Genomic DNA, 229873 nt, shown 5'->3' with positions numbered 1-229873 from the left:
TGGAGCGTGTAGGCAGACGAATTCCCAAGCACTTGTAGATTTTGTGTGTGCGCGAATGCGTGCCTTGGCGCAGTCTTTGCTGTGGCAGGTGGTGCACATTTTCCCATTTATAATAAAACGCCAAGCAGAAGCATCTTTTTTAGAGCGTCCAAAATTATATCGGTGAAATGAAAATGTCCACATTGCCACGGTTATTTATTATCTCTGCAAGCCGCTTGACAAAGAGAAGTGCAAGTGCATCTCAATAAAGTGTCGTGTTTCTGCAGTTCCAATTCAAAAAGTGAAATTCATGATGTATAGATTTGGGACAAAGTGAAACTATGTACTGCATAATTTTGATATTTATTGCTATACTTTTAATTACAGCTCTCGGCTCACAAAAACCTCAAATTCACCAGCTCAAGAAAACGATTGTTTATGTATCATTGGCGTCAGGGCGAAACTTCTCAAAAGATAGAAATGTCTTTTTCTACCATATTTTCAACAAAACAAGGCACGGCTAAAATTTTCTCAAAAGCTGACAGTGCGCCAGTTTTCATTTTGGGGGACGAAAAAATAAAATAACTTAATTGCCATGTAAATTATTCAATTTTTACCTCTGCATTTCAGTTATTGTATAAATACAGTTTTTACATTTTTTTATTAACGCCCTGTTTTAAATTTTGATATGCTATATACAGTATGCTTTAATTTTGAAGCACTTTATATGGGAGTAAGGCGCAAAAAACGTGTGTTTTTGTCTAAGAAAGCGCAATTTTATGCAATTGATTTTCATACAATAAATCCAGAAACTGTTTTTAAATCAACAAAACAATACATTTTACCATTTTTGGTTGCAACTAGATGAAAACATTTAAGTTTAATATTTAATTCAATCATCATTTTAGTCTTTTAAAATCTTGATTCATCTTGGCATTGATCTAAACAATCTATTAAACTAGATATTTTTTCCCATTCTTAAGACAGTACTTTGCACAAATCATCTTTATTTTTTAATATCTGATTGTCTATTAATAAAATTTGACAGACTTATCTGATTATTTTGTTGCAATTCCCTTTAGCACAACTCCATCTAGTGGATGAACGATGCAAGCGCGGCCACTACAGTAGCTTCTATTCTATGCGCCTTATAATGTGGTGTGCCATATATGTGAAAACAGATTTAAAATAGGCCATAATCTGCACAGTAGTTTCCACACATTTTATACTTGCAACTTTAAAACGTTACGTGTATTGCAATAAGTTTACAGCAACTGCAACGTGCGGGGTGAGCTGGATCATATGGCCAAAAATAACAGGGCCTTCATCACTATATACGCAAGGAACATGCGATGGTTGTCATGGTTACAATGTATACTTGGAAAAGAGTGCGTCACAAAATGGCGGCAACTTATGATTACTTCATTCCAAGTCTGTGGAGACTTTTGGTGGATGCTTTCACTCGCTAAGGTCCAACATTGGTGCAAGACCCAACATGCTACCGCACTCAATAATGGCCGGCAATGTTGGTCACGCTTTCGCAATCATTAGCGTTGGGACATTTTGATGTAATTATAGCATTGGTTGCCGTGGTAACAGTTCTCAATTGAGGGAGTGGAGTGTGTCTGTGCTCTTCCAATTGCTTTAATACATGAAGGGACTTTGGGTTTCTGAAGTCATCAGTCAAACTTATTTAATACAGGAAAAGGAACAATTTCAAATTAGGAGTACATTAATTGGAACATGAAGTAATGTAATGCAACATTGTGTTGTATGGCTTTAGTTTTTTTAAGGATGTACATTGTAATTAGTGAACCATGTTACCCAAAAAAATACAACAGCTTACCTTTCGTAGGATCTTATTTTATCTTATTTTATCTTTTATGATTGAACAAGACTGTTTTGACTTACCCATTTGTGTCCACTGTAATGGACAAACTACCGTAGGAAGTCCTAGCATGCTAAGTTGAGGGCCTCGTAACCTTTCCATTCACGTCTCATCCATTTTCTGTCCGTCTATTGATTTTGGACATTTGTTTTTGGCCCTTATCATTTGACTCTTTATACCTACCACAGTAAGTCCTAGTGTGCTCAGTTGAGGACATCCCAGCCTTTCCGATGATGCCTTGTGTAAGATGTCTTACTGGGACAACATGGACACAAAAATGGGTTCTCAGAACGATATAACTGCTCCCCTCCCCTTAGTAGACTGACGGCTACTCTTTTAAATGCTTTCTAGTCACCTGAGCATCCAGTGAAATCCTCCACGCCGCGCACATTCTCCCAGATAAGAACGCCGGGCTCGCTGTTATCGTCATGACCCAGAAAAGTCAAGGAGAATTCAGGGGGGCCTTGCCCTGATTCAGGAATTTTCCGCATGGAAGGACTGATTGAAAGGTTCTAAAAAAAGACACCAGTAAAAAGTCAATGACTGATCCCCACCTTTTTTTTTGGAGATATTATGCAAATGATGGCGATTATTCACACAAGCCTTGGTTTGGGCAATTATGATGATAGTGGAGCAACTCGGGAGGTATTCCCGGTCTTTGGGCTGCAATCAGCTCCTTGATTGAACCGTATGGAAATAGCTCAGCCTTCAATGTTGTCCTAAATTAGCGCACATGATTTGAAACATGGCAAAGCCCATCAAACCTAACGTTTAATTGGGTCCCCGTCACATGGGATTAAGCCTATAGGTTAAGTCGAGCCGTATGTTCTCTTTCCTTGCGTGCGTACGCTCAATCGTCGGCGCGGAACAATGTGCCGTGCCGAGTTATCGTGCAACTCGATATTTAAAAATCCACGCCATTTCCATTGCACCCAATCCTGTGCGCGTGACACCATCGAAGTTTTCCAACCTTATTTTTGTCAAATGCAAATGAGTCGTCCCCGGGAGAGCGGCAAAGGCTGCGCGGTCTGCCCTCACAGCTGATATTTACACTAAACTCAGCGCTGGTGTGGAGATGTTTAATGATGTGCCAAGCTTGTCCAAATCCGGAGTGTTCCGCAGCGGCTGGGGACGCGGTTTCCCTTAAAAAGAAAAAAACTGAATTATTTAAGGAAACCAATCGAAGTGTTGCATGCTAATCATCTTGAACTTACTCATTTGCATCGGTGGGATACTCAAAAAAGTGAATGGTAGATTTTGCCCCAAAATCTACTTTTTCAGCAGCCAATGTTCCGTGGTCCACCCAAGAGGGGGTGAGATTTGGGACCAGTGACCTAATGACCTATTATAACTTAATAACCAATGATGGGGGGCTAATACCGCTTAGCACTAATAATAAAATTAAAGATTCCTCCTCTTTGCAGTTATATTACTAGTGATTTACTCGCTCAGCTTACTTAGACTTACAGTACCGTATTTTCCGCACTATAAGCCGCACCTAAAAGCCGTAATTTTTTTAAAAACCTGATGGTGCGCCTTATAATCAGGTGCGCCTTATATATGGATCGATATTGAGAGTGGGATTCGTAGATGGGGAATGAAGTGATAAAGTAAGCTTTACCTGTTTCTTTTGTGTGTTTACAGTTGAACAAGGTTGCTCATATTGACATTGAGTTATGGTTTAAAGTGCTGTACCAAGCAGTGTTATTATTTTTGGGGGGAAACACGGTCTTTTTTTTTTTTTTTTTTAAGACCTGTAACCCCACAATTAACAAAACAATAAACCTGAATATTTTAACAAACCTAAAAAAACCCAAATTTACAATTAACAAAACAATAAACCTGAATATTTTAACAAACCTAAAAAAAATCCAAATTAATATACAGTAAATAACAATAAACTGAAAAAAACATAAGGAATCACTTAAAAAAAAAACAACAATTATAATGAAATACAGAAAAACCATGAACAAAAAAACTAGGGATGTCCATATCCTGAACACATGACTGAAAATCAGGCCAGATCACAAAATTTTCAGCTGATCGGGGTTAGGAAAATTGTATATTATTCTATAGAATAGAATAGAACAGAAAAATTTTAAAATTGGTAGTGCTGCTCTCACTGGTGCATATAAAATAATTATGAACAATAAATTGAATAAGTATTATTGAATATGATGGCTTATAGATATAGAATACTTGGTTTAAACCAGTGTTTCTCATCTATATTTTGCCAGCCCCCCCCCCAAGAAAAGAGAAAACTTTTCGTGTCCCCCCCCAGTCGATGCACTGAATATAAATAAGATTATCATTGATGAACATTGTTTAAGTATACACATGTATCCTTTTTAACATTAACAACAGAAAAACGCACTATAAATCAAATTTCAACAAGTGTTAATTATTTTTATCGTGTTTATACGGGTTATAGCTTAGTCTAAAACGGAAAAAAAAGTGCACCAAAGTGCATGAAACTAAAAGAAAATGATGAAAATTGATAATTTATTGCAATTACATTCCACATGACAAAAACAAAGCCTTTTTCCTGGGATCATTCACGCCCACCCTAGCATCACCTCACGCCCCCCCCACTATTTGAGAAGCACTAGTTTAAACCATGGCTTTACTGGCCATATTGTTGTTGTTTTTAATAAAATAAAACAATTTGGATACGTTTTTTGTTCCTTATTGCAGAGGTATCAAATCATAACTCGACATCGGCAGATTCTCAATATCAGGTGACTTAAGTGCAAAAAAAAAAAAAAAATTGGGCAGGACATTCCTAGAAATAATAAATATAATTGAGAAAAAACAAATGAAAAGAATGGATGATAAGCCTAAAAACAACAATAAAAGAAAAGATGTAATAAGCAGAGGAAAACTTTGAAATAACTGGACTAATAAAACTGAAATATTTCTACAACCGTGTTTGCATATCCTGATTAGCATATTTGCACGAGACAGCGTTAGTGCCGCTGCAATGCTTCCTTGTGAGGTGCGATGATCCGTGTCATTATTTTCGCACTGATTTCCAGCGTCTGAAGCCGAGCCGCATCCTTTCTGTTTCCGCAAATAAAATGACCTCCTCACGCGACCCCGAAAGGCCGTTTGATGAAAATGTTCTCGTTATTTCTGGAGCCTCTCCTCCTTCGTGTTGATCTTTGGAGTGTCAGCGTGCTGAAGGCAGATAGACAGGCGGGCGAGAAGGACAGACGGGCATAGCGAGAAGCTGGCGGGCGTTTGACGCACACACGCTCTTCAAAGCGACAGCTTTCCCTTGTTTTGCATGGCTTTGTGCGCGCCTAACTTGATTGTCAGCCGTTCTCGTCCGCCTCCATCGCGGGCATAAAGATAGCTCCTGCGACGGGAGTGAGAAGCGAGGAACTTGTTGAACTGTGACACATCTCCGTGTGAGTTCTCCCATTATTCATATCGTTCTCAAATAATTGGCCCAGGCGTCATTAGTGTTTATCAGCGGCGCGAAGCAATGAAGTACAACAGCGGTTCTCAAATAAGGCGCGTGAGAAGGTATGTGAAATTTTTGCAACCCTCATAATGTATTTTGACCATTTTTGGTCATTTTCTTCCACGTCATTTTCGCAGTATTTTAGCCAAGGGATGGCAGGCCCCTGGTCGTGTGATAACTAAGTGGTTGTGCCATGTTGAACTTTGATATCTGGGTGAAATTTCAGCTCCTTTGTGTCTTTTTTTTCAATGATTTCCTTTTAATGTGAAAGCCTTGAAAAAATACCCTCAGTGGTACTCACACCACCATCCGAGAACTGCATTCCTCAAGAGAGGCTGTAAAAAAAAACACACCAAGAGATACTTCTAGGAGAAACTATACAAAAGCTGACAAATTACGAGTTAGTTCCTTGTTTTTCCTTTTCGGTGTACAGATGGGGTTCCAATTTTACATAAATCAAGATGTGATTTAAATCAGGGGTGTCAGACTCGTTCTTATCGAGGGCCATGTTGCAGTTACAGTTTCTGTCAGAGGGCCGGGATGACTGCGATAAAATATATTTTGGGTGTATTTTTCACACTTTCAACTAGTTTGGAAATCAGAAAGAGGGTGAGGACAAAAAGCGTTTGCTTTTCCCCCCAAACAATTTTAAATTGACTTACAAATGTGATATTTTGACAGGAAACTTGAATTGGAATGGGCGTTTCGCGGGCCACGTGAAATGATGTGGCGGGCCTTGAGTTTGACACCTGTGATTTAAATGGAGTGCCATTTAAATCATGTCTTGATTTATTTAAAATTATTTAAAAGTATCTTTTTTTTTTTAAATAACAAAATGCTTTATGCTGATTAATGGGTTCTTGGCTGGAAAAAAAATACACCTAGTGATATCACCACAAATGAAGTTCCAATGTTTGTTAAATCAGACACAGAACTCTAGATTAAGTCTTTTTTAATTTTTTGCCATCCAAAAATTCTGAGTAGTTAGTGGGTAACTGGCTGAAAAAATATTTATTAGGGCATAGATCATTAACCCTTGTGCAAGATTCTGACCATTTTTGGGTCATTTTGTTCCACATCATTCTGGCAGTATTTTAACCAAGCAGTGGTTATACATGTTGAATTTTCAGTTATTGTCACCATTTGGGTGAAATTTCAGCTCCCTTGTGCCGTCTTGTCAATGCTTTCCTCTACGACACAGGTGTCGAACTCCAGTCCTCGAGGGTCGGTATCCTTTTTGAATCAGGTGTGCTGAGGAGAGATCACCGGAAAATCTGCAGGATACCGGCCCTCGAGGACTGGAATTTGACACCTATGCTCTACAATGTGAAATGCCTTTGATGAAAACATTTCTTCCAAATTAATTCTGGAAATATTTTAGCCAAGGGATGGCACACCGTGATAACCAAGTGGTCGTGCCATGTTGAATTTCGACTTATTGTAACCATCAAGGTGAAATTTCAGCTCCCTGGTGTCTCGTTCCATGTTTTCTCTCAGATATGAAAAGCATTTATTGTAAATGTAATTGAATAAGTGACAAAATAAGTTGGATGCACTTGCAATACTATTGTTGCGTAGAGCGAGTGTGGCTGATACGGATAACGGATAACACAATGTTACTGTACCTAAAAAATAAAACAAAAAACAAATAAACTCGGATTTGTTGTTAAATATATTGTGAACGCGTGAAGATAATTTCTGCAGACACGCTAAGACTGAGAAAAAAAACTACCTATTTTCCACCATTTTACGCTTCCTGATTTTGGGGGCGTGGCTAAAATCGGGCCTAGCTACAGTATGCCTTGTTTACAGAGACTGTAAGTTCCCGACTTGAATCGGAACCTCTAGTTGAGCGCGGCCCGTGAGTACACTCGCCTTCTGCTATTTATAGAGCTCATCGTTGCCATGCCAAATGGAAAAAGGCTCACCTAAACGACGGTTATCATTAAAACGGAGCTCCTTAAAAAGCACTTGACCTCTACGGCAAACGCGGTTCAGCTTGCCGGCGAAGTGAATCGAGATAAATGGGAACATTATCGATTCCAACTCTGTCTTCTCACCTTCTCCGTCTTAAATCTCTCTCTACGTTTGCGGCTGACATAAATATGCTTACGTCTCTGGCTCGGCCCGTGGCGGGCGATATTAAGTCCATCTCTCTCCTTTTGGATCTAGTTGAAAATCGATACGGAGCAGTGAGGCCGCTCACTCGCGCTGGATTAGACGGCTGCGTGTGACAAATAGTCTGCAAAAAAAAAAAAAAAATGCGCCGAAGCACCTTGTCGTCCATTTGTTCGTTGAGAAGGTTTCAAGTGCTTTGGAGCTCTGGATGGTGCTGGTTTTTGAGGAGTGTGCCATTTAAGCGTGTACCGAGCATAGGCGGAGAAACAAAAAGATTAATCATACACGGAACAAAAGAGAGGATTATTTAGCTCTCATACTTCATTAGGATCAACAGTGAGCCCTGTGGTGAATATTACATGAGCGAAAGATGAAAGCCAGACTCTGCCAAGTTGCGCAACGCACTACGGAGACCACTTTTTGGAAGGCTGCTCACAATTTTGACATCGGGCCGTTGATTTTCTAAAGCGCTTGTCTTCATTTGGGTGATAGGTGAGATCGAGCCGATTACATCTGATTTTTGAGGCGCAGAAACCCCGAATACCTAAACATCCAATCGCAGCCTGTTTTTTTTTTTTTTTAAACATGATTAGACCCACACCTGATGAGGTAAACATTGGCAAGCTGAAATGAGAGCAAACAATCGGCATCATTTCATTGAGAAGCATAAACACACTTAACCTAAAGATATTCTTTTTACGATATTACCGTAACTCCCCTAATATAGGCCGCGTCTGTGTATAGGACGCACCCTTAATTTTAGCGTCAAATTCTGGTATTTTCTATGTTACCATGTATAGCACGCACAGTGTTTGGAGACTGTAACAAAACTGAATAGAGCTCATCTTTTGTAAATTCTTAATATGTTATCCCTCGAGTAAAAGGGAGTAGCATATTTTCCGCACAATAAGGCACACTGGATTATAAGGCGCACCCTCAACTAATGACATATTTTAAAACTTTTCCCACATATAAGGCGCTCCAGATTATAAGGCGCACCATCAATTAATGATATATTTTAAAACTCTTTCCATATATAAGGCGCACCGGATTATAAGGCGCAACCTCAGTTAATGACATATTTTAAAACTTTTTCCATATAAAAGGCGCACCCTCAATTAATGACATATTTTAAAACTTTTTCAATCACAATATAGTAATACTCAAAGTAAATAACAATAATATCTCAATAACTCTAAACTCTCAATAGCATAATAAATCAACATCAATATGAACAACCCTGTTCAACTGTAAACAGGTAAAGCTTATTTTATCAGTTCGTTCCCCATCTCATTATTGATCCATATACAAGGTGCGCCTGATTATAAGCTCATCAGCTTTTTAAAAAAAATAAGGATTTTAGGTGCGCCTTATAGTGCGGAAAATACGGTATGTGTAATTTTTCGCATGAGCCTGTGGGAGCTCTACGGGGCATTACGTTAAATGCAGCACCTCCTTGCTGTCCGTAGCTATGACAGACATGGCAGCCTCCAGAGGAGTGCCACCCCTCATGTAATATAATTTAATGGTAACTAGACCTACAAATATATTTAAAACATACGGTTGTTCGGTAAGAAAACATTTATTTTCAAGTTCTTGAAATTTATAATCATTTAATTTATTCAGTTTTAATGAAAAATGGTCTTAATCTTACACAGTGTCACTTTAAGGTAAGTGTGTTTCTGATTTCCCACATTGTGAGTGGTCAATGAACGCCGCACCAGTGTAACGTTTAATGCGCTCGAAGCGGTTATTTTTCCTTTCGACGCAGCTAAACCTTGAGCAACTGTGATGTCATTTTCAGTTGACGGCAAGTTACAAATTTCTCTCATAATGTTTGCTAGTGAGAACTCAGAATATTAAAAACGTATTTATCCATTTTCAGCAGTAAAAAGATACTGTTTTGTCTGTAAATAATACAGCAACTACATTTTTTGTCATGTACAATTAATACATTTAAAAAACACATTTATCCACTTGCTGTTGAATGAAAATGAACTATGTTCAAGGCTCATGAAACAGGTCACCTGGTTTTTGGGGTTTGGTCATGTGACGTTCACAAGCTGAGCCGTGATTGATCATTTGAGGTCATTTTCATTTGACAGCAAATTGAAAAACAGTTTGGAGAGGCATTCATTGTACTCAAAATAAGTATGTACAAAATATTAACATTTTACTGCTGAAAAATAGCTAAACTAGTTCAGTATGCCTTAACATACATGTCGCACTGCATTGGTCTCAAAAGAAACCGGTCCATGGGCATCAGCCCTGTAAATCAGCCCGGTCAATTCAGCTTTGCAACAACATACATTTAGACAAAATTAGAACATATTTTTAGGAGAAGTAGATCTTTCCCATACGTAGAAAAAATCTTAACTCTATTAACTCCTGAAAAAAACGTTGCCTCGATGTTTTGGTTGGGCATTTATAACAGTTGAGTAGCGCACTGATTTGGAGTTTTGGTTCGAGACAAATATTTACTGCTCTGCATAAAAACAACATTAGGACTTTTGCAGGCGCTCCGCTGCACCGCCTGACGCCGAGGTTCATCTCTTTTGCGGTGTGACAGCATGAGAACATAACCGGAATGCAGAGTGACAAGACTGTGAGGAGGGGGGGAAAAAAAAAAGTCAGGAGCCATTAGTATGCAGCACCGAGCCATCATGCCGGGCTGGACCTTTTGCAGAAACTCTTTCCAGCCCAGCTTGAAAGAGCAGCTGAGGTAAAGCGGGTTTTTGGGACAAGGCGGAAACCGTGAGTCCCCGTCCGGAAACAGAAGCGGAGCGATGTGAGCTTGAGCGGCTTAAGCGCTCAACTCCTGCGTGACTTTTATCAGCGACGACCCCCTCAAGCATGACGGCAGTAATGAAGCCATTAGCCACAAAATTGACTTTGGGATAAATAGGGAACATATGAGGGCTTTAAAAGGCCCCAATTTTGCAGCCGGCGTCCTTTTGTTTGAAATTCATAATTACATCTGCGCAAAGCCCCCTCCTCATCTCCAGTCATCGAGTTTTTCTATCAAGTTGCGTCTTTGGAATGCGGCAGAATATTAAGCGGGCCAATTTTCTGGGTGAAAACTTTAGCGCTGCGTAATAGCTTTCAGAGGGTGTTCAATAAATAATGGCAAGTTTATATTTAATGCAGTGCAGTCGTGTGTTAATCAGCGCGCGTGAGGGGAACGTTCAGACCTCGTGGAGCAGATATCTCTTTGACTTTTTATTACTAAGGTCTCCGGCAAGAGCCTTCATCATTTATGATCCTGTTTACATATGCATTAGATTTAGTAGCAGACAATTTCACCCCTGTGTATTATTAGCCTGGCATTCCGCCAGGCTCTTCCTGCCCTTGCGCCTGGCGAAAAAAGAAATAAAAGGTAAAAATGTTGACGTTTTTCAAAATAAAAGCTCTTTTTCGACGTCATAATGATGATAATCGGTCCGTGTTCAAACAGGACTAAATAGATGTGAAAATATGTTTTGTCAAGAGGCTGAAATTTTAGCATTTGGACAATTTTAGGTCTTTAAAAATTAGGAATATCACTTTCACAAACCGATATCAGTATGAGCACTCAATCCTTGAAAAGTCACCAATAGCAGTTACCGATACCATCGCTACTTTTTGATACATACCCCCCCCCCCCCAAAAAAAAAAGATAATTTTAGACATATTGAAATATCAAACTAAAGCAATCTGCCTTAAAACTACAAGAAACTGATGTCAGTTTTCTATTTTTCTAATTTCTAGTTTGTGATCGTAAAATGGCCAAAAGCAGGCAACTGATACAGATATCAGCTTCTGTAGCAAGTAATGAAATCTTGAAATAAGGCTGGTATTGGTTTGTACACCTTGTGTTGTTGATACTTGCCCATCCCTATCAAAAATAATTATCCATTAACTCTTTTAGCGCCAAGCGTTATCGGAAAAGGAAACCACGAGAGGGACAGTTTATTTAGCATCTTCACTCACATTTCAAGGCCACCAGAATATTGTGTGCTATGGCTATGTAAATATGGGAGCTGCCATATGAAAGATTGACTTCCATTCTTCAGTTAGAATTAATGTAGGTAATATCTGTGTTGTAAGTGTGGAAACACTGCGTCCAATGGTCGCATTCAATTCACTTATATTAGCTCAGCAAGGGTGTCAGCAGCCCTCCATAAAAAATGTATTTGATGAGATTTTAATGATTTACTATTGTTATTACTATGTGAAAAAATGAGAATTCTCATCCGTGGCAGCGAAAGAGTTAAATTGGTAAATGATTAGTTGTCAAATAATCTTTGTAAGATTTATTTTTACACTATTGCGTTTAGTGAAACCACACCCTGCCCTGCCTTACACCTTGGCATCTGCATTTTGGCCTGTTTTACTGCCACTTCCCCTCTCCTACAATTGGAGTGTTTCCTTAACCGGGGATGTCCTTGAGCTTTGCAAACTATGGTCCTGTGAAGCACTTTGAAAGTCTTTCATGAGGCTACATAAATAAACTTTTGTTGACTTTGGGCCAGCATGGTGGCTGAGAGCTTAGCGCAGTTCTGAGAGTTGGGGTTGAAATCTCAGGAAGGGCCTTTCTTTGCTGTTTGTTTTCTCTCAAGATAGGCTGCTTCATCTCAAAGTCCAAAGACGTGCTTTTTAACTTCATCAAAGACTCAAAATGTGTCCATAGATGTGAACTGAAATGGTTATATGTCTCTAATGACCTTCTCAAGGGTGTAGGAAACGATGGACGGATACTGTATTTTTGTACTTGCGGTGCATCTTACTCAGAGCGCGTTCTAGCATTTTGTCTGTCTCTCTCACCTCAGGGGGTAAACACTCGCTGGCAGGATCAGAGTGGATGCGAAGGGCCTTTGACACCTCCAGATGTGCGACATCACCTGTGGAATTAGCATGTCTCCTCAATCTGTGGCCACCATGAGATCGCAACCTGCCTTTCGTCCTGTCGAAAAAGCATAACGACAAGTATGCATCTATCAGACATCATTGTTTCATGGTCTTGTGGATATACAGTAAGCTTTTAAAATGGGAATCAGGCCCAGACACGGTCTGCATTTCACACAATGGCATTGAACCAGAAATTGACAGTAAGATGCATTCTCAGTAGCATTTTTTTTTTTTTTTTTGGGGGGGGGGGTAGAGCTTATTTCCCTTTGTTGACTAAATAGGCACTTTATAAATAGGGACTAATCTGCCTCATCACCACTCACTTTACCGCACGCACACATGCACCTTACAAATCCTGCACAGTGCAGGAACGCTGCTAAATACTTAATATTTTGCACTATCATCATCATTATTTCCCTTTGTTGACTAAATAGGCACTTTATAAACAGGCACTAATCTGCCTCATCACCACTGACTTTACCGCACACACACATGCACCTTGCAAATCCTGCACAGTGCAGGAACGCTGCTAAATACTTAATATTTTGCACTATCATCATCATTATTTCCCTTTGTTGACTAAATAGGCACTTTATAAATAGGGACTAATCTGCCTCATCACCACTCACTTTACCGCACGCACACATGCACCTTACAAATCCTGCACAGTGCAGGAACGCTGCTAAATACTTAATATTTTGCACTAGCATCCTCATATGTACAGTTTCTTCGACTCAATCTACTCCATAATATGCTCAGAATGTAAGTCTATTCATTTATTAGTCATTCAATATTACTGCCCTTATTGCTCTTACTGTTTTTTTAATTTTTGTTTTACTGTCTACTTTATTATTTGCTCTATTGTAGAATATAGTCTGCTTGGGGAAGTAATACTATGCATATCGCAAGAAAACTCTTGAATCTTGAAATGCTAAAATCATATTTTCTCAAATTTTAGAACCTTAAAAACGTTTACCTACCCCTGGTTCAGAAAAACCATTTTTAAGTAAACATTTTGTAAGGCGGTTGTTTTTCATGACACGTCTTGGCTCATACAACTCTACTGTCCTACTTTTTCAAGCGATTTCTATTTTGTCGTTAGGATGTCTGGCCATGAATGTTTCCTGGAAACAAATCCACATGAACTTAAAGCCCAGGCACCACGGCGCATTTTTCATTTGCATCCGCTGTCGTTCAATTAACATATCCCATTGTGCTGCACGTCTGACCCCGATTGATTGATTGTAGTCGGGCTTCGCGCCCCTCTGCGCCCGACGCATGCATCCACAATGACAGAAAGGACACGTGGATGAATAATGCATGTCTCTATCAAGCCATCTCGCGCGCACAATGCGAGCAAACAAGAAGCGGGAGATGATGAAAAAGAAGTGTTGGGTGGACGCCGTGTGAGCACATCAACACAAAGCCGGACAGTCTGCACTTGCTCGCACATCAGATGTCCGGCATCGCGGCGCGCGCTCAAAGCGTTTGAGATTTTCACAAGGAAAATGTTCCTTCATCCTTTTCACCTTATTCTTCACCCCAAAATATATTTTGTTATCCTTCCGCATTTCTCAGCTGATACAAACTTGCGTGTTATATACTGCTATAATATCTGCGTTGGATGTAGTTCTCCTCCGTCCCATAGGTGGCGATAGTTAGTGTTCCTACCTTGTGGTGTACATTTTGCACAATGTACAAATAAAAATTTTCACTCATGATATGAGTGACCTAATATGGCACAATGTGTTATTTTTGGCACTTGGCACTTGTGCAACCTATTGAGCCAAGAAAGGAGCTCCTCCCTGAAGGTTTCTTATTTTCCCCAGATGGGTTTTTTTTTAGTTTTTCCTTCCTCTTCTGGGAGCTTTGTTCAGGGGATGTCTTTGTGTATTTGTGATGTTACAATATGTGAGCTGCTCTTAGAAATTGTGATGATTTATGGCTATTTAAATCAACTTGACGATGGATCTCCTCGTGCAGCTCAACCGATGGCCAGGCGCCACATTTGGCAGAGGTGGACTATGACATGTAATTTGAGTAGGAGGAGATACATCTAAGGGTGCATTTTGAGAAGATTACAATGTGGGCTGTCCCCATCTTGACCTCATGAGAGTCTGCGTTTAACGGCAGCAGTATGAAACTATAGAATAAAATCTATTTCCAACCATGATGCCCGAGTCCAAGAGGTTTTCATTTTCATCACCAACCAGGATTGCCCGGCGGCTGATTCCGGAAACGCGGCCGGGCCAGAACCACTACAAGCGTTAAAGAAATTCACCACACTAGCTAAACAGGCACTCAAGAATTGAGATTGATCCGCTCGCACCGACCCAATTCAACATGCTGAAATCGCCCAAAACACTTTTCTGATTCCCCGTGACAAACTCGTTACACCACACCGAGCTGACGTTGCACGACGAGTTCCGACCCCAAATGTCGGCTTGGTCTGTAGAGGCCCTAATGTGGCTAAGTGGCTTAAAAACCTGTGATAATAACTTGTGTTAAAAAGTAACTTACTTTACTGAAAAGTAACTTACTTTACTTTACTTACTTGCTTGAAAAAAAACCTAAACTAAATATGATTGCAAGTTATTTAAAAAAGTTCCATTTAATAGATAGACCACAAACCTTAACGTAAAAATGGCTGCTGATTGTTAAGTTTTTATTAAAAGTAAAGGCAGCACCTTGAGAATAGAAAAGAATAGAAGTCATTTATTGTCCTTTTAAAAAAAACTCTTTTAAAAAAAATAAATAGGTATAACATATGGTATATGTTACATATAGTATAACATGGTTCATAACTTGAAAAAAATGTATATCGATTTAAAAAAAAAAAACAACGAAAATGTGTTGTTTGAATCAAGAGCCGCTTCGCGCGGAAATCCCATTTCCAAATGGTAACAAAAAGGACAAATATACATTTTCATTCTTTGAATCCACACAAATTTGAAGTCACAGCTACTACAGAATGTGAGAATTTTGATCCTCTCCATATTTGCATACTTTACATTAAAATCATTATGTGAATCAATTTTTATCTAATTACTTCTAAAATCAATTCTTAAAATATTAGAAACCTGAACCCCAAATTCAAACAGTCACAAAATGTAAACGATGCAAGAAACTATTTACCATATTCCCCCAAATCACTCGATTGTTAAAACAATTCAATAACAAATTTCCAGGACATCTTGGAAATATTCATCCACATTTTGGCAATTCCCACTTTACCGAAATTCTGCATTTATTGTGATAAAAATCCAGAATTGAGAGGTACATAATTCCTCCTTCCATATTTCTTAACCGATTCAAAAAATCCCAATATCAAAATTTCAGCTCATTTAGCTCATATCAGCAACTACATATCACATGTGCATTAACCCAATGATCCCCACACAAACGAGATAGTTGCCCTCCTTGTAACACATTTGACCACTAATTCAAATCACTCCAGCCTCACGTATCACACTTAAAATGCTCAACCATTCAATGAATTCCACGGCATTTCATTTTAGTGTCAGCTCAATGTCTGCATAAACTGCATTCTAGAATTCTGAACAAAATGTCTACTTTGCTCTTTCAAAATACTTCAACAAGGCTCATTTGTGAAATAATTATTTCTTGGAAAATAAGCTTTGGAAAGACTGAGCAGGGAAGAAAAAAATATTTGCAAGGAGTGGCAAAAAGCCAGAAATTGATCAAAGGTCCTAAGGCCTTGATATTGAATTTATATCAGTAGCTCCTCTTTTTTGGGAAGCAGCTTCATGTCCCAAACAGCACGCCAATGGTCAGATTACACCAGTCATACTGTTATTGTTTTCTCTGCAACACGAGGCAGCACTCGTGTCATGTGAGCCGGAGGGGTGAAGAGAGAAGCTGACAATCTTGTCATCTGTCTTGTCATCCTTTAGTCTTTCTATGAGATGCGAGTGAGGGAAATTGCAAGGCACGATGGCATGACAATTTCCTTTAAAGTGGAAAGCATAAAACCAAGTAATTTCATCAAGCTAAAACACAAAAGATAGTAGAAGAAAATGAGGCTACTCAATGACGCATATCACAATTGTACCACTTGAAATCACATTAGTCGGATTCATGACCGCATTAAATTGACCCTTGCAGAACAAAAGTTGGAGTAACAATCAATAATTTTGCTCTTGATTGACTTTGATTATATAGAGAAATGGAAAACAAAGTTATTACGTGCAATCCAAAAGTTATTCAGACTTTTGAACATAAGCTAAGTGGACGGACCTTTATAAATTTTCTTGGGGACTCAAATCGGCAAAAAACTTTTAGCAGCTAGCTGGCAGAATTCAAACTGGGAGAATACAAATCTAGCGGTTGATTGGCCTGCATGAAAGCTAATTGGCCAAGCAAGAGGTTAGCAGTTAGCTAGCACAATTCAAAAGAGAATCCAAACCTATCAAGTGATTGGCCTGTATGAAAGCTAATTACCCAAGCAAGAAGTTAGCAGTTAGCTAGCAGAATTCAAACAGGAAGAATACAAATTTAGCAAGTGGTTTGCCCGTATGAAAGCTAATTATACAATCAAGGAGTTAGCAGTTAGCTAGCACAATTGAAATAAGAATCCAAACCTAACAAGTGATTGGCCTGTATAAAAGCTAATTACCCAAGCAAGAAGTTAGCAGTTAGCTAGCAGAATTCAAACAGGAAGAATACAAATTTAGCAAGTGGTTTGCCCGTATGAAAGCTAATTATACAATCAAGGAGTTAGCAGTTAGCTAGAACAATTCAAATAATACAAACCTAGCAAGTGAATGGCCTGTATGAAAGCTAATTAGCCAAGCGAGAAGTTAGCAGTTAGCGAGCGCAATTCAAACATGAAGAATACAAATTTAGCAAGTGATTGGCCTGTATGACAACTAATTAGACAATCAAGGAGTTAGCAGTTAGCTAGCACAATAAAAATGAGAATACAAACCTAGCATGTGATTGGCCTGTATGAAAGCTAATTAGCCAATCAAGGGGTAGATGTGTCTGGCCGGACACATTTTTTTTTCCATGAAAGAAGCTTGGGGGTTAAAGTATTTAAAAATTGTCAAGGTGAACTATAAATATTTTTGTAATTTTTGTTGGAGGTTATATTTGACAGGATACAAGGATGAATTAATCAGCCTCTTCATGCATGCCTAAATGAGTCAACTATATTTATAGCACACCCATGACACTTTATACAGGTTACCTTATTTCTTGTCTACTTTCACGTCTCTGTTTCAATATGACAGTGTATGGTGTAGTTAACAAAAAACTATAACCAACAATTAACCAATTGTAATGTTCTGGCATGGCAAGTAGATATTTTTAAAGAAGGGCAGAACACACTCTATTATCTAGGTTAGGGCTGTAGAGAATTCCACAGTTATCGAATCAAAGTCAAGTGTGAGTCACAGTGATTCGAGTCCAAGTCAATTCATAGTCACATACTGTAGGTTCGAGGAAAACTTCAACTCCAGACGTTTCACAACCACAAAATTTAAAACTGCAATTTATAACCTTGCTGTTCGCTGGTATGACCTAGAAAAAGACCGCACGCAGATTAACCAATGAAACGGGTATTTGCATAATCTGAAAACTATATTTGGAAGGAGGACATTCATTTTTAGAAATAAAAAACAATTAGACTTGGCCGTGTTGACAAAAATATTTTTTGAGTTCAATGGCGGAGTCAAAGACAAGTCCAAGGAAAATATTTAAGAGTCTAGGTCAAGTCAAAAATGACAAAAACAACATTTCAAGGACTACAGCAGATATCGGGTATCAAAAAATGTAATTGAATGCTTTTTAATGCCATGGAAAGAACCATTCTTTTCAAATTAAGAGCAAATCAATCGCAACATTAAGCAATGTATTGCTAAATTATGTTATTGAGATTTTTTTGCAAAATGCCTTTATTTTCTCATGTTCAATACGGATGCAGACTATCATTAGTGATTTCATTTTCCGGCAGATGAACCAAAAATAAAAAAGGTGATTTTACATGCGCTATCTTCTAGTGTGGCTAAATAAAATATGCTTGGAAATATAACTGCGCTGTAGTTCCAAAGTTTACTAAATCACAGATGGTAAAGCACTCGAGTCCCTTTTTTTTTTTTTTTTTTTGTCTAAAAAAGGCTGTGTTGGTAAGAGGGTACTTGCCTTAAAAATTCTTTCACAGTGGGTACGTCATTGAAAAAAGGTTGAGAACCACTTATCTATGATACGTGAAATCCTAATATTAGTTATCACACTCCAGCTGCAATGCTTTTCTGCTATGCAGCGCAACGTTTGACCCACTTTGAGCAGATTACTTTCATTTTACTGACGTCATTGAACGTCTCAAAGGCTGCAGGCCTGACAGCTTGCGTCTAGACCAGACGCTGCCAGAAAGTGTGCACAATTGAGGGGCGTCCACGTTTGATGTTTTAAAGCCTTCTCGTCCTCGCTACAGTTTGGAATGCCACGCTATGCAGACGCCGTTTATGTGTCCAACGTCCTGAAATCGGTGGTGGGAATTTGCAGATTATAATTGGCAGATTGATATATCAAAGGCGGGAAAAAAACAGGGTCAATCAACATGTGAACATACTGGTTTTGATAATAGGGTGTGTACACTTATGCAACCTTATTTGTAAGAGGGTGTATACACTTGTGCAATCACATTATCTGTGTAGTTTAATTTCCACAAATCTCCACAATCTCCACAAATGTAATATAATGACGGAAAAAGTTTTAAAATGGCTTTTTAGTCTCATGGTTTTCTCAAAAATGTGGCATTTAAATGGGGGTGTCTACATTTTTAATATCTAATCTCTGTCTTTCTACGGATACAAATGATTTCTTAATATGGATCAATTTAAAACCCTCCATGATTTGTTTGTTTTGCGGACAACAGTTTCCAGGTGTAAAGACGATATCATCTGTTTCTCCCGCTGGATGTTACTTGAGAGTGGCTCTGAATCTTCACCCACCCAGTCAAAAAGATCTGTCTGGGGGCAAAAACCTTTAAGGAAATGCGTAGATCAATACGGAACTGGTTGTTTCTGCATTATAGTGTTACAAACTCTTCTGGCAGTAGCTTGAAAGTTGCTTTGGATCTTCACCCCCACAGCTTCCAAGTCACTTGAAGACAATTTTGCTAAGGGGTGGTTTCATATTCGAATATTTCAAATTTGAATATTATGACTCTTTAAGGAAAAATGTAAACATGCGTCTTTGGGATTGAATGAATTAATTTGAAAAGAAAAAAAAAACATACTTTTTCTGTCACGGCATTAAAGGGGGATTTAAAAAAAAAACCTCACCTCTGACGTCAATAGTCGTCAATGGCAGTGAAGGAGTTGCCTTCATGTACCCAAACCAACTTTTTTTTCTCTAAACAAACATAAAATGGAGTTGATGCTAACATGGGCAGCGCTGTGGAGAAATGTGAGCATGATGGATGTCGTGGGGCGTTCACGTCCTTGTGATTCCCCCAAGGCGGCAATTAGGCCTCTTGTCTGCCAGTGACTAATGGCTTTCTAATTGAGTCTCCACAGGTAGTGTACCTGTTTTGGGGACGTTCATGGAAACAAGGGCTTCATTGTGTTGTTCTTTTGAGCAGCAGGTGACAAGAGTCCTCAATCAGTGACATGTCTTCGAATTTCTGCCCCATTGTGAAATAATGGTCCATGCTTCGCCTGTCCTGCTGTTTGCTCATATCTATTGTTTACTTTCATAGTTGGTGTGCGACAGCACTGCATTATCATACTGAGTGACATGGAATATAATGGCGCCTTAAGAATCGAGAGAGCTAACGTACACGCTTTTCAAGACGCAAGCTGTTGCTGCGCTGGTATTTGCTTTAATGAGCGCAAAAATTTGCATTCACCCCAACTCACTTCGGAATGAGCAACAGTTTGCTGATTGTTGCAAAAAACAAATGCTGACAAAAAGAAAAACATAAAACGCATGCGAAAACTGACTAATAGCGTTAGCTCCGCACGCAATGGATATTTAAACAAATAGTTCCTATTCACATAAAAAACACATATGTGACATACCATTTTGGGCTCTCGCGTCTGACATTAGCGGTTAGTATGTCGTTCGCACTTTAGCAATGATATCACGCAGGAAGAACTTGGCATGACCCCAAACTAAACTTAAGTAAACTTACATGCTCAAAATAATTCACAAAAAAATATTATTGCTCCTATGAACTCATGGGAGTCCAAGCTTAGCCAATCATCGAAGTCATTGAAAGGCTTGCAAATGTCAAGTTGGCCGCTAGCACCCCCAGAAATTTCAATTGCGCCCTGTTCGTGAGTTGCTGTTGATAGGACATAAGCAAAAATTGGGAGAAATGCAGGATAAAATGTCAAGTTTTTGATATGTCCATAATTGACAATACTTCCAATTTTGAATGGCAGTAAATGAGCCCGACACGGGCTAAATTTGACACCTATACTGTGTATCTCCCAAGCTCCCGTTTGTAAGCATTTAGAAGGGACGTCAGCGTGGCATATTGCAAGTAGTCTTGTTTTGACAATCTATGCGATATATTAGCATTCTAGTGTTTTTTTTTTGGTATGCTTTTCCTTTGTTATCACACATCAAAAACATCAAAAAGCCCGAGTTGGGACAACATTTTCCCTAGGGGTTAAAGGGTTTAGGGGCAATTTACATGTAAGAAAGTGGCTTTACTTATGAGTCACGTTACAAAATTACTAACGGAACGAATTAATTTTGTTAGTAGAAGTACCACTGTACAAAAAGTAGTTAGAGTATTTGATGTGCTATGTCATGTAGCATGCAAACTGGGTCAAAAGACAACATATTGATTGATGAATCGCTCAAGAGGTGTTTCCCTGGACTATTTCCGTCCGTCGCTATCGAGCCACTAATGCTTGCTGGGGGTGTCGTAAAAGGCCCGATGTCAAATCACACCAGACCAGCAGAAAGCAGGCAGGTGTCAGGTGAGCGGGGTAATCAATAAGCTTTTATTGTTTGCTTAGGCTCAGAGCGCCAGTTCGCGTTGCGGAACTAATGTACGCCGATCGATACGCACAACAGCTGCTCTGGATAAAAGGCAGTGGTGGGCGCTACGGAAAGCCGAGCCGTTTGGGCAATTTGTCGACATCCATGCATTAGGTACGGTGCTCTCTTTGAGCCTAATTTAGTCATGCGTGCTATATTGGTTGCTCACGCCGATGTGGAAGCTGATCTACAAACTGGTCGTTCTACTAGTGTGCTTATTGTAGTTTGGGATATTTCAATGTAGCTACCGTCGATTTCGGACTATTAGCCGCATCGGTATGTAAGCCGCAGCAGCAAAAAGTGAGCAGAAAAAACAATTGTTGTGACGGATAAGATGCACACATGCGTTGTGATGAGGTTTTTTTTTTTACTGTTTTTTAACCGTCTGTTTATAGCAACATCCTATCTGAACATACCTACATTTTTAGCACTAACATATTTTTTAACGTAACACCGACAGAATACTGCAGGGTAAAATAGCGGTTCAAATACAAAATCAATATTTCGATAGCGTATTCTTTTATCTCCTTTCTTTCAGTTGATTATTTTATTGAACATATAAAAGCTGTTATGTTCTGTGGTGTTTTGTTTGTGTTTTGATGAGTGTTGGGGTTTTCGGTTCTTTTATGTTTCTGTTCCCCTTGTGTCAGTGTCCTGTCAATATGATTCCTGTGTTAAATTTCCCTCTTGTGTTGACCAATCAGCTTCCTCTGCCTATTGTTTCCTCTCCAGGTGTTTCATTTTGTCTTGTTAGTTTTGAGTGTATTTAGTTCCCTGTTTTCTTTCAGCTCTTGTCGAGTCATTGTCTATGTGTCCAAGTGTCAATAAGTCTAGTACCAATTCCAGTTGCTTGTTGTCCTTGTGCGCCCTTCTCGTGTTTTCATTAGTTTATAGTCTTTTAGTATGAACTTTATTTGGGGATTTTTGGTTTGGTAATTTTAAAGACTTCGATCTTTTTTTTGTTGTTGTTTTTCATCATTTCATTAAATTTGTATTTTTTCACCTGGCAATGCCAAAACATGACACATGCATTGCACATAATTCATATATATATATATATATATATATATATATATATATATATATATATATATATATATATATATATATATATATATATGTACACACACATATCTTTTCAATTCTATTTCATTGCTGTTCAATAAATTGATACCTTGAACAGATACCCGTATTTGCGCCTGGTAGAAAGTACAAAAAAAAATACAAATAAAACATAAATATATAAAAAACCTGCAGTTACATCACACTTGACTATAGAGGGCTCAAATCAAGAGAAAAAATTGCGGCTTGATTGTTAGTATAGTCAAGTCAAGCACAATTTTCAAATGATTGTTTGCCCTTCCTTTTTTTCTGTATGCCAAAATAATTATATTAAAAATGAAAATCAAAGTCTCTTTTGAGAAACTGGTAAAAACAAAAACTAAGGTCATTTTTTGCAGTAATTACAGTCTGTTACTTTTAGTTTTTTTTTAACATTATACGTACTTTTAGATTTTTTGTGAGCATTTTTATTTTAGTTATTTATTTAAGAAAAGATTTTAAATTTTGGCTCTAATTATTGTGTTACTTTTAGTCGAAAATAATAACTTTGACGTTGCGTTATCTTGCTATTGAGTGTGCTCTTCTCTCACGCTGGATTTTAAGACTAAGCACGAAATGATCCGAGGGCTTCCCATTGGCTGCCGCCTCGCGTCATTTGCAGCGTTTCATAACGGGCAAATGTAAACGCTAAGAGAAGACGAGTACGCGATAATTGCCAAGGTGAGGCTTTTCAAAGGCCGCCGTCGATAAGCGCCGGAGGTGGCGAGCGGGCTCCCAAAGAAAAGAGAGAGTACGGCGAGGGAATGATAATGGAAAGTAGGAAATGGACCTCAGAGGAGGGATATTGGAAAGAAGATTGAAGCTGGCGGAGACCGAGAGAATTGTGGGCTGAACGCTGCGGAGGATTGAGAGGCTCGCAACCAAAAAAATTACAAAGGGGATGTATTGTGCAAGAAAAGTGAAGTCTGTTTTTCGATGCCATTTTTCTGGGTGTCCAGAAAACAACAGAACTGTATTTCATCCAGGATCCTTTTATTCCTGTTATTATGTGCATTAGGTTTTGTAATCAAAATGGCTCCATGTCTTTCCAACTGATGCTCACAAAGAGTTGCGCAATCATCCATGGAAATTGGAACAGGCTTATTTTGTTGCAAAAGTAGAAGAGTACAGATATTGCTTTTCAAATGTTGGGAAAAATATTAGAAAGTTGTCAGGAAAGTCAGTGCTCAACTAGAATACACATTCCTGACGTTCTTTGAAGAAAAACCTTTTTCTCCATTGAAATGAATGGAAATGCAGTTAATCAGTTCCAGACTGTGAAAAATAATTTAGTTATCAAGTTTATTATTTAATCCCAAAGACGTAATTTTACATCTGTAAATCCAGACATTCCATCCCAGCTTCTTATTTTTTAAAAATATTTTCAAGTGTTAGCCTAAAGAACTGTAGCTAAATGGCGGGTACCAAAAAAGTTATAGTACGTAATAATTACGTAGTTAGGGCCATGACGGAAAATCTCAATTTCATGATTTAGCTCATTTTCAAATCTTCCATTTTTAAAATGACAAATTAATTTGATTTATTGCCCAGCCGTAGTTGTCATATCCCCATAATTTTGTGGGTAAATCTGTCGTAGTCTCACGCCCTGACAAAGACGAGTTTAGAGCCATGAAAGGCCAGTTTTGCTTCTGCAATGAATAGAAATATCAGTAAAGAATATTTGGAAGCACAGATTATAACTGCGGCCTCGTTTGGTAGGCATCACGTCAACTCACAACGTCACGTCTCGGTAAACCGCTAACATTCGGACCATCCTGATCCCGAAAACTCGTTTTCAAACATGCTTCTTCTTGCTTGTCGGTCGGGAGTGATTTTTGAAAATGCGGCGGGATGCAGCTTTGTGCTTTTGAATCTCATTTTCACTTATTTCACTGAAGGGATGGTGTATGAAATTGCTTGGGCGAGTGTCTTTGCCTTCACTCAGCAAAGAAAGTAGGAGTCAAAATGATACTTTTTACACGAATAGGCGATATATATTATCAACCGTAGTTATTTTCATTATTGAAGTAGTTTTATTACAGTAGTTCTGAATGGTTTTTAACACGATATAGACAGGGAAGCTCCAATTTCAAAGCAGCACATTTTAAGTGTAGTACCGTGTTGTTCCACAACATGTGAGGCAGCACTGAGCTCTATTGGAAGACATGCAATGTACTTGAGATCAAGAAGAAGAGACAGAGTTCTTCATTTACTGTGTCTGTTAATGACATTTAGAGCCTTTTTTTAGCATGAAAATTCCCATAATATTAATGCTCATTTCTGTTGGCCTGTGTGTTTGCGCGTGCAGTTTGCATGATGTTAGCATTAAGCTAGCTGACTTTTGTTAAGTTAAATTAACTTGTTTAGTTGACCCTTCTGGTGTTAAAAATGATCTATACAAAGTAGGGCTGGGAAATGAATCGGTTTAATTTGATGAATTTGTCATTTTAAATAAAGCACAAGAGACAAAATGCTGGATGGGTGCTTTACAAGACATGTTTACAGTAGTTCATAACTACTTAACTCTTTAAGTGCCAAGTGTTATCGAAAAAGGAAACCTCTAGAGGGCCAGTATATTTAGCATTTTCACTGATGCGTTCTGATAGAATATTGTGTGTACGTCGATGTAAATATGGCTGGTATCATATAAAAGATTGATTTCCATTCCTTACTTTGAATTGCATGTAGGTAACATCTGTGTAATAAGCGTGGAAACACTGCCATCCAATGGTCACAGTCAGCACTACAGTTCTCAATTGGCTTATATTAGGTAAGCATTAGTCAAGGGTGTCAGCTAACCTCCATAAAAAAACGTATTTAACGAGAATTTTATGATTTATTATTGTTATTGCTATTGTAAATGACGGGAATTCCCGTCCATGGCACTAAAGTTGCGGCACTTAAAGCATTTAGTTAAAATTAATATTTTTTAAATTTTACGGACGCCAGCTATACCCAGATTTTCTCGGGGCTGATCGTATACGCCATAAATCATATCTTCTAAGCTTTTATGTTAACATCAGACAAATGAGTGACGATAATTCAATCATTGTTGCATTGTGCATGATGAGAGTGTGTGTGTTGAGTCTTGCGCCATCGTCCAGATCCAATTAAAGCGCTCCTAAAAGCGTGTGCTTTTCAGATTGAGTGTCACTCGAATATTGTCGCCCGAGCTAAACAGGCCTTTTTAATTACGTTGCGCGTGATGGAAGGGAAGGTTTGGCGGCCATGGCGACGGACACGCGCAGGAGGTAGGAAGGCGCTGGTGTATGTGTGTGTGTTTGTGTGCGTCGAGGGGTGGGATTAAAGCAGTGTTGCCCTTGTATCTTTGAGAGAGGAGAAAGGACGGAGGTGAGGCTAGCAACATTAACATTCCGTCTGAGCTCCTGGAAAAGTCGGTAAAACCTTGCTGCAGATGCTTCGCTGTCTTCGCCTTTGTTTTTTAATGGGATTTTACAGTATAGTTTTTTTAATGTCCTAGCACATGGGAAAAAGCACCTTTGCCACTTTTTGCTACTTTTTAGACAATTATCGAAGCACAACAAAGCACTTGAAAAATTGGACATTATCATACCACCAAGTTAGACAAAAAAATGCTAATTTATGTGTTTCTTTGCGCCATTTTGGGTGATATGGCCAAAAAAAATCTTACATTTCTTCAATCTTTCTCAATGAAAATGAGTTTGATTGATTTTAAAGAAAGAAATAAACCCGACAAACATTATTTAATGGTTTGATTTCTTAAAAAAAAAAATCCTGGGGGAAAATATTCAGACAAAAATAAAAAAAAAATATTCTAAATCAGTTTTGAATGAAACTTCACATTCACAGTCCATTTATTTTGCAATTTTTGACAGTAAAACATTTATAGTTTAATTACAATTAATTTGCTAACAAATTTTTTTTTGTTGTACATTTACTCTGCAGCAATTTTATTATGAGTAATAATTTAATTTTTCCTTAAAATATTCCAAATATTTTGATCTCGACCCCTCGAGAGCAATCAGATTTCTGTAGTTCTACATGAAAACATACTGAATTTTTGTTGTATTTATTCAAATTGAGACAACCATAACCTCTGATTTTACTTTTTCAAAATCTTTGGTGAATATTATAAATATTCTAATTCCTTTTGTGTGATTTACTTGATTTCTAATCACTGAACAATCAAAAAATAAACAACAATAATTGATAAACACCAATCGCAGATGAAATGTTTTAATAGAAAATCAAACTATCATATGAATCAGTAATCAAGACAATAATCGATTCAAAAAATATTTAAAAGTGGCAGCACTAGGTAAGAATGAAGTCAAAGGTTTTAAGGGACCTAAACATGATATTTTGATATCATATTCCCACAATTAAATATATGCATAATAATTCAAACATTTGGCACAGTGGTGATTTATTTTTTTATTGAGTATGAGTTTTATGCCACTATCATTTCTAACCAGTAAGTGAAACGTCTCGTTTACTGAAGCCACACCTCCCACCGCGTGGCTGCCACACCTCCTTTATGATGTCATTCAACCCCATCCGTCAATCAATCTATCTATCTATCTACTAATAAATGAAAAATTTCTGTTTCTCCCACTCTGCGCAAAGTCTCTCCTCTTCAACTCCAGAACTAAACTGAAACTGAAATCACAATTTCAGCATGGTTAAAAGCGCCAAAAAGTTACTTTTCATGACAGGTCCCCTTTAAAACAAGAATAAAGCCTCATTTTTCTAGATAAGAATTCAAAGTACACAGGCGCGCTTTTGCCTGAAGCCACCTGATCCGATCTAAAACATTCCCGTTAGATACTCGCTGACCAGCAAAGGGATTAAGTCGACAAGCTGATTGAAGTGCTTTCCCCACCATTTTTTGTTATAAAATGAATAGTGACACTAATCAAATCATCATCATTAAAAAAAAAAAAAATCTAAATGAAGACAGCCAGCAATTATATTATTGTGGATCTTTTTGCACCAATGGTGTAATTACGTCAGGCGAAAAGTGTGGACGTGTATTTTTTTTTTTTCATTTCTTGCTAATCTGCTTCATTTCCAGACGCAAATGAATTATATTTAAAGCGAGGGCTTCAAGAGGACGTGATAATGACTTTGTTCATTACCATTATCTCTTGATTGTAATTGAAGCGACTGGAAATAGGAATAAAGACGGCGAGCGAAAAGGTGAAAGCACATTGGAGTTTACTTAGACTGTAAAACTTGAATTGTGTTTATTTGTCTAATGTACCTGAAAGCTCCTTTATTTTGTGGAATACAATCAGACACTTCATTAAGTACACTTCAAACATTATCAGAAGTACAGAGCAACATTTACAGCCAAACTTCATAGAATGGATACATTAAATTGTTCATTTATTGCACAATTTCCACTGTTCACTTGTGCTTCGTCACAAATAATGGCGGGTTATATATCTGTTTTAAATAAACACAAACATAATTTATTTGAAGTTTTTCATTGTCCTAGGTCATTCACAGCCAATTATATTGGATTATTGAATTATATACAGTAGCTGTCCAGTTCGAATGAACCTCTGACGTCTATAGACTTCTATGAAGGAATGCTAAAAGTAGGCAAATATGTTTACCTAATACAAATATCTTTCAGTTCAGACAGCAGGAGGTATTTAAGGTTTTAACGTTTCAGTGTTCTTTATTGCCCTGACAAACACAAGATTTTACTTTCATATTGAGAGCAAATTAATTGGAATATACAGCAACTTACTGCTTAATTGTGTTCTAGCTAATTTAATTTTGTGATATGGGGTATTATATAGCTATATGAAATTTAAAAGCTTTGCTATACCCTTGAATGAAACATGAACTCTTACAATGTTGAGGTTTCATGTTTCCATTTTTCAATTTTTATTAGGCTGAGAGTTAATGAAATACAGTAATGGCATTACAGGTACAGGACCGTGTTCTTTTTAAATTAAGTGCAAATTGATTGAGACATGATTTAAAATATTGCTAAAATGTGTTGTGGTGACTCCTATGCAAAACATGTCAAGCCTTTATTTTGTGACGTTTTCTACGGATGCGAATAGCAGTGACACAATTTTCTGGCAGACAAGTCAGAAATACAAAAAATTTTACTTATCTGTCATTTTACGGAAAAACGTTGAATTCATTCTTTTTTTACTGGGACGGTAGTGGATGAGTTAATGCCTTGACAGGAAAAGTACTTTTTAAAAAAAATTAAGAGCAAATTGATTGGAACATGAAGGAACTTATTGATAAATTGTGTTATAATGACCTGTGCAAAAGTTTTCCATGGATGCGCATTGTTTTAGTGAAGCAAGTTACAGGCGGACGAGTCACAAATAAAAATGCATCATTTGCAGTCATCTGACTTTTTATAGAAGAACATTAGATTCTTTCCCGCCACTGATAGCTACAGACATCAAACATCCGTCTTTACTGCGCTGGCAGTGACCGAATTAATGCCGTGACTGAACGGAAGGTTTTCTTTTCAAATTAAGAGCAAATTAAATGGAACATGAAGCGACATGTGAACTCCAGCCCGTTTTGTGTATCGTAAATTACAACTAATCACCAGTCTTGCACAAATCCATATATAATTGCTAAATTGCGCCCACTTCTGCTTAAACCTCCCCAATTTCCCGACACGTATTCCGATTTGCGTTTTTGACACGTCGTTTCCAGGATGCAACATTCCAACAATCATGTGTTCTGACTGCGCATCAGCTATAGCCCAAATAATCTGTATTAGGATAAATATACAACATTTTTGTCTGCTATTGATGATTCCTGTGATAATGTTGGATTAAGCCCCCCAGTGAAGGCCAATGTAGCAAATCCTGGGCCCATTGTTTGCGATTGGCACTGCCAAGGAGCTACTGCATGATCAATATGTTTATTATTGCGGTCGCAGCGGCGCACCACCGCACTGCGTCGGCCTGATTATAAAATCAACTTTATTACGTAACGTTGTAGCCCACTGGCGCATAAATGTCACTCCATGCGCTTGTTAATGGCAATCTTTTAGCAAAGCAGGCGAGCGACCGCACAGCAGCTCGGCGGCGTCGTGTAGCCGCACGCTGGGGAAATTAGCATTTCATTGTTCATAACAAACGCCATTGTCATCAGTGATGGATTTTTTTTTTTTTTAGGAGGGGGGGGGGGGGCAGTGTGATGGCATGTTTATGAGCTTCAATCAGGGATGAACAACATTGCACAGAAATGATGTTCAAACTTTAATAATCAATCTGTTTCATCTATTTTAGATTTTATGTTCAATTTCTTTGTTAATACATGGACCTACAACAAACATCCTGACTTGAAATATAAATGTGGTTATTGTAAAACCTGCCGTAACTATTTTAAGTTTATTTTTCGGATGAGATGACTTGCTGGGGGCGTTTTTTCAATGCAAGCTGCGTAGCGATGCATCAGGCAGAGACGCTTGTAGCAACAAGGCATGCTGAGGCCAAAATTAATGATGGCAAGCGCCCCGCACCTGGGGCGCACCGGCACAATACGCAATGTAACCCAAGAAAAATGAGGCCTGGGGAACCTTGCTCGCAGTTGACGGGTCCGGCTGCACCGGCGCATACGGTGTCCACCATCTTGGAGATTTTTATTTATTAATTTTTTTCATATAATATTTACAACTGCAATGTACAAATGTGTATAAGAAGCTTTAGCAGTGCATTGATGAATCAATGATGAAATAAGTAATTATTTTGATTAAAAATGGATTAATCGCTTCACAAATGGGGGTACGATGAAGGAACTCCAGGGGGTAACGTGAGATTAACAGAGTTTTAGCAGGTATATGCAAATCTTATGTAATGCTGGGCAATATTGTGCCAGGAACAGTACGGTTTTCTTTTCAAATTAAGAGGAAATGAATTAGAACATGAAGTAACTTATTGCTAAATTGTTGCATGGTTAAGCCTTTTCAAAATGTATGCCTTTAAATCGTTAAGTTTCATATAATTTTGTTATTTAGTGACACAATTTTCTGGCAGATAAGCCAAAAATAAAAACAGATGACGTAAAAAAAAAATCTTCTGGAGTTGCTAATTAAATATGATTAGTGTCACCACTACAAATGTAGTTTCAAGTTTTATAATTTATTATTATCATTATGTTTCTGCAGGTGTCCACAAATCTAATTTAATACTTTTTAAGGCCCAGACAATACCTGCATTTTTTTTTCAAATTAACTGCAAATTAATTGGAACATGGAGCAACTTATTGACTTTGAAATTATGATTTCGTAGTACAGTAATACATAGCTATTTGAAATTTACAATACTATTACCCATACTGTACCGATATTTGCATTTTTCCATTTTTACTGGACGTTTTTCACAGCTTATTACAAAATTGTGGTATGGTGACACCTTTCCAAAACCTATCCCATTTGTTTTGTTATTTAAGAAATCATATATTTAGCAGATGATGTCACCTAATATATATATATATATATATATATATATATATATATATATATATATATATATATATATATATATATATATATATATATATATATATATATATATATTTCATATATATATTTCATATATATTTCAGCCGGTTGACCGTAAGCATGCTCAGCTTTTTTTTTTCTTTTGTCCTTTTAAATATTGTCGCAAGAACAGTAAGCGTTTATCCCAAAAAATAAAACCGGGCATCAATGCCATCTACTGGCGATTGTGTGAAAGCAAAGTTGTTTCCTTGTTTAAAATTTCCAATGTAGTCATCTCCATTGAAAAACGTAATTAACGGCTATACTCGTCAATGGCAGTGAAGATATGAACACTTTTTTTCTGACTGATAATCACAATACGGTTTGACAATGGAAATATGTTGTATCTGGAATATGAAAAGCGAGGACTGAGTTGAAAGTTTGTTGCTTGTTCAAAGGAACTTTTCTTTTGAGAAATCCCAGATTGAGCCACTGCCACTGTTTAAATTTGCACTGAATAAATCATTACAAGCATGCCAGGACAATAGCCAATCCGCTGTTGTCCAAACGCTGCTGACAAAGTACGAAGAAAATGTTTGTGATGAAGAGCGAGTGCCGAGGTCTGTTATCGCTCATGTGCGCAAAATGTTCTGGACCGCCCAGGACAAAAAAAAAAAAAAAGGTAGCGCACGGTCCGCTAATCTCTTCCCCTGCCTTCCATTTGTCTTTTGCAATGATCTTCATTTCCGTCCGGATTACTCGCTCGGCCCCGCTCTTGTTTCCTCGCTTATCTTCGACCCTTTCATTCATTCCCGCGCTGGACTGGCCCCTCCGCTGAATGAGCATTTGCTTTATGCTAATCAGGACGAGGTGACTGCCTGGGCGCCACTATATCATGCAAATATTTGGAATGCACCATTACACAAACGGTTACCGTATTTTTCACACTATAAGGCGCACCTAAAAGCCTTATTTTTTTTTTTAAACCTGATGGTGCGCCTTATAATCAGGTGCATCTTATATATGCATCAATATTGAGATTGGGATTCATAGATGGGGAATGAACTGATAAAGTAAGCTTTACCTGTTTCTTATTATTTGAGTTATTATTGTTAGTACTTTGAGTATTACTATATTGTGATTGAAAAAGTTTTAAAATATATCATTAATTGTGGGTGCGCCTTATAATCCGGTGTGCCTTATGTATGAAAAAAGTTTTAAAATATGTCATTAATTGAAGGTGCGCCTTATAATCCGGTGCGCCTTATAATGCGGAAAATACGGTAATTGTTTTCAAGCTGTTCATCGCCGCTCCTGTTTCAAGTTTAATTTCAAACTTAACATACAGCAAAGACAATAATATATTGTATAGTTAACTGTACAAATCTCTTTCGCGCGTTTTAGATTGTTTCGATTATTTGATCGATTAATCGAATAAGATCAAATTTCATGTTGCATTAGTGTATTGCAAAACCATTTTTTCTTTCAATGATTCAATTATTAAATTAGTTGTCAGTTTATTTCATGATCAATTACTCACTTTAATATGTACTGTATGTATATATTGTATGTCCTGTGGTTATTATGTAGCTAGAATTACTCACTAATATATATCCATCCATCTATTTGTTTTTAGCTGCTAGTCCTCACAAGGTATATTTGAAGAAAGAAAAAAAAAGCTTCTCATCACAAAAGATGGCGGTTTAATTTTGCCCCTGATCGGTTGACGGGCAGTCCACAGACACAAATATTTGTATAGAAGCAATAAAAAGGTCCATTTTATATTATGGCCCAAAAGTTTTCTTCCGAGGAGCACATACAGAAAAATCCATTCTTGACTACATCAAAACCAGTCAATGAAGAAGTTGCATTATGTTTAAACATTTATTAGTGCTTTGTTTTTATCCCAGAATAGCTTTTAAGAACAATGGTTTAAGATTTTATAAGATTTTGCTGTGGTCAAAGACAAATAGCAGCGTTCTGTTAAGAGATGACCGTTTTAGAAACAATTATTTGGAACTGATTATGTAATGTGTTTACAATTTGGACATTGGCACAGAGCAGAAAGTGGAGAAAAGCATATTTGCTTGTGAACAAAATATGTACCGTATTTTCCGCACTATAAGGCGCACCGGATTGTAAGGCGCACCCTCAATTAATGACATTTTTTAAAACTCTTTCCACATATAAGGCGCTCCGTATTATAAGGCGTACCTTCAATTAATGACATATTTTAAAACTTTTTCAATCACAATATAGTAATACTCAGAGTAATAACAATAACGCTAAACTCTCAATAGCATAATAACTCAATGTCAATATGACCAAATTTGTTCAACTGTAAACAAACAAAAGAAACAGGTAAATCTTACTTTATCAGTTCATTCCCGATCTACCAATTCCAATCTCAATATTGATTCATGTATAATACACACCTGATTATAAGGTGCACCATCAGCTTTTTTAAAAAAAAATCAGGCTTTTAGGTGCGCCTTATAGTGCAGAAAATACGGTATCTTCATTCAAGTGAAATGTTGCTACTAATTATGTTTTTTTTTCCATATTTAGAATATCTTTAGAGAATCTGAAATGAATTTATTATAAAAAGTGTCATTTTTGTATATGCTGCAGGTCGCTTAAAACTTGGTATGGTATCTAGGACAGCACTGCCTTAACCCCTGGGAGAAATTTGGACCTAACTCGGGCTTTTTTATTATTTTGATGTGTGATATCAAAGGAAGAGCATGCAAAAAAAAAAACACTGGGAGGCCAAAATATTGCATGGATTGTCAACCTCTTGAAATTCTGAAAGGCGAAAAACCTCATTGTGCCATAAAAATAAGCACCAATCCGTATGTGAATGTTTGTCAAAAATGGCAGCGAAGCTCGAATCAGATAACAATCGGGCAGCCGTTGTTGGTGTGGCGGACCACTCGAACGTTTCCCCCCATCCCCAGAGGAAGCCAGCCCATTATATTTGCTCGTCTGCAGAGAGGATCTCCTTTCATGAGCACGTCCTTAGACTGACAAGTCAATGTCCCCAACAATTTGAGTTTTGCAATGTGACACAAACCCTGAACTTGTCAAAACAATGACAATGCAAAAGAGCAAAATAGGCAGTGAGAAGCAGCCCAGTGGACAATGTGTACAAAGATAAGTATTTTTCGGACTATAATCCGCACTAGTATATGAACCGTCGCAGCAATAATTGAACAACAAAAGTAATGTGTTATTTTGAGGAAGCACAGATTTTAGGCTCGCCTACAAGACACGTGATTGGCTCCCGGCACGACTATGGGGGTTAGGGCGGGAGTAGATTACAACCTCTGCTCTGTCTTCCTGCCATCGACCAATGAGGGCCCAAGAAATCAGAAAAGTAGACCATAAGGCAAAAAAGTTGGCCACCACCACCCAATATATTTGATAATGTGCTGTGGTCTGACGAGTCCAAACATTCAATCAGATCAATCAAATTTTATTTATATAGACCTAAATCACCGAAGTCTCAAAGAGCTTCACAGATGAAAAGAGGTCATGTGGAGACTTCTTTCAAAAAAAAGAAGTCATGCAGAGACATCTATTCGGGGTAAGGTACACAACAGCATCCCCTGTCAAAGCTCCCAGAAGGGGAAGGAAAAACTCAAAAACCCCAATTAGGGGAAAATTAGAAACCTCCACAAGAGGCCACAGGTGGGAGGAGCCCCCTTCCAGGCCCACAGGTTGAAGTGGATGCTGCATGTACCAAATACAGACATTAACTTTTATTTATTTTTTGGAGCATGCCAAGAATTAAAAAATTGCACTCTGTAAATTGCACTGTTGTATTATAAGTTGACGACAGTCCAAACACGCTAAGATGTAATCACGCTACAGCAATCCTTCATTTATTGCCTGTCTCACGCAGTATATGCTGTCTATGGGTTAGTAATAATTCAAGCTTGAACCCCGCCAAATACATTTGAGAATGCGTTGTGGTCTGATGAGACCAAAACTGAACTGTTTTGTTTTTATGTTTTTTTTGGGGGGAGCATTCCAAGAATTCAAAAACTGCACCATGGTATTAAAAAGCCAGGCAAGCTTTAAGGTGACAACAGTCCAAACAGCCGCCAATCTTGGTTCTATATTTCCCTCACACACGCCGCGCGGCAAAAGCGAGTTGCGGTGGCAGCATGGGGCGTTCTGCGCTCCACAAATATCCGCAGGTGAGAAAGAGGCGAGCTGCCGCGGCAGCCCGGCGTCCTCTCACCTCGGTCGCCATGCGTGCATCATACCTGTGGGTGGGAGGTGCTAATGAACGGCTGTTTTGCCATATTTAGAGCACGATCGTGATTGCTATCTCTCGGCGCGGCGCTCTTCGCACTTTTGATTTGCCGCCTGCGCCCATTTTCGCCTGTTTTTGTGTCATTTGGTTCCCCTTGGATTTGTGTCATCTTCTTGCTGATATTTTTAGGCCAAATCCACTCAAACTTGAGTATATTAATCCTGTATAAATCTCCACTTTTGGAAATGAAAATCGGCGCGTTTGAAAAATCCATTTTCATTATAGTGGGTTGACATTTATTTTTTCCTAACCATAACTCTTTAACTACCTGCAAATCTCTATAAACACAACAAGAATGCAAATAATCCGGTTTAAGGACCACAAATACCATTTCAGGCATTTGGTAGGTCATATTTTGAAACGGATGTATTCCAAACATGTTATATTGTCAAAAGCTGTTGTTGTACACAACAGAGGTGAGATGCAGATAGAGAGCTTTATTTTCATGACGGAGGCACATGACTAATCCGGCGCGATGTGTGGCGTATCTCTTCGAGGATTACACTCAGTGTTGGTAATTTCACAGATGAGTGCGGCGGGTCTGTGAGAAGGAGAGCTGCGCCACAGTGGGAGTTGCTCACTTCAATCCGAGCCAATCAGAGTGGCTCCTTCCATTCGCTTTTAACGCCATATTCTACCTATTTATCCATTTTCAGCAGTAAAAAGTTATAAATTAGTTTTCATGTATAATTAAAAAGACATTGTGTCACTTTCTGTAGACTGAAAATGACATGTTCGGAAGTCTCAGGGATTGACCAATCACAGCTCAGCTTGTCAATGTCACATGACCAAATGGTGCGCTCTGATTGGTTGTTGCCCAAATTTTTTTGCAATTAAAAGAGTAAATATATAAACATAAAATTAAATTTACTAAAGAAATATATTTATTTTCCTTGATTTCCAATCAAATCCCACCAATTATCCACAGAATCCACATTTTGAGGAAGGCGCAAAACAAACTTTCACACTTCCATTTCATAAAAAATAGCGTGAAAAATGAACACTGTTTCGCAGTCTTTTATTGGCCTGCACTAATTTAGGCAAGTTATGCATAAGAAATGACTGTTAAGTTTACATTAAAACTAGTTTAAAAATCAGTGCTATGACTTGTGACACTCCATTATATTTTAGAAATAAAAGTATTGAGAAGTGCAAAGATTGATCAATCAACAACTAATTAATTATAAAATCGAATAATACTTTAGAAATTGTCAAAATACTCAAAATTTAAGTCTCTAAAAAGTAAATATTCTCAGATTTCTTTTGTCTTCTATGGAAAATGATTAATTATCATTGTGTTGAATCAAAACAATGGAAAACAATGATCAATATTTTTGCCAATTTTATGAAGTGTTGCTTGTTACTGAGCAAACCAGCAACAAAATCATAATAAAAAATGTCAATTTGAAAAAAAAATGTCCTATTGTATATAAAGGGATGAAAATAAAAGGTATTTTTTAAATATAATCGAGTCATCGATCGACGAAATAATCGCCAGAACGATCGACAAAATCATCGATTATTGAATAGATTATACATGACTGCTGTCACAACAAGTTTCTCAGGATTTTGTTTTAGATTTTGAGTTGATTTTGTTCCTTCGATTAAAAATCGTATTCGACCAGAAAGACCGAAAGAAAAATCCAGATTGAAATTGTTGAATTTTCCTCAATTTCCTCCACAAAAGAATGTTAATTCTCTGTTGATTGTTTTGGACAGCAGCCTGTCCTACCGGATTTAAAAAGGAATCATTTGTCTCAATCAACGATCATTTCTCTTTTTAGTCCAAGCTGCGGCATTTCCTTGACAAATGGAGCCGTAAAATTAAATCACGCCAGCGGGAAGATATTTAATAACCATGACAGAAAATATTCCGGCTTGACAGGAGGAGAAGCGCGATAGCATCAAAATGTTGAGCAATAATTTAAGATGGGGCGCACGCTTGAGCGATGATATCTGCGAGAGTTCTTGGAGAGAGCGGACGCACTCCGATGTATCAATCATACTTTTGCCATGGATATCATCAATTTTTATTCATGCAAAAGTATTGGAACAATAAACTAAAAGATGCAGGAGTTTTTCCATGTGCACAACAATTTTTGAATTTTTTTCCCCCGAGATTTTCTACCATATTGAAAATGCGTATTGAATTTCTATCAAAATTTTGCTGATTTTTGAGGGTTTTGGCTAGCCCCCAAGTACCCAGCCAAGTACCCCCTGACCAGCACAAAGCATTTTGGGATGGGAAAAAAAAATAAATAAAAGACTTAAAATAGATTGCTGTGCCATCTGTTGATCAAATTTCGTAACTGCGTTTGTACTAGTTGAGCAATATTGCTAAGATCTCGATTTTCACCAGTCATGCTGGACGTTTACAATTTTAATTGATTTTGATTGAAGTAATAGAAACAAAAAAAACATGTATTTAAAGGTCTGAAATAATTAAAAGTTCATTTCAGGTCAAATATTTAATCCGTGACAATTATACTGATTTCAAATCAGTTTTTTGAATCTCAATTTTTTTTAAATGATAATTTAATCGGATTAATTCGAATTACGACTCTCAGTGAGTGCGGCCCATTGACAATGTTTTGCATTTTAATGTCATCATAACGGCTGTTTTTTGGCTCCATTCACTCCGCTGGGGTTGTCTCCAGCACTCTCATAAGGATAAGTGGTCAAGGTGATGGATGGATATTTCGTGGCTAGCTGGCATTGAACAATGTCATAACGAGGGCAAGGCAGCCATATTGATGAGACCTGCGGCTTCAGTAAACGAGACGCTTCACTTTCTGGTTAGAAACGCTGGTACCATAAAACTCATATTTGACAAGAAATTAAATATGATGGATATAATTCATATGCACATAATTGACTGTGGAAAGAAATATTATCATATGAACCTTGTTTCTTGATTATTTTAATTTTGTTTTACTTTTTTGCACCTTCTTTTAGGTAAAAATAAAAGAAATCTACGCCAGCATATTAATATGAACATAGACAAATGATAGATGTTGACTGAGTTGTCCACACACAGCCGAGTCTACTCCTGCAAATGACCTGATTATGGCAAACACGATTGTCCCTGACAGGTTACAGGTGGAGACGGAGAGCGATTGTTGATGCGGACAAGCCCGGTGTGATTGGCGGCCGGCGTGTCCGTCGCGCACAGGCCTGCCTGGAGCAGCAGGCCGGAAGCTTTTCAGCGACGTTTCCTTGATTTATTAAAAGATAAGCAGCTCAGATGCCAATCTGCGCTTGCTTCCTCTTTTGCTACGTCCTTGGGATCAAACTGATAGCATACAAGGCTAAAAGTAGGTTCGGAGTCGGGAAGGAGCCAATGCGCAGTGTGCGTGTAAGCACAAGACTAGCAGTAGGCTAGTAGGGTTGTGTTTATGTGTGTGTATATATATATATATATATATATATATATATATATATATATATATTAGTATACACATACACACACACACACACACACACACACAGCCAGACACAACAAAGAGATGACATGTTTCAAAGTTGGGGGTAAGTTTAAATAGAGTAAGAGACTAGCAAATTTCAACCACTAATTACCTTGTGTATGAAATACATTATATAAATAAACTTGGAGCAATTTTCTATGTTGATTGAGAAAGCAATTTAAAGAAATGAATTAAAATGAATCAAGCAATTTAAATGAGGTTAATATTTGGTGTTTATGTTTTTCCGAAGGAAAACAAAAATCCATTCCTTCATCCCTTGAAATGAATATCAGCTTTACATATTGGTTATCGGCCTCCTTGACTACCGATAATCGGTACCGGCCTTGAAAAAAATCATATCGTTTGACCTCTACTGAGATGGTCACAGCGGGCGAGCTCCGGATCTGGCGCCGTGATATAACAAGAACTATTAGGACATGACAGCCGCGTTACGTCTTTGTTGCTTTGCTTGGAGGCGGCTTGCTGTACTAAACAAACCCGGAGGCTCCCGGGGCCAAACGAGGCAATCACCCCGTAGGAGAAAGTGACAAGGACCTCATTATCTGTTAATTCGCGCTGCGATGGCTCCCCGTTTCATGTTGAGATCACACAAAGCGCTGTAGCGTTTTACAAGGCCGCATGGAGGGTAAAATATGAAAATGACTGGAGTGGCGTGTCCGTCTCCATCTGTCTTCATGTCTCATTAAGCGCCTGCTTTGGGCTCATTGATTGCTAATTGCGTGATCAAAGCGCGCGATAGTGTAAACACAGGAAATTAAGTCTGTTTGCTGTGCTGATTTTGCCGTAATTTCCCTTAATATTTGCCATTCATTACAGTATATGGGCTGTGGCAGCATAGTGGCCTAGTGGTTTGTGAATCTGCTTCATAGGTTTTAGATTTGGGTTTCGAGTTCTGTGTGAAGGGAACAAGGAGCAAAAAATTTTATAATTCCTTTTAAAAATCAATAATTTGAAAATGAACTGAATTGAGGAATCAAGGATTTTAACAAGTGGCAAAATAAACCAATATTATTAAAAAAGAACTAAACATTTAGCAATTTGGCAATTCAACTAGCTCAAAGCTAACATACATAATATAAAACACCAAAGTGGGGCTGCCAGAAATTAGCATTGGTAAAGTAAATCTATCAAGAATTTGAGGTCGGGTTTTGGAGATTGCGAATAACAATTAATGAAACTTGTAAATGAGACTGCGGAGTGAATCACCTTACCAAAATTAATTCATCATTTAAAAAAATACCGATTTGAAAATGAGCTAAATCGTAAAATTGATGTTTCAAACAATTGTCAGAATGCTGAGTGCATGGCAGAACTGACTTAAAATGAAAATGAATCAAACATTTAGCTAGCAAAATGTTAAATCTTTCATTTAGCAAGACTACTAGCTTAAAGCTAACATATATTGTGAAATACTGAAATTAGCATCGAGGTTACAGTAAATCTAAACCAAGATTCTTTTGTTAGTGTTTTAAGAACGGTGTATCACAATGAATGACATCCGTAAACAGGACTAGAAAAATACATCAAATTTCCAACATTAATTCATCATTTTAACAGAACAGTAATTTGAAAATGAGCTAAATCATAAAACCAACGTTTCGAACGATTGTCGGAATGCCCAGTGCATTGTAGAACTGACACAAAACAAAAAAGAACTAAGCATTTAGCCACCAAAATGTCCCATTTTTTTAATCTACCAACTCAACTAGCTTAAAACCGACATAATAATGTGAAATGCCCTAGAGAGGCTAACAGAAATTAGCATGGCTATTTTTTAGGATGTTGATTGACAGTATTAATTCAACTTTTAAATCAAGGTAAGCCTCTAGAATGACTCCAGACCACAATCCAACGTTATGGGGCACGATTTTTGATGAAGCTCTTAAACCGTATGTTTTTAACGATCCTGGCGAGCGTATTCAGTGTTGCTGTACAGTACATGTTTTGTTGGCTTGAATGGAGGAGGTCCCGGCTGATAACCGATCCCCTTAATGAGATCAGCGCATCTCCGACAGCCTCCTCCCCAGGTTATTTCTGTCCTTCCAGCATTTCAAACCCCAATAGGCTCATTTTCCGTCGCTATACAAATTCTCTGTGATTTACCGAGCCGCTATACGTTGCCAAATGACTCTGAATGATGAATTAAAAAAAAAAAAAAAAAAAAGGTTTTCATTCGGTGTTCGACTTCTTAATCAAGCTCCTCAGTAAGCAGTTGATTAAAAAGGTCTCGCGCTTTGATATCAAATCAGCCACCTGGGAAGTGAGTCAGCCCCGGACCCAGCTGGGCCCGCTTGGCTTCTGCCGGCATCCAATCGGCACGTACGTAACGACACGTGAAGAAACGCCGCGAAGCCGAGCGAAGCGGGCCAGACGCTGGCTTTCATTCGGCTCTCGTTTGTGTGTTATAGAGCTGTCACGGCAAAGTGCAAATCGTATCAGCGGGGGTTTATTCCGTGGCTTTTGCCGTCTGCTCAGACCTGAGACAAAAGGGGATGAAAAAAAAAAAAGGGGACGTTTGAATGATTCTGCCCTTTTCTGGCCATGTTCACACGCCATCCAATTAAGGCCGACCACGAGCCGTCCACACTTGGGCATTATCGGACGAGTCCGTGCAGCGTTGGAAAGCATCGGTTGAAAACGTTTGAAATCGGGCAGCCGATAACGATTCTTTTTAAATGACACAAATGAGATTATAAACTTTCAAAAGTTAAATCGCTGTAAAATGATGGAATCTTACCTACGTTCAATTTCTTGTGAAATACGGTGGTTCTTCTTCTTACAAAAATATTTCGTTCCCGAAGTAATTTCGCAACAAGAATTTTTCTTAAGTAGAAGTGCTTTTTACATGTAAACAGGCTAATTCGTTCCAAGCCTAAAAAAAACGTTAAATTCATAATATGAATTGTCGCAATTGATAATATGAATGCAGTTCATTGGTTTGCCTTGAGATGGCGCTGGTGTATTGGTGGTGTGTGGATAGTAGTAGTTTAGGTTGTTATATTTTAAGTTTCCAGCTGTCTGTGTATTATTTACAAGTCCACATGAGCAATAATATTTATCTTGTGATCATTTTGAGAATGTAGGTTTACTTTAGCGAAAGGTAGTGCGAAGTACCGTAGTTCCCCAAATATAAGACTCACCCGAATATAGGACGCAATTTTGGGTTCAAATTTTGGTATTTTCTATTTTACCGTGTAAAAGATGCCCCAACACTTTGTAAAAAAAACGAAAACTAGAGCAAAACAGCATAGAGATCATCTTTTGTAAATTCTTAATGTTTTCTTCTGTTTAATCCGTAAGTTATATATTTCCTGCGCTTAAGTTAAGCGTCTTTCAGATTTTCCACATTGTGAGTGGTCAGTTAACGCCTCGCTAGTGTCATATTGATGCGCTCGAAGCAGTTGTTTTTCCTTTTCTTCACGATGCGGCTAGAGTTCATTTTACCATTAATAGCCGAAGCTGCGCAGCATCCGTGTTTCGCCAAGTTTATGATTGATGCCAAAAGACAGCAATTACAGTAATAAACGAGACAAATAGAATTTGTTTCCATGTGCTCAAACCAGTGCATACAGCTCTATAACTTGTCACTCCGTTTGAGTAATAGTCCTGTGTGTGAACAACAATGGACTTGGACATTGGTTCAGTCTGCTCGCTTCTTTTTTTTTTTTTTAAATAATGCCGTAACAACGTCAGCAAACACGAGCCGCTGTTAGCTGCACCAGTTGCCAGCACCCAACTGACGTCAGCCCTCTTGTTTGTCCTGTTGCGGTAATTATTGTAAGAAGATGGCCGGTATAAAAATACACAGCTGTGCGTCAAAACTCGGCTTATGTGGCTGATGGGTTTACGTGACTGACATCTGGGGAATTATATACAACTTGTTAAAAAGACTTTTTTAAATATCAGAAAGCTTCCATGATGGAATATTTGTATATCATCCTTGAAAAACACATTGCTTGCATACACATATAAACGATTCCTTATATGGTATTACTGTAAAACTTAACCACCTTCTTTGTAGTTGTAATAAACTGGACCTTGGTGCTCTATTGCAAAAGATTGTTTTGACACAAGTTCTCCGCCATTTCTCCCTTCTCTTTTATTGATAACTCAGCTCATTATACATGCGATATTTATCGCATGCATGATTAGGACATTCACCCCTAAAAGATATTTCCAAACCACTGATTCGAGACCAAAAAAAATGCTTTTAAATATGGTCTTGTAATTTTGCAGCCGTCTTCGCGCAAGACTTTTTTTTTTTTTTAATGAATACCTCCATAACACAATGCCGCTCGGCCCCCATCCTGCCGTGAACATTGCGCTCAGACCAAAACACACAGGGGCGGATAGAAAGAGAGAGAGAGTGTGTGAGAGGGCGAGCGAGGCCGGCTGCCGTCTCACTGGCTCAATTACTGCTTAATTGCCCCTAATTAGGAAGTCTTGATTGAGGTGCAGCTTGTGATTTTGGTGGCAGCCAACAGCTATCATCGCTCTGGCTCACTTTCCCTCTTTCCGCTCTTATTGTTCCTTTCACGCATCCCTCTTTCTATCCGTCCATTTTCTTCCCAGGGAGAGAAGTTGATTGGGGATTATTCTGTGCCAGCGGTACAAAAAGTTAGCCGTGTGAACAGCACACCCCAAAAAGCTGCTATTAAATCTGACTCATTTAAATAGTATTCTTTAAAGGGGAAGTCGAGACATGAATCGTTTTTAGAAGAATATCGATTCTGATTAATATTGTGTTTGTAGAATATGAATTAAGTATATTTATCCGTCTCAGGGGGCGGCCATTTTAGCGCTTGCAGTCAACTGAAGATGACATCACTGATGGCTCGGGTAACAACCAATCAAGGCTCAGCTTGCAATTTCACGAGATGGATAAAACTAGCCCGATTTTGATGTTTGTTTCATATTCTACAAATGCGACATTAGTGAAGGCAATTTTACGATTAACTTACCCCTCGTACAGCGAAAAAATTCACACGTCAAATCAGGGCTTGATATGGTCTCAGGATAAAATCTCAAATTTCGCCAGACACCATTAACTATTGCAATTTTCCTCGATTTTAATGAACAAAAATGTATTTATAGGTTTAATTTCAAAAAAATAAATCCAGTGGAAAATATTCCGACTGCGCTATGTATACTAAGTTTAACGTAAACTTAGCATTCGTAGCTTGAGCATAACTTGCTTGAATGTCAACTCGCTCAATCCCAAACGCATATTTTTACGTAATTTTCATAAGTCTCAGCATTCAGTTTACATTTATTTAAAGGTATTCGCTAGTAAGAAAGAAACCCTGTGGAAAATATTCAGAAGATAATATATACTATTTTAAATAAGCTTGAGAAGAAATTTAACATTCAGAGCTTGTGAATAACTTTAAAATAATATTTTTAAGTAGTTTTCATGAGTCTCGACTTTCAATCTTCACTAGTTAGTTAGTTAGTTAGTTAGTTAGTTAGTTAGTTAGTTAGTTAGTTAGTTAGTTAGTTAGTTAGTTAGTTAGTTAATAGCTGGCAGTGAATGAGTTAAGTAGCTAGTAACTGGACTCCACTATCAAAATATCGATTTCACAGTTCAGCTAATTTTCAAATATTTGATGCTTAAAATGATGAATTAATCCAATTCTTGTCATCGTCCATCCACAACAAAACAGTATTAATTAATTACATAACGAAATGTAATAGCATTTTTTAACTGCTCTATTTTCAGGCCAAGAACCTCAGAAATGAAGGGCAAAGAGCTAACTGCTAGCTCTACTATGCAGCCTAAATTTAATTTCTTTTTCTTTAAATATTAAGTTTATCTTCTTCCAGGTGAAAAAGGCACAAACTATTTTTTCTGTGTCAAAGCTTGACTAACCAATCATTTCATGCACTTTTTTCCCCTACAGTGATCACGTCTAAGCAATACTTTAATGAACGCAAAGGTCAATTCAGACGTCGCCGTCAGTTTCCACGCGAGGTTGGCGCACGGTTCAATACATGAATTTGCAAATTGCCAACGTCATTTATTGCCGTCGGGCGGGCCCAAACAGTCCCATTACTGCATGGCTAATGAGAAGGGCAGCGCAGATGCTAAATATAGTTTGTAGCATATTTACACACAAGCCAATGGGGAAACGCGGCCTAGTTAACCTTACGCTGCTTTCGCAATTATAGTCAAGCTTACCGCGGGCTTCACCATCCAATTGCTGAAAACGTGTGCCTTCCAGCAGAAATCTAGCAAAAATCGGTTTAATTCATCCAGTAACTGTTACACTGCGACAAATTTAAACCTTCAAAATAAAAGCACAAACATTTTGAGGGGGCACATTGAGTAGCCACTTGGTGGGCGGAGTCAAACAAGCAGCTCCACCCAACACATTAAGACACGCCTATTCAGAGTGAACCGGAAAGACAATTATTGCCTATTTTAGTTGGGAACAAAAGAACACGAGTTTAATTTTTTTTCATCACAATATGACAGAAAGTTTTGAGTGGCAGCCATTTAAAAAAAAAATCGGGGGAGGACGGAACTCATACACAAAGTTTTTTGCTACTGGTTTTTAAACGTTCGTTTTGGACTTTCTTTTGACGGAATTGACAGTAAAATTTACATGTAAAAAGGCGCCAAAAAATTAAGCCTGCTTACTCACATGCTTTGCCGATACAGCTACCTCACAGTTGAGATGTTCTGGGTTCGAGTCCCTCTCAAGACGTAAACGCTTGTTAGTCGACCTGCGTCCTGAATGCGTTTGAATTGTTTCCGTTTCCGGTCTGTGAATAAATTGCCATTTGCCGTGAGGACACCGGAAATGGTTGCTACTTGTTGTTGGCCTTTTTCTAAAGAGATTCAGGCGTTGCGACGCCCCGCCTGAAATAGTCCATAAAGTATTTAAGCGGGATCATTTGGGAGCGCTGTGTTTCCGATATGAGCTATAATTAGATTCGTGCGCTTGAAAGGCTTGCGGGGTGTTGATCATTGTTATTTCATGAGGCGTGCAGACGAGAGTCATGACTCTCACCCCCGCACACTGATTGGCTTTTTAGCGTGTTGCTATTTTTGCTAATAACTTTGCAACTTTTGATTAGTTAGTGATTGATGGCATTGATCTCATGATTTCCCGAACCAGGCCACTCTAGCATGTACAGTCATTTACGTCAAATATGCACGGTATTGGGTAGCCACTGAGCAAGGGAATTTAAGCGTTTGCGCCATCTGCCGTTAGTAATACGAACGACAGTTGGACTAAGAATCTCAATTCAAATATATTTGCCATTATACCACCTATACACGGTCTGTTTTTTGCATATTCTATTGGTGTATTTCTATGTATCATATATTATTAAGTAATATTCATCAGTGGTTCTTAAATGGAAGTGCCTGAAGTCACTTCGAGGGCCACGTGAGATTTTACCAAGGGTTCTGCATGTCAGTCAGCAAGTTTCTGCTTTTTTAGGGCTGTGTCAGGATCAGTACATGTTGTCCTTTCAAATTAAGAGCACATGAATTGGAACACGAAGTAAATGATTGCTGTATTGTTAGAATGACTGCTGCAAAACGTTTAATGTCTTTACAATGTTTTATTTTAGGTATATAGCTCTATAAAAATAGCTCTGGTATCGGTACTTGCGATACGTATCGCATACTCGTACTATATTGGTCTGAAAAAAAAGTGGCATCGAACATGCCTAGTTTCTACAATGGAATGATATAAAATGTAAGGAAAAACAAGTCATAAAATGAGGCATTTCGATTGAAAATAATTGCTCACGTGTACAATTTGGGGAATACGGTTCAGAATGATAACGCAATTGCGTCCCCTTTTCATCTACATGTGAAGTGGTGGACTTAAATGAAAGCCGAGGTGCACTTTGCTTTTAATGTTGCCGCAGACAGCAAATAATTAACGAAAAAGACTCTTTCCAAGTGTAATTGCCTTAGAAGCCTTTTTTCGCATTTGCCCGCCGGGGCGTGTCTAACGGGCCGAACGACCGCGAACAAACGCAAGAAAAAAAAAATCCACCGAGAGGAACTCTGGAGGGAGGGAGCACAAAACACACAAGGGAGACGATGCAAGTTTTACAAAAATTATTTATAATATGATACAAGGATATTCTGTGCAATTCCGGGCTGTGAAACCTGTACATTATGAACATTATTGCGACCTGAAAGCGAGAACGTGGCTGTTGGGCGTCAAAGCACTCGCCAGCTGCGCTACAAAAATTCCGCTAGAATACAAAGGCTTGTATAGTTCAAGATTACATATTTATTTATATCAGGATATAAAGTGCAATAGGAATGAACACCGCCGGCGAAAAGGCCTGAAGTGCTCGGTGACTTGAGTGTAAACTGATCACTGATCAATGTATGGCAGAAGTCTATGAAGACCAAGTTGGCTACAGATCCCAGGGAGATTTGAAGATTACCAAAAGGTATGAAAAGGCGTAGCGTTTCTGTGCAATATACTGAAAAAAAATAGCGCAGAGTGAGAAATATCTCCTTAAAACCCCTTTTATAATTATAAATAGACTTGTTGTCTTTTTGCTATATTGAAGCATACGTAGCACCACAGGCTAATTTCCGTATGAAATAAAACCAGGAGGTTCATTCCTACCAAAAGAGGAATACAAGGTCCTTTTTTTACATTTTTTTTCTTTTTTTCTTCTTGCATTAGCGATAGAGTAAGAAAATATATGCACTTGGTTAGTGACTACACGGCATGCCGGCTTTTTAACGTTCATCCTTGTTTCGCTCGGGTGGAAAGGTTACGGGGAGGGGGCGGGGTCGGCATCCTCCCGCTCGGCGGTCGAGCCGAAGAGCCGGGGCGTCAAGCGGCGCCTCTCCATGGGTGGCTTCTTCTTAAGTTTGCTGGGAACCCTGGTGGGGTCACATGACAGGACGCCGAGGTCACACGCGAGTACGGTGCACAAATTCCACTTGTCCCGTGCGTACTCCATTTACTCATATCCCATAAAATCCTGTGAATAATGTGCACCTGTGTATAATACGCCCCCTTGTGGATCATATAAAGCAAACAAATTCCAACATATTTCCAGCAGATGATTAAAACGTAAAATTTTGACATTTCTATGCTAATTTGGTGACTCCTTTGCAAAAAAATTGCATTGCACTTTATGTGAGATTTTATTTGGGTTTCTCAATGTATTAGCGAATCGAATTCAATGCTTTTTAATACATTGACAGGAAAAGGACAGTTTCCTGTTCAAATTAAGAGCAAATTGATTGGAACATGAAGCAACATATTGCAAAATTGTCTTGAAGTGACACCTTTGCAAAATATTGCAAGCTTTTATCTTGTTGAGTTTTATACAGATGGACATTGTCATTTGTGACACCATTTTGCATGTTCTATCTTCTGGAGTTGCTGAATGAAATATAGCGAGAGATGTCACTAAAACGTAGCTCCAAAGTTCAATAAATCACGTGTGGACGGAAAGAACTTGCAAATTGGGGAACTCGTTAGAAGTAGGGTAGAAATTGTTCCGCCGCGCTTACCGAGTTGGTCCTTTTCCGCTTCCAGCAGTCGGGATTGAGGCGCTTCTGCTCCTCGGCCAGAGCCTTGGCCTCCATGGTGTACAGCCGCCGCTCCTCGCTCTTCATCTTCTTCCACTTGTCACCCAGGATGACGCTAATAGCTCTGGAAAGGAAATTGCAGAGTTGGAGAAAAATGTCCGGGATTGAAGGGCTGTACTCTTCAAAACGTAAAATGACGTCTTTGGGATTGAATGAGTTTATTTACGCACTAGTAATTTATCCTGTACGATTAACAACTTCAAAGGCATTTTTTCACTTGCTGCCGACTGAAAATTGCATCACATGTGAGCAAGGCTCAGGTGGTGGCCAAGCAATCATAGATTGGCTTATGAATATCACATGACCAAGAGGTGAGCCGTGATTGGTCGTTAGTCGAGCCTTGGGCACAGGTTGTATGTTGTTACATGTTGTACAGGAAAAATATTTTAGTAATAAAATTAACTCATCCAATTCCAAATACGTAATTTTACAGTTTTAATAGTCCAGGCATTCAGTCCCAGGTACTTAGGTATATCTATTTTTTTCAAATATGTTTAAGAAGAAAAATGTGTTTTAAAAGGTATTAATTGTGCATGAAAAATGATTTAATAATAAAATTAAGTCATTCAATCCCAAACGTGTAATTTTACGTTTTTAGGATTCAGACATTCATACAACTAGTAAAATATAACAAGGGACTTAGTTATATTTTTTTCATATTCAAAAAGAAAACATTATTAAAGGTATGAGTTGTACACAAAAATGAATTTAGTCATAAAATTTACTCATTCAATCCCATACACGTAATTTTACGTTTTGAAAAATCCAGACATTCAATTCCGGGTATTTAGGGGGATTTTTTTTTTCTATACAGAAGAAGAAAAATGTGTTTTTTAATGTATTGATTGTACATGAAAATTAATTTAGTTAACAAATTAATCATAGACAAAATATCAACTTTTCACTCATAAGATCCGCCAAATAAACGGACTATCTCTTTGAGCAAGTTATGCAGAAGCTATAAATGTTAAGTTTCTATTCAACCATATTTTAGATCAATATTAATGATGGTTTTCTGGATCTTTTCCGTAGGGTGTTTTGTTTTTTTTAGTTAGTTGGGTTTTGTTCTTCCATTAAAATCAATTAAAATTGTAATAATCCAAAATGATGGGGGGGAATTGAAATCTTACTTTTGGCCCATATTGCCAAGCCCTAGTACAAAGTTTTAAACAAACAAACAAAAAAAAGCAGTAAAATATATTTGTGTGTAAAATCAGGTGTGATGTCTGGGGGACGTGCCCGCGCACCTGTTGTCTTTCCCCGGATACATCTGCGTGTACTCCACTCGGTACTTCTTGGCGAACAGCATGAAGGCATTCATGGGCCGCTTGCATTTGGTGGGCGTGGCGCCGCCGCCGCCGCCGCCCGAGGCATGGCCCCTGCCCGACTTTCCGCCGGCCGACTGCGGGGAGGCCGAGCGCTCCAGCTTGTCGCAATCCGGGCTGGCGGCGCCGCAGCCGGACAGGGAGGTCCGGCGCTGGCGGGCCATGCTGCTCAGGACGTACACGGCGGACGAGTCCAGTGGGGTGAAGTCATAGCTGCCACACAGAAACAAACGCAAAAATTCAGTGGGACAGAAGAAAAAGCATGAATGGAAGCTTTGATTTTTTTATGACTATTAACACTACACATTCGTCGGCATGCGCGTCACTCACCAGATTAAGCCCCGCCCCATCTTTTAAGGAATATCCCATAAACCCGGTATCCATCCATTTTCTAGAGCCGCTTATCTCCACTAGGGTCACGGGCCTGCTGGTGCCTACACCAGCTGACTATGTCCAGTAGGTGGGACACACCCTGAACTATTTGCCAACCAATCGCAGGGCGCACGGAGACCAACAAACATTCACGCAACCAATCACGCCTAAGGACAATTTAGTTTGTTCAATACACCTACCACACATGTTTTTGGATCGCGGGAGTGTCCAGAGGGAACCCACGCGGGCTCGGGGAGAACATGCAAACTCCACACAGGAAGGCCGAAGCGAGGTGGATTTGGAACTCGGGTACCTGAACTGTGAGGCGGACGTGCTAACCACTGCGCCACACAACGGCGCCGTTTCATAATCGCTGCCCAATATTTTTTTTTTAACAAAATACTATGTTCCATCAATGTATTGAATGTTATTATACATTTCTAGCCTGTTTAATTTGAATTTTTTTTCTAATTATGAACTCTTCAATTTTAGGGGTGTTTAGATTCAATTTCGGGGTGCTAGAGCACCTCACAAAATGGGCTAGATACGCCAATGATACCTACTGTTCTTGAACACTATTCTTTGACTATCGTTTGTTTAGTATTATTTGATCAAGAGTCTTCGATGATTTTTGACTAAAAATGACTGAAAACACGTATCATTCCAGCTGCTATCGTTTTGGATCGATGTCAAGTGTCGAAAAATACTCTAGACTGCAATACTGGATTCATATTCCAAAATTTACCAGCGTCAGTTTTTGCCCTCGGCCATGGCAATGACTATCTACTCTGGCGTCATCTAGTGAAACATTGCTCACGTGTGTTTCAATGAAATGAAACCTCAGCGGTGCTTTGCTGCTACCTTGTGGCAGCACAAGGAAATTACAGCCATTTTCAGTGTGAAATTTGGGCCTTCTTAATAACCATGACGTCATTATCTGTAATGAGTTCGCTGTAAATAAGTGTAGCATCTGCCACCACCCTAGAGACACTCACTTGCAAAATTTGATTTGTTGCGCAAACGCCATCGATATACATACCTTCTAAATGTATCAAAAACCACAGAATCATCGCATTTAATGGCATCGGGATGGTTCGGCGGCAGGCACGTATCGCCCAACTGCATCTCGTAGCAAGGTATCCCATGATGCACCACGGTAAGGCTCGGATAAAAGGAGGCCCACCCTGATGATGCACATCAAATAAATCTCACCTTCGATATTTTGGCACACACAGCAAACTAGTTATCGATTCACGAACCTTTACTCCTGACAAAAAAGGGATGGTCCAGGCGGCATTCGGCAGTTAAAAGGCCATCGTTGGGAGAGCCGGGGTCAAAGGTGAGTTTGAGAACCGCTTGACCGTAGGACAGCGTCTCTTCGTGGCTGATCAGCTTCAAACCCTCCGAGCCAAATCGCTGGAATTGGGGACAAATTTAGCTTTTAAAACATGCTGATATACTCAAAATAGAAAAAAAAACAAATGACATGTAAAAAGCTAACAAAAATTGAAAAAATTTAATCTGTGCTATAAATCTCCCACAATGAGCAAAAAAAGTTAGAATTAATATAGGGTATTAAAAAACCCTAGCAAAAATCATTAAAAAAAAAGATAAAAAATAAAACAGAAAATAATAACCTATGACAAAAATCGTAAAAGAAAAAAAAAACGCAAACATGATAAAAATGAACGTGGATGAAAATCTGACAAAATCTTAAAAACAAAATCTTAAAAAGAAAAAAAAAACAAGCCATACTACTGGGACTTGCACTTTTTTACAGTTGTGGAAGATAATGAACAAATAATTACAATTTAAAACATAACAAAAATAAACATAACAAACATCGAAAAAATTTGGCATCGAAAAAATTTGGCAAAACAATGACAAAAAACAAACAAAGCTTGACAAAAAAGAAAAGCAAAACACCTGACAAATACAGGTATTAACTAAAAACATGAGGCATGAAAATATAGGCCACTGATATTTCTATGAGCATATATTTCGAGTAAAAAAAAAAAAAGTTTCCATTCAATAACACAAACGTCCAGTCAAAAAAAGATCTATTTTTGAGATTAAAATACGTGTTTTTAAAAGAGGCAATTATAACTTCTCATCGATTTCAACTGCTGCCATCTTGTGGTCAATTTGAGAATACGCCAAAAAAGACGCTTCGATTACTGGTGAAAGAGTCCTTGAGTAATTAGAGTATCTCGGTAAAAAATAAATTAATTAATTAAAATGCTCAGAGCATTTTTTTTTTCCTGTAGGAAATGTTTTTATTTAATGTATGATTCTTACTACTAAAGCCTACTAAAATGAGCTGTTTTATCCATTTCTGCTGTGGTAGTCTTAAGTTTCACTAATGTTTCTGGAGGAAAATAATCTGCTGCTCCTCACAGTTTAAAAAACAACCTAAATATTTCATTAACCCTCTCTGGCTGAAATAAAATTTTAGTACTTTCTTTTTAAACGGAAATTTGGTGGTTTCTGTTCAAAACGTACCCAAAAATATTTCATTTTTTATACAAATATGTGACAATTTGATACAATTGTCAGCAGACTATCCGAATACCGAAATATTTAATAGTTTTAGCCATTGCTTCAATACAGCGGGTGAGGGTTGGGGGAGGCGAACCTTAAGTGAAGAGGAGGAAGACCGCATCACGCTTTCATCATCTGAATCATCATCGGAATCCCTGAGTTCATCAGCCTCCTGCCACTCCACGTTTGGGCCGCGATGGAAGCGGAGGCGGGTTCCTGGAAAAGAGACAAAATCTTCAATATTTATCTGTTATACACAAAGGATCGCTGGTTTATAATGTTCGGTTTTGCGGTTTCAAATGGTACGCAATGAACTAGTTTATGCAAAGGGAAAAAAAATGCAGCAGTACCTCTACTTATGTAAGTCTCTTGTTGCGGATAATTCAGGTTACGAAACAGGTTCGTTACGAAACAAATTTAGGTTCTTCGGGGGAAAAAAAAAACATTTGCTACAATTAAAATTGTCCCTTTTCACATAAAAACACGTACATACCACTTTGGGCTGCCGCTTCTGACGTTTGCGTCATTAGCACGTTGTTAGCATGTTAGCGAGATGGCTGAACAACATCACACAGAAGCACTTTGCGTGACAGCAAACTAAACTTAAAATGACAATGTGTAAGATTTACACCGTTTTACATTAAAAGTGAATACATTCAATTATTACACATTTCAAAAACCTGCAAATAAATGTGTTCTTAATGACCAACAGTATGTTTTAAATATATTTGTGAGTCTAGTCACCATTATATTAGATTACACTGTGGGTAGCACTATTTTATAGCTACAGACAGCCGGAAGGAGGAGTGTGGCATTTACCGTAATGCCCCTGAAACACACACGGGCACATACGAAAAATTGCATATACTCCCTTTGAGTAAACTTACATGCTCAAAATTATCCAAAAATATATATTATTGCTCCTGGGAACTTGTAAATGATGCCTAAATGACTGGAAATGTAAAATAAAAACGTACAAATAAAACGACCTTAAAAGGTCTCTGCACTCACCAGTGCCATCCCAAGGCAAACAAACGAACGGCATTCATAATGTTTACTGCTACAATTAGAATGAGTAATTTAAAGGGTTTCAGAGCATTCACTATTCTTTACATAATGTACTTTTAATTTCATGATCATTACGCACTAATGTAATTGTAATATATATTTGTTACAGCTTTTGATGCGTTTTTATAATTGAATATTATTATTTATTTCAATTGTTTAAGAGCATTTTTGGCCTCTACCTACAAAAAACTCACATTACGAAATGACTTCCGGAACGAATACATTTCATAAGTAGAAGTACCACGGTAAATAAATTTAAACAATGACAGACATAGATGAAAATCAGGCAAAAAATATAACCCCAACCGTAATGTTTTTCCCACCAACCTTTGAGGAAGCAATGCCATGCGGTGGAGGGCCACGAATGAGACCAGGCCATGTCTTCATCATCAGAAAAGGACGAGGACATGGAAAAAACTCCCGACTCGGACTCGCTGCAGGCCTGAGCGCCAGAGAGACATTTTGGCGTTTCGAACAAGACGAGCATGTGACGTACTGATGACCACAAGAATTACCCTGACACGCCTGCGCTCCCTGAGGTGACCTCTGGAAGGGTTGGGCGCGCTGCAGGCCAGAGGAGGACGGGCGTAGGAATGTAAACTGTTGCTGCTGCCAAAGATGTGGACTGGAGATGATCTGCCATTTGAGGAAAGAGCACAACAAAGACAAGAAGTTCAAACAATTTCCTCTGTCACGCTTCAAACGCTCCCGCGGGCTGTTTGAGTGTTGTCACCACTGGACACTTAGTTAGCTCCACACGCTAGCTAACGAGCTAACTAACATAAAAAATATATTTTAAAAAATTGATTGTTAGAGCGGTTCTTTGACGTAGACGTTTTTATTATTTGTCTTGAGATATGAGCAAAATGTTGACATTTTGACATCATGTGGGTCTGTAGGTGGCGCTAATGCACCAGTAGGCTGCTTTCCTAATGACTAAGAAGAAGAAAATGAGGAAAAGCATAACATTGCCAGAAAGAATGTGATGGCCAGATATGACAAATATCAAGAAAAAAATAAATAAATTACAAAAAAAGTTGACAAAAATATGCCAAAAATCTCACAAAACTCACAAAAAAAATCTAGCAAAAATACACTAAAATATTCGAGACAAAATCTGACAAATAAATTAAAAATATGACATGAAAATTGGGGGAAAACACAAAAATAAATCTGAAGAAAAACAGTATGACATGAAAGTTAAATCATCAGTCAAGATACCAAGTAAAATCTCGAATCCGTTGTATCGCAAAACAATCACATCTCAAATATTTTTTTTTGTTTGACTGTTACAAATGGAAATATCATTCATTTTTTTCCTGCCTGTTAAAAATCTCACAATTCTATCAAATAATTGGATAAAAATAAAAAAAATATATATTTTTTTGCCTGGTTAAAGAGTCATTGTCAATACATAAGACAAAAAAAATCATTTTCACTTAATATTACACCTATATTTTCCAATTTTACGTTTTTCTTTCTTTTTTTTTTTTTACTACTAGTTCAATTTTTACATAACAACAGACTTCTAGATCCTCTCTAGAAACGTCAACGATATTTCAGACAAATATCTCAAAGCCAAGTGAAGTCAAAACCACAGAAGCGATTTTTGCTGGCTAAATTATCACATTTGAGTAAGCTTGTTTTTTGTTTGTTTTTTTAAAGGATCTGTGAGTGATATGTTAATTGCTAGCAAAAAGGTGCAGTGTATGATACAATATAATCATAATTAAGTATTTTTAAGCATCCTCAATTAGCATACAATCAACTGAACTTGATTTCAGGACAACATATGATTGTTGACCTCGGTGACCAGTCAAGTTAGCCATAACGCCGCCAACAAAATAAAAGTGTACCCAAGCATTGATATTGCTATGTTATTAAAGGGACAGTGTGTAAGATTTAGACAGTTTTTCATTACGTCCAGCAGGAGGTGCTGCAGGTGCTGCATTTACCATTGTCCATATCTATAACAAACATGGCCGCCTCCAGAGAAGTGCCACCCCCCCATGTAATATAATTGAATGATAACTAGTCCTATGATTATATTCAAAACACACAGCTGGTCATTAAGAACACATTCAATTGCAAGTTTTTGAAATGTACAATCATTTAAATGATTCCTTTTTAATGAAAAACAGTGAAAATCTTACACACTGTGCCTTTAAAGAAGGTAAGATTTATTTTGAAGTCGGCCGTCTCACCTAGCATAAACACTCGGTGCCGCTGTTAGCTTCAAGACAGCGTAGGCTACGCTATAAGTTGTGTTGTGTTTCCGGAGACATATTAAAAAATGCATTGATATATCTATTTTTTAAACAAATGTACTCAAATGAATCAAATTGGATGACCGTTACTCTCCATTGAAAGCTAAAACAAAACAATTGCCAACCTCTTGTAAGGGGCGTCTTTGAGCAGCGGGCTCTGAGGACTGGTGGCGATGTTGGCCAACTCGGCCAGCCAATTGGTACTGGCCGAGCCGCTCGTCTCCTGGTGTGACACTCCGGCTCCCACTTGGAACAAGCCGGGCGACCTCTGGTCCTCCTCCACCGCCTGCAGCTCCGGCATGTCGTCTGCATGTTTGGTAGCAAGTATCTCAGAATAAATGGCACTTTAGCGCACATTCGCAAGCAATTTTTTTTTTGTCTTTTTATCGTTCGCAGGAAAGCTGCAATTTAGAATAACGCACTTGTATACTTGTATCGTCGAATGCTTTGTTTGTACATTTTCTATTTTCATTTTCTATTTACATTTCTATTGACAGGGTTTCCTGTTTTACTTTAGCATTACGCTAGCTAACTTTCATTGCGCAAAATGTTATTCCTTGTTGTAAACTATTTGTAAATGATGCTGTTCGTTGTTTGTCAAAGTAGCACTTGTCTGAAAGTTTACATTTGCTGTGACATCGACGCTAATTTCTGTTGGCTAGTCGATGGTATTTTGTGTTATGTTAGCATCAAGATAAGATATTTGTTAGGCAAAATTACTTGCCTAGCTTGAAAATGACTTATTGTCTTTTGTTATATGTTGATATGATATTTTGTTGATGGGTTTTTATTACTGTAATTTCTATTAGCATGTCTACAGAGTTTGCTAATTTTACATTAGGCTGGCAAGCATTCATTGGACAAAATTATATTCTTTGGTCGAAAACGTCTTTTTGTAAGTCATTGTTTGTCAAAGTAGTACTTGTCTGAAAGACTATATTTACTTTGACATCTATGCAAATTTTTTTTAGCTGGTCAATCGGATTTTGTATTGTCAACACTAAGCTAGCAAACATTTACAGACAAAAAAAAAATTGCTTGAAAATGCTTAATTCTTTTTGTTGTATGCTGTAAGTGTGTATTGCTGCTACGTGTGTTTAAAAATAGTACTTGTTTGACGGTTTAGAATCAAGGCAACATCCATGCTAATTCACGTTAGCTAGGCATATTTTGAAGTAATTCTTTTTTTAGACATTATACGGGTGTGGTTGAACATTTGTGTTCAAATACTCAAGGTTTAATTCTCATTTGTTTGTGGTGCTAAAAATAGTTGAAAAAGAATGTTTGACTAAATTCAATTGTGCTTAATGTGTGTGCAAAGAACAAAAATAATGCTTAAAAAAAAGATTATGTAATATGTATGTAATTACGTTACCGTAGTCCATGTGGCAGCCGGGCGAGGACGGCAGGTCCTCGTTACACTTGAGCGGATCGTACATTTCATCCATTCTCGCAACGATGTGTTGATTCCTCTTGAAAAAAAAATACGAGGGAACTCACTCAGATTATGTCATCAAAATCATCATCACATGATTTCCATGTAAAATTGAAATGCAGAACATGCATCACACTTCATGTTCTGTGTTAGGTTGGTTTTGTTTCTAATATGCGTATCATAATTATGTTTTTTTAAGAAAAAACTTTGTCAAAATGTTTGCTAGGAATACTGTGTACAATGTCCTAGTAATATAGATGGAAACTATGTTTTTTGAATAAAATGTTATACTTTTTTAAATGGATACACTCATATCGGCGCAATCTTCAAGTTTGACATGTTTTAGATCGAAATAGTTGAACTGATAGATTAGATTTTGAGGGTAAAGGTTGTTTCAATAACATAACAAATATATAGATGAATCTTTTAGATAAAGTCATGTATATATCCGTGACTACATTAAAAAAAAGAAATAAAGAAAGTCGTAGTTTTACGAGGTGGAGGAAAATAAGAATATATAAAAACATTTTCAAAAACCAACTTCAAACTCATGACGATTTTGATCTGGCGTGCATTTTTTTGTTCCTTAACGGGGTTGAGTCAAGTCTGCAGAGCTACCTAATATTGTTGTCTATAAATGGACATTTACAGAACAAAACATGCACGTAAGAAATGATTGCATCGAATGGGTATCATATGATGCGTGGGCGGGTTGGGAGGGAGGGGTGTTCCTTTGTCTCTCCTTCCCCATAGTGAAGGTATGGGGGCGGTCACGTGACCTCTGCGTGCAGGCCTTGTTTATAAACTTGTGAGCTTTCTTGCGCATGCGCACCAGAGCTCATTCATTCCCAACTGCGCAGCCTTCTCGACAAACAGCTGCCAAAGTGTCATTTAAACACTCGTCAAACGCCCCTTAACACAATTTCTCCGCCGGTGTTGCGAAAAATAAATTTGCGAACGAGTATTTTGATATCGCTGGATAAACGAAAAGTCGTGTTTTTTTCTCTTTTTTGCCGTCTTTTCACTGTAAACAAAAGAATGTCAACAAGTTGAGGCATGACGCAACCTCGCTCGCTGGCCCACTTGCTAATGAATGACATCGGGACACACGATGTCAAACGGATCGAATCGATTTCATGATTTAAGTCGCCGCGTTCGGATCGCTGTCAGCCACAAAAACAAGCCAAGCGAGGCACTGGCAGAGGGAGAAAAAAAAATCGACGGTCAAACTGCCGTTCGACGTTCAATAACCGTTTGACAACCTCGCTAACGTCTCTCGGCGATGACATAAACACGCGATGGAAGCATTTCTTTCGTTAGAAAACACTTTTGAGCTTTAGTTCTTCGATGGGAATAAAAAAAAAGTAGGCAAACACACACTTACCAGACCTGTCGCCATCAAGAAACTCTCTGTGGTATTCACTCGAGGGCTCGGGGAGGTTCTCAAACTGAGGATTTCTATTGGATAAGAGGAGTGTCGATAACTTAAACACCGCGATTCGATTGGATGCCACGGTTGGGAAAAAACAGTAAGGGCGGGGTGGAGTTTGTTGATCGTCGCCTGATTGGACCAAAGTCCACGCCTGTTACCGCCCACAAACAGCTGATTGGCAACAACATGAACAATACCGAGTTGTTGTTTTTTTTCCTTTTTATCTGCAATGGGAACAAGTACTCGCGTACGCTTCATAAAGTTGTGCAAGTACTGCACATTCGTTCATTTTTGAACGGGTATTAATACAAACTTGTGAAGAGCGGTGTAATGAAATAGCGTCTCGTGAATGAATGAAGAAATTCACGGTAAAGTTTGGAATTTCGTAAATTAAATTAATTTGATTCTAAAAAGATTTGTACTCTGTTTAGGTTTAGAACAAATACAGTCTTTTTAGAGTAGCACCCCAAAATTATTATTTCTTGATTTTTGCACCAATTTGTATTTTTTTTTCACTTTTTAAATTTTTTTTAGAAAGGCTTTTTTTTAACAGATTTTGTCAATTTTGGTCGATTTTTTCCCCCAAAGTTTTTGGTCAGGTTTTTTTTTTTTTTTTTTTTTTAATTTTGTCATATCTTGAGGACTCAACAGTCAACAATTGTGTTTTTGGTTTATGTTGATGACCAAAAGGGTCTCGATACGGCATTAAAATTGTGATATTGTCATCTGTGAGGACTAACAAATAACTTGCAGGTGTCATTTTCTCCAAAATAATGTAAAAAAATGGTTTTACGTCGAAGAGTGTGATAACTTTTAATGTTGGGCACCTACAACAGGTAGGCAGTAAAAAAGTTATACTGTACAATACTCACTCTGTATTATTTAGTCCCTGTTTTATGAAGTATTTTTTTAAAAGCCTGACCGCATTCAAATGAGCATGTAGTTTTTTAGTATTGACAAAAAAACAACAACAAAGAGACTAATATTGGTATGGGGTCGCCAGGAGGGTATCAGAATCTGTATCGGTATCATTCATTTTCATTTTAAATAACTAACGAGCCGGGATCACATACTAAACGTATTCATACAAAAGTGTTTTTATTGACATGAAAAGTGAAACATACAGTAATCGTTATGGGTCAGTACAATGGGTTTGTGTCGATGAAAACAAAAGTATCTGCACAGGGACGAAAAAAAGATTAATCTCAAATTTGATTGGTTTGATTCGGTACTGGTAACATCCAGAAAGGTTCACTGGTTTACTTTAAATTCTGTCTTGTTGAAAATGATCTCTAAAGTCGTTTGATTTTTCGGTCGAGGTAGACAAAAGCATAATTTTAAAATATGCTTCACTGGCACCAAAAAAAAGAATATTACTTATAACTGACACAAAAACGACAAATGAATTCAATATCTCTACACATGATAATAACTGTAGTGGGGCAACTTAACCAATTAAATGTACTTTCAATTAAATGTTACAACACTATGTTGGTCTTAAAAAACTATCCGCTATGTGAAGTTTCTTCTTTTTTTTTTTTTTTTGCAAAACAATAGTTAATAGGCCACCGGGTACGTACATTAAACACAGAAATACTCTGTAAAAATGTTGAGGTACCAGCATGTCGACATTCTGCCCGAGCCAAAAACCACCTTTTAGTTATTACTCAAAAAAAAAAAAAAAAAAGGAACACCGACAAAGGTCAAATGGCGCTAAGATGGAAAAGGAGCTTGAAGCGACTCTGCTTTGGCGTACGTTACTTTACTGCAAAACACGTCTCATCGTGATCGTCTCGTAAGAAAAAAATGCTCTTTTTTTCTTTTTTTTAAAGCGGATACAGGTGAGAACCCGTCCGTCCGTTCTCAGGCGCACTGCTGCTCGATCTCGGCGCGACTACCGAAGAGCGTCAGGAGCTGCTCCTCGTAGTTGGCAATGTTCCTTTTCATGATGTCCATGCACGGGCCCAGAAGACGCTCAAAGGCTTTGACGTCCATTACTGGCAAACGATAAAAGAAATCACAAGGTTGAAAATCACACGTTCGCTTGAGAGGACGAGTGTCATCTGGGGACGGACGCAGATTCAAAACTGTGTCTGGAAATGTGCGCGTGCCTTTAAAAGGCGGGACTTGAGACATGCGGTGAGCCAATGAGGACAGAAATAGGGCGGCTCTGTACTGGAATTAGCTTTAGCTTTAGTGATAGCACTGCTGCTGCTGTGATTAGCGGTGTGTTTAATAAACTGAGCACCAGTGGATGTAATCATGCTAACACCATCGACATGCTAACAAACAGGCTAACATTGACAGCAGTTTTTATAAACCTTCCGATAAACGTGTGCGTGGACACAAAATGAGATATAACAATACAATAACAATAATCGCAGGCAAAATACTGAGGTCAAACTCTTTTGTTTTGTTTTTTAATACAAATTTTTTAACTCCTTAGCTCCAGGAACCCCCATTTTGAGGACAAATGCAAAATAAACTTTTACGCTGTAATATTCTGTTTTATTCTCTATTTCACGCTTCAAAATAGTAAATTTTGTCAAAAATAGCATGGAAAATGTTTTCAACATCGCTTCTTGGTTTTTCATCCTTTTCTCGCCATCCATCCATTTTCTATAGACACTTATCCTCAATAGGGTCACTGGCTTACTGCTGCCTATCCCAGCTGTCTACAGGGACAGCCAGTCCTGGTTACCAGCCAATCACAGAGCACACAGGGATGAACAACAAATCACGCACCCAATCACACGTAAGAACAATTTAGAGTGTCGAATAATCTTCGCATGCATCCACTGTACATGTAATAGGGCTCTGCCCTCTAGTGGCCAAGACAGGTACACCACATGATACCCTTTGACTGCATGTAATTATGCACAAACTAATTGTTTTAAAGTCTATTTGTTGTTTTTTTTTTTACTAAGGTAAACATAGGGGTTCTAAATTGGGGGTATGTGAAGGCACTTCACGAGACACGTGAGATTTTAACAAGACTTCTGCAGATCTAATTTTATGCTTTTCAACTCATGGCATTGAATAGTACAGTTTTCAAATTAAGAGCAAATTATTTGGAATATACCCAAGCATTTGACGCTCCCCACGGCGTAGGCGGAAGCAGCTCTGGGCTTGTTCGTGACCAGCGCCAACTCCCCGAAGTACTGGCCTCGGGTGCATGTGGCGATTTCCACTTCCTCTTCGCCCTGCTCAATTTTCGTCTGGGAAACGGCGAGCGCAAAACGCGCGCAACTTTTTGGGTACAGCCGAAGCTTGCGATCAAACGGAATTTTCCACAGTTGTGAAACTCACCCTGCTTCTCTTCATGGTGATTCGAACTTGGCCGGATTCCACGATATAGAAACAATCAGCCAACTCCCCCTGTCAACAATAAAAGTGATTGGATCATATATTTTTAAATATAATATTAAATATATTAAATCTTTTCATCGGAAAGCATGAAACGATGGTTTGCGAACATAACTTAACACTTGTCCTGCATTTTGTCCAATCCTTTCAATTTTACATCAAAGGCACTTCACATTAAAGGGAAAGCATTGAAAGAAGACACTGGGGAGCTGAAATTTTACCCAAATGGTGACGACATGCCCACGTCACAACCACTTAGTTATCACACTACGATGAGTGTGTCGTCAACTGTTTAAAATACTGCGAGAATGATGTGGAAGGAAATGACGCAAAGTGATAAAAATACCGCAAAGTGTAAAATAGGAAAGTAGTAATTGATATCAAGGAACTATGTTGAAGTGCTACAACTCATCTTAGAGAAAATCTTTGATTGATTATAAGGAGCCGAGTTTAGCACGAGTTGTTACTTGAAGTAATGGAGAGTCTTCTAGTGCATTTTTTAAATCATATAATCTATAAAACAATAATGTGAGATGGTAAATTTGAAATATTATTCAACTGTTTTGGGATCGTTTGAGGTTTTTATACTGTAATAAAGGCACTTTTAAAATGTTGAGGGCTGGTTATTTGTGTCAGTCTTCTGTTATTGATTCTCATTTTGTATTCTGTTGTATAAAATAAATTCTAATTAATTCTATAATTAATTCATTATTATATAATTAATTAAGCTATTTTAAAGTCCGAAGATTTGCGAAAAAGTTGACCAAAAAAAAAAAATCCACAAAATTTACCGGAAACAAATACAAAAAACAACCAGATTGTAAATTATGAGGTTTTGGCTAGATGCGAAGTGAAAATAGTTTGTTTTGGGTTAGGTGATGATAATTTTTCAAATGAAATTAAGGAAAAAAAAATACATGCACAAATAATGCAGGAAATATTTTGATATAATACTGGCGGGCCAGATTAAATATACATTACCTGTGCAATAATCTGTTGTGAGTCACAGTACACTTTAGTCGATATCACATCCACCACCTTCATCCTCTCGGAAAGCTAAAAAAAACAAGAGGGAAAAAGGTTTGATGATTTTTTTTCAGTGTCATATTTCAGCAAGCCCACAGTAAAAAAAAAGCCCAAAATTATAAAAAAAAAAAAAAATGGCCACCTCCAGTGATGTGAGAAGCGGAAGAGTTTCAATAAAGGCCTCGTACAACTTCCTCTTCTTGGCATTGTTTTTAACGATGATCCTCCGGAACGTCAGACGATCCTGGAAAGAAAAAATGTTTGCGTATACATTTAAAACTTCATTGAAATCTGAGCTCGGGCACTCCCTATGTGAGTAATGTGCATGACTGCCCCTAGTGGCTCGGGGGACTGAGTTGCAAAACGTTTGAGGCTTTTTTTGACTCACGAGGCACCAGAGGGCTCCAGGCGAAGTGGCGATGATGGTGGCTGCCCTTGGCGTGTTGTACATTAGCGCCAGTTCCCCGAAGCTACCGCGGTTGTCGTAGCAACCCACCAGCTTCTCGATGCCGTCCACTTTGACAAAAATGCTGAAGGTACCGCTGAGGAGAGAAAAAGGTTGAGAATTACTGTAAATGTCAAAGCTAATTTCTGTTAGCCTCTCTATGGGGTTTGATTGTATATGTTAGCATCAAGCTAGCTTGATTGAACACCAAAGAATATAAAATGTACAGTGGAACTCATCAATTTAACTTATTAACTCATTCATTCAATATTTTGCAAAGAAGTCACTATATTGCGATTTAGCAACAATTTGCTTCATGTTCCAGTTAATTTGCTCTTAAGTTGAAAAGAAAACGGAACTGTTTTTATTAGGGCATGCTTATCCCTGCAGAAAGCCAAAAGTGGCCAATATTCTGACAAAAAAACGGTCTCCTTATATTACCTTTCAATGACATAAAAGTTGTCCCCATCATCATCTTGGTCAATGATGTGTTCGCCCTCTATGCAGAACTTCTCAAACATGGCGTCCAGCACTTGAGACATCTCTTCCTGTATACAGTAGAAGTAACAATTTTCAAAACTTACAGGTGAAGAGTGTTTTCATATTTTACCAACAATTTGGTATTTTGGTATCCGGGGATTTGGTGGTATTTCTTTTGGCTGCATTGCTTTGAAATCTTCTCATGAATCTGGATGTTTTTTTTGTGTTTTGTTTCGTCATTTTCTTCCAAATCATTCTCGCAGTATTTTAGGCAAGGGATGGCGCAATCGTCCAAGTGTCACAACAAAGTGGTCGAGCCATGTGGAACTTTGGTATGTTGTCACAATCTGGGTGAAATTTCAGCTCCCTAGCATCTTCTGTCAATGCTTTATCTTTGATGTAAAGATCAAAATACTGCGCAAGGGTTAATCAGATGTCAAATTTTTCCTCACAGAGCTCGACCGCAAGCTCTCGATGATGTTGCATTTTCCCTCCTATGATTGGTCGGTTGGAGAAAACACGCAACGGCCAGCTTTAACTATCAGAACAGATTGGTAGTGATTCTAACACAATTAAAAAAAAAGTACTTACAGGATCCAAATTCTTGAATAGAAGAATGTCCCGGCATGCTTCCTGTAGTCTCTGTCGCTGCTCGTCCGTTTTGGGGTGGGCGACCTGTACGTTCAAATTGTGCTGTCATTAGTACGACCAAAATAAAATCCCATAAATACTTGCCATTACCTAAATTGTTTTAGGAGTAGGTTAGATTATTAAAACAACAGCAACAAATACATTTAATGCAAAAAACTAATTGAGATAATGCTGAGATAAAAACTAAAATAAATGGTCAGATTTATCCATAAGAGAGACAGGAGACAATGAACAAAATCTGAGTCAGACAAAAAAATGTATAATCAAATACAAAAGTAGTCTGATTACCCTTGGCTCTTTATCTTCGTCGTCTTCATCGGGATTGAAGGCCTCGGCGCACACTGTACGTCAAAAGAAATTATTGAATTGTATTGAAAACCATCTCATACCTTTATCATTTTGCAAAACAAGACAATGATGTGGTAGCAATTCATTTCTTTCTAACAATTATAATCAACGTTTTTGTATGAAAATACATCAGTCATTTTTTGAGTATTGTGCTTCGACTTTATAACTTAATCATTCTGTAAATATGTTTGTAGATCAAATTTAATTGATGGCAAAACAAAGAGGACTCAAAATTGTTTATTGACACTCACATCTGACTTTTACCTTCAAAAAGGAAACATAACAAAGAAAAAAAGAACATTGTATTGAAAACAACCATATAATTTAGCTTCTGTGTTGACTAAATGCTAAAACTAAGTGCTTTAACGATTTAGGCAAATAGACTAAAAAGAAGTGGTGTAGCAACACATGTAAACTGACAAAATAAAAATAATCAGTCATACTCTCACTGGAAAATGATAAGCTGACAGGAGTTGAGACATCTCAATAAGCAGTATAGCAATCGGACCTAAGCTGCCCCCAGGTGGCCAAACCGGGGAAACACTAAAATACAAACGGGAAAATGAAGCCTCATGAAGCACTAGTGGAATGGTAATGAATTAAATTTCCAATATTTCTTTGCATCAAGAGTGCCCCCTAGAGGACCAAACAAAAAAAACCAAAATGGTGTTTCATGAGGCATCATCTTCAATTTATGTAGTAACAAATAGTGCTGATTTTTTTAAATTATATTTAATGATGTGATTGGTGTTTTTCTGTCTTTTTTTTTTAAGAAATAAATGAATGTCATGTCGATTCCTGTGTATGGAAAAAGATGATTTGAGATCCATCCAATGAATTTAACTCTTGTCTCAAAGCACCACTGTATCTACTGTACCTATCAAGTATGTTAGATGGAAGGCAGACGGAAAAAAAAAGCAAAGCGATGATGTCACTGACACAGTCCAGCCATTTGCCGCCATAACTCACCCGACGCTCTCCTGATGAATCTGTTTATTATCGGCGCTGCCGAAAGACAAGAAAAATGCACATTAAAGCTTTTCTCGTGGCGTTATGACGTCGGCGCGCGGAGCGCCGCGTGCTTTTTTTAAGCTTGACCTCATTTGAAATATTCAGCTGGGTAAAAAGCCCTCAATGAGGATGATGTGCTTTCAAGTGTGTGCACCTCCTTCACTGCAATTTGAATGACCCATAACAATGGCCTTTTATCAGGCTAAATGGAGCCGCGTCCAAAACAAAAGGTCTGTGCGCTGATAACAATGATGTATTATCCTGATGATATGTTTATATTGTGCTTTGTGGATGTGCAGTTCATCATACTGACACCTGCTTCTAATATCTGGAACCTCTCATGCAGCTTCAGTCGAAAACAAATGTAAAAATGTGAGCTGAGCGGCAAAAAAAATACTTTTGAATAAAAAAAACAAAGCGTAATAAGGTAAAAAAAATGAATAAGGAAAATAAAGTAGAAAGACAATTAAAACTTTTTTCAAACTGATGCAAGTATGAGTACTCAACACTTGAGAAGTCACTGATACCAAGCATCGATACAGCTAGGAGTTTTGATACAATAAATATCCAACTGGAAGAAAAAAGTCATGCCAAATAATCTTAAAGGACCAATATATCCCAATATAGCATTTTTTTATTGCATGAAAAAAATAATAATTTTTCTGTCCTAATTTCTAGTTCTTTTTTACTCCCCCCTCCCACAAGAGGGCGACCAATACAGTTATCGCTCGACTTCGCAAGTATGCTTTCTTAAAGGGACAGTGTGTAAGATTTAGACCGTTTTTCATTAAAAAGGAATAAATTAAATGATTGTCACTTTCAAAAACTTGCAAATGAATGTGTTCTTAATGACCAGCAGTTTGTTTCAAACATAATCATATGTCTAGTTATCATTAAATTATATTACATGGGAGGTGGCACTTCTCCGGAGGCGGCCATGTTTGTTATAGCTACGGACAATGCTAAATCTTACACACGATCCCTTTAAAATAATATCAGTACTCACCATTCCTAATTAAAACTACTTGACCCAACATGAATAATTAAAATATAAGAAAATTGCATTCCAGTACGCACCCTTTAAAATAAAATAAATTTAAATTACTAAATTAAATGGCCTGCTAGGGTGTGTTCAAAGAAAAGCTAAAAGAAAATAATTACATAAAAAACAGATATGTGATACGAATATGAAATAAAACATCTGAATAAAACACCACAAGACACCGAAATACCTCAAAATAAAAACCGCGAAAAAATACAAAAAAAATTGACAAAAAAACGGCATATTAGCATCAGCAACATTACAAATAATAAACAATAAAAACTGATGTGATCAAATACCCCCAAGCCTAAATAAAAAAAAATCCAGAAAATATATGCTAACAATTTAATGCTCCCAAAACAATCACCCAAACAAGCCAAATAAAAAAAAAAAAACTGTAATTTTTTTTTGGGTTGCCCTTGATGCAGATGCCTTTAGAGTGCCATTGTCCAATGAGCTAACGTTGCTATGCTAAATCAATCACCTCATGGGATTCACATTGAGCTGCAAAACAACAAAAATTAAAGGTCAATTGTCACTTTTGCACATCTGCAAGCCTTTTTTTTCGCAACACGTGAACATGTGCTCAGTGTGTGCCGCTGCACCTGATTGTGCAACATCATGCACGCAGCCAGCCAGGCCCACTCTGCGGCCTACTCGCTCAGATAGGATCAACAGATGCAGTTTTTTGCGAGCCGTTCTCAGTATTTGAATACTCGCAGGATTCGTTGACTCCCCGCCATGCAGTGGAAGCGTCCATTGCATGCATTACGGTAACGGAGCACGCACCTTGAAAATCCTCATCGTCTTCGTCGTCGTCTTCTTCTCCGTTCTCCGAGTCGATCTGCATGGCCTCGTCGAAGAAATTGACCGCCTTTCCGCCGCCGCCGCCGCCGCCGCCGGCGGCTCTAGGCGGCTCCTCGCCGTCGGCATCCGGGCCGAAGGAATCCCGGCGGCGGCTGCTGCTGCTGCTGCGGCTGCTCTCGCGCTCCTTGAGGCGGGTGAAGTACTGCAGAGCGAAGTCGAGAAGGTCCCCCGGTTGGTTCCTCAGCACTTCCACGGTAAAGCTCTGCAACAGCTCCGTCAGGCCCGCGGGGATTTCTATACTCATTCCTGGGGCGTGACGAGCAGCGCTTCAAGAAACGAAGAAGAAGGAGAAAAGAAAACTAAAAAAGCTTGAAGGTGGTGTCAAAGATGCGCTTCTTGATCGAGAAAACGCCTCTTTGGTTCGAGCAGCATCATCACCATCCTCGTCTTCTTCTCCTTCCTCTGATGATGATGATGATGATGATGATGGTAATGGCTGTACAGGAAACCCACGCATGTGACCTAGGTTTCCATGGCAACGCCCCATCCAATGATTGCGTATGAGCCGCGGAGGCTCCTCTTCCTCTTCTTATGGTGCAAAATACACAAAAGTGACACACAAAAAGGATGTTATTGCTTAAACCAGCTTTCTCAATTGAGGGTGTGTCAGCAAAATTTCATGACAGGAACAGCGCAGCTTTCAAATTAAGAGCAAATTAATTGGAACATGAAGTAAATTGCATCAAAGCTCATTTTATTTATTGTAACTATGTGCAACTTGCCACTAGCCCCGTCAAATACATAGTTCTGTAAATTTGTCATATATATTGTTGCTTTATTGGGTTACAGATACTTGAATTTACATCTTTATTTTATTAAAATCTATAAAGATGTGCATTGTCTTTGGTGACACAATTTTCCATACATGGCTGGAAAATATTTCACAGATTTAGGTACACCATTGGGGGAAAAAAAGGTTTACAACAATTGGGTGTAACTAATATTGCGCACTAAACATCATATACAGTGTACACACACACACCATACACACACATTTGGAACAAATTCCCTTATTGTTTTATTTACGAATTAAGAGCAAATTAATAGGAACAGGATAATTTTTTGAAAAAAAAAAAAAAAAACAACTCAGCACTTGTGCCCAGTTTCTTTACGAATTAAGAGCAAATTAATTCGAACAGGAAGCAACTTTGATGCCAGCTATTTTTTTGTTTTGAATTCATTGAAGGTGGCGCGCCTTAGTGTGGAAAATACGGTAGATTGTCAGCTTTAAAAATTGTCTTAAATTTTCATTATTGCAATCAAACCACTTTCAACTGCTGCTTAGCATGATCCCAATAAATTCAAGACCAAACCCATTCTTCCCTTTTCCAGGAAACATTTATTCAATCAACAAACACGATCTCTCCATCAACAGGTCAGTTAAATATTAACAAATTTACAGGCATGAGGAATGTAAAAAAAAAAAAAAAAATCCCCCCCCCCCAAAAAATACAGAAGACAACCAAGCACTCCTTAAAAATACCCCGACCAATCCAGGACAAACAACCCCAGAGGGACACCGTCCTCAAGTTCCCCAACTTTGTTGTTCCAAGTGCTCTTCAAATGACCCGTCACAGTTCTTTTTCCGGGATTTCCTACGATCAAACAAAGGAACGTGAAGAAGAGTACAAACATTGGCACTCATGCTGGAGAGGAAACGCTCTTACCACTTTTTCATCTTTGGCCTCGTCTACGATCTCCTCCTCATCGTCGTCGTCGTTGATGTCGTCGTCGTCGTCATCATTATCGTCCTCGGCCGGCTTTTCTTCGGGTTCTTCCTCCGGCTCCTCTTCCACCTTAAGTCACACGAGTAAACACTTTCAACGGGGAAGCCATTTTGTTTTTTGCGTACAGTTTTCCCCAAGCGCCCCTTTTGACTGACCTGCTCCTCCAGCGGGATGTTCATGCTGAGCCTGAGCATGCGTTCTATCCTGTCGCCGTACGCCTTCGTGTCGGCCAGCTGGTAGCCCGATCGCAGAGTGGCCGTCTCGAACAGGACGGTGGCCAGGTCCGACGCCGTCTGATCCTCGGAGTTGTCCTACAAAAGGTGGAAACACGCCTTCAATCAGATGTGCTACTTGTCAAGTGGAACTCAATTTTTTTCGTCCCCTCTCTATGGCATTTTTCCCGCTTTACGGTATCAACAACTGTCATGACCTGTGGGGTTGTTGGTGTTTGTTGTTTTGCCTCCCTCTTCAGGCGTTTTTAGGTAATTGCTCTTATTTTCTGTTTGCGTCAGACTGCTTTGTTCTTTACGGTATCAACGACTGTCATGACCTGTGGGGTTGTCAGTGTTTATGTTGTTTTGCCTCCCTCTTCAGGCGTTTTTAGATAATGCCCTTATTTTCTGTTTGCGTCAGACTGCTTTGTCCTTTACGGTATCAACGACTGTCATGACCTGTGGGGTTGTCAGTGTTTATGTTGTTTTGCCTCCCTCTTCAGGCGTTTTTAGATAATGCCCTTATTTTCTGTTTGCGTCAGACTGCTTTGTCCTTTACGGTATCAACGACTGTCATGACCTGTGGGGTTGTCAGTGTTTATGTTGTTTTGCCTCCCTCTTCAGGCGTTTTTAGGTAATGCTCTTATTTTCTGTTAGCGTCAAACTGACTGCTTTGTCCTTTACGGTATCAACGACTGTCATGACCTGTGGGGTTGTCAATGTTTATGTTGTTTTGCCTCCCTCTTCAGGCGTTTTTAGGTAATTGCTCTTATTTTCTGTTTGCGTCAAACTGACTGCTTTGTTCTTTACGGTATCAACGACTGTCATGACCCGTGGGGTTGTCAGTGTTTATGTTGTTTTGCCTCCCTCTTCAGGCGTTTTTAGGTAATTGCTCTTACTTTCTGGCATTTTTTGGCAAAATATAATTGAGAAGCCCTAAAAATGGGTGGTATTGAACGGGATCATTTTAAATATTCAAGATTTGAAATAAAAAGTGAACTAAGCAAAAAAACAAAAAAAACAAAACGTATGTGACTTACATTGACCCGTTTGAGCATCTGCTTGATGAGTGGATGCTTGGGGTTGATTTCTAATGTCTTCTTCTGGCTTGCGTAGTAACTGCAACATTGGTAAACATTAGAGTGGGTCCATACTGCTTTTGTGCAATTGGACGTGTTTGGATTTCAAACTTACTTGGTGGAAATATCTTTCCCCGTCTGGTAAGCCTGGGCCTTCATGATTCTCTCCATGTTGCCAGACCAGCCGTACTGGCTGGCGACCAGCGCGCACGGAGACTTGGTCAGCCTCTGAGATAGTACTGCCTTCTCAATCTGCACAAGAAAACAAAAAAAATTAACATGTGCAATATAGTAACAGGATAAGACAACTTCAAGTGCTGTTAAATTTATCCAATGGCTGTAGGTGTCCATGGCAGTAAATTATTTTTTATTTGTGTATGCATTTTTTACAACTAATTCAATGTTAATAAGAATCATCATTATTAAATATTTAAAATGTCTACAGAAGACGTTGCCCACCTTTACATTAAATAAAGGCCTGAAAAAAAAAAAAAGATGTTCCTGTCTGAATCGACTGTGTGCAAACACCGCCTCTCACAGGTCATTGTAGGTACTGCAGGCTTCTCTTTTCACTGATTTGAGCAGTAAAGTGTTTTTTCGGAAGTTAATTTGATATTGTTAAAACGTGATTACTATCTTAATAAAAAGCATTTTACTATTCTTTATGTATAGTAAGTATTTTTGTCCATATGGAGCAGCATTTTTTTTTTTTAATAGTTAATTTGATACCCCTTCAATTACCATTAAAATCTCCATTTTCCACTTCCTGTCTACTGATGGCTCCAGATTAAGATTACCAACCAATCGCTGAATTTGCGTCATGTGACTGCCATTTCAACCTTATTTTCAAGCCATTATGTACATAAATAAATGTAATTATTAGACAAAAGTTTTAACTTGTCCCTGCTGAAAATGTCTAAAGAAGTTTCGAATCCCTTGAATGAATCGAGTCCCAAGATGTGAAACCAAAAAATGATTGACCTTGTCCTTGAGCGCGTTGTCCTTGAGCCAGGTAGTGAGCGGCTCAAACTCCTTCTCCAGCGCCTCGCGCTTCTCTTTGGCCTTGTCGCTCTCGTCGAACTTGACGCCCTCCTTGGCCACGTTCTGGAAGCGCTTGCCGTCGAACTCGGGCAGCGCCTGGATGCAGTACTCGTCCACGGGCTCAGTCAGGTAGATCACCTCGTAGCCCTTCTTCAACAGCCTCTCCACGAAGGGCGATGCCTCTGCCTGGATGGTGACATCGATCCCTATCATTTCAGAACTTGGGACGCTAACCTTTGTTAGCCTCTCTGTGGCGTTTTACATTGTAAGTTAGCATTAAGCTAAGGAATTGCTGAATAGTGCATTTTGTTTATTGCGATTAAATGCTGTAGAATGTTTGTACCTCCTTCCTGTTGGTGCCGGCCATGAAGTAGATCTTGTCCTGCTTTTCCTTCATGCGCTCGACGTACTGCTCGAGGCTGGCCATCACAGTTTCGCTGTTGGACGTGTGGAAGCGCAGCAGCTTGGCCAGGCGGGTACGGTTGGAGTGGTCCTCGATGACGCCCAGCTTGATGTTGGTGCCGAACTCCTTCCAGAACTTTTCGTTGTACTGTTCCTCTGCGATCTTCTTGATCATGTCCAGGGTTTTGCGCACCAGCTTCTTACGGATCACCTGATTGGCGGGGAGAAAACAAAATGAGCTTTCGGTCTTTTGACTGGGCGCTGAGATTTACCGTATTTTCCGCACTATAAGGCGCACCGGATTATAAGACGCACCCTCAATGAATGACATTTTAAAACTTTTTCCATATAAAAGGCGCGCCGGATTATAAGGCGCACCCTCAATTAATGACATTTTACAACTTTTTCCAATCACAATATAGTAATACTCAAAGTAATAATCATAATTCTAAACTCTCAATAGCATAATAACTCAGTCAATTTGACCAACCTTGTTCAACTGTAAACACACAAAAGAAAGAGCTAAAGCTTAGTTTATCACTTCATTCCCCATCTATGGATCCCAATCTCAATATTGATCCACATAAGGCACCATCAACTTTAAAAAAAAAAGGCTCTTAGGTGCGCCTTATAGTGCGGAAAAGACTATAATTAAAGGTTTATGATGGATTATTACATTTTATTATGCACAACAAAATAGTCTGAATGCTGTAAAAATAATCAGTGTGGAGCATTTTGATGCTTCTGTCCCACATATGCGCCAAGCATGACTAAAAGCAGTATTTATGTTCCGAAGTGCACAAATTCAAATAACTGTTCAATCAGAAATTGCACTATTTTAAATGACACTTTATGGTAGGTAGCCCTTTTTAAATAAAACGTGGGGACAAATTCCAAGTTCTGCTAAAACAGTAAAGCAAGTTACAAAGAATTTTAGGATCAAATGACATATACCTGTATTAGAAATATCTGTGATAAATGACTTAAGTATTCACCTTGAGGAGTTTGTGCTGCTGTAGAGTCTCTCGGGATACGTTCAGAGGAAGGTCATCTGAGTCAACCTGAATTAGAAAAGAAAGATATTTCAATATATACAATGCAATATCTTTCCAATTAAGTAAATGTCAAGACTTTGCAAATACTTCAATATTTTTGGGGGATTGAATAAATTGATGCGAATATTAAGCACACTGACAAACAGACAAAAAGCTTACTCACCACTCCCTTGACAAAGTTGAGGTATTTGGGCATCATGTCGTTGAAGTCGTCTGTGATGAAAACCCTCCTGACGAAAAGCTGTGACGAGATGATATTTTAGATGAAACCGTCGGATTAAAAATGTGTCATCACAAAAACAAATTGGCGTAATTTGAAGCTTTAAAATCCTCAAAATTCCAATTATGGCGTTTTTTTGGCGCTATTTTTTGGATGATTAAAAATTGGAAACCATTTCATCATACTTTGATGTAGTCGTTTTTCTTGGAGCCGTATTCGTCAAAGAGGCCACGGGGGGCGGCGGTGGGCACAAACAGGATGGACTTGAAGGTGACCTCGCCCTCGGCCGTAAAGTGGATGTGAGCCAGAGGGTTCTCGTTGTCCTGTTGGGAGCGCAACTTATTACTCTTGTGCGAGTGTTGATAATGATTATGAGATTTTTTTTTTTTTTAAAGATCATAACAGATTCCGATTTGTCTCACCTTGGAGAAAGTCTTGTAGAAGGCGTTGTACTCATCATCTTCAACCTCCTTAGCCGGTCTCTGCCAGATGGGCTTAATGTCATTCATCAGCTCCCAGTCCCACACAGTCTTCTCAACCTGGAGAGAAAATCAAATAAAACAAGTTAAACAAAAAAAAAAAATCCAGCTAACACGTTGCCTTGTGAGAGCTGCACAAAATTGCACCTTTTTGGTCTTGGGCTTGTCTTTGTCCTCTTCTTCCTCCTCTTCCACCTCAGCTTCATCTTCAGAGGCTTCTTTCTCCGGTTCCTCTGATGCTTCGGCATCTTCATCGATCGGCTCCTCCACAGTCTCAGTCTGATGAGCAACACAGTGGATTGAAAAAAAACAAAAATCACACCCAGTTTCTCCAACTGTGACATCAGCTATGTGGGTGAAGATGCACGCGTGGGTTAGTACCTTGCTGGCCCAAACGTAAATGGGGAAGTTGATGAACTGAGAGTATTTTCTGACGAGGTTCTTGATGGTCTCCAGCTCCAAAAAGTCAGAGGCCTCCTCTTTCATGACCAATCTGCGGAGAAGGATCTCAAATCAGTTTCTGCGCGAGCGCGATCAGACCGATTCGTAATCGGAACGTACGTGATGGTGGTACCGCGGCCCAGCGTGTCCCCGCGGGGGTCCTCGATGACGGAGAACTGGTTGGAGTCAGACTCCCAGATGTGCTGAGTGCCGTTGTTGTGCTTTGAGGTGACGATGACCTTGTCGGCCACCAAGAAGGCAGAGTAGAAACCCACGCCGAACTGGCCGATCAGCTCCGAGGTGGACTGGTCCTCAGATTGCATCTCCGTCATCTTGTTGAGGAACTCACTGGTGCCCGACTTTGCGATTGTGCCCAGATTCTTCACCAGCTCCTCTTTGGTCATGCCGATGCCAGTGTCCGTTATGTGGAGCATGTTCTTGTCCTTGTCAGACTAAAGGGGAGGATTTAAATAAAAAATGTTTTCAGTTTGTTTGCGATTGACATTGCCTGTCACGATGTGCTCGACTCACTTTGATTTTGATGGTCAGCTCTTCATTGGAGGCCAGCGCGTCGTCGTTGGTGAGCGACAACAAGCGGATCTTATCCAAGGCGTCAGAAGCGTTGGAGATGAGCTCCCTGAGGAAGATCTGAAACAAAATTCCACATTTTCAGCCTCAAACTGGAAAACAACACCAATAACCCGCCTGCGATACGGAAATGTGAGCTCACCTCCTTGTTCTTGTACAGGGAGTTGATGATCAGCTTCATCATGCGGTTGACCTCAGCCTGAAAAACGTGCTTCTCAGACTTCTCCCTCAGTTCTTTGATCTGGGCCGCGTTCAATCCGTCTAGCTGGATGGCTTCCTCTTCCCTGCATGGAACACAAAACTCACTCGTGAGACATGACGTGCAAATACAGTATACTCTTTCGCACGTGTCCCTCCAGAACACAGGTGTCGAACTCCAGTCCTCGAGGGCCGGTATCCTACATGTTTTCAAACCCTTTCGCTCAAAAACACCTGATTCAAATGATTGGGATCATTTTGAAGCTCCTGCAGAGCTCGCTAATGAGCTCATTATTTGAATCAGTTGTGTTGGGGAAAGAAAACCGGAAAACACGCAGGATGCCGGCCCTCGAGGACTGGAGTTCGACACCTGTGCTCCAGAACAATCGTTCCATTTTGCTATAACGTGCTTAAGCATCCATGTTGAACTTACACAGGAGAACTATTAATTTGAGGATAAAAAAAAAATGATTATAATATCAGCAACGGCAATGGATGGTAGCCATCTTTGTGAAATTTTCTAGAAAAACAAGATAAGGATTTAAAATGCTTCTAAATAGGGATGCGGAGTGTGATAACCGGCCTTATTTCAGGGTCCCAGTAACTTGAAGATTTCTGGAGGGGACAGATTTGATAGCTTAGGCTCTCAAGTTCATGGTCAGCAAAACCACAGTTTTTGGACCCTTCATACACTCCACCGGGATGATGTTGCGAGGCCAGACGACTTTTGAACGACGTCATGAGGGAATTAGTCACATACTGAAAAGCAAGGCTTCAGCCAATAAGATGTTTTACTTCCTGATTAGAAATGTCGGTACCAAAACCCTTGTATTTGATAAGAAATTAAATCGCCAATGTGCCAAACGTAATCATTTGCATGCATTTAACTGTGGAAAGTTTAAAATGTGAGAACAGTTGAACATTAAGGTCTTGGAATTTGGTGGATAGCGAGCTAATAAAAGACGAAATAAAATAATTGGAGAATGTTGAGAAGTTTAAGTTAATTGGGTTTACAGTACTCTCATTTGAAGGCATTTGACAAATTTTCTAAAGACGATATAAAAAAAAAAAACAAGGCAATTTTTGTATTTCACAAAAGACTCAGTTTCTCCAGAACGCGTCAGAATCCTTTCAATGCACTCCAATTACTTTTCCAAATGCACTTGTATTACGACAGCAAATTATTTACTTTGTTTTAAAACACGGTCCACTGTTTACATTGAAGGAAGCTATCGGAAAACCTACAGAGAAGCGCCATTGAAGTCAACTACTTCCTCATTATTATTTTCAGAGGAATCGTGCAGAAAGGGGTTAAGAAAATTTTAAATCTTTTCACCCAGAATGCTCCAAACCAGCTGGCAAGTTCTTTCAAAAATGGCTGTCATTTAAGAGTGTAAAAAAAAAAATCCCGTCAGGTTTGCTATTGGCAATGGTTGGTTAGTTGATCAAGTAGGTAGATTTCACTAATTATGTTTTAAAAGAATTTTGATATTAAATTAATCCTGGATCTAATTTCGGAGTACATTCAAGGAATTGCACCAGTGTTTCTCTACCTTTGAGCCAGTCTATATTTTTCCCCATAACAGTCATCAAACCAAAAAAGTGGATACACTGGTTAATCATAGTCTATATTTTCCCCCATAATAGACATCAAACCAAAAAGGTGGCTACACTTGTTCATCATGTAGTTTATGCCATCTGGTGGACGAGCCTTTGTGTTGCCTGTCACTACATAATCAATACTTCAATAAAGTTAAATGATTTTTTTACAATTTTTGGAGGTTTTCCTCCAAGTCAATAGGCTCACTGCAGTATACTACGCAGTTTAAGGGACACTAACCTCTGAACCACCTCATCATCCGTCCTGGAGCCATCCCTGCTTTTGCCCAGGTCCTCCTCCACCGTGCCCTCCACGTCCACTTCATCTTCGGCCTTCACAGCAGCTATTAATGAGGAAAAGGCGTTAAATGTGTCATAAATTTACTTCGTCACAAACTGAACGACCCAAATTTGATCAAGTTACAATGATTCAGAAATATTGGCAGATTTTTTAGTAATCAGTCTTTCAATGAAAAAAAAGACGTTGATGCAGTGTATCAGAAACTTCTGGAAAGCCAATACATCCGAAAGGAGATGTTAATGTTGCACCGATATGCAGTGCCAAATATGACAACATGACGCATTTTAATTGAATTCAACCAAGTTATGAATGAGCTTGAAGTGATGAGAAGCCATCGAAACGTCAATACCAAGCGAAGCTAGCTTAGCCGCTAGCCATAGCAAGTGAAAATTCCCTAAACAAATGCGCTTACTCACCGAAGGCTAACAGCCCGAGTAGAAGTCCTAAAACCCACGCGCGCTTCATTTTAGATCGGAGCTTGATTGCGAATATTACACCCCGGAAAAAAAGGTGGAAAAAACGCACGCCGTACTGCCGCTCCACGAGAGACTGACAATGGACCGCCTTCGGAAACACAGCACACTTAAATCTCTCGCCGTTGACCAATGGTGGCGTACCACGCACCACTGTGGACCAATCAGAGCGGAGACAAAGCTGCAACGCTGACCAATCGGAGTGTTCAACATAAGTCGAAACCCTCAAATCGTGGCTGGTCACCATTGGACGAAAATCACTTCTTAATTTGCGTTAACGTTGATGCTTGTTTTTATCACGCAACAAGTGTTTCATCGTTGTGTGAATAATTAATGTGATCATCGATAAATGAAAGACATTTAATACTGAAACCCTGATAACGTTAGGCGCAGCTAAGCAGCAATTAATGGGGAATTACTCAGATATTATTAAATATCTAAATACAGTGATTTGCATAAAGTACACGTCGAAACAAATTGATTGGGTGTAAAAACCTCAGTGATTTACTGATCATGAAACACAAGTTTCATAAAGACAACAAAAACAAACACATCAAATAAAATATAATCGATAAAACGCAAGTTAGTACATTTTATATGTTCAAAACGTGTGGGAAGAAGCATAAAAACTTATTTTATCCTACCCTTTGTTCTCTATTAATTAAATAAATAAATATATACCTTAGATTGAATGATTTTCGGCAATTTCTCGAGTTCATTGTAGTACTCTACTATATTTTTAAACCTCTTTTTGGGGTCAAGCAGACTTTTTGAATTATATTTCATAATTGAATCATTAAACGTTTTACGGAAACACACATTTGCTTTGTTTCTGTCCTATGGATTTTTTTAAGGACACCTTTTGCCCCTCAGGCCATCATTAAATCTCCTTGAGTTTAAAGAGTTTCTGGACACTTTGGGAACATTGATTATTGTATACTTTGTACTTTATTCAGTTTTAATTTAATCTAAATTGTATAATTTAATAGTGTTAGAAGAATAATGGATTAGTTTAATTTGTAAATCTCTACACAATAAGATAAAGAACAATATAATGTAAAAATATAATTGCCTGGAGATATTTTAATGGGAATCTGCATAATTTATTATTTGCAGCTGGGTTAGCATTGCAAAATAACTGTTCTCACTTGCCTTACCTGTATAATTGTTAGATTTTAAAACCATCACGTTAAGATACATTTTTAATAAATGTGTGCTATACTCATTCAAGAAAATCAATGATTGGTTGTGATCCAGACAAAGGAAATTCAGTACAGTTCTTATAATTTCTTATAATTCTTATAATAGCGTTCTAACAACTACAAAGAGTAACATTTTCAAAGGACCTTGGCTTTTATGTTCAAAATTGCTTTTCTACCATACACAAAACAAAGATGCATTTTTTTTGTCTTTGCAGCTCATTTTAATCCACATCAAGGGTAATAAATTAACATTCTCAATATGACTGTATTTGTGCAAAGCTTTTGAAAAAAAGCAGATAATCAACAATTGTTTTTTTCACCCTAATAGCTCTTAATAATCCCATATTTATCAGGAAAGGGAATACTGATGGATCCCTTCCCAGGTACAATGGGCATAGGTCCAGTGACGGGATTGATGTTCCATGACAGCGTTAGAGTGACGTTCCTGTTGTTTCGTAGACCGTTTCCATAGTCGAAGAAAAAGTATTTGGATCTTTCATCTGTCAGGTTCAGTTGTTTGTCCTTTTCATGTGCACGAACAATCTTGTCCCAGAGCACCACCTGGTTCAAAGCGTTTTTTCCAGTTGCGTACTCAGCAGACAAAAAGAGGAAGAGCTGTTGCACGTTCCAATCAAATAACGGCTGCAAATCCGCTGATAGATTGAACGCGATGTAAACCAGATCACTGGACTCTCCGGGTCCGGTCAAGTTGTCGACATTCCTCAGCATGACTTTGGTGACTCGGATATCCACAGGAACTGTTCGGACTTCCATCGCTACTGTGAGGTAACAGCCGAAAATTAAGACCACCAAGACGTTCAAAGTGAATTCCAAAAAGCTGTAGGCTCTTGTTAAAAAGTTGTTCATTTTGCGAGAGGTGCAGAAAAACACAACACTGGAATAAGTCATCAACTCTCAAGATCCAATAAACGTGTCGCCTTCCGGATGCTGCTGTGATTTTATTAACCGCCGTGTTGCCTAGAAACGGAAGTCAGTACCTGATTGGCTCTTCAAAAACGGACGTGACGTACTACGGGCTACGCGTCGACATTTTGCTCCTATTGTTTTTATATGACGAGCTTCCCAATGCTACTTAAAGATATTAGTTCAACGTAGAAAGGATTATCTTAATTCACATATGTTTTTCTTTTGCGCGAAACCACCTTCTTTTGGCTGCACAACCACCCAAGACGGAAGTGACGTAATAAGAGCTGAAGAGATTATATCTCGTTTTGTTCATTTTTGGTTTTACGTTTTATCCTATACATCTTCAACACATAAGTTTATTATAAAATACAATTTTTTTCCAATAGTTTTAGCTGTGCTTGTGCCCAATCGCTTCTCGCTGATTGGCTGTGGGAATCGCCAAACACGGAAGTGACGTTAGTCCTGTTTAAGGTCTTGACAGTCAAGCCTCAACTGTCATTCACTCTATTTAGGTAGCCTCTTCGAAAACAACAACAATGGCTCCCTTGTCGGCGCCCCTGTCGTGTTTCCTTACGCAGGGGAAGGCCACTCTGCTTTGTCGCCACATCGTGACGGCTTCCCGTCATTTCGGCGCCTTGTCCTGCGGGCGAAGTGAGCTGCTTTGCCGTCAGTCTCCCCCGGCTCGGACCGCATGCGCATCGTCGGTGTGCAGCAGCTCGGCTGAGAGCTTGTGGTCTGTTTACAACCGCACAAAAAGACACACTCAAGGTAGGAGCGTTGGATATAAAAAGAAGGCAATTTCTTTGACCCTATCGTTTGTCACGTTTAGAAACGATGCCTACAGTTGTGGGAATAAGCGAGTCACTACACGGTCAGTGACCTGGATTTGTTTACTCAACTGTAGAAAAAGCAAAGTCTAGGAAAATGACTAAAGGTGAGCCATTATTTTCATAAAACTACTGTGCACAAGGTTTTGGTCATACACACATTGTCACTTTTGGGTCCAGAAACGCCTTTGAGCAAACGAAACTTCACTACATGTGTTCAGAACCAATCAATAAAAGTATTGCTTGAAACCATGTTGTGGGATCAAGGTGATACGGCTCTATGTTGAAGTGAGTATGGTTGCTTCGTTTAGACAAAAGTAGTGCTTTGTTTAAGTGCATCTTGGTGCCAAGGGAAAGACACAATGTTTGAGTTAATTAAGGAGCTTCATGTTAACAAAAGTAGTGTTTTGAAGTCATCTTGGTGTGAATAATCTATGTTCAAATGAGTTGAGGGGCTTCAGTTAGACCAAGATAGTGCCCGTGCCACCATATTGGTGTGAAGTAACTGTGTTCAAATGATTTGAAGCGTTTTCTTTAATAAGTGGTTTCAATTTTATATTCCACACATTTTTAAGTGTGTTTAATTCAAACAAGTCCAGAAGATAGATCTTGTAATTTCCGTTTTATTTGTACCCAGATAATTGTGCCAGTAATGACATAATGTGCATTTTTATAAATTGTAATAAAGGCAAAACTTGTTTCGTGAAGGAGTCACTGTTATACAGTTTAGCAATAAGTTGCTTCATCTTCCAATTAATTTGCTCTTAATTTGGGAACAAATTTTGTTCCTGTCATTGTATTAAAGAGCTTTGAAACTGATTTATTGTTCTTGGAGAACCACTGATAGTGCTTTGCTGCTGTCTTGTGGCATCTTGGTCAAGTAAATGCTGCTACTTGATAAGGCCAAAGTTCTTTCAGTCTTTTTATAGGAAGTTAATGTCATTTTTATATTTCTCTGGTCAGAGGTCATGCCGTCTGTCTCCAGCGCCTCCGTGGATCCCGATACTATCTTCGCCAACAATGAGATGAGCCTGCGGGACACGGAGGTCTACGGCTTCGACTATGACTACACGCTGGCGTTTTACTCCAGTCACCTCCACACGCTCATCTTTAACATAGCGCGAGACATCCTCATCAGCAAGCACAGGGTGTGTGTGACACTTCAATAAGAGGGTTAAACAATGTATGTTTAAACCAAGCCATGTCGTTTGGTCGAACGAAAGGCCTGTTGGCTCGTGTAATGATAAAGTACAGTGCAGAATAAGCACATGGAAATTGAAATTTTGCTCATACATAGAATACAACTTTGGAACCCTATGATAGTCAACCAAGCTTCACGAAAGTTATCTTAATGATAACATATGTGAAACATTATTAGTGGGGCATCATTAATGGCAATGCACATTTGTATAAAACATTTTGGAAAGGAAAAAAGTCACTAATAGTGTTAATTTAGCAATTAGTTGTTGTTGTAATTAATTTGCTCTCAATTTGAAAAGAAAATACTGTCCCTGCCATACCTTTAAAAAGCAATTATATATATATATATATATATATATATATATATATATACATATATATATATATATATATATTTTTTTTTTTTTTTTTTTTATTCCCCACATACCCTCTGAAGCTCCTTGACGTACAGGGGTCCTCTTACCGTCATTTGAGAAGCGCTGACTTAGGATATCAAATTTGTGTCTCTATCTTTTTTTGACTGCTTTTCACATGTTGTTATAATCTGATTTTCTTTCAGTACCCAGAGGGTCTGCGAAATTATGAGTACATTCCTAATTTTGCCGTGAGGGGCCTTCATTATGATGTTCAGAAAGTAAGAAGTCTTACGTTTTTTTTTGTCTGGTCAAAGTGAATGACGACTGCATCATTTATCTGACTGTGCTGTAATAGGCACTGCTGATGAAGATTGATGCTTTCCACTATATCCAGCTGGGGACTGTATACAGGTTTTTGCAAGACACAAGTTCTTTTGGGGTCCGTAGACCCGTTTTAGATGCAAATGAGATTTCAATATATCATTTTCAATGTTTTAACAGTGTTGAATTGGAAGAACAGCTTAAAATACCCTTTTTTTTCCAAAAAACATTTAGGGCTGTAACTAACTATTTTAAAAACAGATAATAATAATCTTGTTTATTATTTTGTTGATTAATTGGTGAATTGAGAAAAAAATATATTTCAAATTGCATTAATTTATTCAAATACAGGACGTGAAATCAAATTGATGAATTAAATAGTTACTGAGTTTGTCAATTATGTCAGAAAAAAGGCAAATGTTTAAGTAAAACATGCTTGCAATTTTGATTCAACACAAAGATAATTATTTTGCTTCTGTGAAGGACTGTAAAAAAAACAAAACAAATATTGACGCAAGGGTCAGCTTTAAAATGATTAAACTTGCTAAAATCAGTCAAGTAAATAAGTCGATATTATTTAAGTAGTTAATCTGGTAAACTGTTACATAACAGCTTTTTGTTGAATCTGATAATGCAAAATAGTAAGGGGGTTTTGATTTTTTTTTTTTTGGGAGGGGGGGTCGCCTTGACTTATAGCAGGAAGCGGAAGAAATTACTTAATTCGTTATGATCAGAAATCGTCTTATTAGTTTAGTCAAAAATAAATCCTTGTGTATTAAGAACAACTCTGCCATATGTGTACAAATATGTACTTATAGTGGTAGTACTTATAAATAGCCATGCGAAAGCAATAGCTGTGCCTAATATCATTTTAATATATGGTACAGGCCATTGAAAAGTGGATGCTGGGCAGCAATTCGGGACAATATTCTTGACTAAACTAGCAAGATGAGTATGAGTTTTTTTTTCATTGTAATATGTCATTCATTCATTTTTTTTGTTTTTGTTTATAGTGCATTATGTTTTGTTAATTTGTAAAATACATTTGATAGTTTTTTGTATCATACAGTGATTTCATTTCGTCAACCTGAAGCCGATTTTCTGCATCCTTTGTTGTAAAGAACAAATTCATTAGTTTCGTGTGTCTCCAGGGGTCTGAATCCAGTCCCCGACGAAGAAGTCATCGCCATGTACGACGGCTGTCACGTTCCTCTTGATATTATGAGCGACTTCTACGGCAAGGTAAAATGCATCTCGTTCTGACGCTCTGAAGGCCCTGCTAAAAAAATGCGAGAATGGAGTGATGGAATTCGTCTCCTTTCCACAGAGTTCTCACAGTCACTCCATGAAACAGTTCATGGACATCTTCTCGCTGCCGGAGATGAGCCTCTTGTCTTGCGTCAATGACTTCTTCATGAAGCACAACATTGACTACGAGCCCGTGCATTTGTACAAAGACGTTAAGGTAAAATATCTTGCACATATCTTAGCACAAAATTTAATTTGGGGCCAGTATTATCTAATATCGTTGATTTCACATTGAGTGATTATAATGAATATAATACATTTGGAAAAATGATCCTAATAGAGTGGTGATCTATTGTCACTAATTTCAATGAAATTGATGGAGACAGAGTTGTGGAGTTTGGGTGTTAGAATGTTGCACCCTAACTTGGTCCTATCTTGTTTTTCTGAGTCAATTACCGTATTTTCAGCACTATAAGGCGCACCTAAAAGCCTCATTTTTTTTAAAAAAAAGGTTATGGTGCGCCTTATAATCAGGTGCGCCTTATATATGGATCAATACTGAGATTGGGATTCCTAGATGGGGAATGAAGTGATAAAGTAAGCTTTACCTGTTTCTTTTGTGGGTTTACAGTTGAACAAGGTCATATTGACATTGAGTTATTATGCTATTGAGAGTTTAGAGTTGTTATTTGAGTTATTATTGTTATTACTTTGAGTACTTATATTGTGATTGAAAAAGTTTTAAAATATGTCATTAATTGAGGGTGCACCCGATAATCCGGTGCACCGTATAGTGCGGACATTATGGTAGTTGGAAAAAAAAATATGTATATATTATGTATATATTATGTATATATATAATGTATATATATATGTATATATATAATGTATATATATATATATATATATGTATATATATATATGTATATATATATATATATATATATATATATGTATATATATATATATATATATATGTATATATATATATATATATATATATATATGTATATATATATATATATATGTATATATATGTATATACATATATATATGTATATATATATATATATATGTATATACATATATATATGTATATATATATATATGTATATATATATATATATATATATATATAATATATGTATATATATATATGTATATATGTATATATATATATATATATATAATATATATATATATATATATATATATATATATATATATATATATATATATATATATATATATATATGTATATATATATATATGTATATATATATGTATATGTGTGTGTGTGTGTGTGTGTGTATGCCCCCTCTCCCCGCCCCCAAAATGATGTCTGTTGATAGTTAACAAATTCTCTGCCAGCCCATTACAAAAAAAAAAAAAAAAAAAGTATAATTGACATCTATAGCCATCAATGGTGCTTTCGGGGCCCCTGTATTATCACGGGCCCCGTGATAACAGGTGATTAGTTGGCATGATCCTTGGATCAACTGTTCCTAGATCAGTTTTGGCTAAAACTGCGCTGCTGTGTGACTCATCCCGTGTGTGTACGCACATTCCAAACAGGCCCATTCACGCGACTGTGTTTTGGCAACTCGTGCGCGATACGTCAAGCATCCATCGGCTTCCTAATTTTAGCCGCTGCGACCGGCGTCTAATTATAAACGTGCAATCATTCCTTTGGACATCTGTGCTGCCGGCTGTAGAAAGAGAACAGCAATCACGGCTCAGCACCGTTCGTCCTCTGAAGGGTGCTGTCACGGCCATCCCTTTATCCTGCGTGACATTCAATCATTTTTGACGGATCGCTGTCATTAAAAGCTTTCACACACTCGCACATGCACACACACAGTGTTTCAATAGCGGCGCTCAGGACTTTTCAAGGTCGCAGTTTTGACAGTTTCTCATTCCAAACAACAGGCTAGCCTGAGTACCTAGAGATACTTAAGAAGTTGTGTGAAAATAAGTTAATGGAAGGCTAATGGAATGAATATGAAACAAAGTCTGACACTTTTTTTGTTTAACATAAAGCTGCTTTTAATGTGAGATGTCGCTCACATGATGAGGAAAATAGTCATTTTGCTTTTACTACTCTATCACATGAACTCATTCACTGCCAACCTATTTAGACCCTTCTCAAGATACACTCAGAAAAAAATTAAACATGTTTATGAATAGATACCTGGTCTTGAATTTCTCCCATTTTTTTAAATTGTGATTTGTACTGTCTGCATTAAAATATGCTGTTATCTATCTGCATCAAGCTATTCAGTGAAATGTATGAAATAATTTGAGATAGTCCTTTATTATTATAAGTAAAATACATTGTTTTTAAGATTTACTGCTGGTCAAAATGTGTTGAGATGAACCCAAACAATAATGGATCAATATTTTAACAAATGTTAACAAAACCGTCTTCTATAGTTGTCGGGCAGGCAGTTACAAATGACAAACGACATCCACCAGTTGAGTGTCATGTATACCATGATAATGCCATCAAGTGGACATGGGTTTCAATTGCTCTCTCGTCCCCTGCTTTCCCTCAGATAAATATGATGGTGTGTTATAGCCTTGGGTTAAACCCCTTAGCTGGCTTTGTTTTTGTGTTACACTTATATTATTGTGCCGTGTTTCTGTTTTAGTGTAACTGCAGAACCGCAGACATGGTGTTAAGTTCAAGTACTAAAACAGAAAAAAGAACGAGTGTAAGTGTAGACCGCAGTAGACCAGCGCCTGACGAATGACGGACCAGGGGGGGGAAAAAAAAGTCAAATGTCGCATTCTAGTGGTGGCAGAAGGTTGGGCAAAAATACACACTATCACAATTAAAATTTTAATTATCTGAACAGTAGTATTAATAAATTCATATGAGAATAATTAGCTTTGGAACAACTGTAAAGGTCTGAACTAAAACCTCTGCCTGCTTCAGTGAGATCTCCAAGAAAATCTTCCGAGAAGAGTGCAAGGGGTTAAAATGCTTCTCCCCAAATCCATATTTTCAATCCCTTTTCATGTCCCATCGGAGCAATTTTTGTGCAGACTTTTCAAAAGTGTCACCTTTCAAAAAGCACTTTCCTTGATGCAATGATAGCTTTCAAGTACGCTGGCTTTCTTCATCTTGCTGCTTTGTATTCACAAGGCACTTACTTTGTACTTGGAAACACGTAGCTGAATGCTAATGCTACATCTGGAGTACAAAATGTTGATGTTGCTTTTTTTTTTTTCCTTCTCCTCACAGGAAGCCATCAGAGATGTTCACGTGAAGGGCATTATGTACAGGGCGGTGGAGGCAGATGTTGGTAATGATGGGCCTTTTTTTTTTCGTTCGTGAAAAAAAAAATCTGCGTGAATAAAAACTTTATTTGATTGCAGGGAAATACATTTGGTACGGAGAGCAGAGTCACGCTGTGCTGAAGAAGTTGTACGAGCACGGGAAAAAGATGTTCCTTATCACAAATAGCCCCTTTGACTTTGTGTAAGAACAAGCACTTTATCATGTTTCACGTTATCGCCACTTGGGGGCGTGATTGCCTACCTAAATGAGCTCAGGCCTAAACAGAATTTCCATGATAAAAGTGCTGACATGAATGATTATTTTGATCATCAAATTTATGATTAATCGAGTCATCAATTGGGGGGACTTAAAACAGTGCCGTGGCAACCATGTTGGATTTGTTTGAACTACATTTGTGAAGGTATCACTTGGCATATTCTGTTCAGCAATTCCAGAAGTCAGATCATGTATCATCATGTTTTATTACTAACTTTACTGCAGGAAATGACATCACAAATGACATTTCAAATTTGGATGGACCTAAAGACGTAGAACATTCTACAAAGAATATTGGCTTAATTTTTGAATGTATATTTTTCCTTTATTTCATCCAAAAATTGGACATCATTTCTACAAATTTTAAAAGGTATCTAAATGATTGACCCATTATAAAAATCATTAGGTATTAATTTAACCCTTGTGCACACACTTTCTAAACTATACACATTCAATTTTTTCTAATTTTGTAAATGATTTTAAACCCTAACCCTATTAACATAAGACAGCCATTAACTGGTCTCTACCGCCACCTACAGTCTAGAAGTAAAACACAGGTCAAAAAATTTTCTGACTGTTTGACCGCTGCTCAAAAAAAAGTTGCAAAAATCGCAGGAAAATCAATGTAATAAATCTTATTCAAATTCCTCTTAAAAATTGTGTTATAATGGTTTTATATGGTCCAAAATTTGGACAATGAGTATTTTTGTACACAAAATTTTGCACGTCCAGCTGCAATCACATAGTAATGTCAGAATCGTTGCATTTTAAAATTTTACACGTTTTAATTATCTGCTGGAAATTTCAGGTCCCTAATGTTTTTTTTTTCCATTGATCCTTTTATGATATGAAAAAAAAGGAATTTCCATAATTTGTAACAATGCCACAAGGGTTAATTAATTAAATAATTAATTGTTGCACCTCTACACTATCGTGTTCCAATGAGTTGTAGCCACATTTTCCATGTTATCTTTTATTGTGTGAATGTCAAAAAAAGCAAAGTGTGGTGAGTCTCTGTCGCATCCAATCAATGAACTGGGTGATCATTGCCATTTTTTTTTTTTAATTTGCAATTGTCTAGTCTTTAGTTTTGCTCAGTACGCTTAATTTATTTTACCGCTTCACTCAATCGGAGGCATAATTGATGTTTTTATTAGGAAAATAACGGCCAAGCAATAACTTGGAACTTGTATAATGTTTTAAAACATTTAAGTGGAGGGATACATCCAAATATTTCAGGTTTCTCCGTATCAGTTATTCAGTAGACATTTTGTCAGGTCAAAATGTTTGCTAAAATTCACAACTTGATGCTATATACGTCCGTGCCTTTGCCCTCCATAAAAAGTAGCGACTCCGATTTTGTGCCCTCCTTAGGGATCGAGGCATGAACTACATCGTGGGGAGGGACTGGAGGGACCTGTTTGATGTAGTTATAGTTCAGGCTGACAAACCCAGTTTCTTCAACGACAGGAGAAAGTAAGTGCGTCTGTGTCTCGCCGCGCGCCGTCGTTTGTTATCCTCCCAGCAGAAGCCCTGCCCCAAATGCGCATCACTTCATTATTAAAAGTGAGCAATATTTGTGCTTTGCAGGCCTTTCAGGCGGGTTACTGACAAAGGTGCCCTACTGTGGGACCGGATTCACAAGTTGGAAAAAGGGCAGATCTACAAACAGGTGATGGGAACGGAAAAGTTGAAAAAATGACATCTGGGTGAACCCCTTTTGAAAAATGAATCCTGTTTTAATCCCCTGAAGGGAAACCTCTACGAGTTCCTGAGATTGACTGGCTGGAGAGGATCCAAAGTGCTCTATTTTGGCGATCACATCTACAGCGACTTGGCAGTAAGAAACACGTCGATGCAGTACAACAAAGTTTACTTGAAATGAAGAATAAGTACTTATTTCTAATAGTTCAGAAAATCGTAGAGTAATGACATTATTATCATTTTTTGCTTCAATTTAATAGACATCATGCTAGTCCTTATGGTGTGGACGCCTTGGCCACCTGGGGGCAGTATTATACAGCTATGCATATATAGAGAGACAATCCTTAGTAAACTAAAGTAATATTAATTATTTTCAGAAGAGGTAAAGAATATATTTCTATGTGTATTGTTTTTGCCTTCATGTGTTGCTGCACCGTTATTTTTCAAGTAGCTGTTATTTTGAAAAGTTCTAACAGCAACATTAACACCAGATAGTCAAGCAAAGCCATTTTTCTTGGGAAATGACATTTTCCTTTTTCTTTGGGGGAATGCAAAGAGAATGTTTTCACTATTGATCTAAAACAAGTGCCATTACAAAACCAAGTTATTATCGTTATAATTAGTCGTTTTCAACACTCACTTATTTTGAAACATTTATTAAAAAAAAGTCGCAATAACATCACGACAGCCCTACAAACTGACTCAGGGGCCAAGCAAGTTGTTGAGACGTCATTCTCATGGTGCTCACAGCCACCAGGGGGCGTATTTGCACAACGGTTAACCAGACTGAAGGGCATTTTGGCTAAGCGACAGCTTCTCAGCCTTTACGCAACCTTATGGAGTGTAAGTAAATAGATTACTTTAGGTTTGAAGTACTAAGGTAATTGATTCCTTTAGATCATAGGTGTCAAACTCCAGTCCTCGAGGGCCGGTATCCTGCATGTGTATATCTTCAAATACACTTACTGTTAGTGCACAAATGCTCTCAAAGAGCTGCTGTCAGCCACTGCTCATGCCCAAACACTCACACAGAGTTGCCCACAGTACAAAGCACCTCGTCAAGTCCCGCCTCTAATGCGCACAGTAGTTTCTATATGTTTAATGCACACAATCTTTCTTGTCGTTACTCAAGCCTGCGCACAGTGTGTTGAACAAAAAGTGTGTTTTGACGTTTAGATCCGTTTGCCATTTGTGGGTGGTTCGATCACAGATTTTGACTTTTAATGGATGGGCCTGGATTGTATCCACACAATAATTGTGGATTTACTGTACATTAAGTGCATGTACATTACATGCACTTTAACAACCTCTCCGGCCATTATTACCATTGCGGCTTATTCAGACCCGCATCCTGGCAGATGGCCAGCGAGCTGTCTTTGAGCCTAAATTGGCCATCATTAGTTTTTGCGGCCACAACAGCATTATTAATATGTGAACGAGCGTGTGATCAGCTCTAAGTGATGTTAATGAAAGGCAGAGTTAACATCCCTGGCACAATGCCTCGCCGCCGGTGGCTGGCGGCCAGCTGTCAAACACGTCGCTTCGCTTATTTAGGAAGATGGAGCATCGTCCGTATGTGTGTGTGTGTGTGTGTCCGCATCTTACAGGCAGCTCCGGTGTATGGATTTTACAGCAGCAGGCATCATTAGTGCAAGTTTCTGCACACCAACAAGTTCCCCTGTTACATGCAGAAAAATTTAAAAGAGTATATTGCGCAATAGTGGCCTCTGTCTTTGGAAGCCTGGGCTTCTACGTGGCGATGTAATCCACCTCAGAATAATGTCATTTTTATGCTTGCAGAGTTGAGTCAACAAGCTGCCTCTTTGAAGATAATTCTCCCTCTCTCTCTCTCGCTCTCTCTTTCTGTCTCGCTCTCTCCTCAATATGCATGGATGAGAAAATGGGACTTGTCTCTTTTAATAGCTCGCAAGGGACGGGACATTTTATTTATTTTTGTTTATTTGTTCCTTCACACATCATGGTCTGGTTATTGTGTCTTATCTCTATTACGGATTTTCTTTTATGACTATAAACTTTCCTATTGCAAGTTTACGTATTTTGCTTTCTTTTCAACCGGCCAAACAAAAAAATATAGATTTTTTTTTTTTTTACAAAATAAACTAAAAACAGGGAGCATACCATATTTTCCGCACTATAAGGCGCACCTAAAAGCCTATTTTTTTAAAAAAAAAGCTGATGGTGCATCTTATAATCAGGTGCGCCTTATATATGGATCAATATTGAGATTGGGATTCGTAGATGGGAAATTAACTGATAAAATAAGCTTTACCTGCTGATGATGCGTCTTATAATCAGGTGCGCCTTATATATGGATCAATATTGAGATTGGGATTCGTGGCTGGGGAATGAACTGATAAAGTAAGTTTTACCTGTTTACAGTTGAACAACGTTGGTCATGTTGACATTGAGTTATTAGGCTATTGAGAGCTATTATTTGAGTTATTATTGTTATTACTTTGAGTATTACTATATTGTGATTGAAAAAGTTTTAAAATATGTCCTTAATAGAGGGTGCGCCTTATAATCCTGTGCGCCTTATATATGGAAATGTTTTAAAATATTTCATTAATTGGGGGTGCGCCTTATATTCCGGTGCGCCTTATAGTGCGGAAAATACGATAAACAAAAAAAGAAACAACGAACTTGGGTCCCTGAACTGTGAGGCAGACGTACTAACCATTGCTCCACTGAGCCACCCATACACACTCCAGCTAAAATGGATTTGATGTCTATAACCGTCAATGGTAGTGAATGAGTTAAATAGCGTAACATCGCAATAGGTAGTTGGAAGTCTGCGGTGAAAAGATGGCACTAACATTTTGTTTTGTCGTTGTATCCCTGAAAGTTTTTTGTTTATTTGTTTTACCTTCCAAAACCCTTTCTCAGTCTTGTTTTTGTTATTTTGTTGTTTGAGGTGTTGCTAAAGCAAAACATGAAGTCACTGGTCTGTTGTTGTTTTTTTAACCTTTCAAAACCCTTTCTTAGTCTTGTTTTTGTTGTTTGAAATGCTGCGAAAGCAAAACATAAGAAATCACCGATCTGCTCAACATATAATACATACAGTATCTTTTCTCCGCTTTTTGGTCCAAAACTGGCGTTTTTGGTGATAGCAACCCATCTTCTATTGATTCCTGAAAACGCTGTAAAATGGCTGCCAAAATCCTGGTCTCTGTCTTTTGAGTCACCGGAGATACCTTTCTTACCGGTAATCCTAGTGTGTTCATTTGAAATGGAAATGTTTCTCCCCGGTCAGGATTTAACCCTGAAGCACGGCTGGAGGACAGGCGCCATCATCCCCGAGCTGAGGAAGGAAATCAAGATCATGAACACGGAGGAGTACGTGCACTCCGTAACCTGGATGCAGGCGCTCACCGGCCTCATCGAGCAGATGCAGGTCAGGAGCTGGCGCTATTGGACCCGTGAACAAAAGTCATGAGCTCACCATATGCCGCTCACACACAGGTCCACAGAGATCCACCCGCCCAGGCTGTGGTGAACGAGTGGATCCGAGAACGGGAAGCAATGAGGTCAGTTTGCCTTCTTCTTTATCTTTGTCGTCATTGTTGGGTTTGAAACTAGTTTTCAAAATTCCCATTTACTCATTCAATCCCTAGCCACTACTGTAGCTTCTATTCTATGCACCTTATAATGCGGTGTGCCCTATATGTGAAAATAATTTTAAAATAGGCCATTCATTGAAGGTGCGTTTTATAATCTGGTGCGCCTTATAGTGCGTAAAATGCGGTACTTCTATGTATAATTTTTACTAATTCTTTTTTTTTTTCAAGTGTTTGCCTAAGGAGGGTCTAAAATGGCTGGTGAATTAAGAATTAAATTAAGAAATAAATAAATTGATTACTTTAAAAAATAAGTACTAAACTAATTGATTATGTGTTAAAGTACTGGAGTAATCTTTGTGTTTTAAGAATGAAATGGATTACTTTAGTTAATACGTGCTAAAGTAATTGATTACACTAGTTACTAAGGTAATCAATAGGCTCTTTGGTACCTAAATAATTGATTAATGTATAACGTTATGGATTACTTTAGTACTTAAGGTAATCAATTACTTCCAAGTCATTAACAACTAAAGTAATTGATCACCTTAGATATTAAAGTAATCAATTACTCCAGGTCCTAAAGTAACAAATCACTATAGGCACTTTGGTACCTGAAATAATTAATATATAAAGTGATTATTTGGTTATTCTTCTCACTCCAACATTGTCGCATATACATTTTTTGCCAAATATTTTTCTATCACTACTGAAACAGCAACTAGGTGAGTTTTTCAGTGAATAACAGTTGGCTTCCCCCCCAAAAAAACACAAATAGTTGTTTTTGCAAAAGCGAAACTATGAATATGTGTGTCGTTGTGGCAGGCCGCACACCAAGAAAATGTTCAACCCTCAGTTCGGGAGCCTGTTCCGCACGTATCAGAACCCCACGTACTTCTCGCGCCGGCTCTCGCGCTTCGCCGATATTTACATGGCGTCCATCAGCTGCCTGCTCAACTACGACTTCCTCCACACCTTCTTCCCGCGACGGACACCCCTGCAGCACGAGTTCCCTTTCGGCCAAGGGCAGATAACTCCTGCCGGACCCGACCGGAACCCTCCTCACTCAAAATCTCGGGAGAATCCTCGCTAAAGTCAGACAAACGCGTATTCGTCCATCTCCGTGGTGAGGTATTGCTTTTATTCATTACAAAACAGCACATTCATTTTCAGAACTGTCCGTTTGACTTGAAACAAGTACTTATACCTTTGTGCAGTATTTTAATCATTTTATGGTCGTTTTCTTCCGCATCATTCTCTCAGTATTTTAGCCAAGGGATGTTTGATAACTAAATGGTCGTGTCATGTCGAACTTTGACATGTTGTCACCATCTGGGTGAAATTTCAGCTCCCTACTGTCTTCTTTCAATGCTTTCTCTTTGATGAAATACTTATGACGTAAAAATGAAACGATTGGATAAAATACCGCACAAAGGTTTTTAAGCCTTCTGTTGGTTTTGGATGCTTGACCAAGGGTGGGCAAAGTATCCTTTGCGGGACACATACGGCCTTCTAAGGTTTTTAATCCAGCTCATTAAGCTTTTGCATTTTCAATTAACAAAAATTGCAGATATATATTTCATTAATTCTTTTATTTGACTTCTAAGCTTACATGACAGCTGTAATATTTTTATTCACATTACAGGCTGCCTTAATAACTACTTTTATGAGCTTTTTTTTCACAAATTACATCTGTTCATGTTGGGATTTGTCATATTTTGATTGTAAAATGATGCACTTGAATGTACCGCATTGAGTTACTGACCACTTTCTCGCGTTTTAAACTTCTGTATTTAAACATGTTGTACTTGGTCCTGCAGCACTGAGGTTTGTCCTCATTTTTACTGTTTCGGAACGCACTTGATGACCTACTTTAATTATTTGTTGGGGGACGCAGGGAATTCTGAAATCTTTTGTTTATGTTATTTGTGTTGATATAGATTTTAGTTGTTGGGTGTTATTTGAATTATTAGACTATTTAAGATGGAGATATACAGAAAAGCTGACATTTTGATTATTTGTGTATGAATTGTAGGGTCACTAGAGTAGCTGCTTTCCTATCAAGTGTGAAATTAAACAAGCAAGGTGCATATTTTATTTTTCTGCTTATAGTATTTCTGAAAAAGTGCGTGGAAGTGAGTGTTGTGAACGGACACGCGAATGGACCAATAAACGTCCTGCCTCGATTCAAACTGTTGTTCCTCTCCTTGTTTGAGAACAGAAAGTTGCGGTGAGTACAAAAAACGGACAGTGTGACAACAGGTAAATGTTATAGTGTATTTTAGTTTGATTCAGTTTTAAAGGCATCCCTAATGGGTGTCCAAAGTCTAGCACGGGAGCCGTTTAGGTCAGGCCATATAGAAGGTCTTTGTCTATGTCTTGATTGTTTAGTCCTTGTCTTTTTGTCTTATTCTTGGCCTAGGTCTCGGTCTATGTCTTGGTGTTTGTCTTTTATATGTTTCTTTTTCTATATCTTGGTCTATCTGTATCTTGTTCTAGGTCTAGGTCTTTTGGTGGCAAAACTTTTTTTTTTAAAAGTTGAAGACATCTTGGAAGTTTGGTATTTTAGCCGGAAACATGAAGTCAAATCAACACTTCGTGGACCACATAAAGTGATGCGGCGAGCCAGATCTGGCCCCCGGGCCTCGAGTTTGACACCTGTGTTTTAAGGCAAACCAAACTCTGCTCCTATTATTAGGTGGAGTAAACGAAAGAAATGCCAATTGAAAAAATAAGATGAAATAATGTTGAATACATTTTAAGTGTGTTCGTCACACGCTTACCTAGTTTTGAGATGGCAAAAACTGTCCAAAAGAGAGATTAGGAATAGGAAAAATCCAGTTTTTTCTCCCCACTAATTTTTAAAGGTTGAAGACAACTTGCAAGTTTGTTTTTTGAGCCAAAAACTTCAAGTCAAATCAGCATTTGGCGGGCCGCATGAAATGAAGTGGCGGGCCGGATCTTGCCCCCGGGCCTCGAGTTTGACCAGTTATGTTTTAGGCCCTGCAGCTTGTGTAAATGTGCTGCCCAGGTAGTGAAGCAGTATACTATCCAATATTCCCACAATGCACATCGTATCAGCAAAATGTCATCCCGTAAATCAGTTTTGGGGACCCTGTTGTCCAAATCGCCCCACTTTCCAATTAGCGTTATAGCTGCAGGTTTTATGGAAATTAATCTCCCTCCAAATCCTGTTAGGATCCAATTTGTCATATTGCGCAGGGCAGGCAGATGCCCGGCGGATCAGAAATGATAAGATCAAGCCGGTCGGGGAGCCGGGCGCGTTGGCCCGGCGGCTGCCACTCGCGCCATGGACGGCAATAGCACAGCGTGGAGCTCGGAGGCTGCCGAGGCTGCCGAGGCTGCCGAGACGCCGACCATCTTCCCCCGGGTGGGCTACAGCGTCCTGGCCTTCCTCATGTTCATCAACACCATACTGTCCGTCTTCAATAACGGCCTGGTGATCACCGTGTCTCTGAGGAACCCCGGCCTGCTGCACCCCATGAACGTGTTCATCCTCAGCCTGGCCGTGTCCGACCTCATGATCGGCCTGTGCGGCTCCATGGTGGTCACCATCACCAACTACCACGGCTACTTTTTCATCGGCCACGCCGCTTGTATCTTCCAGGGCTTTGCCGTTAACTACTTTGGTGAGTGTGAGCGGAAATCGACATAAACCTTATGTACAGTGTAAATGAAAAAATTAAATTCTTCATTTAGGTTGTAAGCATTAAACATGAAGATTTTGTACGTTTGGGGTGTAAAGTACCTCGTGATACCTGAATTTATTTCCTATTTTTAAAATGGAAGCATGGAGTGTGTTAACGCTACAATGATTTGGAAAAGCACATTATAAACACAAAATAAAGGTTTGCGTTGCTCCTACTTCATTTGACATCTCAGCATGTCATTTCAAAAAAGTTGCCAATTGGCACCAAAACTGAATCCGTCAAATATCTTCCAAAACACTTGTTATTGGCACTCTATCTCCTCAACTCAGCAAGTTTGCGGTCCAAAAATGGCTAGGTAGCACAAGTCAATCTTAGTGGTCCAAAAAAGGATATCGTGTCCCAGAAACCAGAAAAACTAATGCTTGTAAAAGGTCCCTCGGTAAGTGTATGTAATGCATCAACCTGCAGTGGCGGACTACGACGTTATTTTTGGCTGCATGTGGAACAGGTTTCATATGAGTTTGCAACAACAGGCGTCAAGGCGTTAAATAATATTTGGGTCTAGTTTGAAACGTGCGCATCAGGGTTATCCAAACCTTTTCGTCTGCATCCAGAAAAATAGAATAAGGGCCACTTTATTATCGTAAAGTAAAACCAAACAAACAGGCAAGTGATGTATTTATTTTTAACTCATTCAATCCCCAAACATATTTAAGACTCCACACATCGAGCTACTTATGACGTTTTAATTCCTTTATATATATATATATATATATATATATATATATATATATATATATATATATGATATGTGTGTGTGTGTGTGTGTGTGTGTATATGTGTGGAGTTTGCATATTCTCCCCGAGCCTGCGTGGGTTCTCGCTGACACTCCGGCTTCCTCCCACTTCCCAAAAACATGCATGGGAGGTGAATTGGCCTTAGGTGTGATTGGGCGCATGATTGGTCGTTCGTCTCTGTGTGCCCTGTGATTGGCTGGCAACCAGTTCAGGGTGTCCCCTGCCTACTGCCCGAAGCCAGCTGAGATGGGCGCCAGCAAGCCTGCGACCCCTGTGGGGACAAGCGGCTATAGAAAATGGATGGATATATATATATATATATATATATATACTGTATATATATATATATATATATATATATATATATATATATATATATATATATATATATATATTTTTTTTTTTTTTTTTAAGGTTTAGATAGTGTCTAAAAATGGCTGGTAATAATCATAATTAACAATCCTCCAGTAAAATACTTGAAAAAAATAAAACTACTATAGTACCTGGAATTGAGTGTCTGCACTTGAAAAAACGAACAAAAAAAATGTAAAAACTTCTCTTTGGGATTGAATAAGTTAAGAAAAAAAACGCTTTCTGTAAAAAGTGAAGATGCAAATTAGGATTTTTTTTTCTCACTTCTAACTATATCATTAACATGAATTATTGAATTATTAAAGAGCGTTGTGGGCCATTTTAAAATGTATTTTTAGTTTGGTCCGCGGGCTGCAAAATGTAGCCCCCGGGCCACAGGATGGACACCGCACGTGTCCATTAAAAGCCACGCCCTAAATACAGTACACGACTACAAGACTGCAAATGTGCGTCCCTCTTTCCACAGGCCTGGTTTCACTGTGCACTTTGACCCTACTGGCGTACGAGCGCTACAAGATCGTGTGCAAGCCCCACGCCGGTCGCGAGCTGAACATGCGGCGCAGCGTCATAGGGCTCATCTCCGTCTGGCTCTTCTGTCTGTTCTGGGCCGTAGCGCCCCTGTTGGGATGGAGCGGGTACAGCCCGGAGGGCGTGCAAACGTCCTGCTCCCTGGCTTGGGAGGAGAGGTCCTGGAGCAATTACAGCTATCTTATCTTCTACACGCTCATGTGCTTCATTTTTCCGGTGGCCATCATCATCTACTGCTACTCGAAAGTGCTTGCCTCCATGTGGAAGGTACCCAAACTTGTACCTAGTTTGAAGTTTAGATTTCGTAAACAAAGGGGCAATCTGTGCATGCGGTGTCTGGTAGGAAGGGGATGAGACACCAATAATGAAACGAGATAGCGCACGTTTTTGAGTCCAGGTCAAAGAGATGGGATGAGATTTGGGCAATGCGGTTAGGATTTTTTTTTTGCAATCCGTCTGATATGCCAACATTTTGCCATTCATTTCTTCAACTGTAAAACAAAGTGTCGTCACACAGGTGATTTGAAAGTCAAAAGCACATCCAGTATCTCTCCTGTATAGAGCTGATTATATTATTTATTATTATTTTATAATCGTAATATTTTTATTTGTATTTTAATTATTATCATTTATTATTATTATTAATACATTTATTTTTGTATTCATTTTTATAATAGTAATATTTTTTGTATTTTATAACTTTTTATTAATATATTATTTTGTCATATTTATTTCATTTACTTTTTTTAGTTTTACCATTGAATGACCAATTTTTATATATTTTTTTGATAGTCAAAATGTTTCTTAACTTAAATTTAAGCTTTTTTCAGAGAGCTTTCTCCCCATATTTTTTTGAGGACTTTTGAGGTGCTACAGATGTTACTAAAAAATATTTGTGTCAAAGTGAATACGTGTGAGGATTTTTCTCCTTTTGTCCAAAATAGTTACTCAAATGACCTATTTTAAGCAGTGATTACTAAAGAATGGAAAGGTAGAACCATATTTTCTTTTTTAAGGTAAAGAAAATAATCCAATCTTTCATATGGTACCACCATTGTTTATGCAGTAATTTGATACAGTATTCCGTCGGCCTTGAAAGACGCGTCAAAATGCTTGAAATTTCCTTTTCAAATACTGCTCGGCCCTGAAATAGTTAACTAGTGACTTCTGAACAACACTTTGTTCTGGTGGGTCATGAATCACTATTTTTGCAGTAGAAAGAATTGTCGCTGCGGGAAAAATTTCAAAGTAAAACAGCGGCACAGCGTTTGCCCCTACATCACTTAGTATGGAAAGGTTTATTTTGAAATGTTGTCCGGCCTCCTCACAACATTTGGCGGTGTATTTTACTGTCGTACAGCACATTCTGCTGCCTGTACTGTTGCACTTGTGGGAATTTCACGTCAGAGGGAAAGCATTGAAAAGCGACACTAGGGAGGTGAAATTTCACCCAGATGGGCAGTCAAACTACTGTACAAGGGTATCTGGTCTCTGGTATCTGGGCCTTCAATTTCCTTAATCAAGTCCACATATCAATACCGCCGCTATAACATCACAATCATCAACAGCATCAATATTATACAAAATAAATAATCAAATAAAATACACACTCAATGTTCCTAAATGACCAACTGAAGAATTTTCTTCTCAGCTGAACAAGAGTGTGGAGCAGCAGGTCGGGCATTCTTTGCAGAAGGAGACACACCACGCCATCAAGATGGTCCTGGCTATGATCATTGCCTTCTTTGTGTGCTGGCTCCCCTATACCGCCCTCTCCGTAGTGGTGGTGGTGCACCCGCAGCTCCACATTCACCCACTGCTAGCCACCATGCCCATGTACTTTGCCAAGACCAGCCCCGTGTACAACCCCATCATCTACTTCCTCTCCAACAAGCAGGTACATTTCCCATGGATATTTGTTGTTAAACTCATTTTCTCTCCCAGGAGATCAAAGCGTAAACAGTCATTTACGTCTATCACGGCCGCCGATATGGAGAACGCAAGCACAGCTAGCTAGCGGCTATATTATGCTAAACGCATTTATAACTGAGCTCGTGCCATTTGTAAACGCTGGCAATGTGTCAACGCCGGTGTAATTAAGTTGCAAAAAGTTGCAATATGGACACTAGTCAAGCTGCTGGGAACAACTTCAAAATAAAAGTCTCAAAAATCGCCTATCAATATTTACGTTTAAGAATGCAGACATTGAATCCCAGTTACCTATTTACATATTTAGATTTGTTCTAAAAGAATAAAGTACCAATACAAATGAAGTTTTAAAGGGTCTAATGTTTCATAAATCCGAGACTGATGGCATGTTTTAAGTCTTTTTTTTTTTTTTTTTTTTTAATACCCAATAAGGCTTTGCACTGATTAAGGCACAGGTGTTAAACTTAAGGCCTGGGGGCCAGAAGCGGCCCGCCACATCATTTTATGTGGCCCGCCAAATGCTGATTTGATTTCAAGTTTCGAGCTAAACTTGCAGATTGTCTTCAAAAATAACCATTTTCTGTTCCCGATCCATCTTTTGAACAGTTTTTATCGGCCTCTGTTTTCAAAATTAGGTAAAGATGTAAACCAGCAAACATGGCGTTTATTAGACGCATGTTTTTCATTTTTTAGGTCCTAAATTTTCAGGATTTTAGAGAAATTAAAGCGGTACGTTAAAATTGAAGCTTTTTTAGACTATTTTTAGATTTATTCCTCTAATAAACACTATAAATACAATGTGGCCCACGATAAAAATTAGTTTGACACCCTTGGCTGAAAACTCATTTAACCGGGGGTACAACACTGAAAAAACAACCACAGCTTGAGTACATAATTACCTAAAGTAACTGATTACTCGAGTGCTTAATTCCTTATGAACAGACCCTGCTTTTTTAGCTAAACATTAAAAAAAAAAACATGAAAAATAATATATATCTATGAATATCTGGCAGTGAATGTATGGACTCTTAAATTTCACAACAATATGCAAAAATACTTCTTTTTTGTGAGTAGTATTTATCAATATTAAAATGACCTTTTTGGGTGAGACCTAGCTGCTAAACATTCATTTTTTTTCCATCTGCTTGTTGTTTCTCCTTCTTGTACATAATTCCCTTTTTTTTTTCTCTCCCGACAGTTTCGAGAAGCCGCCCTGGAGATGCTGTCCTGCGGGCGCTATATTCCCCGCGGGACGGCCGCCGTGGTCAGCATCAGCATGCGGCCCATAAACAGGATGCACCAGCCCAACTGCTCCAGTAGGATCAACAGGCACAGCAAGGTTCTACCTCTGTGAGTGGCTTCCTTAAACTTATTCAAAGACCACCGCAGATGGGGGGATGGAGGCGGGAGGGGGGTGGGGGGGGGGGGGGGGGGGGTCTGGACAGGCAGACTGACAGCTGAGGAGCAGGAGGAGGACAAAAGAAGCAAGAAGAGTCCTTCTGCTGCACACTCAAGCAATCCAAGACAGGCCGAGTGTTGTTCTCCTCACTTCGTCTTGTCCGCGATTGTCGCCGTAGACGCCACCAGGCTCTTAATGGCCACTTCATTAGGAACGCTTGATCCCGGTTGTATTCGAAATGAGGTAAACTTACTTTGAAATCAAATGAGTGGCCCCAAAAAAACATCACAATCTACCGTGTTTAAAAAGCATCATTTAGTACCAGTTATTTTTGGACCATCTCTCAGCCAAACGCTTGTAAACATTAAAAGAAATATACATAAATTCCTTGGAGTAATTGTCAAAAAAAAAAAATGTAAAAATATGTTTTGGGAGTGAATGAGTGAAGAGGCGTGGCCAAATGAGTCATTTTTGATTGGGTCGTTAGTTTGCTTGTAAGCTTCTGGGTATGTGTTGTGGCTTCTCATTTATATTTGTTATTTGACTGCGTGTCTTATTCGTAAACAACTTTAAGACTGATTAAAAAAATGATCATGATAAATGTTGTGGCCAACCATTGTAGAATAGAAGTAGCGTATAGTTTTTATACATTCCAATCTAGTTTTGTATTTGTACGTTTTTCTGTCCTGTAGACCTCCACTTTTCATATCGTCCGACTTTAAAAGTAAATGTCATCAATTATTCTTTGGTGGTTGATTCAATATTTACTGACCCCCCCACCCCCACATCACTTACACTTGAAATGTAGTTTGGTAATTTCCGTTAACCTCTAGGGGAAATATTGCATAGATTGTTAAAACATGTCGACTTTCAATATGGCGTCCTGCAGTCCCTTCTTAATGCTTGCAAACAGGAGGTGGAGAGGTCCCTTCGATAGGTGTCAACTTTAGCCCATGTCGGTCTCATTTACTGCCATTGAAATTTGAAAATGTAACACGATGTAAACACGATGTTTTAACATACGGTTCCCCCGATTTTTGCATTAATCCTTTCTACGGCAACTCGCGAACAGGGTGCAGTAGAAATTTTTGTGTTGGGACCCCATAACCAACAGGGGGCGCTAAGGCTTTCAATGACTTCATTGAGTGGCTTAGCCGAACTCCCCTAATGCAAAGTTCTTGCTTTTCATTGTTGGACTTGTTGTTGACAAAAGGTTTCGATCCAAGAACTAAATGTTGCTGGAAAGATTTTATTTTGCTGCAGGTAAGCCTTTTATTTCACGTAGCGCGTAACATTATACCTGCATAATTCCGTCTGCGAAAGCTGCAGCACTGAGTAGCTGTTAACATTTTTCTTCTCACAAAATTAAATTCCTCAAAACAAAACAGTCTTGGAATATATATATATATATATATATATATATATATATATATATATATATATATATATATATATATATATTTTACAAAAAAAACAATTTCGTAAGTAGAGGTACCTCTATATCTCCGAAATGCATGAAGACTGAAGAGGATTCTTTATATACAAGTTGGAATACTTTTTCCTGGGAGTAGCACACTATGTGTCTCCTAAGACGAATATGTCCAGCATCATTTTCCGGATGGGGACGCGAGGAAATAATACATTGTGTTGATCTAATCCCAGATTTGCCGCAAAGTCGGTAAGCTTCGCATCGAAAGCGAAGAGCGTTTCACACTATATCGGCAAACAGGATTATGCAATGTCACGCTGTAATCCTCCAGACCGGCTCGCCATCATTACCTCGGACCGCTCAACAAGTCCCATCTGGCCCAGCTTCTCACCTTAGGGTGGCCAAATGGAATGGGCAGCTGTTCGCCGGCGCCGCAATTATAAGTGCTCCCAAATTTGTTTTCATTTCAGCGCTGTTGAACTGTAAAATTGCTTTTGTGACGACCGGTTGTTTCTTTGAAATGAGCCGTTTGTTTGATAAGACTGAGTATGTACTGTAGTTGTATGTAATATTAATAATAAAATGAATCATCTACAACTGTCCAGGTGTCAGTCGAGCCATGCAACATTCCCTCTATCCAACCTTTCATCCATTTCTCTATCTATCTATCGATCTATCTATCGATCGATCGATCGATCGATCGATCGATCGATCGATCGATCGATCGATCGATCGATCGATCGATCTATCTATCTATCTATCTATCTATCTATCTATCTATCTATCTATCTATCTATCTATCTATCGATCTATCGATCGATCGATCGATCGATCGATCGATCGATCGATCGATCGATCGATCGATCGATCGATCGATCGATCGATCGATCTATCTATCTATCTATCTATCTATCTATCTATCTATCTATCTATCTATCTATCTATCTATCTATCTATCTATCTATCTATCTATCTATCTATCGATCGATCGATCGATCGATCGATCGATCGATCGATCGATCGATCGATCGATCGATCGATCGATCGATCTATCTATCTATCTATCTATCTATCTATCTATCTATCTATCTATCTATCTATCTATCTATCTATCTATCTATCTATCTATCTATCTATCTATCTATCTATCTATCTATCTATCTATCTATCTATCTATCTATCTATCTATCTATCTATCTATCTATCTATCTATCTATCTATCTATCTATCTATCTATCTATCTATCTATCTATCTATCTATCTATCTATCTATCTATCTATCTATCTATCTATCTATCTATCTATCTATCTATCTATCTATCTATCTATCTATCTATCTATCTATCTTGCTAGTTAGCTAGCAAAGCTAGCTAGTGTCGTATTTGGGAGCTAGTTTACTAGAAGTCTAAATGCTAGCATGAAAAATGAGCCAGCTAGCAAGCATTAGCTAACATTATTCATGACCAAAAATGTTTGTTTGTCTGTCTGCCTAGCTGGCTAGCTAGCTATCTGCTGTCTTATTAGCTAGCTTCCTAGAATGAAAAATGCTGGCATGAAAAATGTAAGCTAATGCGAGCTAGCAGGTTAAGTATAGTATGCTAGTTAGCTTCTGAAGGGATTTATATAATTTTATACACGATAAGGGATTTATATAAATCCCTTCACTTCCTATCACTTTTCATTACAAAAATGTCTGTTTATCTATCTATCTATCTATCTATCTATCTATCTATCTATCTATCTATCTATCTATCTATCTATCTATCTATCTATCTATCTATCTATCTATCTATCTATCTATCTATCTATCTATCTATCTATCTATCTCTATCTTGCTAGTTAGCTAGCAAAGCTAGCTAGTGTCGTATTAGGTAGCTAGTTTACTAGAAGTCAAAATGCTAGCATGAAAAAACTAGCTGGCTAGCTAGCTATCTGCTGTCTTATTAGCTAGCTTCCGAGAATGAAAAATGCTGGCATGGAAAATGTAAGCTAATGTGAGCTAGCAAGTTAAGTATATTAGTATGCTAGTTAGCTTCCTATCACTTTTCATTACCAAAAATGTCTGTCTGTCTGTCTGTCTGTCTATCTTTCGAAAATGCTAGCTTGCTAGTCTGGTTGCTGGCTAGCTTGCATTAGCTAGCATTTTCCGTTCTCCTCAAAATATCCACCTATTCATCCATCGGGAATAATCACATTACAGAGAGTATTTTTTCACGCAAAAACGGTGGACTGCTCACTACTTAATGCACATTTTATAAAGTATAGCAACACGTTCTCATACGTGATAACACAAATTCTGAGTTATTCCTCACTATGACACGAAAAAGCATACAAGCTTTTATGTGAAAATAAGTCGGCTACTGCAAATCATCCGAAGGCCAAATATACGTCCAGTTTGCTCTCACTGCAGGTTAAGTACAGTATGCTTGTGTTAAAGTCGAGCCCATATACTTGATTTGTATGTACAGTATATCCCCCCTGCACCACTACATCCTTTTATTATGTTTGAGTTATGTTGTAATCATTTTTTATGTAGGTAGTTGGAAAAAAATTAAACAGCGGTGCAACCACTCTTCAATTAGCAGCCATTTTTTTCTTCCGCTCCCTCCCGCGGATTTAATTGATGTGAATGCAGAGAAGTCCCACGTGGCCCGGCGGTGTTGTTGCGGGTGATAATGAAAAGGGGAAGGCACTTTGGCGAGCGTTCCGCCTGGCGAGAGAGAACGTAAGCCGCACCACGCCCGTAACATGTTGAAGTCATGCCAAGTCCCGAAAGGAACTGCACCGTGTGCGGGGAGCACATCCAGGCCGCCTTCCTGGCGGCCAACTGCTTGATCCTGTCCTCCACGTCCGTGGTTGGGCTGGCGGCCAACGCCTTCGTCATCCTGGCCGTGTGCAACCAGAAGAGTCTGCGGACTTGGACCAACGCCCTGGTGGTCAACCTGGCGGCTGTGGACGTCCTACGATGCATCTGCGATTGTCCCGCGCTGCTGGCCGTCCTGCTGCTCGATGACGGGAGAAGTCAGGGTGCTCAACGGGGATTGTGTGACATCCAGGTGGACTACGTCTGTTCTTCTATTTATCCATACTTTATTCATCAGTACTTCTGCTATCCGTTTACCGATTTGTCTTCTGTTTATTATTGTGAGGGGATTTTTAGGACTTAGGTTTTGGGAGGAGCACAATGTGGCAAGATTACAATCGAGATTCAATAGTAGTGTGTGTGCGTGCGTGTGTGTGTGTGTGTGTGTGTTTGCATGTGAATGTGTATGTCCCTGCTATATTATCAGTTATCAATTCATACAACAGCATCTTCTTTTCCAAGAACATAACGGCCATCCATAGACCATTTTGCCCTGTGGTTAGGTCACGATGCCTCCTTTCTTCTTGCGCTCCCTCCTAAAACAAATGCTTTTCAATAAAATAAAAGTAAATATGGTATAGCCTTTGCACATTTATTCTAACAGTCAGTGTTTTCGTCCTTCCATCTGTGAAAAATCATTCTTTCTTCTGCCCAGTCCAGGTGGCGTCTTTCTCCTTCATCTGCTGCGTCCAGCTCTCCACTCTGGCCTGCATCGGTGCCGAGAGGTACCAAGCCGTAGCGCGCCCCTTTGAAACCGGCGAGAGACGGCGGCGGATCTTAGTGTCAATCCCTTTCACGTGGCTCTCGGCCATTTTGGTGGCTTTCTTGTGCCTGCAAGGACTCGCCCGTGCACGTGAGGTGCCACGGATCGCCGCAAACGTTCTCCTATGACACGTTTGGGATTTACGTCCTGTTTCCGCTTTGGACGGCTTGTTTCGGAGTCATCGTCGGGTTCTATGCTCGGATCTTCGCGCTCATCCGTGCGCACAATCGGAAGATATTTGACAAAGGTATCTTACCTGTATCCAAGAATGACAAAACGGAGAAAAAGATGGAGGACAAAGTCAAGGAGCCATGCGTTGTCCAGGTACAACAAGCTGAGGCCGTTTCATCCGTGGAGGATTTCGATTTGGATCCAAGACAACCACCAAGGTGTGTCACAATCGCTTTGCTACTCTTAACTCTTTCAATCACAAAGACGTGTTATTACGTAGTTTTTTTTGAAAGACATTCAATCCAAGTTACTTTTTTTTGCTCAAGGAGGGTCTAAACCCGGATGAGAACTGCCACTTACAAGCGGAAGTGATCAGTTGCCACACTTGTGCAAAATAGCTTGCTGATGGCTTCAGTGACAGAAAGTGGAACATAACACTCGCGTTTTTGTTAGCATTAGCATCTAGCTTTGTCGTGGTATTGCTCAATGTGGCTAAAATTCTTGGATCGCCCCAAAGATATTCACAATGGGTGGGGTTTGCCGTCTGGGTCATTACCGGATATTAGTGTTGTATTATAAACAGTCTTGTAGTCTTTTTTAAATTGAATTACAGCTCAGAAATTATCACACAGCATTTTGATTGCATTTGATGTGACATTGTGACCTGTATCTTCTTCTGTCATGTATTGCATGTCATTATGCAAATGCCACCCAGTGTCCAAAATGAGACACTGCAGCACCATTCTGTTTAATTTCCTTTGCACTTCACTGTACTCCCGTAAAAGCGTACAACCACATATTTTGATTGGAGCATTTTCCTATGTTTATATTTATGGATATTTATGTTTCGTTGTATTTATTTATTTATCTATTCATTTTTAGTTCATTTTATCTTATGTGCTCTATCGAAAATATGTATTTTATGAACAATTTTTAAAATACATCTCAGGAAAAGTGATCGAAATCGAGAGTGAAAAAAATGACATTCATTGTTAGTGGTTAAGTGTCAAAATTGGTGAAATGTGATCTGAACAGTATGTGAGAATTACAGTTATAGAGACATTGCAGAAAATAATCCATTGTCTAAATGTTCCATCAGAAACGAGAAAGGGTTAAACGCCAACGATCCCGAACCTGAAGCTCTTTCCACCGAGGCGCCGGCTGCCCCGAAAGCCGTTAAAGCCGAGCGCTTAGAGCGGAGCCTTGTGGAAACCGGAGCAGAACCAACCGATGGAGACGAGACGACCGGTGTTAAGTGCTCAATCACAAAGCCGAGTGAGCCGACGGGCAATCGCGCCGCCGAGAAGCGATCCGGCCGCCGGGTGACACTTGACAAAGCACCTCGCCAAGTGAAAGCAACAAGCCTTCACGTTTGCGCGTCAACACGCGCCGCCAATCCCGTCGGGTCACAGGTGAGCGCCGCCGCCTTTGGGGGAGGCTCGGCGGTGGCGGCGGAGCGGCCGGAATGGAGTCGCGACCCTCTGGAGGCCACCAACATACAAGGCGCCGTGTGCATGATGCCGCCCACTGCCGGCAGGGAGAGAAACAGCAAGAGGAAGGAGAGCAAGATTGCCAAACGGGCGGGTTACATCATCCTAACGTTCCTTGTCTTCTGGATGCCGCTCGTCGTTACCGTACTCATCAACTGGATTGTATATGAAAACAGGAACCCGCAGGTCTACATACTTACAATATCTTATATCCATCTGTCTGTCCTGCCTTCCTTCCATCCATCATTATCCTTTTTGTCCATCCATCCATCCATCCAGCCATCCATCCATTATCTTTCTCTTTGTCCATCCATCCATTATTCTTCTTTTTGTCCATCCATCCATTTTGCTTTTTGTCCATCCATCCATCCATCCATCCATCCATCCATCCATCCATCCATTTTCTTTCTCCATCTATCCATCCATCCATGCATGCATCCATCCATGCATGCATCCATCCATGCATGCATGCATCCATCCATCTTTCTGTCCTTCCTTCCTTCCTTCCTTCCATCCATCATTCCATCATGCATCCATCATCCATCCATCCAGATTATCTTTTTGTCCATCCATCCATCCATCCATTTTCTTTCTCCATCTATCCATCCATCCATGCATGCATCCATCCATGCATGCATCCATCCATCCATCCATCTGTCTATCCTTCCTTCCTTCCATTCATCATTCCATCATGCATCCATCATCCATCCATCCAGATTATCTTTTTGTCCATCCATCTATCCATCCATCCATACATCCATCCATACATCCATCATTATCCTTCTTTTTGTCCATCCATCCATCCATCCATTATCTTTCTCTTTGTCCATCCATCCATTATTCTTCGTTTTGTCCATCCATCCATTATGCTTTTTTGTCCATCCATCCATCATCCATCCATTTTCTTTCTCCTTCTATCCATCCATCCATCCATCCATCCATCCATCCATCCATGCATCCATCCATTATCTTTTTATTTGTCCATCCATCCATCCATCCATCCATCCATCCATCCATCCATCCATTAATCTTCTTATTGTCCATCCATCCATCCAGCCATCCATTATTCTTCTTTTTGTCCATCCATCCATCCATCCATCCGTCTCTCCTTCAGTATCCTTTTTTGTCCATCCATCAATCCATCCATCCATCCATCCATTATTCTTCTTTTTGTCCATCCATCCATCCATCCATCCATCCATCCATCCATCTCTCCATCAGTATCCTTTTTTGTCCATCCATCAATCCATCATCCATTATTCTTCTTTTTGTCCATCCATCCATCCGTATTGCTTTATTAGCTGATCCAGATGTTCCTAATATAGTGTCTTGGATGTGCAAACGTAAACATACCTGGTTTAGGTGTTCAGTATTTCCACACCATTTTTGATGAAATACATTGTAACTGAAATGGATTCATGTAATTTTTGTGGCTATTTTGAACATCCCTTATATACTCAATCAAAAGTCTTCTAGAGACACAATTGAAATCGACACAAAACCCCAAAATGGATCTGATGTGACGTTCTTCTTCCGTGTTCCAGAATGCGACGACGCAGGAAGTGGAGATCCTGTCAGTGTCTATCGCCTGCATCACATCACTGAGTAACCCAATAACGTACGCCGCAGTCAACCCTCACTTCCGGGCCGAGTTTTATCGTCTGAAAAGCAAGCTGACATCCTCTGCGATCTGCCGCTGATGTTTGCCTTGCCGTCCGTCAAACGCCGGCTCACTTAGTCGCGGAGCATCTTGTAGTGGGAGCCCATTTCAGATGATTTCATACCAAGTGCTCGTTGCATTGTGCCTGAGAAAATATGAGGCGGGATCGACACTAGCGGCTCTGTGGGAGTTCGACTCGAAAGAACCTGAGGCGCGGACCACCCGCTGGGCTGCTCAGGTCCAAACGTGTTCTTCAGTTATTATTGTTGTAATGTAAGCTACTCTTGGGCACCTTCGCCCTTGGGTCTTTTTCTATATAACCAACTTTTCTGCTCGTTAGTGGACGTTTTCGTGAACCTTGTTAAGTTCATGTGGGTCATCCCATATTTGTTATGCAATCACCTAGTATGTTTGTTATGCAGTCAGTTAGTATGTTATGTGATCAGTATGTTGGTAGATTAGGATGAATGTTTTTTGTTACCGTTGGTTGTGAAGAAGAGGAACTGACGCGCTCAGGCCAGCGACTCTACGGCGGTTTTGTGACCCGACCTGTTGCGCATCCTGTTACTGAAGAAGGAGATAACAGCATGGAGTCTAAACTGCATTCCACATCATCGTAAAACAATTGCTTACATTGCTGCCAAATGCGGTCCTCCTCCGTTCTCCTCATGCATTAGAAAGAAAAAATGCCTTTTCTCCTTTTTTGTGTATAGTTTCTCACAGATGTCTAACAGGTGAGCCTAACATTTACAGAAATTGAAATTCTACTGAAATACATCTTGCTAGTTGTACAGTCAACCAACAGAGCGAACTTTCCTTTTTTTTTAACATTAAAGGGATATTGTTCCTTTTGCAGTATTGTGTCCATATTTTGGAGATTCTTCCACTTCTACTCACAGTTTTAGCCAAGGGATGGCACTTTTCCAGAAGTGTGATAACTAAGTTAGTCATGCCATTTCAAACTTTGACATGATGTCACCTTTTGGGTGAAATTTCAGCTCCCTAGTGTCTTCTTTCACTGCTTTCCTTTGATGTAAAATACCTTTGACATAAAGATCAAAAGATTGGACAAAATACTGCACAAGGTTTAGAATTATTTAGCCATTTTCAGCAGTAAAATTGTCACATTTTTTCTATTAATACTTTGATAACAATCTTATTTCAAATAAAATTAATACTTTTAAAAACATTTTTTGTCATCAAGACTCAGGTAACAATTCCCACATCGCGGATCGTCAGTTTTGTCATGTGACATTTGCCACAAATATATATATATATATATATATATATATATATATATATATATATATATATATATATATATATATATATATATATATATATATATATATATATATATATATATATATATATATATATATATATATATATATATATATATATATATAAACATACATACATATATACAACAATAATTGATAATGAAAAGAATCATTTTAGACTTATTTGATGATATTAATATGAACTTTTCACAATTGAAAATGGCTATGTAAGTTTACTATCACTATAAAATGTAATTTCGCAGGGAGTATCTGCACTTAAAATCAAAATTGCGTCATTCTTTGGCTACACCGGAGTGCGGTAAACCCATTAAACACCACTTTCAGAAAATTAGATCATTACATAAAACTGCTCCCTCATTCAAAAATTCATCAATGATGCAATCCGGCCGAAAACAAATTTTTAAAGTCTGCGGTGTCCAACGAAAAAAAATTGTACCCAAAGTGGCCATAGAGCTTAAAGGTACAATTTGAAATAAGCATTTTAAAAATCTGAAGGTAGAAATGACAAAATCAGGTAGAAATTCACACCCTTGAGAACATTCGTTACATTTGCATTTTACCAGTTTAAAAAAAACAAATTGGACACAAATTGCCAGGCATACAGTTTAGCTTTCTAAATCCTGAAACAAGAAAGACATGGCTCATTCTGTGGATGTTTCAGTAGAGCAAAAGTATTTATTCTAGCCATCTTACCAAATGCACAATATGTCATTATCCCCCACTGTCTTTTTTACAAGGTGTCCCCATAAAAAATGGATTTCATTTCGTGGTCTAATAACATGACGGGCTGTTGTATCCTTTGCGGAAATTTATTGTACGTAATTGCGTTTAAGCTTTTTCATTGTGGTTGGAATCCTCTGAAAGTTAGACGTTGTAATATAGTTTTAAAAGCGGTAAAATGTCTTTTATTGATTTTATTCCGAATTCATCGTTCTAGTCGTGGTTCACTCATGTAATTTGAATCACTCATGTAATTTGAATTTGAAATAAACATCTGAACTGAATATCCAATTCTCACACGACATTTGCTTTGATTTTTTTTTGTCTTTTTTGAGTTATAAGTTTTCATATTTAGAGAAGAAATAAACTCATATAGGTGTTAGTGTCCACGTTTTTCCTCAATTTTACACAATATCAAGTGGTTGGGAAAAAAAAAAATATTTTGAGAATAATAACGCTCTTGAACGTCTCACATGTTTGAGACTCCGCCCATTTCCTCGTTCCTCTGGAAACAAGCCTCGTGCTCTGCGATTGTGGCCTATCTTTGTTTTTTTTCTGGTTCTACAGTGAAAATAGTGAAGTTAATACATTTCTGCGGAAATCTTGAGCCAGGTGAGTGTGTGCAGATTCATTTCCACCTATTCAAACACACAGGTTTTGTAAGCTAAATTAAAAATGTGTGGTTATATTTCATTTAAAAATACAATGTATTTGCAGTTAATCTTCTATAACTCTTTTTCAAAATCCATTTAGGTACAAATGTTCACTTTTATTTACAGATATCCACATTTGAACCCCTCCCACAATAATTAAAGTTATTTATGAATATTTTTTTTCCTTCAACCACTCAAATTATTCAGTGGCATCCGTTCTATCCATACATTTATGTGAAGTGATGATGGCACTTTAAGAGATAGCCATTAACGGTCTCTACTGCCATCTACTGTCTTGAAGTGAAACACAAGTTATGAAAGAATTTTCTCTGCTGAAATAATTTGACCGCCGCTCAACGGAATGTTGCAGAAATTGCTGGAAAATCAATGTAATGAATCCAATTCAAATGCATCTAAAAAAAAATGTAATTTTAATGGATTTATACGGTCCAAAATTTGGACAATGATTATTTTTGTACACATAATCTCGCACATCCAGCTTTAATCACATAGAAATGACAGAATTGTTGCATTTTGAAACTTTACATGCGTTTATCATCTGCTGGAATTTTCAGCTTCCTAGTGTTTTTTTTTTCCCTATCGATTCTTTTATGATATCATAAAAAAATCAAAGCATTTTCCATCATTTGTACCATAATGCCACAAGGGTAAATGATGTCCATTTTTTTGTGGGGACAACCTGTGAAGTTCTGCCTCGCCAAGAGTCCTCCATTTCATTCAAATCAAAAAATGTTGCAGGATTTTACATCAGAACACACACGCACACACACACGCGCGCCGGCCTCATTGTGTTGTTTCCTTTTTCAGACAAACCACCTACATGAAGCAAAGACAAACTTTAATAGAACAGAATTTTGCAATGACAGCATGCAAATCCTTAATCCGACCAGTCAACAGACAGAAAGAGAACGCCAAACACTGTCCAAAGCAAACTAAATCTAGAAAGAAGAAGATCCAACTTCCCGATCAGTCAATTCCTGGAGATATTTACAATATGAAAAATGTACAAAATGGGCCTTAAACACAGTGAAATCTACCCAGTCTTTTTTTGGGAATATCATGAGAATCCACAAGAGAAATTTTTGCCAACTCTATCCGGGTTAAAGGTCGCTTAAATTCTACCTTATGACCTACGATGCGTCTTCTTATTTGGTGGAGTGGCTTTCACACTCGAACATTTTTTTTTTTCCCCCACAAAAAAGATGTCAGGATGCGTCGTCGGACTGCACAAGCGCAGGGTGGTATCTGTCACAACGATTTTCAAATCCAGGTTGCACATTTTGTGAATTTACAAGAGTGGTAGTGGAAGGGTGAAAATTAATTCAAAATGATGCTTCAATGCTCTAGCAAACTGGATGCTTACAGTGGTACCTTGACTTAGCGCGTATTGTGGGGGAGAGGGCTAAGTAAAAAAAAAAAATCTAACACAAAATATAACACTGATGGATTCAGACGTTGGTTCAGTCTGCTTGCTTCTTTTAATGAAAACAATGTGGTTGGTTTTATATATATATATATATATATATATATATATATATATATATATATATATATATATATATATATATATATATATATATATATATATATATATATAAAACCACATTGTTTTCATTAAAAGAAGCAAGCAGACTGAACCAAGAAGGTAACATATATATATATATATATATATATATATATATATATATAAAACCAACCACATTGTTTTCATTAAAAGAAGCAAGCAGACTGAACCAACGTCTGAATCCATCAGTGTTCAGAAACAGGGGCATTAAAATGAGATTTATTCAGTGTCAAGAATTCATCAAGCGCTCCAGTTTGGATTGTATACTTACCTGTGTTATCTTATTTTGAAATCTATGCTTTTACCATGCTGTATTTCCTGTTTACGTTCCCTGTTTGTTATTTCGCTTTGTAGGCAAAGATTGTTACCTTCTTGGTTTCAAGAAAACTAGCAGACCGACACGCAGGAGCATTAAGGTGACATTTTTGTCTTCTGAATTCTTCAAGCGCTCAATTTTTAATGTTCAGTTATTTCTTACTATGAACATTTGTGCTTTTGATCTAGAAGGCCGCGCTATATTCCTGTTTCTTTTTTTTCCTACCTTCCCGAAACTGATCGTCTGTCTCGCGTTATATTTTGTGCACCAATCATCTCCTATAGATGTCGCCCTATTACCTAATAACGCAAACATAATTGATTACAATCCAAATGCAAGCATTTTTTAACATTTTCCCAAACATACTAGCGTCTCAAATCAGCTCATTCGATGGCACTAATAATGATTCAGTCTACGCAGAGGCTAAAGAATATGCGCAGGTAACAGAGAGGGGATGGATGAGCAGTTACGCACAGAAAAATAGAGTCTAATACTAATAATACTAATAATAGAGAAAAATACAGTACAAGTATTACAATTATACTCCTCCTACGTACTTTAAATACTTGTGAACTCACTTGTGAAAGACACAAAAACAAATTTGGTGCCTTGAGATATGAGATTACACACATGTAATTCAAAACAATTGTGTGTCAAATGATCTCATCTGTGCGGCACTAATATGATTCAGTCTATGCAGAGGCTGAAAAATATGTGCAGGCAACAGAGAGGGGAGGGGTGAGCAGTTACAGTGCATGCCTTTTCGTCCTGTTGATTAATACGCAATGTGGAACTAGTTAGTCCTAATGACAACACGGGTAGCCTGTTTAAAAAAAAAATTGTGACTGACTGAGGATAGAACCAGAATGACATTTTTTCATTTCTTGTTCACGTTTATCCTGTTTTATTCTGTGCAAATATTTTGTATGACAAAAACACAGATTGTGTTCAATTAGGGCAAAAATATTTATTTTTTATTTTTTTGTCATCCTACTCGATTATGATTCTAGTCGGAGCAATCAAACTAAAGGTTAGATTTATTGAAAATAATTCTTTGCAAAATGTTCAGACAGTAATAATGTATGCTTATATTAATGCATATTTCAAATTTATGTTAAACATAACATTCACAGGTTGTGCTAAAAAAATAGTCATTCATATTTTCCTTTAATGCTGCAATTATATAGTCATGAAGTAACTTTTATAAACACTTAATCCTCACATCATTCTAACACTAATTTTCCAATTGGTGATTTTTCAAATGAAAAATTACTTTGATTTATTGCCCAGCCTAACGTCAAATGGAAAAATTGCTATGATCTCTTTTTATTTACAAATAGACATTTTGGACTTTCTTTTCCTAGCTATTATAATACCGCCAGATTCAAAATTTGGCCCTAGCCTACTTATAAGACGCAAAAAACATAAATAAAAAACAACCAAGTGATAACGCTAAACTCGGGTGCTTGTAAGTCAAGGTACCACTTTTCACGAAAAATATCCTTCACTGGGAGGGGAATGAACAGGTGTGCTTTGTCATCAGAGGCCCCCTCCGCCCCCCCCAAAAATCCCAACAACCGCAACAAACATATTCCAAAATAAAGTATTTGTCATTATGCTTAGGCAACGATGATCCCCTCGCGTTCCTCCAGCTGTGCTGTGCTTCACGGGACAAGATGTGCTGGTCACTTCTCGCTGTCGTCGTCCGCGTTTAAAAAAAAAAAAAAAAAAAAAAAACATGCAGAGAGAGTTTGACATCAGATGAGATCACCGTTCGGGAACAAATCATCTTGTAATCCCTCCGGGGTTATGGCAGGTTCATGCTCGCTGGCCCCCCGTCTCCTTGAGCATGGGGGAGGAGGGGAGGGGGGGAGTGGTGGTAGGTGGCGGCGGGGGGGCGTCTACAAGGCCGATACTCGCACAATGTTGCTCTGAGAGTACGCCGAGGCGGCGGAGGACGAGCCGTCGCCGTCGGGCGAGGTCGCCAGCGGGGCGGCCAGGCCGACCATGCAGGGGCTGACGTAAGATTGGTCACATTTCAAGGGGACCGTCTCGTCCAGTTTGGCGTTCAGGCTGGAGCGGCTGCGCGAAAAAAGCGCGGGACGAGTCAGTCGACTACAAAATGACACATTTTTTGCTGCGCGGGACGAGTCAGTCGACTACAAAATGACACATTTTTTGCTACGCGTGTTCAAGAAGCAGTTTGAAAAGTTACGCGGTGCAATGCTAATTTTAGTTAGCCTGTCTATGGCGTTTTCATTTACACGATAGCATTAAGCTAATACATGTTTGTTTCATATTGTGTTGTTTAATGTACTTTTGTTGTATATCCTGTTTCGCTTCATAATTTCTAGGGGTGTCCCAATCACATTTTTCATTGTGATTTTATTTTATTTAACCAAATACTTGGGATAAATGGGTTGAATTTTCTCATGCCAACTTTTGTTCTTATTTTGAAAAGTATCACTCAATCTCTTCAAACGTTTAAAATACATTAAAAAATAAAACTCAAATCTTTACAGACGGGCAGCTCTATGGCGCAGTGGTTAGCATGTCCGCCTCACAGTTCAGGGACCCGAGTTTGAATCCCCCTTGCTTTGGCCTTTCTGTGTAGGGTTTGCATGATCTCCCCCTGCCCGTGTGGGTTCTCTCTCATTGATGCATGGCACTTGTATTGGACATATTAAATTATTCTTAGGTGTGATTGGGTGCTTGGATAGCCAGCGACCCTTGTGAGGATAAGCAGCTCGAGAAAATGGATGGATGGAAATAAAGACATAATATTGACCTGTATCAATGTAAAAAAAAAAAAAATCATCAATAAGAAACCACCTTGAGTAACATGTCATATTAAAGCCCAAGATGCGGGCTTCCCATAATCGTGGTTATTTTGTCAATACACTGCAATATGATAACACAATGACTAAAAACATTTTTTCTTGAAAATGTCACTAACCTCCCAACACTTAGATACCAGATAGTTACCAGATACACTAGGATTATATATATATATATATATATATATATATATATATATATATAGAGAGAGAGAGAGAGAGAGAGAGAGAGAGAGAGAGAGAGAGAGAGAGAGAGAGAGGGTTTAAATCTTATGGCAATTTTACCAGTAAAGAGGTAAAATAAATAAATAAATAAAACTTTAATCAAACCCCATTAAGTAACACACCATATGGAAGCCAAACATTGGGGCTATTCAAATATGCAATTACCTGACTAATATGTGGCCATATGCTATCACAATAACCCTCAAATTATGATTTGGCATGAAAAATTACCCCGCGATTTTGTCAACTTCATACTGAAAGGATCTGGTCATTTTCAGCTGCATTTTTTTTGTGATTTTTGCCCTATTTAATGAGCGTTAATTTGATCATAAATGATTCATTTTAATCCCCCCGTGCAACATACTGTACGTCACGTATGGAATGAAGTCGTTATGCCTCAAACGGTTTAGCCACAAGCTAAATATGGCACTTTTAACACTTTTTCACTTTTGCTAACTCTCCGGAGTGCTCAGGGGAAAAAAAAAAAAAAAACCTCATGTACTGACGTGTGGAGATAAGAGTATGAATACATGCGGACAAAGTATTTGTCATTCACCGAATGTGTTTTTGTCGGCATGCGAGAACGGAGCTTGGCGCATTCGCTTTGCTATCTTCGCACGCTGGCGTGAACGGACGAGTTCACACCACACAACTAATGGATCAGTTGAGGCCGTCTGTGAAGCCAATTATCGCACTCCGCCGGTGTGCTATCAGGACATGCAAGACATTTCTTTTCCACACGGTATCTGCTGCATAGCGCTATCGCCGCAGTTGGGATTCAATTACATGTATGCCTTATTTATTATTTATTTTCGTATCGGCCATGGACTTGCATCAAATTGCGATCCGTTGATCTCGGAAAGAAAGGTGGTATGTTATTTGAACGAGACTTGACTGCAGAGTAAAAAAATATATATCTCAATGGATGACAGCGTCATGACACTTCTAGCAACAGATATTGGATCACAGACGGTGCAGTAACACATGTAGAGAGACAATGTAACTTTAAACAAATATTATTTCTTTTTGCTAATTATGATTAATATTACTGCAGTTGTTTGCCGTCAGGAATTCAAGCTAACTGTAGCAGCGAGTGTTTATGCTATGCAAGACAGTAACACGCTGCCAATGCGGCGAGAAGGCATCTCGGACTACGAACGTCAACAACATTATGTTGTTGTGAAATCAAGTTCACTCTCTAAAGATGCTAATCAAGGATACCTAAAAATGACTGAATCACATATTGATATTGGAGCGGCATGGAGGTGTGGTTAGCGTGTTCAATTCCAGCGCCGGCTTTCCTGTGTAGAGTTTGCATGTTCTCCCTGTGCCTGTATGTGTTTTCTCCGGGCACTCCAGTTTCCTCACACATTCCGAAAACATGCCAGTAAGTATATTGAACACTTTAAATTGTCCTGAGACGTGATTGTGAGTGTGAATGGTTGTTGGACTATGTGTGCCCTGTGATTGGCTGGCAACCAGTTCAGGATGTACCCCGCCTACTGCCCAGAGACAGCTGGGATAGGGTCCAGCACGTCCTATTAAAGATAAATAGCTAAAAAATTGAATTGTGGACATTGACATTGTATTATGTTAGAGGCTAGCGGCACTCGATGCTAGCAGCATTAGCAGTTATGCTCCACATTGGCTGGCAAAAGCCGTTAGATTACTTTTCAGGGTCAGTTGAAAGGATGTTGCTGTTCCTACTGATCACTTTTTTAACAAACCAAGCTTAGTAAATGTGTTTTTTTAGCTAGCAAAACATAGCCTACTGTGCTTTTAAATCTTTCTGAAATCTCACTGACATTTCTAGACAGTAAAATAGGTTGCTTCTACGCACAATTTAAATGTAAAAATAAAAGTTGATGATCTAAAAATGAAAAGTTCAAATATATTATTAAATGAAAATGTGTTTTTGTGTTCTGTATTCATAATTGCGCAACTAAGCAAAAATATATATCTTTTTCAATTTTATCTCAATACATGATTATTCGATTCACGTTTGAGTCGCATATCCAAATACCAAAATATTTGATAGATGTATTTTCACTACACTCTTTCATCACTGATTGGCTCTTGCACGGCTAACCAATCAGATGCTGCTATGGGCGGGACACTGCTGGCGCGAGGCTCTCTGACAGACGGTCATTTTTAGCTTTCTTTTCAGTAGCATATCCAAATACCAAAATATTGGATAGATTTATTTTCACTATACGCTTTCATCACCGATTGGCTCTTGCACGGCTAACCAATCAGATGCTGCTATGGGCGGGACACTGCTGACGCGAGGCTCTCTGACAGACAGTCATTTTTATCGAAACATCTGATTATTTCATTGACTTTTGAATAGCTAATCCGAATACCGAAATACTTGTAGGTTCATTTTCACTAAACGTTTTCACTACTGATCGTCTCTTGCACGGCGAGGATGAAAAGAAAGCGCAAGCCTACCTATTGGCCATGGGCCTCTCTCGGATCTGGATGGTGCTCAGCTCCTGGTTGTTTGTGCTTGGCAGGCTGAAGCTATTCTTCTTCCTGTGGCGCCGCGAGCAGCACGAGCCCAGGCCGTGCGGCGAGGACGACAGCGACGACGAGCGGGAGCCTGACTTTTTGATGACTGAGATCTCCATGCAGTTGGCCTGGAACGTCTGCTCGTCTACAAACTCGTGGTTCTGCGGGGAAAGGAATCAAGATGCAGAATGTTTGTTTTGGCGGCTCCTAGGCAGCAAATCTGCATTACAACAGGACATCCAAACTACGCTCTCGGGGCCATGTGTGGCCCCTCATCCATTTTTCAGTGGTTCTCGACGTATGCGAAAATGAAATGCCATTTGACACAGCCCGGAAAGCTAGTTATTTTTTTTTTTTAGGTTTATAACTTCATTAAATCCTGACATACAGTTGTTATTGTCTACAAACCTCTGGTTAAGTGACCTAATTGTTTTCTAATCACTCCACAATAATGAACAACAATAATTGGTCAGTAAAATACTTGGCGGGGGAGATAGTAATACACTTTAATGAAATTACAATTTTCCCAGATAATCGGAAGAATAATTGATAATAAAAACATTCAATGGTGGTAGCCCAAATATTATTGCTTGCGTGATTGTTTTAATGAGTTTGCTAAATTAAAGTAGAAGATTCCAAAGTGGCCTTTGTATTCTTCTGTTTGCCTGTATGCAAACCTCTTATGAAAATGTTTATACACCTCAGATGTAACATCATCTGCTTTGTTTTTACCTTGTCTGCCGGAAGATTGCATCAATAATAACAATGCGCATCCGGATTAAAAAAAAAAATAAATAAAATAAAATATATATATATATATATATATATATATATATATATATATATATATATATATATATATATATATATATATATAATTATAATTATGAAAATCCCTCCTACTTCACGGTGTCAGATATCGCGGTGGTATTTCGCGGGTTTTTCCAGGAAAAATTAAAAATATTTCAAAATAAAAAAATGATTAAAAAAATGCACAAAAATCGAAAAAAAAATTAAAAAAGCAAAAAAGTACATTATACAGTACTGTATTCATCAAATAACTAAGTAATATTAGTTAACAACTATGTTAAGAATTCTTCAAGCGTTAGAGTTCGTAACGTTTCTTTATTTTATTTTGAAATGCATGCTTTTAATTTGTCGGGTCGCGTTGCATTTCCGTTTACTGTTTTACGTTCTCTGTGGGGGGGGGGGGTCACTGTATCCTGCGTGAATCGGTGGTGGATATTTTATACTTTACATCAGGCACTTCGTTGGGCAGCGACAGGCCCTCTTAAGATGTTTCTGAACTAAAGTCTTCGCAAGTGTTATTTTCTTTTTACGCTATGAAAGATATGTAGGATTTTTTTTGACGTACTGTAAATTGGGAGTAGGGAAACGGGCTTCACTTTTGTGTTGTGTAGTGTAATGGCATACTTACGACACTAGGCGGTGTTTTTTTCTAAATCATAATGATGATTAATTTCGAAAAAAAAAAACAGCACAATCCTTTATACCTTTTTCTTCAGGTTAAAATATTTAAGATATCGGCGTTAATGTTCCAGAACAATTTACATTTATTATTATCTACACGTTTATTGAGTTTTTTCCCCCAACATGTTTCTAGTTTGAACAAGTATTGACATCAGTGTTTCATTTCAGGATTTTTAATGCACTTTAAGCTATTTTTTTCAGATACACAATAAGCTGTAACCTGTTGAGCAACTGCATAAAATCACATTTGCTGAACGTTGTTGCGAAAGGCTTTTTGTTCCTTTTGTTAATGTTAAAAAGTGAAATTCCCAGAAAGTCACAATGTTCAATCACTTGCAAGCTATTAGCACTACAGGCCTACTCCTGTGACCCTTAGGGTCTACCTGGTGCCTGCATTGGTGACCCGATGCTCCAGAACTTTTAACACTCAAGTACAGATACCCGAATAAGCTACTGTAATGACGTATTGTTACCTATCAGCACCGGAGAGGGGCATTTAACGCCATATAGTTTAATAATTGGAAAATGAATCACGGCGGGTGCAGAAATGCATTGGGCCAGATGTCCACATTAAGTACCATCTGTGCAAACATTGGCCAGCGTCACGCCTGTGACAAATGAGCAGAACTTGAAGGTCACGCTCGCCAGCAGCGTTCAGACTCGGTCAGCAGGGGGCAACAACGCCGCACCACCGGTCCTGCTCTTTTGGGGCCGAGCTTCGCACCTGCTCTCAACCTTTTTTTGCTCACTCGAGCCTGGAAAAGTCGACATAGTGGAGCGTTTTCACGTTGTTCTCATCATAGTCAGCAAAGGGCCAAATGTTGCATGTCTTCAAAAGATTACCCTGAGTGATTATCCGGTGGTGTGGGACCTGAATGGAGAACGGTTAGTGGCTGACATTTGTAAATGTTAAAGCTCTTCAATATTTCATGTTGCCCCACTAAAAACAGCGTTAGTGCTTTTCAGTAAATAACCGATGGGAAAATCTTCAAAAAAAAAAAAAAAACACGGTTATCCTTGAAAAGCTCGCTAACAAAGCTGCTGACATCAAAACAATAAGTTTAGTTAATTTTGTGAACTGACCACCAAACAAATTTTGCTATTAGGTAAAGCACATTCGCCACAAATTGTGAATTGTTTATTTTTTGTTATCGTGGGTGGACTGAAATGGATACTACCGGTAACCTTATTTGTATAGGTAATTGAATAACAAAATCATTTTTCATGTACAATTCAAACTTTTTTTTTAAAGACACGTTTGCACTTTCGAATGAAAATGACTTCACCTGTGCCCAAGAAGTTCCAATCAATCGTGGCTCACCTGTTTTCTATGTTTAGTCATGTGACATTTGCAAATTAAGCACTGATTGGTTGTTACAAGAGCCTTGCACACGTCATTTTCAGTGTTTGTGTTTTCGAAGGTATTGTCCACGAAAAATGACTTATGTATCAAATTACCTAGACAAAATAATAAACTTGAAAAAGTTTTGTATTTCTTTAAATTTTATAAGCTTTGTTGCTGTCTTTCATATATATATATATATATATATATATATATATATATATATATATATATATATCCACTTTGCTTGGGCCTTTCTGTGTGGAGTTTGCAGGTTCTCCCCGAGCCCGTGTGGGTTCCTAAAACGTGCATTGCAAGTGTATTGAACAGACTAAATTGTCCTTAGGTGTGATTGGGTGCGTGAATGGTTGTTTGGCTCTGTGTGCCCTGAGATTGGCTGGCAACCAGTTCATGGTGTTCCCCGCCTACTGCCATAGGCAGCTGGGATAGGCACCAGCAGGCCTGCAACCCTTGTGAGGAAAGCGGCTCCAGAAAATGAATGGATGCATGCTTGCCATGTTTCGTTATACAAAAGAAACTTTTAAACTTTGGGTCAGAAACCAGTGTTTTTGGTGAAACCAATTCATGCTCTCCTCATGACCAACCAGAATCCAATTTTTTGTGTGGTAAAAGGATAGTCTCATTTTTCTTTTACGTGGGTTTGATGCTTATTTTAGATCCTTCAAATAGCATATCAACATTATCCGAATGCTCCAAGACGCTCAGACTATATTGAAGTTTGCTATGAAAACAGCTGGCAGGGACTGAGTTAAGTCCAGTACCAGCGTTTTTATCGCTTAGCTTCCACCGCTGATGAAAGCAGACAGTCAACAAAATGGGATATAGACATTACTGTAAATGGGAATTGTGCACTTGGAGCCGCAGTGTAAATCCGGCCTTAAAAAGCCACCAGCAGACATTTGAGGCCTGTGTGTGTGCATCACAATGACATGAAGCCTTTATGGAGCTGTTTCTCCAGCAAGCGCCACGCAGAAGTGGGCTGGCGGAGGTTATTAATAAGGAAGAACCGTGATTTACTGCCCGGGCCTTGTCTGCGCGGGCCGGCCGAGCTGCGCCAGTGTAAAACTTGTGTCGCATCCTCATATTTAAAAGCCTCTTAAGCCACTAAATTATACATTGCGTAAAATCAAGCGTGCCGGTTTGTTTGGCGGGAATAATGTTTCTGGATGGCTGGAGCCATGTTATCATAGCATGTCGCTAAAGGAGGGGGATGGGGAAGGCTGATATGGAGGGGGGGGGGGGGCAATATTCCCCGGCCCATTTGCAGCTATTTTTAACTCCTGCCGCATATGAATAGATTCCACATTTAGCATACGGATGAAAAAACTCACTTTAGTTCTATTTGTGTGACGTGTCGTATCACGGGCGGGCGCTACTGTTAATCCGGCCTGCATGAGTGATGCGGCTTTACATGGACGACCTGCTTTTTAGTCAGCTATTTTCAACTCTGTAAACAAAAGAGGGGGGAACAATAGACATCGCTAGTACGTTCGTCTCCTTTCTTATTTCTGAAAACCACTAAAAAACAGCGGCACCTTGATGTGCGAGTTGGATTTGTTCGGGTATTTTATATTTTGAAAATATTAAGGACAGAAATCCTGTGATTTATATAACTTAAAATGTTCAAATACTGTGTTCAAATACATTTTCCTCACCAAAACTGTGTAGTTGGAAAAAATATGCAACTACAATCTGACCATACAGGTAAATAATCACAGATTTATCGGTAATCAGTGTTTTTCTGAATCTGTATTGGCCTAAAAAAATCCATATCAATCAAGGCCCTACTTTATATATTTCAACATGGAATGATTTGGTTTGATTTGATTTTTTCAGAGATTTAAAAACTTGTTTTCCGGTTTTATTTACATCCCTAATACATAGTACGTATATGTGTATATAAGTCAATATACATATTAGACATGGGCCTAACAGTTTTGATGGTTGTCGTGTTATTGTAGTGTTAAAAAGTCAAGAGTTTTAATAACTGTTGATACCGCCTATCAAGAGAAATCAACATTTTTTTTTTTGTTTTTTTTTCAGGACTCTTATCACACCCTCTGTGCCCTTTTTTGGATCTTACAAGATGAGTCTCAAAATGCAACTTCAAAATGGCAAAGGTAAGTCCTCCTTTTATATTTCAAAAAACACATTCGCACTACGCTCGTGCTAGTCAAATTCACTTGCTTTCTATATCATTTTATGTATATATATATTTACGTATACAAATTCCATCCAAAAATAAACACAACCTGAAAAAAAAATCAATTTGATATGTATTGATTTTTCTCTTTAGGTTGTGTTTATTTTTGATGGAATTTGTGTTCAATATTTGTACGTTCAATAAATCACTCAATCAAATCAAATTAACTTGCTTTCTATATAATTTTAAGGGTTAGCATTCAGTGTTATTTTGAAAATTGATCATTTATTTAAAGGCTTTTTTTCCGACGGGCCTCACAGTAAACTGCTGGAAACGTGGCGCGGTTTGACAATGATGGGACCAAGTGATACGGTATCACTGGCGCTTGCAGAGTTTACTCAACAGGTCTCCTGTGAAAACCATTTGATGGCATTATTTGTATGCTATTCTCGTGAAAAATATGGCACGCTTCAAATACACTGTCTCTTTCCATCTGTGTGACTTTGGAAAAGATGAGATGGTGATTTATGCAGAGATGTGAGAATTTCCTAAAGGTTGAGATACTTTTTCAAGCCACTGTAGATCGCATGTGTAGCCATAGGGCGAGGGCAAAGTTGGACCTTACCGTAGTCTTCTCCAGGCAGTGCAGCAGATGATGATGTTGGCTCTCAAATGGAGGGCTGGCAGACTTCCCAACCAGGGCTTGTCCAGCCTCCTTGGAGGCCTTGGAAAACACAGAGTGAAAGAAACAAGACAGTGCGCATCACTGAGCATAAAGGGATGCTGGGAGCTTAATTGTTTGATGCAATGAGCGTCAGGCAACAGCTAGCTCAATGATGTAGTGGAGAATACACAAACGCTGATCTGTAGCACGGCAGCCAATCTACTGCAACCCGGCGAGCATGAGGATGTTCCACAGATGCATGATTTTTTGTTTTTTCAAGTAGGACCGTGGGAAAGTCCAAATGGGCGATTCATTGCAACAGCAGTGGAACGCCCGAGACATCGAACACACTGCACCAAACACAGCACAGAACCGGAAAACCAGCAACACGACGCCACCACACACACTCACGCACACACACGCGCACGCTTTGGATGAGGCTCTGCACGGCTCTGGGATGGAAGGTGTTAGTCTGCGCTTACAGCCGGGGAATGTTCTAGAAATCACACGCGGCGGATCAAAAACAGAGTTTAGAGGAGATGCGAGGCTGAGCAGACAGCCTCCAGAGGCGACCCGCTATCCAGGAAGCCTTTCTTTTTTTTTTTTTCTTTCTTTCTTTCTTTCTTTCCCCCTTCCCTCCTTCCCCTCCAAACGCTGTTGGACAGACATGCAGAGCTGGCTCATGGGTCAGTGCGACTGGAATGGCTGTTCTCCGCCACAAGGCGAGGAGCGGACCTGCGCGGCCCACCTGCTGCATGGACGGAGAAAGACTGTTGACCAAGCATGTCGATGCCGAGAGGCGAGAGGTGCGATGCAAGAGAGAGGACGATCACACGGAAGCACTGGGATGACAGCAGCCCCCCCCCCCCCCCCCCCCCCCCCCTTTCCCTGTGAGTGCGGTGGCATGACCCCCGCCCCGCCCCGCCCCCCAGACCCGACGTCGGTCTCCCCTGAGCTGAGCGGCATGCAAGCGTCGGCGCCAGCCCCCGAGCCGCCGCTCGGGCCCCCCCCATTACCTCCTCCAGTGAGTCGATCAGGAGCCCGTTTTGTTTGTAGCGCATATAGGCATTAGTGCCCCGAATCTTCGCAGCACGGATTCTAGCGAGCCGAGTTTTCTGTTTGAACAAACAGACCTCGGTTTTAGCCTTTTGCTGTCTGACTAATTGGCTCCGTCTCCCCGCCGCAGCCCCGCTATTTAGCCAGGAGCGGCTTGAGATCTACGATCAGCAAATTCTGCCTGAGCAAACACTTTCAGGGTGGGCAAAATACAAAACATTGCTTATTGGAAAGATGCTGACATTATTGCTCTTAAGATCATCCTGGCTCCCGCTGAAATCTTCTCGCAGCCGATACACAGGAACACAATACCAGATTCATATTCTGCGAGATAGTTTATGGAAGTGTGGAGCTGTCAATGTGGAGTAAACGTTTTCCACCGGCGAACGCGTTTGGGGGTGGATGGAGGCTTTGTTTTTAGCTTTTAGCTACAAGTTCAGTTTGCCTGAAAATATTTGCAAGTACACGCGAATGTTTTTTTCAAGAAAGTTCAAACGTAATTGCATACATGTGAATTTTTTGCATATACTTTCGAATGAAATTTAGCTATAGCTTTGAACATAGTTATGTTTCAATGTACATGCAATTACAGTAGAATATATTTGTTGCGAGTGGTAATCCCATAGGAGTTTTTTCCAGCATTTGTCCTACGTTATACAAATACATTTGGAAATTAAGTAAATAAATATTGTTTGTGAGTACTTTCTATAGTTTTATTATGTCCGTTTGGCATTTTTTCCCCATAATTCCATGGAATATGAGCAAGTAAATGTCCAGTGGAATTATTTGAGCAAATACCGTATATAATAATATATGACACACCTGTGTATAGGATGCACCCTTAATTTGAGGGCCAAATTCTGTTATTTTCTATGTTACAGTGTATAAGATGCACCAGTACTTTGGCAACAAAGTAACTAGAGCAAACCAGAATCAATCTCATCTTTTTAAACTCTTCAAATTTTCTTGTGTTCATATATGTATGTTATATATTTGTTACACGTTAAGTGTGAGATTTCCCACATTGTGCGCGGCCAGTGAATGCCTCACCGGTGTAACGTTGCTTGCGCCCAAAGCAGTTTTTCCTTTTCCTCGCTACACAGCTCGACTTCATTTTACCATAAATGCCCAACGTTTTTTGGACGTACTTGCAAGTATGTATGTTTGAACGTAATTGCAAGTACATTTGAACGTAATCGCAAGTACATTTGAACGTAATCGCAAGTACGTTTGAACGTAATTGCAAGTATGTTTGAACATATTTGCAAGTCGATTCAAGCATATTTGCACGTAGGTTTAAATGTATTTGCAAGTATGTTTGAGCGTATTTAAATATGTTTAAGCATATTTGTAAATGTTTACAAGTGAGTTTGCCAGACAGAAATGGTTACTCGACAGTGGCAACTCCATAGTTTTGTCACGGTTGCATAGGAATATAGAGATAAAGAAGAAGGGGGCTTTAGTACCCTCTGGGCTCTTCGCTTCTCCGCCCTCTGGCTTTGGTGGTAGATGCGGCTGAAGTTTGACACGATGACGGGCACGGGCAAGGCGATGACCAGCACCCCGCTCAGCGAGCAGATGGAGCCGAACACTTTTCCCACGATTGTTTTCGGAACCATGTCGCCATACCTGAAAGAAACGGCAAAAGCAAAACAGATTTTGAGCAAAAAAAAAAAAAAAAACCACACGCAAAAGGAAAACTTTTAAAAGGGACACATTATGAAAATGGACTTTTTAATTGCTTGTATACTGATAGATGGGTCCCTGGAGCGTCTTCCCACCCATCAAGTGTGAAATTGCACAATGGAGAAATCTTTTATTGCCTTGCTATTTCTTTGAGAGAATAGGTCTGGACTTCAATCCCCATGTTATGTTCGCCATGCTTTGAGAAACACGGCCAAATGCGACTGGGGGGAAAAAAAATGCAGTTGGTGACTCTTAGCCGCACACAAAGCAATTGAGCAATACAAGTCCTCCTGGGAAATAATTATTCGCAGCCTCGGTACGAATAGCCTGAAATTGTCAAACTAATGTAGTTGAAACATTGATTAGGTACTAGTCACTAACCAAAAAATAACTCTCATAATCAAAAAGGTTGAATAATACTAAATAAACTGCAATATTCATCCCCCCCAAAAAAATGAATGCAAAAGAAATGCTTAAACATATATACTGTATGTGTATATATATATATATATATATATAATATATATATTCTTCAGTTAAGTCTGTTCATTTTGACCAGAGGTCAACCAAATAACTGCAGTGATTTGCATTGGTTTATGGGAGTTCATTTTGACCAAACCTTTTGAGTTAAACAGATGTTACTGTTACAGCGATGAGGCACTCTCTCTACTAAAGCTTTGAATTGTCTGACTCGTGAGACAAAAGGCGCATACTTTGCTAACGACCCCTTAAGTCTGCAGGGCCTCGTTGAATGCCGTGTTAAACACGTCCATGGGTATAATATTCAGTATAATAATAAGAATGTATGGAAGAAGTATGGAAGAAGTATGGAAATGAAGCCAAAAACCTTCAGGCGCAACATCAACCCCGTTATTTGTCTCCATGATTCTCTTCTCAGTTGTGTCACGAAGTGCAACTATTGTGATGGTGTTGTGTTGAATGACTGATGATCGAAACAGGAGATACAGCTCTCACTTTTTGCCAGAAGATATTCTCCGCTCAGGCAATTTAGATTCGGCTCTGAATCCGCCGATGTTCAAATATTTAAAGCTTTTTGCTACACAGAAACCTACCTTCTCATCTATGATCATGCAACAAATTAAGCCAAAAGGGACTGACCCAACTTTTTAGTTGGCTTATTGAGTTAACCCCAAAAGATTGCGTCAGATAAATACTCCACAAAATAAGCCGAGACAGAACCGCCCCCCCCAAAACAGAGTGATTTACAAGTTGCTATCAAGTACCCCGTAGATCTTCATTCTCGGTTTCTTTTACCAACGGATAACAGAGAGCTTTTATGAAAACCTGGAAACTGATTTAAAATATGACAAAAGCCAAAATATGTCTCCTTGAAGAGTTTTTGTCGCGAGTGTTTCATGTTATTTTTTGATAGTCTTGAAATAGTTGCGGTGACCTCGGAGTTCTTCAAAAGTTAGACATGAGAAGTGGCTGAGGAATAAATAGGACTTGTGTGAAGTCTCTTCTCCGACGGCCTACTTTCCACGTGCTATTGTGACGTTCCTTTCATATGCGATTATACGCGCACCTGCCGGCTGGGGCTAATTCCTTCATGTCGTGACCAAGCATCCCTCGTGACCCCCGTTAGCCAAACCGCTTGCGAAAGATACAGCGAGTCGCATCATGCGGAGGAGAAGTAAAAAGCAAATGAACACAGTGGGGACGCTGAACCCCGGAGACATCTTTTTTAACTTGGACTGTTTTGTTTTTCTCCTTGCTCGTACATCGACGCACATCTTACATTTTTAAATGTGAGCGCGTGATGAAAGCGAAGCTGCGGAGAGGCGGGGGATAAAAAAAGTCTCTTTGGAAAGTATCCATGCTCCCAGCTCGCAAAGGTCAAGTCAGATGACGTATTTATTTCTTAAGGTACGCTATTAAGAAGGCCGTGAGTGTGCGCCGACAAGCAATCTGGAGAGTTCCATTAAGATAACAACCGCTTTATTGGCATGTAGGCGGAACCTTTAGCACCGGCATCGGCTTCTTTTCAATACGTGTTTGCGCTCGTGTTTTTTTTTTCGCTGGTGGGGATGAACAAAGTGCAATTACTTCATTAGTCTACTTCAGCAGACTTTTTCTTTAGGTATCTAATCTTTATTGAAGGCAGACTCCAGAGTTTAATTTGCTCTATCGCTCATATCACACTGTTAGAAAAAAGACTTCTATATAAAATGGCGTCTTTTTGTTCAAACCTCATTTAACCCTTGCACGGTATTTAACCAATCCTTTGGTCTGTACTTCAAAGGGAAATTGAAAGAAGGCACTCGGGGGCTGAAATTTCACCCAGGTAGTGACAACATGTCAAATTACAACATGGCGTGGCCACTTAGTTATCACACTACAAGGGGTGTGCCATCCCTTGGCGAGAATATTGCTAGAATGATGTGGAAGAAATTGACACAAAAATGCTATTAAAAAAAAAAAAAAGAAAAACTGTACAAGGGTTAATCTAATTAGGGTGGCTTGATGGAGCCGTTGTTCACACATCCACCTTACAGTTCAAGGACCCGAGCCCAAATCCACCTCGCTCCAGCCTTCCTACGAGGAGTTTGCATGTTCTCCCCGAGCCTGCCTGTTTTTTTTCCAAGCACTCCGGCATCCTCCCACATTCCAAAAAAAACCATGCATGGCAGGTGTATGGGTGCGTGAATGATTGTTTTTCTCTGTGTGCCAGTTCATGTTCGCTGCTTAAACCAGCTGTGATAGGCACCAGCAAGCCTGCAAACCTTGTGAGAATAAGCAGCTCTAGAAAACCGATGGATGTGTTAATCTGATTTTAGAATACCCTTCTCAAAAATCCAGCATAGTCCAGCATTTTGTTGTGTTTTTGTGGTGGTATTTTTGCAAACATTATGTTGGTCTTGCCTGTGTGGCAAGCAAAATTACTACACAAGCAGCACCCCGACATTTGGTCACCGAGCAAACCACTCTACCGACTGAGTTTAGAGTTGTACTCAAAACCGCACCAACCTAGACCAAGACATTATTAAGACCAAGACTTTTAGGAATCGAGCCTCGACACAAGACCAAGACTTTTGGACAATACCTAGACACTGAATATATGAGGGGCGCCCAAGTTTTCGCCCCATGATCTAGTTTTAAAGCAACCAACCTTCCGTGATCTACCGGGATCAATAAACCCTTTTTAGTGACATCGTTGTTTACAAAACACCACACGAATGAAAATGCACATCTGGAGGTCACGTTCGAAGATTCATCCAACTGCAGTGAGAGACAGAGTCTGATTCTCTCGGCTAAAACGCTTTCAGTCTAATCTGTAACTCTTAAATTGGGGCAATCGCAAGAAAAGGCCGTAATATATTTCTATCCCGCGTGTTGTGAGATGGCGCGAGACCTTCAAGCTTATATTTTCCTCTTCTACGAGAGCCGAATGCGATCGAATCCGCTCAACCCAGATCACGATTGAAACGGTTGTTTTCAACCCCGCCATTGATGAGCAGCCATCAAAAGGCTGCTTGGATTTCAGATCAGAACCGCCGCAGTACCATACCGGTGTTCATTGTCAGTTCATTCCAAGGTAACATTCCAATTAAATCCCTCTTTATAATCATTCTGCCTTCACGTCTCCAACGGCTCCTTTCAACCAATGAAAGCAAGGCCGGCAAAGCAAAGCAAACGCTCGTACTGCTGCGCGGAGAGGTGATTATCATTCACTATCATGACGCAATTAGGGAGCAAGGCTTGATTTCTCGGATGCAATTGAAGGCAGCGGGCCCGACCTTGATGTTAATGACTACAAATCATTGGCACGAACAACGCATGTTGCTGAATAGCCCTCTGCGGACGAGGCCGCTGGCGAGCAGCACTGAAAGGGTTGAAAAGGGAGCAGAATGACTGAGGCCCCCCCCCCCACGTAGTACGGGCACCCCACGCCGCGGAGAAATTCAGGTGTCGTGAGATAAATGATGGAGATCCAAAGGCATAAATGACCCGAGAAGACCATTACCTCTTGAGAGGAAGACGGATGCTAGGCGGGGAGGACTCGGGTATCGCCGTGACAGCCTGGCGTCTCTCAAGTGAGGCGGGCAAATCGGAACGTATGGCTACACGGGAGGCTGACTTTTCCGTAAATGAACTTGTCTAATGCCGGCGGCCGTCTGCTCCTTGAACCATTAGGCCTCGGGCGTCCATCAAGGCGGGGCCCTACTTTTACAGAGCTCGGGCGAAAAGATGTAAGCGCGGACATTTTAATATCACGCTTGACGGGACTTCGTGTCCGACAGTTTGCTTTCAAACCGACTCATCTCGCAGATGTCATTAGTTTTACAGTTCATTACAGGTCAAACCATTTTCATATGTAATCACAGACGGCGCTTTGAAGCAGGTGTCAATTATGGATTCCAGCGCGGCTATTAAGCCTGAGAGCCTTCTTTCCTGGTATTTATTGTACATAGCGCCAATTGGAACAAATTTGACCATTTTCCCTCCCTTGCCATCAAAGTCAGCAAAGGATCATTTGCCAGATGTCTCTAAAAGATTATCAGGTGGTGCAAGGTGTGTCTCGAGTGACCTTTTGTCCTCAGTCTGCTCAGAAATCATTCAGCGAAGCGACGATCACAAATGTTAAACCCTTTCGATATTTACGATCCCAAATCTCAAGGGCGGTCGATTCGCCGTCTCTTGCGGTTTTTTGTTTTAAAAAAAAAAAATCGCTGCAGGTCTCTCGGATAAAGCCATTAAAAATGCTCCTCAATCTAAGTCAATGATTCAGAAAACTGCTCTGCAAAGGACAATAAATATTGTGAGCCGTGGATCTGCCAAACAGATCCAAAAATCTGTGTCTCCAACAGATTTTTTGAGTGATAGACCCTTGAAGTGGCGTGTGTGAACCCCCCCCCTCCCCATCTGATCTGCAACCAAAAATCCATTCTGTCTTCACAAACCCTCTGTGATTGTGTTGGAAACCTGAACCAAAGACCTGCTCTTTCTGACATGAAGACACTTTGGGAGTACATGAGGATTCTTCATGTATTCAAATGCAGTAGGAGGACCAGCACATTCATTTTCAAATTAAGAGAACATCAATTGAAACTTTTTTTTTTTTTTTTAGCTAAATTGTGTTGACCGCTAAAATACTGCGTCGCAATAATATACATTTTATGGAGGTACACCGTCCTCACTACCATAACAAATGCACATCCTAAATTTAATAAATTAGACACAGATGGCACGGCAGTGTTTTCAGTCACTTATTTTCTCCATCCAAAATGCTTTAGTTAGGGGCTACTTGGCAGAAAAAAATGTTCATTGCAAAAAAAGTTTGAAAACCACTGATCTAAAGTACAGCAGACACTGTAAGAGCATTGAAAACACATGACAATTTTTTTTTTCCCTTCGTCATCTGTCGGGTCTGCCACATTTGATCTTTTGTGCCGTATTTTGTCCAATCCTTTGATCTATACATCAAAGGTATTTCACATCAAAGGGAAAGCATCGAAAGATAACAGTAGGGAGCTGAAATTTCTCCCACATGGTGACATGTATCAAAGCTCAAAATGGCAAAGCCACTTAATGATCTACCAGTAGTGTGTCATCCTTGTGTAAAATACTGCAAGAATGATGTGCACAAAGGTCTAAGATCAATTCAGATGTTGAAAATGAAGTGTGCACCCCCTTAAATGGCGTTTCTCGCACATGTTGTAGAAAATGCAAAAGCAAGCAGTCAACTGTGGAAAAGAATGCATTGCGGCTCTCGCAGCGATCTTAAAAAAAGGGGAGGGGGGGGGGCGCACTGGAGAGAGGCACTAGCGGTGATGGATTGTTCATAAGGGGGTAGAGAGCTGAGCTACAGCATCTCCGCCTCCTTCGCCAGGACGGCGGCAGGCAGAAATTAACAGCAGAGAGAGATTAAAGCCATGTTGGAGCTTTGTTCCTGTTGTCTGCGGCTAGCAGGTAACCACGTTTGCAACCCGGCGCCGTCACGGAGGTGAGGCTCCAAAAGATGGATGGCCAGATCGTTATCCACCCCGCAGCGGAAGGCGAGGCGTGTCGGGATGACTGAGTATCAATTCCCCCGGTCCACCCATCTGAAGCCTCTTACAAAGTGTCTTAAAAACGTGATCTGTAGAGGGTTTCTCCTTCAGTTCAAGAGCGCTCTAATCTCCTACAGAGTTCTTGTAAGAAAAGTATGGAATAATTGCCTCCGCAATGCGTGAGAAGTAGTTTTTTTGGTTTGTTAGTTAGCAGGAATAGGCAAAAAGTACACAATGTGGTAGACGTGCCGAGCGGGAATCCTTTTACATTTAAATGCAAATCCGGATGAACACGCGAGTGAGGAATTTATTTTCTCTTTGCCATTTGAGTCACAATGGAAGCTTTCCACGTGGCCTTTTTCTCATTCTGCCTGAATCACAGCCTGCTAGCTAACATACATAAAACATAAAACAACAATAATGTCATTGCACATTTTCAATGGTTTTAAGGACCAAGGAAAAGTATATTCCTATATTTATATTATTTTATTTTTGTATATATATATATTTTTTTTTTTCTTATTTTAGCTCACACAGTGAGAACTTAAACCTTTTTGAGATGGAAGGCATTACAAATAGTTGCGAATAAGTCATTAAAAAGGCCTACTAGAATAGTGTTCTTTCAATGTCTGTATTTGAAATTTTAACAGGATTTCAGCAAATATAATGCCATGGGATGAACAACATGGTTTTCTTTTCAGTTTAAGAGCAAATTAATTGGAACACAAGCAAATGACTTCCTTTTTTAAAGGGACTCCTTTGCAGTTTTTTTATGCCTTTATTGTATTACTGTTTCTATGAATGAATGCTCACAGAAATCTGTTTTAAGTCTTTTTTTATGAAGATGAAATTCAAATCTAAATTCAAAATCAGTTTGCTGCCTTATGCGTTAGCATTGACAAAAGCCATGCATTGTACAATACTGCCTCATTACAGAGTTTCTACTGCTGACAGCATTTCCAGGATTGTTTTTTTCTCTCTCTCTCTCTCTCTCTCTCTCTCAGAATAAAAGACAAAGCGATACCTACAGTAACTAGCTAGTGAGTTAGATAGCTAGTTTGTAGTCGGAATGGCAACTAGCAAAATAGCTCGCAAGTTAGATATTTCGCTATTTGTGACAGGACTATTTGAATGATGCGTATCGTTGATTGACCGATGCGGGTTTGGAGATGGACCACCGCCACTGCGTTGCTTTTTTTGGACTGGACTAATGGAGGATCTCACCTTATGGCATCTCTTGATGCATCTAGTGAAACCTGCTGAGCCTGGAAGGGGGCTCCTCCCACCCGTGCTACCTCCTCAAAGTTTCTTATTTTCCCCAGATGGTGTTTTTGACTTTTTTCCATAGTCTTCTGAGAGATGTATTTGTAATGTTCCGTGTGACCCGTGAAGTCCTTTGAGACTGTAGTGATTCAGGGCTATACAAATAAACTAGTTCGTAGTCGCCATGGTAACGGCAGTTACAAGAAAGTCTTCCGTACAAACGAGCTCAAAGATTATTTGTAACATAATTAAAAAATATTCCACACCCTTCTGTGTGACATCCACTTTCCTTAGACATATCTGTGACACCCGAACAACTCCGGACACACGCTTGAGATCACGTGCGTGAGCATGTGTGTGTTTGTGTGAGAAAAGGCCTATAATTTGACATCTAGTTAAACCAATCCCCTCTTCCTAAAAAAGCAATCTTGTTGCTTGATTATCTTCCAGAAGCCTGTGTCTGAAATCTGACCGCCATCTGGTTAGTGGGAAGCGAGAGAAGAAAGGGGGGGGGGGGGGGACGCTATCTGTATGACTGTACAGATACGTCATTTGTTTATTTCTGCTATCAGAGACAGGGCGCATCTTTATGCTCAGACTTCAGATATAATTAAATCCTTCAGCTGGGACGGACGCCAGTTGTGAAAAAAAAAATAGAAACACAACCACGATCCCGTTCGTTTGCTCTACTCCACCATGCACGGCGCAGACAAATGAGCCCTTTAGATGTTTGAGGATTGGCAAGAGAACGGGAGCGCTCGTTTCCAAAACGCGCCACGAGTGCACCCAAATTCTTGCTGTCCTCTTCACATGCCAGCTGAAATAGATCACCACCAAGCAGCTTAGCTATGTTGACAGTTCCTATGTGGATCGTTTTTTATAGTGTGAAAATCCAAGCTTTCACTGTCACCTCTCTTCCATTTTCTTACAGACGTACGTTTTTTTTTTTCATGTTACGATGTGGAATACTGAGTTTTTTCGTCCCCTCTTTAAGGCATTTGTCCCGTTTTACAGTTAACATCAACAACTGTCATGACCTGTGGGGTTGGTTGTTTTTGTTGTTTTGCCTCCCTCTTCAGGCGTTTTTAGGTAATTGCTCTTATTTTCTGTTGGCGTCAAACTGCCTCCGCTGCAACACGTCACTACAATGCTGGTGTCCTATTGGTCGGCGTCTCGATTCCCTAAGATACTGGGCTACTATTGGTCAGCGTCATGGGGTCACGAAGATGCTGGTCTGCTATTGCTCGGCGCACGGGGTCACAAAGATGGTTGCCTCAAGACTTGATCTCGTGTGAGAGTGCTTTCAACATATTAATTCTGCTTTTTGATGCTTAATTCAAACTTGAATTGGTTATCCATGGGTCCCAAGATTGCTAGTGATGTTAACGAGAGAAGTAAGAAGATGATTTATATGGAAACGAAGCTGGAGATAATCAAGAAATGCGAAGAAAGCTAAGCTAGCCTAGCCTAGGCTACCCTTACTAGGAAATATGGCCATAACAAGTGTCACTCAAAGGTAAATAAATTAAAGGTTATACATTAATTGAATGAATGTATATTATATATGTAGCACTTACAATAGTGTTTTGTTTTGTTTGTTTTGTTTTACAATTACAATTTTTAATATGTATATAGAAGTTTTATGTTTTTACCTGGGGTTTTACATGCATTAGCTAATTAACATAGGTTTGGATTGCCTGCCATACGGGAAATTCGCGTTACGAACCCAAACGCGGAACTGATTCATCTCGTAAACTGGGGGTCCACTGTAGTAAAAAAGCAAATACAAAGAACAGTTTTAAAACAGTCCACATTCGGAAATGGGTTGTGAATTTGGTACTAATTAGCTTTTAATGCCACCAATGTCACGTGCAGTCACAAAAACCATCAATACTCTACAAATATGCAACACGCAACATACATCATCTCCAGCAGAAAAAAAATCAATATTGATTTCATCACATGACAATAGAAGGCCAGTGCTCTGGACCTGTGAGGACGTAATAAAAAACTGTCAAAACAGAATTAACGATTCATTTAAGTGAGCCAGCGCTATTGACTTTTTAGGAATAGGAAATATTAGGTTGACATAAAACATAGATGCTGATTGGACTTTTTTTTTTTTTTTAAGCGTCTTAGAGTTTTACAGTACGAGAACCCACACCTAAAAAACTTAGTCAACAGTGTAGGGGTCTTATTCATGCTGACACTCCATATATGGCGCCTTTTGCCAGCGATTAGCGCAGGCTCTATTAGCAGATAGCACTCTGTTAGCAGCATGAGGGAAGCATAAAAATAAATAAATACAGCAATGTTATATAATATGGCGGCTGTTGCCAGCGATTAGCGTCGGCCCCAATGTTAGCCGTTAGCAGTGCTAGCAGTGACGGGAGGCACTAGATGCTAGCGGCGTTAGCGCCTAGCACCACTCAACATGCTAACAAGAACCGTCAAATTATTTTTAAAGGCAGTGAAAATGATGGAAATTACTCAAAAAACAGTTGCAGTTCCCACTGATCCCTTTTTTTTTTTTTTTTAAATAAACCATGCCGTGGAACAGTTTTATTTTGAAGTACATCAATAACACTGTTGTTAATTAAGCTGATTACGCTTATAAAAATTACTTAAATATGCTGACATTGCATTATATTGCACCAGTTGCCAGAAATTAGCACGAGGTAGCAGCTAACAGCGCAAGCAGTACTTTATGGTAGCAGCGCCGGGAATTTTAGACAAACAAAAACATAATTACGCCAAAATTGTTTTATATGCTCGAGTAAACATTCGTAGCAACAAGCAACACTAGACGCTAGCGGCATTAGCCGCTAGCATCTTTTCAAAAGCAGTTAAATCGACATAAATGACTCAAATGACATTTTCTGTTCCCAATTAACACCTTTTTTTTTCTATTTTAACAAACCAAACTTACTCAAATGTGCTGTGTAGTCAGCAAAATTTGCTACTGAAGTTTTGACAACACAATTTTGACAGTTTTATCCAAATATCAGATTATTCAATATAATTTTCATCGGGATATCCGAATATAAAACTGATAGCTGCAGCCCTAGCCGAGGATATTTTTATAGAATCATCGGATGCTATTTTTGTCACAATTATCAGTCTGTGTGTACCACAGTAGAGTATTGACAATTAGCATGTACATTTTTTTTCTCCCGAGCAAGATTCAAATCGAGGCTCTCACTAACGCAATAAAAGCAAATGGAAAGAATATAACAGAGAGCCTGATGCCGTTCTCTTCATCCGATTAGTAAAATCTAACGAGATGTTGAAGTCGCTGGAGTGTAAGGTGCCATCCTATTAAACGTGCCATGCTAAAGACATTAAAAAGTCCATTTCGTCAAACGGCACTTTGATTCCGCCGCACTTTGAAATCACAATGAAACGCGCCGCAATGCGACTAATTTCATTAGTAAATTAGGCATTTTGATTCATCAGCTGATTAGAATCAAGTAAGTAAGCACACGCAGTCTATCTGGAGCAATCGAGTGCTCTTCATGTGAATAATTATAGCGATGAACCTCAAATTAATTTCAATGTCATTTTTTTTTCCACGAGATTAGTTTTGTTTGGCATTCCGCTGTGTTTTGATGACGAAAGGAATCTCATCCTGAAAAGTCCAATGTCATCTGCCGCGTATGTGGTCTGACCGTGAACAAGGACCTATTTGACGTAACTGAGATAAATACGTCAAGGTCGTCGAGCTGGGTGCGAATGTGGCGATTAAATCTATTCTTTCACGATGGAGGCTACTCGGCATTCTTTTGATTATTCCATTTTCTTTGCTAATTTACTGTTTGATGAGAAAATGTATCACGCCCGGGAAATTCCATCAATTTTATGATTATTTTTTAAATTTAACAATCAGGGCTACAGATATCGAATGTTATGAATTAAAACGTTATTGAATATTTAGAAATTCCGATACACATAAAACATGTATTTTTGCTTGGTTTAAAAACCTATTATCAAAACAGATTAATAAATATGTATTTCCACTTATTACTAATAACACATTTGAATTTTCATCTTAAATCAATTTTATTTTTAAATTTAGACCTATGGTTAATATCAGACTTAAAAAAAAACTTAAACTACATTAACTATTTAAAAAAAAAACAAAAAAAAACATTTATGCTATTTTAAACAAAAAATTCCCTATTTGGTTTACGAAACAAAGTGACGTCATTCACAGTTGCAATTTTTTTTCCATTTTCAGGCTGAATGGCACATTTCAGTAAGTTTTTTTCAAAAGTGATCAGTAGGAACAGAAACTACTCACATTACTGAAAGATTTAAGCTATATAAACATTTAGTTTCTATTTTATCGTCTCATGTCGGTGACATCATCACTGTTCAATTTCAGCCCCAACTCCAGACTAAAGTTTTGACAAAGAAGTGTTAAACATAAAAGTTGTTTTAAGAGTACAAATGAATAATATAGTGTGTCGTTTAACTCTTTCAGTGCCATAGACGAGAATTTTCGTCTTTTAAAATGGTAATAGAAATAATAAATAGTAAAATTCTTGTCATTTTAATGGCGAGTAACTGTCACCCTTGACTAATGCTTATCTGATATTCAGACAATTCAGCAATGCAGTGATAACTATGACCATTGGATGGCGGTGTTTTCATACATACAACACATGTATTACATACTTGTTATTCTAAGTAAGAAATGGAAATCAATCTTTCATATGATAGCACCCATGTTTACAGAGACAAACAGGGTTATTCTGTCGCCCTTGAAAGACGAGCGAAAACGCCAAATATACTAGTCACTCTTTTCCAATAACATTTGTAGATCACATGACACGGGTGTCATGCGGAGCGGATTGTATGGAAGCTGATTTTCTTTCATATGCTGTCTCGTTCAAAATTTAAAACGTAAAAATCGTTAATAGTATTCAAGCAGCGCCGCAGAACGTATCACAAATGCATAACAGAAAATAGTGTGTTTGCTTTCATCACCTACATGAATTGCTACAAATAATAGAGTGTTTTACTACCAGTAGTATATTATTTTCTAATCTGGCTCCAAATGTGGCATCAATTTTCCTCGTAACAGATGTGTGCTCAGTCAGGTGTTTGCTGAGATTCTAACCTGCTGTGCTTTGATTTCATTCTGCTCAGGTACCATAAACAAGTCTGAACCAGCCGCATTTTTATTTGTCGTAGTAATGCTGTTGTTGTCCGCTTCAACTATGTGATTTCTCCCCGTGTATTATTATGCCTCAGTTTGATATTTTGTCGGTTTAAATTGTTATTTATTGACGCGGATATCTTTTTATGTAGCCTAGTCTGTCTATGGCTGTTAGGGGGAATGCAGGCCCACTTAGGTGCTTTTCACGCAGCATGACTTTCATTCCTAGTCGCAATGAATATGCCATTTGTTTGACTGAGTAGCGCCATCAAAGTTGTTTTCTGTTTGTCCAACAGGACAACACAAAATGAACCCAGACTGGACCAGAAGGGCTAGAGTTTTTGTTTGACCTTCATCCCACAGCATCCTGAGATCCCCGTCCATTTCTTTTCAGGTAAACCGCTCGTTGAGTAGTTTTAATGGCTAGTGCCGAAACGTTGTCAATTACCTAGACATGTCCTGATAGAATTTTTTTTTTGGGGGGGGTGATATATTTTCCCACAAACTATTGCGATGAATAATAGACGTTTTTTTCCCCCCTGTGATTTAGAGCAAAAAAGGTAAATCCTAAGAACGTTTAAATATGTTGTTACCAAATTGAGAGTAGACAATTTCAATGCATTGTTCATACTTTTAAAAAATATTTTCATCGCTGAGATTTTATACAATGACACTTTTCCTCGATGCACTCACGTTGCAGAGAAACAGACTTGGTACACTGGTCCAATGCTGACAAAATGCAAATCTTGCGCAAGTCACAATCGCTTAAGTTCCTGGTGAGCGTAGTGAATGTTCGCATTTTGCTTGTATACGATGCTGTGGCTAAAAAGTGAAACTGTACAAAAATACCACCTTAACCGATATATGTTTAACTGAATGACAGTTAGCATTAGCTCAACTCTCCACTGCTGTGGTTAATAAATGAAATAATACAAAAAGAGCATCGCGGATAATAGCCTTTAGCCCAATGACAGTTATCTTTAGCACAAATTGACCATTATTATTATTGCTATGATACACTGCTATGGCTAATTGATAAAATAGTAGTAAAAGAGCCTCGCAGATGTTAGCTGTTAGCCAAATAGCAGTTGCCTGTACAAAAACACCACCTTAAAAGATAGATGTTAACTGAACGACAGTTAGCATTAGCTCAACTACCCACTGCTGTGGCTAATAAATGAAATAATAAAAAAGAGCACTGCAGATGATAGCCTTTAGCCTAATGACAGTTAGCTTTAGCACAAATATCCCATTATTATTATTGCTATGATACACTGCTATGGCTAATTGATAAAATAGTACTAAAAGAGCCTCGCAAACGTTAGCTGTTAGCCAAATGGCAGTTGCCATTGGCACTACTTTGCTATTGTTATTGCTATGCTACTGCAGCTAAAGGGAAAAAGTTGTGTTTGCCTCCGAAGAACCGATGGCACACGAGAACCAGACTTGTGTTCATGTCTGCGTCGTGTCATCCATCGCCAACTGGTAAACTCACGCAGTGTGGACCATGCTAACCGATGAGGCGCCGCGAGTTAATGTTGATGACGTATGGAGACAAACATGCATGCAAATGAGCATTTATTGGGCAAGGAAAAACTGATCAAGTACATTTTTTTTTGTTATCCGGCGATACAACGATATAGTAAATATTGTGACAAGCCTAAAATAACCCTTAATATGCCTCATGTCACTCAAAAGTTAAAGTGAGTTTGATACGAGAGCAGCAAATGTCACAGTGTCTGATAGCCTCAGTGTAGCTCCATCTCCTGCGTGCTCGACATGAGACCTGAACTTCCAAATCTTTACGGCCTGACATGCGTGTGATGAAGCTTCACATAGACCAAATGAGAGGGGCTGCTTTTCTTTTTAATACGGCTCATGACAAGGAGCAAATGGAGGAACGTGGTTCTGCGCACCTTCTGAAGGAGCCCAATATTCATCCATGCTGACAGCTAAATAATAGATGTACCAAAAATGAAGGGGAGGAAAAAAAACCGTAATTTTCCCGCCGAACTCCATCATGCTCGTACCGCTATGAATTCAGTATCTCGAGAAAATGGATTCTACTGCCTGCGTGTCAGAAAGGAACATGAGTGAAATGAGATATAGAGTTTTGTAGACTAGGGGTATACGATTTATAGAGTACTGCAGAACAGGTCTTAAAGCAGGTTATGGCACATTAAGAACACTCATAAAACATTTAGCTTGTACAAGCAAAAGCGAATTGGCCACACATGTCTGTGGCTGTTCTGTGTCCTGGTGTAACAAAAGAATAATGCAGCAAAAAGAGATTTGCTGCATCTCCAAATAAACAAGGCAAAATGCTTGCTGAACAAAAGCAGACGCTCTCTGGTGTATGACTCCTTTGGAATATTTATGAAACAAATGTAAATCATTCTTTTTTTCTTTTTTTTGGTCCGCGATTAAATTTTAAGCACTATCTATATTTATCCACTTCCAACAGGTGACCCATAATATTCATATCTGATATGGGAACTGTCACTTTTTTTGAATAACTTTTTGCATCATGTCTTTCTTTGCCGTTGTTGTCGCATATTTACATCATACGTGCATTTCTATCTTTTTGCACTACACTCAAATAAGCTTGATTTAATATAGAATCTACCAGAAAGCAAAACGATACCCAAAAATACATGATCACTGTCCATACTGAAAAGTGAGTCAAACAGAAAGGGAGTAAAGGTAAATAAACCTTTGGAAATGTGTGTATAATATTTTTATCGTTCATAGTAGTGTTTTAAATTAGTATAGCAGTCGTAAAAGTTGCAACTCCTGAAAATAACTCTTAGGTCAAGCGTCAAAATTTTCTATACTTGAGATGGGAACAAGCAGCTATTAAAAATAATTAAAAATACTTTTTATTTACAGTACCCAAATTTCTTCATCTATTATCCGCTACATGTAAATTACCACTCTCAAATTAATATGCCGTCTCCATGAAAGCAAAAATACCCCCTGATTTTTAAATTATTGGGAACAATTTTAAGTAACAAGGGGATAATTATACCACCATCATTCCCAAATCAGAAGAAATGAACACATGCCCTGACATTATCCCTAAACACCTCACATCATTTCTGGTGTTACGCTCCACAACTCAGGCCACAACCCTGGAGCAAAACATCCAAAATGCTTCCTCCCTTGTGTTTGGACACCAAAGACTGATGGGATTAGGAGTGTGTGGGCTGATAGGACTCTGCTCTGATGCTATCCCTCGGATAGACATCATTACCGGGGATAGGGGGAATCCCACGTGCGTTGGGATTAGCTTGCTAGATTTTCACCACAGGTGATAAGGGAGGCAAGGGAAGGCTGGCAGAAGCCGCGCAAACTAATAGGGAGATAGCAGAGCAGAGATAGGAGGAAAGCCAGAGAACCGCGCCGCTTTGGTGCCGTATGTGAGGCAGCAGAACCTGAGTGAAGTTGCAAACAATACCTACAGGGTAAGACAACTTGGAGATAGACGCAGCCACACTCGCTCGCGCCTATATTTACAGAAGGCGCGAGTGAGAGCAGGAAAAGTTCCACAGTGTTGCAAATATGATTTTTGTCTCCATGCAGTGGCAAAAACCACACTTCGCTACGATATGTTTGCTAGTTGGCAAAGAAACAGTATTTGCATCATCCCAAAAATAGTCTTTAAGACCTCCATCAAATTCAAAAGAATTTAGTCTTGAACTAAACTACATTTGAAGAAATGTCAACGTTCAATGTTGACGTTCAAGAGTCTGCCTGTTTCAGTTTTTATGTGTTGTGAGGGACAATTGGCAATCAGTAGCCCAAAGACTCAGAGAGTTTTGTCCCAAAATGAGCAGGAAGAAAGACAGAAAAGGAGTGTCTTGGTAAACGCTTAGATTTAATTGGTTTCTGCATGGTAAAATTTTACCGACAAAGCCTCAAATCAATATTTCTAGTTCACATTGAAATAATATAGAGTACCTTCAAATACAGGTATGACATCTCTAAGAGGAAGCATGTTGAGGAGAAAAAGGATGTACCCTAAGATTGACCCTTGAGGAACTCCGCGGGAAAGAGCTCACTGGTGTGTATGGACTGAAATGCAAAATATGAAAGAGATGTTTCGACTGATTTTGTAGTAGTTTCACAGATCAAATCCAATATCTTGAGCATCACAACCTCAACAACAGTTTAGTCGTATTTTTGTTGACTATATTTATCCACTTCCATCAGACTTTTGTTGACTTTTGTCACTGATTGCAATTCTGATTGACTATCTTGATTATTTGGCCAATGAGGATTCTGTCTTGTTTGGGATTGCTTGTGAGCTGTAGCTTGTTGTTTGTCACAGTAGCTCAGCTAGCACAACTTAGCTGCAAACACCAGTGATGATTTTGGTTCAGTCTTGGGTAGTTTGTGTCCTGAAGACACAAACAATCACATCAAGCTAAGGCCTACCACTACACAATAGGCTGAACAAGCAGACATGCGAACATTGCGTTTATTTTTTTATAATTTGACAGGCTGATACATATTTATCAGCAATCCTCACATTTGTCTCATTACTCCAAAACAATTTCAGTTCTGCCAACTTAGATCTTCATCTTCAATGCTGTGCAAACACCGCTTATTGCTTTTTCTTCCTTCCTCTTTTGATCCTGCTGATGATCTTTCAGAGACATCCGAGAATCGTCTTTGCAAGGGAGAGAAATTGCAAAAATGTAACCCCATTGTCCGCATGTGTTTATTTGGAGAAATTGTATCCTAAAAAAGCAAGCAAAACAACTCTGTTATTGCCAGTTCTAAATGATAAACAAAGTAGTGTAAATGGCTCCTTAGAGCCAACATAAACAATTACTTTTCAACGCAAGCCTGTTGGCATTTCAGCCGAAGGTTAACACCAGAAGTTCAAGGTATGGCAGCTCGCGATTGCGCACCAACTACGTGACGCTCTGCGCTGTCAATGTATCCTTGATCCTTCGGTTCAATGTTCATCCCCGAGTGGCGCGAGCTATACAAACCCAATAAAGGCCTGTACGAGTCTTCTCTTTCAGCCATGCAGACACAGATGAATCATATGGATTAATCCCTCACATACAGCTCCGGCAAAGGCAATTCAGCTCTGCCTCGCTCACATATCAAACATGTATTCCCTCAGCCCACCAAATCCTGGCTTAACCCTCACCCCCGTGCAAACGGGCGGCTAGTTATCGCGGCGGCTCTGACATTAGCATGCGCACGCTCTCTCATTTGAGAGATCGTCTTAAGAGAAGGTGATAAAACGCTTTCTTTGCCCATTTCTGACTCGGACTCGCCCTTGGTCCTGCAGGACCCGCCTGCCTTTTCCATCAACGAGTCGGGGATGAAACGCCTCATCCGCTTTCCTTTCCTCCGCCTCGTTCTCTGTTATCACGCCGTGTCGGAAGAGACCGGCTTGACATTTTTCTTTTCTTTTTCACGTCTTCCCCATTCAGAGGACACCTGCTGACACTTGAAAATTACTACTGTACTAAGATGGGAAAAAAAAAAGTCTTGGTTTGCATTTATATGCCGAGTCATCTCTTCGCGGATCTTCTTCCTGCCTTTTTTGAGCATTTGCTAACATTTTGAATTTTTTCAAAATGTTGCATTTCTACTATTTGGGATTTTTGTGAATCCGGATAATTGTTTGGACCAGAGCAATGTCTAGAGACTGTTACAGGGGGCCCTCGACGTACGACGTGGATCCGTTCTTGAGACGCGGTGTAACACGAATTTCAATAAGTCGTAACACCATACAAATAATAACTAAAAAGAAAAAAATATGCAAATATAACTGAGAAGCACTGGTATAATGAAACCTTGCCGGTGTGACTCCAAGGCCAATTTGTCATTTTTCCCATCCCCCTCCTTCCACGCGTGTCTTTAGAAAACCAGAAGCTAAAAATACATTCACACCATTTGAGTATTATTACTTTGATAATACAATGACGCTGCTTTGTGCTTGGGGGGGGGGGGGGGGGGGGGGGGGGGGAGAAAAAAGGGGCGGCACAGCTATAGATAATAAGAGAACCTGATGATAAAGTTAAATCCTCATCCTCCCTAGCGATTATGCTAATGAGCTCGTTCCGTATACGGCGTTATCGGAATGGCGGCGATATTTTCTTGAAGGCTTTGATCGACCATAAAGGAAGTTACCAGCAGCTCAGGCCTTGGCGGGCCAAAGGGTGAGGTTTAACACGCAGATGACAAATTAAAACGTTACACTGATAGGGTTAGTAATTGCGCTTTTAATTGGAAGTAATGAGATTGTCGGGGACGAACTGAACTCCGATGGAAAAACGCTTTACGCGTGTCCCCTGTGACCTTTGACGCGCGCTCAGGTGACAGAGGAGAGGGAGGCGGCGGGGCGGAGGAAAGGTCTTGCGGATTAGTGCCGGCGTGTCGTAAAAAGGGAACCGGTCCAGGAGCCTCATCACTCTGACAGCAGATTAGTCCTCGGCGGCGACAGAGCAGACGGTGCAAGATTAACTTTGATCTGCAATTTCTTTCCGAGCAGCCGCTGGAAATCAGCTTCCTCCACCAAATGGCCCAAAACTCTTAGCTTGCAGCGTGAGCACAAGACTGTTACTGAAGAGAGCTGCCAGATTTCGGGACCTCTGGATTCACGCTCGCCGATTTTCATCTTTTAAATATCCAACTTGAGGCTGTTATTCATTTGTCGCAAACGCGCGTTTGTTTTATTGCTGCCTGCAAAAGTCAAATCAAAGCCGTGGAAAATCATTTCAAAGGGCTTTTATATTCTAATATGCTGAAAGTGTGTATGATCAAATCTTTTCAAATTGCAAAGAATAAAAGGAAAAGTTGAAGCGAAAACATGAAAATGAATTTTGAAATTTTGGATTTGTCTTAAAACTAATCATTTTTATCTAGATTGATCGAGCTTATCGGTACTAGGAGACGCTTCAAGGGGAACGTGAGATTTGAAATATTTTGGCAGGTAAACGCAAATTAAATTCAATGCTTTCAATGATTTGACAGGAACAGTTCGTTTTCCTTTTCAAATTAAAAGCAAATTAATTGTAAAAAAAAGCAACATATTGCCAAAATATGTTATAGTGTCTCCTTTGTAAATTATCTTTTTTTTTGTTTTGGTTTTTTTTTATAATGGATGCGCACAGCCAAGGTTGACAACCACTACTCAAGCTTATGCATTGAGAAATAGAAAAATACATTTTGAAAAAAAATGTGGCCACTCCTGGTAGCGTGATGACCTGTGCCATGTTGAACTTTGCCTTGTTGACAAGCTCTGAAATGTTAGCTCCCTAGTGCCTTCTTTCCCTTTGATGTATAGTGCCTTTGATGTAAAGATCAAAGGATTGGACAAACGTGTTGTATTTTGAACATTTTTGAGTCATTTCTTCCACATCATTTTTGCAGTATTTTAGCAAGGGTTAACACACTTGTAGTAGCGTGATTCAAAAAAAGTGGTAATGCCATGGTGAACTTTAAAATGTTGTCACCACCAGGGTGAAATTTCACCTCCCTAGTGTCGTCTTTCAGCGCTTTCCCTTTGATGTGAAATGCCTTTGATGTAAAAATCTAAGTAGTGGACAAATTATGCAGCATTTTGACCATTTTTGAGTCATTTTCTTCCACATCCTCGCAGTATTTTAGCCAAGGGTTGGCACACTCCTCCTAGCGTGATTAAAAAAGCGATCATGCCATGGTGGACTTTAAAATGATGTCACCATCAGGGTGAAATTTCAGCTCCCTATTTTCTTACTTTAATCCTTTTCCTTCACAAGATGTTGAAGTCCCAATTTCGGTTCCAAGACGATACATCACCTCTGAGTACTTTCTGCCACCTTTTCCTAAATCCTCCCATCTTTGAATCAAACATGAAGGTAGACAACCAGCTGCGAGTTCAAAGCGACATGTGAACATCTTGACTGGCGACCGACAGAGGCGGCGAGGCGTAAAAATGTGCCGAGCGCTTTCCGAAGGTGGCCGGCAGCCAAGCTGGTGACAGCGACGTGCCCGCCAGTAAAATCCAGAGAAGCAGCGAGAACCCGCGCCGGCGCATCGGGGAGGAACCGAATCCTTTCCAACAGCTGCCGAGCGGCCCGCGGGGGGCAGCGCTGAGCTGCAAGCTGCTTCACGCGCATGGGGGACATCATTACTTTTTCCGTTCCATTCCGCGAGAGTTCTTCTGTCAAATCAAAACATGACATGAGAAATAATAACTCGGCGCCTTGGGCGGAATAGCAACATGACCAAAAGGTCATTTTGTTGATGAAAATTGGTTTCGCAGGCTCGCAGTCTATCAGGCTTTAGTGTCTGTTTTCGCCACTTTCTCAAGCTGACCCGGGGGCCGCAAGGAGGACGTATGTGTACTTAATGACGGCACTCCCATTATTTATAACTTAAGCGTCTTCTCAGCTGCAGAGGACAATGCCGCTGATGAATAACGATGTTGACACCGGCCGGGGGCGATTTTAAGATCGGAGGTTTCGGGGTGCTGAGCTCCCATCCTGGCAAGACAAATGTCACCGTTTTGTACATGTAAATACCCTAATCACGGATGTATTAAGTAACCTGGACTTCCAATTGGCTTTTGTTGTTGAAGGCGGAGGCAGCCATCTTGTGTTGCCTCCATTTCGGGCAACTTTTAACGATATACTGAATAGTGGTTATTTTATCAATTCATCAAATAACTGGATAAAATCTCATTTTGCATTAAAGTGTATTGCAAAACCATCCATTGATCTCCATAGCTGCAGTTTGGTAAAATCAATTTTCCAAATTACTGTTTATTAACCAAATACTTTTTTGTATTGTTTAGGGAAATTAACAGCAACACTAAGCAGTGTCAGAACTCTTAGTAACTGGTTTAGTCATCGTTTTCTAAAGTAAACACAGTTGTTTGCAAATGTCTTACTTTGGTTAAACACAAAAAATAATCTGTTTGCTTTCATACAAGAAACCAGAATTCAGAGAATAATTTCTGCTGAGATGCTGAAAGCAGAATATTTGGACGCATTTAAGTTAAACTAGCTCTAAATGATTACACTATTATTAAAATAGTTGTGCCTCTATTACGACATATTTTAATTGCATCTTGCTTTTGAAATAATAATAAAAAGAACTCCAATTCAAACGGCCACTCTGACCAGCAGAAACTTTTTGACAACTGAGAAACTGAAATCTTCCTATCATCCATCCATGAAGCATTTTATCCATCCATCCATCCATCCATCCATCCATTCATCCATCCATCAATGAAGCATTTCATCCATCCATCCATCCATCAATGAAGAATTTCATCCATCCATCCAGCCATCCATCCATTCATATGTCCAGCCATCCATCCATTCATATGTCCAGCCATCCATCCATTCATATGTCCAGCCATCATCCATCCATCCGTCCATCCATCCATCCATCCATCCATCCATCCATCCATCCATCCATCATCCATCAATGAAGCATTTCATCCATCCATCCATCAATGAAGCATTTCATCCATCCATCCATCCATCAATGAAGAATTTCATCCATCCATCCAGCCATCCATCCATTCATATGTCCATCCATCATCCATTCATCTGTCCATCCATCCATCCATCCATCCATCCACCTGTCCAGTCATCCGTCCATTCATTCATCCATCCATGAAACGTTTTATCCATCCATCCATCCATCATCATACCATCCATCCAACAATCCTTCCATCCATTCATCCATTAATTTTCTAAACCGCTTATCTTCACAACGGTCACTATAAAAAAAATTCTGCTAACTCTTAAAAACATAAACACCAAGTTATAATTAAACGCAGCAAAAAATAGGATTAGTCACGATAATGAACATTAGCACCATCTATCCAGTTTTAAGCTAGCTACAATATTGTCTATATCACTTGCTTTCAACGTATTTCCGCCGCAGAGAGGTAGGATTGGGTGGATTAAACCATTTTGACGCAAGTCTGTGCTTATGAAAAAGCACAGAGCACAGTTTAAAAAATAAATCGTTTTAGGGGTGCTTGAGCACCCACAGAAAAAGGCCGTCGACGCCCGCGACGCTAGCTGAAAGCAGCCACCTCGTTAGCCTAGGAAGGAACGTTGCAATCCGGCGTTAACAATCGTGACTGAATGAAGCTTATTCATTTTAATCACACAACAGCACGCCCTCCCTCCCACTCTCCCGGGGGGGGGGGGGGGGCTTTGCTATATTTAAGCACTTTTTCATTTCGTCTCCTTTTTTCCGTCTTGGCTGATAGTAAGGCAATCGCTTTGTGGGACGTCTGCCCTTGAAGAATCCGACAACAGAAGGAGATATTTATACATACTGTAGATGTGAAGTTGGAGGGAGCGGTATCAAATTCGACGCCTACCGTTTTGACTGTTAAAAATTGAAATCGTCTGCTTGTTTTTTCTTTTTTGACATGCCCCACCCGCTTTTGAGATCTTATTCCCGCTTTTGTTGTCGCCGAATGTTTTTCTTCCGAAAGAGAAGCCATGTCGGTTTTGTACCTCGTCTTTAAGACCGCGTGTCGGTCCTCGGGGAGAGGCAGAACCGGTCGGATCGTTCGTCTCCCGTTTCCGCTATCTGTTCCTTCTAATTGGACTTTTCCATCTGTCGAGGTCCGCAAATAGTCTTCTGGGGATTCTGTTGCGAAAGCGTCCAATCGCAGGCGCTCGTACATCAGCGAGAGCCTGCTTGGAAGCTTGCCATACATCTGAACGGGTGGTCTGCGCGCGGCGAAGAAGGAGAGTTGCGCCCAAGGCGGAAGACGACACCGACTAGCTTTCGGGAAATAAACGATCCTCGTGGAAAATTTCAGCCGGCGATGGGCTCACAAAGCATTGAGTGAATGACACAATCAGAGTTATTACCGTAACATCGCATGAATAACACTCACCCGTGTATAACGCTCCCCGCCTCCACCCCCCACCGCCTTTAAAATATATCTTTTTTTCTCCGTATATGTGTAGAATACGGTGGCTCGTATACTTGATTATCAGGATCCAAAATATGAATGAAAAAGATTTAAAATATGCCAGTAAAGTGTTCATGCTATGAAATCTAGACGGGTTCGAGTTTAGCTTCTTTTTTCCACCATACCATTGATCAAGGTCTTTCAAAGTATTTTAAAAATCATTTTAAGCTTTTTAACTCTTTCAGCGCCAAGCGAAAGCTGAAAAGGCAACTAGATTGCCAGCCGATTTGGAGCGCTTTGACAGATCTTTCAAGGTCGTGAAAATATGGTGTGCTATGTCTTTGTGCTCATATTTGGTACCATATGAAAGATAAGATTCTATTCTTTACCTAGAAAATTAGATTCGACCTCATCCTGATCTTTAGTAATCACTGTTTGAAAACAGGTCGTTTGAGTGACACCAAGTTATTTTGGACCAAAGACGAAAATGAGCTTTTGGTGAAAAGATGTTTTTTTTTTTTTTCTGCACAACCGTGACTTCGACACGAACATTTTTTGGCTCAGTGGCAACTGAAACATCTTAACAGTCCTTCCCTTCATTCAAAACATGAACGAAAACAATGAAAATGTCTTTTTAATGGCAAAATAACAGTTTGCGCATATACTATATATATATATATATATATATATATATATATATATATATATATATATATATATATATATATATATATAGGCTATATATTACATGATGAAGATTCTCGTTTATGGCAATGAAAGAGTTAAATAGTTGAACGTTTTTCATTACTTTGCTTTCAAATCTTCAACTATTTACAAAACAATGTAAGCCTTTATTTTAAGTTTTATATAAATGTGGTATTTTCTGGCAAACAAGCCAAAAATAAAACTGATTTTGCAGGAGCTGTTTTCTGAAAACACACCTAGAGATAACACTGTAACCTTAATTCTAATGACAATCAAGTCTTTTTTTTTTCTTTTTTTTTAAGTCTTCTTCAAATATTTTACCAAATTTTGTCATTTTTCTTGCAGTATTTTAGCCAAGGCTGGAAGTGTGATAACTAAGTGGTCGTGGCATGTTGAACTTTGACAATTTGCCACCGTTTGGGTGAAATTTCAGTTCCCTGATGCCTACTTTTAATGCTTGATGGAAAGATCAAAGGATTAGTTAAACAATATATTTACTGTTTACCCCTGCTATTCGCGAGGACTTTGTACCAGTGAAAAATCCCAACTTAAAAATATTGAGATACATTGAGAGGAAACAAATACTACAGAATAAGTTGAATAATCAAATTTTTCTGACCAGCCTAAATAGATCTAGTCGTGCCCTAGTTTTCTTTTTCTTATTAAGCCCTCTGTATAATAACATCCCTCCATTTTGGGATCTTAAAAAAAAAAAAAAAAAAAAAGAGTATCATTCACGGGATATTACCGCACATTTCTACGCGGTCCCCAAAGACGCCATTTTGCCACTCCGCTTCCCGAGGATCTCAAGCCGTTTTCACCCGGCGCCGTTAACGATATGAGAACTAGCGTTCCTCATGCTCGCCACTCTTTACATGCCATTGATTGCGAGTCCAACGCTCGGGAGTGAGCAGTGGGACGTGTGACAGTGTATTTGCCGTGATGATTACAGCCCATTAACTTTGATGGATGCCGTTCCTTAGAAAAGGCGACGGGCGCCGCCGCAGCTTGTTTACTCGCAAAGCAGACATGGTCGCACAATTGCAGACGTAAACTCACAACTTAAGTCCGGGGAAAATTGACATTAGCGTTTCACCTTTGGAGGCAATTGAATGTGGCACTGGGGGGGGCAGATGTTGCCCCCCCCCCTCCCAAAAGAAGATCACAAGATCACACCTCATGATGAATTCGTCCAGCAGATAGGATGTCACAGTGTACGTGTGTGTGTGTGTGTGTGTGTGTGTGTGTGTGTGTGTGTGTGTGTGTGTGTGTGTGTGTGTGCGCGCAAGCGAATGAGACAAAGCCGCCACGGAAATTGATTGCCGTGTCCGCCTTTATTAATGGTAATGTCTCGCTGGCTTTTCTCCTCGGCTCGACTCGCTTTCTTCCCTTTTAGCACCATTGTGAGACTCTAACTCTAAACGAGACATATTCCATTTGTCTGCCCCCCCCCAAAAAAAAAAAAAAAAAAAACCCAGAAAGGCCGTGCAAGCTCAAAATATAACTCTTTAAGCTCATCCGCAGGGATTAGGGACAATTGGCTGAGGGGCGAAATCCAAATAATAATCATCTGTTTATGGTTTTCCACTAATACCTTGAGAAAAAAAAATGCCCGCAGAAATGGCGTCCTTAAGCTCCTGAGACGCAGAGGAAATGCACGGTGGGAAATCCAAAGTGGAAGCTCAACCGACACCTCGCCGGCAAACAGTCCGAGAGAGTTATCTAGTTTGAATAAAAATGCTAAACTCTTGCCGCCTTCAAGTTCCTGTAAAGTGAATGGAAATAACATGTCTGAAGATAGTTGCTCAAAACTTGCAAAAACTGAGAACCCTGTGCTTGTTTTTTTTTTTTTTTTCCCTGATGGGGGTGTGGCTAAACCGATTGGGATCCACTTTAGGTTGCAGGTATTTGTGAACTTGAGTGTCATTGTTTACATCTAGGTGCTTGTAAATTAGTGCAAATATCGAGATTTCGGATGCGGACCAATATGAGCCAATATCATATTGTGATTGCGAAATACTGTCGGTAACTTGGTAAGCAGGAAAAGATTGATGATATGTTTTCACAGTTGAATAATATATTGGACCCTCTAAAATTGTTGGGTTATTCATGGGGCAAAAAATGAACAGCTCAATATTGGTCAATTTGACCCACCTTTTGACCCAACTTCCTGGATTGTTTTGAGCTAAACAACCCACAAAATGGTGTCACAGCTTCAGTTTGTTTTCTAATTCTGATTTCTGAATGATATTTCGCATCTATTTAAAACCTAATTAAAAAAATAACAGTACATTTGACAAAAAAGTCACAATTTTTCGCTGTAGCAATATTGCTTTATTTTCCAATAAATTTGCTCTTAATTTGAAAAGAAACTGCTATTCCACCCACGGCATCACTAAACTTTAGATTAGATTTGCTGGAACTGTAGAAAACTTCAAATTTCTCAAAATGCAGTTGAGAAGCACTGCTTTAAAGAACGGAGCTACTTTGCGACAAATGCGAGAAGACCGTCGATGTTTCACCACCCCGATATTCACACATACACATGCCGAAAATCGACTAATGTTTGTCAGTGACGACTTGGCAGGAGCAAGACGCTGTCATCTGCCACAGTTCTCAAATTTTTAAGCCTCAATCTGGCGGTTGTATTGGCTACTATCGGGGCAAACCAGGACATGCATGAGTGTTGATAGAAAATCGAAAAAAAAAATCATCATTTTAATATCAAAGATTTGAAAAGGAGCTAAATCGTAAAATTGAGATTTCGCAAAAATTGGCAAGTGGTTTACAAGACATTTACAATGGGTAATAACTTAATTATGGCATTTAAATAAATGCCCTACTTATTTAGTCATTGTTAGCAGTAAAAAGTTAATATTTTGTCTGTAATGAACACTTTTAGTACGTTTATTTTATCTAACTTTTCAAGAAATATTTTGAAAAAAAAAAATAAAAAGTACCTGGGATTGAACGCCTGGACACAATTTGCCACAATTAATTCCTCCATTTTCATTTATTGGACTGAAAATGACCTCACATGCGCACAGTTCAGTTTATGAAAGTCACATGACCAACATGTGAGCCATAATTGGATGATGTCATTTTCATTCCATAGCAACTATAAACATGTGTTTTTAAAGGTATTATTTGTACATGGATAATAATTTAGCTATCAAATTAATTATCAACAAAACATTCACTTAAACTTTTTACTGCTAAAAATAGCAAAATAAACCGACTATACTTTAAAACATGTTATGGACAAGCTATGAATGTTTTTTTTTTTTTTTCATTAAAGCTGATTTTAAATCTATTATTTTTGTCAATGTTTTCCACAGGATTTTTTTTCAATAAATCAAACATTTAAACAAATGTTTCTTTAATCCATTAACGTCAATTTAAAATCGCAATCATCCAGAATGATTTAGATTTTTTTTTTTTTTTTTTTTGCCGTATCGCCCAGCTTTACTTCTCTCCAAATAGTAAACAATGCCTGCTTGGAATCTGCCACCATCAAATCTCAGAACGTTACACCGCAAATTGACTTTGTCATAAAATGTACTTAGTATCTAATGGGAACAATGTCAATTTTTATTGACAAAACCCTTTCGCATCCTCCCATTGAAAAAGCAAATCACGAGTTTGTGATCGTTCTTCCAAGAGCGGAGTGCGGCGCCGAGCCGATTCCGCATACCGAGCGAAAAAACACGACTTAAAAAGCGATTATTCAAGAGGGAGGAATAATCAGTTTGGAGGCTCCGTGCCGAGACCGACGTCAACTCCGCTCGCAAACTGATCGAATCCTCATGACTTATTCAAACGGAGAGCCAACAGGGATGTCTAAGGAGAACCTTCGTTGATTATCAACCCTAAAGTGGAGAATCAGCTCAGACGCGGCGCAAAATTTGATTTCGCCGCGCATGCGCTCGGGGTTCAGCCGGAGGCGGTTGATGGAAAGCGAAAAAAAAAAAAAAAATGCTGATACCTCGAGCTTTCTGCCTGTCATATGACTGCTGTAAATTTCTAAAGGTTTGGCCACAATAAACGCATCATTAGCGTTTTGGCTCCCGCCAAGATTTAGTGCTCAATTTGCGCTAAGAGTGTGGCAGTAAAATGTGGATTTAGTACAGTGCTAATGCTTTAAGGCCGTAGGTCGTTGATTTGTTGGCTTTGATGACATCATTGTGTTTGACTACCATTGGATGTTTGGACCACCTTTTTAAAATGAACCCCAGCTTTATGGCGGTTCAACTGTATGACTGCTTTGCAGCATTTTCTCATTATGGCATTTCAAGAAATAGCCTGCCTTCCCCCCGTCAAGTATTTTTTTCAGCCTCGTACTTTGCCCTGGGGACAAATATTTATTAATAATTGAGTTCATGATTATTTTTGTGAACGGCTCTACTGTAAACCCAAAACAGGATGCTTTCTTTTGAATATTTTTATGTGGAAATTTTGTAGTTATAATTTCTTTTTGGGAACAGGTCTGACACTTTTTGATTTTATTTTATTTTATTTTATTTTATTTTATTTTATTTTATTTTATTTTATTTATTTATTTTATTTTTACCCAAAAATGCTTTGCACAAGTTCAGCGGTACTTGGATGAAAAGATATTTCACAAGAAATTTTTGGCCCTAGGGACAAATATTTATTAATAATTGAGGTAATGATTTATTTTTGTGAACGGCTCTACTGTAATCCCAAAACAGGATGCTTTCTGTTGAATATTTTTGTGTGGAAATTTTTTACTTATAATTTCTTTTTGGGAACAGGTCTGACACTTTTTTATTTTATTTTTACCCAAAACAGTCCCAAAACAGGATGCTTTCTGTTAAATATTTTTGTGTGGACATTTTTTTTGTTATAATTTCTTTATGGGAACAGGTCTGACACTTATTTTATTTTATCTTTTAATTTTTACCCAAAAATGCTTTCCACTTGTTCAGCGGTTCTTGGCTGAAAAGATATTTCACAGGGGGTACATCACTGAAAAAAAGGTTAAGAAACACTGATCTGGACGATACAATCCGATCCTTTTTTTTCAGGGGGCGGTAGATACTTATCGGATTGATATCGGACATCAATATAGCCTTGGGATACGCTTAAAAACTGTTCTAAAAAAACCTTCAACTATTGCGTGAGGGTCTGTATTGTATTCCCTATAAAAACGGTATACTCTGAAAACAGTTAAGCTCTTTTATACTTATTGCAAAGAACAAGCAGCATCTACAGTATTAAAGTGTCTTTCACAGCTCTTTACACCCTGATAGACGGCTGAATATTAACACAGTATTTATCATATTCATTTGTAAAACCGCTTTCATTAGATCGGCGACGGGTGTGTGTCTGACCGGAAATAATGGACGTGCGCGACGGCCATTACTGTGCCATCAATCCAGCGCGGACGCACGGTCAATAGAGAGAAACGTTGAGCCGGTGACACTGACACACCTGTGAGAGAAATGAGCAAAGGGAGAAATATCCCCCCCGAGCGGTGCGGACGCCCCGTTTTGTCTGCTTGACCAAACGGCCTATATTAGGTGATGTACGCGGCTATTTATAGCAGCTGGGGCACGCAGGAAACAGCTGCCATGCGTCAGGGTGACAGGCTGACATCCTTCTTCGCAGCAGGACCTCCGTGCCGGGCGGCCAAACCAAACGGGGCCAGAGTCTCTTATCATTCCTCCAGCCCGCGCGGAAATAAAATCATCCATGGAGCCCGTGGCAAAGACGGAACAATGAAAGTGGGTTAACGGCGGCCGGCCGCAATCGGCCGCAGTCGGCCGGCCAGATCTTCCTTTACAGTCTCATTCGAGCGGGGTGTTTATCACCGGGAGCTTGTTTTATGGCGGGATGCTGGCGCCGTAAACTGGCACGAGATCTCACACAGATCTGGGAAAAGCGAGACGCTAAAAAGCGAGACGCTAAAAAGCCAGACGCTAAAAAGCCAGACGCTAAAAGGCCAGACGCTAAAAAGCTCGCCGCGATGCCCGCGTCCGCGCTATGAAGCGGCTCCTTTAGGTGTTGTCGACGAGCCGTAAAAGCCCAAAAACCAAAGCTCGGCTAATGCGCCGCCATCAAAGTTTTAGCGCGCTCTCTGAAAGTGATGACAAGTCGCGCCTTCTGTTAATCTGTTACATAAAAGTCGACGTTGATTGCTACACGCTCGGAGGATGAAAGCCGCGCGCCGATGGAGAACGTTACATGCCACGCTCCGTAGAATTTACATTCAGGTGACGGTTAATCGTTGACTCGTGCCGTGGTTTTTCTTTTAGTGTATATATTAGTTCCGTCCTAATTCCCGATTCTGACGTTGTATCTGGAGGCCGACGGCATAACATTATAAACCAGTGGTGTCAAACGTGTGGCCTGTGGGCCAGATCCGGCCCACAAATTGGTTTAATCCGGCCCACAAGTCGATTTTGGACGCATTAAACCTTATGTGGTATGTTGTCCTATCCTTTGAACTAGGGCTACACGATTACGGCCAAAATGATAATCACGATTATTTTGGTCAATCATTGACATCACTTTTGTTGATCACAATTATTCATCATGTTTGGTCAAACGTCTATTTTTTAGCCTTTTTTTAAACATTATATAAACAAGGCGTCAAGCCTTGATACTTACAAATAATAACAATAAAGTAAATAATTAATGGCAAAAATTTGGTACGCTGGGCAACACAGCTAACTTACTCGTTGAGTGTAAACCAATGAAGACGATAAGCCTACTTTGAACATGTTCATAATGTTTGTGGGAAACATTGTCCCCTGGTGGTAGGATGACAAAGTGACTTGTAATCCAAAAAAGCGTTTGACTTTTGAAACATTAATTTCGTCTGTTAATTTCATCTTAATTCATCGTGGCAGCCAATATCGTGATCGCGATTAAAATTACATTGCGCAGCCCTACTTTGAACTATACATCAAAGGCATTTCTCATCAGTATTAAAGCATTGAAAGAAGACACGAGGGATTGAAAATTTTCACCCCGATGGTGACAAACGTCAACACGGCACGACTTAGTTATCGCACTACCAGGAGTGAGCCAACCCTTGGTTGAAACACTGCGAGAAGGATGTGGAAGAAAATTGCTCGAAAATGATTGAAAGATGATACTTGGGAGCTGAAATTTCACCCAAATGTTGACATGTCACGACTACCTATCACACGACCAGGAGTGTGCCATCCCTCAGCTAAAATACCGCAAGAATGATGTGGAAGAAAATGACCGAAAAATGGTCAAAATACTACGTGTACATTGAATTTTTATTTCTCTTTCATTTGTTAAATGATCGTTTTCCTCTTGAGAGTGAGGAAGAGTCTTTCAAGAATTCTTTCAGAAGTGTCTTTGAATAAGTTAAAAGTGTGTGGCAGGGATGAAAGTTTAAACATGTTTTTATTGGCTCTCGCTATCATTGATTTTCACCTTTTGTGGGTGGCGGTGGCAGAATGAAATAACCGCATTGTATTTTTTCTGCTAACTGCGTGTCTCACCGTTGAAAGTTTTATTATTGTCTGTGAAAAAGGTAATCAAAACAACAAAGCTTGTGGAGCACAATACTGTAAAATGTTATTCCCAGTTTGTAATGCAGCTTTTGTTGAAGGTCATGCAAACAATCTTGCTTTTCTCTACAACAATCCCCGCATAAATAAGGGATAAGAAGGCCTAAGTTCCACTCTTTGGATTCGTTTAGACATCAATGTCTATGCCGAATCTTTTGCTGATCACAAATAGAGCACCGGGCTTTAAAAAAAATAAAATATCAAGAACAAAATGTCTGGGGCAGGAAAGCTCAAAGATTTGGCTTGATAGAAACTGACCTTATTTCACAGTACCGGGTAAAAGTGCAGTTGTGCTCATAAGTTCAGATAGTTTGGTCAGTTGTAAGATATGTGCCAAAAGAATTGATGAGGAATTTATTTGATGTATGGGATTCAAAGGAAACTATAAAGTACAGCACAATCATTGATGAAAATATTGCAAGAAAGAAAATGATGAGAAGTTGGTCATATTTTCCCCGCAAACTGCTAAGATTGAACAAATTCTGCCTGGTTAACTTATCAGCACAAATGTATAAATATTTATCATAGATTTAATGTCCTCTCATGTTTTAAAACAGATCTCAAAACCAAAAAGGAATACTCTCGCTTGGTTCAATTCTCTAAATAAGAGGCGGCGCTTGCTCGCCTTGGAGTTTACTTTAAACCTGAGACATGAAACAATAGACAGTTGTATGGGCAGTAAAATATTAAATATTGTCGTCTTACTTACTTTGAACAACAATCTCACATTGCAGATTTTCTAAAACTGTTCATTTCTGTCTTTTATTCCATCTGGTGAAAAACTCTTGACAATGTTTTAATGTACGAGAAAAAGGTGTAACACTTTTACCAATTTTTAACAGTAACACAAAACAACCATGTCGCTTCCTGTTCCAATTAATTTGCTCTTAATTTGAAAAAAAAGCCCACGTTGTTCCTTTCTTGACAATAAATAGCATGAAATTAGATTTCGATACCTTCATAAATTCTGTTAAAACTTGACATGCCTTGGCATAGCCTCGGATACACGCATATGAAGGACCTAGATCAATATAATATTACACTTTCCGCAGTAAATATATGCATATAAATGACATTTGGCACATTAGCAATTTAATTTCTTATTAAATCTGACTTTTATGGTACTGACATTTCTAACCAGGAAGTAAAACGTCAGGTCGGCGGGCCGCGTGGCTGTCACGCCCCCTTTATGATGTCGTTCAATGCCGCCGGCCGCGAAACCTCCATCTAGCCATCATCTTGACCACTTATCCTCACGAGGCTTGCGGACTGAGTTATACTGACATTAAAATGCAAAACAGTGTCTATAGATCACACTCACTGAGACCCGTTCCTGCTATCAAGTCATTCCCCGAGGGAACCCAGTATTCATAACATAAGTTCCGCCTGCGGGTGACATTGAATGTCCGGCTGTGGGCTCGCAAACACACATTTTTGCCATGAAATGTGTCTGTTTACTTGGGCAGCTCGTTTCAAAGCTCAACTCTGGAACTAGAAATGAAACTAAAAGACGCGGATAAAGCCGGCGTGTATTTACTCTTCTCGCACGTGTAGAGGAGGTATGAATTTTTTCTGTTGTCATAAGGTTTCTTCAAGTTATATTTATGTGGCCAGTGTGAGAGCGCAGAATAAACAAGGATTGCTTAGGAATGCATTAATGAAGAAAAATAATACTTTGAGGATGTTTAGGGTGAGAAATCAAAATTATTGCATGGTTAAACTTTTTGATTGGGCTCCTTTAAGAACCACTGTTCTAATGGCTCCGAATCAGGGGCTGAGGCCTCGTCTACACGTAACCGTCTTATTTATACCCGAATTGCCTCCCTCTCGTCGTTGTTGTTTGTTTATTTAAAGAAATCACGTCTATACGAAACCAGCACAGTGTGGTCTCGGAGGCAGTAGTGTGGCCAAATTCTGTCCAATCAGGAAGACTTTCCGCCTCTGACGTGTCCAATCAGGAAGAACTTCTGCCTCTGGCGTCAGCATATGTGTGTTTTTGGTGGGAAAAAAAGTGTAGCGCCATGAGGTTTTGAAAGATTCGGTTGTTAAAAAAAAAAAAAAAAAAAAACAAGTCAGACCATGTATAGCAAATAGAGCAAAACAGAGACATTTACTGCCAGTTTTCAAGAACCCCAGCTACGTTTAGACAAGACCTGAATCACGGTTAATTTGTGCACTTTCTGCATTGTCGGTTATAAATCTTCGTTTGAATCACTGGTTAATCAAAGTCGCAAAATTACAAGCCTTCCAAAAACTTTACCAAAGATGCAAATAGAGCGTGCCACAACCCTCGCCAATATCCTCTCCCTGAAAACAACCAATATTAAAACAGCAAAGCGTGCTAGTGTATTGCACTGAAGGGGCGTCCTCGTCTTGCTCTTAATTACTCTGCGTCTCCTCCAGTAGACCTCCGCGCATTGCTGCACAATGTGGCGCGACGCCTATGGCGCACGAGACCAAATCGCGACTTGCCCGTGTACGTAAAAACAAACACATATATCGAACGCGATATAACGGGGGTTCGACGCATCGCGTTCGCCGTAAAAATAGCTTCCTGGCGACTTGTAGCACGTGCACTGCAAACGTCTCTTCAAAGGTTTCGGGGAGGCGCGGTCTAATGAAAGCCAGTTCAATGTTTGCCGTCGTGACATGGCAAACAACAACAAAAACTCCCAGCGGCAGTCACGATTACGTGCCGCTGCAGGGAGTGGTCGTAACGATCAGGCGGGCATGGAGCTCCATTAAAAAGTACTGCAACTGCGTCAGGCGCAGCTCGCTAGCGCGCATTGTGTGCTCATTAGCGGCACAATTACATCAAAGTAACAAGTGCCAGGCCAGCGACTTGCACATGTTTAATGCCACAATTTATTACACCGACTATTTCCACAGCGATTATGTGACCACGGGGGGCGTTTCTCACACATTCATTTCGCTGTTATTTCAATAATTTACTCCCGCTTGTTGCATGCTAATTAGTTTCCTGACCTTGCGGTGAAGTCCTCCACGGAAATGGAATATGCATTTGATCCACACGCGCTGCATCGGAGAAGGGTAAAAATACCACAAGCCGACACGACGGGTCAAATGGGCTGTGCTTTGTCTCTGTTTATTTATGTAGATTGCCCCCTCTTTTGTCACGATTGCGACAAACTTTGGGCTAGCTGCCGCAACGCCGATTCCGTTTATCTTCCTGGGACCCAGCTTATTTATTTGTGTCCACTATAGCGGACGTTTGGTTTTGGTCTTTTGACTCATTGGACTCATCCGGGCCTTTTCAATGATGTCTCGTTTTTGAGGAGGATGCTGTTTACTTTGCTGTCTTTCTGAGACAAAATGGACACAACACTGGACGCAAATGAACAGGCTGGCTCTCAACAGGATACATTTTGAAAACAAAAATGAGTGTAGGTCAAAAACACAATCCGGGTGCAAAAAAAAGATAGAATTAGCCATTTTAATTGGATCAAATTGTTCCAAGTAAACATTTTACAAGTCTAAGTTCCACTGTGCTGGCATTTCTCTCCATCACAATTAACATAACAAGTCGAGTTTTATCGCCTGATCTTTATCTTCAACTTAAAAGCTGTGCTGATCTTAAAGTGTTTAAGATTTAGACCGTTTTTCATTAAAAAGGAATAAATTAAATGATCGTAAATTTCAAAACTTGCATATGAATGTGTTCTTAATAACCAAGAGTATGTTTTAAATATGATCGTGGGTCTAGTTATCATGAAATGTTATTGCACGGGGGCGGGGGCAGCCATTTTTGTTATAGCTACGGACAATGGTAAATGCAGCACCTGCAGCACCTCCTGCTGTCCGGAATTAAAAATAAATATTACACACTATCCCTTTAAAACCAATAAGCTACACACATTCGCACACTGGGATTGTTAGAATACTGCACCAACACGACATTACGACAACAGGCTGCTTTTACTAGTGTATAGTGCCCCCTAGTGTTGAGTAAAATAGTGGTTCAATAGTGGCTCTAAACACTGATAGTTTCTTCTTCGGTCCACTTCTGTTTGGAAGACTGCCCCCTGCTGGCTAATAATGCATAGGCTGCACTGGACTATAAACCAAAGGGATTGAGTCTTGGGAAAAAAGTAGAGGCTTACTGTCTGCAAATTACCCTACTTTTGAAACTTAAAAAAAAAAACGTCTGAGCAAAATGCCCCGCTGTAAAAGAAAACCACTTCGATATACGCGATTATTACACCCGAAGCCCGACAAAACGTCGCTCCGGACGGCAACGTGAAATCGCTCACAATCAGGTTTCATACTTTTGAATTTGCCAATCCTGTGTATATTTCCGTCACATATTTATCACCACGCCGACGTGATGACTCCACAGATCCGACGGCGATTGTCGCGGATGAAAAATCGACACGGCGCGCCATTGGGCGTTCCACCAAAGTGATGAGGAGGCATTATGCGCGTCTGCATACTAATATCCGTGACCACGCCAGCCATTTTCATCTCTATGTAAATGCTGAGTACGTAAATATGGCACGCGGCGCCAGAGGAGGCGAAGATGTGATTTTACACCGGGATTTATCATTTGTGCATTATTTGATCCACTGATCTTTTGGCATACGCTTTCAATCTTGTATCTTTTACAACATATCAGCGGCCGGGATAGGAGGCAGTCAGCGAAAGAGGCAATATATCTTGCTGGGCTAGGTCAGGCTTTCTGGGGGTTGTTAGATTGGATGGAAGTGGAGCCCCCGGCCGAGAAAATGCTTTCTAACAACAATGAAATTGAGGTGATGTGTTTTCTCGCGTCTCGTCTGATTTCGATAATGCCGCCTTCGTTCCAAGGTAACTCTAATCTCCTTCCGGAAAATTCCATTAATCTTTGATGTAGTCGTAAAAGGAGCGGTCCAAAACGCTGAGCGCCGGCAAAAAAAAAAAAAAAAAAAAAAAAAATCAAGCGGGCTTAATTCTGTATTTTACATACTCACCGTTACGTTAGCCTGAGACTGAACCCCTCCCGCCACTTTTCAAGAGCTGCGCCCGCAAGATGGCTTGTCAAAGAAATGGAATCAAATGGAAGGACAAGCATTGTGTCCTTGGCACCCAGATGATTATTTATCCATCTGACCATCGGCGGTGATGCATGACCGCTTTTAGACGCCGTGTGTGCATACGCTCGTAAGCGCCGTGCCCGCCATCAGATGCCTTTCAGTTCAGGGATGAGTGCTCACAATAAACACATTCTATTATTCAATAGAAGATGAGCGTGTATAATATTAATGCGCCCAACACCTTGCCGTTTCTCCCTTGAACCATTTTAACTCTTTATAAGGAACTACTTGGAATATCGGAGTAGGGTTTAATAATAAATTGAAATTTTTCATTTTTACGTCATCTGGACCGCTTTACACTCAAGACACATCAGTAAGATTTTAGACAAATTGGTTTATGAAATGCAGTGATGTCAAAGCCACAATATCAAATTTTTTTGCGCTTATTTTACCTCTGTAAAGTTTTAGGTTTCCGGGACTCGCAATCTAGATATTAACAAATGTCACAATAAAATTGATTAAACTAATCGAATAATTTACATGTAGCATCTGTCATCATCGTCTTAATAATGACTGATATAACTTTTGGTGGAAAAGTTGGTGTTACAGTGGTCCGCGGGGTTATGGCTTTTAGTCACATTACAAAGTGGAATACTAAGTTTTTTTTCCCATCCCCTCTTTATGACATTTCCCCGCTTTACGACATCGACTGTCATGACCTGTGGGGTTGGCTGCATTTATGTTTTTTTGCCTCCCTCTTCAGGCGTTTTCAGGTACTTGCTCTTATTTTCTGTTCGCGTCAAACTCAGCGCTGTAATGCGTCACTAAGAAGCTGGCCTACTATTGGTTGGTGTCACGATGTCTCTAAGACGGCGATAAACTAAAAACTTAATCTCACGTGAGTGTTTACGGTATCGTCTTTATTGTGCATTTTTCTGCTTGATTCAAACTCAAGTTGGTTAGCCATGGGTCCCAAGATTGCGAGTGATGTTAAAGGTAGAAGTAATAAGACGATTAGTATAGCACTTGCTATACTATTTTTCTGCTATACTATATTGTATTTTCAAATTTCACACATATGCTGACAACATGTCAGAGTTCTGGTGATTCTTGTGATTGGTTCCTTTGTGGACATTGTATTGAGAGACATTCCTGCAATTAGTTCAGACAAGCAAACAATGGTAATCTCGCCAGTGGAAGGTCCGCTTCGCTTTCCTCCCCTTGCTCCTCCTTCCCTCTTCCTCACGCAACAATTTCATGGTGATTTGCAGAACGAATCTTGCGGCAAGCGCGTTTTACCACCAGGCTCTTCTCATTAAGTCACCTGTCACTTCAGCTCCATTATACTCGCCTGGTATTCGCGCGGCCTCCTCTGCCCAATAAAACACCTGCAGGGGGGCTCGCACGGGTGCGGGCTAATGGGGTTCTAAGTAGCTCACACCGGCTACTTGCGCTTAACACAGTTCTACATCAGTTTGCACTCAATGGCTTGCTGATTATCATAATGGGCGTCACATGCCGTACATGGTGCCAAGTGCACTAATGTGTTTCGCCGAAGACAAAAATTACACCTATCGCACTACGATGAAAACCACCAAATCGCTCTCATTGAACAGAGGCGGCAGAAGTACTCACGCGTCGGATTAAACTACAATTGTGTACACGTGTGGAATATCGAGCAGAAGTCTGTTTATCCCAATATTTTGTTTCGAAAAGTGCGGTGGTGTGGAACGGTTATATTTTATGTTTAACCACACAAAGTAAAATATTTCAAGTTGTTCGATTTACCGTATTTTCTGTACCATAAGGCGCACCGGATTATAAGGCGCACCCTCAATTAACGAAACATCTAAAAACTTTCCCCATATATAAGGCGCACCGGATTATAAGGCGCACCCTCAATTAATGACATATTTTAAAACTTTTTCAATCACTAGTTATACTCAAAGTAATAACAAGAATAACTCAAATAATAACTCTAAACTCTCAATAGCATAACTCAATGTCAATATGAGCAACCTTGTTCAACTGTAAACACAAAAAATACAGGTAAAGCTTACTTGATCAGTTCATTCTTCATCTACCAATCCCAATCTCAATATTGATCCATATATAAAGCGCATCTGATTATAAGGCGCACCATCAGCTTTTTAAAAAAAATTAAGGCTTTTAGGTGCGCCTTATAGTGCGGAAAATATGGTACATTTTGATGATTTGTGGCATGAAGACAAAAAAAAAACTAATCCAGTAAATTTGAATATTTAACATGACCTACAAAAAAGTAAGAAAGACATATATTTGAGGGCAAATGGTGGAGCAACACATATAGATGACAAATAATATTCCACCTAGCCGAAGAGTTAGAGTTTGACTTATAGTCTGGGCTGAGGGGACTGCATTACACCCCCCCCCCCCCCGCAAATTGTTTATATTTTGTTATTATTCAGCCTAGAAAACAAATTGAAGTTATAGATGCAATTGTTCCCCCATAAAAATACATGACAAAAACTTATATATTGCATATATTTTTCTTGAACAGTGGGTCCACCAGGGGGTGTCCCTGGTTTTATTACTTTAGTAGTTTTTGTTTCCAATAAATGGAGATATTCTGGCACCTGTATAATTTGTTTTTAATGGTCACAGAGCTACTTTATTTCGTAAGTGTAAAGTTAAGTTTTATTGTGAAAAGCAACCCGGATTTTGTCGCATGGAACTTTAGATATGCAATTGATTGTTTTGTAAGTGTTCCGTGTGATATTTAGTCAACATAAATTAATAGTATTTGTTCGTTGTTATTTTATATCAGATAGTTGCTGGAAGTACGTCTACCTAAGATGAAACATGAATGATAACTAGCAATTCAATCGAGTCAGCAATTAGTATTCAAGCTAGCATTTAGCGCGTTAGCTCACAGAAGTTAGCTTGCTAGCTTAGTCTACTTTTAATCATATACTGTAAAAGACTAATGGGGTGAAGCATTTATGTTTTTTATGTCTTCTCGTGAGTTGTACACCTTTCAATATAAGTGCAAAAATCATCAGCAGGTGTTATCGAAAGTGTTATCTATTTGTTTAGCTACTACGAGGACGGAGCAAAGGAAGGATAGCGCACCATATGCCTTAAAAATTCATTAATGGGCTGTTATTAGTCTGTGCACATAGATTAATTTATAGTAAATAAATCAGAGAATATCAATAGTCATTTTAATTAAGTTTTTCTTATATTTTCTTATATTTTGAATATGGTGCATTTAGTTGCACATACCCCCAATGGACACTAAACAAATAAGCTACATATACCTGAAAACCGCACTTAAGCCGTATAACAAAGTACTTTGTTTTTCCCGGCGTCGACTGCGGTGCTCAGTTTTGTCAAATAAAATAAAAAAGTAAAAAGCTCCACACTGCCTGCCGCTGCAAGGAATCAAGCCACAAGTGTCATTTGTTATCTCCCGTGTGCAGATAGTGTAAAAGTCCCCGGGGAAAGCTTTCATGTTAGCCGTTTGCGTGTAAGGTGGTGATTACATCGGGGTCGGGGTGTCAAACGAGCGCGCATGATAATGCTCGGACTTGTGCTGCTTTATGGGCCCTGCGCGACCCCCGTGTCTGTTAACCTTGCCTTTGCCGGGGGCATAAATCCCGCCCTGAGAGCTTTATGGGGCTCCCTCGCCGAGCAGGATTCGGTGGGCGGAGCCACGAGCGCATACGAGGGGGGCCGTAAATCGCATCGAGTGACTGTGCAATGTCGGTCGCATGTAAAAGTCCAAAATTACTATCGTCCATATTTATGATGCTAACACTGGCCCAATATTGTGAATCTGAAAGATGTTACCGCAGAATTTGACATTACAAAAGATGGTGATATTTATATCACGCAATCGAGCAAAATTCACTTATGCCATATGCCAAAAAAGATAGGCAGTTTCTGCTCATTGCCGCCTTGTCCACCCGGGGGCAGTAAAAAAAAAAAAACACAGACGCATATTCTGTTCAATTTCAGCTCTTCCACAACTCATCAGTACGTCGTTAATATTAATTAGGATTCTAAATGAGTGTCTGTGAGTAGTGCCTGTCTCAAACATTTCAATGTCCGATAACAACACCACCACATAAGTGCTATTTGTTAGCCTGGTTAGCCCGAGAATTGTTAGACTTGGTCATTGCGGGGTTCCATTAAGCATCCACTAGATGGAGCCATGCTAAAGGGAATGTCAACAAAACAAATAAGTCAGTCAAGGACATTATCAGAAGTTAAGAATAAAGATGATTTGTGGAAAGTACTCTTTGAGAAATGGGAAAAAAATACCTCTTGGTTATATTAAAAGACTGTTTGGATCAATGCCAAGAAAAATCAAGAGCTTTAAAGAATATAATTATCATTCAATTTAAAAAAGAATATAATTATCATTTAATTTAAAACTTAAATCTTTTTTTTAATCAAATTGCAACCAAAAACATTAAAATATGTTGTTTTGTTGGTTTAAAAAAAAAAAAAAAAAAAAACTTTCTTTTACAAAAACCTGCATTTTTTTGCACCTTGTACCCATCTAAATTGCTTCAAAATGGGAGCATATGGGTTGGTATCGCATATCAAAGTTCAAAAAGTGTTATAAAAAATAAGTGAAAAAAAATAAATTTATAACTGAAATACATGGGTAAAATTGGACAAATCTACAGTACATGGTGAATAACTTTTTTCTTCCCCCCAAAAATACAAACTTGAGATTTGTGCGCTATATAAGGCGCACCGGATTATAAGGCACACTGTCAGCTTTTGAGAAAATTGAAGGCTTTTAGGAAAAGACCGTAATTGTCTTAGTAGCTAAAATCAATAGCCGCAGCTCGCGTTATTGCAACAACACTTCCTGTTTAGATGCATTCTACGTTCCGTTTACACCGCGGTGCGTCGATCGGGTCCCCTACCCGTTGCTGCCACGAGTGAAATCAATCCTATCGACATTTCCTCAAGATGTCGCCTTTACGCATCAAAAGTCACTATTAGGCGCCATTAAAATTCTGAAAGATGAAAACGGATGAAGTATTTGCACCAACTCAGACTTTCGACGTTTTCCGTCCGCGGTAATTCTCACTTGTCGCGAACGCGAAAATCTTCCGACCGAGTTGGAGTTAACGTGTGGAACGAGACACATCGCCCCGTCCGTTTACATTTGCACCCTTAATACAAACGTCAGTCTGAGACGGGAGAGAAAATGAAGTTGTCTAGACCCCGCAGACCTCACAGCTGAATACCGCCATGGCAGAAAGCGGAAAAATGGTGGAAGGAATTCATGGCCAAACCTGACATCATTAAAAATAAATAAATAAATACCATGTTGTATTTGCTTGAGTAGTTTAATGGAAATCGTGCTCTGTCTTCTGATGATGATTATACATAGAGATGTCTCACTCTTCATTAAGCTGCAGTATGTCATCATTCTTTGAGGAGGATAAAGAATCTACTCCTGTATTGTTATATGATATCGACGCGCCACTTTTTGTGTTCAAATATACACAGCACAACTAACATGCTAGACTTTAGCCCATTGGTTCTCTTTTTTTTTTTTTTTTTTTTTTTAATTGTCCAGCTAAGTACCCTCTAAGCAGCATTTTTGAATGAAAAGACTTACAGAAAGCTGCACCGTGGTTTTTCTTGTTGCAGAGAAATGTTCTGGTTTTTCTGTTGCTGGGAAATTTGCAACAAGAAAAACAATTGTTTCAGAATGTCTTAAGAATACTTGACGAATATTTTGGACTTGAAATAAACCCTGACGAAAAAAAGCTATCTTTGGCAACTCGCAAAGGTTTCGTTTTAGTGAGCGCATTTTTGGATGTGGAAACAAAAATACTCAAATTATAGTGCTGTGCCATATGTATCTTACTTATAAAACTTTGAAAGAACATGTATAGTAATACCCTCTCGACGTATTTCATACAGCAGCTCCAGAAGATTCATCTTTTCTATTTGTGGCTCATCTGCCAGAAAATTGCCTCACTAATGATGATGTGCAGGCATATAAACCTTAAGAACCATCAAGGCATCCGGTATTTTGACACAAGTTATGTTCCATTTAATTTGCTCTTAATTTGAAAATAAAAATGAACTCTTCCTGTCACATAATCAAAAAGTATTAAATTAGATTTGCTAGTAGCTGCAAAAACATTTAAAATTTCGCACACCCCATTTGAGAACCACCGCTTTCGCCCATGTATGGCATTTCTCGATATGTGTTAGCATTAAGCTAGCAAAGCAAAGTTATATGGTGGCTTTAACAGCATGGAATATATATATATATATATATATATATATATATATATATATATATATATATATATATATATATATATATATATATATATATATATATATATATTTTTTTTTTTGTTGTTTGTTTTTTTCAATTTTATTATTTTTAAGAGCCCATCCCAAGGCTCCTCTGCAACTTCTGGAGGCAGCAGCTGACTAAAGGTGCACAAGAACGAGGGCAAAGTGTACGTGTCGAAAAGTACTTAGTGTGCGTATGTGTCTGTGCGTCAGTCCGTCCGCCAGTCCTTTCACGCCAGACCTCAGCCAGTTCCCGCCACTCCAGCTCCCTGGTGGGTCGCGCTTGATTTCCGCTGTTTTCACAGCTGCTCTCAGCAGTGCACTCCATTACACCTTAAATCACTTAAAAGATCGGAGGCACCAAAAAACTCCCTCTGCAGCTAATTCGCCTGCACCGCGTGGACCGTCTGGAGACAAACAAGCAAACACTGCAACATCTGATTCCACTCTCATCCGAGGGGGCGTACGATATCTTTTCTGTCAAAATGCTTTGAAAATCATCCTGTGAGGCCTTCACTTCAAAGTAAGTGTGAAAACATCATCCGAGTCAAATTGAGTAGGAGAAAAAGCAATCTACAAATCGCAAAGGTCGCCATTTGAGGGAAAATGCAAAAGAAACAGCATTAATGCAGCCCTTAGTATGCTCCTGCTGGTGAGTGACTTGGCCACTAGGGGCAGTGTAATCCAGTCACACAAACAGAAACTATTTCAGAACAAAATAAGTCTGTAAATACCGGTATGTTCTGTCAACATGTGTTGTTGCACCGCTAGTGTTCAAATATCTAATGCGTAACTGCCATATCGACACTTTTTTTTTGTTCGCCCTTGCAAAGCATTTTTAATTGTTTATTAGCGTTATGCTAATAAGGTGATGTGGCTACACGACACTTTTTTAAATGAATATTTTACAACGTGCCACACTAATGGTTTTTCTGAAAGGTGAGTTGATTATTCCACAATCATATGACATTCATATTGCGTATTTATAGTCTATCTACAGTATACACAATGTCGTATACCATTTTTTATTTTTTTTTTTAATGGATGTGCAATGCCATTAGTGACACATTTTTCTAGCAGATGAGCTATAAATAAAAGCGACAATGTTATGCGATCTATCTTCTGGAGATGCTGAATAAAATACGCCCAGTTCCCACTTCAAATTGTCATCCCAAAATTGATCAATCTTGGCAATCAAAAAGAACCAAACTAAAGAACCAATCACAATAATCGCTCAAAATAATTTTACATTCTTTTTTCAATCTTGGCAATCTTTAGCAATCTTGGGACGCATGGCTAACTCATTCAACTTTGAATTAAGCAGTAAAATGCACTATAAATACGGTTATGTAACCACTCGCAATAGAACAAAGGTTTACCGTTACGCATCTCCGTGAGGAGACCCGACCAATAGCAGGCCGGCATTGTAGTGACGCGTTGCATGGAGGCATTGACGGCAACAGAAAAATAAGTGCAGTTACCTACAAACGCCTGCAGATGGAGACAAAACAATGATACAATCAATCCCCTAGGGTCATGACAGTCGTTTTTGTCGGAAAAATACCGTAAAGAAGGGACGAAAACACTCAGTATTTCACATCGCAACATGAAAAAAACGTAAGCCGGGGACGCTGTAACTTGGGGGTCCACTGTAATTCAAACACAGATGGTATCGAACCCTTTTTTTCAGCTAAATATGCTCTGGGCTCATTAAAGGGTACTTGGATAAAGAAATATTTCACTGGGGATACGCCACTGAAAGGAGGTTTATAACCACTGTATTATTGATACTTTTACAGCTAACAAAATGAGGCCAAAAAGCCGCCCCGCCCTTGGGAACTTTCATTACATTTGCGTCAACTCGGCTAAAACGCTTCACAAAAAGAAAACGAGGCGGCGGCGAATGACCACAAAGAAGCCGAGATGGCTGGCTGCCACGTCATATGGCCAATAAATAAGCAGGATAAGAGGGTGTTGTCCGGCGCTCGGCGGCTCCGAGCGCCAGCGACGGAGGCGTGACACGCAGCTGCGAGGCGCTATTGATTCTCCGCCGGTCCTTTTCATCCAGGCTGCCTGCCAAGTGCCTCCGAACAGGAACCCCTGCTCTCCCAATGTCTGCACGACTGCTTAAGCACAATCAATGGGCCATCAGCGGGGGGAGGGGGGTGCGCGGGGGGCAGAATGCACGCCACTGTCTTAACTCGCGCGGGGTGCGGGGAAGGGAAATTGAAAGTATATGTAGTGGAAAGGCATCATGATAGCGGGCGGCCACAAAGCATCATTGACGATCAGACTTAGGGCGAGAAGCTTTTCAAAAGCTTCCAAAGTCCTGCCTCTAGCGCCCCGCCACAGCTTATTTTCGGCGCTCTGCGAAGAAAGACTGCTCCATTCATATCGGACGCTTGGTCAGATGCCGGATCAATGAACGCTCTTGCATGCTGCGCCCTGAACCAACCAGCAGAAGCCTTTTTTTAAAAAAAAATTCCCCCTGATCACATTAGTATTTGAAGCTAACCGGTGGAAAGTGACATTTTTGCCTCGCTTCAGGCGATAACCAATGACAATCGAGCCCCCGCGACGGGATTATACGAGCGGGTAGACCCGATGAAGTCCAGCTCAGTTGGGCCGATTCGCGATGATTCCGAATAGCAGGCGCTAAATTGCATGTTCATTCAAATAGTCTATTTCCATTGACGTTATCTACTCTACTCTACTCTGCTCTACTCTACTCTACTCAACAAAAGAGGTTTTCACCAAGAAATTGACCCGGCTCCACTCTGCTCTACTTGCCTTTTTTGGTACCCGCTGCTTTGCCGTTCTCAAAAAAAGTAGAACTGCGTAGTCAATGCAAACAGAGTACTTTTTTGAGAACCACAAAGCAGTAGGTACCAAAATAAGCAAGAAGAGTACGTAGAGTAGAGGTTGGTAGTTTTTTTTTTGGGTGGAAACTGCTTTGAGAGTAGAGTTGATAACATCAATGGAAACGGACTACTTTTTTGAGAGCAGGAGGTACCAAAAAAAGTGAGTAGAGTTGAGCGGAGATTTCTTGGTGGAAACAGCTTTTGACGAGTATAGTAGAGAAGAACAGAGTAGAATAGCGTAGACTGCATCGGTGGAAACAGGGTAGAGTACCTGAGATTTTTCAATGGAAATTGGATTTTTGTTGAGTAGAGCCAAGTAGATTTCATGGTGGAAACTGGGCTTTAGTGAAGTAGTGTAGCGTCCAATAGTGCCGAGTGGAAACCTGGTGGAAACTGTCCATAATGTAATGGGAACGGTGCTCTTTTTTGAGACCCGCGAAGCAGTTGGTACCCCATAAAAGCGGGTCGATTGATTGGTTGAAACCATTTTTTTGTTGAATAGAGTAGGGTAGAGTAGATAACATCAGTGGAAACTGTGTATATAAAAAAATATGCGTATATACCAGTAGAAGATCCATTTGGAATAAATAAGTCATATATCTAGAGTTGCTATTATATTTCTTTGTCTGAGTAGTACAGTCCTTCTCAAATATTGGGGCAATTACCCGCTGATGGGCTCAAGGTAACCCCAGGGAAAACGTTTTGTTCTTTGCATGTGATGTGTAATTGCAATAAAATAAGGATTAGTACTTTTTTATTTTTGCCCACTCTGATGCACTTGTTTTGTTTTTTTTGCTGTTTTACACTAACCTATAACCTGTATAAAAGATATATAAAAGAGTCGTTGACTCAGATTTTGTACTTTGTTTCCAGTCTCTCTTATTGATAACTCTTAGGTTGTGTATATTGTTTCCAGTCTTTTTTTTTTTTTGAAGTCAAAGTACTCAAATTATTCAAGAACATGTTTCATCCCTAATGGAGACACTCCTACAAACTCAATATGAGCGACAACTGTGAAAAAAGTCAAATCTGTGGTTAGCTATAGCCAAAAAAAAATCCATTCTCTCAATCTGGCCGTCATTGGTTGACTTCCAACAATTCCCCCCCCCCCCCAGTAAGAAAAGATGTTAAGTGATTGAATTTGTTCCAGGCTCATATTATCGCCATCATAAAACTTTTATTAACTCTATAGTTTTAAGTAACATTTTAACACTCTGTGAAAGTAACCGCGATTGGCTGGCAACCATTCCAGGGCGGACATGGGATGGGCTCCAATTTACCATCGACGCCAACGAAAACGGATTGATGCTAACGAAAGTTCGATAAATCTAGACAAAGACCTTGGCCGGTCGTTTTCCTTCCTGTTTTTAGCTAGCGCGCCGACTATCGAGTAAAGCAGAAAAGCTTTGACATAGGCTGCGGCATCAGGCGCTTCAGCTCCGTTCGGCGAGTGTCACGGATGACGGCGCGGTGACACAAACGTCTGCGTTACCCGAGGTGTTTTCAGCGGAGCCAAACATATTTTGTCAAGTGCCCGCAGAGAAGCACAAAGGGATCAGCAGGTGAACGCGGCGATATCTACTACGCGCCCCATCGATAAGTACTCTCTTCGACAGCAGTCATCTTTTATCTGCGCAGTGAGTCGCGGCGCCGAGCTGAGCCGGTGCAGCGGCGTTGAGCTCTAAGTGGCGCTCCCTGGATCGTGCCCATCGCTAATTATGCTCCAGATGTCATCTTTTCTCATTATTGACTTGCGGCGAGTGCGAGAGTGTCTTTATTTATTCAGGAATCCGCCCCTCTGTCACGGAGGTGTACAATACCGACCACCCCGGTGAGAAGTCAAATCTGCATTAGAGAAATACCCTATTGAAATACTCCTTAGGCATGCGCGAGGCATGTTTATGGTTTTAAACATACTTTAAAATGGGACACGTAGGGCTGCAAGTTAGCTTTAATGGATTAATTCCGTATAATTCAGTATAATAGTGAGCTTGGGGGGGGGGGGGGGGGGGCGCAAGGTGATGCCAGGGGGGGTGACCCCTGGGGAAAAGGATTTGTTTTTGCCAGGTGAAGTGTAATTTCAATGAAATAATCATTTTCATCTTTTTTTTTTTAAGTTTCAGGCACTTTGATGCGCCTGGTTAATTTTTTTCAGTTTTAGACTAAGGTGTAACTCGTATAAACGCTGTAAGAAATAAACTGTTGTTGAAAGGTGATTTATATCGATTTTTTTCTCCGTTAATAATCTTATTTATAGTCAGCATGTCGAGGGGCGTCGCGAAAGGTTTTCTCTTTTTGGGAGGGGGCTTGGCAAAATATAATTGAGAAGCACTGGATAAATTGATGAATTGTCGATTAATGAATGAGTTTTTGATGCGTCTTTCACAAAACCAGGCTTATTTTTTTTAGTTTTTGACAAAAAGTCTGAATTGTCCATTTTAGGATTTCTACTAAAACAACCTCTTTAAGGTCTCAACTTTCATTTCGCAGCAGCCAAAAAGTTCATTCTATAATCGTTGTATGAAAATAAGGGATTAGTAGACAATGCGCAAAGATATGCCAAAACTTTAAATGTGTTTTTCTCAAAACTAGGGATCTAAGAATTCACATTTCTACAATTTGTCAGTTTCCAAGCTTCCTCGATGGTTTTTATATTATTTTAAAGCGAATAAGGTGTGGAATTAGGTGGAATTTAGGATGTTGAGAAAAGCATTGACTTGCATGATTAATCGATGACATTTTTTAAAGCGTGTTTTAATGCCTAGGGCTGCAGCTTTTAAAGATTTTGATATTCAAATTTCAGTGTGAAAATTCTATCAATAAAAAACATTCCTGCTTGGTGCATACATAACGCAATTGATTTATTGGAAAAAATGGTTGTTTTTCTTTCACTTTAAGAACCCTGTTTTCTTAACTTAAATATAAATTGTGCATTGCAGCAGACTTTTACTGTCTTGAAATAATACCGAGACTTTAGAAAAGTAAAGTATTTGGTTTGTAAAACAAAAGTGTCAAAACCACACTAACGTGTTTTTGGCTAAAAAAAAAAAAAAAAGCACATTTGAAGAAGCCCGATTTGTTAAAAAGTGATAGATAGGAACAGCATCTTTATCACTACATGATTTTACGTCCATGAAACTGCCTTTGAAAAGTAATTTGAAGGCTCTTGCCAGACTTTATGGGGCATTTGAATGCTGATTGTTGCTAACGCTGTTAGCATCTAGTAATTTAATAACTGTTCGCTTCACTTTCATTATACTGAAAAGCTAAAATGGAAGACTGTTCATTGGAGACTCTGGAGACATGCTGGTGCATGGAGTATTTTTTGAAAATATGCCTAGTGGCATCTCTCAACTTTTTTTTTTTTTTTTTTTTGCTTTAATCTGCCTTGCATCACTTCAGCTAATAATAGAAAGTTTGTCCAATGGCTCAAAATGTACCTGATCTAATCTACCATGATAATCAACACACACGAATTGGGTCCGTTTCAGAACGCTTGTCCTACCTTTGCTGTGAAAAAAAAAATAAATAAAAATGGGTGCCATCCAGCCAAGAAGAGGCAGGATGCACTTATCCGAAAATATATTTTTAAACACAAATCATTTTTTAACAATGATCTGATTATTATTCACCGGACCGTAGAACCAGCGATTCCGCTCCAGGCTGCCAAAAGCAGTGTTCGGCTGCTTTATCGTTTCCAGGAGGTAGAAGGGAAAAAAAAAAAATGGGGGGGGGCAGATGGCTGCCCGTCGGAACAGCAACACAACTTTTCAGCACCTCGGAAAGCGCGCCTCACCCAAGACGCCGAGCGGTGCTGAATGATAGCGATGCTGCCCGACAGCAGGAGTCGCGACGTGAATATTAAGATGTAGCCCACGCGGGGCCCCGCCGGGCGGCGGAGCTGAGAGCCGCGCGTCCATACGTGCGCAAATTAATTTTTCAATGAGTAGCATGTAATCGTCTTACGCCTGTTTAATTATTCTAAGCCACTTTAGCACATAGTGCAGCTGGCGTCGTACCTGAGACATTTATTGTATGCGTGTGTGTCCGTATGATAATGCTCAAATCATTGGCTCTTCAACTGTTGTTGACAATCAGTGGAATGTGCTGCATAGCTTCACGATAGGAAGACAATAAGCGCGAAGTGAGCCCTCTGATTGGCTGAACACAAGAGGCGGGCATAGCATTAGCTACCTGGGCCTAAAATAGGCACTTTATCCATCCTTCTTCACTCGTTCGCTATCAGCACATTTAAAGTGGATCTTTAACGTCTATAGCCGTGTTTGGTATCGAATGACTTAAACCCACCCAGCTCTATAATGTCGTTACGATGAAAAGTATCAACGCGTTACATAAAATGCAATATAACAAACAGCTTCATCTTTGTCAATGCTAGTTACATGCTAGCTAATAACATGGACAAAAACAAAAAGGTTGAAATCAAACAATCTATCAATGGTTTGTGTATGGACGTTGTCCAATTAGAGGACAGAAATATGATGACATCATTAACGGCACTGGTTGTGTGAGGATGAATTTGAAATGTGATTGGTTAAAGGGATACTTTGCCATTTTCAGCAATAAAAAGGGAATAATTTGACAATATCAACTATATATGTCAAAGATCAATTGTTACTGCGCTCACAGTGAGTTAATTGAATGATTACATAATTTTTCATGTACAATTAATACCTTGAAAAACATGTGCTCAAGGCTTATTAAGGACCAATCACAGCTCAGCTTGAAAATGTCACGTGACCAAACACAGAAAACAAGTGTTGTCATTTTCAGTCCGCAGCAAGTAAAAAAAAAAAAAAAATCAAAGTATTAATTGCATGTGAAAACTAATTATCAAATTCCAAACAATACATTTCCTCTGAAAATATCTAAATAAATTTTGTATCCCTTTAATGAAACAGCCCCGTTTATAATACCATATTTGAGATATGAGTAACACAACTTACAAGTTTTTTGAGATACAATTGCCACTCAACATAACCACCAAACAAAGTAAATACATGTTGTAACTAAAACAAACTCAACATGAACTGCCACTAGCATAAAGCTAGCACACAACCCAAATTGCGAAAGGCGGGCTAACCAAGTGCTTTGGAACACAAATGGTGCAACAACTCATGTAAACAGACAGGCAGTATATTCTTTATCCTCTTCAAAACACAAATCATCCACAGTCTGTGAAACTTTACTTCATTTGTGTCTTTGTCAATTATTACACTGCCCCCCGGTGGCCAAGATGGAAATCAAAAATTCCTTTTTGCACAAAGTGAATTTAGCATAGCGCTTCTGCTTCCAAGCGCGATTGACTCTGCCGGCGATTGTAAATGAAACGCTTGCTGACTGATGCACATCATTTAAATTCCAATGAGTCTGTCAACAGCAACGTTGTAAATAATTCATGAGTGATTATAGTACTTGTGTGCAGAAATATTTAGATGTGTTTTTGGCTACCCGGCGTAGACGCGGCGATATAAATCAGGTCATGTCCACATGTTGCCATGCAGAGTTCACACGGGAGTCCTCTTTGGGTCAATAAAAAAAAAAATGGCATGTCGCTCATTTTGAATGGCAGACATTTTGAGCTCCTCAACAGAAGCGTTTGGATGCTTAGTTGTCGCGCAGTATATTTATGCGCGGATTTCATGGTAGAGCTCCACGGGGCGTCCTAAATTTCCAACCTAGTTCTGTTCTTGAGGCAGTAACCCAAGCCTGAACTCCCTCAGTCTGTCGGTATGGAAAATCTATAGCCTATTACTTCTAATTAGAAATGTCGATATTTTATTCTTATGCTTATTTTCTTCGGTTTTCATGATAAATATTCAGAAATCAAAGTGGCACTCTTTGAAGTCTTGCGCGATATTTGTCCGTTCCCTTGATCTTTACATCCAAGGCCTTTCACATCAAAGAGAAGGCAGGGAGCTGAAATTTCACCCAGATGGTGACAACATATCAATGACCAGTATGTTAGTTATCACATGACTTGGAGTGTGCCATCTCTTGACTGAAATTGTGGGAGAATGATGTGGAAGAAAATTGGTCAAAATACTGCACCAGGGTTAAAGTGGTAATAAACTGATTTAGCCATTTTCGGTAGTCAAAATGTCATATTTTGTGTGTAATTCATTTGATGACTAAATTAGTTTTTCATGTACAATAAACTCATTCAATTCCAAAGACAAACTTTTATGGGTTTTTTTAAGAGACTGGACATTCAATCTAAGGCACTTCTTTAATTTATTTTATTATTGTTTTTTAAATACATTTTATTCAAGTGTTTGGCTAAAGGAAACTCCAAAAATAACTAATACGAAATAAATCAAGTACTCAAGTTATCAACTACTTTAATTAAGTACGGAATATATTTTTTTGCTATAGGTATTTAAGTACTAAAATAGCTATTTTTTTTTTAATATTTTGCAAAAATACGTGCCAGTGTTACAATTTTTTTTTAGGTAATTAAGTACAAAAGTAATTCATTACCTGAGGGACTAAAGTAATTGGCACTTTACTCATTTAGCACCAGCCAAACATTTGATAAACATTTGCTGTGCTGTGCCTCGATCACATGATGTCATTTTCAGTCCACAGGAAGTGAAAAATGTCAAGTTATTAGTTGTACATGAAAAATAATTTAGTTAAATTAATATGGACAAAATAGGAAACTTTTAACTAAGTCCATTTTTATATTCCTGTAAAGTTGGTAAACATGAGCCTAAACAACCAATCAAGTGCACTTAAGATAATAGATAGTTTCGTTATGTTCAAAATAAACCTAAAAAAGAAAATTCATCTATTTTGCTTGATTCTAATGATCTCAGCTGTTGTTGTAATTGTATGAAATACAAAACGTACACTGTAAAAAAACGTCAAGCAACATTTACTTTCATCGTACTTTTTACCCATTTTGTTTTGTTATTTGAGAATCAGAGATGTAAAAAATGTACTCAGAAACTTTCCATGTGAAATGTATTTATAATTTTCGAGGTTTTGTCAAGTAAATATCCAGTATGATTCCTTTCCCCGCTCCCACTGGATTCAAAGAGATCACGTTTTGCTCTGTTAACGAAAGAGCACCAAGATGCTGGATGTAACAATGTACTAAATACCACACAAAAAATGTCTGGATTGTGGACAAACCATCCCTAAACCAACGCAAACCATAAAATCAGGGACATTGACCGTGCACAAAAGAGGCGCCACCTGCTGGCCATCTTTTGTAGCGAGCTGAAAATGTCTGCGCATGATCTAGATGCTCTAAGTCGGGGGTGTCAAACTCAAGCGGTCCTCAAGTGGGCCAGACCGGTAAAAACAATTAGCGTCACCTACGGGCAGACGTTTGAAAATATGTGGCCGCACAACTTCTTTTCAAGGAGTACAGCGAAGCACAAAGAAAATTACACAGACTAAACGGCGCCGCCGCGCGGCGTCGGGGTCAGTGTCAAGTTCGGCTTTCAGGTCAGCGAAGACGAACGCAAGCGTTTACGCGGATGCGTAGAGGAGCCGGCAGAGAGCGGCGGCGACCTACCCCAGCGTGGTCATGGTGACGATGGTGTACCAGAAAGCGGCCGGGATGCTGGTGAACTTGCTGGCGGCCGAGCCCTTCTCGGCGTAGAACATAACGGTGGCGAAGATGATGATGGCCATTGTGAGCGAGAAGAGCAGGAAGCCCAGCTCGGAGGCGCAGCTTTTCAGCGTGTATCCCAGGATGCGCAGTCCCGCCGAGTGGCGCGAGAACTTGAAAATCCGGAAGACCCGGAAGACGCGCAGCGTGACGAAGGCGCCGCTCACCTGGTCGTTGTCGGTCATGACCAGGCCGATGTAGTAGGGCATGATGGCCACCACGTCGATGACGCTCATGACGCTCTTCATGAACTTGTAGCGGCTGGGGGCGGCGATGAGCCGGAGCAAGTACTCGACGGTGAAGATCATGACGCACGCCGTGTCCAGGCAGAAGAAGGCCAGCGCGTAGCGGTCGCCGCACGACACCTCCTTGGCGCGGTTGGGCAGCGTGCCGCACGGCACCGTCTCCACCACGTTGGCCATGACCGAGATGGCGATGAAGAAGCCGGTGACGTAGTAGAAGACCAGCGCCAGCGTGCTGGTGTGCGGGTTCTCGAAGGCGCGCCACAGGTACTCCCGCGCCGTCAGGTTGACGGGCGCCACGTCGTTGCCGCTGTCCATCTCCTCGTCGTCCTGCAGACGCTCGGCGTTCTCGCGCCGCCGGTCCTTGTACTCCTCGTAGCAGCAGTCGCCGATGATCTCCGGGATGATGCCGAAGAAAGCCAGCTCCTCGTCGTAGGCCGAGATGCACTCCTGGCGCGGGTAGTGCAGCTTGCCCGTGCGGTAGAAATTCAGGATGTGCCGGAAGATGTCCGGGTCGCGGTCGAAAAAGTACTCGTTGCTCTCCTCGTGGAAGAAGAAGTCCTTCTCGGTGCTGCCCAGCAGGGTGTCCGGGTAGCGCTCCAGCGTGGTCCGCCACGTCTGGAAGCGGGTGCCGCTCACGTTCAGGATGATCAGCCCGTCCTGGCTTTTGCGCCTGTCCTGCGGGGGCACCGGCATCGGGGTGCTGGCCACCGGCATCCACCCGATGGCCGCCGCGCGGGCGAACGGGAGCCACGCCGCCACGCCTGCTGCCATGCTGACCTGCCGCGGGGAGGGACGCACGCACGCGCGCACGCCAGGTTATCGCAGTGCGGGAGCGACCGGACGCGTTCCCGATCCTAAACGTCGACTGTCACTTTGCGGCAAAGCTGCCCCCCGCGACCATAAAAAAAAAAAAAAAAAAAGAAGAGGGAAAGAAAACCAAACACTCACCTTAGGGTAGGCTGCTCCTTAAACTGCCTCTACGGGGAGTTTAATCAAATCCTCGCAGGAGACTACTTGCCGTATCGCCTCCCATCTATCCTTACCGCAGGCACACACACACACACGCGCGCGCGCAGCCAAATAAAAGAGCGCAATAACGTCGCATCAACAAGTTAAACAAAGCAGCCGGCAGCCTCTCGCCAGCGCAAAGTGACTGTTTGCCTCGGCGCCTTATTTTTCCGCTTTTTTTCCCCCCTCTCTTCTTTTCCTTTCTCCGACCATCCGCAAAGCGAGGGGCTTCCCCCCCCCCCACTCTATCGTTGCAGCTACTCCTCAATAAAGTCCCGTTCCTTCGCGTCTACTGCAAGTCCACCCTCCCCCTTCCTCTCCTCTCCTCTCCTCTTCTCTTCTCGTCTCGTCTCTTTCTCGCCAGCAAGCCCCGCGAAGAGCGAGCGAGCGAGCGAGCGAGAGAGAGAAAGAGAGAGAGGAGTGGTCCAATCTGCACCCAGAAATTCCTTCGCTGCTTTACAGCCAGGGGAACTCATCATTGTGTTGTCATCGCATGGGCGGCATCTCCAAAATCTTCCAGGGGGGGGGGGCTTGCACACTAAGAACAACTCAACAGAAATATTCCATAAAAGAATGTTACTAAAAAGAGATTTTTTTTTGTATCCACTCCCCAGAGTAAGAGGAGCTTATGCGGGTCTGAATTCAGCACAGTGGAGTTGCGGAGAGCACGTTTGCCTCACGGGTATGAGGGTTCGAATCTCAAGTTTGCATGCTCCCCGTGAGTTTTCGCTGGCTTCTTCTCACGTCCTGAAAAAACTTACGTTAGCTAGGCAGCGCCCTCCTAAAATACACTACATCTTTTAAATGACTACCTCAATAAAAAAAAAGGGAAAATAACACACAGGTTTATATTTTTATTGGTGTGGCAGCCATCAGAAAGTTCACGAGTTTCTCGACTGTCTCATTTGCACCACCTAAGGGCAGTATAAGACATATACAGGTTCTATTGTTCATAGGGCTGATCAGCTTATCAGTAAGCAGCAGTAATTTTAGTTGTTCTCTGCGGAGGATAAAGAATATATGCAAGTGAAAATTCCACTGTCGCTTGCTCAAAAAGTGGATATGAAACTTTTCAATGATGTATCCCCCCCCCCCCCCCCTGTTGAATAGCTTTTTTTCTACTAAGTACTTCAGGTATATCTTTTTTATTTTGCTGGAAAATTGCTTACACATTACAATACACATCCGTATTAAACTTAACCAACTAAAGGCATACAATTTTTCACAAGGGAGTCGTTTTAAAATGATTTAGCTATCAGTTTCTCCATGTTCCAGTTAATTTGCTCTTGATTTCAAAAAACAAGCATACTGCTCCTGCCAAGGCATTAAACAACATTAAATTGGATTTGGTGATACCTGCAGAAACTCCTTTAAAGTCTCACATACCCAATCTATATATCTTTTTAATTGTCTTTCTTAGTCTGGTCTTGTCTTGGTCTAGCCTGGTCTTATTCTCAGTCTTTTGGTCTATGTCTTGGTAAACCTGTATTTCGTGTTCTATGTCTCAGCCTAGGTCTTGGTCTTTTCCTCTTTGTCTTTTGGTCTTGGTCTATGTCTTGTTCTAGGTCTTTTTTTTCCTTAGTTTTGGTCTTTGTCTTGGTCAATGTCTTGATATTTTGGTCTTGGTCTTTGTCTTTGTTTTTGTCTTAGTCTTGGTCTTAATCTCGATCAAGGTCCTTGTCTTGTTCTATGTCTTGGTCTAGGGCTTTGTCTTCTGGTGTTTGTCTTGGTCAATGTCTTCATTTTTTGGTCTTGGTCTTTGTCTTTGTTTTTGTCTTAGTCTTGGTCTTAATCTTGGTCAAGGTCTTTGTCTTGGTTTATGTCTTCATTTTTTGGTCTTGGTCTTTTGGTCTTTGTCTTTGTTTTTGTCTTAGTCTAGGTCTTAATCTCGGTCAAGGTCTTTGTCTTGGTCTATGTCTTGGTGTTTGTCTTATTCTATGTCTTGGTGTTTGTCTTGTTCTATGTCTTGGTCTAGGGCTTTGTCTTCTGGTCTTTGTCTTGGTCAGTGTCTTCATTTTTTGGTCTTGGTCTTTTGGTCTTTGTTTTGGTCTTAGTCTTGGTCTTAATCTCGGTCAAGGTCTTTGTCTGGGTCTATGTCTTGGTGTTTTTCTTATTCTATGTCTTGGTCTTGGTCTATATCTTGTTCTAGGTCTATGTCTTTGTCTTATGTCCTGTCCTGTGTCGGTTGGTCAAATGTGTTTAATGCTGTAAATATTCTCAAATGATTGCTTCGGCGATTGTGTCTATCGAATCTTTTCAGTTTTGCTCCTGGTTATTTTGCTTCGTGGCATTATATCGCTATCGGGTTTTCAACCCGCGTTTGAATTAGAGAGCTGCAACCAACACTGATCAATAGCGTCTTCGAGCCGGCGCGGTTTTGATGCGGCTCAACAGATTTACACGGTTCACAAAGGTCAACGGCGTGGCGGGGCAGCGCCGCTCGCTACGCTGACATTTTCCAAAATAAGCATAATCGATGAAGTGTCTCTTGTATTGGGTAACGCCGCGCGTGACGTCTCCGGGGGGGGGGATTCGAGACAGCTGCGTCCACGCCGGAAGCATGTGTTGCACACACGGCCGTATTTCACGTGAAGCAGCTGGCACGTGATGTGAGGGATGCCCAATTGTCAGCCTGAGGTGGGGGATGGTCATATCGCGGGGGGATACGCCTGCAAAACAATAACCTGAGTGAATTTATGAAATATGGAGGCATTTATGAAAACGCTTTCAAACCTCACAATCACGACGATTATGATTGTGCATAGCGGGTTTGCTTGACTGATTTTTCATAGTATCCCATTTAGATACAGCAGTACTGAAAAGACAGAGTTTAGCTTCTATTTGGGTGAAAATATTTTAGAATTTTCTATTATATTGCATTTGTGTTTTATTTGACTCCTGATTGATTTAAACTTTAATGAGAGTTTCCTTTAAGAGCTTATAACATAGTGTCGTTTAAGTCATTTTTCCTTTTAAAGGCTTTTTTTTTATTATCTCTCATTAATGAAAAAGTTTTCTTTCATGATTATTTACGACTACATTACTACTGCGACCACTACTACTACTATCAGTTTCGCCTGTTGGACATTTGTGAGAAACTATACATAAAAAAGGAGTGAAGGCATTTTTTCTTTCTCATGCATGAGGAGAACGTAGAAGGACTGCACAAGGTCAATTCATCTGCGCTCTGAAGCAGCTCCTCCGAACCCTTTATTTGATTTTTGAAGTCCCTAATTTACATAAAGGTTCCCACCCTAAAAACAACATGGCTGGACCCCCGCACTGTACACTGACAATTCCTTTTCCTATTTATCGGTTACCCGGAGACATCCTTTACGTTGCCTCTCACAGTACAGCACACTCTGTAAAGCAAACATAAGATATTAAAAGTATTCATTCGCCTGTGTACCGCTTTAACACGATTCAGCCCTACGGATTTGTGAGGCTTCAGGACCAAGGACAGCGCCTGCGCTTACAGGCTGCGTTGGGACGTCACGCCTCCTGCCTGGGAGCTTTCTTGGCATCCACCGCGGCCACTTTGCTCTGGATGTTTTTTTTTTTCTTTCTTTCTTTCTTTCTCTTTCTCCCCCAAGATTCAGCTGAGCTCACGGGGGTTCAGAGTCACGCTTAAGTACACGCACATCTGCTGAGCTTCCAGAAAATGGATGGTCGGGCTGACCGTTGGCCTCGCGCTCAAATGAGGTGCATGAGTGCTTTCGATGCACTGCGCCTGTCAACAAGTGTTGGAAGTTGCCTCCTGAGCATTTCTTCCATCGCTATGATATTCAGCTCCGGGGCCATGTGCTAGTATGTGCTTGGTAGTCACTTGGGAGGCAACCTGTTACATGTGAGCAAAAATATGCCCTCATTGTTTACAGGGTTACAGTAGAGTGAACTATTTCATCGCAGTTAGTTTTTACAGTTTCGAAACAACTAAGTTTCATTATCTAGGACAGGCTTGTATATCTTCGGATTCATTGAAGCTACTCTAGTAAGTCCTAGCGCGCTCGATAGAGGACATACTTGCCTTTCCGATGACCTGTCTTGCTGAGACAAAATGGACGCAACAGTGGACATATAAATAGACTGGCTAGTGACGAAAAAGATCATGCAAGTAGTACACGGACTTGAAGCTGACTATGAAGTGTTGAAGCATTGATTTGATGTCCAGGATATCGAATAAATGCTCAAATGGTTTATGGAGAGAAGCCGCAGCATTTATCGGCTAATTTTTATCCTTCTAATTAGGGATTGGGGAGTAACGATTTAGTGTATCAGTATCAGGTTGATACCAGACCTCATTTCAAGGTATTGGTACTCACTGGTAGCCGATACTAGTATTGGCCTCTCTTGTGGCAGTATTACGATCACAAACTAGAGGATAGAAAAAAGGAAAGATGCCCCTTTTTGATTTTTATTTCAGAAAAATGTTGTATTGAATAACTTGTCATTTTGTGAATCTAAAGTACTTGTGGTATATTAATATACTAGTGGTAGTATTTATCGGTATTGGAGGCTACTCAAGAGTTGAGTACTCAAACTGGAATCAGTCTAAAAAATAATCCCAAATCTGAATATTAGTAAACAAAAAAATGGCATCGCTTTGGGAAGAGTTAAGATTTTAAAAGGGTTTATGCCGGTATCAGCAAATCTAATTTAATCCACTCATTCAGTGACAAGGACGAGAATTCTCGTCTTTTAAAATAACAATAATATATTCTGTTCAAATAAGTTTTTTTTTTTATGGAGAGGAGCTGACACCCTTGACTAATGCTTACCAAATATAAGCCAATTTATTACTGTAGTGCTAACTGTGACCATTAGATGGCAGTGTTTCCTCACAGCACAGCTATTACCGACATTCAAGTGTAACTGAAGAATGGAAGTCAATCTTTTAACGGCAGCACCCATATTTACATGGACAAAGCACACAACATTCTGCACATATACAGTTTCTTTTCAAATTAAGAGCAAATTAACTGGAACAATAAGCAACTTATTTTGAAATACATATTTTTTTAATTTCTTCAGTTTTGTGATGGCATTTTCCAGCAGACAAACCAGAATGGATGTCACCTGACGCGATCCATATTTCGGAGTTGCTGAATAAAATAGGAAACCGACGTTGAACAAATCATACACTGCTGGTAGAACACTTTTTTTTTTTTTTTTTTTTTAAATCCAAAAACGCTTTGTGCTGCTGGCGGTGTACTTGGAAAAAAAGAATCACATTGAAATAACGATGAGAACCCCTGTTATAGTGCATTGAATTGTCTTGCTCGCCAGGACAAAAAATATAAAGGCGAGGGAATAAATGCTGAAACGGCTTTCCGTTTTTGCTCAAGGGCGACACGACAGACGAGCCATCGCGGGTCGGGGAATGGTGTGTTCCGACACATTAGACGTAGCGTCAGTCAGACCTGTGGCCTCCTGCTTTTTGTCGTCCTCGCAGCCCAGCATTCGCAGCGCGCAGCCGCCGGTCCCCTCTGGCGCTCGGCCCAGTTGGGCTTTTTTTTTTTTTTAAAGGCTGAATGCACAGGAGTGTCAGTAGTCCCATTAGTGTATGCCGAGCACACTCGCCGTTCAGTGGGAGCAGGCGGGCCCGGGGGCGATGTATTCATCAGGGCATTTAAATATTCCAACGCTTGCCAAATGGCACCAAACACGAGCGAGCGAGCGAGCGAGCGGCCAGCCGGGTGAGCGGCGAGCCTGTCACGTAGCTGCGCTCTTCGCATTGGAAATCGCCAAAAAATGCTCGCTTAGCATTTTCCGACGCTTAAATCGGCGAAGATGTCGAGAGGAAAAGGATGGAAGGGCAAATCCTTTTCGTCGCGTGCTTGTTTGTGCCCATTAGATTTATTGTTTTTTAATCCATTTGTTTTGAAAGGATGATACGCTTCATCGGCAAATTTTAAGCGGTAAAAAGTTTCAATTTTGTAATTAATTGGTCAATCAGATTATTATTCATACCTTATATGAAACATTTTGCCTTTTTCAATTGAAAATGACCAAAGAACCAATCAGGGCTCTCCTGTTGGTCATGTGATGTTCACAAGGTGAGCCGTAGTTGGTCGTTAACCAAGGCAAAGAAGGTTTATAAAATGATTAGTTAATAATAAATAAACAATTTGGCTATCAGATTTTTTTCCGACAAAATATCACATTTTGCTTGTAAAATTCGCTGCTCTGAACGTGGTACGGCGGTACGGAACGTGGTAATGGTAGAAAAATATATGAGCTTTATACTGTTGAAAGCGGATTGATAAGTTCAGTACGCTTTGAGTGGTTGGACTATTGCAAAAAAATGAAAGCGACATTTCACGTTTTCATGCACTTTGACAGAAAAATATTTGATACAAAATCGCAAAAATTGTAACCCGAAAGACAATGTGTTTTCTCACTTAAATCCTGAACATTCCACAAAGCAGTAGAAACAGCATATCATAGGCAAAAAATGTATACAAATATGAACTTTTTACTGAATTTTTTTTTTTGTATTGGACACACCCTTTTTAGGGTCAAATTTTGGTGTTTTCCATGTTACCATGTACACACCAACGCTTTGGCAACACGGTAAAAATAAGAGTAAATCTCATGTTCATACTTGTGTTATATTTATTGCGCCTTAACTATCTTTCAGATTTCCCACATTTTGAGCGCTCAGTGAACTCCACACCCGTGTAACCTTAAATGCGCTCGAAGCAGTTGTTTATCCTTTTCCTCGCACAAAGTGGTACAGCATCTGTGTTTCACCAGGTTCAAGATTGTGTGTGAATATGCCAAAAAACACATTTTTTTAAACGGGTCAAATGGAATCCTTTTGTGTGTTCTCTTACCGCTGCAATCTGAATCGAATCAGATGGAGATGTCATAACCTTTAGATGATCCTCTCCGTTTTAGTAATCCTTCGCTTCGTGACACAGCTTGAGTTCTTTTTGCCATAAATACCTGAAGTTGTGCAGTATTTGTGTTCCGCCAAGTTTATGATTGTGTGTATATGCCAAAAGACCGCAATTGATGAATGAATCAAACGAATACCTTTCTGTGTTCTCTAACCGGTGCACACAGGGTCCACACTTAATTGAATCAGCTGGAGACATCATAACTTTTAAACGATCCTCTTCGTTTTCGTAATATTCTTCTGTGTGAATAAGGACGGACTCGAACGTTGGTTCAGTCTGCTCGCTTCTTTTATTGAAAATGATGCCGTAACAACCTCACCTAACACGAGCTACTGTTAGCTGCAGCAGGCACTGGCTGCTAACAGCTAACTGACAACGGCCTTCTAGCTCGTCCCTTTACGATAATTATTGTACAATAGTAAGAATACAGCCAATATAAAAATTCGGCTTGTGTGGCTTACAGATTACCGTATTTTCCGCACTATAAGGCGCACCTAAAAGCCTTAATTTTTTGAAAAAGCTGATGGTGCGCCTTATAATCAGGTGCGCCTTATATATGGATCAATATTGAGATTGGGATCCGTGGATGGGGAATGAAGTGATAAAGTAAGCTTTACCTCTTTCTTTTGTGTGTTAACAGTTGAACAAGGTTGCTCATATTGACATTGAGTTATTATGCTATTGAGAGTTTAGAGTTGTTATTGTTATTACTTTGAGCGTTACTATATTGTGATTGAAAAAGTTTTAAAATATGTCATTAATTGAGGTGCGCCTTATAATCCGGTGCGCCTTATAAATGGAAAAAGGTTTTAAAAAATGTCTTTAATTAAGGGTGCGCCCTATAATCCGGTGCACCTTATATACAGAAAAAGTTTGAAAATGTGTCATTAATTGAGGTGCGCCTTATAATCCGGTGCGCCTTATATATGGAAAAAGTTTTAAAATATGTCTTTAATTAAGGGTGCACCTTATAATCTGGTGCACTTTATATACTGAAAAAGTTTTAAAATGTGTCATTAATTGAGGGTGCGCCTCATAATCCAGTGCGCCTTATAGTGCAGAAAATACGGTAATCTTCCTCTAACGGTGATGAATTAAAAAAAAACAAAAAAATCTAATCTTTAAATTATCGTTTATAGGAGGAAAAATAAACACATGCTTGAAGGGGAATCAACCCCTACATTTACTAATACCCCCACTAAATTTGGATTCTGATTAATATTGCAGTTGTGAAATATGAATAAAGCAGCAAATGCTCCTTTTTTTAATCCATCAGAGTTGACTTCCCTTGTGTTGCTTCCCCTTAAGCTCTAAAAACACTCTTGATAAGATTCAATCCAGGAAAAATAGAAAAAAGACCCCCGCATGCAAAAATAAAAAAAAAATTGTGACACAATCCAGTACGCGCTGCACTTTTACATATTCTATTTCAAGAAGTTCCAAGGTCATTTGAGATTATTAGTGTTGCCTCAGACCAGTGCAGACGATTTAATGAATTGCCTTTACGTTTATGGATTTACACTTTGGATCAAGTAATTACCATGTGTCCTTAACAAGGTTGAACAATTCATCTTGGCATTTGGCCGCTATCTCCAATGAAGAAATCAATCAAGGTTCCCGCATAGTTTTTTTTTTTTCTTTTTTTCCTTAACTACAGTAAATTCAGATTGATAATGAGCACTTGGGAGGATATGAGACTTGAATGTAAACACGATTTTGGAGGAAAGCAATCACTGCAAAATTCTGTGGAGCGACACACCACCCAATGATGTCTCATTCAATCCCAAAGACGTGTTTTTACGTTTTTTTTTTTTTTTTTTAATGTTGTGACATTCAATCCAAGGTATTTTTTTTTACATTTCTTTCAATTTTATTCAAGTGTTTGGCTGAAGGAGGCTCTAAAAATGGAGGATACGAATTGAATTAAGTACTCAAGTAATCATCTATTTAAGTAACTAAGAATTAAAATAGAGTATTTTAACCCTTTACTGGGCAGTCTAAATTAGTCTAAACAGGCAAAACATCCGAAAGTGTCCGTAACAGCCCTTGTTTAAATTTTAGCTTACCCCTAAATTTCTCTAAACTCCAGAAAATTCTTGCCGGTTCAGGACTTAAAAATTGAAAACAAAAACAAAACAAAAAAACAACGACCATTTTGCCTGTTCAGACCAGGGGTGTCAAACTTGTTTACGCTCTCGGGCCGCATGGAGAAAATCTATTCCCAAGTGGGCCGGACCAGTTGAACCACAGTGTCCATTTATATTTATATAAATATTTATATTTATATATAACTTTAAAACAACAACTTCAAATGTATTATTATTTTTGAATACTGTCCTAAATAAAACAAGTACAACGTTTCAAAACATTTCAAGTTTTTCATTTATTTAAAAAAAAGAAAAACTGCTAATTTTTACACTTTACAAATCATCGCATAGGCCGGATTAAACCCATTTGCGGGCCAGATCCGGCCCGCAGCCTGTATGTTTGACACCTATGCACGAGCACATCAACATTAATTGTAAAACATCAACCTTACTATTAATCATGAAACATATCAAGTAGGTCAACTATTAAAATCATTTGGCGGGCCGGGTTAACCTCTATACGGGCCGCATTTGGCCCGCGGGCCAAAGGTTTGACACCTATGCTTTAAAGTATGCTCCGAAAGCAGCTGCTCAGCTGGGTTAAGTAGTTAAGAAATAAAAAGCCAATTACTTTGGGTAATTAAGCGCCAAAGTATTTGCTTTATATTAGGTAATTAAGTACTTATTGATTACTTGAGTACTCAAGGTATGAAAGTAACTGGGTAGTAACTTTGTACAAGCCATTTTTAGACCCTTTTTTATAGCTAAACAAAGTGAAATAATATTTATATATATATATATATATATATATATATATATATATATATATATATATATATATATATATATATATATATATATATATATATATGGGATTGAATGTTTGGGAAAAAAAACGTAAAAATACGTATTTGGGATTGACTTAGTTGAACAGGCTATTTTGACATAAAAATATCCCTCATTTTATACTTATGGGATTTATGAATATTTATAAATCCCCTTTCCAAGTAAATTTAAAATAAGCGGGCTTTTCTACGAAATCCAGCGCTTAACTTGTGGGATCAACATCTCGTGCAAAGGTTTGAAAACACACTTTTTTTTTCTGTAATGACATAATCTGGCATCCCGACCCGCCAAATTGTGTTTGTTGACATTTTCAACCGCTATCATTGAAAGTCTTTGGGGATTAGATTGTGTAACGGGATGCAATTTGTAAACAGGGTCCTTAAGTGTGCTTAGTGCCGTAACATCAAGGCAGGCCACCAAAAACACACACGCTCGCGTACACACATCTGAGCGGCGGCCATTGCAGCGTGTCGCACGCATCCAAAAAGCGTCTTGCTGGCTTTTATTATCCCCTTTGCTTGTTTGTCATTTCGACATTTCCTTTTATTTCCTTTGCTTTGTTTTGCTACGGGATTTTTTTTGCCCACTAACGTCAGGTTTTTTTATACAAAGCAATCTTTTTTTTTATTTTTATTCAACACTTGAAATCCCATTTTCAAATCCCATTTTGGCCTCACAGCGCACAGGATGTAAAACAACCTCAAAAATGATTTGTCGAGGCTGCGGGAAAATCTTACATCAATTATTATTTCTTAATATAATACAAAAGCGAAAGGAGGGTTTTGCAAAATTTGTAGTATAAATTAATGTAGATATTAAAAAGTAACATTGATGTATCAGTTAATAATCAATAATAAAATTAAAAGAACTACAAATATAATCAATGAATAAAATAATGCATTAATATTTATTAAAAATAAATAATGTATACATTTTGCAGTTTTTATTGAGAACGGCAAAGCTAGCATGCAAATGTAAATAAAAACAGAACTGGTCCTTTTGTTACAGGCTCATTATTTAGTTGCAGTTGGCGGATTTTTTTTTTTTTTTGCAGTGTTTAAAAAGTGTGTCGCATTTTGACCATATATTTCTTCAATCGAAAAAATTATTTTAAAGGGCTAGAATTCTCGTCCATGGCACTGAAGGAGTTAAACGGCGTCAACAGTCGCCGTACAATAAAATATCAGCATAGGTGTTCGTGTTGTTGAAAGTCTTCACTCTCGTTATGACGTGCTTCCGGGAAGAATTTCAAAACAAAAGTGCTTTATGGCGCTTGTATCGATACGTTATTTGATATCGTAAAGGTTTATTTTGAAACTTTGGGTGGCCTTCTCACCACATTTGGCGGCAAGATTTACTGGCACACTGTGCAATTTGCTGTATATTCAATTGAGTTTTTGGCCCAAAAAATTTGAGCAATTAAATAGTTAAAAAATAAAGAAATAAATAAATCACTTTAAAACAGTTAACTTCAGAGTATTGTTTTTTTTTTTTAGAATTTTCAGTCAAGTTTAAAACAGATTCTTCTGACCTTGGGAATATTCTCCACCTTTTGTTTTTAAGCCAAAGATAACCGAAATTTTAGCATTTATTTTATTTTGAAATTTGAAGTTGATTGACTGCATAAAAAAAACATAAAGAGCGATTTACGTATTTTAAGTTCTCATTTATTTTTTAAGACATACAGATGACACTTGGAGCTCCCTAAAAGTTTTAAATTTCATAACAAAGATGAATGTTGTCTAAAATGTATTTTAAAAACCTAATCAAATCTGGAGAAATGATAAATAAATATGTGCAAGTTAAGAATTTAAATTTTTAATGTTTATTTTAATTTTGATGCTTATATTTCCCTTTTACAAAAAATAAATATTAGCTCCGAATATCAGTTTTCTCATGATCAGTTATCTAATAATCACGCCTGAAAAAAAACATATCATACTACTATTATAGTTACCGTATTTTCCGGACGATAAGGCGCACCCTCAATTAATGACATATTTCAAAACTTTTTCCATATATAAGGCGCACCGGATTATAAGGCGCACCCTCAATTAATGACATTTTAAAACTTTTTCAATCACAATATAATAATACTCAAAGTAATAACAATAATAACTCAAATAATAACTCTCAATAGCATAATAACTCAATGTCAATATGAGCAACCTTGTTCAACTGTAAACACACAAAAGAAACAGGTCAAGCTTACTTTATCGCTTCATTCCCCATCCACGAATCCCAATCTCAATATTGATCCAAATATAAGGCGCACCTGATTATAAGGCGCACCATCAGCTTTTTCAAAAAATTAAGGCTTTTAGGTGCGCCTTATAGTGCGGAAAATACGGTAATCTGTAAGCCACACAAGCCGAATTTTTATATTGGCTGTATTTTTTTTTTAAATAAGGCTTTTAGGTGCGCCTTATAGTGCGGAAAATACGGTATGTCCTGTTGCTTTTTTTCCCATAATGCCACGGGGTGTGCACATCTGGAAGCCTATACGAGACAAAATGCTCTTTTGAGAATTTAGCCTCCATATATGTTCAAATGTACTTGCAAATACGTTTGAATGTATTTATTCGCACTCACACTGGCAGCTTCGCGCTTGCGTCAAATTCGATGTCAATTATTGAAATCGCAAAATCAGAAAACGAACATCCGCACCCTTTGAGAAGTTTGATTTCCTTCGCATGAACACAGCTGGACTCGAGCCGGACACAAAAGTGTCCAGCGCGGATCCCGGCGGCGTCGTCATACTGTATCTAATCTCGTATTAAATCCCGCGGTCGGTCACGTTCCGCCTCCTCCCTTCTATTTTTAGCCGCTCGGATCCAGCGCCGGAGACGATAAAACAGATGTTTCCCCTTCGGCGGCCGAGTCCGAGCGAGTCAGAACCGCTCGGCTCCTTCTTCATTGCCTTCATCCATTCGATCATTTTCAAGCCTCAACTAATGAGCGGACAATGGCGGCGTGATAAATATTTTCCCCAACACCTTTAAGCTTCCGCTTTGCGCTAGGCGACAGTGGACTCATTTAAGTTCGTAATAAAACGATGCAAAATTCCTCTAGTATGATAAAAAGTCTCATAAATAAAAAAGCAATAAGATGCGCGGTTAAAAAAAAAAAAAAAAAGAGGATAAAGCAGGTATAGTTGGCACACTTAGGATCCTATTTCAGGCCTGGAAAGACCCCGGTGTGTTTTATGACATCCGGCTAATGAAGTCATGAATCGTCTTCATGACTCGCCGCCGCGACGACGTGACGCGATCCTTGAGCGAAGAACCCGCAGTGGCTCGTCATCGCTCAGCTGCATCCGCCTTCCCCCGCCTCTAATGAGTTATTGACCCCCAAAAGGATGTGGGGGGAAAAAAAACAGCAGAATTCCTGGCTTCTTGATTGTGCGAGGCAGATGGCGTGCTTGTGCATGTTTGTGCGTATATTACTGCGTCCGCAATGGTGTGTGAAGCTAGTCAAATAACGCTTTATTGAGTAAAGTCATTCTCGGTCACCTATGTCCATGGATCAACTGGTACCGGGCTGCCTGGGCCACACCAGAAGTAAAGTTTTGGAACTGACTAACTGTAGTTTAACACTTCATTCATATGTGATTTGTTTGGCTTGAGCTTTGTTTTTTGGCGCCTCCTCTGGCCGCTGTTGATATTGCATGTTGTAGTGAGAAGGATGGTGTGGTTTTGAGTGCGGTCAGTTTTGTCGTTTTGTCTCTGGCCCACGACCGTCAGTTAGTTATACTTTTTTGTAAGAATGTTGATGTATGATAATATGGCCAAAATTAGTTTGTTTGTTGATCCAACAGCTTGTGAACGTGGATAACATGTTAGTTAATATTTGTTCTGCCTTGTATGGGTTTAGCTCGTTTGCATTTTGGTTTGTGTCAGGTATTTCCCTTGAAATTTTGTAATTCAGTTTTATGATGGACTTAAAGGGATAGTGTGTAAGATTTAGACAGTTTTTCATTACGCACAGCAGGAGGTGCTGCATTTACCATTGTCCGTAGCTATATCAAACATGGACGCCTCCAGAGAAGTGCCACCACCCCATGTAAGATAATTTAATGAAAAGTAGACCTATGATTTTATTTAAAACATGTTGGTCATTAAGAACACATTCATTTACAGGTTTTTTTAAACTTGCAATCATTTAATTGATTCCTTTTTAATGAAAAATGGTCTAAATCTTACACACTGTTCCTTTAATGTAATTTGCAATAATTTAATTGATTCCTTTTTAATGAAAAATGGTCTAAATCTAACACACTGTCCCTTTAATGTAATTCGCGTACATTATTGTACATTTTCAGGGCTAGGGTTACGGTAAATGCCACTAAAGCTTATGTGAAAAATTACACATAGTCCCTTTAAAGGCGCGCACAAGACATTTCAAATCAAAGGAAGAGAAAGACGAATAGACGGACAGATTTTCATTAAAAAGAAATCAATTAAATGATTGTAAATTTCAAAAACTTGCAAATAAATGTGTTCTTAATGACCAAAAGTATGTTTTAAATGTAATCATAGGTTTAGTTATCCTTAAATTATGTTACATGGGAGGTGGCACGTCTGTGTAGGCGGCCATGTTTGTTATAGCTATGGACAATGGTAAATGCAGCACCTGCAGCACTTCCTGCTGTCCGTAATGAAAAACGGTCTAAATCTTACACACTGTCCCTTTAAAGAACATAAAGCACAAAACAACATTTTGAGATGATAAAAGATTATGGAAATGCTTAAAAAAAACCTTAATCATAGACTAGTCACAGCCTACGTGTTGTTTTAGTTGTCTGGGTCATGTGACACTGGCAACCTGAACCGTGATTGGTTGTTCCCTGAGCAACTTTGATGTCATCTTGAGTCGACAGCATGGTGGCAAAATGGCCGCCCCCAGAGATGGATTCAAATGAGTTTATTTTGCTGCTCATTTCATATTCAGCAAAAGCAATTAATGCGGTCAACAAAATCCTACGTTTGGACTAGTCTGGAGCCATCAAGACTTTCACCACTTGTGCTCATTTTCAAATTGGCGATTTTTAAAATCAACAATCAACTGAATTTGATTTATTGCTTGGCGCTATGTAAAACCCATGAGAAAAAAAAATCATAAAAAATGCACGAGGGTGTGAATGATGCACCGTAATATAACGTGGGTTCGAACTCTAACCGGCATCTGCTTTTTTGTTGTTGTTGTTGTTGTTGGTAAAAAGCCCCAAATAAGGTCTGGGCGACGTTCTCCGCCCTGGAGATGCTCTTGCGCTTCTCTGCTTTTAAATTAAATTTATGTAGCGTCGCTCCCTGCGGGCCATGCAGACAAAGCCTCTGTTGTGCCATCAGACGTTGGAGAAAAACACAGAAGCGGCGTTTGGCTGTGGCAATACGGCGATGGGGTGTGGGAGGGAGATTTAATTGATTTTCACCCCGCTCCTTCTCGCTCCCGTCCACGGGGAAAATATCGCTTGTCATCTATCTTCAGGAGGGGAACGGATTAGACGAAAGGGAGGTATGAATGCCGGCGCCTATAGCCATGGCGGCGTTTCAACACTTTGAGTACAGTACATCACCGCGTCACCGCCGGCGCGCAAGGACGAACGGACGGAAGCGGCGGGAAAACGCCAAGAACGGCCGTGAAAAGCAGCCCGCTTCCACTTTCGCTCACCTCGCCTTGTCACTTTCAAACTCGCACTATTTCATCTGGCCGCGCACGTGTGTGGGAGTGTGTAGTCTTCCGCGTGTGTGTGTGTTTATACATCTCATGGCGTCCAATTAAAAGCCCGACGGCGGATTCTCTCTCGCAATCTCTTTTTCGGCAAAAAGAGATTTCGATTCAAGGTCGCGGCGTCGCTGGAGCACCTCCTTTTGGAAAAACAATCTTTTAAAGCGTCGCCGCTGCAGACGGTTTTCGCTCTAGCCGCTTCACATGCGCTTGTGTGAAAGCCAAGGAAAAATAGGCGGAGATTACCTTTCACTGTCGTCAAAACGTGCTAAAAATATATTTACAAATTGCCCCCCACTGACTAAGTAGAAAACGACACACCCACATTTAGAAAAATGTTCAGACTGCTTATCGTCAATAAAAAAACATTTTGTCAACGACAGGTGGCGCTACAGCCCTGAGTAATTGGTCACTTTCACAATTTGAATACTTCGGATAAAAAAATACAAGTTTATCTTATGTACAATATCAGGAAAAAGTCAAGTTAGCGATAGCTACAAGTGATGATGCTATGCATGAAAATAAAGCATGCTACCATTGCTGTGAAAAGGCTAACTTCAAAATAAACCATAATTTTACAAAGAAACCACACCGGTATATAAACCGCAGCAGCAAAAATTATATATATATATATATATATATATATATATATATATATATATATATATATATATATATATATATATATATATATATATATATATTTACAGCGTTTATACAGGTTACAGCTTAGTCCAAAACTGAAAAAAGTTTATCAAAAGTGCCTGAAACGTAAAAAAAAAAAATATATATATATATATATAATATATATATATATATATATATATATATATATATATATATATATATATATATATATATATATATATATATATATATATATATGTGTGTGTGTGTGTGGCAAGTAGTGATGGCTCCATGCTAGCAATGGAGCTACCCGAGATATTAGCAACGTTAGCAGCTAGCATCAGTCACTCCCACATATTGGCTGGCAAGTTACTTTAAGTGTATTTTATTTTCTTCTGTAGTCACAATTGTTCTTTAATCAAGCATAAATGTAAATTGATTATTGTTACCTGATTATTTGATATGATTTTTTGTATGATATTCCAGTACTAGAATGTATAATATCTGCAGCCGTAGATATTTTTCAGCACGGCTCCTACGAAAATGAAAAACTAAGATTTGCCCAAAAGCTATTTTCAGCGCCTTTAATTGTTCAAAAATTCTGAAAAAAAATTAGAATAAAAATTCCCGGCAATCTGAGAACATATCGGTATCAATTTCTGAACAAGGAGAAAATTGACCATTTTTGGACATAACGGCAGCGACGATCCTTGTTCCTCACTCCTTTTGTCTTTTTTTTTTTTTTCATTCTTTCTTCATTGAGGAAAACAGCCGTAGGGAATTGAAGGAAGAAATGAGACATGATCTCATCGATGTTGTCATCTCATGGCGACGGCAATTAAAAATGACATCACACTTTTGAGTCTTGTCACAAATAAAGTGTCCCCTCTTACATTCACAACATTTCTCCACTTTTATCAAGCCAAAAACGATCAAGTCAGCTACTTCTACCTCAGCAGATTTTTGTACTTTTTGTACTTGTATTTTTCTACCGCCGCATTACGTCTCGTCTCACTTGTTTTCCAAAATGAAAACAAAAGACAAGCAAACATATAATCTCATGTGGCGCATCACTGAAATGATATTTGTTTGGCAGATTCCTTTTGGCGGATTTTCTTGACAATGTTATTGGCAGCTCAGCTGATTGATCGTCAGTCTGACGGCCTTAATACAGTTGGCTCGGGTTGAGACGTTTAATCTTTTTTTTGGGGGCGATCCATTCTCCTCTGGTGTTTTTTTTTTTTTTTTTTTCTTGGTTACCCCGCATGACCTGCTGCAGTTTTTGAACCCGATCCACTTTTCAACCATTTTTTTAGCTGCTTGTCCAGAAATTCAGTCGTGGCTACTTATAAAACGGTATTTTTCGATCCTAAAGTATCTAAAGTAAATAGAATACTTTAGGACTTAAATAAATCGATACTTTAGTTCTTAACCCTTTTAGCGCCAAAGTAGTAATATTGCACCAAGCTACTTTTACAGTATTTCTTTATTTGTCACCATTTTTGACACCATTTTTGATACAAAAATGTCATATTTTATTGAAAAAACTCTCAATGTGTTCATTCATTTGAAAACAATCAGTTTAGAACCTCCTTTTACTTTTACTTTACTCTAAATACTGATTAGTATCTAATTTATTACCGTTGTACTTAATTACCATATTTTCCGCACTATAAGGCGCACCTGATTATAAGGCGCACCTCAATTAAAGACACATTTTAAAACCTTTTCCATATATAAGGCACACCGGATTATAAGGCGCACCAATTAATGACATATTTTAAAACTTTTTCAATCACAATATAGTAATACTCAAAGTAATAACAATAATAACTCTAAAATTAACTCTAAACTCTCAATGTCAATATGTGCAACCTTGTTCAACTGTAAATGCACAAAAGAAACAAGTAAAGCTTACACTATCAGTTCATTCCCCATCTATGAATCCCAATCTCAAAATTGATCCATATATAAGGCGCACCTGATTATAAGGCGCACCATCAGCTTTTTTTAAAAAATAAAGCTTTTAGGTGCAACTTATAGTGCGGAAAATACAATACCTAAGGTATGTGATTGCTGTAGTACTTAAACACTTAAAGTAATGGTTTATTTCTGGACTTTCCATAAATTTTGGATGATATAGCGCAACTTTTTTCTCACCATTTGAACCCTGTGGCTTATAGTCCAGTGTGACTTATCTGGTGGCAATCTCCAGCTAAACAAAGGGACACAGAAGAAGACGCTGTTGAAAGATTGATTTTGAGCTCCATCAGCTATTTTACTCGCCGCCAGGGCGCACTCTCCATGTGTTTATTTTTTTTATTGACGGCGGTGCGGCGTTTTCTGACGTCATCGGCCAGGCTTTGGCACCGTTTGGCCTGACCGCTGACATTTGCTCTGCCACCATGTGGCTCGAGTACTTTGAGTCCAGATGGTGCCTCCAAAAGCAGACGACACACAAACACTCACCCCGCAAGTACACTCCGACGTACGCCCGCCCATGCATGCTGTCCCAACAACAACTCAGCAAAAAACAACCAAAAAAAGAGGGGGAGGGTAGGCAACGGATCGATTTATCACCCAAAAATAATTCATTGCGCTGATGGAATGCCAGGAAGTGAACTCGGGGGGGGGGATGTACGACGGCTGCTAGATCGATGCCTTGCCGGTTCCGCGGGCCCCCGTGTGCTTTCTGGGGGTAAAACGATTTCACAAAGGGACCTTGCGCTTCTCTTTCACCTCACCTTCGTCCGGCTAAATCCGTCTCTGTCTGGTGGCCCCCGCGCTTTCTCCCTTTTAGCGACGGACGGCGAACTTGAATTTGTCATTGGGCGACATGCGAGCGGCGCGGTGACGGAGCGTTTCCCGCCGCTACCTCGCAGCAAGAAGTCGCCCGGGTCAAAAATGGATGGATGGAGTTTTGGGTGTAGACTCAGCAGTCCTGGTGCTTAAACTAGCGAGTGGGCGTCCACCTGGGAATACAAATGTGGCCCTGAGTCACCCTGGCACCGACGAAGCCGCGCGGAAGGACAAAAAGTGCTGATTTGTGGAGGTGGTGCAAATGATGAGACGGGAGTCGCAGATGACTGTTTACTCGCCGCGTCAAGAAGAGCAAATAAGCAGGATCCGTCGATCGCGTCCAAATCCACAAATGAAAGCCTACTTTCAAAGCATAATCCCTTGCTGAAAAAACCTGGTTACGTAGAGACAAAGCCTTCATTTAACTTACGGCATGAATTACGGGACACAAAAATGACGTCAAATAATGAGACACTTGAAATATATGGAGAAATTCCGTGAAATGCTAAATTTAAAAAATCACTGAAACATGGCAGTGTTAGCAGTGAGGCAGTGGTTAGCACATCCGCCCTGCAGTTCAGGGACCCGAGTTCAAATCCACCTCGCCCCGGTCTTCCTGTGTTGAGTTTGCATGTTGTCCCCGAGCCTGCATGGTTTCCCTCTGAGAACTCGTCATTTGGTTTACGTTTGAAGGACCATAATCGGTCGATTTAATCAGTCGGACGATTCATTGGAAAAGATTGGGAACAAACATGGGTTTTTTTTTCCAAAATAACATTTTTAAGTCGAGTACAACCTTGCAAATTCGGTATTTTAGCCAGAAACTTGAAGTCAAATCAGCATTTGGCGGGCCACGCAAAATGATGCGGGGGGCCTGACCTGGAACCCGGGCCTTGTGTTTGACACCCGTGCTTTAAACCATGTGCAGTATTATGATCTTTACATAAAACGCATTTCACATCTAAGGAAAGCATTGAAAGACGAAACCAGGGAGCTGAAATTTCACCCAGATGGTGACATCGTATCAAAGTTTGAAATGACGCGACCGACTTAGTTATCACACTACCAGGAATATGCCATCCCTTGGCGAAAATACTACCAGAATGATATTAGAGGACAATGATCCAAAAAGGATCAAAATACTGCACAAGGGTAAAGAATGCGTCGTCCTTGTTCCGGTTCTTTAGAAGCACAGATGCCGGCCTTAGCGGCGGAATGATTTGGCAAGCAAAGAAAAGATGTAATTTCTTTGAGGAACAACGTGTGAACAGATGCACGGATACTCGAAGTCGCTGCGAGCGTCGAGCCGTGAAAAGCTACCAGAATAGAAGCGAGGTAATGACAGTGGGAACAGGTGGCAGGACACATGTGCAGGCCTAGAAGGTGATTCGCACATGGAAGAAAAGTGAACAGCAACAGATAAGGGCAGCCACGGAAAATACGCACACACTCTCACACACTTGTTGTTTTTGCATCGGCAATTGACTTTGCCAGAGGGGCGAAGCAAACAACCTCCAAGCACTCCGACGCAAATCGGTTCTGCCTTTGATTGTTTCATCCATCAAGAGGATCGCTGCTTAGAGAAAGAGTGTTGCTCTCCAAATACATCACACCTTTGATAACGCTAATACTCCTTCAAGCCGCTTGCGGAAACGCTACGAATGATCAGCTCGCCAGAAAGTGCCAGCGTTCTTCCGGCTAAGTCGCACTTGAGCAATTATCTTCACGGCGAGCTGAGCCCAATGACTCCTGGAATGTAGAAATGCCGCCGCAGGATTCATTTACCGGCGAATACTTGAGTGGTTTAGCTACCGCCACCATTCGGGGGAGCTTAAGACACATCTGTCCGTGAAATGTAGGCCGGCTAGCTCGACGCGAAGGCGACGAGCGCACGCGCGCGCGGGAACACTCGTCCCGATCCGCCGGCTGTGTGTTATTTGCCTAATTGGTGTAAAAAGCAAAGTGTTAATTCACAGCTGTACCGGGAGCAGCGACTTCCTGTAGTCTTGAGCGGTTGCCTAGCAACAGCTCAGAGCCAACTATGACCCTGCACATACACTAACACCCCAACTGTAAAAAAAATAGAATAAATATTGTCTATATTATTCAGTGTTAATTGCGCATAAACGCTCCTTTTTGGCTCGTTTGGCCGTTAGCTTCTCGCTAAGCTAAACGCGGCCTTATTACCGGACGCGCACGAGAACGATATTGATCTTTCGATTTAAAGCCCCTGCAGGCGTATTTCTCCCCAACTTCCATCCATTCTATTAGACTGGATTCTAGCCTATAACAGCTCAGGCTCAAAAAGGATTGGCACAGAATGTGAAAAGCTCACAGGGGCACGTGTCATCAACTCAATTGTGTTAACCTTTGAAGAAAATCTTTGCACGTAAGAGCTTTATAGAAAGATAATGATGTATTTGGGCCCGGCTGAAAGTGCCGTGTGGCAAACGAAGGAGTGAGTTGCGAGGAATTTGGCGATAACCTGCTTATTAAAGATAACGGCGAGGCGCCGGGGTCGCCGGCTTTGCTCGGATTCCGCGTAGGGGGGAGGGGAGGGGGGGTATCCGATGGGAATTTCGTAATTAATCAAAGTCCCTCTTTTTCAAGCAAACTCTTTCACGTTGAGTTTTATCTGATGGTCTCCCACGTGCAAAGCCCTCGTGTGATGTGAGCCCATATCTTAATTACTCTCAGATCACTGATACCCCCGCACATCACTACTTTTGCAAGAGACAGAAAATCATTTTACAGCTGAGCAGATAAGTCCCCGTGCTCCTTTAAACAGCCCCCCCACTCTGACACCGCTCTAATGACAGACAGCCAACGGAGGTCCTTGTTGCGCTAATTCCTCAGCCGCAGGGTGGGAAGAAAGACTCCGCCCCCAGTATCCCAAATGGTTTCGTCTGCTGTGCCGTCAAAACAGGAGCGGACGTTAGACACCCTCTTTACGTTGCTGATATTCGGATGAGTGGACCATCTTATGAGCTGTTTTGCTTTGGCTTGCGAGCGCAAATGTGAGATGGGAACGGTGGCCGCAATTCACTTCACGCCAAGCAAAAGAAAAGTGAAAAATGTTGAAAAAAAAACAGGCGTTGAGCTGTTTACTTCCACTCCCAGTTTAAATGAAACAAACAGAAAAATAAAAATAATTACTCTTTGTTTACAGCCAAACCTTTGGATAAGCCGATTAGCTTAATGCTATAAACGTCAGTGACATGCTAACAGTTAGCATTGATATATATATATATTTTTTTTCAGTATGCATTTGATGCAGCAACACATCGACAGAATAGTAGAGGCTGCTACAAAATATCACAATTGGATTATCTTTCTAACCTCATCAGGGACAATACTCACCCACAACACAACCTGTTTGAACTGCTGCCAGCAGGCAGACGCTACAGGAGCCTGAGGGCCAGGACTGCCAGGCTGGCAAACAGCTTCTACCCACAGGCCATCCGGATTCTGAACGAATCCCTCACGCACTAATCTGCCTCATCACCAGTCACTTTACTGCATGCACACATGCACCTTACAAACCCTGAAAAGTGCAGGAAAGCTGTTAAATACATCATTCAGCACGATATATTTTGCAATATCATCCTGTATACAGTTTCTTGCATTATATGTAGACTGATTCATTATTGCTGCCCTTCCTGCTCTATTACTTTTTTGTTTTATTGCCTACTTTATTATTTGCTCGATTATGTAGTCTGCTCAGAGAAGTGAACAGAATCATTATTTCATTGTGTGGTATTAAGATGCAAATGACAATAAAACTCTAGAATCTCTGAGTTTCATGGAGTATAATTAGCGATAATATTCTTCATTTGTCTACATGACAGTCTCACAATACCGCCTCCTGGTGGCTAACATGAGCACGGCAGATTGAGCAGTACAAGGAACTAAATTACAAGCACTTTTAAATTAGATTTCATTGTTACTCATCTTAAAGTAATATATTATACATTACAATATTTACTTATTAAAAATACAAAGTAGCGGTGCAACAATCAGTCAATTAAACGACAACTAATCAATTACCATATTACGCAATTAGTTTTGGTGGCCGATTATTCATTTCGAGACCTCAAATTGTTCGAATGCTCAGAATGTCCGTCTCATGACTGGAAATAGTCTCAGATTTCTAATTGCTTTTTGAGATTAGACTCTATTGAGTAATGAGTTTGTTCACGCTACAAATTAAATAGAATATACAAAAAAAAAATGGATTGAAAGTCTGGATGGGTTTTGTGCAACTGAGTCATTCAGGTCAGATACATTTGAATAGGCCTACAGTTGTTACCCCAATTAATAATTTTCATCAAAATGTTCATGGGGTAATTTACTTGGATGAAAAACTCTTTTTTAAATCATATCCAAAGCCGGTTGAGACTCCTACACATTTTTTTTTGGGGGTGTCTGCAGTTTTCTGAGGAAGTCAAGACTATAGGCCAGTGGGGAAAAAAAAAATCAAATCAAAGCAATTTGGGCCCACTGTTTCAATGCTGTAAATTGAAAATGTGATTTTGCAAAGCCCCCTGTCAGTCATAGACCTTTCGGATCATCATCTCTTTTCCCCTTCTTAAGGCATGCCTGCCAAAGGCCACACCATACATAAAACGTCAGGGATGCATTCTCATTTTGAATGACATATGAATCAAGATGCCTTTCAAAGGTCACGTGGTTATTACTGCTATATATACCCCCCCCCCACCCCCCCCCCCTAAAAAAAGACCTTTCCGCCACAGAATTCTATTTTCTGTTTAAAAAAGGCAAGTTCTTGTTAGCTAGCAAAACAAAAGTGAACTCAATCCAAGTAAATATCATCGCCTATAGCAAAATTTCTTGACCTTTTTTCACAATGTGTGTGTGTTTTTTTTTTTTTTTTTGACCCAAGTACCCCCTAACCAGCGAAAAGACTCAAGCAGTGTTGAGGCTTTAGACTCAGATATATTCAACCATAGAACTACATTTATATTGGTATATCTACACGGTAAAAAAAATAAAAATCTGTTATTACGGTTAAATATCTACAACTTATTGGCCGGAAAAATTTCATTAAATTACGCTAATGCATTTTCTACATTCACAGTAAAAAACAAAAAAAACGGTATATTGATGATGTTGATTTTACACTACATCTTGCAATTGTAAAATCAACAATTACAGCACATTGTGTAATTGTAAATCAACAGTATCAATACATTATTTTACTGTAAAATGTGCTACCGTAATTTAACGGCACTTTTCTGGCAACAAGGTTGCTGGTATTTTACCATAAAAACTGCAAAGGATAGAAACCGCTAACTTATTCGCCAGAAAATTGTTGTCAAATTATGCTAATGCATTTTCTACATTTAGGGTGATGTTGTTGATTTTATACAGTACATTTTGCAATTGCAAAATCAACAATTACAATACATTGTGTAATTGTATTTTAACAGCATCAATACATTATTTTACTGTAAAATGTGCTACCGTAATTTAACGGCACTTTTCTGGCAACTAGGTTGCTGTTTTTTTACCGTAAAAACGGCATAAGATAGAAACCGCTAACTTAATTTTACTCAACCTCAACCCAAAGTTGAAAAAATGTTTTTTTTATGTGAAAATGCTGTGTGCATCGATTAGAGAACACGGAAAGGTTCGTTCATCAATTGCAGTCTTTTGGTGTAAACACACAATTATAAACTTGGTGGAACTGCACAACTTCAGGTATTTATGGCAAAATGAACTCAAGCTGTGTCACGACGAGCAGGAAATACTCAACATATAACATTCCACAAATATACTACTTACAGGTGTAAACACAAGAAAATAGGAAGTTTATAAAAATGAGATTGATTCCTTTTTGCTATATTTTTACATTAGCGTCTTATACACATTAATGTAGAAAATTCCCAAATTTAACCCCAAAATGAAGGGTGCGTCCTATACACAGGTGCGTCTTATATTTAGGAAATGATGGTATTTAAATTCACATTTATTACGTTATTCAATGTGCTTCTCATGGATAAAACTTCCGTTCTTTCTCCATTGCGTCTGTGCTCTGGCTGCGCGAGTGTGCATTAAATCATGTGCGGCTTTCACTACTGATTGGCTTTGCCTCATGCACGGCTAACCAATCAGATGCTGCTATGGGCGGGACAGTGCTAGACGACAGAGAAGTGTAAGTTTCAAGATTCAAGAGCTTTATTGTCATATGCATATCAATACTACACAATGAAATGCTTATTTTGTTCACTTCCCCAAGCAAACTCCACAATCGAGCAAATAATAAAGTAGGCTATAAAACAGTGTTTTGGAGATTGTTGCTGCGACACCTGGAATGATCTTTTTGATATGAGTCAAAGTTTGACAGAGGGCGTAAGATGAATTAAAAAAGGCCGATGCCTATTTCCAACAATATGACTTTGATAATCGCTGGTTTGAATTCAGTACTGTAAGAAGATGGATGGATTTTGAGTTAGCAGTAGCAATTTCCACTCTGCTAATTGGCAATCTTGCCAGCACATTGACATCTGCAAGAGCTTTTCATCATTTTTGTTCGCGTTTACCGATAAACTTGCACTTTATTACTCACACATCATTGGACAAAGTCTTTCTGAACACGGGTCCAGTCATTGGTTAGCATTCGAGGCGCCGCGCTTTTTTTTTTTTTCTTTTTGGTGCGCTGTTGCTGAGAGGCATGAAGCTCCCTTTAAAATGAAGCTCCGATTGAAGTTTCATGAGTGATGAAATATTTGTGTGCCCTCAGGAGCGAGCGCAGTCGCTGCCAACGTGAAAGCGGAGGTACATATACGTCAAATAAGTTTGGACGCGCGGCATTAAAATCAAATCACAGTCACGGTGAAGCCTGAAAAGTGTCAGCTTTTATGACGCAAAGCGGGGCGGAAAGCTTTACAGCCGCCGTGTCTTCTAATGTGAAAAACAACTTTTAAATACTCGGTACTATAAATAAAGCTGCCACATTAAATTGCAATGTTTTCTTTTTTTTATGCGCTAAGCCATGTGTTTTGTTAAGCGCGGAGGAAGGAAATGCCAGAGGGCGACGTGAAGGCTTTAGAGTGTAGCTCAGGGGCGACGCTGTCACCGTGGTTGAAACCAACAAGACAGTGAAATAATACGAGGTGAGCGACCCAAAGTGAACTGTGGATGCGTTACGCTTTTTTGCAATAATGTCAAAATGTCAGTAAAAGCGGCGCATCCGGAAAGTATTCACCGTGGGCCATGTTATCCAGCCTTAATGATTTTTTTTTTTTTTGGAATAAATGTATGTTTTCCTGGAAAAATGTATGGACATTAACCTGTAAGGACAACTAAGATAAATAACAGAAGAGAAATAATCGCCAGGAATTGATCATCTTCTCGAAGGATTTTCTAATGTCTCGTCATTGGGCATTTTCTTCTTCCAGAATAATTTTTCCAAAGACGCTTGTTCCTCACTGGTTTCTTTACTTTTTCACTGAAATTTTGGCAATAACGTGACCAAAACGAATCTAAGAGAATCGTGTCAGCAACACGAATATTTTTTCCAAAGAGGCTTGTTCCTCACTCGTTTCCTTACTTTTTCACTGAAATTTTGTCAATAAAGTGACCAAAATGAATCTAAGAGAATCCTGTCAGTTTAAAAAATAAAAGGTTTTCAAAAAATAAGTTATCTTTCAGACTCAGGTAATACATCAAAGGAATATCATTTATTACCATGTTTATAGGACTATTAGCCACACCAAGATATAAGCCACAGCAACAAAAATTGAGCCCCCCAAAACGTTTTGTCACAGATAAGCCGCACCTGACTAGAAGTTGCAGGTTGTACAATCAGATATTTATGCAGAAAGACAGTAATGGCCGTTTTTTTTTTTTTTTTTAATTGTCTGCTTACAGCATTATTCTATCTTCAACATACTGAACATGCCTGCATGTATAGCACCAACATATTGATAGAAAATGGATGAATACTTTCAACATAAAACTGACAGAATACTGCAGCATTAAATAGCAATTCAAATTAGTTAATTGATTATTTTAGTGAACATATAAACATATGCGCATGATTCATATACACAGTCATATGTATATACAATCATACTCACACATATATATAAAATGTATACATATATGTGTATATATGTATATACAGCATATGTTCATGTATTATGTGTATATGTCATATATATATGTATATACAGCATATGTTCATGTAATATATATATATATATATATATATATATATATATATATATATATATATATATATATATATATATATATATATATATATATATATATATACAGTCGGCCCCCGGCTTACGAGCACCCTGATTTACGAACAATTCGCCTTACGAGCGTGGATCAGGGAGATTTTTGTCCTCCGCTTACGAGCAAACCTCTCGCCTTACGAGCAATTCGACATGCCGGCCATCGAGTATGTAGAAATGTTCTAGTTTAATTGCGTCAATAAAATCAACAGTAGCGACTTCATCAATCATCAGTAGACACTTGTGGCAGTAACGTGAACGCTATTGGTCTTACAACGTCACACTGACTGTCTCACTCACGGTGTCTAAATATATTACCATTTAAGTGTAGTGTTTGTACAGCTAAAGGGAAAAACAGCTGACATGAAATTAAATGTGCCGATTGCAGGACAAAGAATTGTCATTGGTTTAAATGTGTGGTTTTTTTTAAATTAATTGTCAATACATTCCAACCGTTTAAAAAAAAAAGTGCGAATAATTATCAGTCAGTCACGGAGATGCGAATATGCTATTGGTCGATTAAGGTCACCCGGTCTCACTCACGGAGATGCTATTGGCCGGCGTCACACGTCAATCACAGAAATGCCGATATGCTATTGGCCGAACGGAAGGAGAGAAAATGAGTGAAAAACGGAATGTTGTGAAGACTTTGCAAACTTTATCTGTTAGACATAGCTTCTAAAATTACTAGCAGCGGTAAAGAAAGAAATAAGAGGATGATGTTTTAGTATCTGCGTGATTTGCACCCTGACTGAAAGAGTTACTGTAACACTGTAAGACCAATAGCATATCTATCGCCGTATTAACTTTGAGCGTTAGATTCTGCCCCCCCTCTGCTTACACCCAGCTCAAGTCTCGTCGTTTCAAAGGTAAAAGCTATTTATTCATTGTATTTATCATATAATGCAAGTGTACAGCAGATTATGTCACTCAATTTTAATATATGTATACAGTGTATCGTTTTTACCTAAGGCTTCGGCGCGCGTTGCACGCATTCACGAATTAACATGGGTTTGGATTGCCCGCTATACGAGCAATTCGAGATACGAGCGTAGCCGCTGAACGGATTAAGTTCGTAACCCGGGGGCCCACTGTATATATATATATATATGTATGTGTGTGTGTGTGTATGTGTGTGTGTGTGTGTGTGTGTGTCTGATACAGATTTCATATACACAGTCATATGTATATACAATCATACACACACATATATATAAAATGTATACATATATGTGTATATATGTATATACAGCATATGTTCATGTATTATGTGTATATGTGTATATGTCATGTGTGTATGTGTATATATATATATATATATATATATATATATATATATATATATATGTATGTGTGTGTGTGTGTGTCTTTGATACAGATTTTTTCCAATTCATGCACAATTTTTTTGTATTCAATACTTTTTTTTTCAAACTTTTTGAGCACAGTCATTTATTCACACTTTTTCAGTTCTATTTCATAGTTGTTCCGTAAATTGTCACCCTGAACATATAAACAAATTTGTTCACCGGAGGATTGTCTCCTGGTGGCCAAAAAGAAAACTGCAGACAAGCCGTATTGGACTATAAGCTGCAGGGCTCAAATCATGAGAAAAAAGTTGTAGTTTATAGTCCAAAAAATACGGTAGTTGGGGTGAGGCCCTGATACCACTTGGTCCACGGACAGGTAGCGGACCGCGGACCTGAATTTTAGGACCCGTCGGTATAAGTCGAGTGAAACAAAAAGCATAAAACGCGAATTGCTGTGAACGCTTCCAGCGTAGTCGTCACAATACAGCACGTCCTCACCTGCAGCATTCTGTTTCTGCCGCTCGCATACGAATCAGCTTGCACTTGTCTAATCGGCCCCTTTCCCTGTTTCAGCTTGTTACCGCCTAATCGCGCTCATTTAAATGGCTCACATGAGTAATTACCGGCGCAAACGATCCCAAGCCGACGCAGGTCAGCTGGCTTCGAGGGCCCGGGCGGCATTACGGAGAAGTTATGATCATTGCCGCCGGCCGGCTGCGGTGATTTGGCCCGCGGGAGCCCACGTCCGCCACTCCGAAATGGCAAAATCCAATGTTTGGTTAACATGAAAGAGGCGGCCATGATGATGGCGCCATTACAGTAAGTCGGCGTTAGTCATTCGCGCGGCACTTGAACATTTTCTGCCAAAGTGCCCCGACAACGTTTTCAATTCATCCGTCAAAGCAGAGTTTTTTTCTTTCAAGACGGTCAGAATATACAATACTAGCATTTAAGCTAACAATAAAAAAAAAAAAAAATCTGTTTTGGGAGGGTGCATGGCTAAGGGAAGCGGAATTTAAACAGGCTCGTTCAGGTGCCAAATGTACCACCTAATCAATGCAAAGTATTTTGGGTTTAAAAAGACTTAAAATTAATTAATTCATTTATTCAACTTAAGACCATTTTAAACTTCATTTGTATCGGTCCACAAAAAATATAATCAACCTAAAGTGTCCTGTTTTTGATCATAGAAGACATCTGTTGTCAAAATGTAATTATTAATAAAAAAAATTCCACAAAAAATCATCAATACAAAGTGTCAGACCAGTTCCAAAAATGAATAATAATTACTGTATAAATAAATATTTGTCCACAGAAAAATATTAAACATAAAGCATCCTGTTTTGGGTTTAGATTAGAGATCTGTTCACAAAAATAAATCATTAACTTAATTATTAATAAATATTGGTTTAATTAACAAAGTGTCAGACCTGTTCTCAAAAAGAAATAATTATAAATAAATATTTGTAAACAGAAAAATATTCAATTTAAAGTGTCTTCTTTTGGGATCATAGTAGAGATGTGTTCACAAATGTATTTTCTTGCTTAAAAGATAAATCAATTCAAAAAGCTTCCTGACTAGAATATAATCTATGTCGCTCCACTAATCTAAACACGCTATTATGATTAGTATTTTATTTGAATATAAAAGAAGCGGCAAAATTAACCCATTTTTATCTACCGTTTTTTCACTTTCCGTCTCATGAAAATGATGTCACCGTTGCTCAGGACTCAGGTAACAACCAATCACAGCTAAGCATGCAAACATCACATGAGCCAACTCAGAAAACAGGTGAGCCTCGATTGGTCGTTACCCGAGCAACTATGATGTCATTTTCAGTCGACAGCGAGTGTCAAAATGGCTGCTCGCTGAGCTAGCTAAAGTGGATTTTGCTGCTAAAATTTCTGATGTTTGTTCTTGTCTGGATTGAAACTTTTTTTTTTTATTTTTTTTTTTACAAGCGCAAGGTATGGCTAGGCGCTGTTGGCTTCCGGGACCTTCAGGACTTTAGAAGTGTCAATGCGTGCCTTCACAAAGCCGCTTCCTACTCAGGATGCGGCGAACACGCTGACCCTTAGAGGATTAGCGGCGCCATTTTCCATCGCTCGGGATTCCTCCGAGTCTCACTTTCTCTTTCTTCATTTCCTTTTCAGCCTCCGAGGAGAAGAAGAAGAAGAAGAACTCCGCCGATGGGAGAGATGAAGGCGAGGAAGCGAGAATGCATAAGGTGCGTGCGCGTATGCGCGCCGGCTTCCCGCAGGCTATAAAACGTAGAAAAAGCAAGCGTACACCTGCAACTGGATTGAAGCGGTATTATGTCTGCTTTATGGTCTGTGACCATCCAATCAAAGCTCTAATTAGGAAAAAAAAGAAAAAAACAAAACAAGGTTGCGTGAGCGCGGCTCTTCATAGCCCCCGCGAATCCTCGTTCTTGTTTACAAGAGTGAGAGAGACTACACGCAATGCGGCGACCCGACTCGCCGCGTTGACATGGCCGCCGCCGCGTTATTATGAGCAAATACGCGTTCTCCTCGCGCCCTCTCGTCGAGGTGGACCCAGGAGGGCCCCGCTTTCTATTTCCTTTCCGTTTGAGGAACCGCGGGAGGAAATGACAAATGCGGAAGGCCGACCGAGGAGCCTCGGGGGCGCTAATGTAAATAACAGATATTAATCCTCCGCTTGGCAAATGCGTGGCACTCGCTTGACATGCCGCGCGTGTTTTGCTGTGTGAATCCGGGTTTGTTTGTCAGCGTCTCCCCCGATGCCGTCAAGATGTTGTCTTTGTCGCGTTGTGCTTGACGTTCTTCGTTCAGTTGCACCGGAGCGGCCGCGTCAGGTTTGCCGTGCTCGAGGTTTTCCGAATTTGAGGCCGCGCAACAGCAGTTGGAAGGTTAACTCTTTCAGTGCCAAGCGTTATCGGAAAAGGCGACCCCGAAAGCGCCTGACGATTTTTTTTCAGGGGTGTCCATAGTCGGTCCTCGAGGGCCGCCGTCCTACTTGTTTTTGAGATAAAAAAACACAAATACCGCCAAGCCACGAGGGTCATAAAGAGGGGATGAAAAAACTCAGTATTCCAGGTCGTAACATGAAAATAACGTAAGTCAGGGACGCTGTAACACTGGGGGTCCACTGTACTTGTAATTCAAGTTAAGGAATGGAAATCACTCTTTTATATGATACCACCCTCGTTTCCAAGCACAAAATATTCCGTTGGCGTAGAACAGGGGTGTCCAAAGTCAGTCCTTGAGGTCCACTATCCTGCATTTTTTCCAGGTTCCTTGTCCTGACACACCTGATTCAAATGATCAGCTCATCAGCAAGCTCAGCAGAAACCTGATCCTGAACCTGTTCTAGGCCATCGGGATATTTTGTGCTTGTAAATAAGGGTGGTATCATATAAAAGAATGATTTCCATTCCTTAATTTGAATTACAAGTACAGTGGACCCCCGTGTTACAACGTACCTGACTTACGTTATTTCCATGTTACAACCTGGAATACTGGGTTTTTTCTTTCCCTCTTTAGAACATTTTCACGGATTTGCGCCCAAAACAACTCGTGACCCTCGGGGCTTGGCGGTATTTGTGTTGTTTTGTCTCCATCTGCTGGCGTTTTTAGGTAATTATACTTATTTTCAGTAGCTGTCCCTACAACGCATGATTACAATTCTGGTCTGCTATTTGTCGGCGTCTCCTCACAGAGAAGGCCATGGGTCCCAAGATTGCTAGTGATGTTAAAGAGAGAAGTAAGAAGATGATTTATAAGGAAACGAAGCTGGAGATCAAGAAATACAAAGCTAGCCTAGCCTAGGCTAGCCTTACTAGGGAATATGGGCATAACGAGCGCCACTCAAAGGTAAATAAATCCTTTCTATATTTTATATTTATGAGGTTTTCTGATTGTATACATGTATATTATATATATGTAGCACTTACTATACTATTTGGTGCCAATTTTTAACACGTATGTACAATTGAGATGTTTTTACCTGGGGCTCTAAACGCATCAGCGACTTAACATAGGTTTGGATTGCCCGTCGTGCGGCGAATTTGCCTCGCGACCCCAACCGCGGAACGGATTACAGACAAAAATGTAAGCTTCATCGGTAACTTTGAAGGGAAAAGAATTAAGAATAAAGACTTAATAAATAACTTGAGCTTTTAACTAGGTGAGTATTGATTATCACTTTGAAATCAGCCTTTGAGACAATTTGCCCATTTTCCGACACAAAAACCTCCCAAGTCGCTTTTTTACCGTCGGAAATCTGTTTCTGTGTCGTGCTAGTCGTTTCGAGTACGCCACTCATGATAAGAGCAAGTAGTCACTTGAATTCTAGCCGTTTATTTTTTTGCCCCTCATCTATGTGATGTCTCACATTTTAAGTATCGGTTAAGATGCTAAAAATTGCTTTTAGCTGACACCAGAAGCAATTTCGGCTTGTTTTGCAGCCTGAGTTGATATATCGCCACATTCCTCACTTTTCTCTCTCTCAACTCCCTACTACACACAAACACACACGCACGCACACACACACACACGGAGAAGGAACGATGATAATTGCAATGCGTTGATTTGAACTTTATCAACAACACGGGAAGGCGCAAAGGCAATTCAGCGCGAAGCCGATACACATCCTCCAGTTGCCGGTCTAATCGCATCGAGGGGGAAACTCATTTGCAGCTGGGAAAAATACGAGCTGACAATCGATCCGCTGTTTGTCGCCGCAATTAATGGACAATTCCCTCTGACGGGGACGGCAACGACGCACAAACCAATCATATTTGTCACGAAGGTGTTTACGCTCTATACTTAAGTACCAATTCGGTGACGCTTGAGATATGTCTTGAATTAATTCTGAAAGGCGGTATCGACCCGATAGCGGTATCTGGTATCGGTTCGTGCTCATGAAGGTACTTTAAGGGGTACGAGAGATTTTTGAATAATGCCTCTCACACTGTGGTAGGAACGGTACAGTTTTCTTTTCGAATTAAAAGCAAATGAACTGAAACACTCTGGAACGTATTGCTAAAAAGCGTTGTAGCTATTTTGTTCCATTTTCTATGGATGTTTCTTTTCATTAGTGACACAAAAAAGCCAAAAAAAACTGATCATGTGACACAATATGTGTTCCGATGTCGCCAAGAGATACCATGACAAATGTAGTTCCAAAGTTTAATGGAAAAGACATTTATAGTAGCGCACTGTTTTGCGCTTAAAGGGGACTTAGATGGACAAATATTTAGAGCCACCTTGGAAAATAATTCAAATTCATTCAAATGATTCAACATTTTTAACTAATTCATCACAATTTATCATGTTGTCCGACAACCTTTTTTTCTGCGAGGTTATATTTGAGCAAATTCTTGACATCATCATAAAATCATCAAATAAAATCCTCAAAACATTTTTTTTGTCAAGGAGGCCGGACATTCTGTACCAGTCACTTATTTCGATTGTTGTCATTTTTTTAGTGTCTTAAAGAGGGTCTAAAAATGGCTGATACTAAAAAAAAACGTGAAATAAATGACACAAGTTAGTTAAGTACTAAAGTAATCAATTACTTTAGATAAAAATTCATTACATTAGTACTTAATTACCTACTTAGGTTAAGTACTAAAGTAATCAACTACTTTAGATAAAAAATCCATTACATGAGTACTTAATTACCTACACTAATTAGTATTTAATTGCACAAAGTAATCGAATACTTTATACTTTAAATACCTATAGTTGATTACTTTAACGAAATAAGTGTAAAAGTAAAAAAAAAAAGTATGAAATCAATTACTTTAAAACTATTAACTAAAGTAAATGAATACTTTATAAGTGAACTCATTCAATGCCAGGGACGTATTTTCACGTTTTTTAATAGTCCTGGACATTCAATCCCAAATACTTAAGAATCGATTTAATAATTAAGTATCTAGAAATGAATCTCCTTAATGTACTTAAGTATTGATTTAATACTTAAGTATCAGGGATTTAATGTCCGGACTCTTAAAAAACGTGAAAAGACGTCTCTGGCATTGAATGAGTTAATTAAAGAAAGTAAAACTTTAGTTCTTAATGAAAAAAAAAGATTTTTTTAAATTAAAAACATTTAGGTTTGAATGTAAATATAGTTGTTTTTCTGTAAAATACAAATATTTCATATCGCTTCCTAAAACTTCTCCTTTATAGCTCATTTATTCTCCAACGAGCTGTTGCGCAACTTTCCATAGCCAAACTACCTTAACGTCCATCTTTGTTTTTCTTTGTCCTGGTTTATTTGAGGTCAGCTGCGTTAAGCTGCCACAGGAAGTGAATCACAAGCCGGTTCATTTTCTTTTACACTTCATGAAATTTCATCTATAACCTTATCGCTTTAACTTTGACAGCCCGAAGGAAATTGATACCAGAAAAATCCACTTAAGGACGATTTCAAAGTAATTGCACTCGGTTTCTTCCCACCAGTGAAAAGCGGCACAAACATGGCGTCGGCATCTCTCGTAAATGTCAAAAATTGAGAGGCGAGCCTTTAAGAGCTTGCGCATTGCAGTTTTATTTACTCGCCGCGCAACAATAAAGCGGGGCTGCTCGTACCGGCTTATACGAAAGGCCGCGGTGCGGCCGAGACCTTTTCCACCGCCGGCAAGTTACGGAGGAGCCGGGCGGTAGAAAAGCGCGCGCCGGCGCCGGCGAGAGGAGAAAATAGCTTTGGTGGCGGAAGGCAGGCGGCCGTCGGGCCGCGGGGAGGCTCGCGCTGAATCACTCAAATAAATTCACGCGGGTAAAACTCCGACGGGGACTGCGGCGACGCCGGCGCGTGAGCTCATCCCCCTCGCCAAAAATCGGACGGACGAGAGACAGAGCTCTGCGACGGCGGAGGCTATTTTCAGGAAGTCTTCTGAGAAGCGCAATTTGGACGCTGAGACACGCAGGACGCGGGGTTGAAAAAGTGGAAAAATTAAACAGCAGCAGGCATCCAGGCTTGGAAACTAGACTTGGAAATTGGACTCGGAAACTAGACTAAACTAGGAAAATGTTTCGACGTGACGGCTCGTGAGCGTGGCATTCTGACGTGTCACTCGGAACTTAAAACTCCAAGGGATAATCTACTTATTAATAACTAAACGTTAATATATGTTTCCTTTAACTCGTTCAATGCGTAGCAAGCATCAGACTTTTTGGTTGTACATCAAAAACTTTTTGATCAATTGATTGAAAATGGGTCCAATGCACAATAATTTGCATGGTTTAACAGTAAATTACTTAATCTTCCAGTTGATTTGCTCTCAATTTGAAAAGAAATGCGCCATATACTCTAGATGAGCAAGCATAACACTTCTTTGTGGTAAATTAAAAACTTTTAGATCTATTTTTGTGAAAATGGGTCCAATGCACAATAATGTGCATGGTTTAACAGTAAATTACTTAAATCTTCCAGTTGATTTGCTCTCAATTTGAAAATAAATGCGCCATATACTGTAGTTGAGCAAGCATAACACTTCTTTGTGGTAAATCAAAAACTTTTAGATCAATTGAGTGAAAATGGGTCAAATGCACAATAATTTAAATTGACATTAAGTTACTTAATGTTCCAATTGATTTGCTCTCAATTTGAAAAGAAATGTGCCATTTACTCAAGATGATCAAGCATAACACTTCTTTGTGGTAAATCAAAAACATTTAGATCAATTAAATGAAAATGGATCAAATGCACAATAACTTACATTGACATTAAGTTACTTAATCTTCCAATTGATTTGCTCTCAATTTGAAAAGAAATGCGCCATGTACTCTAGACAAGCAAGCATAACACTTCTTTGTGGTAAATCAAAAACCTTTAGATCAACAGAGTGAAAATGGGTCAAAGGCACAATAATTTACATTGACATTAAGTTATTTAATCTTCCAATTGATTTGCTCTCAATTTGAAAAGAAATGCGCCACGTCCTCTAGATGAGCAAGCATAACACTTCTTTGTGGTGAATCAAAAACCTTTAGCTCAATTGAGCGAAATCGGGCAATTTCCCTCGTCTTAGTAGTCGGGAATCTTTGTTTGATATTTTTCAAGTAGCGATGAAGCAGAAAACGCGACTCGCCGCCGAACTTATTGTTGATGGACAAATTTACGGGATTTGACTAAGAGGATTAAAATGACAGCAGTTAATGAGACACAGCTGGGACGGGATGACAGCAAACAACAATGTCACAACCCCCCCTCAACATCCCTCCCAGTTATAAATCCATAATTTCATAAACACACATCCAAACACACGCGCAATCCGTCGACTCGTGCTCTATCACGTTCTCACTCTCTTGTCTTCCCTTTTTTTTTTTTTTTCGGCACCTTCAGGCCAGACAACAAGCTGCCATTCACCGCTGCTTATTCCGCACGCTTTCTCAACCAATTTGGACGAACCCTATTAAGTTTTTTTTTTTTTTTTTTTCAGGGGGATTTGAGGAATTCTTCCCGACAGGACGCGCCGGGAATAATAGTATAATTGTAAGCTTCTGGGTTACTCATTTAGGGAAAAGCGTTCTTCGGTCAGGGAGGATACGAGGGTTAGCAAGAGGCGCTAATGAGGCCAAGATGCCCCGGGTTCATTTCTGGGATGATTCCCGTCACGTTTCCCACAAAACTTGTGGGTTTTGCGCGACAAGTGACACATATCTACAACAAGCCGAACAGGCGTATGTTGCACTGCGACAAAGAGAAAAAAAAAAAAAAAATGACAGCCTCTTATCTGTAGCCTGACATTGATTAATCACTAATGCTTAAAGCAGTTTTTATCGACTGCTTCGGCCACTGCGAGGTAACGGAATAACCGCAGCGCATTATGTATAATTTATCGAGCAGCGGATAGCGATTTACACATCCGGCAAACAAAGAAAAATGTTAGCAATCGTGTTTTAGAGCTCCTGGTAAATTCAATAGAGGGATTACTTTTAACTTGATTTTCCCCGACTGGAGGACATAATTGACTCGGCGGCACCGTCCTCCATGTTCTCCATATCCAATATGTGCTTAATTTAGTTTGTGTCCACCATGCGGCGCAAATAGTGAATATGCTTATGGCTACAAAAGCAGACAACGCCAATGTTCTTCAGCATAGGAACCACAAATCTTTTTACGACCATCTTATGATGCCGAGAGAAACCAAATGTATTCCAGACACTTGGTTTTTTTTTTTTGTACATATGTCCATACATACTTACGTATACATACATGCGTACATATACACACACACATGCATGCATGTGCAAATTTATACATCATACATACATGCATTCATACATACATACATATGTACATACTATATACATAAATACTGTGCATGTATATCGACATACAGAGCATACTATACATACATTATACATACATGCAATACATACATACAGTACATACATACTTTGCATACATTCAGTACATACATTTTATATATATATATATATATATATATATATATATATATATATATATATATATATATATATATATATATACGTTTCCATATATATATATATACGTTTTAAAACACTTATTAAACCTTATACAGTAACTGTACTGTTATCCCTTCCCTTCTATCCCTTTGTCTGTAGTCTCACGTAGAGTCGCGGTTATATTAGCGTGAGGCTTGTAGCTGACCAAACATGAAAGACCATGGGACTTGGGTCGGGAGTAGATTACAACTCATGCCCTCATTGATCAATGATCAGGCTGGGAGCCAATCACGTGTCTTGTAGGAGTGCCCGAGAGCTGTGCTTTCTCAGGAAACTCACAAACTGTGAGGAGCAACAAGACAGCTGTGGCCACGGAAGAAAGCATTGTAAATCTGTTACCTAGATTTCTTTTGTAGTCAATTGGAATTTCAAGTGTAAACTCTGATCTTTATCATGTTTGGTCAGCGTCAAGCTTCACTCTAATTAGACTTCCGGGCGCTGCTAATATAACCACTGCTCTTCGTGACACTACAGCCAAAGGGATCGATGGGAAGGGATAACAGTACAGTTACTGTATAACGTTTAATCATTTAAGATTTAAGTAAATATGTGTACTGCAGTAATATTTGTCTTAAATGTGTAAAGTATAAATACTTTTCATATTCCTACATGCATGAAAAATACATATATACATATACCAATATACATAAATACTGTGCATGCATATATAGATACTGCACATACTATACCTCCATACATCTACGCATTACATACATACATATTTTACATACATGCATACTTGCAAGCTGTTGCACGGATGAGGGCTGTTGAAAACGGCGTCTCGCTATGGGTCTTTGATCCGACTCTAAGTATTACTGAAAGGTTGGTGCGGAACGACCCGAGGATCCGTGTGGGTTGATGTGTTAAAAGAACGTCCGTTAGATAGGAAGCGCCGAGACCATGGAGTGTTTCATGAATTAATAAAAGAATCTTAAAATCGACACGGAAACACACAAGGGCGCCAATGCAAGACTTTAACCCCGGTGAAATACGATCTGGTTTTCGGCCCTCGTCGGCTGCAAAACTCTGCAGTAATTGTAAATTACTAAGAGTTTGTGTAGAAAGAGCAGAAAGGAGAGCGTTGCAGTAATCAATGCGGCTCGAGATAACGGCGTCCATTAGCACCTCTGTGTTTTCACCAAAGAAACGGGCGGACTATAGTTAAGGTTTTTAAGGTGGTAAAATACAGTTTTCACCATGTCATTAACTTGCGGGATGAAAATGAACTCAGAGTCAAAGATAACACCCACGTTTCAAACTGTTTGATAAAGTAAAAGAAAGTTTTGCTCTCTGAGCTCCAGCACGATAATTAAAACTGTTTTTTTTTTTTTCCTGTTTGAGATGGAGAAAATTCTTTTCCCTCCAGGAGAAAAAGATTTTAAAGTTGCCTATTGGCAATATTTACAAATGAAAAGGTGATGGACCTTAAACAGACCCGTGGGGAACTCCATGATTTAATCGATGACCACTTGACTCTCATGATATTAACGTAACATTTCAAAACAGTACCTAAGAGGCCAATCATCTCAAAAAAATGTTTTCGCGAATGAAATGACAAAAAATACCGATACTTTATTATCTTTTTGAACCATAAAAATATATGCTTTTCCCCGATGTTCTTCAGGGCTGTCGAATTAAATCTTGTCAAATTAACCGACAACTATTTTAATAATCTAGTAATTATTTCATCCTAACTTGAAATGATCGAAATCTTAAAATTTCAGTTTCTGAGCAGTAAATATTCTAATTCTGTATTACTGAAATATTTTTGATTATTGTTTCTGTTTAAATGAAACAAGACATTTAATTTTTTGATGAAACAATGACAACAATGAGTTGGTGACTTTTTTTTTATCCCTAAACAATACAAAATGTATAATACTTTTTGATAAATAAACTCAGTTTGTAATGCACTTGATTGCATATGATTATTTATACGATTTATACGATTATTCAGTTAACCCATGGAATCGTTTCTGTTCAATTAAAACAAGGCATTTGATTTTTTGATGAAACGATGACAGCAATGAGTTGGTGACTTTTTTTTATCCCTAAACAATACAAAATTGATAATACTTATTGATAAATAAACTGAAAAGGTTTTTAATGCAATTGAATGCACATTACGATTTTATACGATTATTCAGTTAACCGTTGGAATTGTTTCTGTTAAATTAAAACAAGGCATTTTATTTTTTGGATGAAACAATGACAACATTGAGTTGGTGACCTTTTTTTAAGCCTAAACAATGCAAAATTTATAATACTTAGTGATAAATAAACTCAAATAGTTTGTAATTCACTTGAATGCACATTACGATTTTATTCGATTATTCAGTTAACCGATGGAATGATTCATAAAATCATTGATTGATCGAAAAAAATCGATCGTGATCGCCCTAATATTGACACTACCGTGTTTCCTCATTAATCGTTGCGTTCCCAACAATATCCGTCATAACCAAAATTGTAAACTCAAACAAATACGGTATTCACCACGGGTTGTGATAACGTATTACACTACTGTTATGTTGGCTAGCTCATATTATATGCCAACGACGTCGCATCTTAAATTTCCTCTCAATACTAGAGAAAATATTTTTCCACCGAGGCGTTTCGTTAGCTGAATTTTTTCGTAACTAGAGGCATTCGTAAGTAGAGGTACCCCCATATATATATATATATATATATATATATATATATATATATATATATATATATATATATATATATATATATATATATATATATATATATATATATATATATATATATATATACAGGGAAGTAGTAGCGAGGGCCCACTCGTACTTTTGATTTGACGTTACATAATAGGGCGATTTCTCTTCCGCAAATGGAAGCAAGAGATATTCAACACGACCAAGGCAGAAACCCCGATTAGGATAACAGCCATCTTTCATGAAATGCTTATTAAATAATATCCTGCCGCATAACAATCAAAGCCATGCCTATTCCCATCATCACATATGCCCTCCAGTTTCTCCCAATAATCCCGCCTCTCCGTCATTTTTCTCGTTATCTTCCCGGCCGCCAGTAACGACGGCTGCGATGCGGCGTATACACACACGCAAGGATGCACGATATCTAATGCATATTTCACATTGATGACACGGTACGGGACGTCCTCGCGTGAAGCCCGCAGCAAATCTCCACACACTATAGGCAGCACGCTTGATTAAATTCACAGAATGACGCGGGCCCGCATGGCGCTAATGTGGCCTCAATGTACATGCCATTGCAATATAAATGTTAATAAAGAGGCATCTTGTTTCCCCGCTCTAAATAATGTAAGCTTCACGTCATTAATGATGGCTGAGCGTGCACGGGGAGGAAGACAAAGTGTCAGCGAGGCGTGAATCAGTCGTGACGATCTGGATGTACGCGCGCGTATGTGTGAGCGCTTTGTTTTTGCTGCATGGCGGGGACCAAGTTTGACTGGTTTTTTGGTTTTTTTGGACCTCTTGCACTTGTGAGGACCATTTGAATAGACCCCACAAGCACAGAGCTCTTTTGGGCGGGGGTCAATAACTGCTTTTACAGTATAGGTTTAATTTGAAGTTTGGTTGAGGTTATGGTAAGGGTTCGAAATGGGCAATTTGTTGTTGTGGTTCAAGTTGGGGTTAAGGGCTAGGAAATGCATTATTTCAAAAGGATTTTCACACTATGGTAGCAAAAACCCCTTGTGTGTGGATAATGAATGTGTGTGTGTGTGCTCTTGGTTTTTGCTACACGGTAGGACCTCATCTTAGGTTTTTCTATCTTTGTAGGGATCTCTTGCACTCATTTTGAGGGTCCAGACTTGCTTGTAGAATACAGATTTTAATTTGTTTTTGGTTGAGGTTAAGGCAGTGCTTTTCAAAGTGTGTGTGTGAGGAGGCGGGGGAGGGGGGGGGGATTATTTATTTTATTCATGTGATGTATAATTGTGATAAAATAGGGATTGGCATCTTTTAGGTATACTTATAACATTTTTATAAATAATAATCATGTTTGTGGTCGGCGTAGCAAGTAGATGGGGGGGTTATTTTATTTTTCCTGACGGGGGGGCTTTGCAAAATATAATTGAGAAGCACTGGGTTAAGGTAAGGATTAGAGTGAGGCAATCTGATGCGATGGTTAAGGTTAGGAGCTGGAAAATGCATGCTGTAACTAGGATGTCCCCACTATGATAGAAAAGAAACCTGTGTGTGTGTGTGTCCTTGTGAACAGGGTGTTAATCAATGCACACCTCATGACGTCCTGATGCAACAATGATGCACTGCATTCAAGTGACATTCCCACTGTCAGTCTGCACTGATAACTATATCGACTAACACGGGCAAGCACTATGGTGGAAAACAAACCACTGCGAGAGGGTTTTCAAAACCTATTGTCACCCGAGAGATGAAATTTATTTTTTTTGTCTTTATCAACATATACATTGGCAGAACTATTCAAATGCGGCATTCCATTGTTGAAAATTAGCTAAATCGTGGAACTGAGTTTTTGCAAAGGTGGTGGAAAGCTTCAAGGGGTTCGGCTTAGAAGTACAGTGGATGTCTCTGGCTTACGTTTTTTTCACAATACAAAGTAGAATACTAAGTTTTTTTCGTCCCCTCCTTACGGCATTTTTTCCGCTTTACGGCATCAGCAACTGTTGATGACCTGTGGGGTTGGCTTTGTTTATGTTTTTTGCCTCCCTCTTCAGGCGTTTTTAGCTAATTGCTCTTATTTTCTTTTCGTGTCAAACTACCTGCGCTGCAACGCGTGACTAAGATGCTGATCTGCTGTTGGCCGGCGACACGGTGTCATGCTAAAGACTTGATCTCGTGTGAGTGCTTACTAGTATTTATTGCGCGTTTTAGTGCTGGTTTTGGCCGGTTTTGAAACATCAGATTTTGATGAAAAAAAAAAAACAGGCCACGTATAGCAAGTAGGGCATAACTGAGACATTTACTGCCTGTTTGCAAGAACCACGGCTACGTGTAGACAAAGCCTAAAAATGGCCGACACCCAAAACACTTCAAAACGTATCCCGCGTTCAGATCCACAGGTGTCGTGAGTTTTTGGCCGCTCCCTAAGGGAAAATCTAGCTGTGGATGTCAGCCGTCAAATTAGGAGGATAAACCGTCCGTGTTCATATTTTCCTTTGGTCAGGCCAACATGGCGGCCTTACAAATTCTCGCCACGCCGCCCAGCGCCAGCATGGCCGCGTCCAACAGCTAAAGCCCGGCCCTTGTTTTGGCCACAAATGATCGATCTGCTCAAATATTTGGGAACACTCTGCCCCCTCGGAGCTCGGGGGACACACACACACAATCACACGCGCACATATTCAGCAGGGCTCGCCGCTGTGATGAATTAGTGAAATTTCTTCCGCGTGTGCTCTGAATTCCATTATGGAAATATCAACAGACGGCCCATCTGCAGTGAGAAGCAAATGAGATGTCTTTCTGTCCAGACATTCCGAGCAGGTGGCGCCGGGATACGACCACCTGTGCCCAATCGTGACAAAATATTCCTTCTCGAGAAGCGGAAAAACGAAATAGTCCCCCGCGCCCGGGGATTCTCGAGAATTCAAAGCAGGTCCGGTGACCGAGATTCCCGGCGGGGATGAAAATAAGTTATGCTCCCGTTTGAAAGCTGCCCCCGCACGCCACTGGCTTCAGCAGGGTGAGAAATCACTGGATGGCGCCCCTTCCAATTTGCCCATCAGTGGGGCAGGCTGTTGCAGCCTTTTGGAAGCGTTGGCCCGAGGGGGCCGCGTTAACCTTGTTTAAAGCTCATTGAGCGGCCACGGCGCCAAATAAACACGGGTAATTACAACCCGCTCGTCCTCGCTTAAATCTTAGCCCGAAAAACTACCTTTACGGCAGCGCTTCTCGATTATATTTTGCAAAGCCCCCCTAGGAAGTAGAAAGCCGTTTGCGACCCCCCCACTCACTGCGCTGACTATAAATAGGATTATTTTCTATAAAATGGTATAAGCGCTCCTAAAATTGTATCCATTTTAACATCGACAAATGAAAAGCGATATAAATCAACTCTAAATAACCGTTAGCTACTTTTTACAGCGTTTATACAGGTTACAGGTTAGTCTAGAACTGAAAAAAAAACTGCTTGAAGTGCATGAAATGATGCCAACACTTATTCGCCCCCCCCCTGCCATGTGAGAAGGACTGCAGCACACAATACCGCGTCTTACGTCTTCAATCTAAATAACGAAATAAAGAACTAAAGTGACTTTAATCGGTTGCCGAACCAACAAAAATATCACACTTGGTTACCATTGGCATCAATAGTCGCCAAAGATGCATTTTGTCTAAACTGGTGCAGACTAAGTTAATCATTCATTAGTATTGACTGTTATACAAGACAAAAATCCTTTTTTACTAGACTAGCCGTAAATGGGTTCATAAAGAAAATTACCGCAGCATCTTATAAAAAACATAATAGAGGAGAACGTAAAAAAGTCATCTGTTTTTATGAAATGTAATTATTGAATGGGAAAACGCATTGGATTTCAACAGGGTTTCTGCAGGTATCAGCAGTTTAATGCTTTTTATACCACGACAGGATTTTTTTATTTTCAAATTAAGAGCAAACTAATTAGAACACAAAGCAATTCTTTGCTAAATTGTGTTGCATTCTGATGTGTGTTGCTATTTGTGTGTACAGCTAGAGACACCATTGCAAGTGGAGTTCAAAATCTTGAATAAATCTGAAATGGATGGCTAGGCACTCCGTTTCAATTCTATTTTTGTTTTTTGTGTGTGTTGCACTAGTTAGGATGTGCATGGCTATAAAATTATTTCACAAGGGGTACTTTATGAACACATTGCATTGGATTGGATCGACTTGGCTAAAATGCTAAGTTTTTTAGCATTTAGCCTAAAAGTACACTTGAGGGTATTTGCAAGTCTTGCAAGTGTTTTTAACAGATAAGCCAGTCAATGGGTGTTTATGCGGCTGTGCTTTATTTCTTTATTTTTACAATGCTTTTTCCATGACCTGGACGGTTGACAATCTGCTCAGACATCAGTCACAGTCGCACACATCCGTCTCGCCGGTTCGACCCAATCCATCAGGGCCGGCGCCTCTCCTTGAAAAGTCCTGCCCCTGCATGAAAAAGGACAAACAAGCCGTGTGATTTTCGGCCTCTAATCTGCGGTCCAGCCTCAGCGTGGGCCGGCGCCGTCGCCGCACATGAAGGACGGGCGCTCGGCGGGAGGCCCGTCCATTAGCGCGCCAACCTGCCTCGGCCGCGCTGCCACGGGGCGAAAGGGGCAGAGGGATTGGCCGTAATTAGAGACGGCGACACGGGGTCTCTGGCCCCCGACGTGTAGCCGCCGACTCCGCTACGGGATCGGAGACCGGCGCGGTCGCTGGCCTCGCTTGTCATTGCCGCCGCCGCCGCCGGTTGCCAGTCAGGCAGCGAGCGGAGCGCGGCCATTTCCTTCGTGCCCATCTTCATCAGCAGGAGGCTACAAGTGTGAATGACCGCTTAAGCTTATGGGGCTGCGGCTTTTTCTGTTGCCTGTGCATGCGTGTACGATATATTTCAGGGTTGTCTCAACTTTTTGGCATGCATTTGGCATGCATCCATCTTGAAAGCACTCAAACCATATGTCATTTTCACCTGTTAGACATTTGTGACAAACTATAAACAAAGAAGGAGAAAAGGCATTTTTTCTTTCTCATGCATGAGGAGAACGGAGAAGGACCGCACAAGTGCAATGCTGCAGTGCTCTGAAACAGCCTCCCGCACCCTCTCTTTTTATTTGTTCAAGAGGTCCCGAAGTACAAAAGGAATCGCTGTCCTGAAGGATTGGGGGAGACATTTGACAACAATTCCTCTTCTTCACAACCAACTGTAACAGAAAACAGTCATCCTAATCTATCAACATACTGATCCCATAACAACATACTGATCCCATAACAAACATACTGACTGCATCAAACATACTAAGTTATTGCATGCAATTATTCTAACACCGTAGATACATAACATGGAGAAAACTCAAAACTTCAATTAACAGCTACTTGAACACACACGGTGCAGCAACACATACAAACTGAGCATTTGACAATAGTCACAATCATAACCTCTTTAGATTTGTGGTAACGATAATGCACATGAAAGTCCTAAAGTAATGGATTACTTTGAGGGGTGAGATTTAATGTCTTGACGCTTAAAAAAACGTGAAAATACGCCCTTGGCAGTGAATGAGTTAATAAAACCAAATGTTCCCACAATAACAAGCAAAGAGAATTCAAAAAATAATGAAAAAAAATGTATATATATATATATATATATATATATATATATATATATATATATATATATATATATATATATATATATATATATATATATATATATATATATATATATATATATATCAAGCAATATTCATGCATTCTTCGCACTTTGTTTTATCTTTGGTCTCAGGGCAAATACATATACTCAGAAACTGCATGTTTTATAGTATTTTGTATGTGGATTATTTAAAATTCGATGGGTGAAATGAAATATATATTCCTCTAAATTCAATTGTCCTAAGCCTCCACCAAGCCATGTATGATTTATCATTGAGAAAACCACAGAATTTCCCCAAACTTTTCCCCACAAACTTGAACTCATAGAATGTCTTTGTGAAGTGAAGAATTAAAATTCAGCAGGGCGGAATTCGACTAGGGCGTCTGCTCTGACCCCTTATAGAATGGCGAATCGATACGGAGGTGTGTCCCATGACTTTTGTCCATA

At 39.5% G+C, this 229873-nt stretch overlaps 8 protein-coding genes and 3 long non-coding RNA genes across 14 annotated transcripts; 5 read left to right on the top strand and 6 right to left on the bottom strand.

Annotated features, from left to right (window-relative positions):
* Window positions 1-2869: 2869 nt before the first annotated feature.
* On the bottom strand, window positions 2870-45511 carry LOC148422696 (uncharacterized). 2 transcript variants are annotated; one of them, XR_015865794.1, is made up of 3 exons: window positions 45363-45511; window positions 12255-12393; window positions 2870-3009 (listed from the first exon to the last, which is right to left on the bottom strand). It is a non-coding gene; the product is annotated as an uncharacterized LOC148422696 (long non-coding RNA). The 2 variants fall into 2 exon arrangements; XR_015865795.1 differs by lacking the exon at window positions 45363-45511 and adding an exon at window positions 44897-44960.
* A 1272-nt stretch (window positions 45512-46783) lies between these two features.
* hbp1 (HMG-box transcription factor 1) lies at window positions 46784-58742 on the bottom strand. The gene is made up of 11 exons (XM_088418187.1): window positions 58697-58742; window positions 57253-57349; window positions 56003-56183; window positions 54126-54246; window positions 53938-54052; window positions 52637-52758; window positions 51261-51417; window positions 51041-51185; window positions 49552-49842; window positions 48227-48368; window positions 46784-47587 (listed from the first exon to the last, which is right to left on the bottom strand). Exons 1-11 carry the CDS (start codon window positions 58709-58711, stop codon window positions 47570-47572), a joined length of 1404 nt encoding a protein of 467 aa, XP_088274313.1. The 5' UTR covers window positions 58712-58742; the 3' UTR covers window positions 46784-47569.
* A 1083-nt stretch (window positions 58743-59825) lies between these two features.
* Window positions 59826-68404, bottom strand: prkar2b (protein kinase, cAMP-dependent, regulatory, type II, beta). The gene is made up of 11 exons (XM_088417436.1): window positions 67903-68404; window positions 66030-66065; window positions 65001-65053; window positions 64653-64736; window positions 64023-64129; window positions 63525-63678; window positions 63279-63380; window positions 63092-63166; window positions 62054-62122; window positions 61827-61962; window positions 59826-60741 (listed from the first exon to the last, which is right to left on the bottom strand). Exons 1-11 carry the CDS (start codon window positions 68222-68224, stop codon window positions 60608-60610), a joined length of 1272 nt encoding a protein of 423 aa, XP_088273562.1. The 5' UTR covers window positions 68225-68404; the 3' UTR covers window positions 59826-60607.
* An 888-nt stretch (window positions 68405-69292) lies between these two features.
* hsp90b1 (heat shock protein 90, beta (grp94), member 1) lies at window positions 69293-77892 on the bottom strand. The gene is made up of 18 exons (XM_088417435.1): window positions 77739-77892; window positions 77263-77365; window positions 75367-75508; window positions 75168-75284; window positions 74757-75088; window positions 74577-74688; window positions 74343-74474; window positions 74139-74255; window positions 73902-74039; window positions 73660-73737; window positions 73437-73502; window positions 72383-72652; window positions 71980-72225; window positions 71114-71250; window positions 70960-71038; window positions 69863-70018; window positions 69648-69776; window positions 69293-69575 (listed from the first exon to the last, which is right to left on the bottom strand). Exons 1-18 carry the CDS (start codon window positions 77785-77787, stop codon window positions 69552-69554), a joined length of 2427 nt encoding a protein of 808 aa, XP_088273561.1. The 5' UTR covers window positions 77788-77892; the 3' UTR covers window positions 69293-69551.
* Window positions 77893-79191: 1299 nt separating this feature from the next.
* LOC148422692 (signal peptidase complex subunit 3-like) lies at window positions 79192-79954 on the bottom strand. The gene has a single exon (XM_088417381.1). The coding sequence runs from the start codon at window positions 79904-79906 to the stop codon at window positions 79319-79321; it is 588 nt and encodes a 195-aa protein (XP_088273507.1). The 5' UTR covers window positions 79907-79954; the 3' UTR covers window positions 79192-79318.
* Window positions 79955-80403: 449 nt separating this feature from the next.
* On the top strand, window positions 80404-94909 carry nt5dc3 (5'-nucleotidase domain containing 3). Of its 2 annotated transcripts, XM_088417957.1 has the most exons (15): window positions 80648-80692; window positions 80754-80858; window positions 81715-81899; window positions 82511-82585; window positions 82663-82718; window positions 83780-83870; window positions 83956-84093; window positions 87124-87184; window positions 87258-87360; window positions 88810-88911; window positions 89026-89107; window positions 89189-89275; window positions 92414-92554; window positions 92623-92687; window positions 93543-94909. In XM_088417957.1, the coding sequence occupies exons 2-15, from the start codon at window positions 80849-80851 to the stop codon at window positions 93808-93810; spliced, it is 1464 nt and encodes a 487-aa protein (XP_088274083.1). In that variant the 5' UTR covers window positions 80648-80692; window positions 80754-80848; the 3' UTR covers window positions 93811-94909. The 2 variants fall into 2 exon arrangements, with proteins under 2 accessions (XP_088274082.1, XP_088274083.1); XM_088417956.1 differs by lacking the exon at window positions 80754-80858 and having other exon boundaries at window positions 80404-80692.
* A 1118-nt stretch (window positions 94910-96027) lies between these two features.
* parietopsin lies at window positions 96028-101368 on the top strand. The gene is made up of 4 exons (XM_088416641.1): window positions 96028-96367; window positions 98024-98352; window positions 99737-99982; window positions 101213-101368. The coding sequence occupies exons 1-4, from the start codon at window positions 96028-96030 to the stop codon at window positions 101366-101368; spliced, it is 1071 nt and encodes a 356-aa protein (XP_088272767.1).
* A 99-nt stretch (window positions 101369-101467) lies between these two features.
* Window positions 101468-109829, top strand: LOC148422689 (dopamine receptor D2.L; the record flags this gene model as incomplete). Its single annotated transcript, XM_088416640.1, is given in 6 exon segments — window positions 101468-101525; window positions 105690-105898; window positions 106366-106538; window positions 106540-106819; window positions 107683-108315; window positions 109674-109829. Coding segments are annotated over 6 exon segments (1509 nt in total), but the record flags the coding sequence as incomplete, so codon positions are not given.
* Window positions 109830-112308: 2479 nt separating this feature from the next.
* LOC148422688 (uncharacterized) lies at window positions 112309-120580 on the top strand. Its single transcript, XR_015865904.1, has 3 exons — window positions 112309-112425; window positions 114406-114467; window positions 119946-120580. It is a non-coding gene; the product is annotated as an uncharacterized LOC148422688 (long non-coding RNA).
* Window positions 114187-183273, bottom strand: kcnd2 (potassium voltage-gated channel, Shal-related subfamily, member 2). Of its 2 annotated transcripts, XM_088417290.1 has the most exons (7): window positions 182999-183273; window positions 181710-182827; window positions 128124-128286; window positions 126618-126716; window positions 125563-125661; window positions 119881-120101; window positions 114187-116449 (listed from the first exon to the last, which is right to left on the bottom strand). In XM_088417290.1, exons 2-7 carry the CDS (start codon window positions 182819-182821, stop codon window positions 116269-116271), a joined length of 1875 nt encoding a protein of 624 aa, XP_088273416.1. In that variant the 5' UTR covers window positions 182822-182827; window positions 182999-183273; the 3' UTR covers window positions 114187-116268. The 2 variants fall into 2 exon arrangements, with proteins under 2 accessions (XP_088273416.1, XP_088273417.1); XM_088417291.1 differs by lacking the exon at window positions 126618-126716.
* LOC148422687 (uncharacterized) lies at window positions 122105-144841 on the top strand. Its single transcript, XR_015865905.1, has 4 exons — window positions 122105-122316; window positions 124838-124914; window positions 141075-141172; window positions 144751-144841. It is a non-coding gene; the product is annotated as an uncharacterized LOC148422687 (long non-coding RNA).
* Window positions 183274-229873: the final 46600 nt, after the last annotated feature.

The sequence above is a fragment of the Hippichthys cyanospilos genome, chromosome 6 (assembly GCF_059441005.1).
Source record: "Hippichthys cyanospilos isolate Australia breed blue-spotted pipefish chromosome 6, RoL_Hcya_1.0, whole genome shotgun sequence".
Lineage (NCBI taxonomy): Eukaryota > Metazoa > Chordata > Actinopteri > Syngnathiformes > Syngnathidae > Hippichthys > Hippichthys cyanospilos.
This window is presented reverse-complemented; position numbering and strand designations above follow the sequence as displayed.

Coding starts and splice junctions, on each gene's coding strand:
- prkar2b (XM_088417436.1), bottom strand. CDS start 68,224: ATGAGTATAGAAATCCCCGCGGGCCTGACGGAGCTGTTGCAGAGCTTT. Junction 63,381..63,524: donor CTGGAGCCCTCTGGTGCCTC/GTGAGTCAAAAA, acceptor TTTTCTTTCCAG/GATCGTCTGACGTTCCGGAG. Junction 61,963..62,053: donor TCACCATGAAGAGAAGCAGG/GTGAGTTTCACA, acceptor GCCGTTTCCCAG/ACGAAAATTGAGCAGGGCGA.
- hbp1 (XM_088418187.1), bottom strand. Junction 56,184..57,252: donor CGGCTGCCACATGGACTACG/GTAACGTAATTA, acceptor CCAAACATGCAG/ACGACATGCCGGAGCTGCAG. Junction 51,418..52,636: donor CTTCCTCCTCTTCACTTAAG/GTTCGCCTCCCC, acceptor CCCCAATTCCAG/CGATTTGGCTCGGAGGGTTT.
- parietopsin (XM_088416641.1), top strand. CDS start 96,028: ATGGACGGCAATAGCACAGCGTGGAGCTCGGAGGCTGCCGAGGCTGCC. Junction 98,353..99,736: donor TGCTTGCCTCCATGTGGAAG/GTACCCAAACTT, acceptor TTTTCTTCTCAG/CTGAACAAGAGTGTGGAGCA. Junction 99,983..101,212: donor ACTTCCTCTCCAACAAGCAG/GTACATTTCCCA, acceptor CTCTCCCGACAG/TTTCGAGAAGCCGCCCTGGA.
- LOC148422692 (XM_088417381.1), bottom strand. CDS start 79,906: ATGACTTATTCCAGTGTTGTGTTTTTCTGCACCTCTCGCAAAATGAAC.
- hsp90b1 (XM_088417435.1), bottom strand. CDS start 77,787: ATGAAGCGCGCGTGGGTTTTAGGACTTCTACTCGGGCTGTTAGCCTTC. Junction 72,653..73,436: donor AGCAGCACAAACTCCTCAAG/GTGAATACTTAA, acceptor CCCGCCAATCAG/GTGATCCGTAAGAAGCTGGT. Junction 71,251..71,979: donor ACAACGCGCTCAAGGACAAG/GTCAATCATTTT, acceptor TTTCTTGTGCAG/ATTGAGAAGGCAGTACTATC.
- kcnd2 (XM_088417290.1), bottom strand. CDS start 182,821: ATGGCAGCAGGCGTGGCGGCGTGGCTCCCGTTCGCCCGCGCGGCGGCC. Junction 126,717..128,123: donor AGAAGCGAAGAGCCCAGAGG/GTACTAAAGCCC, acceptor TTGTTCAAACAG/AAAACTCGGCTCGCTAGAAT. Junction 120,102..125,562: donor ACTGCCTGGAGAAGACTACG/GTAAGGTCCAAC, acceptor CTTTCCCCGCAG/AACCACGAGTTTGTAGACGA.
- nt5dc3 (XM_088417956.1), top strand. CDS start 80,461: ATGGCTCCCTTGTCGGCGCCCCTGTCGTGTTTCCTTACGCAGGGGAAG. Junction 88,912..89,025: donor TTCTTCAACGACAGGAGAAA/GTAAGTGCGTCT, acceptor TGTGCTTTGCAG/GCCTTTCAGGCGGGTTACTG. Junction 89,276..92,413: donor ACATCTACAGCGACTTGGCA/GTAAGAAACACG, acceptor CTCCCCGGTCAG/GATTTAACCCTGAAGCACGG.